At 44.0% G+C, this 288,358-nt stretch overlaps 3 protein-coding genes across 6 annotated transcripts; 2 read left to right on the forward strand and 1 right to left on the reverse strand.

Annotated features, from left to right (window-relative positions):
• Positions 1 to 20,747: 20,747 nt before the first annotated feature.
• RASSF6 (Ras association domain family member 6) lies at positions 20,748 to 115,677 on the reverse strand. Of its 3 annotated transcripts, none has more exons than XM_029598852.1 (12): positions 115,498 to 115,677; positions 104,050 to 104,152; positions 101,727 to 101,806; positions 71,096 to 71,174; positions 68,827 to 68,978; positions 55,556 to 55,653; positions 51,352 to 51,536; positions 47,216 to 47,317; positions 34,715 to 34,766; positions 23,762 to 23,880; positions 23,573 to 23,670; positions 20,748 to 22,018 (listed from the first exon to the last, which is right to left on the reverse strand). In XM_029598852.1, the coding sequence occupies exons 3-12, from the start codon at positions 101,729 to 101,731 to the stop codon at positions 21,943 to 21,945; spliced, it is 966 nt and encodes a 321-aa protein (XP_029454712.1). In that variant the 5' UTR covers positions 101,732 to 101,806; positions 104,050 to 104,152; positions 115,498 to 115,677; the 3' UTR covers positions 20,748 to 21,942. The 3 variants fall into 3 exon arrangements, with proteins under 3 accessions (XP_029454712.1, XP_029454719.1, XP_029454702.1); XM_029598859.1 differs by lacking the exon at positions 101,727 to 101,806 and adding an exon at positions 91,994 to 92,148 and having other exon boundaries at positions 115,498 to 115,676; XM_029598842.1 differs by lacking the exon at positions 101,727 to 101,806 and having other exon boundaries at positions 115,498 to 115,676.
• A 90,667-nt stretch (positions 115,678 to 206,344) lies between these two features.
• LOC115090139 (interleukin-8-like) lies at positions 206,345 to 210,611 on the forward strand. Of its 2 annotated transcripts, XM_029598873.1 has the most exons (5): positions 206,345 to 206,680; positions 207,003 to 207,138; positions 208,376 to 208,459; positions 209,214 to 209,260; positions 209,423 to 210,611. In XM_029598873.1, the coding sequence occupies exons 1-5, from the start codon at positions 206,617 to 206,619 to the stop codon at positions 209,608 to 209,610; spliced, it is 519 nt and encodes a 172-aa protein (XP_029454733.1). In that variant the 5' UTR covers positions 206,345 to 206,616; the 3' UTR covers positions 209,611 to 210,611. The 2 variants fall into 2 exon arrangements, with proteins under 2 accessions (XP_029454733.1, XP_029454743.1); XM_029598883.1 differs by lacking the exon at positions 209,214 to 209,260 and having other exon boundaries at positions 209,423 to 209,600.
• A 49,563-nt stretch (positions 210,612 to 260,174) lies between these two features.
• On the forward strand, positions 260,175 to 264,567 carry LOC115090143 (interleukin-8-like). The gene is made up of 4 exons (XM_029598895.1): positions 260,175 to 260,426; positions 261,411 to 261,546; positions 262,151 to 262,234; positions 263,017 to 264,567. Exons 1-4 carry the CDS (start codon positions 260,357 to 260,359, stop codon positions 263,045 to 263,047), a joined length of 321 nt encoding a protein of 106 aa, XP_029454755.1. The 5' UTR covers positions 260,175 to 260,356; the 3' UTR covers positions 263,048 to 264,567.
• The last annotated feature ends 23,791 nt before the right edge of the window (positions 264,568 to 288,358 follow it).

Below are 288,358 nucleotides of genomic sequence, written 5' to 3' on the forward strand. Positions count from 1 at the left end.
GTACCTGTACCCAGGGAAAGCTCTGAGAGATAGATGGAAACTCACAATGTTGTAAGCAGCGATGATTTCTTAGCAGAAGTGGTATTCAGGAGCAAGTCCGGGACGTGCGCTCTCGAGGAGTGAGTACCGGTTCCGGACTGCGACCTGAAATGAAAAAGAGAGAGCGAGGCCCCCGAGGAGCGGGTACCTCTAGTGAAGTCCGAGGAGGCAGAGTAGCTAGGGTTGCGGAGAGCGAATCCCATCCACAGCGACCAGGAGGAAGCTAGGTAACCAAACCCTTGCTAACTCGTCTTGTTAGCGAAAACTGAGACTTTAAATATCTGGATCTGGTGACGTCATCTCAGGGGGGACGCCCCTGAGGTTTGCGCCAAGGCAGGTACATTAGTCGGACCGCGCGCGCATGCCCTTAGGCATCTGGTCAACATGGCGGCTTGCAGCGTCAAGCCAGTCCGGGAACACCGGAGGAGGATGGCCTGGAGACGCCGCAGCAGCTAGCCTTCCATCAACCCCGAAGGGAGTCGCCAACGAGGTAAAGTGGGTGGAGCAGAGATGTCGGACAGCGATGGACACAACATATAGATGCTTCACAAAACACATTGGTAGCAATGATCCCATGCAAGACTCTCCATTGGAGATCACCAGAGCATTTTGGATTGGGGATTGATGCAATGTTCTCCAGGCAGATTTTATAGACATATCTGTTCTTAGTTCATCTCTCCAAATGGTATCTGTGGTATTCTTGAGCTATTGATAGTGTCTGACTTTTGCAGCTTCTTTTTTCCTACTCTTATCAAAAGAAAATGTATACATATCTTTCAAATCTAATAAATGAGTAGGTTTATCAGTAGACTGCTTTATTCTAGGTAATACTATTAGAGAGAATAAAACAGAGTCTATCAGGAAAATGTTTCTCTGAAAAACATGTTTCTAACTCCTCTAAACAATCTTTAGGAAGAGCAGACTTTATTTCCAACAAAAGATTTTTGACATAACGAATAGATTTAATATGTAATACATTAGATAATAAATCCTCTAAATATTCACCTGAAATTATCATAATCTACCGGATGATGAATTTGTTGTTATTCCTGCAGCAATGCATAATGATACCAAGCATTAAGGCCCTAACGTGAAATGATAAATGACCCTGTAAGTTTGTACTTGAGGCAATAGAGGGTAAAGTGATGTGCCCAAGGTCTCAAGGAGTGGCAGTGGAGCTTAAACCTCCATTTACTTTAATTAAATTATATATATATGTTTGTGTATAACAATCTGATACAGGAGACAAAGTTGGGTCCAAAATCAAAAGCATTTAGAATTTTCAGAAGATAAGTATGATCAACATGATCAAAAGTTTTTTTATGATGAAAGAAATAAGACAAAAATTCAAATTTAAAAGTTTGGATACAGTTATAATATTTCACATTAAAAATAAGTTATCAAAAATGGATCTTATGTATGCAATAGGTTTGATTAGGGTGCACCATGAACTGATAATTTTCTTTAGTCTGTTTGCCAAGGCTTTGGAAATGATTTTATAATCAGAGCAGAGGAGAGAAACCGGTTTCCAGTTCTTAATGTTGCTAAGTTTTCCTTTCTTAGAAGATAATGTGATAATAGCTGTACTGTAACCTAGAGGCAGATAGATGCTTTCTTCAAACATACAAAAAGGTCTTGTCCCAGCACTGACCAAAGGTGCTTATAAAACTCTGCTGGCAGTCCATCAATGCCTGGGGCTTTATTGTCAGTTCTTGAACAGCAGCTGATAGCTCAGTGAGAGTGAGAAAAACTTCTAGTCCCTCTGCCTCTTCATATGAAATCTTCAGGAGATCCCGAAAGAACTGCTATGTCTCAGATTCTCATATAGCCTAACATTATACTTACTTTCAAGATATTTTTTAATTACATCTATTTCTTCCTGTAACTTCTTCATACTTTGATTTAGGCTCATTGTCACTTGCTCTTCAAGTAAGACTTATCTGGCTATCTAATGGGCCACTGAATATACAGTTAATATTCAGCAGCCACTAGATAGCCAGATAAGTCACTTATCTAGCTATCTTTTAACCCAATGAAAAGTGGGCAGGAAGTGGGCGGGTGAGGATGGCGTTACTTATCCGGTTAACTTAACTAGATAAGTAGCGATATTCACTCTTATTTGGTTAAGTTAATCAGCTAAGTTAGACCAGCCATAAATGTAGTCTAACTTAGCCGGATATAACTTGTCCTTCTAAGTAGCGATTTGTGCATGGATATTCAGTGGCAGAGCAGTGCCACCGAATATCCCTTGTAACTTAGCTGGATAAATTATATCCACCTAAGTTACGTAGCTGGATATGGCTGAATATCGGGCCCCTGATTTGAACTTTGACAACATCCTACAATTGCCTTAAAGATAAGAATGATTCTTTTGTCTTTGACCACTTATTCCAAAAGAATGTAAAGCATTCTATAAAATGTAAATCTTGTAACAAAAGCATATTAAAATGCCAGTGGCATCTTTGATAGCATATGGAGGGTAAATTAACATGAAAGATAACCATGCTATGGTCAGAAAACCCAGTAGGAACAATTTTACAGCCAGACAAATTTAAATGATTTCTTAAAATGTAAAATCTGTCAGTCTTGCTAAAGATAGGTGGCTAGTGCAGGTACTCTACCATGTGTATTGTTTATTCTTTGGATTACAATTCCGTTGTGAATGCTGCCACAGGTCAAGCCCATGAAAGCTTCACTCACCTCCTGACCCCCGGATGCGGCCTCTCCTTTTGGGATGCTGTTGAGCCATGCTGCCGCTCCCAAGTGGCGTTGAGTCACCTCTGCCGGCTCTGCTCCTGGGTGGCCCATCTTCCATACTGCCACTGTCGCCACAAACCCACGCTGCAGCTCCAGAGCCGCCCCCCCCCGGCCCTAACAGGGAGATGCCGGTGCAGCAAGGCCTGCCTCTGCCCACCACCCACCCATTGATGACTGGCACCCGCCCACTGATTACTAGTGCCTGCCCATCAACAACTCCAGCAGAGGGGCAGGAATGTTGGGGTTTTTAAAAAATCTTATGAGAATTGGTTTTCAAACAATAAACTGTACAAACAAAGGAATAAACCAACAATACTTCGTAAATTACCTCTGATCCCATAGTGCTGTGTGACAGAGAATAAGTATGGCCATGACACACGATCAAAGGCTTTTTCTGAATCGAAGCCTATCGCCAATGCTGGAGACTTGTAATGGAGAGATGATGCCATGGCCGTTAGGAGTTTAAGAATGGAGAGCATGCAGTTCTATTCTTTACAAAGCCAACTTGGTGTTCAGATATAAGATGGGGAAGGACAACGCGAAGTCTATCCACCAGGATTTTAGCTAAGAGCTTGAGATCACAGTTTAGGAGAGAAATAGGTCTGTATGAGGCTGGATATAAAGGGTCCTTTCCGGCTTTGGGTAGCACTGTGATGTGAGCTGTATTAAAATGAGCAGGCATCTGTCGGGTTTGGGCCACCGCCTCAAAAAGGTAGTGAGAGGATTGGCAAGATGATTTTTTAAGATCTTATAGAAATCGAAGGAAAAAGCATCTAGCCCCGGGGCCTTGCCCAGTTTACTCATGGATATAGCGTTAGAGACCTCTAAGGGAGTGACGGGGCGAATCAGGAAAGCAAGCTGGGTGTCTGAAAGTATGGGTATATGTAGATTAGAAAAAAACCCTCTTCCTCTTTAGCTCCCCCGGGACATCGTCAGTATAAAGGCCTTCATAAAAAACGTGAAAGACCTCACATATGTCCCTACTAGAGCTCACCGTATGTGCCAGTGTGCTTTCATGGAGGAAATAAAAGTCTTTCCCTGATGTGCTCTGATAAGGTTGGCCAAATGTTTACCCGCCTTGTTGCCAAAGCGGAAAAAATTATTCTTGGAGGCCTGAAAGGCCTGTTGAGCCCTCTGATGTAGAAGACAATTGAACTCGCGTAGGGTACTGAAGTACTTTATCTGTTGCGGCTGATTATGGTGGGTGACCAGGGACCGTTTAAATGTGTCCAATTGTGACTCTAGGGTTAGGATCCTATGATTAAGCCTACATTTACGGGAGGCCACAAATGAGATAATTTCTCCCTGCATCACTACCTTTGCAGCCTCCCAATATAACTGGGGGTTCAAAAATCATAGTCTTCCCAGCTTTTATGAAGAAAACCAATAAAATCAGGGTCAGCCCATAAGTGGCTGGGGAAACGCCAGATCCTTTCGCAGGGTTCTTTCGGCTGAAATTGTAGCTCCACCTAGATGATCGCATTGTCCAAGATAACTTGGGGACCTATTACTGATTCAGTTAAGGCATAGAAACCATCCCTGGGAACTAAAATGTAATCTATCCTAGACATTGAAGCATGTGCTCATGACACGTGGGTGTAGCCTTTCTCGGTAGGGTGAAGCGTGCGCCAAGTGTCAATCAGGGAAAACTCCGTACATAGAAATGGCACACCTCTCCCCTCCCAACTAGGGCCGGGGGGGGACACTTATCAGTCCGCGGGTCATAAGTACAGTTAAAGTCCCCAGCAGCAATCACATATCCCTTTGCATGCAGAACCAACTGGTTAAGTACATTAGTATAAAAAGCATGCGGATATGTATTTGGCACATATAAACAGCAAACTGTGACTACCCTACCATTCAAATTACCTATGACCAGCAGTAGCCTGCCCTCTGTATCTTGTATGATGTTGGAAATACTGAAAGAAGCTGTTTTATGGATCAGTATTGCTACCCTTCCTTTTTTCTCTTTGGCCGGGGTGTATTGGCAAGCCCCCACCCAGTTTCTTTTTAATTTAAGACTCTCGCTGGCAGAAAGATGAGGCTCCTGTAGGCAGGCCACCATCAGGTTATATTTTTTAAGGTGCTGTAGAATTTTATATCACTTGATAGGGGACCCCCAAGCCATTCACATTCCAGGATATAATTCTAGTGTTGTCACTCATTATGAGATTTTAAGTTATAAGCATTAATATAAGGGCATCCAAAAAACAGTGAGCCCCAGCAAATTTGGACAGAGTGATCCCCATCATCATTTCATAGAAACATAGAAACATAGAAATGATGGCAGAAGAAGACCAAATGGCCCATCCAGTCTGCCCAGCAAGCTTCCCTCATTTCTTCTCTCATACTTATCTGTTTCTCTTAGCTCTTGGTTCTAATTCCCTTCCACCCCCACCATTAATGTAGAGAGCGGTGATGGAGCTGCATCCAAGTGAAATATCTAGCTTGAGTAGTTAGAGGTAGTAGGGGTAGTAACCGCCGCAATAAGCAAGCTACACCCATGCTTATTTGTTTTTACCCAGATTATGTTATACAGCCCTTATTGGTTGTTTATCTTCTCCCCTGCCGTTGAAGCAGGGAGCTATGCTGGATATGCGTGAGGTATCAGTTTTTTTCTTCTCCCCTGCCGTTGAAGCAGAGAGCTATGCTGGATATGCATTGAAAGTGAAGTATCAGGCACATTTGGTTTGGGGTAGTAACCGCCGTAACAAGCCAGCTACTCCCCGCTTTGTGAGTGTGAATCCTTTTTTCTTCTCCCCTGCCGTTTAAGCAGAGAGCTCTGCTGGATGTGTGAAGTAACAGTTTTTCTTTTCCCCTGCTGTTGAAGCAGAGAACTATGCTGGATATGCATTGAAGTGAAGTATAAGAATGGAGTGATCAAGCTAGTTGAAAGGCATCAGGAATAGAGGAAGGTGGAGGTAGTAATTTGGATATTTGGTTTGGGGTAGTAACCGCCGTAACAAGCCAGCTACTCCCGTCTTTGTGAGTGCAAATCCTTTTTTCCACATTTCCTCTTGCTGTTGAAGCTTAGAGTGATGTTGGAGTCACAGTAACCATGTGTATGTTTATTGAATAAGGGTATTGTCTCCAGGCAGTAGCCATCATTCTGGCGAGTCACCCACTCTTCATTGGCGGCCTCTTGACTTTATGGATCCACAGTGTTTATCCCACGCCCCTTTGAAGTCCTTCACAGTTCTGGTCTTCACCACTTCCTCCGGAAGGGCATTCCAGGCATCCACCACATGACCACATGACCTATGGCCACAATAGGCCTCGCAGCGTGTTCCAACAACTACAGAGAGCTGAGACCGTGAACTAGGACCTGTGTGGCCCTAGACTCCTCCCATAACATATTCCATTCTGCATGTTTTGCAAACCCTGTTGCTTTATCTGACACACATACCCTCCCCCTCCCAAAACGTCCCTTCTGGCCCTCCCCTCCTCCCTCCTTTCCCCCCCCCCCCCATCTCCTCCCCCCCTTCTCCGCACCCTTCCCTCCCTCTTCCCTCGTGTTTCACCAAAAAACCAGCTGTTCCCACTCCCCTGAATTGGGGTCAGAGATCACGTTTCGATGTGGGCGGGTGCCACGCTCCGAATGCCCTCTTGCTTGTAGTGTCCGATTGCTTGCAGTGTCCGATTGCTTGCAGTGTCCGATTTCCAAAGTGCCTGTTCCTGACTTTTAAGACGTAGAGTAGACATTGTAAAACAGCACTACTCCCCCTGAAAATAGTTATTATGTCCTGAAAGAAAAGTGTCCTCCGAAGCTCGATGTTGGTATAACATATTGCCGTCTGTGCTGTGACCTGTGGTTGCCAATCAGGCCCTATGGTTAATATTTCTACGATATCTCATTGTCCTCTTGTTTGCAGCTCACTTAAAACTCTTAAGGAGTCCTTCACTACACGGGTTATTTTGGGGTGATCAACTTGAAATACAACAGATGGCTATATGGGCTGTAGGTCCACTGGAGGACTCGGGAAACATCACAAAATACTCGTGAAGGTAAACTGACGGCTGTTCACAGCCGCTTGCAGCAACAAACAAAACGGGAAGCCACCCTGTTTATAAGGGTTGCATGGTGTAAAAAGGCTGCCGTCTCATTCTCCCTTCAGCGCAATGCCATGGCAATGAATTTTTGGGCGTCTTTAGGTGGGTCAAAAAAACGGGTCTGGTCACTGTGCCACACTTTGAGGTGGGCCGGGAATTGCAGGGAAAATCGCACCTGCTTGTCATATAACGCCGAGCAAACTGGTGAGAACCCCCTCCTCAACAATGAAACCTTCACAGAGTAATCTTGGAAAATGTGAATTCGCTGGGAATCGAAGGTTAGGTCTGGGGTTTTACGGAAGGCCTGCGATATTGCCTGTTTGTGAGTGAAGTTTAGCACTTTTGCTATGACCAAGCGTGGTCTCGTGTCTCCATCCTTTTTTTGGTCCAGTCTGTGAGCTTGCTCAATGCGGAACACTGAAGCAAGCTCCGGCAGGTGCAGTGCATCCGGTAGCCAGATCTCAAGAAAAGACCCCAGATTGCTTTCGGATAATGACTCAGGTAACCCTAGCAGATGGATATTCAATCTGCGGGCCCTGTTTCCAAATCCTCAAGTTTGGAAGATTGCTCTTCTACCCGCTTCTCCAGCACTTCCAGTAGCTAGGCCCAAATTGTCATCCTTGAGTAGCCCAACCCTTCCTTCTAGCATCTCAAACTGCAGGTTAAGATCAGTGAGGGCCGTGCGTACCTCAGTCAGCTGGATGGAAATAGTCGCCAACTTGGTATCCAGCGCCTCTATTAAAATTGTTTTGAGTTGCTCTGACATGGCCGGGAACAGAGCAGTGTACCTGCTCGGGTCTGAGGTTGCCGCCATTTTAGACTGTACCGCTTTTGTTTTCTCCTGCTCTCTTTTTCCAGACCTAACTGGCATGCCGGAGGGTGAGCGCTGCATGTAATTGGTAATGGACATGTACCTTCTGTTCTTTGTGCTCGGTTGAAGAAATGAAGCAAATTTAATGTTCAAAATTGTAAAAAGAACAGAGCGCGGCACCCGGAGCCCTCCAGAACACGTCTTTTCCTGCTCACCGCATCACGTGGTCTTGGCAGGTGTGTTTAAGAGCGGCAGCGACGTCAAAGGCCTCTTCCACTGGCTAAGCAGAAGACGGGTGGCCTCCTCCATCTGCCGGGCAGAGGGAGAATGGTGGCAGCACAGACAGCAGGTGAGTCCCCTCAGCCCTAACAGGGAGATGCTGGCACCACAAGGACTGCCTCCGCCCATTGCCTACCCACTGCCCGCCCACCAATGACTAGTGCCCACCCAGCAATGACTCCAGCAGAGGGTCAGGAACATTTAAGAATGGCAGCGATGCCAAAGGCGCTTGAGCTGTTGTTACGCCCGTCAGTCGCAGACAGCTGTGACCACTGTTGCTCACCTCTTGCTTGACTACTCTGACTCTGTTGGGCTGACTCGCGGCCTCAGCCAGCTATTGCCGGGCCTGCACGCTCTGGTTCCAGGGCTTCCTGGGACGGCATGGACATTGCCGACCGCCATCTTGACCTCGGAGTTCCTTAGGCGTGTGTGCTACCAGCCCAGTCTTTATGCACATCATGGCGGGAACCTCGGGGACGTCCCCCTCGGATGATGTCAATTCTCAAGGTCTCAAGCCGTCTGGCCCTGCCTACCTATGACTTGGCAACGAGTTCCCTCACTGCTGAATCCGCTTCGCTATGACTCTTGTTCCAGTTCCTGCTTCCTGGTGTGAGACGCTCTGGGTACCCACTCCTCGGGGGCCCTTCTCGTCTTTGGCTATCTGCTCCACGGAGGGCTTTCTTCCTAGGATCGCTGCCTGCTCCGTTTCCCAGGACTTTATCTAGAACTATCGCTCTACTCCTGTGAGTACTCTGTTCTGCGGACCATTGCCATACTATTGCTATAAGAAGAATCCGCTTTGGCATTCCCTGCTCTGCGGACCATTGCCATACTACTGCTACAAGAGGAACCCTCTTTGGTGTACCCCGCTTTGTGGACCACTACTGTGCTATTGCTACAGAGGAATCCTCTTCGGTGTACCCTGCTTGCGGACCATTGCTGTGCCATCGTTACCAAGGACCCTCACCGGTGTACCCCGCTCCACAGACCAATGCAGACTCTTCACTACAAGACGACTCCTTTGTGGGAATACCCCATCTCACAGACTTGATATACCTCAGCATCTGTGTGTGTCTCTGCCACGCTCCCCAGGCCGTGGCACTCTACTTCTTTTTAATAAAGATTAAAGATTTTCTAGCCTGACCTGACATCAGTGCCTGAGCTGACGTTCCGTGGCTCCACCACCAGGGGTCACTATCTCTGGCTACCTCAGCCCTTCATCTCTACTCTCTCCACCACCTGTTGTCCTGTACATACCACAGCTGAGACCTTGCCTCCCTATGGTGAGACTCACGGGGCTCCTCCCCGTGGGCAGTGCCATCTCACCTTGGCCCAGGGCCCATATACAAATCCTGTGATGTGCACTCCCTTGATGCGTGCACAAAGGAGCATAACAAAAGAGTTTGCTCCATTGCGCACCCCTTCATGCAGACCTGAAATGCAGACCTGGAGTACTTATTCCATTATTCCCATTGCTACAACTATGGATGTGCTTCATTGGGCCTATGCTAGGACAGGGTCGGTATGGAGAGCTAAGGAGCATCTCAAGAAAGAAGCAAAGATGGAGTGCAAATTTTGTCCTCTCTACGATAAGTAACAATTCTTCCACTGTCTCTCTGCTTAATGTTTACTCTGCTCCTATTAAATATTCAGTCTCTGTCAAAAAAAATCCCCCTGGTTAATGAACTGATAGAGGATTTAAATCGCAATATATTTTGCTTCTCTGAAACCTGTCTGAACGACAAAGATAATATACTCTTAAAACAAATTTTCTTCTACTCCAAATATTTATTTATTTATTTATTTTTCTATACCGGTATTAGATTCAGAATATCACATCGGTTTACAAATAACAGTAATGTCTCAAGACAAGCGTTTTAAAGACAAACTACAGTACAACAGTTTAAACAAAATTAATTATAAGAAACTATATGATCAATAACAAACTTAATTTATTTTAACAGTAAAAATTTAGTAATTTGATTTGCTATGTTTCAACTGGAGGAAGGAGATTGTAGTGTGATTATAGTAAAGGGGGGAAGAGAAAAAAAAAGGGGAGGAAGGGAATGATAGAGGTAATTAATTTTCTGAGGGGAATGCTTTCAAAAAAAAGCCAACTTTTAAGGTTCTTTCTGAAGGATGAAATAGAAGGGTCAGTTCTAAGTGGAGTTGGGAGAGAATTCCAGATATGGGGACCTATTATTGAAGCAGCTCGAACTCTTGTGGAGACTCTGTGAACTTCTTTAATGGAAGGAGATGTAAGCAAACCAGTGTCTGATGAACGGAGGTTTCTTGTAGAGATACATGGGTACAGAGGTTTTTGCAATCATGTGGTACTGTCATTATATATTGCTTTGTGGATCAGTATGATGATCTTATATTGAGATCTGAAAGATATGGGAAGCCAATGTAGTTGTTCGAGAACAGGCGTAATGTGATCTTATTTTCTGCAGTTTGATAAAGATCTTGCGGCTGCATTTTGAAGGAGCTGGAGGGGTTTGATGGTAGCAGCAGGCAGGCTTATTAGGAGGGAATTGCAGTAATCAATTTTAGAGAAGAGGAAGGATTGTAAAACTGTCCGGTAGTCTGGAGGATGTAGCAGAGGTTTGAGTTTCCTGAGGATTTGCAGTTTATAAAAGCCTTCTTTTATTAGTGAGTTAATGTTAGAGATGTGAATCAGAACTGGAATCGGTTCGGTTCCGGTTCCAATTCAAATCGTGCATTTTTTTTCGTCCGGCCCGATCGGTTTTTTTTTATTGGCTGTGCCCAATCTGACAAACAAAAAACCCACCCGACCCTTTAAAACCTCTCCCTTAGCCTCCACCACCCTCCCGACCCCCCCAAAAATGTTTTAAAATTACCTGGTGGTCCAGCAGGGGTCCTGGGAGCGGTTCTCTCGCGCTCGCTCTGTCGGCCGATAAACAAAAAACCCACCCCGACCCTTTAAAACTGCTCCCTTAGCCTCCACCACCCCCCCGACCCCCCCAAAAACGTTTTAAAATTACCTGGCGGTCCAGTGGACCCCGGGAGCGATCTCCTGCTCTCGGACCGTCGGCTGCCACTAATAAAAATGGCGCCGATGGCCCTTTGCCCTTACCATGTGACAGGGTAACCTTGCCATTGGCCGGCCCCTGTCACATGGTAGGAGCACTGGACGGCCGGCGCCGTTTTTAAAGATGGTGCCGGCCATCCACTGGATGGCCCGCGCCATTTTTAAAGATGGCGCCGGCCGTCCACTGGATGGCCCGCGCCATTTTTAAAGATGGCGCCGGCTGTCCACTGGATGGCCCGCGCCATTTTTAAAGATGGCACCGGCCGTCCAGTGCTCCTAACATGTGACAGGGGCCAGCCAATGGCAAGGTTACCCTGTCACATGGTAAGGGCAAAGGGCCATCGGCGCCATTTTTATTAGTGGCAGCCGACGGTCCGAGAGCAGGAGATCGCTCCCGGGGTCCACTGGACCACCAGGTAATTTTAAAACGTTTTTTGGGGGGTCGGGGGGGGCGTGGTGGAGGCTAAGGGAGCGGTTTTAAAGGGTCGGGTGGGTTTTTTGTTTATTGGCCGACAGCCCGAGTGCAAGAGAACCGCTCCCAGGACCCCTGCTGGACCACCAGGTAATTTTAAAACATTTGGGGGGGGGGGGGTTGGGAGGGTGGTGGAGGCTAAGGGAGCAGTTTTAAAGAGTCGGGGTGGGTTTTTAGGTTGTGTCCTAACTCCCGTTACTGTGCACTAACCCGATTAACGATTTTTTCACGATAAATTGGTGGAATTTCTATTGTATCGCACCCTTTAACGATTAATGACGATTTAAAAAATATTGGACGATATTTTAAATCATCAAACAATGATTCACATCCTTAGCTAATGTGAATTTTAAAGTTCAGTTCCTTATCAAGGGTGATTCCAAGGTCTCTGATTGATGTGGATATTTTGTATTTAAGCGGAATTGTAGGATCAGTGGAAATCGTTGATACTTTGCTGGAAAGAAGAAGAATTTCTGTTTTGTTCTGATTGAGTGTAAGTGCCATTTGTGATAGGATGTCAATCAAGAAAAATAAACTTAAAAAGCCACCTTACTTACACTCTCCAGCAACTCTCCTATTCCTTTCCCTTGCAAGCCAATAGTATTCACCAGAAACAGCAGTGGCTGCTGAAGCTCTGTCCTCATCCTTAGGGCCCACAACCAGTCACAGTCTTTTTCTCACACACACCAGTCACCTCCTTGACCAGTCTCTTTCTCTCTCTCCCAGAAACACATCACCTTCCTGAGCAGTCACTCTCTCTCACACAGAAACATTTCTCCTCCCTGAGCAGTCTCTCTCTCTCTCACAGAAACACATCACCTCCCTGAACAGTCTCTCTCTCTCTCTCTCACAGAAACACATCACCTCCAACCTGTCTCTCTCTCTCAATCACACACATGCTCACTCACTTACATATAAGCTTTCAATCACACACACAAGCTCTCACTCACTCACCTAGACACCCATTCTACCACACACACACACACAAGTTCTTACTCATGCACCCAGGTACCCATTCTACCACATGCACACAAAGCTGCCACTCACCCACCCAGGCACCCATTCTACCACACACACACAGTCGCCACTCACACACTTACACAAGCAAGGTTTCTCTCTCACGTGGTGCCTCTTCTCATTGCTCGGTCCAATAAGCCTGGCCTCGACTCTTCAGCCACCACTGGCCTGGCCTCCGGAGTTGGCACACAGCGTCACTCTGCTCTTCAGCCACTGCTGGCTTGGCTTCTGGCAGCAGCATGCAGTGTCCATCTGCAACCAACTGCATCAGCCCATCGGAGGATGACCGATCCCCCGAAAGGCAAATCCACCCCTGGGGAGAAGGGAAATACAACCGGGAAAGTGGGACACCAGGAGCTGCAACACACCTAAGAACATAAGAAATTGCAATGATGCGTCAGACCTCAGGTCTGTATTGGGACCTCAGGGATCTGTATTGGGACCCTTAATGTTCAATATATTTATAAATGATCTGGAAAGAAATACGACGAGTGAGATAATCAAATTTGCAGATGACACAAAATTGTGCAGAGTAGTTAAATCACAAGCAGATTGTGATAAATTGCAGGAAGACCTTGTGAGACTGGAAAATTGGGCATCCAAATGGCAGATGAAATTTAATGTGGATAAGTGCAAGGTGATGCATATAGGGAAAAATAACCCATGCTATAATTACACGATGTTGGGTTCCATATTAGGTGCTACAACCCAAGAAAGAGATCTAGGTGTCATAGTGGATAACACATTGAAATTGTCGGTTCAGTGTGCTGCGGCAGTCAAAAAAGCAAACAGAATGTTGGGAATTATTAGAAAAGGAATGATGAATAAAACAGAAAATGTCATAATGCCTCTGTATCGCTCCATGGTGAGACCGCACCTTGAATACTGTGTACAATTCTGGTCGCCGCATCTCAAAAAAGATATAATTGCGATGGAGAAGGTACAGAGAAGGGCTACCAAAATGATAAGGGGAATGGAACAACTCCCCTATGAGGAAAGACTAAAGAGGTTAGGACTTTTCAGCTTGGAGAAGAGACGACTGAGGGGGGATATGATAGAGGTGTTTAAAATCATGAGAGGTCTAGAACGGGTAGATGTGAATCGGTTATTTACTCTTTCGGATAGTAGAAGGACTAGGGGACACTCCATGAAGTTAGCATGGGGCACATTTAAAACTAATCGGAGAAAGTTCTTTTTTACTCAACGCACAATTAAACTCTGGAATTTGTTGCCAGAGAATGTGGTTCGTGCAGTTAGTATAGCTGTGTTTAAAAAAGGATTGGATAAGTTCTTGGAGGAGAAGTCCATTACCTGCTATTAAGTTCACTTAGAGAATAGCCACTGCCATTAGCAATGGTTACATGGAATAGACTTAGTTTTTGGGTACTTGCCAGGTTCTTATGGCTTGGATTGGCCACTGTTGGAAACAGGATGCTGGGCTTGATGGACCCTTGGTCTGACCCAGTATGGCATTTTCTTATGTTCTTATGTTCTTATGTAAGGGTCCATCAAGCCCAGCATCCTCTTTCCAACAGAGGCCAAACGAGGCCACAAGAACCTGGCAATTACCCAAACACTAAGAATATCCCATGCTGCTGATGCAATTAATTCTCCAACATTCACCAATACAAGGGAATCCTTGTGCTGTGGTATTTCTTCTGTACGGTGGCTCTGTTCAAGGACAACCAATTTGTGGCTGTCCTTTTCATTCGCCCCGTGTATTACTCTTTATTGTCAATATTTTCTAATTTTTCAAAATTTTTAAAATTTCACTGTGTATTTTGTGCTTCATAAAATCCCACCTTCCTGTTTGCTAATCCGACCCGCTGTGTGTTCTTATAATTAAATACTTATTAAGGCTGCCGTCTCTATTCCTTCTCAAGGGGTCGGATCCGCCCGCCCGACAGTCACATGGGCCATGTTTCGGCACTAGGTGCCTGCTTCAGGGGCTACGGGAGAGAAATCTACTGTGTCCAAACCGGGTACACAGTATCGATGTGTCTTCAGCTATGTAAAATCAAAAAGAGTTTACTTCTACCTAATTCCGATTTAAAGATCCTGTTGATAATTTACCACCTTCAAGTTAATAACACTTACTTTTGCTGTTCTGTGTCTGCGCGTGGACGACGCCTTGCCTCCATGTCTGGGGCGTCTGTGCCTATTCTGTCTGTTTTTATACTTACCGCGGGTAAGTATGAAAACTTACCCGTAGGGGTGGGAACCCGCGGTAAGTATGAAAACTTACCCGTAGGGGTGGGAACCCGCGGTAAGTATGAAAACTTACCCGTAGGGGTGGGAACCCGCGGTAAGTATAAAAACAGACAGAATAGGCGCAGACGCCCCAGACATGGAGGCAAGGCGTTGTCCACGCGCAGACACAGAACAGCAAAAGTAAGTGTTATTAACTTGAAGGTGGTAAATTATCAACAGGATCTTTAAATCGGAATTAGGTAGAAGTAAACTCTTTTTGATTTTACATAGCTGAAGACACATCGATACTGTGTGCCCGGTTTGGACACAGTAGATTTCTCTCCCGTAGCCCCTGAAGCAGGCACCTAGTGCCGAAACATGGCCCATGTGACTGTCGGGCGGGCGGATCCGACCCCTTGAGAAGGAATAGAGACGGCAGCCTTGATAAGTATTTAATTATAAGAACACACAGCGGGTCGGATTAGCAAACAGGAAGGTGGGATTTTATGAAGCACAAAATACACAGTGAAATTTTAAAAATTTTGAAAAATTAGAAAATATTGACAATAAAGAGTAATACACGGGGCGAATGAAAAGGACAGCCACAAATTGGTTGTCCTTGAACAGAGCCACCGTACAGAAAAAATACCACAGCACAAGGATTCCCTTGTATTGGTGAATGTTGGAGAATTACTATTGGAAGGGAAGAGGTTGGTTGTTGCATAGTGAACAACAGCTGATGCAATTAATAGCAGTGGCTATTCCCTAAGTAAAGTTGATTAATAGCCCTTAATGGACTTCTCCTCCAAGAACTTATCCAAACCTTTTTTGAACCCAGCTATACTAACTGCACTAATCACATCCTCTGGCAACAAATTCCAGAGCTTTATTGTGCTTTGAGTGAAAAAGAATTTTCTCCGATTAGTCTTAAATGTGCTACTTGGTAACTTCATGGAATGCCCCCTAGTCCTTCTATTATTCAAAAGTATAAATAACCAATTCACATCTACTCATTCAAGTCCTCTCATGATCTTAAAGACCTCCATCATATCCCCCCCTCAGCCATCTTTTCTCCAAGCTGAACAGCCCTAACCTCTTCAACCTTTCCTCATAGGGGAGCTGTTCCATCCCCTTTATCATTTTGGTTGCCCTTCTCTGTACCTTCTCCATCGGAACAATATCTTTTTTGAGATGCGGCAACCAGAATTGTACACAGTATTTAAGGTGCAGTCTCACCATAGAGCGATATAGAGGCATTATGATATTTTCCATTTTATTAACCATTCCCTTCCTAATAATTCCTAACATTTTGTTTGCCTTTTTGACTGCTACAGCATACTGAGCCGACGATTTTAAAGTATTATCCACTATGATGCCTAGATCTTTTTCCTGGGTGATAGCTCTTAATATGGAACCTAAGATCGTGTAACTACAGCAAGGGTTAGTTTTCCCTATATGCAACATCTTGCACTTGTCCACATTAAATTTCATCTGCCATTTGGATGCCCAATCTTCCAGTCTTGCAAGATCTTCCTGTAATGTATCACAATCCACTTGTGATTTAACTACTCTGAATAATTTTGTATCGTCTGCAAATTTGATGACCTCACTCGTCGTATTCCTTTCCAGATCATTTATATATATATTGAAAAGCACCGGTGCAAGTACAGATCCCTGAGGCACTCCGGCACTGTTTACCCTTTTCCACTGAGAAAACTGACCATTTAATACTACTCTATGTTTCCTGTCTTTTAACCAGTTTGTAATTCACGAAAGGACATCGCCTCCTATCCCATGACTTTTTAGTTTTCTTAGAAGCCTCTCACACCAATGCTTGGCGATACACCAGTTGAGAATCGCTGTCCTAGAAGCTTGTCCTCCTCCTTGCCGGAGGACACTGGCATCCCAGTTGCTAACATTGGTATTGAATGGAGAGAAGAGTTAGAGGTCCAAGACAGTGAAATTGGCTGTGGGGACTGTATGGCCCCCTTTATTCTGGCACTAAACTGAAGAGGGGATTACACAGGGTTAGAGATTTCACCTGAACTAAATGTACTGTCTATGGAATTATTTTGAGGAATTTTCTTTAGATAACCCTCTTTACATTGAGTGTCGTGATTGAATGCTGGCTACTTTGTAGGAAAGTTCATTCATTTGAAAAAAAAAAAGGGAAATTGTTGAAATTTCTCAATTTGTTTAAATTCACATTTAATATTAAACTAAAGAAAAAAAGGTAACATTGCATTCATTTTTCTTTAAAAAAAATTTTTCATAGCCACTGCTGCTGGCCCCCTCCAATTCCTCCTGCTCTCAAACTCTCTTACTAAATTTTTCTCTCTTTACACGGCAGCAGTGATCTCCAGTTGTTCTTGCCTCCCTGGTTATATGTTTAGAAATGGTGCTTGCAGATTAAGGCTGACACCATTGTTAATTTATATTATAAAATATGATACCAGCCAGTATTACACATATGCTTGTACCATTTTATACAGAAGAAATTAGGGATGTGCAGTTGTTTTGAACAAATGACAAAAAGGCAATGAATGAGGTTACTTTCAATTTGTATGAATGGTACAAACTGAAAATCTGCCTTGGACAACAATAACAGAAAATTTGTTTTTTTTTTCATATTTGTGCAAAAAAGAAGTGGGTACAACCTAGTCCTGTCCCCAGGACTCGGCCCAAGCTGGGTCTAGTCATCAAGGCCTAAGCCTGGGTCCGGTCAAGGCCAGGTCCCATTGCTGATACCCGGGCCTTAGCCCAAGCCTAGGCTCGATGGTGGGGCCCACCCTAAGCTAGATCCTAGTCACTGAAGGTTGGGCATAAGCCCAAGTCTGATGCTGGGGCCTAGCTGAAGCCAGATCCCAGTTGCCGAGGCCTAGGCCTGGACCTATACCCAAGCCAGATGCCAGGGCCAAGCTGAGCCTGGAGACCCCTCCTCTAGGAGAGGATCCTTCAATGGATCTCCCTCTTGAGGGGAAAGGTTCAAGGCTTAAGAGGTGCTTTCGTTAATGAGGAAACCATTACATGATGCTGCCTGGTTCTGAAGTTAGGTGAAGAAGCTGGAAAAGAATTTGTCCCTACAGTCAGTAGAGGACCAAAGGAAGGAGAGGTACTTGTGAAAGGAATGTACTGAGCATGCCAGAGAAGTGCTTGAACACTGCCTGGGATACAGAGTTACTGAACCTAACGAGAGGTGAGGAGTATTGTAGGTAGAACAATTTGAGGATATTGGAATAATTCTCTTGGAGTTTTGTACAACTTGATAAGTGTTTATTGGATATCCCTAAAGCTGTATCTTGGCTGTGAAAGCCTGTGAACTCAGATTAACTCAGTAAACTTGTCTAACCTTCACCATGTTATAAATATATTTTATGCTCGTTACCCCAGACAACAAAATTTAAATTGTTTTGGAATATAACTTGGTGTGAATCTTATTTGGGGAATAGACTACCTACCTATGAGCATCCAACATAAGGAGAACGAAGACCAGGGTTTACATAGAGAAGACTTAAGGAGATGTTTGTTCCTGCTCCAGAGCAAGAAAAAGAGGAATACCTTGTTTACCTTTAGGTTTGGGTCTGCTACATCATCTGCTGGACCCACACTGCTGAACCCTCACACCCGAGAGACAGACATTTAGCCCAGACAGGTGCCCGAGATTCCCAATATTGTATGCGACCACCTGGCTACAATCCAAATACACTACTTATATTAATTTGAAACAAATATATAAAAGAATACGTACAATAAATGCTTTCTTTTTAACCTCGAGTGTTAGCTCAAGCTATCTTCATGCATGTTCAAAAAATTGACTTGCGTATGTCAAAGCTGTCCAGTCGCTGGGTTTTATTTCATGCTTTAAAAAAATTCTTATGAATTTATTATTCATGAACGGTGCCCAATGGGCAGCAATGTAAAGCAAAGTCATCCAGTTACAGTTATAGAAGAATAGTGTGGGTATTGCCAGTGTAAGCAAACCCCTACTACCCTCACCCTGCCAATGTGTTTTAGATGTTCTGGAGGAAGTAACACTGACAGTGAAAAGGATATTTTATTCTTCATGCCTACTGAATCCTTAACCTTTCTAGTGAGATTGCCATGAAGCATGGCAATTCATGTCAATTATCAGGATAATCTTTCAGCGACCCAGTGGGATCTAGATTGAGAACATCAACTCAGCTCATATAGGCCACCAAAGGGATTTCAGCAGATAATTCTGACCTGAACAGGAGTGGAATCTGTAAGCTAGAAAGTCTGCATCCTGCTGCCAGTCCACTAGGTTTTGTATGGATTTCAGGCACCATTTCATAGTAACTGGAAAAGCAGGGCTTTTGTCAGCAGGTACCAGCACATTTTCCCCTCCACCTGCTTGATTTACACTGTAGTCTCTAAAAAAAAAAAAAACAAAATACAAAAAAATACAAAAATACATTCTGCACATAAGTACCAGCACCTTTTTTCCAGAAAGACAGCTAAGGTTACCAACTGGCTCCGGATTTTCAGAACAAGTTGATCTAGTTCTGCTTTTACTCACCTGTATGAAGGTACTTATAGTCCTTGCTTTTCTTAGGGAATGAAATAGGGAAATCAGAATTAATCCCAGCATGAAATGGGGTAAAACTAGGACTGGATCAACCTGCCTGAAAATCCAGAGCCAGTTAGCAACCCTGAAGACAGCACTGTGGAAAACTACATCCTTGGCTAAGATCAAATGTAAGAGCTGAACCATGAGCTGAGGACTGTTCCTTCTTGGCCTTCTGGCTGAAATTGCAAACTTAAATATAGGAGGGGTTAACGCACTGCCAACTGACCCCAGTGGGGAGAATAAAAAGATGTTAGCTGAAACCGAAGGATTAAACTTCATGTAAAAAGAAAACCCACTCCCTCAGAAATACCTCAGCCATCCTCTAGATGGCAGAGTTGAAATGGAAAAATATTCAAGTTAACTCAGAAAATCCTGAAGAAAATATACATTTGTGGGGGTCCATGCAATAAAGTAGGCTCAGCCTAGCACACAACTTAACGAGCGACTGGACACGATGGACTAACACCCAACGCAATAAGGGGTGGATTTTCAGAGCCCTGCTCGCCTAAATCCGCCCAAAACCGGGCGGATTTAGGCGAGCAGGGCCCTGCGCGCCGTTAAGCCTATTTTACATAGGCCTACCGGCGCGCGCAGAGCCCCGGGACTCGCGTAAGTCCCGGGGTTTTCGGAGGGGGCGTGTCGGGGGCGTGTCAGGGGGCGGGCCTGAACCGCGCTGCGTTTTCGGGGCGTGTCGGGAGCGTTCCGGGGGCGGGCCCGGGGGCGTGGCTACGGCCCGGGGCGGCCCGGGGGCATGGCCGCGCCCTCCGGACCCGCCCCCAGGTCGCGTCCCGGCGCGCAGGAGGCCCGCTGACGCGCGGGGATTTACGCCTCCCGGAGGGAGGCGTAAATCCCCCGACAAAGGTAAGGTGGGGGCTTAGACAGGGCCGGGTGGGTGGGTTAGGTAGGGGAAGGGAGGGGAAGGTGAGGGGAGGGCAAAAGGAAGTTCCCTCCAAGGCCGCTCCGATTTCGGAGCGGCCTCGGAGGGAACGGGGGTAGGCTGCGTGGCTCGGCGCGCGCCAGCTATACAAAATCGATAGCCTTGCGCGCGCCGATCCAGGTTTTTAGCAGATACGCGCGGCTCCGCACGTATCTACTAAAATCCAGCGTACTTTTGTTTGCGCCTGGAGCGCAAACAAAAGTAGGCCTATTCGCGGAGTATGAAAATCCGCCCCTAAGAGGATTAGTGCATCCGAAATGCACGTTCAAATATGTAGCTAATAGCACTCATCACATGTAAATGCCATATAGATGAGACTATTAGCTATTACCTCCCAATGCATAAAATTGCCATGTGTCTGTTGTGCACTTTTTAACACAGAAAATTTAACATCCACCCTGGAGCAGACGCTAAGTCTTGGCACGCATCAAGGGCTCAAATAAAAAGCAAAACATGCTGCTTTTTGTCGTTCTTCCTACTTAATATCATCACATTACAAAGCTGGAGGAAGATCTACTCCTTGTGGTGATTAAGAATTATGCATAGACTGCAGAGTGAAAATAAAAAAACTATTCATGTTTATTTAAAAAAATGTTTCCTGATCTCCTCATTACTTGTTCCAAAACACAGTACCGAAGGTCCAAAAACAAATGCCCTGCTGTTAGACAATGTTCAATCATATGAATTTGTAATTTAATTGTATTCAAGAATTTGCACTGTTCAATAAGTCTGGGTCTTCACTGGACTCGATGGGATAAAATGGACACTCGCATCGAGTGTCCATTTTCGTAACTCGCTAGCAGCACTGTCTCTCGGGTACCCAATGAAGCGCTAGGGACGCACAGTTTCCCCTAACTTGTCCATTTTAGTGCCGCAGCTCGTTAGATTATTGCATCAGGCACCCATGAGAGGTGGCTGTGTGCGCATTAGGAAAATGGATACTCAGATCGTGCATTTACCGTGCGGTTTTAATGCATCAACCCCCATGGTCTTTTGGTGGGGATAAGTGAGCTACTCTTATATTTATAACTTCTAACTCATGCATTCAGGAACTAAAAATGGAAATTCACACTATAAATTCCATCATTCCCCTGTTTTTGTATGCCTTTATGCATTTCAAATTGAATGTCCATTTTTTTTTTTAATTCAAACACTTATGTAATACGGTTATTGACTGATGGTGGAATTAGTGATTGGCCCAGGCCCTTCATATACAAGCCTTATAACATTCTGTTAAAAACGCATTACAAGTTCCAGCGAATGAAATAGTCTTACAGAAAACATTTTAAAGTGTTGACTGACAGGCCAGAGCATTACAGTGATTGCCAGCCTCTGTCATCCCCAATCTGATAGTCGCTGATAATTTTCTACATAGGAAGATCACAAAACCAATTCCCTTTTCACAGTTCCATGAAACTGTTGTGGTCCTGAACGATTGACGCGACTAGTAACACACATCCTCATTTCCCCATGCTCACAGCAGTCCAGTCCTACACCCAGCAGGCACAGCATTATGAAAGCCATATGGCTAGCCAGTTTGCCTTAACTTACTCCAGCAAACCTTATTTTCTTCAGCGTGAATGGTCTAGTGACCTATACTAAGTGCAATGTTGATAGAAATATTCGGGTAAAAAAAAAAAAAAGTTAGATGGTTAAAAAACTACAAATGTTTTCAAATCTGATAATCTGTAGAAATCCTATACATTCTTTAGTCCAAAGATGAAAGCTCCAGTCAGAAGTGAACTGGGCACTACACTGTTGTTTCTGTTCTTCTCGGCCTTCTTCCGTGAAGGTGTTGGAGTAGATTAGTCTTCTCCTTGTGATATCTGGAAACACAAACAAATCCATGTAAAGAACTAAACTGACTTGATGCTCTACTCTAAACTAACTGAAGACAGCCTTAAATTGACCTGACTCATTGGGTGTAGAAAGCTAATAAGGACTATACTGTAGTTTAAGAGTTGCTGAACATCAACTGCAATTCGATGTGAAACGTGCATGACTTTTGTATCCTGTTTTAAATTCATCCTCCCCTGAAAGGCTTTGCTCCTTCTTCTTTCCAATTTAGCTTTCAACAGAATGCATCATAGCCGCCAGCATATCTCCTCTTATGAGTGGGTTGATTGGCATGACCTCCCTGACAGAGCAAGCAGAAGGTTGATCTATCAGTGTTTCTCTTGATGCAGCTTCAGTAGCTCTCCCAGCCTGAGGAATGGATGCTGGACTAGAAATCAAACCTATTTTCTTGATAGTACATTGCTAAAATATAGTTGTATAACCCCCTCAGACAAAGTAGAGGTGCATATTCAATGCCATTTGTCTGGGTAAGTTTGGACTTAGCTATAAAAATGGTGCCATTTGAATATCTGGCCACACTCAGCGGCCGGCAATCATGCAGCTATCTTTTTATCCAACTAAAAGGGGCAGGCTGAGGGTGTTCTGGGATGGAGTCAGCTATCCAGGCAGCTTAGCCGCATAAAAACCGATAAACTTATCCAGGCAACTTCACAACCGCCATGCTGACTATCCAAGCAAATCTGACCAGATAACTTAAGAACATAAGAACATGCCATACTGGGTTAGTCCAAGGGTTCATCAAGCCCAGCATCCTGTTTCCAACAGTGGCCAAACCAGGCCATAAGAACCTGGCAAGCACCCAAAACTAAATCTATTCCATGTTACCGTTGCTAGTAATTGCAGTGGCTATTTTCTAAATCAACTTAATTAATAGCAGGTAATGGACTTCTTCTCCAAGAACTTATCCAATCCTTTTTTAAACACAGCTACACTAACTGCACTAACCACATCCTCTGGCAAAAAATTCCAGAGTTTAATTGTGCGTTGAGTAAAAAAGAACTTTCTCCGATTAGTTTCAAATGTGCCACATGCTAACTTCATGGAGTGCCCCCTAGTCTTTCTATTATCCGAAAGAGTAAATAACCGATTCACATCTACCCGTTCTAGACCTCTCATGATTTTAAACACCCATGTCCAACTTTATCTGGCTACTTTGCAATCCAGCCAGCAGCTGAATATAGACCATGTAATTTTTAAATAAAGTGTAACTTTATTTATAATTTGGGACTTGGAGCTCATTAATACATTTCTTTCCTTTCTGCTTTGCTCCCAAACTAACTTCCTGTTACGTTAAGCAGGGATTAAGATAGCTTGATTCAAATTACCCAGAAGAAATTTCTGAAACCGAGGAGAGCCTAGCTTTCTTTATAGTAATTATTTTTTCTGTTTATGAATATATGGCATTGTTATTTATACCCTTGTAAATAGCATATAACCCTTGATGACTGTCTGCTAGGTTGATGTTCCTCCATTTAAAGTGAATGCTTCACTATAAAATTGTCACTGACAGATCTTCCACTTACTTGGCAATAGTCTTCTGGATCTCCCGCATTTCTTCTTCATTTAGTTTCTGAAGAATTGATTCCAGTATAGGAAGGTTGAATTTTATATACTGAGCTACCTGGTGTGGGAAACACAGAAGAAGGCACTCAATGACAGAGAGTGTGGAAAGTTACTGGACCTGGGCAAGAAACGAAAACATACATACGCACATCACTGCTGACTTCTTCTGCATCTCTGTCCATCAGGAAAAACCTAGCTATCTTCCCCGAGGGGCCTTGCAATATTCTTTCCCACAAAGGATAGTCTGTGCTTTTTAGTCGTTTCTTCTCTGAAAAGCAAAACCAAATCATCGTAAAAACACAGCCATCTGAACTAGCCAAAACCATAGTATTTTGTTTCGGTCCAATTCAGCTGTTTCCTCAACATTTGATTACTTATTATTATTATTATTATTATATCCTACGCAGGCCTAATCAGGAACAGTAAGTACAGTCTCCAAATGATACATTACATGCGGGCCGATTCAGTAAAGTCAGTGGGAGAGCGGGCGAACGTCCGCTCTCCCGGCGCGCACAGGCCACTCACCTGTGCGCGCGATTCAGTATTCAAATGAGGCCCGGCGGTAGAAACGGGCAAAAGGAGTGCCAGCTGTCAGCGGGTTTGACAGCCAATGCTCAATTTTGCCGGTGTCGGTTCTCGAGCCTGCTGACAGCCTCGGGCTCGGAAACCGGATACCAACAAAATTGAGCCTCCGGTTTTCGACCCGACAGCTGCCGGCTGAATTCAAATTTTTTTTTTTTTACCCTTCAGGACCTCCGACTTAATATCGCCATGATATTAAATCAGAGGGTGCACAGAAAAGTAGTTTTTACTGCTTTTCTGTGCACTTTCCCAGTGCCCATAGAAATTAGCGCCTACCTTTGGGTAGGCGCTAATTTCTGAAAGTAAAATGTGTGGCTTGGCTGCACATTTTACTTACTGAATTGCGCGGGAATACCTAATAGGGCCATCAACATGCATTTGCATGTTGAGGGCACTATTAGGTTCGGCGGGTTGGACGCGCGTTTTCCACCCCTTACTGAATAAGGGGTAAAGGAAAACGCACGTCCAATAGCAGGTTAACAGTGCGCTCCGTCGGAGCGCACTGTACTGTATCGGCCTGATAGGTAGGGCAAATTGTTACTTAAATTAACACAAACCACAAGGAGGTCTAAATTCAAAAGCATTTAGACTGAAAAATCAGAAGTTATCTGGCTAAATTAATATTTGGGTACTTAGCTGGCTATATTTCAGTCAGCAATCTTATAATCTGGCTATAATTTAGCTGGATAAATTAGGGGAATTTTGGGTAGGAATTATATTTAGCTGGCTAAGTTATCTGGCTAACTCAGATATTCAGAGCTAGCTGGTAATTTATTCTGCTTACAGGGTCATTTTTCAATTCGTGTTAGGGGTAGAGCACAAAGGAGGCCACACAAAAGTGCGCACTAAGGGGCAGGCACTTTGGTTGCGCTCCTTTGGCACACAATGCCCGGCACGTGGCGTCACAAATGAGTGCCCTGATTTAAAGGGCTTTCCGAGCATCTCCGGCGGATGATGTCAGCGCTGCTCCTGGCCTCCGATTGGCCAGGGGGCACTTGAGGGGCACGGTCTAAGTCGGGCCATGCAGTCTCCGGGTCGGGCGGCAGCGCAGGTTGGTCGGTCGCTCTCTGAGTCATTCGGCAGCATGGCAGCGTGAGCTCTGTGGCGAGACGAAGGAGGGGCTCTTACCCCAACGTTCAGTGCCGACTGCGCGAGCTCCGAAGAAGAAAAAGTATGGGAGGAGCTAGGGAAACAAAGAGGACAAGGCCATGGGAATGGATGAATAGCCCTCAGGATATTGAGGGATATTCTCTGAGTTCCCTCAGGATATTGAGGGAGCTCAGAGATGTTCTGGGAGGGTCCACTGAAGGATCTGTTCAATAGATCCCTGGAAACGGGAGTGGTGCTGTGGGATTGGAGAAGTGTGGTGTGTGGTGGTCCAACTTCACAAGAATGGTAGCAGAGAGGAAGCTGGAAATTACTGGCCAGATGACCTCACCTTGGGGGGGGGGGGGGAAATTAATGGAGATTCTGCTGAAGGAAAGGATAGTGAACCATCTACAATCCGGTGGGTTGCTGGACCGGTGGCAGCATGGATTCATCAAGGGAAGGTCCTATCAGACAAATCTAATTGATTTTTCTGATTGGTTGACTAGAGAATTGGATCGAGGAAGAGCGCTTGGTGTGATCTACTTGGCTTTCAGCAAAGGTTTTGATATGGTCCTTCATAGGAGGCTTATGAATAAAATGAGTGCCAAGGTGGTGGTATGGATTACAAACTGATTGATAGAAGGCAGCGTGTAATGGTAAATGGAAAATACTCTAAACAGAAATTGGTGTTAAGTGAAGTGACATAGGGACCTGTGCTGGGACCAGTTCTGTTCAATATCTTTCTGAGTGACATTGTGGAAGGGATAGAAGGTAAAGATTGTCTGTTTGTGGATGATACTAAAATTTACAACAGAGTGGACACACTTGAAGGAGTAGAGAGCAAGAAAAGTGATTTTAAGAAAGCTTGGTCTAAGATTTGGCAGCTGGAATTCAATGCCAAGAAGTGCAGAGTCATGCATCTGGGTGCAGTAATCCAAAAGAACAGTATGTGATGGGGGGTGAAAGACTGATGTGCATGGACCAAGAGAGGGATCTTTGGTAATAGTGTCTGGTGATAGCTAAAGCCAGAAGAATGCTGGGCTGCATAGAGAGAGGAATAACCAGTAAGAAAAAGGAAGGAATAATGCCTTTGTACAGGTGCTTGGAGATAAAGGCTCTAGAACTGTGTTCAGTTCTGGAGCCCACATCTCAAAAAGGATAGAGACAGAATGGAGGCGGTCCAGAGAAGGGTAATCAAAATGGTGTGGAGTCTGTATTGGAAGACCTATGAGGAGAGGCTGAAAGATCTGAATATATATAACCTGAAAGAGAGTAGATGAGGGGAGCTATAATGCAGACCTTCAGATACTTGAAAGGTTTTAATGATGCATGCACTTTGAACCTTTTCTGTTGGAAAGAAAACAATAGAACTAGGGGTCACAAAATGAAACTCAAGGAGGATGATTCAGAACCAACGTCAGGAAATATTTCTTCATGGAAAGGGTGGTAGATGCCTGGAATGCTCTTCTGGAGGATGTGGTGAAGACAAAAGCAGTCAAATAATTCAAAGGGGCATGTGATAAACACTGTGGATCGCTAAAGGTTAGAGGAAACAATGAGAAAATCGTGCAGGGGTAACTTGCTTGTGTTGCGGTTACTATCCTTAACCAATAAGCCTGCAATTGCAATATTGCTCCCTGCTTAGAAGGCTAGAGGATGGAAATGAAGAATAGCATGCAGGGGAGTAACTTGCTGATGCAGCAGTTACCATCCTTAACAGATGCTCCCCGCTTTTATGGCAGGGGGAAAAGAGGAATTGGATTCAGACAACAACTGAGGACCCAGTCATCTACACTCTGGGATACTGATACACAGACATACGAGGAAAAGCACAGAACTGCTTCTACGGTCAAGTCCTAAATGAAATGAGAGCATACATGGGGTTAACTTGTTGGTGAGGCAGTTACTATCTTTAGCAGAAGCATGGTGATTACTACCTTCAACCAATAAGCCTTGGTGCTTTAAATGCAACTGAAAATTGCTCCCCACTTCAACAGCAGGGGGAAAAGGGGAACTGGATTCAGAGAACAGCCAAGAGGGCCCCAACTTCTACAATCTGAGGAACTGATACACAGACATAAGTGAAAAAGTACAGGATTGCTCTACAACCAATTCCATATGCAAAGCAAGTCAAGCAACACTGTATGAATTTTCAAGAAAGCTCATTACCAAGTAAAAAATGCTACTAGCTGAAATGTTTAAGGATATTATAAGGTTTTGGGGATAACTGCACAGAGCAACAGCTACTGCCCTTAAGAGAAATATCGGAGAAACCTGCACAGAGTGGCAGTTACTACCTTAAGCTTGCTGGGCCGATCGGATAGACCAGGGGTCCCCAACCACCGGTCCGCGGACCGGGATCGGGCCGTGGGAGTTTTTTGCCGGTCTGCGGCGCCACCAAGCACCGGCAGGTGTGTCGCGCGCTCCCGGTCTCTCCCGCAGGTGTGTCGCGCGCTCCCGGTCTCTCTCGCTGCCGCCGGGCTGTCAGCACGTTCAAGCCCAGTGGGAACGGCAGCGGTGCTAGAAAAAGCAGTGGCACCCGCGGCTGGGCCTTTTCTTCTTCCCGCGCCTGCCCCCCCCCCCCCTCGTGACCCGGAACAGGAAGTGATACGCAGTGCGCGGGAAGGAGAAAGAGCCGTACCGCATGATAAAGTAGCAGCGGCGGCTGCAGCATCGGTCCCCGAGCAATTGAAGCAGCCGGTAATCGAGAAAGGAGTCAGCAGCATGAGCCTCCCGCGGCCGATGGGATTCTTCTTTCTTGGCCTGCGGGGGCTGCTGCAGCTCCCATTTGTGCTCCGGGGGAGGGGAGAGGAAGTGAGTGAGAGAAAGAGAGAGAAGCAGCCAGCCAGCCTGTGTGTGATTGACTGGTCAGAGAGCTGATGTGTGTGTGTATGTGAGAGAATGAAAGTGATTGCTCAGGGAGATGACTGATGTGTATGTGAGAGTGTGAGACATTAGTTAGGGAGGTGACTGATGTGTGTGTGAGAGAGAAAAAGCATGGAAGTGAGAAGTCTGGGTATGTGGGAAAGCATGGGCGTAAGAAGCCTGGTGTTGTGGGGGTGAAAGAAAGCATGGGAGTGAGAAACCTGGGTGAGTGTGCATGCATGAGAGAGAGAGACTGCTTGGTAAGGTGACGGTGTGTGTGAGAGAAAAAGACTGGTGTGTGTGAATGTGAGAGAATGTGATTCAGGGAATGAGAAGCCTGTGCACGTGGAGAGTGAGCATGGAAATGAGAGAGACTGGTGTGTGTGTAACAGAGAGAAAGTGATTATGGGAATGAAAAGCCTGTGCACGTGAAGAGTGAGCATGGGAGTGAGAAACCTGGGTGTGTGTGAGACACATCATGGGAGGGAGAAGCCTGTATATCTGAAAGAGAACATGGGAGTGAGAGACTGGTGAGTGTGTGTATGTGTGAGAGAGAGAGAGAAAGTGATTATGGGAATGAGAAGCCTGTGCATGTGGAGAGAACAAGCATGGGAGTGAGAGACTAGTGTGTGTGTGTGTGTGGGGGGGGGGTGTGTGTGAGAGAGAGAGAGAGAGAGAGAGACAGAGACAGAGAAAGTGATTATGAGAGTGAGAAGCCCATATATGTAAGTAGAACATGGGAGTGGGAAGCCTGTGTGTGTGTGTATGGCATGAGAGAAACTGTTTAGGAAGGTGAGTGGTGTGTGTGTGCCAAAGACTGTTTGGGAGATGATTGGTGTGTGAGAGACAGAAACTGGTCATGGGGGCATGACTGGTATTGTGTGTGTGTGAGAGACATGGGCACTAAGGAAGAGGACCATAAGTATAGAGCTTAGCTTCTACTGCTGCTTCTGGTGTGTGCCACGGCCTGCAGGGAAGGGGAGTAGGAGAGCTGCTGGAGGGGGTAAGTAAAGGTAGCTTTTTAAGTTTATTTTTCTTGATTGACTGCCATTTTAATTGTGTGATGTCTGCTTTTTTGAAATATTTTATTGGTGCTTGGAGAATGTTTAATAGTTTTTATGAGTTTTTAATTTTTGGATGTTATTCTGTTCATAGTTATTGTGAAACATTTATTCTGCTTATTAGTATAGTTTTACAATTATTTCTGTGTGGGGATCTAAAGCTGCTTGGCTAGTTCTGTTTTCCTAATAAGAGGTGTATTGGTTTTTAGGACCTGATTTAATATTTGTAGTGTTGCCTTTTCATAGATAGGGTTGCTCCTGTTTTGATTGTATTCCATAATACAGGTGTAACTGTGTGCGGATTAGTTTATGTGCATTATTACAGATCCTGGGAGTATGTTAGGTCGGTTCTGTGTCTGTTACCGAGATGAGATATTTTGCTAGCATGTAAGCGTTTGTATCGGTCTTATTTGTTGTGTTTTCTCAAGAGGACATGCATTGGTGGTAAACTGCTGTCTTTTCATAAGTAGGGCTATTGAGCCTGGAAGTAGAAGGAGTTTGAGTTGCTGTTACTGAGATGTCACCAGAACCAGAATATCTTTTTTGTAGGGTGCGTTGTATGGGGAATGTCATAATTCTGCTTTACATCCATTATTGTGGGTCAGGGGGGTTCCCGTGGATACAAACTGTACTTTTACATCTAGCCCCGTGACGATCATGGGTCAGTGTGCCATGCATGTGAGAACCTATGGTGAGTTGAGTCACATTCACATTATAAATGTCATAATTAAATGATAAGTGTGCACTAAAATCCAACCCCCTCCATAACCCCGCCCCCATATGACCAAAGCCCCGCCGGGCCATGGAAAAATGGTCTTGCTTGAAGCCGGTCCCTGGTGCAAAAAAGGTTGGGGACCACTGGGATAGACCATTTGGTCCTTTTCTGCCATCATTGCTATGTTACTATGTCTTCAGCCAGGAATTCCAGCTGAGAGTTAAAATTGAAGCTGTGAGTAATGTGCTGTGCTAGAAGCAATGTGTTAAAGAAAAAATTATAATTAAACACGAGAGAGTGGAAAGGACTTAGTTGGTGTGAATTCCTCATTATTTTAGCCTCACAGGACTCCAAGTATCTGCATTCTTCAATTTTCAACGACAATTTGGGCCCAATGAGTTTTTTTCTGAGTTGTACAGAAGTACAAAGGAAAAAAAAACCCCATATCCATAAAGACTACACAGTTTTTTGGGTTTGTTTTTTTTTACTTTTCCTAGATGCCCAGTAGCTAAACACAAGTTTAATAGTTTATAACCAATGTACTTTTTTTCCTTGTGCAACTTTATTCTGTGCCTGACTACGTGCATATTATATTGCTCACTGTTATATTGGTATTGTTTCAGTAGTGTTTCACTGTTTATTTCTGTTAACTTGTGCTCTACATATTCCCTTTTCCCCTGTTTTCTTTTGATACTGAAAGTGTTACATGCCAATATTAAACAGCACAGAAATAATTTACATCAATGTATTTATTTATTTATTTAAATTAATTTATATACCGGAGGTTCCTGTATAATATACATATCACCCCGGTTCACAAAGAACAGTAACTATCGCTACAAATAGCGGTTTACATAGAACAGAATAAAAGAAGTTTTACATTGAACAAAAACAAAGTAATAAGTTTTACATTGAAGTCAGCATGTGTAAATTTCTGATTAACAAAGGAAGAAAAAAATAGATCTGAATAACTCGTTGTGGGCTTGAAAAGACTTTTCTTCGTGTTCTTGGCTCTAGGGGAAAGCTTGTTTGAAAAGCCAAGTCTTAAGTTTCCCTTTAAATGTAGAGTGGCATGGTTCTAAACGAAGGTCTGGAGGGAGCGAGTTCCAAAGTGAAGGGCCCGCTGTGGATAATGCACGTTTCCTCAGAACGGATTTCACAGGTTGTGTGATTAGTCTGTTCTGATAGGCGCTTCTGGTTGGTTTCACAGATGTGTGTAATTGAATTTGGAATGTTAGGTTGAGAGGTGCGATGTTGTGTAAGGCCTTATGTATCATCATTAAAGACTTGAACTGGATCCTGTATTTAATTGGAAGCCAGTGGAGATGGTGGAGAATTGGGGTGATATGATCTCTCTTTTTGGCATTTGATAGAATTCTTGCAGAGGCGTTCAGGACCATCTGAAGTGGTTTGATGGTGCATGCTGGAAGGCCTAGGAGGAGAGAGTTACAATAATCCAGCTTTGGGAGTATGATGGCTTGTAAAACCATGCGGAAGTCTCTGTATAGGAGGAGAGGTTTGAGTTTCTTTAATGTTTGAAGTTTAAAGAAACATTCTTTTGTTGTGTTGTTGACGAATTTGTTGAGACTGAGTCTGTTGTCTATGATGACTCCCAGATCTCTAACTTGTTGTGTGGTGGAGAGCCCTGTGGTGACCGGATGTTGATTAGTGTTAGAATGTGAGGAAGGGGTATAGTTTTCCGGAGTTATAATGAGGATTTCAGTTTTGTTTTTATTTAGAACCAAGTTGAGGCTGGTGAGTAGATTGTTGATAGCTGACAGACATTTATTCCAGAATGATATGGCTTTGTATATGGAATCTTCTATAGGGATGAGGATTTGAATATCATCCGCGTATAGGTAATGTCTTAGCTTAAGGTTAGTGAGAAGTTGACAAAGTGGGAGTAGATAAATATTGAAAAGAGTCGGGGAGAGGGATGATCCTTGTGGTACCCCCCTTTTGGATTCGATGGTGTGGGACTCTTTGTTATTTATCTTGACCTTGTATGTTCTGTTCTCCAAAAATGATTTGAACCAGTTAAAAACTACTCCTGTAATGCCAATGTCTATTAGGCGTTGCAGGAGGCATGAGTGGTTAACGGTATCAAACGCTGATGAAAGATCAAGGAGAGCGAGGAGGCAAGGTTGGCCCTTTTCTAGGTTGAAAATGATAGTGTCTGATAATGATGTTAATAATGATTCGGTATTCATAGACTTACGAAAGCCAAATTGGTTTGAGGTGAGGATGTTGTTTTCGTCAAGATATTCTGTAAGTTGTTTGTTTACAACTTTCTCCATAACTCTGGCAATCAACGGGAGGTTTGCTATGGGTCTAAAGTTTGCTGGGTCTGAGGTGGGTAAGTTAGGTTTTTTGAGGAGCGGCTTGAGCATGGCTAACTTGAGTTGGTTCGGGACATGTCCTTGAGAGAAGGAGCAGTTAATAATGTCTGCTAAAGGTTTGGCTATGGTGTTGGAGATCAGACACAGTTTGTTGTATGGAATATGGTCTGATGGATGAGAGGATGGTTTTATCTTCTTGAGAATATTCTCTATTTCTAGAGTGGATGTGAGCTCAAAAGTGTTGAGTAGTGTTAGTGAAGTGTTAGGTTGTTTGACATTTGGGTGCGATGGTTGTTGATCTGTTGGGAGTGGTGGTTGAGCGGTTGAATGAGGTGTTTGTTGAGCGGGTGATTGCGAAGATTGGGGGGTGAGGTTGATTACGTGTTTTGGATGTGTAGATGGTCCCTTGAGGGGAGCTAGAAGTGAAGTGATTTTGTTGTCGAAAAAGTCTGCTAGTTCGTTCGCTTTAGTGAGTGCTTGATCGTCTGGAATGGTCGGTGCCGGGGGTTTTGTGAGGGTTGATACATAGGAGAAAAGAGCTCTTGAATCAAAGATGAGGTGGTGGATTTTTTTGGAGAAGAATATTCTCTTTGTTGTGTTGATGTTGTTTCTGTATGAGTTAAGGCATGATTTGTAGATGAGGAGGGTGGTTGTAGATGGGTTTTTTCGCCAATTTTGTTCCTTGTATCTCAACTCGTGTTTATGATTTTTTAGCTCTGGTGTGAACCAGGGTCTCCTGTTGTCTTTGTTTGGATTGATAGATTTAGTTGTCATGGGGCAAATTTGATCTGCAACCTTTTTAGTGATGTTGGTCCATGATGAAGTTGCTGAGTTTACGTCGGATAGGTCTAGGTGCTCAAGTTCCTTGGCTAGGTGTTCACCGAGTTGGTCTCCTGAGCACTGTTTCCTAAGCGATATAGTTATAGGTTGTGTGGATTGTGGTGGAAGTTCTTTTATTTTTAAAACCGATGATATAATTCGATGGTCTGACCAAGGTATTGGAGTGCAAGTTGGAGTGGTGTGGGTTGTGATACCTTCATTTATAAAGATAAGGTCCAGCGTATGGCCTGCTTTGTGGGTTGGTTCAGTCACTATTTGTCTGAAACCCATATTGTTGAGAGAGGAGAGAAAAGTTTTACAGTTGGTAGAATGAGGTTGGATATCTACATGTAGATTAAAATCTCCCATGAGGATGGTAGGTTTCGTGGAATTTAGGTGTTTTGCTGTAAGTTCTATGATGGAAGATGGGTCAGCTTCCAGTATTCCGGGGGGAGCATAGATTAGGCCGATAGTCAGATGTTTTGAGTTGAATAGGGCAAATTCAATCTTTGATATGTTATTGGAAGTCTGCAAAGTCAGACCCAGCGTTTTTTTGGCTGCGAGGAGAAGTTCACCTCCTCTTTTTTTAGGTCTGGGAATAGAGAGAACATCATAATCCTGTATGGGTAACTGATTTATTAGTGCAGTGTCGGTGGGTTTTAACCAGGTTTCTGTGATAGCACAGATGTCAGGTTTTGTATTGGATAGGTAGTCGTTGAATATATGACTTTTCTTAGCGATCGATTGCGCATTAATCAATGTGAGTGAGAAGAGAGTTAGTCCAAGGAATTGAGTGAGTGGTGTCAGTAAGATGGGCCTGAGCCTCTGTTGACGATTGTGATGGGGGAGGGAAGGGGGCTTTGGTGTTCTCCATTTGGGATTGTGGATGATGGGAATTGTGAGGGGGTGCATGTTGGGATGTAAGTGGCTGAAGTGGAAGACTGTGGGAATTGTTACGGTTAACAGGAGTGCTAGGCGAATGCTGTCTGAAGAGAGCTGGACGAATGTGGTTTGAAGAGTGCTGGGTGGATAATGTTAGAAGAGTGCTGTATGTATGATGGGGTATGTTGGGTGAGTGCAGTCCGGAGAAAGATGTAGCGAGTTTTCCTGTTGTACCCCATTCCAGGAATGGGGCTGGTGAAAAAGGGACCCTGGAAGAGATACCAAATGAAGAAAGGGGAACAAGGGAGCACCCGGTTTATCTACCCTAAGTAGTAATGTACCTACAACCCCTACTCTGTCCATTTCTACCCACGGGTGCAGGTGGGGTTCATTCTTCTGGGGCAGTCACCCGTCCCTTGGCGGCAGTGTATCTATGTAACCTGAGGGGGATGCTACAACAATACAACAAGCATGTTGACTTAGAGGCATTGCTTATAGAGCAACCAAGTCAAACATCTCATTTAATAATGTAAGACACCTCAAACTATCAAATTACATATGAGATTAAAAGAGTGATCATCCACAGTCAATTTAAGAATACAGATTGCATGAATGTAATGATCCCTGCAGGGTAGTCAGTGATAGAATAATAATTCATATCTTTTTTTTTTTCAAGAGAAAAGACCTCAGTTTATCATATATGCAGATCTATAGTAGGAAATAAGCACATTATTCAATGCAGTTGTTTACCTCCAGATGCATGAATAATATAAAGTGCAAATTCATGAGGACTGTTTTCAATCTGAAACAAAGAAAACAATTGATCAAAAATATGCATAGTACTGGAGATTGTAACTTTTGGCTCTTAGAGTTATATTTATTTATTTGTATGTTCTTATATTCCACAACTTCAAAATTATTGTCCAGTATGGATCACAAATAACAAGTCATAATCACACACAACAATACAAGCACAAACAAATCTAATAAATAAAACAATTGAACAATTTCTTATGCATTAGCCTAGTATTCAATTTTTGAACAGCAATGTGAGATGAGCCTGTGACATGGTCCAAAGCAGAGTGGACTGAGTAAACCAGCCCTGTGGGCAGACAACCTTCCTGCACATGGTGACAGAGTAATAGACTAAAGGAAATAACTATCTAACCTGATGATTTCTCAAATCAACATCTTATATTATTCAAAATTTATTGTGGTATGACCTTCATATATGGCATCATCGTAAATGTGCTACATATAAAACACAATTTTTAACTCTGCATTCTTTCAGCTAAGTGTTTCGTTAAAGCATTTTAACAAGCATTGAAACATTGAAGCAAAGTGAAGTGAAACTATAAGAAAAAAATAATACAAGAAGAGACGTTTTGAAAGTTAAATTTATTAGTGGTGTAATTTCACATTTTTTACAAAATCATGTTTGAATTATTTTTTCAATCACATGAAAATTATAATGACCAATGATTATAAACAACGGCAGAGTTAAAAATTGTGTTATATATGTAGCACAGTTACGATGATGCCATATATGAAGGTCATGCTACAATACATTTTGAATAATATAAGATATTGATTTGAGAAATCATCAGGTTAGATAGGTATTTCCTTTAAAACCCACGGTGACATATGGGTTGACAGAGTAATATATACATTTCTTTGTCCAGCGCTTAATAATATAACGAAAAAGAAGAAAATATTAAGGAGATGCAGCTGGTGTGCTGGCATCAAAGGCATGGAATAAATAAAGTCTATGGTCCACTCAGACTTCTGGTGAAAATGTTTTCTCCATCATGGTGTGTAAAGCACCTACTTTAATGCAATGCATCCAATGAATACATGTTAGTCTAGTCAATTTTCAGGTTGTCTCAGTTGAAGTATTTATTTATCTGTTTGTTTGTTTAGCAAACTTATTAACATGGGCACTTGGGACATCCTTGGCTTCCCTCTCATGCTCCCATCCCCACAAAAACACATAATACACCACTGAATGGACTGAATGTCATAAACTGCAAGGCCGCAATTTATTGCGGCCTGGCATATTGTTATCTATATTTAAACCCCTGCTTCTTTTCTCTGATCCAAGTTATATTACTCCCTTGTTTTATTGTAACTGCATTCCTTAGCCTTCTCTTGTTTAATGTTTTTTACTACCATTACTGTTATTTTATTATTATTACTTAGATCAATGTTATTTATTGCCTTTTTGTTCCCTATCTACTTGTTAATTGTAAACCGACATGATGCGATATTTATCGCGAATGCCGGTATAGAAAAACTTAAAATAAATAAATAAAATAAATAAATAAATAAATAAATTGCCTGGTGAAACAGACATATAACCCAAGCCCAGAATACTATTTTAACAAGCATCCACCAAGTTGTCGAATACCAACCCCCTCTTCCCCCCCCCTCCCCGCCCCCAACCTCATACTGACTAATTTGTTAGCTTTCCAAATTTCTGTTAACATTTGTCTGACTTTTCATCCTGGCCATGTGGATGGCAGTATCCATTCACACTATACTCTTCCCCAAAACACATGGAATTTCTATCTATAGAGATTCTACAGTACATTTTGTCTCCTGCAGAACTTTTATCCTGTTTGACTATGTCATCCTTAACATATAGTGCCACCCCTCCATCAACTGGACCTCACCTATCATTTCAATATAATTTGAGCATAGTGGCCCATTGGTTATCCTCTTTCTACCAGCTCTCTAAGGGGGTCATTTTCAATAGCTTTCGCACATGAAAAGTCCTTTTTTGCGTGCGATAGGGTGATCGGGGCGGAGTCGGCCCTGGAAGAGGAGTCGGGGCGGCACCAGGGCCGACAGTGCGGAGACATCGCTTGCGGCGAAAGGTAAGGACCCCTATCACTGCCAGTTTCACAGTGGTGCGATGGCTGCCGGCTTTTGCAGGCCCGCCCCCAGCTTCGCCCCCCAGTACCACGCGATTCACTATTCACTTAGACAGGAGCCCAGCCTCCCAACCTTCAGGAAGAGACTTAAGACCTGGCTGTTTAAAAAAGCTTTCCCGGACACCGATTAATTCTATTCAGCCAGATTCTACCACTTCCACATGTAAAAATGTTATTACTAATGTAAATACCTATACCTAATGTTATTCTCTCCCTTTTCTTCTCTCCTCCCAGTTCTATTACCTTGTTATTTGTAACTGCTTCCTTCTACACAAATAGGTTATTGAATTGTTCACAGTACACCCCTGTTATATGTAAACCGGCATGATGTGTTTGCAACATGAATGCCGGTATATAAAAATTTTAAATAAATAAATAAATAAATATTCTCTGTGAGGCCTAAGATGGCTGCTATATTCTACATCTTCATTCAGTGCCAGACATTCCAAGTCTCCAATCTTATTTTTTAGACTTCACATACAGGCAATACAAACTATGCTTTTTAATTGTATTCATAACTTGCCTAGTAGATGAAAAGGGATAATTTATCTCTGTATGCTTTTTATTTAAACACACTTGGGCTACCTCTGCCTCTATCACAACCTCTCTATTGGGATATTCTATCTTTCCTGTATATCCGGTATCCTTTGAAGTTATGTTGTGTCCCACGGCCGTGGCAGGCCATGACCGCGATCCCCTACCTCGTCTGTGGTGGCGACCCACCGCGGCAGCCTCAGGGGAAACCCCTGACCGAGTACTTGGTGCCCCGGCGCAGGTCCCCGGCCTGACCATCAGAGGGAGAGCTGTCCCTGCTCTGCCCCCGTGCTGTCTCTGCAGTTGTTCCTCCACGGAGGAAATCAAAGATGGCCACCGCCATCTTTAGGCGCAAGGCCTTGCCCCCTTCACTACTTTAAAGGGACCTGATCTCTTTAACAACCTCACCTGTCCTGGATCAGCCTGAGCAGAGAAAGTATATAAGGGAGCTTCCTCTGCTCATTCTCTGACTTGGCAACGTCCACCAGCGTTGTCTGGTCTGTTTACCTCGGTGAGTTCTTGAGCTTGGATCCATGTTCCTGTTTCGGCTTGGTCTTCCCGGTTCCTGACTTTGGATTGGCTTCGGTACTTCTCTGGTGTGTGACTCGGATTGGCAAGCAGTAATTCTCTGGTGTGACCTCGGCCTGGTAAGCGACGACTCTCTGGCACCTGATCTTGGACCCCTCCTGGACTCCGTCTCCAAGGGCCCGCCTAAGTCCTAGAGGTCTGGGTCCCTACGGGCTCCTCCTGGAGGGACCGCAGACTTCCAGGGTGAAGCTCCAGTCAGCCCTTGCACCGATACCGTGACTCCTCGGGGTCCACCTAAGTCCCAGCGGTCTGGGTCCCTACGCGCTCCTCCTGGGGGGACCACAGACTTCCAGGGGTGAAGATTCAGCTCCTCTTCTAGTCTCTTCATCTGTCTGCAGTCGTCTCCGCCTCCAGAGCCGAGGGTCAACTGCACTCCTCTTCTGTTCTGCCTCGCCACCCGACGAGAGAACCTACGGAACCTCCACAAGGTATTCCATCCTCTCATCGGCCCAAGGGTCCACAAGCCTGAACTTAACAGATTGCCAAGTCTATGGACCCAGCGGAGGTATCTGCCCGCCAGGCCATTCCTGGAATGGCCCAATGCCTAAAGGATCAACAACAGACCCTCGACGCCCTGGTCTCTGCGGTACAAGGACTGACCCAACGCCTCGAGACATTAGGGCCCTGAAACCCTACATTGCCGTCCCCACCTGGGGCTCAAGGAGGTCGCCCTACCCAGCCACACACCGTCCAGGGCTCCTGGGATGACAGGGGTCAGTAACGCCCACTCAACTCCCGGCACCCTCTCGATACGCCAGAGATGCGAAGTTGTGTCAAGGATTCCTCAGCCACTGCCAGGTCCGTTTCTCCTTGTTGCCTGCTCAGTTCCCCAGTGACCTGGTCAAAACCAGCTACATTATGTCCTTACTCGACGGAAAGCCCCTGATATGGGCCTCTCATCTGTGGGAGAGTAGGGATCCCGTTTTCAAAGATTTAAGTCAGTTTCTGTCCACATTTTGACAGACTTTTGACGAACCTGTCCGCAAGCCCACTGCAGTTTTGGAATTACTTCAACTACGACAGGGTACTCGGACTCAGCCGAGAACGCGATGGAGTTCCGCACCCTGGCTGCGGAGCTGCATTGGAGAGAGGATTGTTTGCACGGAATCTTCTTGGAAGGGCTATCCTCGCGCCTGCAGAATGAGCTAGTAGGGATGTGAATCGTTTTCCATATCGTCTTAACGATAGAAATCGTGTGGCAGGGCAAGAAAATCGTCTTAGGCACGATTTTTTTAGTTAAAAAATCGTTAAAAATCGTTTTTTCCGATTAGTGCGCACTAACTCGAGTTAGTGCGCACTAACTGAAAATGATACAATTTGACACTTTTCAGGTTAGTTAAGGTCAGTTTAGGAATGAATATGTATTCCTATTGGCTGCCCTCTTATTTATTCATGTTACCAAGTTTCCTACTGACAGTATATGGGGGATGGGAAATGGAAACAGTTGGTAGCTTGACAAAACAAGTAATGTGATCAGTCAATGTGACTAGAACTTGTGCCCTAACCCTGATACCAGGGGTATTGTGATCTTCCTGCACACAGTGCCCTATCCCTATTAATACCAGGAGTGTTGTGATCTTCCTGCACACAGTGCCCTATCCCTAATACCAGGAGTGTTGTGATCTTCCTGCACACAGTGCCCTATTCCTGATACCGGGGGTGTTGTGATCTTCTTGCACACATCCCGGTATCAGGGATAGGGCACTGCATGCAGGAAGATCACAACACTCCTGGTATTAATAGGGATAGGGCACTGCATGCAGGAAGATCACAACACTCCTGGTATTAATAGGGATAGGGCACTGCATGCAGGAAGATCACAACACCCCTGGTATCAGGGATAGGGCACTGTGTGCAGGAAGATCACAATACCCCGGAGGAGTGAGGGTCAGGCAGCTCCCCCCTGTCTGTGAAGCCAGCCTCTCACTAGTAATGCAGGGAGGGAGTTGTCTCAGACTTCACCATCCTCCCCCCCCCCCCTCACCCACACACCATTCACTAGCTGGGACATGGGGGAAGTCAGGAGTGAGGGTCAGGCAGCTCCCCCCTGTCTGTGAAGCCAGCCTCTCACTAGTAATGCAGGGAGGGAGCTGTCTCAGACTTCACCATCCTCCCCCCCCCCCTCACCCACACACCATTCACTAGCTGGGACATGGGGGAAGTCAGGAGTGAGGGTCAGGCAGCTCCCCCCTGTCTGTGAAGCCAGCCTCTCACTAGTAATGCAGGGAGGGAGCTGTCTCAGACTTCACCATCCTCCCCCCCCCCTCACCCACACACCATTCACTAGCTGGGACATGGGGGAAGTCAGGAGTGAGGGTCAGGCAGCTCCCCCCTGTCTGTGAAGCCAGCCTCTCACTAGTAATGCAGGGAGGGAGCTGTCTCAGACTTCACCATCCTCCCCCCCCCCCTCACCCACACACCATTCACTAGCTGGGACATGGGGGAAGTCAGGAGTGAGGGTCAGGCAGCTCCCCCCTGTCTGTGAAGCCAGCCTCTCACTAGTAATGCAGGGAGGGAGCTGTCTCAGACTTCACCATCCTCCCCCCCCCCCTCACCCACACACCATTCACTAGCTGGGACATGGGGGAAGTCAGGAGTGAGGGTCAGGCAGCTCCCCCCTGTCTGTGAAGCCAGCCTCTCACTAGTAATGCAGGGAGGGAGCTGTCTCAGACTTCACCATCCTCCCCCCCCCCTCACCCACACACCATTCACTAGCTGGGACATGGGGGAAGTCAGGAGTGAGGGTCAGGCAGCTCCCCCCTGTCTGTGAAGCCAGCCTCTCACTAGTAATGCAGGGAGGGAGCTGTCTCAGACTTCACCATCCTCCCCCCCCCCCTCACCCACACACCATTCACTAGCTGGGACATGGGGGAAGTCAGGAGTGAGGGTCAGGCAGCTCCCCCCTGTCTGTGAAGCCAGCCTCTCACTAGTAATGCAGGGAGAGAGCTGTCTCAGACTTCACCATCCTCCCCCCCCCCCTCACCCACACACCATTCACTAGCTGGGACATGGGGGAAGTCAGGAGTGAGGGTCAGGCAGCTCCCCCCTGTCTGTGAAGCCAGCCTCTCACTAGTAATGCAGGGAGGGAGCTGTCTCAGACTTCACCATCCTCCCCCCCCCCCTCACCCACACACCATTCACTAGCTGGGACATGGGGGAAGTCAGGAGTGAGGGTCAGGCAGCTCCCCCCTGTCTGTGAAGCCAGCCTCTCACTAGTAATGCAGGGAGGGAGCTGTCTCAGACTGGTCTCAGGGTTAGGGCACTGTGTGCAGGAAGATCACAACACTCCTGGTATTAATAGGGATAGGGCACTGTAAGAGATGACTGTAGTAGATTGAATAAAGATCTGATGTTTCTGCTCTCCTCACACCAAACAAAAACAACACACAAGCAGAGAAGCCCTTCTTACAAAGCTGAGCTAGTGAGTTAAGTAGGAGGAAAAGTAAACATACTTGTGCCAGTGTGGCTACTTAAAAAATACACTTACCAACAATCAATTACATATATTTGAACTGTGTACAGTTCCAGCCAGGACCACCTTTCTAAAATGCACAGTGATTGGCAAATTCAACATGCACTAGCATTTCAGGTGCCTGCTAACAAAAATAATAAACAAACAAGTTCTAGTCACGTGAGTGCTGATCATTACATTACTTTTTTTGTCAAGCTTCCAACTGTTTCCATTTCACATCCCCCCAACCATTACCTCAGTATTAGCCTTGGTAACATCAATAGATAAGAGCACAGCCAGCCAATAGGAATACATACATACATATTCATTCCTAAGTGACCTTTACTGACCTGGGAAGTGTGAACACTTTGTTTCATTTTCTGTTGGTGTTCGTTAGTTTCCAGTTCCATTTCCCATCCCCCCAACCATCACCTCAGTGGTAACCTTGGTAACATCAATAGATAAGAGGGCAGCCAGCCAATAGGAACACATATTCATTCCTAACTGACCTTCAGTGACCTGGAAAGTGTTTATTTGTATCATTTTCAGTTAGTGCGCACTAAATCGAGTTAGTGCGCACTAACGGGGAGTTAGTGCGCACTAACGGGGAGTTAGTGCGCACTAACACGATTTAACGATTTTTAACGATAAATCGTTAGAATTTCTATTGTATCGTGTTCTATAACGATTTAAGACGATATAAACATTATCGGACGATAATTTTAATCGTTGAAAAACGATTCACATCCCTATGAGCTAGCAGCGAAAGAACTCCCAGACGACCTCAATGGCATGATAGAGTTGGCCAATCAAGTGGATCGGCGGATGCGGTTTCGCCTTCCGGTAGTCAGGCCAGTGAGAAGGCCCTCATCTTCCTCAAAAAGTGCATCTGAAGCCCTTCGGGCACCCGCCGAGGAGCCCATGGAGTTGGGTCGTGGGAGAGTGTCTCCTCAAGAGCGCTGGCAGCGTGCGAGAGAAGGACTTTGCTTTTATTGCGGCACGGCAGGCCATCGGATAGCCGCCTGTCCAGTACAACCGGAAAACTCTCGGGCCTAGGACCAGAAGGAAGTCTCGTCCTGGGCCGTACCACACCCGCACCTCCGTTAATGTTGCCAGTGGCATTAACCTCGACTGATGGGGAGTTCCACACGCTAGCCCTTGTGGACTCCGGCTCTGGTGGAAATTTTATTATGAAAGGCCTAGTGGATCATCTAAAGATTCCACAAGTTTGTTTTCCGGCCCCGATGGTCATTTCCTCGATTCAAGGGAAACCTCTTCCTGAACGGGTCACACACACCACTATTCCTGTCCAGCTGCAGGCTGGGGTACTGCATCAAGAACAGATGTCATTCTATGTCTTCCAAACCTGCCAGCCCCTTATGCCGCATACGCGGACGTTTTCTCGAAGAAAAAGGCAGAGATTCTTCCTCCCCATCGGAAGTTCGATTGCGCCATCCAGCTCCTTCCTGGCACCGAACTGCCTCGGGGTCGCACCTACGCCCTCTCACCCGCGGAGACGCAGGCTATGAGCGAGTATATCAAGGAGAATGTGGAGAAGGGCTTCATCTGGAAATCCAAATCCCCGGCTGGGTCTGGCTTCTTCTTTGTCGCAAAGAAGGACGGGAGTCTTTATCCCTGTATCGACTACCAGGACTTAAATGCCATTATGGTCAAGGATCGTTACCCATTACCCCTTATCTCGGAGCTCTTTGACCGGCTACAAGGGGCAAGGATCTTTTCCAAATTAGATCTTCGAGGGGCCTACAACCTCATCTGAATTAAAGAAGGTGATGAGTGGAAGACGGCCTTCAATACCCGAGACGGCTACTATGAGTATTTATTGATGCCATTTGGGCTCTGTAATGCTCCTGCGGTGTTCTAGAACACCATGAACGAGATATTCCGTGATCTCCTGTACAAGTGCGTAGTAGTATACTTGGACGACATTTTAGTATTTTCGGATTCCCTGACGATGCACCGTCAACACGTCATCCAGGTGTTGCAACGTCTCCAAGAACACCAGCTATACGCAAAATTGGAAAAGTGCCTCTTTGAGAAGGAGTCCCTTCCTTTCTTGGGATACATCATCTCCAACGAAGGCTTCCATATGGACCCTCAGAAGCTGCAAGCCATTCGGAATGGCTCCAGCTGTCCGGACTGAAGGCGCTCCAACGATTCTTGGGGTTCGCAAATTATTATCGCTCATTCATCCCCCACTATGCGACCTTAGTGGCCCTGATGACGGCCCGACCTGGAAGGGCGCAAATCCCAAGGAGTGGCCTTCGAGAGCGGAGACCGCCTTTCATCGCCTCAAGGAGGCGTTCCTGCAGCAGCCATGCCTTCGACATCCAGATCCGCAACGGCCGTTCATCATTGAGGTAGATGCCTCATCGGAAGGCATAGGGGCCGTTCTGAGTCAGACGTCTGATACTCACAAACTTCATCCGTGTGCCTTCCTCTCGCGCCAGTTCTTCCCAGCAGAGAGAAATTACGCCATAGGCGATAAGGAGTTGTTGGCGATCAAGGTCGCCCTTGAGGAATGGCATTCCTGGCTAGAGGGGGCACAACATCAATTCACTGTCTACATGGACCACAAGAATCTCGAATACTTGCACTGGGCACAACAACTCAACCCCCGGCAAGCACGCTGGGCTCTGTTTTTTACCCAGTTTAATTTTGTGCTCCACTACAGACCGGCAGAGAAGAATGCCAAGGCCGACGCCCTATCACGGGTATTTGAATCAGCGGAAGGTTCTGAGGAACTGTGATTCATCATCGACCCATCTCGCATCCTCTTGTCGGCTACCACTACTGTCCCTCCTGGAAAGACTCTGGTTCCGCCAGGCCTGCGGAAACAAGTATTGGCATGGGCTCACGACTCCCATTGTTCCGGTCACCCAGGACAATCTCGGACCCTACAAAACCTGCGCCACTCTTACTGGTGGCCAAAGGTCAACAAGGACGTCCGGGCGTATGTGGAGTCCTGTCAGGCCTGTGCCCGCCATAGGAGAATCTTCGGTTCAACCCCGGACCTACTTCAGTCGCTACCTGCGCCTTCTGAACCATGGACCCATGTGGCTACCAACTTCGTTGTAGACCTGCCACCGTCCAGCGGCAACACAGCAATTTGGGTGGTCATCGATCGTTTTAGTAAAATGACGCACTTCGTACCATTGCCAGGGTTGCTATCTGCTCCGCAACTGGCTCAGCTGTTTGTCCAACACGTCTTCAGGCTTCATGGCCTCCCTAAAAGCATCCTCTCGGATCGTGGCCCACAATTCACTGCCAAGTTTGGGAGGGCCCTTTGTTTGAAGTTCGATGTTACATTAGACTATACGTCCGGTTACCATCCTCAGACCAATGGTATCGCTGAAAGAACTAACCAGACGTTGAAACAATTCCTCCAACTATACGTCAATGAGAAACAAGATGACTGGGCTAGTCTGCTACCCTGGGCCGAATTTGCGCTAAATTCCCATATCTCCGCGGCAACGGGATCCTCCCCGTTTCAGATAGTTTAGGGGAAACAGCCACGACCGCACTGCCTGTCCCCACCATAGTGACGTCTCCAGTAGCCCAGCTCTTGGCTGAAGAGCTGCATCGCCTCTGGTTATCCACGAAGCGCGCCCTGATCAAGGCCGGTCAGGCAGCTAAGAAGTATGCGGACCAGCGCAGGAGGCCATACCCTCCTCTCTGACCGGGCCAAAAGGTTTGGTTAAGTACGCAATTTATCCGTCTGAAGCTGCCATCGTCACGACTGGCTCCGCGATTCATCGGGCCGCTCCCCATCATTCGGCAAGTGGGTGCAGTCTCATATCAACTTCACCTCCCTCCGTCTCTTAAGATACACAATACCTTTCACGTCTCTCTCCTGAAACCTCTGGTATTGTCATGGCCCTCCAGAACGCCTCCAACTCCCCAACCTGTGGTCTCCGAAGATGACCTCACCTACCAGGTTCGGGAGGTCCTGGATGTGAGAAAACATCGCAAAAGGTGGGAGTATCTGTTGGCATGGGAGGGTTTTGGCCCCGAAGAAAACTCCTGGGAGCCATTGGCTAACATCCTGGATCGGAGCCTATTGGACCAGTTCCACAGAGACCACCCGGCTAAGCCCAGGCCTCCGGGGAGGCGCCCTAAAGAGGGGGGTACTGTTGTGTCCCGCGGCCGTGGCAGGCCATGACCTCGATCCCCTACCTAGTCTGCGGCGGCAACCCGCCGCGGCAGCCTCAGGGGAAACCCCTGACCGGGTGCTCGGTGCCCCGGCACGGGTCCCCGGCCGGACCGTCAGGGGGAGAGCCGTCCCTGCTCTGCCCCCGCACAGTCTCTGCAGTCGTTCCTCCACGGAGGAAATCAAAGATGGCCATCGCCATCTTTAGGCGTGAGGCCTCGCCCCCTTCACTACTTTAAAGGGACCTGATCCCTTTAACAACCTCACCTGTCCTGGATCAGCCTGAGCAGAGGAAGTATATAAGGGAGCTTCCTCTGCTCATTCTCTGACTTGGCAACGTCCTCCAGCATTGTCTTGTCTGCTTACCTCGGTGAGTTCTTGAGCTTGGATCCATGTTCCTGTTTTGGCTTGGTCTTCCCGGTTCCTGACTTTGGATTGGCTTCGGTACTTCTCTGGTGTGTGACTCGGATTGGCAAGCAGTAATTCTCTGGTGTGACCTCGGCCTGGTAAGCGATGACTCTCTGGCACTTGATCTTGGACCCCTCCTGGACTCCGTCTCCAAGGGCCCGCCTAAGTCCCAGCGGTCTGGGTCCCTACGGGCTCCTCCTGGGGGGACCGCAGACTTCCAGGGTGAAGCTTCAGTCAGCCCTTGCACCGATACCATGACTCCTCGGGGTCCACCTAAGTCCCAGCGGTCTGGGTCCCTACGGGCTCCTCTTGGGGGGACCACAGACTTCCAGGGGTGAAGATTCAGCTCCTCTTCTAGTTTCTTCATCTGTCTGCAGTCGTCTCCGCCTCCAGAGCCGAGGGTCAACTGCGCTCCTCTTCTGCCTCGCCACCCGACGAGAGAACCTACGGAACCTCCGCAAGGTATTCCATCCTCTCATCGGGCCAAGGGTCCACAAGCCTGAGCTTAACAAGTTACCTTTGAAGTCACTCAAGTGTCTGATCTATGCGCACCTGAGTGACTGTCAGTTTTCCACTATGATCTAGTTTTAAAGATGCTCTTTCTCTTTTTGAAACATTAGCACCAGCAGCCAGGTTCCACACTAGTTAGGTAAGGGATAGAAAAAAAAGGTCTAAGAAGATTCAAAGGTAGATCTATGGTGGAATTGAGCCAAGTGATATGAATTAGTTCTCTAAGGCCCAAGAAAGAGCTTAGACAGAGCGAATATTCAGAAATAACAGCTCTATCCAAAGAAAAAAAACATAATTTCCTCAGTGTTTGCTACAGGTTGTACAAGTCAAAGTTCTGTGTCAGGTGCTTCAAGAGTCTCATTTTGCCCATCAGAAGTTGTGATGACTAAATCATTCTAGTTCAGTTCTTTCTCAACTCTCTCTAATTAAGAGAGAGAATAAGAAAAAGAAATGGACAACTAGAAATAGAATCTGGGCCTAAACAGATGATATTTTGTGCATTTAAAGTATATTTGGTAAGAACACCTATCTAAAGAATCCAGCAGTACAGGGTCAATGCTTTCCTCATATAGCATGCTTCTCAGTGCAGACAAGTAAAAAATGTACAAACAATGCATTTCAGTGATAATAGTTTGATTATCTTCTGATGTTTCAATTACCTTAAATTTGTGGAGAAGCTGCTCTATTACTTCTTCTGTTTTCATATTACTATTTGTGCTTACTTTTGTTTGTGATCCAAAGGCTGGAGTGAAAATTGATGTCTAGAAGTCAATAACAAATGCAATATTATTAATGGAACAAAAGTTCCAGTTAGGGTATCACATAGTAATATGGGGAATGGACAGCAGAAAAAAAGATGAATTGGTGTATCCAGTCTGCCCAATTGTCTTCCTTCCTGGTTTTCTACCACTTTGGGTAGATCAGAATACAGATTATCAATACTTAGACCAACACTTCCCACCCCCAGTTCTTTTATCAAACTTTCCAGCCTATTAGTACTTATTTTTAAAGCACTACTAGACATACGCAGCATGGAACATAAATATACAAAGACACTCCCTACTCTATGGAGCTTACAAACTAATCTAGGCAATTCAAACATGACAAACAAGAGCCTGTGGGAAGTGTATGTATTGTAGATAAGTGTTTAGGATTTAAAAGCAGTCTCAAAAAGGTGAATTTTTAGACTGGACTTGAAGATGGCCAGAGAGGGCATTGACTCAGGAAGTCTATTCCAGGCATATGGTGTAGCAAAGTGGAAAGCACAGAATTCAGAGCTGGCATTGATGAGGAAAAGATCAGATAAGAGCAACTTTCCAGATGAATGGATAAGAGAGAAGATAGGTAATGAAGAGCTACAGAATGAATGCATTTATAGACATGTAAGAGAAGCAAGAAATGTATGCAGAAAAGGACAGGGAGCCAATGTAGTGGCTTGAGAAGAGACGTTACATGGTCATAGCAACAGTGAAGGAAAATAACTCATGCAGCAAAATTTTGAATAGATTGCAGAGGAGAAAGATGGTTCAATGGAAGTTTCAGTAGTCTAAGATGGAGGCAATAAGTGAGTGGCTTAAGCATTTTGGTAGCATGCTTAGAAAAGAAGGAACAGATTTTAGCAATGTTATACAGGAAGAACAGACATGATTTAGCAGTGTTTGGATGTTCATAGAAAAAGAAGGAGAAGAATCAAAACTGACCCGAAGGTTATGGTCAAGGGAACCAGGAGGGCGAGTGCATCATCCACAGAGACAAAAAAAGAGAGAAGAGAAGAAGGTTTTGGGGAAGACAAGAACTTCTATCTTGGCCATATTAAGTGGGATGAGGGCTTTGCATGTCACTAATATTTTCCCCCAAAAAAATATTTTTCTAAGCTAAGGGGCGGATTTTCATACTCCGCGAATAGGCCTACTTTTGTTTGCGCTCCAGGTGCAACCAAAGTACGCTGGATTTTAGTAGATACGCGCGGAGCCGCGCGTATCTGCTAAAAACCTGGATCGGCGCGCGCAAGGCTATCGATTTTGTATAGCCAGTGCGCGCCGAGCCGCGCAGCCTACCCCCGTTCCCTCCGAGGCCGCTCCGAAATCGGAGCGGCCTCAGAGGGAACTTCCTTTTGCCCTCCCCTCACCTTCCCCTCCCTTCTCCTACCTAACCCACCCACCCGGCCCTGTCTAAGCCCCCACCTTACCTTTGTCGGGGGATTTACGCCTCCCAGAGGGAGGCGTAAATCCCCGCGCGTCAGCGGGCCTCCTGCGCGCCGGGACGCGACCTGGGGGCGGGTCCGGAGGGCGCAGCCACACCCCCGGGCCGCCCTGGGCCGTAGCCACACCCCCGGGCTCGCCCCCGGAACGCTCCCGACACGCCCCGAAAACGCCGCGCGGTTCGGGCCCGCCCCCGACACGCCCCCTCCGAAAACCCCGGGACTTACGCGAGTCCCGGGGCTCTGCGCGCGCCGGTTGGCCTATGTAAAATAGGCTTACCGGCGCGCAGGGCCCTGCTCGCCTAAATCCGCCCGGTTTTGGGCGGATTTAGGCGAGCAGGGCTCTGAAAATCCGCCCCTAAGGGCAGTAGGAAGAGTGTTGGGGTTTGGAATTCATCCCATTGTTTTAACCCTACCTTTTTAGAGAAGAAGCAACTTGGGGTTTATAAACCCTGGAAGCATGCCCCATGGGTTAGAGGGTAGGAGCTGAGGAGAGAATCAGGAGAACAGTCAGAGATCACCCCTTGATCTCAGGCCAAATTTGGAGATGGAGGAGAAGGAGAGGAGAGTGGGGACTCAACTCAAGTCTCAACTGAGGAGAGCTGTGTGCTGGAGATTCACCCAGAGTCTCTACCAGAAGAGAAGTGTTTGACTTTTGGAGATTTATTCATTGGACCTTGGTCTGAAGGGAAGGGTTGCACACCTGTCTCCCTGAAGATTGGGGTTGGAGTTTTGTTTGCCCAAGCATCTGCAGAAGCAAGGGTGAAGATTTTTTAAGGAAAGAGTGGCAGTAGAAACAATTGTTGAAGGTTTGGATTTCTAAAGGTTTTGTGGATTTTTTTGATCCCTGTTGGATAGTTTTTTTCAGGATTTGGGGACTATTTCTTCCACTACATTTTGGTGGATGTTAAGAGTTACACTCCAGCTATCCCACCCTCACTGGTGAGGATATTTTCTTCTTAGGATAAAGATGCAAGAGCAGAAAGGGAAGTGATTAGAAGAAGAATGGACAGAGAAAACTTCCACCTTTTGGTGATTATTGTATGTATGCTGATTCTTATTTGTATAATCTTGGCTTGGATACTCTTCTTTAAGTTACAGTAAAGACAATCTTTTATTTGAATGCCACCTACAGACTCCAGTGTGGACTTACTAGGGGATGGATGGACCCTGTTGTGACTCCTGGTTTCTCCTTGGGGTTTTGATTTTTTGACTTCCCTGCTCTTATTCTTTATCATCTGGCACCTCCTGGAGACTTTTTAACTAGAGTGTGAAGTTATCACTGAAATTGTGATCAACAGCACCAGAGGCCCCAGAAGAGAGATTTTCCACCCGGACCCATAGCACTCTTAGTCAAGGATAAAGCACAAAACAAGTTTAAATGTGGTAGTGAGACAACCGGACAGTGATGTCAATCAAGCAGGCTGAGATTTGTCCCTGGATTCTTGGTTAAAATTTCTCAATTTGAGATGTGAACATAAAGGAAAACTATATTTAGATTAGGAAAAAGGAGATAGTATCCATTAGGGTATGCCAAAAGTTGTTTTAAAAAAATGTGAGAGCTATAATAACAGGTGTAAAAAGCATCACTGGCCCTTTACCAGCAGCTTTTGCCTTAGATAGTTTAGCACTTATTTAAAAGAGAGGAAGGTTACTAAACATTTTTGGCATTTTGTGACGGAGTGAAAGAAATGGGTTTGTTGCATCTATGTTTCCTATTTTTCCATGTTTAAAAGGTAAAACATGTCAAACTTTCTTCCACAGAGAGTTGAATGACTGAAGGCTGCAGTGTCCTGGTCTGGACTTAAGCCAGTCTCAAAAAGGAATATTCACGTCTTTGGACTGCTGCAGGTGAATACAAGGTCTGTATGTGTTTTGGGTAATTGAGAATTTGTAGGCAGGTGTGTGGGCAGATTGGGAGTTGTTATAGAGCAGCTGTTTTGAGTCCTGTGCGCTCTGAATATCTTTATTCAAGATGTAACAAATATTTTTGGGGAGCTGAATAGCTGGTAAATATCTATTGTTTTTTTACAGCCGTTGCTATTCGACAACTGTGCTTTTCCCAAAAAATTCACTCAATTTGTTGTCCTCCAGAGTCTGAAATGATTTTTGATGAATTGAAGCATAATATTGATATAAGGAACTGACAAAAATTCAGTCCATTTTAGCATACCATATAAAGGAAAGAATGCCAATGAGATTGTGTATTTTTTTTTGGTTGTCTAGTCACACCACATTTTTATTATATGTCAGGGGGTACAAGAGGATTCTGATACAAACTATTTTTATGTGATCCATGTATATGTGTGGATGCCCATGTAAATGCTTCCAGAAAGAAGACACCATTAGTTTTATATTTAACGAGTTTTATATACCGTCATATGGAATCATCAAAATAACGCCATCATAACGGTATATATGGAACTTCCTGTTATTGTGAAGGGGGGGGTTATTGTTGTCGTATATGAAATGTTAGGCTACTCCACATAAAGTTTCATTCTTGAATTATTTTGCAGTTGAATTCTAATACTGTTGACAATGTGAGAGAGTTTTTCCTATCTCTTAGACACCACCATAGTATTTCAGCCTTTGCACCTTGTAGTTGTAGAAATGTCCATTGATGGAGAACCTGTGATGCTGCGTTTCTCTCCGCTCAGCTGTGTTGGGCTTTATCCTTTTCTTCACCAGCGCTGCATCACTCATAGTTCGATACAGTGAGGGCGAATCTGGGTCTACATTTCCTTTGGGCCTCAGAGTGCTGTTGTCATAAGATGGATATACTAGACAGAAAAGAATACGACAAGTAGTAACATGTTTAAAAAGCAAGAAACCCAACACTGCCTGCAGTTCTTCTACATCTGATGGAGTTAAAAAGCACAAGTTTGTATTCTTCAGCTGTAAACCATCAGTATTCACCTCAGTTTTGGAAATCTTTGCAAATGCATCAATCAATATTGATATTTTAACTCCCTTCAGATTGTGACTTTTTTTTTGTTTGTAATACTTTTTATTGAATTTCAACTGGTTTTAAAACAATACAACAATACAATGTCAACCAGGTGTAATGTCATAGAGATCTAGTATAACAATGTGCAGCCAGGTAAGCTTAAATCCTCATAGCGACCGGACATAACCTCCCACCCATCCCGTCCCCCCACCCCTCCCACCCAGACCCAGCACCTTAAGCGTACTTAGGAAGTCCAACTATGTAGTTAGTGATGTGCGTTGATCTTCAGAGTTGATTGTGACTTTTAATCATTTTCCAGGTTTCAAAGAAAGAGACTACCGTGATAGTCAAAGCGAAAAGTTTTTATACTAATTTGACTTTAGTTATCCACTGAGCAGTGATGAAATGAGTTTTTTCACGAGTGTACCCCTTGAGTCAGACTGATAGTCCAGCGGTAATGCTCTGCATTGCCATGTGTGTAATCTGGGGTTGATTACTCTACCTGGCATCTGTTCATCAGGCCAGGCCGATGCTGTGGAGACAATGTTTACGGCCGTTGGTGGGGCTGGGGATTGGGAATACCAGTCATCAAGCAACAGTAACATTTATGGGTGGGAACAGAGCCCATGCATACCAGGTTACAAAGGGAGCCCTGGTCTGCAGCCCTTTACTGACAACTGGCACTGATACAGCTGAGTTATAAAAGGGGAAGGGAAAGAAGGAATACAAAAAATGATGAAAACCCCCCAAATAATTGCAAATAAAGGTTAATAGCTCCACAGTCTCATTAGATGCAGGTTCTGACTGAGATGGAAGCCCAAAGAAGCAGAAGGAAACAGCTAGTCCAAAAAATAAAACAGAGTGCTCTTTTGGCATTATTAGGAATTTAGAACTTGAAAACAAATCTAGAGAGAATGCAAGAGTGATTCTTAGTGGCACAGTAGATGGCAGCAGATAAGAACCATTTTGTTCATGCAGTCTGCTCAGTAGTCATCCTCTCTGGTTCTCTACTTCCTTGGGTAATGAGCATATTCATTCTTTCAGCTTCATTTATTCTTAGTGTTAAAGTATGTCACATTTTTGTCCACATATAGTATATCTTGAGTTTGTTGACCCTCAGATTTGCAGATATAATAACGCTTTCATAAATAGTGTGTCGGTGAATGTATGTACTTATTAAAATCATTCTATATAATACCGGGGAAATCATGCTATAAAACTGGAAGCTATGGGTGATGTCTTTCTGCATTCCTTTTTTTAAAATTGCATCTCCCCTGTTCAGTTTTAAAATTTCCAATTTACACCCAGTCAGAGCTGCTTACTTTCAAGTCCTTTTGATTATTCATGTATAGTCAATTCAAAATTGATGATTCTGGTTAAGCAGGGAGGAGGTTGGTTTGTATGCAGTGTTATTAGTTTAAAATGTGTAGGTGGTGAGGTTCCTGCAAAGATAACCATTACTCCTCCCTTCCCATCCTAATCCACCTCAAACCTCACCACCTACACATTTTAAACTAATAACACTGCACACAAACCAACCTCCCCCCGCTTAACCAGAATCATCAATTTTGAATTGACTATACATGAATAATCAAAAGGGACTTGCCCCTCCTATGTATAGGAGGGACTGAAGAGTGGTCTGGCTGTATTTTCCTTGGACTGAGGTAGGATGTAAGGTTTTATTAATGTTTAGATATGAAAGACTAAAATGCAGTTTGTTGTAAATTGCTTTGGGGTCTTGTGAAGTAGGCAATCAAATTTAAATAATAAATAAATATGAGCCTGATGTACTAAAGGGTAATTCCCATTTTGTGTCTATGGGAAAAATACTTAGTAAATAGACCCACATAAAAGTATTAAAAATGGAGGGGGGGGGGGGGGGGGTGCACAGCTAAGCTTTCCAAGGGTTTGCAACCCAGACTTGGAGTGAAAGACATAAGCTGATCACAGTGAATGTTCAAGGTAATTAAAACATGCATTAAGGTTCTATTAAAATGCAGATTTATTGACATTATTCTAGACAGTGTCAGCTAATGTGGCTGATAATTTCTATGACCAGCAATTTTGAAACATAGAAACATAATAGCAGAGAAAGACCGTATGGCCCATCCAGTAGAGATGTGAATCGTGTCCTCGATCGTCTTAACGATCGATTTCGGCTGGGAGGGGGAGGGAATCGTATTGTTGCCGTTTGGGTTTTAAAAATATCGTGAAAAATCGTTAAAATCGTGAGCCAACCCCCTAAAACCCACCCCCGACCCTTTAAATTAAATCCCCCACCCTCCCGAACCCCCCCCAAATGCTTTAAATTACCTGGGGATCCAACGGTGGTCCAGAACGGCGGCGGTCCGGAACGGCCCCCTCAATTGAATCCTTTTGTCTTCAACCGGCGCCATTTTGCAAAATGGCCACCGCAAAATGGCGGCGGCCATAGACAAAAACGATTCGACGCAGGAGGTCGTTCCGGACCCCCGCTGGACTTTTGGCAAGTCTTGTGGGGGTCAGGAGGCCCCCCCCAAGCTGGCCAAAAGTTTCTGGGAGTCCAGCGGGGTTCAGAAAGTGATTTCTTGCCGCGAATCGTTTTCCGTACGGAAAATGGCGCCGGCAGGAGATCGACTGCAGGTCGTTCAGCGGCGGTCCGGAACCCCCGCTGAACGACCTCCTGCAGTCGATCTCCTGCCGGCGCCATTTTTCCGTACGGAAAACGATTCGCGGCAAGAAATCGCTTCCTGAACCCCGCTGGACTCCCAGAAACTTTTGGCCAGCTTGGGGGGGCCTCCTGACCCCCACAAGACTTGCCAAAAGTCCAGCGGGGGTCCGGAACGACCTCCTGCATTGAATCGTTTTTGTCTATGGCCGCCACCATTTTGCGGCGGCCATTTTGCAAAATGGCGCCGGCTGAAGACAAAAGGATTCAATTGAGGGGGCCGTTCCGGACCGCCGCCGTTCTGGACCACCGCTGGATCCCCAGGTAATTTAAAGCATTTGGGGGGGGGGTTCGGGAGAGTGGGGGATTTAATTTAAAGGGTCGGGGGTGGGTTTTAGGGGGTTTTAGTGTGCCGGTTTTCCTGCCCTCCCCCTTCCCCCGATTTACGATTTTTTAACGATAAAATCGGGGGAATTGGTATTGTATCGTGGCCCTAACGATTTTTGACGATTTAAAATATATCGGACGATATTTTAAATCGTCAAAAAACGATTCACATCCCTACCATCCAGTCTGCCCATCCATCCAATTAAGTTAGCATTATAATTCTCATCACTTATAGAAACATTTTCACCTCCTATAAATTACCATATTCAAAATCATTGGCTTGGGAAACTAATTAGAAGGCATGGCCTAGCACTGCAAATCTATTTTTTAAATTGCATTTATTTATTTTATCCTCAGTCTCTTCCTGTCTCTTTGGGTTTCCAGCTCGACAGAGCTACAGCATCTTGAGTCTTCATTTGCAGCTTCCTGGGGATTTATTCCCCCTTTTTAACACCCCCCCCCCCCCCCATTTTCCATTTGGCTCAGCTATTGGAGTGACAGCCCCTCGGCCAGCGGACAAAGTCTGTGCCTCCTTCCCAACCATTTGGTGTCGATGCTGCAATGGCTGTGTCTCCCTCCTCTCACAGGCCGTGAATGGTCTATCTGCAGCAGCCTCCTGACCAGAAGCACCGCAGCTCCAAAGTGTGATCTGCTAAATGCTGTCCACTCCACAGTCTGTGTAGCTCTGACGGGAAGCCCCATTGAAATCAATGAGTGAAATGCCACACGAGCATGAGACACCTCTGAGATGCGACCTTGCCAACCATTTTTCAGTGGTCACCATTTTATTTCATATTCTGACTCACTGATGCTGTTACCTTCTTGGCCATTTGTTTCTTCATTTTCAGTCTTCACCATCTCATCCATATCACTAATGTGATAAAGATCTTCAAACTCTCCCCAACGTATCATTACACTGCAACAAATAATCAAGACATTTTTTTATGATGATGATGATTCCCTTTAGGAAGCATTAAGACAAGGTGAGCCTGTCCTTTAGCACAGAGTTCCAGGGAATCACTGAACCAATTCCACAAAAAAAAAACATCCAATGGTATCAGACATTGAACTGTTATGAAATGACATGAAAAAACAAGCAAGGAAAGCATGCAGTCTTGCTTTCCAAAACAGATTTGTAGAAGGAATGTGTGAGGTGTGGGTTTGGCCCGGCATTCCTTAAGCAGCTGGCCAAGTAGTAACCAACCTTGGGCCTTGACTGCTACCATCTTGTGCTCCTTGAACAGCTGGCCAGGTATTGGAGGGGTCTCAATACATTTGCATACTTCTCCCAATAGCCTTAGTGGATGACTTCAGAATTCACCACAACCCAACTAAAGGCCTGAACTGTTAGCAATCCATATTCCTCAAGTAGTTAGCCAGGTACTAGGGAGGTTGCAGTACATCTGCATACTTTTCTTGGTTACCTTGGTAAAATTCAGAGCATGCCCCATCCACTTTTGGGCTTCCACCAACTGGTCAGGCAGCACATGCCATTTCATTACCTCAGGTCAGTAGATTTTTCCTTGTCTTTATTTCCTATGGTTCCTTTACATCTACTCTTCCTGATGTTAAACCTCCCCAATTTTATTCCTTGTTGAAACTATTAGTAACATCAAGTCTACAGGCCCCATTCCCAGAAGCAGGCCTTCAGACATCTTCTTTTCTTGATCTGGCTATGACATCCTCCTCCACGGTGAACACTGCCATTTTGTTGTATATGGTGCTGTCCGACGTAAAGAAAGGCACTGTAGTAACTTCACTGCAGTGTGTTGTATGGGCGGAAGATGTCAGTTTTAGTGACTAGATCAAGAAAACAAGATACAAAAAGGCCTGTTCCTGGGCTTCTGGGTTTAAACCGTGGGACTGGATCCCAGCCTTGGGCCTGGGCCAGGCCTAGGCCAGGCTCCAGTGTCAAGTCAGCACCTAAGCCTCAAGCTTAGACATGGGCCTCAGGCCAGACCCTGGCATCAGGCCTAATCCTAGGCATAGATCTGGGCCTTGGTGACTGGGACCTAGCATCAGATAGGTCCTAGCATCAGGCCTAGGCCTAACCCCAGGTCTGGAACTCAGCAATGGGAGCCAGTCTGAGCCTCGGCAATGGGACCTGGCCTCTGGGCAGGGCCCCTCCCATTTTGCTTTTACAGTAAAGTCAGTGGGGCCTTCTTCCATTGACATAAATGTAAATTGAAAAGCAAATGAAACCAATGAACGAATATGCTTTTGTTCCAGAATTAATGAAACTAATTGAGGTACTCACAAAATGAACCAACAAAATGAAACAAAATTTTCGAGGTTGCACATTCCTACCACAGAGACACCCCCCCCCCCCCCCGTGTTGTTTCTCAGCAAAAATAAACAAAAGCAGAGAATAGAAGACACATGCTTTACCTGGAAGGATCAACTCAGGCATCCACACATTGTAATGGTGGATAGGGTTTTTATGTGCTGGGAGCCTACCATCTTTACCTCTCACATGGGGGAGCTATCCATCTTATATTTACTACACTCTGTTCCCCTCTCTGTAATGGGTGAAACCATTACTCTGGTAGAGAACCTTTAGGCCTCTCTATATAATGCATTTGCTTGAATATCATATAAAATTGAAAATTCCACACATACCTCTTGGCCCTAGCCCCAACATTGTCCCAAATTTTCCCTTTTTTGTGCAGGTCAATGTGTGCATGAAACCAAAAATACACAAATAATTTTATAAAGATAGGTATGTATATGAGTACAAGCTACTTACACACGTATATGCAAATTTTACGCACATAACTCCTTTGAAAATAAACTCAAGTGAGTTTATCTGGTTCAAGCTGTGGCTAACAAGGAGGATAAGATCCGCTCAGTCCATGGGACACCTATACTGCTTGGGAATCCCCAATTTGAGAGGCAAATAATGAAATGAAGTCTGGTCTCTGGTTACAATTTTTCTTCCTTGGGGAGCCTGAACAGCAGCAGGGCCTCACTAGGAGAATGTGAAGGAAAAATGAGAAGTGGATTGAGCTGAAGAGATTTGAAAACAACTGTGAGTAACATAAGAATTTAGAAGATATGACAGAAAAATTGTGAATTTGTAGAACTGTGATTTGCATTAATGAACTCTTCCTGTTTTTCTGAACTTTTGCTTTGGACTATCACTTATTTTTGAGAATAAACTCAAATCCTTCTTTGGGTGTGGACAGGAGGTTTATTGAACTTTGAGACTCATAGCTGAAACTATCCCCCACTGCTCTATAACCTCCCTGATCTTCGACTGTGGCCAACTTTTTCCCAATTCTACACTCTGAGCGAAGAGGGGGAGGTTTATGCAGCCATAGCAGCTGAAAGCAGCATGTGTTTAGACAGGAGGAAGAGAAGGGTCATCTGCATATCCTACCCAGCAGCCCCCGCGAGAGGACTCCAGAGGTCACAGCAAGCAATCCAGGCTTCAAACGACACAGCCTCAGCTTCCAGAGGCCCCTGCATCTTTTTCAGCAGAAGAGGACCTCTCAATCCAATGGGAGCATTGAGAGGAGATCATCTTGGTGGTGGCTAAAGAGGATTGGTAAGTATCGCTTTGGGAAATCTTAAAAAGTTTGGTAAGAGGTGAAATAGTGGGGTATATTCTTTAGAGTTTGTGTGTGTTTGAGATAATAAGCAAGCCAGAGGGAGTTCATTCTAGTGACTGTCTTTCTTTCTCTCCCATCCACCTCTAACTTATCCTTTGCTTTACAGGCAAGCAATACTTTCTTATTAAAAATCAATCAGGCTCTTATCTAAATTACACTATTATTGAGAGTTTAATCATCTGCTTGTAGGTCACTACCAGATTAATACTGAATGCACCAATACATTTAAAGAACTCTAACTGAATGCAATACTCCCAAGGCAACCTAAACTTAACTAGGAATTCAACAAAATTAAGATGAAGGCAGCAATCAAAGCAGCAAGAGGGTGGTCATCCAGTCTTTTGCATCGAGTGTCACATGTATGATTTTTTTACCTGGTAACCGTATCAGGTATACACAATGGGTGAAAAAGAACCACTTTCTCTCTATATATATATATATAACACCACACAAATTGTAAGAGAAAAGCATACAACTTTATTATCACAAGTTTCAAAGACAATTTAGGACATATGTCCTAAAATATAAACCCACACACTCACTCATTCACACTTTAAAAATATCCATCAAATACAAAATGGTAGTCAGCCATGTGACCCCAAAGGTCTATACAGTGATGTATATCATGTTTTAGTGCAATATTTTACACATTAACTTCCCTGTGGATATACCCACTTACAGTCTCTATACCCGGCTTTCGCCCATATCTACTTTATACTTCACAGACACATGAAACATGATTGTACAATACTGTGCGTCACTATTGCCTGTCCTCAAATGCTCTTTGTTTGGCTGATTTCCTTGTATGAATCTCTTTTCTTTGAAATGACCGTTCTTCACTTTGCTGTTGATAGTTATTCACTGTGGTCTGACCCCAACAAGCGGCCCCTGTTTCACATGCGTTTGCTTCCTCAGGGGGACTGCAACCACTCAAGTCGTCTGTTATTCAGCATTTTCCCAGGCTGTCCACCAATTTCCAAACTATCTTCAACTTTCTCCCTTTTATTCCAAAGACCAAATTCTTCAAAACGCAGCAGATATCACAATCGATGTAAACCATTTCTCTAATTGTCCAAAAAGTATGTCTTACAAGAGATGAACGTTTCCAAACCCCTTCATCTCCAACTAATTCAAAAGACATCCAACTGCGCCATAAACTCACCGTGGTGATTTTTGAAGAATTTGGTCTTTGGAAGAAAAGGGAGAAAGTTGAAGATAGTTTGGAAATTGGTGGACAGCCTGGGAAAATGCTGAATAACAGACGACTTGAGTGGTTGCAGTCCCTCTGAGGAAGCAAACGCATATGAAACAGGGGCCGCTTGTTGGGGTCAGACCACAGTGAATAACTATCAACGGCAAAGTGAAGAACGGTCATTTCAAAGAAAAGAGATTCATACAAGGAAGACAGCCAAACAAAGAGCAATTGAGGACAGACAATAGTGACACACAGTATTGTACAATCATGTTTCATTTTTCTGTGAAGTATAAAGTAGATATGGGCGAAAGCCGGGTATAGACTGTAAGTGGGTATATCCACAGGGAAGTTAATGTGTAAAATATTGCACTAAAACATGATATACATCACTGTATAGACCTTTGGGGTCACATGGATGACTTTAAACATGGATGTTTTTAAAGTGTGAATGAGTGAGTGTGTGGGTTTATATTTTAGGACACATTTCCTAAATTGTCTTTGAAACTTGTGATAATAAAGTTCTATGCTTTTCTCTTACAATTTGTGTGATTTTTTTACCTGCCAGTCAGATGTTGTAATGGTGCTCCTAGTTAAAGTGCTCCTGGCTCTCAGAGAATGAATCCAATCTCTGGAAGCTAGAGAGTGGCAGACCAGACATAGCTGAAGCAGCCAGACAGGTATATAGATGAGACCTTCAGGGGTATAGTAGCCAAGTCCCAACTCCAGTCTGGCAGCCGTGAAGCTGCCTTGGAGGAGAAAAGTCTCCTAGTCGGAGAGCATCATCCTTGTGCAGCAGGAAGTGATCCATCCTGTAGCAAGGACCTGCTCTGGGGGTGATGCATTGTCCTTTCACATTGAGGACTAAACTCCTAGGACTACTGCCCAGGAGGGAAGGGTTAGGTTGGCCCTCGTAGTTGGTGATTCAATTATTAGAAATGTTGATAGCTGGTGGATGTGAGGACTGCCTGGTAACTTGCCTGCTATTTCCCAAATTAACTTTTTAAATAGCCCTTTATGGACTTCTCCTCCAGGAATTTCTCCAAACCTTTTTTAAACCCAGCTACAATAACCGCCCTAACCACATTCCCTGGCAATGAATTCCAGACCTTAACTGTGCATTGAGTAAAAAAAAGAATGCTCACTGATTTGTTTTAAATGTACAACTTCCTAACTTCATAGCATGCCCCCTAGTCCTTCTATTATCTGAAAAAGTAAATAACTGATTGATATTTACCAGTTCTAGTCCTCTCATGAATTTATAGACCTCTATTATATCTCCCCTCAGCCATCTCTTCTCTAAGCTGATCAGCTCTAAACTCTTTAGCCTTTCCTCATAGGTGAGCCGTTCCATTCCCTTTATCATTTTGATCACCCTTCTCTGTACCTTCTCCAGTGCAACTATACCTTTTTTTTTTTTTGAGATGCATCAACCAGAATTCCACACAGCACTCAAGCTGCAGTCTCACCATGGAGTGATATACAGGCATGATGATATTCTCCATTTTATTCACCATTCCCTTCCTAATAATTCCTAATATTGTTTGCTTTTTTGACTGCCACAGCACACTGAGCTGACAATTTCATTGTATTATCCACTATGAAGCCTAGATCTTATTCCTGGGTGGTAACACCTAATATGAAACCTAACCTTATATAACTATAGCATGGGTTATTTTTCCCTATATGCATCACCTTGCACTTGTCCACATTAAATTTCATCTCCCATTTGGATGCCCAATCTTCCAGTTTTGACAGGTCCTACTGCAATTTATCACAATCCACATGTGATTTAATTATTAGAACATAAGAACATGCCATACTGGGTCAGACCAAGGGTCCATCAAGCCCAGCATCCTGTTTCCAACAGTGGCCAATCCAGGCCATAAGAACCTGGCAACTACCCAAAAACTAAATCTATTCCATGTTACCGTTGCTAGTAATAGCAGTGGCTATTTTCTAAGTCAACTTAATTAATAGCAGGTAATGGACTTCTCCTACAAGAACTTATCCAATCCTTTTTTAAACACAGCTATACTAACTGCACTAACCACATCCTCTGGCAACAAATTCCAGAGTTTAATTGTGTGTTGAGTAAAAAAGAACTTTCTACGATTAGTTTTAAATGTGCTACATGCTAACTTCATGGAGTGCCCCCTAGTCTTTCTATTATCCGAAAGAGTAAATAACCGATTCACATCTACCCGTTCTAGACCTCTCATGATTTTAAACACCTCTATCATATCCCTGCTCAGCTGTCTCTTCTCCAAGCTGAAAAGTCCTAACCTCTTTAGTCTCTCCTCATAGGGGAGCTGTTCCATTCCCGTTATCATTTTGGTAGCCCTTCTCTGTACCTTCTCCATCGCAATTATATCTTTTTTGAGATGCGGTGACCAGAATTGTACACAGTATTCAAGGTGAGGTCTCACCATGGAGCGATACAGAAGGCATTATGACATTTTCTGTTTTATTCACCACTCCCTTTCCAATAATTCCCAATATTCTGTTTGCTTTTTTGACTGCAGCAGCACACTGAAGCAAAGATTTAAATGTGTTATCCACTATAACGCCACCTAACCCATGACTTTTTACTTTTCCTAGAAGCCTCTCATGAGGAACTTTGTCAAATGCCTTCTGAAAATCCAAGTATACTACATCTACCGGTTCACCTTTATCCACATGTTTATTAACTCCTTCAAAAAGGTGAAGCAGATTTGTGAGGCAAGACTTGCCTTGGGAAAAGCCATGCTGACTTTGTTCCATTAAACCATGTCTTTCTATATGTTCTGTGATTTTGATGTTTAGAACACTTTCCACTATTTTTCCTGGCACTGAAGTCAGGCTAACCGGTCTGTACTTTCCCGAATCTCTCCTGAGCCCTTTTTAAATATTGGTGTTACATTAGCTATCCTCCAGTCTTCAGGTAAAATGGATGATTTTAATGATAGGTTACAAATTTTTACTAATAGTTCTGAAATTTCATTTTTTAGTTCCTTCAGAACTCTGGGGTGTATACCATCCGGTCCAGGTGATTTACTACTCTTCAGTTTGTCAATCAGGCCTACCACATCTTCTAGGTTCACTGTGATTTGATTCAATCCATCCGAATCATTACCCATGAAACCTTCTCCAGTACAGGTACCTCCCCAACATCCTCTTCAGTAAACACCGAAGCAAAGAAATCATTTAATCTTTCCGTGATGGCCTTATCTTCTCTAAGTGCTCCTTTAACCCCTCGATCATCTAACGGTCCAACTGACTCCCTCACAGGCTTTCTGCTTTGGATATATTTTAAAAAGTTTTTACTGTGAGATTTTGCCTCTACGGCCAACTTCTTTTCAAATTCTCTCTTAGCCTGTCTTATCAATGTCTTACATTTAACTTGCCAACATTTATGTATTATCCTATTTTCTTTTGTTGGATCCTTCTTCCAATTTTTGAATGAAGATCTTTTGGCTAAAATAGCTTCTTTCACGTCCCCTTTTAACCATGCCGGTAATTGTTTTGCTTTCTTTCCACCTTTCTTAATGTGTGGAATACATTTGGACTGTGCTTCTAGAATGGTATTTTTTTTAACAATGACCACGCCTCTTGCACACTTTTTACTTTTGTAGCTGCTCCTTTCAGTTTTTTTCTAATAATTTTTCTCATTTTCTCAAAGTTTCCCTTTTTAAAGTTTAGCATGAGAACTGTGGATTTGTATACTGTTCCTCTTCCAGTCATTAATCCAAATTTGATCATATTATGATCACTACTGCCAAGCGGCCCCATCACCTTTACCTCTCTCACCAAATTCTGTACTCCACTGAGAATTAGATCTAAAATTGCTCGCTCTCTCGTCGGTTCCGAACCAATTGCTCCATAAAGCTATCATTTATTCCATCCAGGAACATTATCTCTCTAGAGTGTCCCGATGATACATTTACCCAGTCAATATTGCGGTAATTGAAGTCTGCGAGTAAACACGTTGTACAAAAATCTTAAATTTTTCAATGTGTTATGTTTTTTAAATAATTTTTTAATGTTTTTTTAAAATATATTTAGGACCATCATAATACCCGTGGTCTGCATGCATATTATGCCTCTCCCCACTCAACTTAACTTTCCAGCTTCAACTACACTCTTCTAACAAACCAACCAGAAGGGCATACCAGAACAGAATGATCACCCAAGCAGCAAAATCTACCCTGAGGAAACGCGCTCTATCCACAGCGGGCCCGTCTCTCTGGAACTCACTACCACCGGACCTCCACCTTGAACCGTGCCATACTACTTTCAAAGTGAAACTCAAGACTTGGCTTTTCCATCAAGCTTTCCCAGAGAGCTAAAAGCAAGAAGAACAAACATCCAGCCTTGTCTTACAGCAATATTGTAATGTTCATATTGCTTCAGTTATATGTTTCAAGTTGTTTTCTAAGTTGATCTTAGTGGTTTCATAATAGATTGTACTTTGATTATTATCCGTTCATTATATTCGATATGTTCTATGTAAACCGCCTCCCCGGCGATAGTTATCTTTGTTAAATGTGAACCGGAGTGATATGTATTGTATACAGGAACTTCCGGTATATAAAAACCAAAAATAAATAAATAAATAAATAAATATTCTCAGCCATTACGGGTCATTTTTAATCATCGGTCCAACACTATGAATATCTTTATCACTTTTTTTTCTATATTTTTTCAAGAATGCTTCTTGAAAAATTGAATTCTCCCATTATTGAAGTCTCCCATTATTACTGCACTACCAATTTGGTTAGCTTTCCTAATTTCTCTTAGCATTTCACTGTCCGTCTCACCATCTTGACTAGGTGGACGGTAGTATACTCCTATCACTATAGTGTTCCCCAACACACAAGGGATTTTTACCCATAAAGATTCAATTTTGCATTTAGTCTCATGCAGGATGTTTATCCTGTTGGACTCTATGCCATCCCAGACAAAGCGCCTCACCAGCTCCTGGGTGCTCCTCTCTATCATTACGATATAATTTGTACCCTGGTATAGCACTGTCCCATTGGTTGTCCTCCTTCCTCCATGTCTCTGAGATGTCAATTAAGGCTATGTCATCATTCACTGCTATATATTCTAATTCTCCCATCTTACTTCTTAGACTTCTGGCATTAGCATACAAACATTTCAAAGTTTGTTTTTTGTTTGTATTTTCATTCTGCTTTTTAATTGATAGGGATAAGTTGGAATTTTTTAGCTCAGGTGAGTTTTTAGTTAAGGACACTTGGACTACTTTTCTTATTATTGGAACTTCACTGTCAGGATGCCCTAATTCTTATGCATCATTAGTATCCTTTGAAGATACCTCTCTCCGAACCATGCGCTGCTGAGCGACTGCCGGCTTTCTACTTTGTTCTAGTTTAAAAGCTGCTCTATCTCCTTTTAAAGGTTAGCGCCAGCAGTCTGGTTCCACCCTGGTTAAGGTGGAGCCCATCCCTTCAGAAGAGACTCCCCCTTCCCCAAAAGTTTCCCCAGTTCCTTACAAAGCTGAAGCCCTCTTCCCTGCACCATCGTCTCATCCACGCATTGAGACTCCGGAGGACTGCCTGCCTCTGGTGACCTGCGCGTGGAACAGGGAGCATTTCAGAGAATGCTACCCTGTTGGTTCTGGATTTAAGCTTTCTACCTAAGAGCCTAAATTTGGCTTCTGAATAATTTTGTGTTATCTGCAAATTTTATCACTTCACTCGTCATATGCTTTTCCAGATCATTTATAAATATATTGAAAAGCACAGGTCCAAGTACAGATCCCTGAGGCACTCCACTGTTCACTTTTTTCCCCTGTGAAAACTGACCATTTAATCCTACTCTCTGTTTCCTGTCTTTTAACCAGTTTGCAATCCATAAAAGGACATCGCCTCCTAGCCCATGACTTATTAGTTTTCTTAGAAGCAGCTAATGGGGGACTTTGTCAAATGCCTTCTGAAAATACATATACACTACATCTACCAGTTCACCTTTATCCACGTTTATTAACCCCCTTCAAAAAAAATTAAGCTGATTTGTGGGACAAGACTTCCCTTGGGTAAATCCATGCTGACTGTGTTTCATTAAACCATGTCTTTCTATATGTTCTGTGATTTTGTTCTTTAGAATAGTTTCCAATATTTTTCCCTTCACTGAGTCAGGATCACACCTGGATCCCTTTTTAAATATAGGGGTTACACATTGGCCATCCTCCAGCCTTCAGGTACAATGGATGATGTTAATGGTAGGTTACACATTTACACTAATAGATCAGAAATTTCATTTCTTTCAGAGACTTGGGGTGTATGCCATCCAGTCCAGGTGACTTGCTACTCTTTAATTTGTCAATCTGGCCTATTATATCTTCCAGGTTCACCATGATCTGGTTCAGTTCATTCTAATCATCACCCTTTAAAATCATTTCCAGAACCGGTATCTCCCCAATATCCTCATTAGTAAACATAGAATTAATTTAGTTTTTATACGATTGCTGTATCTTCCCTAACCCCCTCGATCATCTAACAGTCCAACTACTCCCTCACGGGATTCCTGCTTTGGATATATTTTTAAAAGTTTTTATAATGAGTTTTTGCCTCTATAGCCAACTTCATTTCAAATTTTCTCTTAGCCTGACTTATCAATATCTTACATTTAACTTAACAATGCTTATGCTTTTTTCTATTTTCTTCAGATGGATCCTTCTTCCAATTTTTGAAGGATTTTTTAATAGCTAAAATAGCCTGTTTCACCTCATCTTTTAACCATGCCAGTAATCATTTGGCCTTCTTTCCATCTTTCTTAATGCATGGAATATATCTGGACTACGCTTCTAAGATGGTAGTTTTAAACAATGTCCACGCCTGTTGTACACTCTTCACCTTTGCAGCTGAACCTTTCAGTTTTTTTCTAATTACCTTCCTCATTTTATCAGTCTACCATTTGAAAGTATAGTTTTAGACTGTAGACTTACATACGGGCCGATAAAGTAAAATGCATGGGAGAGCCAGCGCTCCGAGGTGAGCACCCGCTCTCTCGACGTGTGCCCAGGCTACTCTTCTGGGCACGCAATTTTGTATTCAAATGAGGGCCCGCAGTAATAAGGAGGTACTAAGGACACTAGCGCATCCCTAGCACCTCCTTATTGACAGAAGTGGCGGCTGTCAGCGGGTTTGATAGCCGACGCTTAATTTTACCAGCGCTGGTTGTCAAACTCACTGACAGCCATGGGTTCGGAAAACAGACACCGGCAAAATTGAGCGTCTGTCTTCCAACCCGCAAGCCGCGGACTGATTTTTTATTTTTTTTTATTTTTGGGGCCTCCGACTTAATATCGCTATATTAAGTCGGAGGGTGTACATAAAAGCAGTTTTTTCTGCTTTTCTGTACACTTTCCCGATGCCAGCCGAAATTAACTTCTGCCTTTGGGCAGGCGTTTTCTGAGAGTAAAATGTGTGGCTTGGCTGCACATTTTACTTTCTATATGGCGTGGGAATAGCTAATAGGCTCATCAACATGCATTTGCATGTTGCGGGCACTATTAGTTTTTGGGGGGTTGGACAAGCGTTTTCCTCGTGCTATTACCCCTTACTGAATAAGGGGTACTAATAGCGTGTCGAAAACGCGTGTCCAGATGGGGGCTAATGGTGCACTTGGCCTGAGTGCACCGTACTTTATTGACCTGATATTGTTCCCCTTCTAGTCATGTTATGATCACAATTGCCAAGTGGCCCCACCACAGTTACCTCTCTCACCAAATCCTACGTTCCAATATGATTCAGATCTAAAATAGCTCCCTCTCTCATCAGTTCCTAAACCAACTCCTCCACGAAACAGTCATCTCTCTAGCATTTCCAGATATTATATTTACCCAATCAATATTGGGGTAATTGAAATCTGGAATAAGTCAAATAGGACAACAGAAGCAGAACCTTGCACTAAGCAAGTATCAAGACACAACGTGCAAGGAAAAGATTTAAAGTTCCACCAAACTATCAAGTGTATAAATTCTAGATTTTATTCTTTTCAAGATTGTACTGTTCTGTTCATGTGTCTCACTCTGCATGTCAACGTGGCCCCTAACCCCTACACTACTACCTAAACCTCACCTCGAGGTGAGGTTCTCTGATGATCTGTCTTGATGGGAATATGGAGATATGCCTCTGTCAGGTCGAGAGAGGCCAGGAACTCCCCCTTGTGCACTACCACAATCACTGTGGGCTTCCTATAGCAGCATAAATAGCTGCTTACTATGGTGCCACCCCCAGATGCGCTCTCTCTCACACACACACACACACACACACACACATTTCAGGCCCTTCCCCAATCTTCCCCAGCCTAAAAATGCCCAGAACACAATTTACGAAAAAAAAATCGCAATTTACGTTATGGGCATATCGCACAGCTTAACGCCAATGAAAAAGGTGTAGTTATTTTCAGCGTTAAAACTGTGCGATGTTGTGTGTTATGGCTTCGTGAAGCCAGCCCACTTTTTCAAAAATCCCGCTCCTCCCGTTTTAAAAATTAGCATAGCACCATGCGTTATGGTGCGATGCTATATCTCGGAGAGATTGATTTACTGTTTAATTTGTTTTTTATGGAGTTGTCCTGTTCAATTGTTTTATGTAAAACCTAGGGCCTCTACTTAGGCCTTGGGCATTTTTCTGTTTCTCTGCTCCGTGTAAAGCGGATTGATTTGCATCTCTTACAAGAACTTCGGTATATAAAAGCTCAAAATAAATAAAAATGAATGGTGCTTTTCGCATGCGTTAAGGCGTTTTTCGCATGCGAGTTGGAAAATAACCCCCTAAATACCTCTGAATATTGACCTCTTTCAGAATAAGTTAAATGTTCTTCTTCCTTGGAATTTTCAAAGATGACTAAATTAAAGTTAAGTTTTTAAAATAAATCTATGCTGTGATATAAAACTATGCAATTATAAAGTATACAGAAGCTGATCATTCTTCCCCGTCCCCCTCATTTATGCTATAATTAGTGATGCTCTAATGCAAAGCTTCCCAAGCTTGTCCTGGGATCCCACAATCAGCTGCATTTTCAGAAGTTCACAATATGCATGAGATAAATCTGCATGCATTGACAACACAGTATATGCAAATGTATCTCATGCATATTGACTGTGGATATCCTGAAAAGCCTACTGGCTATGGGGTTCCCAGAACAGGCATGGAAAGTCCTGCTCTAAAGTGAGTGGAATACTGAAAGGGGTGCCGTTTACCTCGATACTACATCACCTTGGTGGCTGAAGGAAGCAATGCACACTATCAGGATACACTGCAATACACTACAGTACCTTTTGCTGATAGAAGAACCCACAGGTTCAGGCAACTCTATCAGAGCAGAGGAAGGTGTTTGCTTCTCATCCTGAATCATGAATCTGATGGGTCGCTGAACACCCCAAAGAATTTCCAGTAGTCCTGCGATAACAACCGGCTGACCTTGTTCCTAGAGAACAATAAACAGGCCAACAATAATCCACTTGAAATAAGTGTACTTCATTCACAAAATCTTCCCTTTTGCATATTCACACTCTCATCTGCTTAACTCTTCAGCTTTGCTTATTCCTCTTCCTGGACCTTTCTTTTGATTTGTTTTTTGACATCACAAAACATTCTTTGCTTTCCTTCACTTTCCCTTCTAGTTTTCAGTGTCCAGCCTCTTTCTAACTCTGTTCCAGCCCTATCGCACGGGACATTCTGGCTCCACTTTTCTTTTCTCACTAGGGGCTCATTGGGGGATTTGTGTTCGCTCCACATTTTTACCTCTTCACGCCTGTTCTCTGGATCTTATTTCATCATCTGGCATTTCAAACCATCACATGCCAGCAATACTCAAGTCTCATTCCTTTTTGCCTCTTGAATAATTCTGATATTCAGCAAATAATTCTAGCATTCAGCTGAATGTTTGATTCAAAGATTTAAATGGAAAAATAGTCAGGATATCCTCCTCATCCCTGCTCTTGGGTCTCCCAGTCTCTTGACCCTTCCTCCCTCTTTCACATTTCTGCTTGCCTGTGTCTCTAGCCTAGTTCCTCCCACACTTTCCCTCCTCCCCTCTCTGTGCCCTCCTCAAAGGCCATCAGAAAAGCAATGCTACTTGCAGGACCTGTCTATATTTCTGTTTGAACCATGTAGTATAGATGTGCATTCATCTTTTGTTTCATCATGTTACTTTACAAATACATTTCTGTGCGTTAAATGGCATTTATGTGTAAGATTTTTGTGTCTGTGCATAAAAATTCATTTTATGCACATAATGAAACAAAAAAAAACAACAAAACAAAAACAGAAAATTAAAAACATAACAAAAAAAAACCCTATGAAAAGCAAAATGAAAGAAATACATTTTTCCCATGCACACCCTTATCATGCACTGCTGGCAGACCTCACACTATTCTTGCAAGATCTATCTACACTGTACAGTCAAGGAAAGTAGTCAGCACCTGTAAGAGAAGCACCCACATCCTGCCATCTTCAGAGCTGCCAAAAGGGAATAATTTGCCAGAGGGAGATTTTTACTGATCTATGAGCAAAGAAAATTACTTGAAAACTGCCTTATATTAGTGTCCCCTCCCCCCCTCTACTCCTAACCTCCGAACATCCCTCTCTCCTTTTCTTCACAGAATGCAAAAAGGAGCAGACTTCCCTACCCCCCCAAACTTCCTTCACTTTCCCCTCTCCATCCCGACCCCTAACCCCTACCTACACCAAATTTTTTTTATTACACTACTTACTGCTCCTCCAGAGTAGTCTTTTCCACACGCCAGTGCGCACTTCCTCGGGACAGCAGTTAGCCGGCCTCCCTTGCGCCCCGCCCTGTTCCTCCCCATCCAGACCATCTCCCCTGGCTCGCCCCTTTTTTCAGGGCCCAGCACTTGTGCTCGCGTCGGGACTTGCACGTGTGGCTGGGCCCTTTTGAAACATGTGCGGCGTGCGCAGGGCCCGGCCACGTGCATAAGTCCCAATTTTTACACCCACAGTACTTTAAAAATTCGCCCTTAAGTCAACTTGATTAATTACGGCTTATGGACTTCTCCTCCAGGAACTTATCCAAAAAGGTTTTTTTAAACCCAGCTATGCTCACTAACCCTAATGATATCCTCCGGCAACGAATTCCAGAGCTTAACTGTACTTTGAGTGAAAAAAAAGTTCTATGATTTGTTTTAAATGTGCTACTTGCTCACCAGGCCTTTGAATATGAATCTGAGTTTCTAAGCCACTGAAAAAACCCATCTGTTCTGCAGTTTGCTCATATAAGCCTGAAGACCACTGATAAAAAATATACCTCCCATGGATCCATTAAAATATAATATTAGAAATATAATATGAATATATATAGGAAACTTTCTTCTAATCAAATAAGGCTTATTTTAGTGATACATTCAGAGGAACCTGTGGAGAATTGCAAACCTGGGATAGACCACTGGTTTTTAATGCTGCAAACTAATGGAGGGTCAGTTTCAGTTCAAGTTATAATGCTACTGCTTTTGGAGTGCTAAGCGATATCACCACACACCAAAGATAATTTAAAGCACACCAAAGACTATTTTAAGCAGGCTTTACCTGATGAAATGAAAGCTGCATATTCTTCTGATCCTCATAGTAACAGTTGTAAGTCTTCAGTAAAGATGTCAGTTGATTCCTAGAAAGAGTGATGTTAGGAGATTAGTACTTCCTTCTCCAGCAAACCGATAAAAAAGTTGCATTCATCCACTATGCTAGTACAAGGATTGGAGGACTGACTCCAGACTCCTTTTAAACTGCTTCTGTGGTACATTGTGTTTGAAAATCTCCTTGTCCTGTGCAAGCTTTCAAATTCATATAAACCTTCTAGTAAATAGTAAAAAAATATATCTTATAGTAAATAGTAAAAAAAAAAAGACAATGACACTGAAGAACTGCCAATTGGATGCTGTCTCTTTAAGGGCTGCAAACTCACACTGCAGTCAGTTTGGGGCATTGGCAAACAGATCATTGCTTCCTGAGCAAGACTGAGGAGGTTCTCTACTAGGGGTGTGCATTCGTTTTGAACGCATATGTAAAACGCAACGAAATTTTTTTTTTTAACTTTAAAAAGTGATGAGGCGAAAACGATCGGATTTCCAACTTATTCAACATAGCTATGTTGAATACGTTGGAAATCGCGATTGTTGATCCTAAATAAAAATTTAAACCCCCTCACCCTTCTTAATCCCCCCCCCCAAGACTTACCAAAACTCCCTGGTGGTCCAGCGGGGAGTCAGGACGCCATTTCTGTATTCCTTGGGGGGGCCAAAAGTTCCGGTTGGGTCCAACGAGGGTCCCGGAGCGAACGCGCGGGGAATCACGTGACGTCCGCGTCACTCCGACGTGACGCCGACGTCACGTGCTCCTTGCAAAGAAATACAGGAATGGCGTCCTGACTCTCCGCTGGACCACCAGGGAGTTTTGGTAAGTCTTGGGGGGGGATTAAGGAATGTGAGGGGTTTAAATTTTTATTTAGGGAATCGGTGCACGTATGGACATAGACTCAACTTATGGAATTCTACATATGTCCATATTGACCGAAATTGACCCCCCCTTTCGACTTATGAACATAAACTTTTTGTCTGCACATCCCTATTCTCTACTCTGCCCTGAAACTAAAAAAAGTTGTCTGTTTTAATTAAGGGATCCATGCTGTGAAGGATTAGTAATTTGAATTGCCAGAGACTGAGAGCTCCTTTTTGCAAGGAGGGTTCAGCCCTTAGGACCAAAAGAAACGCTGAAGTCATCTCCCACCCTTCAGCATTCAAAGAGCTTCACAGTAAGACACAACCTGGGACTTTGAAATAAATGCAAAGACTGTGTGAAGACTGGAGATAGCTGCTGAATTGTCACCAGTTGAAATCTTTGAGCAGTATTTCATGTCTAAGCTACTACAGTTTGCATGTGTTTGCTGAGTGAGCAGAATGATTAAGTCTGCTAATTATTCAGTAAAGTTTAATGCTGTTATATGCTAATGCAATGTGTAACTTCATTATTGGTGCTGGGCTATCAGTTGGACTGCAGGTCTCTACAGCCTTAACCTTGTATAGTCTGGTTAACCCTGAATTAATAAACTACAAGAAACCAGTGTCAAACATATACATATGTTGGTGCCATCCGGAAAACTTACACCGTCCAGAACAATTGTTGGTTAACCACTAGAATGAATAGTTTGATTATTAACTCACTAAGGAAAAATTTTCAAAGTGGTTTCAAGCCATAAAATAGTATATATGTATGTAAGTAGCATGTGAAACTAGCGGATACGGTATTATATAAAACATAGAGAGTATGCACATATTTTCCATTTTGCATGTACATTTTACAGTGGTAAAAAGGGGTGGGCTAGGGGTGGATCTGATGTACTTGCAGTAGTTTTTATTTTGTAAGAGACATACGTGTATATATCACCAAACTTATTCATTCAATTTTTACCCCTACTAATTGACTTGTGCAAGTGAAATCAGACATGACTGTCATCTACAATGTTTGGATGGGAAGTCTAGCTGAACTGGGATTGTGTTCGGGGTAAAGTGCTAGAATCTAAGTGAACTGGAGAGGAGCTGGATATACGGGTGGAATTCCAAATATGCACGCAAGTAATTATTTTTAAACTGGAGCGGCCTGGGAGGGAACGGGTGAAGGCTGCGGGTGTCGGCGCACGCAAGATGCCCTAGCGTGCACCCCCTTGGACGCGCTGCCCCCCGATTTTATAACATGCGCGCACCTGCGCGTGCATGTTATAAAATCGGGCGTCCATGTGTGCGCGCCGGGTAGTGCATGCACATGGATGCCTGCGCGCAAGTTCTTAAAATCTACCCCATAAATTGTAGCAATTTTCATAAGCCATTTACTCAACTAAATTGCATTTACCTGAGTAAATCCTATAGACAATTAAATGGCATATATTGTAACAATTTTCAAAAACCTACTTAGTCAAGTAAAACCCAGTTTTAGTCAAGTAAATGCTTTATAAAATCAGGCCCATAGGTTATATTTTTTAAGTACCTAAAATATAGGCACATATGTTTATAAAACAAGTAGAAAAAGTATGCATGTTCTTGCATTGGAAATATTTGCGCATACTGAAACATACAAACGGATTTTTGGAGCAGAAATAACTTGGTTTATAAAATACTAATATTAATCTCCACACATCCATTTATAAGGTCAAAGTTTAAAAGCCCTGTGTGTGCAGAATCTGGGAGATAAGCGCATGGCTGGGCCATGCGCACACCGCGTGGATTTTCGGATGCCCACAATCAAGTGCTTGTCTCCCGGTACGCACATTGGAAGGGCTAAACTAAAAACGGGGCGGGCTGGGACAGCACCATTAGGAGCTGCCCCGCTGAAGCGCGTGCCGGGATCTGACTGGCCCACGTATCCGGCTGCTGCCTTGTAGAGCAAGTAAGTTTTAAAACAAAAACAAATGTAGGGTAGCGAGCGGAATTTTAGGGGTTGGAGGTAGTTGGATAAAAGGGAGGCAAGTTAAGCAGGGGGTTTAGGAAGTTCCCTCATCCGCTCCTTTATTGGAGGAAACTAGGAGGGAATAGGGCGCATTGTATAACTTGTATACAAATTGATATATAACATTGTATATATTCGTTCCTTATGTTATACTTTGTTATGATAATCGTATGCTTTTGCTCTCAACTCTCACACTCTGTAAATCCCTGTTCATTGTAACTTTATCTTCCTAGTTAATTGGTTACCCCTTGTTTCACTGTAAACCGGTACGATAAGACACTAGTCTTGAGTATCGGTATATCAAAAGAATTTAAATAAATAAATACATAAATAAATTGTGTCGCCGTGTGCAGGTTGTAAAATCCCCCCCCCACACACACACACACACACACCTATGCGGGTGATTCAGCACTTGCGCACACACGCGAGCGCCGATATAAAATCATGCACAGATGTGCATGTGGGTAGCAGATTTTATTACATGCGCATCGTCACGCACATGTTATACAATCGCCAGGTCCGTGATGTGTGCGTGCCAGCAACCGCACGTACATGGACACCAGCGCGTGGGTCTCAAAAATTACCGACATAGGGGGTAAATTTTCCACTGTGCGCATGCTTACCGGCGCGCGCACATGGATGTGCCGATTTTCCACCATGCTCCTGAGCTGAAGTAAGTTGCACGTGCCTGCCAGCTACCTGCGCGTGAGTCTTCATGACAGCGAACAATGACGCTGTCCCGGCCCGCCCCTGCCCCTCCCAGAACATCCCCCCCCCCTCAGCCCTCCCCTTCAGAGAGGCCCGGCACTTACTCGCATACCGGCGTTTATGCGCATGGCTGGACCTCTTCGAAAATTCGCCCGGCGCACTTAAACGCCGGATTTTATGCGCGTAGGGCTTTGAAAATTCACCCTATAGTGCATAAATGTTGTACTGCAGATAGTTTTGAAAGTCAGGCTCCCTGGGTGTCAGCTGGGAGTCTGATGAATAAAACTGGTTCTGTAAAGGGAAGAGTAGGCTACAAGTACTTTGGGGAACGCTGTAAGGGGAAGGGGGAAGGGAAAACGTCAATACTGTGTTAAGTGTTCTTGTTTGTTTTGCTCTTTTTGAATTCTTTCTTAATAAAAATAATTTTGCTATAAGTTCTTTTGACTTTCTATTTCATATAATTGTAGCAGAGGCTGAAATACGAAGTTTTTCTTTTCTCTGTTACTTGTGGAGCCCTTCTTCCTCTGTCCTTTCTAGGAAGTGGGACTTGGAGAGGTTTGTTTCTGGTCAGGGGTGGGAGGTGGGACATAAACTTCAGGATCTTTCCCATTCTGGGGGAAGATAAACATCAGGGTTCTTGGCACATAACCAGGAATTCAAGTTAGTTGGTATACAATCCCCACACTCCATGCAAAGCAGGTGCTCCAAGAAAGAGTCTTTAATTAAATTTCAATAGAAATAATTTCACAGTCAGTACATATAATAAGATTTGTATCTGAACATGCCATGTGCCAAAAAATACTAGCTTTTCTCTAACCAGTTCCACAACTACTCAAGAAGAAGCCTGGCAACTTGCAAAACCACTGGCACTACTGCTGACCAAGAAATAAACATTGAAGAAGTATGATAAGGGGCCTTTGCACCTCCCATTATCCCTAGCCAGTTGACTGTCAAGCTGACTCCTCCACCAAGAACCTCCTCTGCCATTACCCCTTTGAAGAAAACCCTATTAACTGAAGGTCCTTGCTTCTGAAATTCTCCCATGCTGCAGACTGCAGGTGATTCTTTTCCTTATCTTCTTGTTATTCTGGATGGATACTCCAAGAGTATGACTCAGATTTAGCCATATACTTATTCTGCTTCCCCCCTTTAGTAGCTGCTGCTTGGGGCTTCCAAACAATGTAGGCCTTTTTGTGAACAACTAACCCCAGGATGGTTCTTATCTTGTTCTTTCTCTGTAAACAGGAATTTCTCTCTACAGGAAGGAGTGGTCCTGCTCCACCTCCTCTCTGACGTCTCTTTTTGAAGGCTCTCCCTACAAAGGTCTCTATTACTCTTCTTAGACTAGGACATTCAGATGACAATTTTCAAAAGGGTCCAATATTCAAAAAATCCTAGAACAGGTAACTTATGTAGCTAAAGTTTGCCAGATAGGTTATTCTGGATATTCAGTAGCATAAATGTCCCGCTGCTTATCCCCGAATAAAGTTATCTGGCTACCTTTAACTGAATAACTATAAACCTAACCAGCCATCTTTTGAATAACTTTAGACTTAACCAACTATATTGAAATGATAGCTAGTTAAGGGCGATAGTGTAAAACCCAAAAGTGATGGATATCCCTAACGGCCCAATTCATTTACCAACACCTCAATAATGGGCATCAGTAACCATAAACACCATCTGATTCTATGTTGAAACAGTTTTATTAGGTTTTCAACAGACAAGACAATACTCACAATAGGCTCGGAGGGGTAAACACCATCTGATTCTAAACTGTAGCGTTAATTGCATGCAGTGTCATCTATATACATTTCATATACATACAAGCAAAGAATCTATTTTGCATACATTTTATTTTTTAATTATTCTATTGCACTTTTTCCTATCTGCATAATGCATTTATTTAATACACAACTTTATCAAAAAGATACAAAGCATCTACAATCAAACACAAAGTGAATATGTCAATATAATCAATTCATTATATGACTCACATATATATTATCATACGGACATATCCTAACCCTTAACCTTAATAATATCACATATTCATTCACACATCATTCATACTCATAAAACCTATACCCCATAAAGTACAGGATTATATATCATTGCTCGCTGTCTATTTAAGCATTAAATGTAATGACTTCTTCCCTTCTAGTCAGATGTTTCCATTCCTTTCCATTCCTTTACTCCAACGATGTTCACCCCTTTTCTCCAGCAATGTTCACCTCTTTTCTCCAGCGATGTTCACCCCTTTTCTCCAGCGATGTTCACCCCAAGGTGCCTTGTTTCACCCTACTAGGGCTTCTTCAGGGGAAATCCTTAACCAACTGTTTCATAAGAAAGGGATGTTCCCATTCACAGCCAAATACCTAAAACATACATAAATATCACACCCTTCAATAAATCTATTACTTAAACAACCCCACACAAAATATAACCTTTAACATAAGGATACTTACTACATTCAAAAATATCCCAAATATGTCCGAAAACTCTCATTAGATCAGTCTCCCATCATCCACTAAAAACACATACAAAACATACCATATCACCACCAAAATGCCCTTGTAAGTTATTATATATAGGGCATACTAAATGGAGAATACAGAAGAGGATTATCGAACACAAGAGTAACACACATATTGGTAAAGAAGGAGCACCCTTGGTTGGGCATTGGGGAGAAGCCCAACATCAGGTGGATGACGTGAAAATTTTCGTCATCACCAAATTGAGGGACTGCTTTGAGGGGAATGTAACTCAGACATTATGGAGACTAGAACAGAAATTTAATTTTTGGTGGCGATCCTACCAGCCATGGGGATTGAATACCGGTATTGAATGGGAAGCTTTTTATTGAGTGGCTAAGGTTCCTCTTGATACCAGGACATGTGAAGGGATCTGGTTGGATGTGTGTGCATGCTGGTAGAATATGTGTTGATAGTGTTAAATGAGTGGGTTATGGAGTAATGTTAGTAGAGAGAGATGGTTTAGATGGTAATGGGAATGTTCTATTGTGGGGTTATGACTCTTCAAGTTGTTAGGATATGTGAAGGGTATCGGTTATTTGTATGCACAGTGAATAGAATTAGTTTGATAGTGTTGAGTGGCATGTTGAATGTTGTAGGGTGATAATTTGTGTGTGGCGTGATTTGAGGTAGTGGGTGTTTTGCCATGTATGAATGGATTATGTAGCGGGTGTGTTATATTGTGTATTGAAGGTTGGAGATTTGTGGACATGATGATATGGGTATTACTTTGTTGGTTGATGTACGCGTCGGTGAGCGCGTGCTCGCACATGGAGAAGGTGGATGTTGTCTTTTGGGAGGCGTATGGCTCGCTCACGAAGAAGGTGGGTGTTGTCCTTTGGGAGGTGAATGTGGTTTGTGATTGGTTATGTGAAGGTTTAACATCAGGTGTGATGAATGAATGTGGATTCGGGTGGAGTGTGGTTAGCGTGTGATTGGTTTTGAGATCCTTTAAAAGGTTGGCGGTAGAGGGTTGAGAGCCATCTGATGGATTAACCTTTGATGTGAGTAGTGCTGGAAAAGCTTCTTTGGCAAATGAAGTCCTATGTATGAAGTAAGATGGTGGAAATTCTGAGGTTTGACATCTGTTGGGTGTAATATCCATTTCCTGGCATTGAGGCTGTGAGTATAGAATATTTTGAATCGTTGGTTAATTGTGCTTCAGCCACTATATTAACGTACTATTTGTTGTACTTGGGAGAGCAGTGGACCCTTGGGCCGGCCTGGAAGAAGAGAGTCTTTACTAGGAAGGCCGGGAGGCGGAGCTGGAGCTGGAGAGGCGAGGTCTTCACCCTCGTGGACCCAGGGTCCCCCCAGGAGGAGCCCGTAGGGACTGGGCCACAGGGACTACTACCAGAGGCCGGGGCGCCAGTGGTTACTGGAGATGGGGCAGACTGTGTTCAACAGTCTTAGGAACAACCTGGAATCAGGAACCAGGTATCAGCAGCAGGACCGGAGGGCTGAGGCAAGAGAAGTCAAGAGCAGGTCCGAGGTCGTGGCAGGCAGCGATCAAGAGTATCAGGAACTAACCAGAGTCAGGAACCAGGTGTCAGCAGCAGGACCGGAGGGCTGAGGCAAGGGAAGTCAAGAGCAGGTCCGAGGTCGTGGCAGGCAGCGATCAAGAGTATCAGGAACTAACCGGAGTCAGGAACCAGGTATCAGCAGCAGCAGAGCAGGAACGCAACTAATTCGCAGAAGGAACCTCGTTGCAAGGCAAATCAAAGGAGCCAGACGCCAGGTAATATACTCTGCCGGCGTCTGACGTCACTCCGAGGGCGGTCCGGGACTTCCGGGTGCGGGACCTTAACTGCCTTGCTTACGCACGCACGCACGCGCGCGGCAGATGCGGTGGACGGCGTTTAGCAGGACCTTTGACGGCGTCCCCACGAGGAGACGCCAAGACCATGCGGCCTACCGAGCCAGGGCAGCTGCGTTCCTTACCGCGGTCTGGAGGAAGGTAAGCGGCCCCAAGCCCGATCGAGGGGGAGGTGGTCGGGAGCGCAACACTATTGGTTTGCATTTCAGGAAAAGAATTGTTTAAAATATTTTGAGTCGGGGTTGGAGTGGAGCTTGTTGAAGCGGCTTCATTAGGTCTGTAGTGTGTTAACTGGTTATATATCTGTGATTGATGAGGATATGAGATAATAGAGAATGTTATATTTTCTTAAATTTAGTGGAGGTGTCAATATGTTAAGTTTTGTATGTGTTTTTAGTGGATGATGGGAGACTGATCTAATTGGGGTTTTTGGACATATTTGGGATATTTTTTAATGTATTAAGTATCCTTATGTTAAAGGTTATATTTTGTGCGGGGTTGTTTAAGTAATAGATTTATTGAAGGGTGTGGCATTTATATATATGTATGTTTTAGGTATTCGGCTGTGAATGGGAACATCCCTTTCTTATGAAACAGTTGGTTAAGGATTTCCCCTGAAGAAGCCCTAGTAGGGTGAAACAAGGTACCTTATTGGGGTGAACATCGGGATGAACAATGCTGGAGAAAAGGAGTGAACATCGTTGGCGTAAAGGAATGGAAATGAATGGAACCATCTAACTAGATGGGAAGAAGTCATTACATTTAATGCCTAAATAGACAGCGAGCAATGAGATATAATCCTGTATTTTATGGGGGTATAGGTTTTATGAGTATGAATGATGTGTGAATGAATATGTGATATTATTAGGGTTAAGAGTTAGGATATGTCCGTATGATAATATATATGTGAGTCATATAATGAATTGATTATGTTGACATATCCACTTTGTGTTTGACTGTAGATGCTTTGCATCTTTTTGATAAAGTTGTGTATTATATAAATGCATTATGCAGATAGGAAAAAGTGCAATAGAATAATTAAAAAATAAAATGTATGTAAAATAGATTCTTTGCTTGTATGTATATGAAATTTATATAGATGACACTGCATACAATTAACGCTACAGTTTAGAATCAGATGGTGTTCATGGTCACTGATTCCCATTATTGAGGTGTTAGTATAATAATTGGAGAATATGAGATATTCTCTCGTAGTGTTTTGCCAATTCACATACCCCCACCTTCAGATGTCTGTTTCGGGCACCCACTCTTTTAACATGTGCACAACACGGTTTCTTAGATGCACGATACAGTATTCAAAAAAGACACAAATTACAACACCACCAAAAAATCTATTAATCTATTCTATAAAAAAGAGCGCCCATAATGCTACTGATTTTATTGTATCGCTTGAGAATGCGTCAAACTTCTGTCAAAAGGGCATATATGTCAAATATAATAACAAATAAAAGTTTCCAATTTATCCATTTACATTTTCATTTATCATAGCTAACTCTCATCGCTCCCCCACCGTGATGTCAAGTGGCATGTCATAATCCTGCCTGGGAGGTATATAAATTGCTGCTCGGAGTAAGACCATCCTTTTCTATTCAGTTCAAACTGGGTCAGTATTATATACAGACTGGTCTGAACTGGTGCCTTTCATATTAGAGCAATAGGAACATCAACATTTGGCATCCCTTAAATTTCAACAGGTAAGAGACACAGTCATGGACACTCCTTTCCCCTGGCCACTATATGGCTCGGGCACTTCGGCACAGGCCCATAATGGACATCCAGAGTCATGGATGTCCAGGAAAGAAGCGGGAACCTCCATGCTTGGTAGCCACGCTACTTTTCCGGGCTTTCACGGCTTGGGCGGTCAGGCACAGACCCTTAACGGACACTCGGAGTCATGGACAGCCATTTTTGTTCTCCTTTCATTAATTACATTTTTTCTCATATGTTCATGCTGTCCATTTGCCCTGCTTCTTTGTTATGATCAGCTTTTTCCCTTTTTCCATAATCTATTAGTAGAAAGTTGTATTGTCATCTGTCACTTCACAGTTGATATTTCAACATATCTTCAATTGTGTATTAATAACTGACATATGCACTGTTTTGATTTTTCATTCAGACACCGATTGTCATGGCGGCAAAACGTACCATTTCTCAGGTGGAAAGAGAGGCCAGAAATCTGCAAGAGCAGACAGGTACTAGCGGTAGAAGCAAACACGTGATGCTCGCTTTACGAATGGTGAAAAGGAGCTACTATGCCACGCAGTCTGCAGGATCTTCAAAGTTCTCTTCAAATCTAAGACTTGCTCTACAAAGAAACGGATTTGGGAGAGGATCGAGCTGGATGTCAGCTCCCTGTCTGTTATGCCCAGGGAAGTCAAACAGATCCAGCACCGGTGGCACAACACTAGAAGGAAGGTAAAAGAAAAGGCCGCCAAAATTAAGGCGACAGCAAAGAGGACCAGTGGAGGGCCACCATATAATATTGTTTTGAACCCCCTCAAAGAGCGTGTTCTGAGTACTGTGTGCCCAGAGGTCATGGCTAGTGTGGCTGTACTGTACAGGGCCGATACAGGAGTAAGTGAAGATACGCATTTGGTGCCATCTTGTTTGCATTGCATGTTTTCTTTAGGGCTCTTGGGAAGACAACAATTGAGAACTAGAACTTCAACTTGTCTTTCTCCATCTTTCTCCACAGATGGAGTCAATGAGGCAAATGTCGCAGAGGAAGAGAATGAATCCATTCCCATGCCGGAATTTGTTTTCCCAATGTCCACCGAGGAGTCCCCCAGTGAATAAGTACAGAATGGTGACACCCAGGATCTTATCACACTAAACCTGGTCCAAGTCATATCTCGAACCCAGGGACATGAGGCACCTGTGGCTCCATCCCTGGTACAGGCATCTGCAGCATCAGATCAGGATCAGACAAAGGTGGCACATGACCTGGAAAAGGCACTATTTGGTACTGATGGGCTAAGCAAACACTTCATCTGAAATAACTTCATGACAGGAGTAACACAATGAGGTAATGCTCCAAAAACTCAAGCAAATACACACAGAGATCACACGGCAGTGGGTACTCATTCCAGGTTGATGAACGAACAGATCAGCACCGTCTGAGATATAGCCACAGCTTTGCAGTCTCAGAACCACCCATAACTATTAGCCAAATAAAAGTATTTGAACAGTGAACGCAATGAAATCTGTTTCTTATTTATGGACTCTTGTTTTGATAAAGGTGGGGACCCTGGCCCTGAATTAATCCAGGCAATTAGTCACCGACATTAAACATGATTTTTAAGCCATTCAAATATTAAACATATTTGATCATATGGCATCATTGCTATCTCCCTCCCCTCTTCTCCAACCATATGTCATGCCTCTCCCCTGGAATCATCCTTTGCCCCCCTCCCATACCCACCACTACCTCCTCCAGCATCTGTAACATCACCTTCCCTCATACAATTAAATCCCACCTCCCTCGAATGCTGTGTACGCAGGACAACCACAAACAGTTTGTATCCAAATTATTTTTCTTATAAAAAATTATATTTACATGAAAAATATAATATTTTTTGGAAAAAATATTAATAGAGACATGGATGAAAAGGAAGAGAAGAGGCCATGGGGGCCAAGGAGGTAGGAGCATCGTCAGTGATGACAGGGAGACGGTGGATCTCCTGCAGTTGCACTGGGTCCTTAGGAAACGTGATATACTTCTTCATGCGCCTCATCATCACCTTCAAGACCTGTGTGAAATGCTGTGAGAATGAGGCCTGGGTCATCCCCACAACAATACCAACTGGATTCTGAAAACTTCTGGTGGTGAAAAAATGTAAAGCACCCAGAAGTTTTGTCAACCCAAGCACAGCATGGGTTGCGATTGGCCACGGCGTCAAGGTCACTGTGATCTTCATATAGGTCCAAAATTGACTGTGACCTGAGCTGGTACCTTTGCACTACATCTTGCTCAGGCAACGCAAAGACAGTTGTCCGTGGGCGAAATATACTTTGCCGATATGGTCCACAGTGGTTCTGGCCTTATTCAGAAACAAAAAAATATAAGAACATAAGACATAGTATACAGCGTTCATCAAGTATCAGCCTGTTGTATGTAGGAATAGTCTGCATATTTTTTGGGCGTCCATATATAGCCCTCTCTCACATGGACACCCTTGGCGGCCATTTTCGACTGGTTGAGACGTCCTGAATTGGCATCTCCAATCCAGATCGCATAGACGTCTACATTTCTCAACAGCTAAGACAAGGTGAAGGAAGATGTCGTGAATGGGTAAATGGCTGTATGGACGAGAAATTCACGCCTTCCTTACGGACATCCATTTTTCTTACCTCCTCAGGTCTTGGTACCAGGTTTTCTTGTTGTTGGTTGTTCTCAGGAATCACTCCCCTTCGCCTAGCATTCCTTTTTTCTCACTTTCAAACGTAAGAAAAAGGCTAGCAAAGCCAAAATGCACAAATAATCCATCCCCTGATTGATTTTTGAAAATGTCATTTGAAAATTATAAACCGGGTTTTATGCACATACCAAGCCCTTTATATACAGATAAGTTCTTTAAATTAAATGTCTTGTGATATTATTCTACTAATATTTCATTAAATATACATACATGAAATACCTTTAAATAGTTCTCAGTATGGCACGCACATGTTATAAAACCCAGGGACACGCTGGATTTTATAATCCGCGCGCACATGTGCATGCAGCGCGTGCTGGGTGTAGGGGGAACTTCTTATGCTATTTTCATGTGATGAAAGATCACTTTAAACATAAAACTGGAAGGTTTCCCCACTGAACAATCAAACCCCTTCCTCCGCCCTGATTCAGTAAAATGTGCAAGCAACTCCCTCTTCTCATCCTCCCACCAATCCTCTCACTCCAGCCCTAACCCTCCTACCCAGCCGGTACTTTTCCAGATCCCTTTCTTGTGCAAAAATTGTGGTATTGCTTGTACCACGATCCAGACTACTTTCAGCATTGCTGTCAAAATAGCAATAGAAACCGCAACCCTAATCTTTTCCTCCAAACACTATTTCCCACCAGATACCTTATAAAAAGCCTGGCCCTTCCATCTGGAGGGTTTTGCTGAGTGAATGTTTATATGAAGTCTACAGAATTGTACTTTGCTTGAACAAGGCATTATTAACCTACAGTAAATGCTAGAGAAAGCCGTTTCCTGGAGATGAAGATGTGTGCTTAAATAAAAGAAATTCTGTAAGTCTCTGGTAAGACAGAACAGAACAAAACCATACTGAGCAGACAGAATTGGGGCAGGGTAGATTTTACAAAGTATGTGCAAAAATTACCCTACACAAGTTGGGGCGGATTTTCAGAGCCCTGCTCGCGTAAATCCGCCCAAAACCGGGCGGATTTACGCGAGCAGGGCCCTGCGCGCCGGTGAGCCTATTTTACATAGGCTCACCGGCGCGCGCAGAACCCCGGGACTCGCGTAAGTCCCGGGGTTTTCGGAGTGGGCGTGTCGGGAGGTGTGTCGGGGGGCGGGGGGCCGGAGCGCGCGGCGTTGCGGGGGCATGTCGGCAGCGTTTTGGGGGCGGGTACGGGGCGTGGCTACGGCCCGGGGGCGTGGCCGCGCCCTCCGTACCCGCCCCCAGGTCGCGGCCCGGCGCGCAGGAGTCCCGCTCGCGCACGGGGATTTACGCCTCCCTCCGGGAGGCGTAAATCCCCCGACAAAGGTAGGATGGGGGTTTAGACAGGGCCGGGCGGGTGGGTTAGGTAGGGGAAGGGAGGGGAAGGTGAGGGGAGGGCAAAGGAAAGTTCCCTTCTAGGCCGCTCCGATTTCGGAGCGGCCTAGGAGGGAACGGGGGTAGGCTGCGCGGCTCGGCGCGCGCAGGCTATACGAAATCGATAGCCTTGCACGCGCCGATCCAGGATTTTAGCCGATACGCGCGACTACGCGCGTATCTACTAAAATCCAGCGTACTTTTGTTTGCGCCTGGAGCGCAAACAAAAGTAGGCTGTTCGCGCTCGTCTGAAAATCTACCCCGTTATGCTCAGCTTGGAGTGTGTATAATTTTCTGCAAGGTAATTTGTGCATGTACATGGCCATTGGCCAATTACCCAAGGATTTTCAGAGCAAACTTATTTGTGTGCATTCACTTTCAAAATAAATTGTAGATGGAGACTTTATCACGATGGAGGCTGATATAAAATTACCCTTAAAGAATGCTACCAACAAAATTTAAGAACATAAGAACTGCCACATTGAGTCACACCAAAGATCCATCAAGCCCAGTATCCTATTTCCCCACAGTGGCCAATCCAGGTCACAAGTGCCTGGCAGAATCCAAATAATAAATACATTTCATGCTGCTTATGCCTGGGGATAAACAGTGGCTTTCCCCAAGTCTACCTGGTAAATAGCAGTTTATGGAGTTTTCCTCCAGGAACTTACCCAAAACATTTTTAAACCCAGTTATACTAACTTCATTCACCATATCCTCTGGCAATGAATTCCAGAGTTTAATTTAATGCTGATGAGCAAGCATTCGTTATTTATTTATTTACTCTTCAACATCCTGGAAACCAATTCTGGCAGTTTTCTGAGCCAAAATTTCACTTTCCTTCCCTCCTACCCCACTCTCCATTTCGACAGCAGGGTGGTGGGGGGAGGGGGGGGAAGGGGGAATTGGTTTCAGATGACAACCAAAGCGAGACTTGACTTTTACAATCTGCTGTACTTATATGCAAACATTAAAGCACAGGACTGCTTCTAAGGCAAAGTCCAAAAGCAAAGCACATCAAAAGCAGCATTGTCTGAATTTTCAAGTAGGCTGCTCACCCCGTAAAAATGTTGCTAGCAATAATTTTTTATGGGTTTGACAATTGCTTGGTTTTGATTGTAAATATTACTACTCTTATCATAAGGCTTGGGGAGAACTACATGGAATGGCAGTTACTACCCTTCAGAGAAACATGGAGGTAACCTGCACAGCACGGCAGATATTACCATAAGAAGTTTTTTTTTTCCCCAAATACTTTTTATTTCGGAGATAGGCAACATGAACAGTATCAAAATATTTTCTCAGTATTCAAGTAATACATAGCGGTACAGACCACATAAAACTCTCTACACAAGATTGCTTGTTGCAACCCTCCTTTTCTGTTATCTGCTATGAACCCCTCCCATCTCCCCCATACTAAACAGAGACAATTGATCTATGCCATCACACTTGCTACATCCAATAAGCGCAATTCCTGACAAATAAAATGTACGCCCCTCTGCTGAACCCTGGGCTCCACCATCTTTGGGGGGGTTGACAATCTTCCTGTTTATTCACACCAGTGTTGAAATCCCCTCCCTCCACTAATGTGTATTCGGACAGGTGAATTAATTTACCTACCAAACTGGTGAAAAAAACATGCTGATAACCATTAGGAGCATATATATTGCAGAATGCAAACTTTTGCTGATGCAACTGCCCTTGGGCAATAAAATAACATCCCTCTGCATCCTGCCCGAGCTTTTCCAACAGAAATGGCAACTGTTTATGAATTAATATCGCCACTCCCCCTCCTCCGTGACATATAAGAGGAAAAAACACTGGCCCACCAATTCCCGTTTTAATTTTGCGTGTTCCACAGCGGCAAGTGTGTTTCTTGAAGAAATCACACCAATACATAAGAGAAAAGTACACAGTTTTATTATCTCAAATGTTTAAACAATTTTGGAAATGTGTCCTAAAATACATACACTCATTAACACTCTAAAAACATCACACCATATACAAGGGAATAGTAAGCCACATGACCCAAAGGCCTATACATTGATGTTTTTCATTAATTACAGAGTCATATGCATGAACACCCTGTGGTTATAACCACTTACAACTATATACCCAGCTTTCGCCTGTTTTTTTCATGCTAAAACATGACTATGTCATAGTATATACCACTCTTATATATCTTCAACTGGCAGACTTCCCTGTATTGGTCTCTTCATTACCAGGTAACCCTTCTTCTTGATAGTGACTGCATATTATCACTGTGGTATGACCCCAACAAGCGGCCCTTGTTTCACAATCATCTGCTTCCTCAGGGGGATGGTAACCACAAACAGTGTCTGTAATTCCATTAAATCCCACCAAATGTATAATTCTCCCAAAGCCAACTGGTATCTGGACACTAAAGGCTGTATCTTCACTGTGATTTTTCAAGAGCCACCAAATGTATAATTCTCCCAAAGCCAACTGGTATCTGGACACTAAAGGCTGTACCTTCACTGTGATTTTTCAAGAGCCACCGAATGTATAATTCTCCCAAAGCCAACTGGTATCTGGACACTAAAGGCTGTACCTTCACTGTGATTTTTCAAGAGCCACCGAATGTATAATTCTCCCAAAGCCGACAAGTATCTGGACAATAGAGGCTGTGTCTTCACTGTGGTTTTTCAAGCACCTGAAAGGCAGTATTCAAAGATTCATTTCTCATAGATAGTATCCACTTCTTGATGTCTCCAACTCGGCTTGTCGGCTTTGGGAGAATTATACATTTGGTGGCTCTTGAAAAATCACAGTGAAGATACAGCCTTTAGTGTCCAGATACCAGTTGGCTTTGGGAGAATTATACATTTGGTGGCTCTTGAAAAATCACAGTGAAGATACAGCCTTTAGTGTCCAGATACCAGTTGGCTTTGGGAGAATTATACATTTGGTGGGAATTAATGGAATTACAGACACTGTTTGTAGTTACCATCCCCCTGAGGAAGCAGATGATTGTGAAACAAGGGCCACTTGTTGGGGTCATACCACAGTGATAATATGCAGTCACTATCAAGAAGAAGGGTTACCTGGTAATGAAGAGACCAATACAGGGAAGTCTGCCAGATGAAGATATATAAGAGTGGTATATACTATGACATAGTCATGTTTTAGCATGAAAAAAACAGGCGAAAGCTGGATGTATAGTTGTAAGTGGTTATAATCACAGGGTGTTCATGCATATGACTCTGTAATTAATGAAAAACATCGATGTATAGGCCTTTGGGTCATGTGGCTTACTATTCCCTTGTATATGGTGTGATGTTTTTAGAGTGTTAATGAGTGTATGTATTTTAGGACACATTTCCAAAATTGTTTAAACATTTGAGATAATAAAACTGTGTACTTTTCTCTTATACATTGGTGTGATTATCATATATGTAAGGAAAGTGGTTGAATATCACCCTCTGTGTGTACCTTAAACGGTTTCTTGAAGAAATACCACCTGTGAATGTAGCCGCTGAAAGAGTGTAAATAGTGTTTTTCTTTTAATTGGGGATGAGATACCATTAGTATTGAGTGAGGTAATTTTTACAGTAGTCATGTCAGCCGGTCAAACACAACTTTAATAATATTGTCCCAAATGTCCACCGTCTCATGGCCCCCCCAGCCTGAGCCATGAGATACACTCGACAGATCCCTTGATAAATGTAGTAGCACTGATAAGCATATATTGTGCCTCCAGATCTCGGTGATCCCCCTCCATTCCCCCTTTTTTTCCCCACCCCCTGACAAACATCCACACCCCATTCTCACCCATTCATACCATATACATACTGCCAACCCCTGAAAACAGAAACACATTCGCTCCAAGAGGCACAGAGGAACTGCACCCCTACCCTAGGTAGGTTTCAGTGCGGGTACTCCCCCCTTCTATTAAGATAAGTAAAGTAGAAAACAGTTGTGTCTCTCTTCCTTAAATTGCAAATAAACAACAGGCACATTATCAAGAAATAACCATGAATTGACCTTAGTAACCTTTGAAACAGTGCAAAGGCAAAATTACAGATGGTGACCTAACTCACACGCCAAAGCGCTTTAAAACATAAAGCCAGAGGTTATCATGTAGAACCAATTCTCTGTGTACAAACATAAGACATGCAACTTCTTAACATTTCTGAATGGCCCCATTCAAAGCGGACCAGTGGTTGAAATACTTCATAGAACTGCAGCTACCGAAGGCTAAGGGCTGGAAGCTCAGGTAAACAGATAAGCCCCTCATGCATTTTTTTTGCAGGCTCCAAATTAGACAGAAAGCCAGATGCTTCTTCCTGAGTGGAAAAGAAGAATGTTTTATTATTGTGATGGACTCTCAGTTTAGCTGGAAATAGTGCAAATGAGATGCCACGTTTGTGAAGCTCGGTGCAGGCTGGTGACATGGCCGTGCGCTGGGCTGCAAGCGCAGCAGAAAAATCATTAAACAGCAAGATCTTCTGTCCCTGGTATTCCAAACCCTGCTGCTGCCTGTACGCCCTCATAATCTGCATTTTATGAGATCAATTCTGGATCCTGGCCATAACTGGTCTGGGTCGGCTATTAGCCTCGCACTGAGGGCCCACACGGTGAGCACGTTCACAACATATCTGTTTTGCCAACAGGTTTAACCCCAAATTGCCAGGCAGCCAGCTCTCCACAAAATCACACAGCTCCTTTTCAGTCACAGATTCCACAAGCCCACCATTTTAATATTATTCCTCCGCTTTCGATTTTCCTGATCTTCTAGCCTGTCTACCAATAAGACTTGTTGGTCTCTTAATTCTTGCACTTGCCTGCTGGTAGTGGCTAGCTGGTCCTCTTGATCAGACTCATGGAGCTCCACGTGGTCTAGCATCTTCACTTGTCCCTCCATGGATGTTTTTATATCGTCCACTGCTGTCTGAAGTTCAAGGAGCCTGTCATCGTGGGCCGTGGAAACACTTTTTGAAATTTGCTGTAGCACGTCCGCCAACACCGACGCGACCTGGCCCGCGTTCTCCGACCTGGCCGCCATCTTGGGTGCCCGGTTGCAGCGTGATTTAACAGGCCGGGCGCTTCTCTGGTGCATATCACCGCTCCTGAGCCCAGAAAATGACCCAAACTGCAGCGTTCCGGTCGCCTACACCCCAGGCTGTCAGGGGCTACAAAAGTGCCCTGATATTGCCCAGATAGAAGGAAAAAAACAAAAAAGTTAAAAACAAAAAAAAAAAACAACCTAGGACCCTGTAGCTAATAATAGTTTATTTATTTTTATATTTAGAAAGCAGGATTAGTTAGTAGACTTTGAAATTGTCGGCTCAGTGTGCTGCAGCAGTCAAAAAAGCAAACAGAATGTTAGGAATTATTAGGAAGGGAATGGTTAATAAAACAGAAAATGTCATAATGCCTCTATATCACTACATGGTGAGATCGCATCTTGAATACTGTATACAATTCTGGTCACCGCATCACAAAAAAGATATAATTGCGATGGAGAAGGTACAGAGAAGGGCAACCAAAATGATAAAGGGGATGGAACAACTCCCCTATGAGGAAAGGCTGAAGAGGTTAGGACTGTTCAGCTTGGAGAAGAGACGGCTGAGTGGGGATATGATAGAGGTCTTTAAGATCATGAGAGGTCTAGAACGGGTTAATGTGAATCAGTTATTTACTCTTTCATATAATAGACTAGGTGGCACTCCATGAAGTTAGCATGTGGCACATTTAAAACAAATCGGACAAAGTTCTTTTTCACTCAACGCACAATTATGCTCTGGAATTTGTTGCCAGAGGATGTGGTTAGTGCAGTTAGTGTAGCTGGGTTCAAAAAAGGTTTGGATAAGTTCTTGGAGGAGAAGACCATTAACTGCTATTAATCAAGTTTACTTAGGGGCGGATTTTCAGAGCCCTGCTCGCCTAAATCCGCCCAAATCCGGGCGGATTTAGGCGAGCAGGGCCCTGCGCGCCGGTGAGCCTATTTTACATAGGCCTACCGGCGCGCGCAGAGCCCCGGGACTCGCGTAAGTCCCGGGGTTCTCCGAGGGGGGGGTGTCGGGGGCGTGTCGGGGGGGCGGGCCTGGTCATTGCGGCGTTTAGGGGGCGTGTCGGCAGCGTTTTGGGGGCGGGTACGGGGGCGTGGCTACGGCCCGGGGCGGTCCGGGGGCATGGCCGCGCCCTCCGTACCCGCCCCCAGGTCGCGTCCCGGTGCGCAAGAGGCCCGCTGGCGCGCGGGGATTTACGCCTCCCTCTGGGAGGCGTAAATCCCCCGACAAAGGTAAGGGGGGGGCTTAGACAGGGCCGGGTGGGTGGGTTAGGTAGGGGAAGGGAGGGGAAGGTGAGGGGAGGGCAAAAGGAAGTTCCCTCCGAGGCCACTCCGATTTCGGAGCGGCCTCGGAGAGAACGGGGGTAGGCTGCGCGGCTCGGCGCGCGCCGGCTATACAAAATCAATAGCCTTGCGAGCGCCGATCCAGGTTTTTAGCAGATACGCGCGGCTCCGCGCGTATCTACTAAAATCCAGCTTACTTTTGTTTGCGCCTGATGCGCCAGCAAAAGTAGGCCAATTCGCGCTATTTGAAAATCTACCCCTTAGGGAATAGCCTCTTCTATTAATTGCATCAGTAGTATGGGATCTTCTTGGTGTTTGGGTAATTGCCAGGTTCATGTGGCCTGGTTTGGCCTCTGTTGGAAACAGGATGCTGGGCTTGATGGACTCTTGGTCTGACCCAGCATGGCAATTTCTTATGTTCTTATGTAGACTTGCATATAGGGTCGAGGCATAATATTGAGGGTGAATTCAGAAAATTTGTCATGAAACATGGGCATGGATGAAGTGTTCGGCAGCAACTACAAGCATCAAGAGAGAAGAGCAGTCACATGAAATTCAGAGCAGCACCATCAGATGCAGCATGGAGATTCCTGTCATCAGGACAGGAGCTTCAATCAAGACATCATTATCATAGTCAATTAATGTGAGCTCACTGTAAGGGACACGACATAATTCTGGGCAAAATCTGCACGAGAAGGATTCACTTTGCTAATAGTACAACTTTCTTCTAATTCTTCATAGTGTAGAGAGAGTAACTATGAGTAAACAGGAAATTCATATAAGTGGGTTAAGTCATTGCATAAAAATTCAGGGAAATTATTAAGTGTATTTACCTAAGGAGTCAGAGTATCTGTAAAAGAAAAAAAGCAGTTGTTATTACTTTAGAAATTATTAACTATATAACTTGATTTATAAACTAAAGTTAAACTATACTTATCTGTGATTATCAAGATCATAAACACTCTTCAAGCTGGAAACCTGAAGCATCCTGGAAAATAAAAAGAATATATATATATAGTGGTGTGTTTACTGACTCTGTAAAATGCCTAAGTAGTGTTAATATTAAAATTTAAATTAAATGAAGGTGCAACCTACCTGGATTTATATATTCTATTCACTGTCGTCTCAGTATCTCTTCTGTATCTCTGGGACCACACTGGCTGCGTGGGATGTCCCATTGTAAATGACATTGCCGGGGGGAGGGGGGGGGGAAGAGTTTATGAAGAAGTAGACCCCCATTTAATGTGAACCTCTAGAGAGAGCAGAGAGCCCTTGTACGCCAACATCAGAAATACTGTCATCTACTACACTCCGAAAGGCCACTGTGAGCGAGTGTAATAGCTCCTGTGCATTTAGATGGTTTATTTAATCTTCAAAAAAACAAAACAAAACCCTAAGTACACCTGGAAGAAAAATGTGACTTGGTTTGCAGCATTTTATAAGAGAAGAGTTCAGTGCCCTCGGAGCCTCATATTCAGTGGCAGGTGTGGCTCATGATCACTCAGCCCCTTTTCCTTAGAACTCTTTTACAGCTTTGAAAACAAAAAAAACCTCACCGCCCTGTAAGGAAACCTGCAATTTATTTCTATATTTGGGCAACAATTATCTGACACTCATTTTGCTGTGGCCCTATGATGGGAACACATATCTCAAAAGCTTCATCACAAACCAACTGAGCTTGTTCAAGAAAAAGGTGTCGGTTACAGCTTGTCTGCTGACCTTAATTTCTACATGGTTGCCCAAAAAAATGTGGCTCAGGATCAGGAGAATTCAGTCCTTCAATCCTGATCTGCCTTTATTGGGAAGTTAAATTATTGACATTGAGACGGGACAGTGTTTTTTTCACAGATTCAGTGTTATGAGTGCTATTCTTCTAACCATGGAGTTGGCCTATAACGTTAGAGCAAGTTTCTTTATTTGATTGCGGCACAGGCACTATGAGTATATTTTAGTTCCTCTATGATGATGCCTCACTACTGCACATTAATACGGTTCACCTGAAGATAGAAAATTAGCACACCTTAAAAGGTGTAATTAATTTTCAGCATTAGGTGGGCTGCTTTAACATCCAGTGTTAATACCAAATGAGGGTCATGCTTTATATCTACAAAGAATGGTGCCAGAATTCAGGTGTGACATGGGAACAGGGGCAATATTTTTAAGATTTTTGCAAGACAGAAAATGCTTTAAAATTACAGTAAAACTGGCACAGTAAGAGGTCTGCCTCCCTGATCACTGCTGATGCTAAGTATGAGCTTGAGCAGGGGAGCCCAGAGGAAAAGGACAGACATGGAGGCACAAAACCAGGCTTATTACTATGGCCAAATGCAGCACAGAGACCAAAACTACCACACACACCCTCCAAATGCTAACGTTACCTGGCCCATGTCAACATCTCTCTCTCAATCTAAAACCCCCACCGTCCCCAATAGGTTCTGTCAAACCACTTCTTTCTCACAACTCTTCCACCCCCATTCCCACCGGTCTCTCTCTCATCCCCCAACCCTGCCCCAGCCAGCATACTCCCTCTCTCTTACAGATGTCTCTCTCCAGGCAGCAGTAACATTCCGGGGATGGTTTTGTTAATGTCTTTGCAAGCGATATTGCTGAGGAGTTAGGAGGAAAAGTTTGTCTTTTTGTGGATGACATTAAGATCTGCAACACAGTGGATACCCTTGAAGGACAGAGAATGAGAAGTGATCTAAAAAAGTTGAAGGAGTGGTTGAAAGTTTGGCAGATAGGATTCAATGCCAAGTACTGAGACATGCATTTGAGGTATAATATCCAAAGGAACTGTATAAAATGTGGGGTGAGAGACTGATATGGCATGGACCAGGAGAGAGACTTTGAGGTGATAGTACTCAATGATCTGAAGGTGGTGAAGCAGTGCGACAAGGCAGTGACTCAGGCCAGAGGGATGCTGGGCTACATAAAGAAATAATTTTTAAATAAAGAAAATGACCATCATATTGCGCAATAAGAAACACATGATTTAGGGCTCAAAATGCTGCCCTTTTTAAGTGCATCAGTTTAATCATCAGTCATTCTAGAAATAAAGTGCATTGATTAAGATTCACCAATGTACAGTTCAATATTCCCTCTTTTTTTATATAAAGAAAAATTTGCAGTGTATAAATAACTCAGAAAACACTTCGGCTAACAGAAGGTTGGTTTTTTAAACAGTAAAATTATTCCTGGCTAAATGCCTTTGAACATTATCCTCACACTATTCTGAGCAACCGGTCCGGCAGTAGATCCTACAAGATGGTGGTCTTATTTGGGGTAGGAGGAACATTCTGTGGGGTAACTCGTGGAGAATCCATTTCAGCGTTAGGCTCATCGTGGCAGAGCATAGGCAGGCACAGAGCAAATATTACTTAGAATGAAAACCTGTCTCCAAGCTGAGTGCACAAAGGAGAGCAGAGCTGCTTGTATGAGTGACTGCACTGTAAACACTGGAAATATTAAAGGAACAGCACCAGCAACATTGTTTTAACAAACACCTGAATTTCGGTATGTAAAATAAACAAAACAAAAAATGCCACCACCACCATCCCCTCCCTCCCATTTTTTAGGCCCTGATTTCATCCCCATTTCTTGAAAGTGCCTCCTGCTTAGCCCCTCCCCCTGCTATCAATCTAAGCAAGAGAAAGGGAAACAAATGAAGAGACCACTGTTGTGAACTAAAGAAGTTGGAGAAAAAGGAAAAAAATAATAAAACAAGCATTCTTGCAATACAAGCAAACACAGGAGGAGGAGGACAGGTAAAATTTCCAGGATAAACAAAGGGAGGAAGGAAGGGCAAAAGCTCGAATGGAGGTATATAGGGGCTGATAGTCAAAGTGGCATTTAGCCACTCAATATGTGGGCACTCTGGGTTGGGGGTGGGATTTCATTTGTTTGGGGGTGGGATTTAGCTGGCTAGGGCTAATTTTCAGTGATAGCCAGAGACATTAAGGTCCTTGGTTTGAGTACAGTTCTAGATGGCTTAAATATAGGCAGCTAAGTTTAGCTCCAAGATCATGTTGCTCTCTGATTCGTGGGTGCCAGTCCATCAGATAACACACATTTTCAGAAATGCTCTAGTGGGCTAAGTTGTGGCTGTATAGAAAACTGGCTAAATATAGTCTACTGCGGCCGATCAACGGCACTTTCAATATCTGCCATATACTGCTCAATCAGTAAAGGCTAGCAAACATCAGAACAATGCTAGATGCCAACTGAATGGGGGAGAGGAAAAGAGGAAATTATCCTGCCCACGCATCATGAAGTGGACTATGAAGAGTCCTGGAGAGCAAAGGGTGGAATTGGGAAGGAGGAGGGGTTATTTCTGAGTTCAGGGAGAGAGGAAGTCAGCAATTGGCAGGTTGGGTGGGGGGGGGGGGGGGGGGGGGGAAGGAGGATAGTATTGGCACCACTGGTCTTTTAATCAGAGTGGGGTGAGAAGGGGTTGGCAATCAGCTGGGAGGGGTCAACTCATCCTCTTTTTTGACAGTGGGGAAGGTACAGAATGAGAGAGAGAGAGAGATGGATTGTGGGAATTAAGAGTCTGAGCCTCTTACTACTGATTTTCAGTGCTAATCAACTAAGAGCCAGATTTACCAAGGCTTTTTTCCCCCATTATGTGTCTGTGTTAATAGAAAAAAATCAGGCCTTTACTGGTCATTTATCAAAATGTGTGAGAGAGAGAGAGAAGAATAGCTGTAATGATCTCACACTAGATATGTATTTCTATTTATATCCCTATGGGAGGCCCACCTATTAACTCGAGGTGAGGTTTAGCTATTAGTGTAGGGGTTAGGGCCACTTTGACATTCAAAGTGAGCTGTACGAACAGAACTGTGCTTTTTAGTGAAGATCTGATGACCCTTGGAGTGAAGAAACTCACCCAAAGTTGAGATTTGTGCAATGTTCTCTCAACCTAGCTTGATGTTACCCAGGTAGAGAGTCCATCTCTCTCTCTCTAGTCCCCCCAGTGGTTGTATGATAAGTGCATAAAATTGGTGCATTTTGATAAATCCAGGCCTAATTGCAGCTCCTCTGCCTGGGCCAGCTCTGAGGATGAGGATCATAATGTGATCACACAAAGAGGCACTCAAGATTATTATGTGATTTACTGCCTGGTATTTAATAGCAGTCTACTAGCAGTCATAATATCTGTGACCTTTCTGGATTCTAGTGCTTGCCGTTGAGATTGTATGCTAGGTTCCATCTCTTTTCTCAGACATACACTGTCCTTTTTTCAACATAGTAGAGATTACACAGTATATAAGGAACATATTCTAACTGGGATGTGCTGGGGTCAAGGACTTAAGAACATAAGAAATTGCCATACTGGGTCAGACCAAGGGTCCATCAAGCCCAGCATCCTGTTTCCAACAGTGGTCAATCCAGGCTACAAGTACCTGCAAGTACCCAAACACTAAGTAGATCCCATGCTATAGATGCTAGTAATAGCAGTGGCTATTCCCTTGGCTTGATTAATCGCAGTTAATGGACTTCTCCTCCAGGATTTTATCCAAACCTTTTTTAAACTTAGATGTAGTAGAGGAAGAATAAGCCATCTATGTATAAAGTGTGACATTCCTGGCAATAGAAAATGACTGAATGGAACAACTGACCTTTCTGGAAGGTGCAGAAAGCCGCAAAAGTGCTCTAAAGCTTGTTAAACAGTATATATTGCATGATATACACACTGTATATCATGTGACAGAGCACTACCACAGTGATAATGCATGATATACACAATATTTTCCATGAACCCCCATTACAATTACTTTTTTGCATACAATTTGCATACATGAATAATGCAAATGCATGCAAAGAAGATCATTAATAAAATATTAACTTCAAATTGTCTAATTACAACCAACCAAGAAAGTAGTCAACCATGATAAAACGATAAATGTGAGACAGAAGCACAAGGACCCTAACCCAGGTCCTGAGGCTAGCACCTCACATTTAAAGTGCTAGCCCAAAAAAATAAAAAAATGCCACTGCTTGAGAAAAGGTTGAGTGGGGTCAGGATGACACCTCCCCCCCCCCCGGTGATAGTGGGACACCCCCCCCCCATGAAAAAACATCATGGCTTGATTAATCCAGGCATCTGTGTGTTATCTGATGGACTGGCACCCACGAATCAGAGAGCAACATGAAAAAGACTTTCCTACTGGGATTTGCCAGACACTTCCAGGAGAACCAGAGTGGCAACTTTTAGCAAGATGCTGGGTTTGATGGACCTTGGTCTGACCCAGCATGGAATTGCTTACGTTCTGCTTCTGCAGTTGCTAACATCGGGCCAATACAGTAAGGACGCGTAAGAAAAAGTGCGGCAGTGCCAGGCGAACACTCGTTTGACGCGCGCACATTTTGGTTCACAAGCCACTCAATTCAGTATTCAAATTAGATGCAAATCCAAGCAGCGGTAAATGAGCGTCCAAAGCGCATCAATGAAGCGGTAGGCGTTCACAGTCCATTTTACTGTATAAAGCGGTACAGAGCGCCTATACAGTATCCAGAGTGCACTGGTACCTATCATTTGAAATGTCATTTAAAATGTCATTCCATCAGGTAGATGGATGGATGCCCATAATCGGAAGCCCCGACTTTGAACGTCCATGAACGGAAACCCGACTTTGGACGTCCATGAACGGAGAACATAAGAACATGCCATACTGGGTCAGACCAAGGGTCCATCAAGCCCAGCATCCTGTTTCCAACAGTGGCTAATCCAGGCCATAAGAACCTGGCAAGTACCCAAAAACTAAGTCTATTCCATGTTACCATTGCTAGTAATATCAGTGGCTATTTTCTAAGTCAACTTAATAGCAGGTAATGGACTTCTCCTCCAAGAACTTATCTAATCCTTTTTTAAACACAGCTATACTTACTGCACTAACCACATCCTCTGGCAACAAATTCCAGAGTTTAATTGTGCGTTGAGTAAAAAATAACTTTCTCCAATTAGTTTTAAATGTGCCACATGCTAACTTCATGGAGTGCCCCCTAGTCTTTCTATTATCCGAAAGAGTAAATAACCGATTCACATCTACCCATTCTAGACCTCTCATGATTTTAAACACCTCTATCATATCCCCCCTCAGTCGTCTCTTCTCCAAGCTGAAAAATCCTAACCTCTTTAGTCTTTCCTCATAGGGGAACTGTTCCATTCCCCTTATCATTTTGGTAGCCCTTCTCTGTACCTTCTTCATCGCAATTATATCTTTTTTGAGATGCAGTGACCAGAATTGTACACAGTATTCAAGGTGCGGTCTCACCATGGAGCGATACATAGGCATTATGACATTTTCCGTTTTATTCACCATTCTCTTTCAAATAATTCCCAACATTCTGTTTGCTTTTTTGACTGCCGCAGCACACAGAACCGACGATTTCAATATGTTATCCACTATGACGCCTAGATCTCTTTCTTGGGTTGTAGCACCTAATACGGAACCTAACATTGTGTAACTATAGCATGGGTTATTTTTCCCTATATGCATCACCTTGCACTTAACCACATTAAATTTCATCTGCCACTTTGATGCCCAATTTTCCAGTCTCACAAGGTTTTCCTGCAATTTATCACAATCTGCTTGGGATTTAACTACTCTGAACAATTTTGTATCACCTGCAAATTTGATTATCTCACTCGTCGTATTTCTTTCCAGATCATTTATAAATATATTGAAAAGTAAGGGTCTCAATACAGATCCCTGAGGCGCTTCACTGCCCACTCCCTTCCTTTGAGAAAATTGTCCATTTAATCCTACTCAGTTTCCTGTCTTTTAGCCAGTTTGCAATCCATGAAAGGACATCGCCACCTATCCCATGACTTTTTACTTTTCCTAGGAGCCTCTCATGAGGAACTTTGTCAAACGCCTTCTGAAAATCCAAGTACACTACATCTACTGGTTCACCTTTATCCACATGTTTATTAACTCCTTCAAAAAAGTGAAGCAGATTTGTGAGGCAAGACTTGTCTTGGGTAAAGCCATGCGGACTTTGTTCCATTAAACCATGTCTTTCTATATGTTCTGTGATTTTGATGTTTAGAACACTTTCCACTATTTTTCCAGGCACTGAAGTCAGGCTAACCAGTCTGTAGTTTCCCCAGATCGCCCCTGGAGCCCTTTTTAAATATTGGGGTTACATTAGCTATCCTCCAGTCTTCAGGTACAAAGAATGATTTTAATGATAGGTTACACATTTTTACTAATAGGTCTGAAATTTCATTTTTTAGTTCCTTCAGAACTCTGGGGTGTATACCATCCGGTCCAGGTGATTTACTTCTCTTCAATTTGTCAATCAGGTTTACCACATCTTCTAGGTTCACTGTGATTTGATTCAGTCCATCTGAATCATTACCCATGAAAACCTTCTCCAGTACGGGTACCTCCCCAACATCCTCTTCAGTAAACACCGAAGCAAAGAAATAATTTAATCTTTCCGCGATGGCCTTTTCTTCTCTATGTACCTTGTCATATTCCACATTGTTCAGGCCATGATTAGATTCACAACAGAGACAGTGTATGAATAACTTTAAGATGGACATTACTATGATATAAAATTAGAGCTGGGCTAGAAAATTTAGACTGCATACTATCCCTGGCATGCATGTTTTCCCCTGGGCAATGTTTGTTGCATCATGAATCAAGAAAAGATTAAAGTAATTCTGTATAATCAGGGTATTTAATAATTAAATAAGTAACTGATATCATTCATGCACTGCTTTCCCACAGTAATTATTCTAGCAATACAATGTGTCTTCTTTATATTGATGATGATTTCATCAATGACATCACAAGTTCTACAGTCCAATCATATCGACTTGAGTAGTATCTCTCGAATATTTTGAATCCAGAGGTTTATAAGATCCAAGATGCACCAGAGGGAGATGATATCAGACAAATTAGATTCATTTCTTTAACTAATGATTAGGAAACTAGATTAGGAGTGATGCACAGATATTAATACGATCTTTAATTCTTTTCCACCAGGAAATTTATGGGCAAACTAAACAGCCTGGTTGTGTGTCCTAAGGTGGTAAACTGGGTTAGAAACCAACTGAGTGGGAAATGGAGGGAAGTGGTAAATGGTGTTCCCTCAGAGGAGATGAGGATTGCCAGCAGGATGCCACAGGAATCAGTCTAATATCTTCATAAGTGACTGCAGAGGGGTTAGACGGAAAGGTATAATCTGCAACATTTGAGAGGTAGTGGGAAAATTAGGAAAGTTTTAATAAAAACTGAAGGGTAGATTTTTTAAAAAATGCGTGCGTGCCTCCATGTGCATGCGCTAGCCGGCATGCACGATTTTATAACATGCGCGTGCCGGCGCACACCTGTTATAAAAAATTGGCGGGCCACGCACAAGGGGTGTACATTTTAGCTAATTTTGCGCGGCGACGCATCACTGCTTTCCCCAGTTCCTAGTCCGCGCTAATTAAGGAGCGAACTGGGAGGGAACTTCCCTAGTCCCTACCCTATCCTCCCTTCCCCTTTCCTCACCAACCCCTAAATTTAAAATTTCTTTTTTTTTTTTTTAATTTTTAAACTGCATGCCGACAGCAGAGGCTCCAGAGACAGCGAACAATGGTGCTGTTCCAGCCCACCCCACCTCGACCCAAACACGCCCTTCAGCCCACCCCTTCCAAGAGGCCCAGCACTTGAGCTCGTACTGGCCTATATGCGCATAGCAGGGCCTCTTGGAAGATTCGCCCGGCGCACATAAAGCCCAGCCACATGCGTAAAGGCCAGAATTTATGCACGCCGGGCATTTTAAATCTGCCCTTGAGGGTGGTAAATATTGTAGCAGTTGCGATTTAATACAAGAAGGTATAGTGGAATGAATTGTGGGTACAGAAAACAAAGAGAAATACATGGCCAATCAAAACTCTTAATCCTGCTCCACATCCCTTTAGACATTATTCCCATATTAACCTTAAAACAAATGGCTCATATCACCTCTGAAATCTTAACCTCAATTATCAGTCTCAGTCTTAAGGAAGAAATTGTCCCCGACTTAATAAAATGTGCAATAATAAGACCTATATTAAAAAAAATATAACCTTGATCCATCTGACCTGAGCAACTATAGACTGATTTCAAATCTTCCTTTGATTGCTAAAATCCTAGAAAAGGTTGCACAAAAGCAAATAACTGAGCACCTAGAGAACAATAATATCCTTTATCCCGCTCAATATGGCTTCAGGAAGCATTTAAGCATGGAAATCCTACTGCTAACACACCATGATACAATACTGAGAGGTTTCGATTGTGGTCAAAAATTTATGTTAGTACTACTGACCTTTCTGAAGCATTCGACATGGTAGATCACAACATCTTAATCAATCGACTCATAGAAATCGAATTAGCAGACACAACTTTAAAACGGTTCCTATCCTACCTTAACAATAGATCTTTTGAAGTCAAAATTCAAAATTGCACATCAAAGAAAATAAACCTAGAAACCGGAGTGCCCCAAGGGTCCTCACTGTTTGCCATGTTATGTAACATCTATATGATACCAGTTTGTCATCTACTGGCAGGGATAGGTTTAACCTACCTCATATACGCTGACAATATCCAGTTCCTGGTACCGATTCAGAATCCATTGAAAAGGTGCTTAAAACAACCTCAATGTATCTAATGGTAATCAAAAACGTAGTAAATCATATGAAACTTATACTTAATGTCAAAAAAACAGTAATACTTTTTCTGGATAGAAAAATGGTTACTGATAAACTTCCACCACTCAAAGTCGATAACACCCAGACCGAAATTGAATTAACAACCTTCACCAGAGACTTTGGAATCTTTTTGGACACTGAACTTAAATTAAAAAACATATCGCCTTAAAAGTAAAAGATGGTTATCATAAATGACTAACCCTTAGACACCTAAAACGACTACTGTCTCTAAATGACTTTAGAACAGTAATACAACTATTAATCTTTGCCAACAGACTATTGCAATTCTATCCTACTAGGACTCCCAACGTCTACACTATGTCTTTTACAGGTTCTTCAGAATTCAGCAGCAAGACTACTGAAAGGGAAGAAGAAAATAGATCACATTACACCTGTATTGATATCTTTACATTGACTCCCAGTAAAACAGCGCATTGAATTTAAAATCCTTTGTCTAATACATAAGATCATTAATAATGAACAAACAGACTGGCTTAATGCAGCAATCAAGCTTCATGTCCCTAGTAGAAATCTTTGTTCCACTGATCAGGGTTTGTTAACGGAAGGGCGCAAGGCAGAATGTTCACCTAGGGCGCCTAAACACCCTTGCACAGGCCCTGGTGGACGGCAAAATGTAGTGTGAGAAATCAAAAAGGCACAGCTTAGGAATAGAGGATCCTTTGTGTTGGGAAGCTGAAAGTAAAATAAAAAATTAAGTAGTGACTTTGCTATTGTGATAGGAAGGAAAAAATGAGAAAATTAGATAGGCCTGATGGGGTTTATCTATTATTACAAGAAAAAAAGGATATGAACCTCTATGTGCACTTAAAAATATATGACAGATGAACACCAAACAAATATATGACAGATGACACCAAACTATTTTTGATAGTTTATCATTATGTGCTAGCACTATTGACCACATACTTAAGGCAACATCCAGCTTCATTGAAACTAGTCTCTGTTGGGCCATGAACCTTCATTCACAATGAACTGGGGCTACTTTGTGTCCCTTTCCATCTCACTTAGCCCAGTCATTACCACAGAAGTCTTTGTCTGAGGGTCACACACTCTGGGGCCAATGCTATAATAAATGCGGAAAGCGGGTGCTAATCTTTCAGCTCCCACTTTCTTAACGCGTGCATGGCACCAGCAAAGGGGGGGCGCCATGCTATAAACAAATTAGGGGTTATGAACACCAGATGCCGAGTTTATCGACCGAGTGTATCGGCGTCGGTTTTCATAACGCAGCCGGCCGGTTATGAAAACCGACGCTGAGCATATTGGCGTTGGTCTTCGATGCGGCCAACTGAGGTTTTTTTTTTCTAACTTTTAAAGAAGTACAGAAAAGCAATTTTTTCTGCTTTTCTGTACTTTTTTTCAAATGTGCTCAGTCTGAGACGCACATTTATTTTTTTGCATTGGAGTGAATGAATAATAGCCTCATTCACATGCATTTGCATGTGATGAGTGCTATCTCATTCACTCCACATCAGACGCGCATTAAATAGGAGCTATTCCCCCTATTGCATTAGGGGTTGATTAGCGCCTATTTAACCAGCATCCGACTGCGGGTTATACAATGCACTCGGCTGAGCGCACTGCATTGCATTGGCCCCTCTGCTTCCAGAGTTCCACAGTCATGGGCCCTTAATTCAGCCACTGAATTTTGCTATTATGCGAGGACTGTGACCTACTCTCGTCCGGGGATTGTGAGTGCTGCCTTGGAAGTATCCCACCCCTGGCCAAACCTGAAAAGTTGGGGGTCTGGCTTGGGAGCCACCAAGCTGGCCCAGCCTCATTTTTTTTTCATGTAGTATTAGTTGTTTTGAATGCTTTGTGACACTATTCAAACCAACTATATTAAAGTCCACAGTATTCTTTAGCTACTGTCTGCTGCTGACATGGTTACATGTCTCAGGTTTCAACTTCAGAAAGTTCTGGTTATGTTACATCTTGAGTCAATGCATCTTAAAATGTAAGTAATGTGATCAAGGTTTTCATCTGTTGTCAGTTTCTCTGTTTCTCTTACCAGAGTCAGGGAACTGTGGGGATTTGCTTAAGGAATTTGATGTACAACAACATGAAGGAGATATTTTATATTTCACCATTATGCACCAGGTGAGCATTTGACATGCAGAATGAAATAATTGTCCAAGAATCAAACATTACACATCCAGAAATAAAGATAAATGTCACCTGGTGATGTCCCATTTTTCAGCGATGAAGACTGGGGAAGACTGTTGATGAGAATTCATGTTTAGCTTTGGTTTTTTTTCATGCATTCAAGTTAGATGAAAGACTGCAAGAAACAAGCACAGGTGTCGGTTTATTTGGGGGGATGGAGGGTGTGGCTACTGTAAAGAACCTTTTCACAACCTCCCAGTCAGACCTGTCAATTAACTTTGGCCCATTAGAGCAGTCCTAGTTTTTCAGCTGCAATTTATTCTGGGATTTCAGTCTTGATAATATATATATATATATAAATAAAAGAGAATACAAATCCCAGAATGCCAGAGTATAAAAACCAGGGCTGACTCTAAAGGGTCAATATTTTAAAGAGCAATAATGGCAATTTCACAGGACAAGTTGACTTTTTTCCTACTAGGAGGAATGGGAGTGGAGAGGGAGCCTGAGCTAAGAGATCCTATGGCATCTACTAGGAGGGAGGAAGAGGAAGCTAAGAGCCTTATAAAGGAAGCCCTCTCAGGTTTCAACTCTTCCTCCTTAAAAAGGAAGAAGGCCCCTTGTCCACGACCTCCTATGGTGGCTCTTCCTGGGTGTGAGTTGGTGGCAGGGAAGTCTGTATTGTCCAAATGCATCTTTGGTAAATACTTCTTTTATTATATTTTATATACTCCTTGTGCGTTTTGCCTTCTTCTATATTATGGAGTAGATTTTCAAAGCATGGCTACATTGGCTAGGCACCTCCCTTAGCTGAACAGAATCAGACTGGCAAAGTTAAACTGATTTTCAGGTGCAACCTAGGCAGCTAAGCTGCAGAACAAAATAGAAACATAAACATAGAAACATAGAAATGACGGCAGAAGAAGACCAAACGGCCCATCCAGTCTGCCCAGCAAGCTTCACACATTTTTTCTCTCATACTTATCTGTTTCTTTTAGCTCTTGGTTCTATTTCCCTTCCTCCCCCACCATTAATGTAGAGAGCAGTGATGGAGCTGCATCCAAGTGAAATATCTAGCTTGATTAGTTAGGGGGTAGTAGGGGTAGTAACCGCCGCAATAAGCAAGCTACACCCATGCTTATTTGTTTTAACCCAGACTATGTTATACAGCCCTTATTGGTTGTTTTTCTTCTCCCCTGCCGTTGAAGCAGAGAGCTATGCTGGATATGCATCTAAAGTTAAGTATCAGGCACATTTGATTTGGGGTAGTAACTGCCGTAACAAGCCAGCTACTCCCCGCTTTGTGAGTGTGAATCCTTTTTTCTTCTCCCCTGCCGTTGAAGCTATGCTGGGTATGCGTGAAGTATCAGTTTTTCTTCTCCCCTGCCGTTGGAGCAGAGAGCTATGCTGGATGTGCATCGAAAGTGAAGTATCAGGCACATTTGGTTTGGGGTAGTAACCGCCATAACAAGCCAGCTACTCCCGGCTTTGTGAGTGCAAATCCTTTTTTCCACATTTCCTCTTGCTGTTGAAGCTTAGAGTGATGTTGGAGTCACAGTAACCATGTGTATGTTTATTGAATAAGGGTATTGTGTCCAGGCAGTAGCCATCATTCTGGCGAGTCACCCACTCTTCATTGGCGGCCTCTTGACTTTATGGATCCACAGTGTTTATCCCATGCCCCTTTGAAGTCCTTCACAGTTCTGGTCTTCACCACTTCCTCCAGAAGGGCATTCCAGGCATCCACCACCCTCTCCGTGAAGAAATACTTCCTGACATTGGTTCTGAATCTTCCTCCCTGGAGCTTCAAATCGTGACCCCTGGTTCTGCTGATTTTTTTCTTATGGTAAAGGTTTGTCGTTGCCTTTGGATCATTAAAACCTTTCAAGTATCTGAAAGTCTGTATCATATCTCCTCTGCTCCTCCTTTCCTCCAGGGTGTACATATTTAGATTCTTCAATCTCTCCTCGTACGTCATCCGATGAAGATCCTCCACCTTCCTGGTCGCCCTTCTCTGTACCGCTTCCATCTTGTCTTTGTCTTTTTGTAGATACGGTCTCCAGAACTGAACACAGTACTCCAGGTGAGGCCTCACCAAGGACCTGTACAAGGGAATAATCACTTCCCTTTTCTTACTTGATATTCCTCTCTCTATGCAGCCCAGCATTCTTCTGGCTTTTGCTATCGCCTTGTCGCATTGTTTCGCAGACTTCATATCATTAGACACTATCACCCCAAGGTCCCTCTCCTGCTCCGTGCACATCAGCCTTTCCCCCCCCATCGAATACAGTTCATTAGGTTTAGATCTAGCCTGCCAAAATATGCTTGACTAAAATGCAAACTTGCAACTGTTTTACCTAAATTAGGGTATCCATGTTAGTGAGCTAGCACTCAAAATCAGTGCTGTTTGACTAATTTCCTCCCCCAAGTAAGCATGCTCCCAGGCCCACCTATTTTTTTAGGTAACCGAAAGTTAATTGCTCAGCAGGGATGGGGATTGTCAAAAACAGAGGTCTAGCAGGCTAACTCTTCAACTTAGCCCTTTGAAATATTCCCCCCTATGTTTTCAGAAGTGTGTATGGGAGAAGAGATTTTAATGGCAATTCGATGTGTCTTGTGAAGGAGGGGTATGGCTGACATGGGTACAGCAACCTGGAAGAGACGGAACTGATTGTATGCACTAGTGCTTTGGGAGCTGTGAACTATTTGATAGGAAATTTGAATCGGGAACATTTCAGCCTGATTCAGATCTGTCAAAAAAGGTTTCCCTGAGATTTGATGGGAAAATCCATTACATTCTGCCCCAGCAGTGCTCAGAGAAATTCAACGCAGGTCTATCAGTATTATTAAGGACCCTCTGATTTGCAAAACCCTCAGCAAATTTCCACCCATCGACCCTGGGTGTGACCTTCAGTGCTCATTTGCTGATAAAGATGTTTATTGAAGCCAAAGCAATGAACTTTTAGAATGTTTCTGGATTTGCTAAATTGTTTCCAAAACCTCTTTTAAATGAATGTTCCCACCTTGCTATAAGACGGAGTTTTTCAAGCTGGTCCTAGAGTTTAATGAAGAATTTTCACACATCTACTCAGGAAAAAGTAAAAAAATAAAATAAAATAAAAAGGCTTATGCAGGTAAGAATGACTGCCTCAGTGATTTTCAGCCCTTCTAACTCAAAGTGCATGAGTTTGGACTAAGGAAAGTAGGAGAGCTGAATGCTAGCGAGTCCTCCCACTAAAAATGTACCCTTGCTGAAGAATAATGTGTACTATGTACAACCGAGTTAAACATTACGGATGGTTTTCTTTTTCTGTCATTGTTTCACGGGGGGGGGGGGGGGAAATAGCAATTTTCAAGCTGTTTACACTGTTCACTGGCATCAGCTTGAAACCAAGTTTCAGAGCAAAAGTCTGCCCCTACTTTGACTCTGAAACTTAGCCCAGGGGCAAAGTATCCGTGGGTGGGGCACCTGTTTTTTTTTTTCCATGCACAATGCAGTGCACATCTTCAGTTGAGCTGAAAATGCAATCCATAATATTCTTCTCCTCTCCCAACCTAAATGAGTCCTGGGAGGCTGAGAATGCAAATGCTGTGGGGAAAAAAAGTGGGCTGTTTATGCATTGAGGGAAGGAATGGTTTTCAGACAGTTCAGTTTATTGGGGGAAAAAAATCGCTTTTGCCCACAGAAATGGCACTGGAAAATGCCCTGTAATGATGTGTCAGGAACACTGCATGAGAGGATTTAGGAAGATATGGCAAGGAGTGTACATGCCAATTGCCTTTTAATTTTTTTTTTCACAAAGATTCCTTAAAATTTTATGCATAATTTATATATAAAAAAAATACAGTCTCTGGAGCTAAAACTCTGGGACTTGTGTGATGAGGAAGGCTTAAGGAGGAATATGACAAGAGTCAAGGACACCATTTGAAATAGTGGGAAATATTGGTACAAATTTCCTCCCCATGCCCCAGATCACTGCTTCCCATCATGCTTTCCCCTCTCACGCAGCTTCTTGGTCTCACTACCTTCACCCTACCACTCTGTAACGCTCAGTCCATCTCCAAAAAAAACACCCATTCTCAATGATATTCTCCTAGACTGTAGCCCAGACATACTCGCCTTAACAGAAACCTGGCTCAAGGACACGGACACTGTCCTTCTAAATCAATTGCCCTTACACAACTACAACATCTTCTCAATCCCACGACCAAAATGAAGAGGAGGTCTCCTGCTAGCCGCTAAGAAAGAACTCAGATTCTCCTCCCACCACACCAACACCTTACCCAAGCTAGAAATTGGCCTTTTCAAATCAACTAACCTTCAAATCTGCCTAGTATACACCCCCCCCCCCCCCGTCCTTCTTGAGAACAACCTCTAAACTCCGCTCATTGAATTCATATCAGAAAATATAGACCTCCACGTTGACTCACTTCCCCTTACACCCACATGCAACTCCTTCCCTACCTCGCTTAAAGCTATGGGATTCCATCAAATTATAACCGAACCCACCCACAAAGCAGGCCACACACTCGACTTAATATTTATCAACTCCCACATCATCTCCACTGACACCCCCTCCTGCACCCTGGTCCCATGGTCTGATCACACTTATAGCTATCCACCTATCAATAAAAAACAAACCCTTCCCCCAACACATTAACAAAAAACCATACAATTCAGAAAACCATGCAGCAGAGACGAACTTATCACCTCCCTCTCCAACACCCTGGTAAACCTTGATCTCACTGATACAGAGGCGGCAGTCTCGTCTTGGAATGAGATTACCACTGAAATAGCCAATACCATCTGCCCGCAAACAACAAAAATACTAAATTCCTCCATCAACCCAAAAAAACAATGGTACACACCTCAACTTAAAAATCTTAAACAATCCCTGAGAAGCCTAGAAAAGAAATGGTGCCAAGACCCATCCCCTCCCAAACTGGCTAACTACAAAACCACCCTACACCTTTATCGCACAACCATCAATAAAACAAAAAAAAAGACTTCTACGCCAGTAGAATCCATGACCTGCAATACAACTCTAAAGCACTTTTCACATATATAACTGAGCTCACCAAAATCTCCATTCCCACCTTGCCAGATGAAGATATCCAATCTAAATGCGATAACCTCTTCAGTGTCAAAATCTCTAAACTAATACAACGCTTTCCTTCCACACCCCAACCCAATACTATGCCGACAACAATCTCACTTACATCCCTTAACACCTTTGAACCAACCTCGTCCACTGAAACTGAAGCCATTCTAAAGAAAATGAACCCAGCATGGCACCCCTCGGACACCATCCCCACAAAAACACTATTATCCATTCCCAGCACAATAGCCAAACCCATCGCGGATATCATTAACAGCTCACTTACCCATGGAATAGTTCCGGTGCCTCTAAAAAAGCTTCCGTCAAACCCCTACTCAAAAAATACAATATTGACCCAAACGATCCCTCCAGTTTCAGACCCATCTCAAATCTGCCCTTCCTGGCTAAAATACTTGAAAAAGTAGTTAACACCCAGCTGTCAGACTACATCGAAAACCACAATATCCTTTTCCCTTCACAATTCGGCTTCCGCAGATTTTTCAACACCGAGACTCTCCTAATCACCCTCATTGACACCATTCTAAAAGGTTTTAACAAAGGTCAATCCTACCTACTTGCTCTACTTGACATATCCTTTGCATTTGACACGGTAAACCACAATATCCTTTTAACCCGTCTCAAAGAAATTGGGATATCTGTAACTCCCCTCAACTGGTTTGAATCATACCTAACCAATAGACACTACAACGTTAGATTTGACGACATCGAGTCCAAACCCATACTCCTATCCAGGGGTATTCCACAAGGCTCTTCCCTCTCTTCCACCCTCTTCAATAATTACCTCCTTCCCCTTTGCCAACTACTTTCTGATTTAAATCTCCCTCATTTTCTCTACGCTGATGACGTGCAAATACTCATCCCCATCACAGACTCCTTAGACAACACACTTAAAACCCAGGAAAATGCACTATCCATGATCAATAGCCTCCTTAACAATCTTAATCTGGCCCTCAACACGTCCAAAACAAAACTCATGCTCATCGCCCCATCCAATAACCCCAGAATAGCTTCACCCCAAACTATTACACTCTCGCAGATAGTATGAGACCTTGGAGTCACCTTAGATAATCAACTCAACCTAAAAAAATTTATAGGATCAACCATGAAAGAATGCCACTTTAAACTCAACACCCTTAAGAAACTCAGACCACTCCTCCACCAAAACGACTTCCGCACAGTTCTGCAAGCCACCATAATCACCAAAATAGACTATTGTAACTCCCTACTCCTCGGTATCCCCAAAGCCTCTATCAAACCCTTACAAATGCTACAGAATTCTGCTGCCAGAATTCTCACAAATACTCGCAAAAAAGACCATATTACACCCATCCTCAGAGATCTCCACTGGCTCCCCATCTCCTCCCGTATTATTTACAAAACACTCAGCATCTTACTTAAAACCAGAACATGCAGTGGTATAATGACTCAATACAATTCCACACAGTCAACAGACCAACCAGATCTTCCTACAAAGGCACCCATGGCATTCCCTCGCCCAAGCTAACCCATCTCAACACCACTAAAGACCGCGCTCTATCAATTGCAGGTCCATCAACATGGAATACCATGCCTCCTGACCTCAGACAAGAGCAATGTATTCAAAAATTAAAAAAAAACTTAAAACATGGCTCTTCAAAAAGGCTTACCGCTAACTCCATCCATTTCACTTAAATGTTTTCTCTTCAGTACAACCCTCTACACCCATTCAGCCAATCTTTTATATAATCCTACTGCATAGCTCTTTCCACTTGAATTTATATTACGGTTTCTCTTCTATTGAACTTTTTAAGTTCCTAACTCCTTTATTAACCCTGAACCAGGTCCATGTAATTCCTTGTTTCTAGTTATTCATGTTATTTGTAAACCGGCATAATGTACAAATGAATTCTATAAGTTCCTAACACCTTTGTTAATTTCTTAAGTTCCTATCCCCTTTGTTAACCCTGAACCAGTTCCATGTATTTCTGCTTTTCTAGTTATCAATGTTATATGTAAATCGGCATGATGTACAGACGAATGACAGTATATAAAAGACTTAAATAACATTAACAAAAGATCTTCCCGAATTTATCACATAAATGACCCGTCTTTAATGTACTTAAACATATATTTACTAATCACAAAGATGTCACATATCATTTGCTTAAACAACTTTCTCCTAGTGTTCTTAAACGTGAGCGAATTTCTCCGTATCATAGCGGATATTTGTGAAGAGAAAATTGCTCAAGTTAGCAATCAATGGGATATCCATGCGACATGGAGAAATTTGCCCAAGTTTAAGAACACGAGGAGAAAATTGTTAAACATGGGTATTTGTACTAATATTGTGAGCTATTGTTTTATAAGAAGAGGAATGATGTTAAAAACGCATATATGTGCATAGTTATCTAACACATTCTTTGTGACACTTGTTATATGTAGTTAAGCAATTGTGTCATTTTGTGATCTTTTAAACTTAAGACGTGCTTTAACATGTGAAGGTGATGTGAATGGAATAGTTTGTATTTATGTATGTTTTAAGCTGTTGTGGAAATACAATTTTAACATTGTTTAGTGAAAGTACATTTTGTATTTTGTATGAATATTTCCCATTGTTTCAAATGGTATCAAAGCAAATTGGGAATATTGTGTAATTTTCACCCAGTAAGATATTGGTTTACCTTGGAAGAGTCAAGGACAACCAGGGATACTCGCCTAGGAATATGGTTCGAGCTCTAGGAACACCAGCATCCACAAATGTAAAGAGACATGCGAGCTCTGCAAACAAGACTCACTTCTGAGCAGAATTATTTAACTTTTTCTTCATTATGTCGGCATATGCATTTAACTTATTGAGCGTATATATTTTTTTATGGCCAGTATTTAAGTGATTCATTTCTCTCTAAAAATGTTTGCTGAATCTGCAGAGGGTTAGGAACCAAGAAAAACAGTTCAGGGGGTAATTAATAATTTTAGAGACAGTTAAAGCATATATGAATCACCAGAATGTGTTGCACTGATGGACCTTCCTGAACCACTCCTGGAAAATAAATGTTATTGTTGCACCAAAAGCCATATGAGATGAGACTTGTGAACTTAGATATGGATATCCTAGAGGAAAGAAGAGACAGAGGATAGGCTAAAGTCATTTAAATACCTGGAAGTTATTAAGAATGCACAAGAAGCAAAACTTTTCCAATTGAAAGCTGTAGAGCTAAGGGTCATGACATGATCAAAGCTCCAGTGATGTAGATTAGATTCAGGAACTTAAAGGGTGGTGAATGCCTGTAATTGTGAAGATAAAATTGGTAATGGAATTCAAAAAGGCATGGAATAAACACAGAGGATCCCTAGATGCAAGATGGAAATTGTTGTGCTGGGATGAATGGAGTGTGCCCTTGGACCTCGGTGAACCGGGAGAGGAGCTCTGAGGAAGCGCCGAGGGAGGTGAGATGGAGCCTCGTCTGGGCAGAGACTGGAAGCCCAGGCCCCTGCCAACCTGCACCGCCTCCGGGAGGCCAACCACGCAAGGTTGGTCTCTGAGTAGTACTCCGACCACTCCAAGCCCTTTCGGACCTGCCACTGGGTAACAGCTGAGGCGGCAGGCCGGACAGGAGGCAGAGGTGGATGAAGGCCATGGGCACTGGACAGACTAAGGTGCTGACAAAGACAAAGACACTGGGATGAAAGGCAAGTAAATCAGACAAGTAAAAGTCCTGAACTTCACGGAAAGCGCAGGACCACCTGCCGCTTGCGGACACTCAACAAAGAGCAGCACAGAAGCGCAGGATGGACAACGGCCCCTCAGGAAGTCCAGGAATGGGAAGACAGACATCTGGACATCAGAGATGGTGGACGTCAGAACAGACGGATAGAGGTAACTGGCCAAAACTCAACCAGCAACGTCCTGGACTGAGCCTCGGGAACCCGGTGTGATCGATGCACCTGACAGGTCATTTGAAGGAAGGGAAACTTTTGACCCAGCATGGAAGACGCATCAAAAGGTCATCCCGAAGTTCGACTGAGGATGGGCCCCAGGGTGGTGAATCCGGAACCAGGAACATAATCGATCTGACGAGGGACGTGGAGAATCCTCGGCCACGATGGATGGAATTGTCCCACAGAGTGCCCTACATACCCCAGCCAGGATGGTCACGGACCACTCGGGCCACTGTGTGCCCTACACAACCCAGCTGCGCTGGTCATGGACCACGCAGGGATGGAACAAGCGGAGCCTCGGAGACATCTGGACACATGGCGGACGACAAGGACATCTGGACACATCAGGAACAGCAGAGACATCAACAGAAACTAGGAAGATGGGCACAGGAACATCTGCACAAATCAGGACGGAGCAGACGTCAGCAGAGACCAGAAACATAGATAACAAGGGATCCCACGAAGACAGGAAATGCCAGGAAGGAGTAGGAGGTTCGGAGTCCTAAAGAAGACTAGCCCCTTGCCAAGGCAAGGAAGGAATGAAGGCAGGACATTTTTATAGGCAGAAGAGGTGAATCCCACGGTGATGTCATCAGGATCACCACTCCCTTGCTGGCCCATTAAGAAAGGGAGATGCGGCCTCGCCCCTTAGGAAGAAGGGGCAGGACCTTGGAGAGTGGCGTCCCTGCCGCTGAAGAATGCAGGAGCAGGAGCTGGGCCGTGAACAGGCCCTGACGTGGGAGGTAGCTTCCTGCTGCGGAAGAAGGACCGGGGGCGGCCTCAGCCATAGGATTCACCAGCATAAGCGGCCTCCAGGCCACAGAGGGGTGGAGTCAGCCAAGGAGATGGCATCGGGAGGCAGGCAGGCTGGCGGCGAAGACAACAGCCTCTGGGCTGTGAGGTAAGCACCTCTCGTGGCTAGCCCGCGAGCAGGAGCACAACAGAAATGAAGCACTGGGGTAACCTGTCCAGAGCAGCAATTACAACCCTAAACAACTTCTTAGGCAGACTGGATGGGCCATTGTGTCTTGGTCTGCCAACACTTTACTGCTTACTTCATATCTGCAGGAGAAGATAGGCTTTTCCTTCTAACTAATTTCTTCTGAATGACACAAACAGCATAAGAGTGAAGTTGTGGGGAATGTAGTCTTGGTACCCCCTCCCCATTTCTAATGTAGGATATTTCTATTCTAATTAGCATACCTGGAAACTTTGAGTTGTGGTTACCCTAAGATTGCTGTTGAATCGCACGTGGAGGGGAGGGGGGGAGGGAGATAGGAGGAAGTAATAATGTATATCATACAGTGTGACTGCCTATCTAATCTGCCCATCCACACCAACTGCTCAGCTTTACAATCCCTACCATTTCCTCAAAGATCCTCTGTGCTTATCTCATGCTTTCATAAATTCAGATATTGTCCTTGTCTCCACCACCTCCACGGGGAGGCTGCTCCGTTCATCCACCACCTACTCTTTCTGTAAAGACATATTTCCTTAGATTACTCCTGAATCACTCTGTTCCCATCAACTTTCTCTGCTCTACCCCCTCCCTGCTAGTCCATACTATCTGTCTGCCACCATCACCATGTTTTCCCCTCCTCCAGGGCTGACCCCAGCACTCTCCTTGCTCCCATCCCCTTACAAGTCACAGCTCAAAAACTTGAGTCCCAAATCCTGGAATCACAGCTGCAGTTTCTCACCCCATGCTGCCTGTAGTGAGAGTATGCTCCAGACTTACCCGTGCCCTACCTGCAGATTTACTGAAGGGGAGTGGCTGAAGCAGTATAAACAGTGAAGCCCGGAAGTTTTTGGGTGTTTCCCTTGACTTGGGGAGGGGAATCTGGAGAGCTCCCAGATTTGCTAACTAGGATATACATTGACATTTAAGTAATTGGTCGGTGGAAAACCCATTTAAAGAAAAATACTTTACCAGAGCAGTCATGCTTTTCAAAACTGTCTTCTTGTAAAAGAAGAACCATTGACCATGGGCTCATGCACCCACATTTGGGACTAAAGAAAAATGTGTGGTCAAACGTTATTTTGGGTTTAGTAAATAAAAATGATTGTATCCTATAATAAACAAAAAAGAAAGAATGTAGTTCAGAGGCTCCGAGCATTGCGGTAATCCCACTTTTTAGCACTTTCTTAGACTGGCTAGGCTACAGCTTGGAAGAAAGCAATACTGTTATCCTTTTTCCTCAGATACAGACTCCTGGATGATCATTTAGCAAAGACCTTCTGATTACATCCGGCTTCAGATGGAACCTTGCCCTAATGTCTTTTGCCTATAGGTCATTCAGATTGTGAGTGACAGCCTATTCCTCCCTTTCAGTGCAATATACGATTAGTGATTACTGAGCAGTCTAAAGTGGGGGCTCCAGCATGATTTGCCTGGCACTTATTTCAGTCCTTGGTCAGTCAGAATGACACAGCCCAGAAAAACAGAAACAAGGAGAGGTTCCGTGACTCAAATTTCACTTACCTTTGTGCCCTGGTCCAGAAGGAAATGCGGGAGGAGTTCACATGTTCCTTTGCCCAGCTGCTGGAGAAACATGACAGTCTTCACACCACCTGACAGCTCCCCACAGTCCTTTACCAAAGACAAAGGAGAAGTTAATTATTACTCTTGCCCTACAGGCAAAGAAGTGTTGGAAGGCGGAGGCACTCCTTTGTGGCTCGGTGCATTGTGGGAGTGTTTACTATACCTGCCTTCCAGAAGCAGCTGATAGGGCGGGCCACGCCCTCCCCCGCAGACAGCTCACCTAGGAGAGCAGCAGGCCTGCTTCTTGATTATTCATTCCTTTAAGAACTGACTCTTTATTTTATACCGCACCAGAGGCCATCAGAGCCGACTGTTCTATGAAGCAGCCAGCATTAGGTTATAGCTCCAATCATTACATAATAGGTATTGTGTTAAGAAAAGCATTTATTTCCCTACTGGTCTTCTCATACATCTCTGACTTTTAATGTTTTTAACAAATGAAAATTATTAACTGGCTGTCAATTAATTGATTTTTAAAAGTCTAAAGACTAGTTAGGCTGAACATTTTTTTCCCCATAATGGGAAGACTGAAAGGGGCATGGAATGAACTCACCCCCACGGATATTGCTGCAGGCTGCCGTGGCAAAGCCCTAATAATGTTGCTACAGTTAATTAAGTCGATTGCAGATGACTGGCCAGGTTTACAGCTACAACAGTCACAGATATGAAAGATGTTGTGTGAATTGCTACGTGTTGCAAAGAAAACTTTTCAGGAAAAAACTGCTTGCTCCAGAATACTTAAGAGGTCAATAATTGCGTAAGCAAGTGAATGGTATAGTTACCCGGATATCTTTACTCAGAAATTCAACAGAACATACCCGGATGAGGGTCCTGCTGAATATACCCAGCTACAGTTATCCGGGTAACTTCAGATCGAGGGTGGGGATAAGGCTGAAAATCAGTGCTACCTGAGCAAAGTGAAACCACACCCTGGGAAAGCTCCCAGTGCCATGTCTTATTATCCAGCTAAATTTTGTTTGGGTACCACCCCAGACAAAACGAGGTGGGGGAACGGAGGAAAATATTACAGTTTCTGGTTTTGTCCAGATAATTCCAAAAGTTGCCCGGACAAAGTCTTTGAACCTCTTAGGGGGCCAGTTTTCAAACTGCCTGCATTGGGACAAACTCCCTGGGTACTTTTCATCTGTGGACTTTGCACTAAATATCAAAGAGAAAGTGCACCCAAACCTTTACATTGAAACTTGCCACAGGTACAGAATGCCCACAGACACTGGTATCTGCTTTTTGTGCGAATATTTGTCATGGTAAATAATGGACATAGATATGAAAATACAATCTATGCACTATGGAGGTAATTTTAAAAGGGGTTACATGTTGCGCGCTCCGGCCGCGTTGGCACCGCGGCTGGACCTGCTCACCTTATGCGGTCCTCCACGAGCACTGGCCTTGCCGACGCTGCTAGCTCCCAGCATCTGCGGCGTCCTGCGGCTTCTCCCGGGCCTTCAAGGCCCTCTACCTCTCCCGGCTCCTCACGCCGAGGCTCGGTGTTCACGCTGGCATCGGATCCGCCCCTAAGTGCGCGCACGCGGATCTCCTGGACATTTAAAGGGCCAAGCGTGGGAACCTCCTCCACGGCGTGCCATGATGACATCACCTGAGCCCTGTATAAAAGACAGGGCTCAGTTCCCTGCCTTGGAATCGAGTCGTTCCATTCCTGCCTGACTAATGCTCGCCCCGGAACTAGCCCCCGACCGTCTGTTTCCGGAGTACCGTTCCGCCTGTTGGCTCCTTTCTGCAGAGGCTGGAGACTTGGTCCGGCAGGTTGCCCACCGAGCATTGCATCGGGTCGACACTTTTGGTATACTAGTTTGCCTCCTTGTGTTCCAATGCTCTCTTGTTCCAGCGACTCTTCATTCCCAGTGTCTCCGATGTTCCTGTATCCTTCTCAGGTAGTATCTCTTCAGACTGACCTCTGGTAATGACCTCTGACCCAGTTTTTCCTGGAAAGTTTTCTGACCATTCTCCTGTCTGCCGCCTGGAACTGACCACTGCCTGCCTGACCATTTGCTTGTCTGCCGCCTGGAACCAACCCTTGCTTGCCTTGACTACGCTCGGATTGACTCTGGTATTGACCCCTGCTTTGGCTGATTACTCCTGGACTGATACTCTGGTTCTGACCCTTGTGCTTCACTCGGACACTCTCTTCTGGCCTACTGTGACTACCAGACCAACCTGCTTGGAAACTAACCGCGGCTTCCACCTGACTAGATCTGCAGGCGCTGCCTGCCTCACCCAGAGAATCTTCCAGAACTGTTGCCTCCCTGAAGTCTCTGGAGCTTCCAGTTCGGGTCTGGTCCATCCTCTCTGCATCAGTCACGCACCCTTGCTCGTGGTGGGCACATCCTTCGCTACCTCTCTGGGAGACCACCAGAGGCCCACCTAAGTCCAGGCGGTCCGGGTACCCAAGGGCTCAACCTGCGGAAACCCCGGGCTGTTATTGGTGAAGCTTCAGATAGCCTCTGTCTCCTCGTGTGCTCCGCCTCCTGGTGGCAGGCGCTCTCTGGGTCCGACAAGAGAGCCGTACCAATCCTGCACCAGGCCAAGGTCCACCTCCAGCGCAACATTACACACATAAATGTAACATAGTATCACAGCAGTTTTCAAAAGCCATTTATGCGTGTAAAGTGCATTTACGCAGATAAATCCTATGGACAATTCAAGGGCATACATTATAGCAATTTTCAAAAGCCCACTTACATGGGTAAAGTGCATTTACATGTGGAAAACCCTATTTTAATTGTGCAAATGCTTCTGAAAATCAGGCCCATTATTTTCCTTCCTTGACCTAAAAATGCCTGTGGGAATGCGTCCTCTGAATGAGGCTAAAGTACACACATTGTAAACAATGCAGGCACTTTTAATCAAAATGATGGAGAGTACTTTTCAGAACATTAATTAACATGCATACGTCATTATTTACTGTGCAATTTGTTGCCAGAGGATGTGGTCAAGGGATCTATCATAGCTGAGCTTGAAAGTGGTTTGGACATGTTCCTGGAAGAAAAATCCACAGTAAGGCAGACTTGGGGAAAGCCACTGCTTATCCCTGGGACTGAGCAACAAGAAATAGATGTACTCTTTGGGATCTGCCGGGTACTTGTGACCTGGATGGACCTCTGTCCGAGACAAGATGCTGGGCTCAAGGGACCTTCAGTCTGACCCAGCATGGCACTTCTTATGTTCTTAAGTTGAAATTGTTCAAACAGCAGATTCCGAGGTATTACAGAAAGACTTTGTGAGACTAGGAGACTGGGCAACTGAATGGCAGACAAAATTTAATGTGGCAAAGTGCACAGTGATGCACATAGGGAAAAAACAATCCCTGCAGGAGATTTACAATGCTGGGTGCTGTATTGGGAGTCACCATGTTATGAATCCTGCCCGTGGGCTTCCCCCGCGAGCAGGCTCCTCACCTTTCTTGCCTTTCCGATGAGGCCGGACGCTGGCGACGTCAGGCCTTCTGCGCGGCCGGAGCCGCGGACTCTGTTTGCCTCTTGCAGTCCAGAGGAAGCCCATCACGTTCCTTTTCTCAGCGGCAGGAGCCACGGACTTCGGGCTTCCTCCCCAGCACGGCAGGCCTGCTGCCGTGATTATTCGCAGCTGGAGCCACCGCCGACATCGTATTCATCATCATGTCGGGGCCTGCTCCTCGGCCCAGCCCTGCCTCTGCTACGTCGACATCGGTGCAGGGCCGCTGTCCACTGTCCTGCATAGCTTCCTCTTCCTCTCCCTAGGCGCGCAGCCGCGCCTCCCTGCCAGATTTAAAGGGCCCATGGCCGGATGTGCCCTGGGCCCCACCTAAGGACTGTTTCTTGTATCAGCCCTATAAAAGGGCTGCTCCTGCATTCCACCTTTGCCTTGCATTGGAGTTACTTCTCTCCTGGAAGTCCCTTTATTCCAGTGCTCCGTCAGGTCCTTCTCGTTCATCGTTGGAGCTCCATGTCTTGTCTGCTTCTTGTGCCATGTCTTCATCTCCTGAGGTCCTCGTCCAGGTCTCCTAATGTCTCGTCTCCCGATGACTTGCTTCCTGATGTCCCAGGTTTCCTGATTTTCTTCTCCAGTTCCTTCCAAGTTCTCCTGTGCTCTTGAGCCTTCTTGTCCTGCCAGCTCCATGGTTCTCCGAGTGACTCGTCTCCGTCAGTGGAGTTGCCTGCAGCTGGATTCATGTCTTGTGCTCCTGAGCCTTCTTGACCTGCCAGCTCTTGAGGTTCTCCGGATGACACCAGCTCCATCATCCGAGTCTCGCCTCGGCTGGTTTCCTTCCTGCGCTCGTCTCGCGCTCCTCGTGGTCCATGACCAGCCTCCTCAGGCTGTGTAGGGCGTGCAGTGGGACAGGGTGGTCCACGACCAGCCCATTGGATCCGCCCATGTATGTGGGCTGTTTAGGGTGCCCTGAGAGACAGTACCAATGTCTGACTCCCCAGCTTCTCGTCTCGTCTAGAGTCTTCCAAGTTCCTCACCTCATCTGTGATGTCTTCACATCAGCCCTCATCTGTGATGTCTTCACTTTAGTCCTAGTCCAAAGTCTTTGTGTCACAAGGCCTCTGTCCGCCCTCATCCTCAGTCCGGCCTGCTGCTCCATGCCGATCCTATGCGGCAGGTCTGAAAGGGCTGGGAACGGTCGGAAGACTGTTCATCTACCAACATCAACTTGTTGGCTCCGGGAGCATGCAGGTCCGGCAGAGGGTAAGACCTTGTCTCCGCCATGCTGGGACACACCGCCAACCTTCGGTTCGGTCCTGGATTCATCTGGGGTTGAGCCGAGGCCCAAGGGCACACGAAAAACCCCTCTGTAACAGAATGCAAGGCCTTCCAAGGCGGTCCAACACATAACAGAATGCAAGGCCATGTGTCCGGTGAACGTGTTCCGGTGATGGACCCGCCTTGTTCCTGGAGTTTGTCTTCAGAGTCTTCGTCTGTGTTCCTGGACTTGTATTAGGACCTAAAAAATTGTTTTGGTTCAGGATTCTTGCTTCGACCTGCTGGAGGCGCCAGCGGTCTGGATTTTACAATCTGCAGGAGGTACCTGCATCCAGACTTTTTCCAACTTTTACCTGTTTGGGGTTTTACGACCTGCTGGAGGCACCAGCTGTCTGGATTTTACGACCCGCAGGATGCGACTGCATCCAGAATTTTTTTTTTCCAACGTTTACCAGCTTGGGGTTTTCCGACCTGCAGGAGGTGCCTGCACCCCGACTGGTTTGCTGGTTCCAGTTTTCCACCCTGGGTTCCCTACCCCAGGTCTTCCTGACGTTCTTGTGTTTCTTGTCTTGTTTGTGCTGTTTTCTTGTCTTCTTTCGTGCTGGTTTTTAGTTTGTCTGCGCTGTTTTCCATTTGTCTGTGTGTTTTGTTTTCCGTTTGTGTTCCTTGGTACTGTTTGTCTGTTTTATTTGTGTTTTGTTCGTTTGATTGTGTTTGTTGTTTGGCTCGTTTATGCTGTTTTCCTTTTGTTGTTCATCAGTGCTGTGTGTTTTGGCACGTGTGAGTTGTGCGTGTGGTTGCTGCTGTGTTTTTGGCGTGTGTTGTTGCTATGTGTTTTGGCACGTGTGGGTTGCGCGTGTGGTTGCTGTGTGTTGTTTTGGCGTGTGTGGCTGCTGTGGGTTGTTGCGCGTGTGGCTGCTGTTTGTTTGGTCATTGCTGCTGTGTGTTGTTGCATGTGTGGCTGCTGTATTTTGTGTTCGTCGTTTGTTTGTATTGTGCCTTGTCTTGTTTTGTTTTGTTGTTTGTGTTGTGCCTTGTCTTGTTTTGTTTTGTTGTTTGTTTGTGTTGTGCATTGTCTTGCTCTTCTTGTATGGTTTCCTGTGGTTTGACTTTTCCTGTGTTTCTGTAGTTTCTTGCTTGTTTCATTTCAGTCCCTGGATTTTCCAGCTTCCGTTTTTTGGACCCTTGAATACCCTCTGTTCGGTATGGACTGATACCTTCTTTCTCAAGCTGTTGATAAGAGGCTTGAGGAGGGGGCCTTTGAGGAGGGGGTACTGTTATGAATCCTGCCCGCGGGCCTCCCCTGCGAGCAGGCTCCTCACCTTTCTTGCCTTTCCGATGCGGACGGACGCCGCCGACGTCAGGCCTTCTGCGTGGCCGGAGCCGTGGACTCGTTTGCCTCTTGCGGCCCGGAGGCCATCCATCATGTTCCTCTTCTCAGCGGCGAGAGCCGTGGACTTCGGGCTTCCTCCCCGGCATGGCAGGCCTGCCGCCGTGATTCTTCGCAGCTGGAGCCGCCACCGACATCGTAGTCATCTTTGCGGCCGGAGGCCACAGTCCTCAAGCTTGCCTGGTGGCTGGAGCCACCCTCGGGTCCTCCTGCAGCGGCAGGAGCCGCTGCCGACGTCGGGGCCTGCTCCTCGGCCCAGCCCTGCCTCTGCTACATCGACGTCGGTGCAGGGCCGCTGTCCATGGTCCTGCACAGCTTCCTCTCCCTAGGCACGCGAGCGGGCCTCCCTGCAAGATTTAAAGGGCCCACGGCCGGATATGCCCTGGGCCCCACCTAAGGACTGTTTCCTGTATTAGCCCTATAAAAGGGCTGCTCCTGCATTCCACCTTTGCCTTGCATCTGAGTTATTTCTCTTCTGGAAGTCCCTTTCTTCCAGCGCTCCGTCAGTTCCTTCTCGTTCATCATTGGAGCTCCATGTCTCGTCTGTTTCTTGTGCCATGTCTTCATCTCCTGAGGTCCTCGTCCAGGTCTCCTGATGTCTCGTCTCCCGATGTCTCGCTTCCTGATGTCCCAGGTTTCCTGATGTTCTTCTCCAGTGCCTTCCACGTTCTCCTGCGCTCTTGAGCCTTCTTGTCCTGCCAGCTCCATGGTTCTCCGGGTGACACGTCTCCATCAGTGGAGTTGCCTGCAGCTGGGTTCATGTCTTGTGCTCCTGAGCCTTCTTGACCTGCCAGCTTTTGTGGTTCTCCGGATGACACCGGCTCCATCATCGGAGTCTCGCCTCGACCGGATTCTTTCCTGCACTCGTCCCGCTCTCCTCGTGGTCCGTGACCAGCCTCCTCAGGCTGTGTGGGCGCACAGTTGGACAGTGTGGTCCGCGACCAGTCCATTGGGTCCACCCGTGTAGGTGGGCTGTGTAGGGCACCCTGAGAGACAGTGCCAATGTCTGACCTCCCCAGCTTCTCGTCTCGTCTAGAGTCTTCCAAGTTCCTCGCCTTATCTGTGATGTCTTCGCATCAGCCCTCGTCTGTGATGTCTTCGCCTTAGTCCTAGTCCAAAGTCTTTGTGTCACAAGGCCTCCGTCCGCCCTCATCCTCAGTCCGGCCTGCTGCTCCATGCCGATCCTATGCGGCAGGTCCGAAAGGGCTGGGAATGGTCGGAGGACTGTTCATCTACCAACATCAACTTGTTGGCTCCAGGAGCATGCAGGTCTGGCAGAGGGTAAGACCTTGGTCTCCGCCATGCTGGGACCCACCGCCAACCCTCGGTTCGGTCCTGGATTTGTCTGGGGTCGGGTCGAGGCCAAAGGGCACATGAAAAACTCCTCTGTAACAGAATGCAAAGCCTTCCAAGACCGTCCGATACATAACAGAATGCAAGGCCTTCCAAGGCCGTCCGACACATAACACACCGCCCAGGAAAAAGACCTTGGAGTCCTTGTGGACAATACGTTGAAATCCTCAGTTCAGTGCATGTGGCGGCAGTCAAACAAAGAAAATAAAATGTTAAGAATGATCTGAAAAGGAATGGAGAATAAATCGAAAATATCATATTGCCTCTGTTATTAGCCATGCTGAGACTGTGTGCAGGTCTGGTCATCCTCATTTCAAAAAAACCAGAGCAGACCTTGAAAAGGTGCAAAGGAGGGTGACCAAAATGATAAAGGGGATGGAACATCTCTTCTATGTTGAGAGCCTATACAGGCTAGGGCTCCTCACCTTGGAAAAGAGACGGCTGAGAGGGAACATGATAGAAATTTATAAAATCATGACTGGAATGTAACGGGTAAATAAAAGATGGTTATTTACCCTTTCCAAAAATATTAAAACAAGGAGATGTTCCATGAAACTAAAAACCAGCAGACTGAAAACAGATTGTACAAAGTACTTTTTCACTCTGCATACAATTTAGTTGTGGAATCTGTTACTAGAGGATGTGATCAAGGTGAGGTTTAAAAGAGGTTTGGACAAGTTCCTAAGGGAAAAGCCTACAACATATTATTGGCCAGATAGACTAAAAAAAGCTATTGCAATCCCTAGGAGTGAGTAACCGGAATTAGATCTACTTTATGGGATCTGCTGGGTACTTGTGACCCAGACTGTCAACTGTTGGAGACAAGATGCTGGACCCAATGGACCTTGGTCTGACCCAGCATGGCCATTCTTACGTAAAATTGTCCTCCCCAAGTATACTTAGTGCATTCTGCAAAAGCACTGTGCAATGCTAGATCATGTAATTTATGTAGGTTCTGCTACTGCACAGAAATCACTGGACAACATAACTTCCATAAAGAAGAGAATGATGAACCCACCTCTATCCTGAAACAGAACAGCATGCAGTATACAGCAGGGTGTTTTAAGGTGCTGAATGGATCCCTTTCCCTCCCATCTCAGTGGTGAGCCTCTGCCTAATTCCCTCAGGCTGATGATAAAGAATTGATTAACCGTGTATCAAAAAATGTTAATGAGGTTCATGCAAACTGAAATCAGGCATAATCCATTATATTGCCCCAAGTAAGGCCTAACCTAAAAAAACCTTTCATTAGATACACAGGGATTCCAAGTTACATTTTTGCTACACAGCATACAATTATTTTTTTTTCTTTCAAATCAGTGAGCAACTTTTGGCTGTAAATGTTCCCAAGTCCCCTTTGAAATAAGCCCTCTACAAAAGAATGCATTTCTTCCCTCATGTAAAAAAAAATAAAATTTTTTATCGAATAAGGTCTTAAGGGTTAAATGCACTAAAGGATTTATCACAGTTTGTGCCTATGGGAAAAATGCTTAGTATCGATCTTTTTTTAATTCTGGTGTTTTCATTGTATATATGGCATCATACAGATCTGAAGAAGGGACCTATATACTACATAGACTCACATTTTCCGCACGAAAATCGATTCGCGACAGCAGATCGCTCCCGGACCCCCAGGGACTTTTGGCCAGCTTGGGGAGGGCCTCCTGACCCCCACAAGACTTGCCAAAAGTCCAGCGGAGGTCCGGAACGACCTCTTGCAGTCGATCTCCTGCCGGCACCATTTTCCGTACGGAAAAACGATTCGCGGCAGGAGATCGCTCCTGGACCCCCGCTGGACCCCCAGGGACTTTTGGCCAGCTTGGGGGGGCCTCCTGACCCCCACAAGACTTGCCAAAAGTCCAGCGGGGGTCCGGAACGACCTCCTGCAGTCGAATCGTGTTGTCTACAGCCGGCGCCATTTTGCGCCGCCATTTTGCAAAATGGCGGCGCAAAATGGCGCCGGCTGAAGACAACACGATTCGATTGCAGGAGGTCGTTCCGGACCCCCGCTGGACCCCCAGGTAATTTAAGGCATTTTGGGGGGGTTTGGGAGGGTGGGGGATTTATTTTAAAGGGTCGGGGTGGGTTTTAGGGTGTTTTAGTGTGCCGGTTTTCCCGCCCTCCCCCTTCCCCTCCCCCTTCCCCCGATTTACGATTTTTTGACGATAAATCGGGGGAATTGGTATTGTATCGTGGCTCTAACGATTTTTGACGATTTAAAATATATCGGACGATATTTTAAATCGTCAAAAAACGATTCACATCCCTAATATATATATATCTATATATATATATATATCTGTGAAGGAGAGAGGGACTGGCAGGGACCATCACATTGCAGCTCTCCCACTATCACCAGGACAACAAAGTGCTGCAGAACCCAGCAGCTGAATGCAGTAGTTGTAGTTTGTAGGTAAGTTAAGGTTACCTGCAAAAAAATAAAAAACTGGCTTGGGGGATTAAAGCAGGAATTTGAGGATTGGGTGAAGGTAAGTGTGAATATGGGAAAGGGATGAGCATCCCTGGTGTTGGAGATTTTTTGGCTCAAGTCTGACAGTAGATGCATATGTGTTCCAGGTCACATAATGTACCTCTCTAGGGTCAGCTTGATGTGCTTTTGAGAGTCATTGAATCACTTGGGTCTGTTTAAAAAAAATCCCCCGGGCTGATATTTTCCCACAATCCGCCCCTGCCACCAATCCCTCCTGCAGCAGAGACTCTCGAGCCCACCCCTAGGTGCAAGCGCGTGCACATGGGCACACACATTATAGGCTCTGTGGTGGGAAAAGCTAAGTGACACCTCCTGATGCCAACAGCTTAACTGTGTTATATAAGCAAGGACCCTGCAGCCATGTCTTGCCTCAGCAACAGGTCTCCTAGGTTATGTTGCTCTTGCATTCCTGAGTGTCCTGTGCTCCTGAGTCTTACCTTGCATCATCCTGCTTTGCCTTCTCCAGCCTTGCCTTGTCTAGTCTTCCTCTTCCAGCCTTGCCTCGTCCAGCTTCCTTGTCCAGACTTACGTTGTCCTATCCATCTTATCCAGTGTCTTCTGTGGGTCTTCATCTATCCTTGGCCTGTCTCTCCAGATTTTGACCTCTTGCCTGGACCTGACCATGACTGCCCATCGCCTGAACCTGACCATGTTTGTTCACAAGCCTGCCTTGACCTTGGCTTGTCTCTGACTTTCTCACTTTCTGTTCTAACCTTTGCGTGTCCCTGGACTTTTGCTCTCTTTACCGCCCTAGGGATCTGCCTAAGTCCTGCCGGCTGCCAGAAACCAAGGGCTCAACCTGCGGGGGAGGCGGCTGATTATAGATGAAGCTCCAGACTGTCTCACTATAGGGCATGTTCGCTAGCTGCTGGCGTAGGCCTCATAGGTTTGCTTACCAAGCTGCGTCAACTATGACATAACACAAAGGGCTCATTTTCACACTACTCTTTACAAAATTTTTATTCATGATCTCCAAATACTGTAGTGAAAGCATCTCAAACATCTGAAGTGATTGTGACCGACAAGGGAAACCAAACATAAGTAGATTTGTGCTGTCTATGTCAATTTTAAAGACAGTCTTTGGATGTGCCTAGAAAAATATTCAGCTGTTAGTCTCCTTCATTAGTAAATGTGGAATAAAAAAAGCCCAACAAAACATTGGCCTTTGGTTAACGGCTCTAAAACAGAAACGACACCATTTGAAAAAATAGGTGCCCACGAAAGTCAGAACTGTTACTCTGTGTCTTTGCTGTACATTCTAAAATCTTGCACAGCTTGAGGGAATTAAATATTATTTATTTATTTATTATTTATTTAAGGATTTTTATATACCGGGGTCCGTAAAAAACATCACCTCGGTTTACATTCAAACATTAATTCAGCATAGAGCTTTACAATATAACATAATAACTGTATGAATATAAGACCAAATATAACTTTGTAATCACATAAAGAAAATCAATATAAAAGTGTCTGTAGAAATATTCTGAAAGGTATATAATAGAACTCAGTTATTATTATGATAAATAAAAGGAACCGAACATGCACAAACCTACGTGCCATCTCTTCATTTTTAAAGCAACTTTGAAGTTAAACCGAGAGGCATCCTAGCGCTGGCATCTTCTGTTAGCAGCTGTGGGGCAGAGCAGTGCCATTTGTAAATGAAAAGCAAGGGGACCTGATCTGCCAATCAGTGACAGGCTTGTGAACTCTGCTTACTCTGAAAATTATAAACTAGAAGGCTTAAGATAAAAAAATATTTTTCATTACTTGATTTAAAATAAGGCACTGGCCTTCGATCAGCAGCTGCAGGATGGAACATCACTGTTTTTTGTGAAAGCATAAAACTGTCAATCTATGATATATTCGTTGGCTGCGTATGCTGTGAGTATCATGAACATAAAAGATGTCTTTAGTGTGTGGTTGAGTTATAATAAAAAGAATATGCACAAACCTATAGATTCTCTCTCTTGCTTTTTGAGACAGCTTTACAATTCAATAGAGAGAGCATCCCAGTGCTGGCATCTTCAGCTGGAGATTGCAGAACAGAACAGTGCCATTTTTATTTATTTATTTATTTATTTTTAGGTTTTTATATACCGGAAGTTCCTGTATACAATACATATCACTCCGGTTCACAATTAACAGAGAAAACTATCGCCGGGAAGGCAATAGTTTTTGAATGGAAATGTAGAGTTTTTGAATGGAAATGTAGCGGGAAAACTCACATAACCCCTCTTCTGAAGTCACTGCATGGGCTCCCTATCCGCTCCCGCATACAGTTTAAGCTCCTCTTTCTCACCTACAAATGCCTTCATTCTGCATCACCTCACTACCTCTTCTCTCTTATCTCTCTCTCTACACCCCTCCTCGTGCACTCTGCTCGTCGAATAAGTCACTCCTATCTGTGCCCTTTTCCTCTACCGCCAATTCCCAACTCCGTGCTTTCCACCTGGCTCCGCCGTGTGCTTGGAATAGTCTTCCTGAACTGTTGTGTCACGCTCCCTCTCTTGCTGTGGTTAAAGACCCACCTTTTTGTGGCTGCTTTTAAATCTTAGGCCTGATTGTCTGCTTTTAGCCTCATTAACTAGCTTTCTTTTCTTCTTTAACCATTGTCTTGCTTTATGAAATGCCTCAAGTCTCTTGTCCTGCATGTTTGTCTTATTAGATGGTAAGCTCTATTGAGAAGGGACTGTCTTTTTTGTGTGTTTGTACTGCGCTACATAAGTTGTGTAGCACTATAGAAATGTTAAGTAGTAGTAGGGAACCTGAACTGTCAATCAATGACAGGTTCACAAATTGCATTTACAATAAATGTTATGAATTGAGAGTGAAAACATGGAGTAAAGTTGTTTTTACTTGATTTAAATTATGTGCCACTCAGTTCTGTTATTGAGGCCATGTGGTGTTACAGTATTGCAATAAAAAATCCCAAACTGTTCTCTTTTATTGAAGAGCGTATCCACATCTATATCTCCTTCACATAAATAAATACAGATGTTGTTCTAACACTGTCCAAAGGAATTGGAAGAACTGGTATCCACATTCAAGGCTGTGTTGTACCATAGATATTTGAAGTTTATTTGTGGTATGACAACGGCGATGTTCAATGAGCCTTGTACGTACCATGCGACATCTGCAACCTATGTACACCAATGGACAGGGACATGAATTGCATAAATGACCATTGTAGTAGTAGTACAGTCTGTGTGTGATCTCTGGTTTTAATCTGTTCTCCTGTGGTAGGATGGTTCCAATGTGTTCCTGTTATATGTCATGGGCTGGCAGGCTGGAGTCCGAGTCAGAGAGCACCCCCATAGAGGCAGAACAGCGCTGTAGGATAGGTCTGGAGCTGGTCTTTTGCCTAACCAACCCACAGAAGGTGAAGGTCCAGAGAAGACTTTATTTTTGAGGAATTGTTTCCCTTTGCTGCAGATGGAGAGCTACAGTGGGTGAGGCCCATGGAATTAGTCCTTATTGTTTTTCCTGTTTTCACCGTTCCCGATGAAAAGTATGTAGCTGAGGAAGCACAGCCTGCATTCAAGGAAACAGACAGGCCTTCACAAGTGCTTGGGCATTACTGATCTGAATTGAGGGAACATAGAGGAATCATAGCCAGTTAAAGGAAACTGACAGACCAAAACAGATGCAGGGATGTCACAAATGGTGGCAGTGGTGGGATAAACTTTGTGGCATTGCCCAGCACCTTAAGGAATTGATATGGAGGTGGTTGGAAACAGAAGCAAAATCCATCATGGAAGTTATAAAGACGTGTGTTGGAGAGGTACATAAATGCACTTTCAGGATGATCCAAGGAATGGGTTATTAAACATACAGTAAGGTTAGGGGAAGCACTTGTTCTCACAGAATATTTCTTGGAGGCAGAGGAGTCCTGTCTGACAGTTTCTGTTAGACTGAGCAGGTAAAGTGACAAAGCCTAAGACAGGGAGAATCTCTGTAAAACCAAGAAATGAGGAGAGGAATATTAGAGAAGCACCCCTAGCAAATCAGACACATTTACATCTGAATGATCCTCACTGTACTCATATTCATAGTAACATAGTAATGATGACAGAAAAAGACCAAATGATCCATCCAGTCTGCCCAGCAAGTTTCTTATGGTAGTAACTGCCTCACTGTGCATGTTTCCCCATGTTTCTATTAAGAGTAACAACTGCTGCTCCATGCCAGTTACCCCCAAGCCTTATGTTAAGGATAGTAATATTTACGATCAAAACCAAGTAACTGTCAAACCCATAACAAAATTACTGTCGGGGCCCAGCATTCGAGGTCATTGAATCCAATTCCCCTTTCTCCCTCCATTCCCCTCACCACCACCACCACCACCACCATCAAAGCAGATAGCCATATTGCAGTGGTATCAAATAAATGTGTAATAAATAAATAAATCCCCATGACCTCTGCTAAGGGTAGTAAATGCCTTTCCATGCAAGATATCCCTATGCACCCTTTTTTTCATTTCCAACCACTACCTTTAGGGATCCAGTGTTTATCCCATGCCTTTTTGAATTGTTTACTGTTTTTGACCTCACCACCTCCTGTGGAAGGGCATCCCAGGCATCCACTACCCTTTCTGTAAAGAAATATTTCCTGATGTTGGTTCTAAGTCATTCCCCCAGAGTTTCATTTCTTGACCCCTACTTCTACCACTTCCTTTCCAACAGAAAAGGTATGAAGATTGTGCATATTAAAATCTGTCAGGTATCTTAAGGTCTAGATCATATCTCCCCTGCACCCCCTCTTTTCCAGGGTATACAGCCTCTCCTCATTAGTCTTCCCATACAGACCCCAAACAAATTTGGTCACCCTTCTCAGAAACACCTGCATCCTGTCTTTATCCTTTCTGAGATCCAGGCATCATCACCTTGTTTTTCTTACTGGTTATTCCTCTCTCTATGCAGCCCAGCATTCTTCTCACTTTAGCTACCTTCTTGTCACATTGCTTCACTGCCTTCAGATTGCCAGACGCTATTACTCCAAAGTCCCTCTCCCAATCCGTGCACATTAGTTTTTCACTCCTTCACATACAGCTCTTTTGGATTACTGAACTCCAGATGCATGACTCTGCACATCTTGTCACTGAATCCCAGCTTCCAAATATGCCCCCGCTCTTCAAGCTTTCTTAAATCACTTTTCATTCTCTCTACTCCTTCAGGCATGTCTATTCTGTTGCAGATCCGCAAGATATTGAACAGAACCGGTCCCAAAACCAATCCTTGTGGCACTTCACTTAACACCATTCTCTCTTCAGAGTAGGTTCCACTTACCATTACCTGCTGTCATCTGTCAGTCAACCAGTTTATAATTAACTCCACCACCTTAGCACCCACTCCCAAGTTTCTCATTTAATTCACAAGCCTCTTATGCAAGACTGTATCAAAAACGTTGCTGAAATCCAAGTAAATCACATCAAGTGTTCTTCCTTGAACCAGTTTTCGCAAAAAAAGATATTGAGCAAATTTATCTGATAGGAATTTCCCTTGGTGAAATCATGGGACCTCAGGTCCACCGAACTGGAGATAGTTCGCTATCTTTTCCTTCAACAAAGTCTTCAATTAGGCATGTCATTCGTTGCTCCATTCATTTAATTTGATTGGTAGTATGCATGTATGTGACGAATAGATAGTATGTGCATGCAGAAACGAATGGTGTGCATATATGTATGCTAGAGCTAATGGTAGTAGAAGACCTCCCATTCTGTCTAATCCTAGAAAGGGATTGGGCCAGTCTACCCAGCTTAGTTCGTGAGAGACAAGCCTACATGATTATCAGAGCCCAACAGGCCCAGGAAGCAAAAGTGCCCCTTACAGAAATTTCTTTTTTCAGGGATCAGAGGTGTTCCCTGGTATGCCTGGACAAGGCTAGAAGACTCCAGTCTGAAGAAAGACATTACTATCCAGGAAAAGGATGTTTGAATCATTGTGGACAATACTTTGAAATTCTCTGTCCAGAGCTTGGTGGCAGTTAAGAAAGCGCACAGAATGTTAAATATTATTAGGAAAGAAATGGAAAATAAACCAGAAAATGGTGGGCCATGCTAAAATCTGGGACCGCAGTTCAAAGCGATCTTGGGCTCTTCTGCTTTACTTTTTTTAATAACACTAGAAGCGTATGCTAGCAGCATAAATGTTCAGCTTATGTTCTCCAAATTAAGCCATTCCTTAGTGCCGTAGTATGAGAGAAGAGAGATTGTAAGATAACTACTTCCCATCTTCAGCAGAGGCTGGGGCTGGGGAACTTGGAAGGGGTTTGTACATTTCCCTCTTCCCCATTGCTTCCATGTCCTATGTTGTGATAGCAGGCTGTGAGATATGTTGCTCTTGAATGGAATGATCACCATATTCCAAGAGCACTAACTGCAACACAATCTTCTTTCCATCTCTGTCAGAAAACATTCCTGAAGACATACTATTTGCATGTTTTTCCTACTTGTTTAACTGAAATGTTATTGAATTATGACAATTATAGCACATTGAATATGTAAACATTGTCATAGCAATAATTCTTTCCTTTTTAAGCTTAATTTCATAAAAGGTGGCTCTCAAAGCCATTCACATAGGTGAGAATTACCCTCCTCAGATGCTTTATATTGGGCTCTCAGCCTTGGCTGAGAGCCCAATATAGAGCCTTGGCTTTATATTGGGCTCTCAGCTGACCATTGAAGTCCAAGTCCTATCAGTAGCCAAATTAGTCTTCTTCCATCATGGACTTTTTTATTTGCAGCTAAAAAAAAATGATATGGGTAAATGATTAAAAAGACTGGCAATGTTATGTGTGCATGCTGTGTCTGGCTTGCTGAGACCCTTTACCATGATTTATATGTTATGTTTATTTTGGAAAACAGTTTTCCTATCTCTTTGTGGTGATTGGTTGCACTATTTATTTATTAAACCATTAATACCCATGAATATTTGGGAGAGCACTAATTGAGAAAGCTGGGGACAGTACAGTATGAGAGTTTCTAGCTACTTCAACAAAAATGTTTCGCAATACAATTACGATTCTTTACCTAATTTTTTTTTCTTTTCTTTAAATGTTTCATCATCTTTCTTACATGTTTGAAGATTAGAAAGAACTTTTCAGATTTATAGATGGGATTCAGAGGGGGTGCCTTTTTGTTTAAACTGCCTTCTAACGGTATTATTCATCTTTTGAACTTTTCTGATAGCCCATTCGTGAGTTTTGGATCTCATCTTGACAGCGCTGTATCTTTGTATTCATACAGCTGTGTTCTGTTGTGATCTTCTTCGTCTTCTGCTGCAGCCTTTTTTTTTTGTTGTTTTTACATCGGTCATGCATAAGAGACCACGTGCGAATGTTGCTTACAAATTCCAGCTTCGGGAAGTGTGACAGCCCCTGACAGCCATCAGCTGCTCTATACCATCACATGCCCAGGATATTATAGGAATTGAAACTTGGAAATACTCAATAACGGAAGTCATCATTTTAGTACATAATGTGCTTTAATGAGCCAACATTCAGCACAGCTTCCTTCATTTAGACTGTTTCTGGCAGGGGGTAAGCAAATGAAGAGTGACCTAGCAGGGAAGTGTGACAATTTGACAGTTACTATAGCACAGATCTGGTCAGGTTTTCTCTGTCCTACCTCTCTGGACCAAACATTTCAAGAGCTACAGTTCAGCATCAAGTTCTCCACCTACCCCAAAAAGTCACAAGGAAGAGTGGTCTGAGTAAGAGATGTAGTTTAATAGAGCAGCACTGTACTATGAGGTCAATGTATTAAGCTGTGCTGAAACTCACAAAGGCGGGTTCACACCACTGAAATCACTGTTAGCACACGTTAAATGGGATAGTGCATGTTATTTGCCTTCATAGTGTAATTGTTTTGTACACAGTGACTTTAGCACACAAACCTTTTCTTTCTTTCTTTATATATTTATCTATTTTTCACATTTTTCTCCTGCTGTATGCAGATAGCTCTCTGGCAAATTACAAATCAACTTTAGATATAACAGTATATCCCATAAAAATACATACAAAAATATGCATGATTATAGTGATACAGGCGGCCGATAAATATTTAAATAAACAAATAAACAAACAAATGGGCAAATCTTAGGGATGTGCAGGCTCAATTATTTTGTTCATGTTAATTTTTTCATTTCGGTCTGTGGGTATTTATTTTTCAGTTTGCCTAATGTGGGTTTTTTTTTTCAGATTCTGATCATGTCCTAAACCGAAGAAAACATTAAAACCCCCAAATCCCCCATCAAAAAAATCAAGCCAAAACATACCTTAAATAGGATTTTCACCCCTCAAAAAAGACAGTACCTGGGATCCTCCAAGTAAGGAGGTGGAAAGAGAGACAGAGAGACTCTATTAAGAATGCAATCTGACATTCTATATATCTCCCACTGTAAAAGGGACACATTCAACTCAGGGTAGGTTTTGAGGGGGGTGGTGTTACATCGATCTGCCTAGGGCACAAGGGTCTATAGACCCTTGTAACTCCCTGCCCCCCAACCCACCCTGAGTTGGAAAGTGCCCATCTTACAGTGAGAGATACATAGAGTGCCAGATTGTGCCTCTCTCTCTCGCTCTCGTCACTTGGGCAAACATGTAACAAACACACAGCAAGCATATTTTAAAAGATACACACGTACTTGCATGCACAATATAAAATTAAACATATCTTTGCTCGCGTGCCCTATGGGCACAAGCTCGCTCCTTTTAAAATTTACTTTTAAGTGAGGGGCAGGACAGAGGCATTCTGGAGCGAAGACACTTGCCCGGCTATCTTAGCAGGATAAACACCAATATTCAGCACTATCCATCTTATTGGGTGATTCAGCAAGTTATGTTAGGGCTCTAACGCGCATTACATTGCATATATCGCGTGATATCACCATCATAGCGCAATATCTCATGATATGAAATATTTTGCATCTCTCCACCCAGATACCCTCCCCTATTACAATGACCTTATTTACATGGGATTTGCATGCATGAATAATACAAATGCATGCAAAGAATGTCATTACTAGTCAATGTTATGTAAATATTTCATCACAACAGACTGAAACATAGAAACATAGAAATGACGGCAGAAGAAGACCAAACGGCCCATCCAGTCTGCCCAGCAAGCTTTTGCACTTTTTTTTCTCATACTTATCTGTTACTCTTGGCTCTTAGTAACCTTTTGGTTCTATTTCCCTTCCACCCCCACCATTAATGTAGAGAGCAGTGTTGGAACTGCATCTAAGTGAAATAGCTTAATTAGTTAGGGGTATTAACTGTCGCAATAAGCAAGCTACTCCCATGCTTATTTATTTACCCAGACTATGTAATTCAGTCCTTGGTTGTTGTCTGTATAGATCCCCTTTTCTTCATTCCTCCCTGCCGTTGAAGCAGAGAGCTATGCTGGATATGCATTGAAAGTGAAGTATCAGTCTTTCTCCCCTGCCGTTGAAGCAGAGAGCTATGCTGGATATGCATTGAAAGTGAAGTATCAGTCTTGCTCCCCTGCCGTTGAAGCAGAGAGCTATGCTGGACAACCATGATACATCTTTAAAATACGTTAGATGAGCAGTAGGAAGCCCAGAATCCTAACTCGGGTCCCAAGGCTCCTGCAGCACATTTAAAGCAACAGAAACACCCCCCCCCCCCCAAAAAAAAAAGGTCACTGCAAACAGGGAAGTTGAGAGGGGGTCGCTGCTGACCCCTGTCTCAACCCAGGGCCTCTGGTTGAGGTGGCCCCAACTCCAACAAAATGTGAAAAAAAAATTTAAAAATATGCATGCAGCGACAGCCCCCCCCCACCCTCCGTTTGCATCAATTTTGTTTAGTGGGGGCCAGCAGCCCTTTAAGATGATGGCGGTCTTGTGAGATTGGAGCTGCCACTGCGTTAAAGGGCCACACGCTGCATTGTTTTGTGTTGCGGTGTTTGGCCATGACACAAAAGAACGCACCATACAGCCATGATGCTTTTAAAGGGGAGGGGCCTCACTATCACTGCATCACCCCTCCGCGATAGTGGAACCCCTCGTGCAAGAAAACATCATAGCTTAGTACATCTAGGGGTTAGTTAGCCAGAAGTCTAAGACTGCTAGTCACCTGTCCTAAAGTTAGCCTGATAAACTTATCTAGCCAACTATAAGATAGCTGTAAATAGTCAGGGGTACAGCCACAGAACTGACTATCTTGACCCATTTAGCCTGATAAGTTTATCTGGCTAACTTGTGCAGCCGGATTGCAGCTGAATATTTTCCCTAAATTTCTTCTCTCTTACTTCATTTCATCTCTCGAGTACTGTAGATAAACAGGGATTAGTAATGTGTTCATTTATAACCAAATACTGAAAGAAGAAAGAAATGTTCTTGTTTTTTTTTTAGCAGGATATATAGACAAAAGATTTGTTTGATCTGAATAACAGAGGGAGTGCTTGCTCTCAAACTTTAATCCAGAAATGTTTTATGTTTAGTCCAATAAAAATGTATTATCTTATTTAAATCTTTCTATTTTTTGACATTTCTTTCCAAACATTAAGTGGACTTAACATTCAAACAAAATACTTTGATCTGATGAGAAACGGAAAGACAGGTTAAATTTCCAGTACAGCCCCCTCATTCACCACTTGGTGGCAGCAACGTTCAATGCACTGGGCAGGAAATTCACATTTCAAAGTAATTTGGAGTCACAGGAACCCTTGAAGCTTTGCTTAAAAAAACACTTTCTATAGATTCATAGCTAGGATCCGTAAGATAGTCTGAGTGAATCAAGAAAAATATCACTGTTATCTTAGTTTTTCTCTTACCCCCAGCAGTAAATTCAAAAGGGATCTAGCCTGCTAAGCAGAGCCTTAGCCAGCTAGATTAAAGACCCTGAAAATTGGTCAGGCTAACTAGCAAAGGCCTAGATTTACTAAGCTAAGATTTACTAGATTTGGCTACAACATGTGTTAAACAGCATTTAGCCATTTTGTAGAGATATCGCATGATATTCACAATGGGGTAGATTTTCAAAAATATGCATGGGCGTACACCTGAGCGCGCTACCCGGCACGCACATGTTCTAAAATCGTGGGTCGGCGCACGCAAGGGGGTTCACACTAGTGCACCTTGCGCGCGCCGACGCCCGTGGACGTTCCCCATTCCCTCCCCCTAAACTAACCTTCCCACCCCTTCCCCTAACCTTTCCCCCCCCTAGTCCTACTCTAACCTCCCCCCCCCCCCCCAAATTCTTATTATACCTTTTGCACCTGCCTGGAGACAAATGGCTGCTGTGCTAGAGGCCTCTGGCCCCATCCCCGCCCCGCCCCTGGATCACCCCTTTTGTAAAGCCCCGGGACTCAGACACATCCCGGGGCTTTACGCGCATCGCCAAGTCTTTATAAAATAGGCCCGGTGCGCGTAATCCCCCCTATGCATGAGGGATTTTAAAATCAGCACCAATATCTCTCTATGCTAGGGCCGGAAATCTGCCCCTATTGCAATGAGTTGCTTTGCATGGCATTTCCATGCCTGAATTCTGCAAATCCATGCAAAGCACCTCATGCATGTTTAATCCCATGACAGAAAAAGGTCAGCTCTATTATTTTATAGTGTTTGAGGGAGGTATGGTTATTTTCCCATGGGAGCATCTGGTTACTAGTGTGGGTCCCTGATGGCCCTGTAGGAAAAGTTAAAAGGCCAGGCAGCCTGAAACACACACCAAGTCCTCCAAATAAAGCCATGGGTCTTTGGATTCCCCTACCCACGCCCCCCTGCAGCCTTCTGAGGCGGCTCTGGCCTTCCAAATGAAAAAAAAACCAAAACATTTCTTGTCAAACCATGCAGCGATGGCCCACCCATTCGCAAACCCCTCCCATTTTTCCGAAAAAGTACCCCATGCTTTACCAAACCCCTCCCTTCCAAACACCACCCCCTCCAGCAGCTGCCATCTCTTCCCCCCTTCCCCTGGTCCAATAAAGAAAATATCCCTGGCCCCCCAAAGCCCCACCCACAAGATTTAGCTATAAAACAACACCCAGATAGCCTGGTGGGCACACCCACCCCTTGTATCCCCCCTACCCCTTACCTCAAAATGTAAGCATTAGTAGAGAGTGAGGGCGAGGAGTGCCCCCTAGCTCCAGGCCTTGTCAATGCCATTTGCAAAATGGCACTGACCTGACCTTGCCCCATCACATGATCCCAAAAGGTTGATCACCTCGCTCCATGGATCCCAGAAGGCTGATAGAATCCATAAACAGTGGATTTCTTCAAGTCCACCTTAATAATGGTTTATGGACTTTTCTTTCAGGAACGTGTCTAAACCTTTTTTTAATCCCAGCCACACTAACAGCTTTCATCACATTCTCCATCAAAAAATTCCAGAGTTTAATATTGCATTGAGTATGAAAATATTTTCTCCTATTTGCCTTAAATGTACTATCTAATAACTTCATTGATTGCCCCTTAGTCCTTCTACTTTTTGAAAGAGTAAATAACTGATTTATGTTTACCTGTTCCACTCCACTCATTATTTTATAGACCTCTACCAAAGTAAGGTATTCTGCTAGTGTGCAGTTTTTGTGAGGGAATCTAAAGCAGCTTGGCTTGTTATGTTTTCCTAACAGGGAGTGAATTTTAGGGCCCAGTATAATATTTGCAGGTTGTTGCTGTTTGATTTCTGGCAGCAGGTGCTATTTTGATAAGGAAAATTTATTGAATTATAACTCTGTTTTCTTGTGGCTTTCTGAGGGTCAAGCCCATGCTCAAAATGTATTATAGTAGACCTAATACCATATGGATTTCATGTGTCTTTTGCTTTTTTACAGGGTTTTCTAGTTGGCACTACAGCTGCAGCAGTGCATTTAGATATTATATATATTATAAGTGATATTTTTACCTCAGAAGACTGTACTTTGACTATCATTTTCCATGTAAAATCTGTTATTATAAATGTATCATTTTTAATTGTGTGTGGGGAGGGCCTGACAGGTGTGGGGGGTGCAAGGCTGTAAGGTTTGTCTAGGATGCCTAATACTCTTGTACAGCCTTGGGCATTGCTGTACAAGCATTTAACAGAGTTTCCCAACTAGTGGTGTCATGCATTGTATAATGGATGAGGGCACAGTTTTTCACCTACCCATAGGTACCATATTGCCTGGCTATGGCTCTGACTGCATTCCAGGAAGTGCACTCTTATGTTTCTCAGGGAGATCTGAACTACCTCCTATCTACCTCCTATATATATATATATATATATATATATATAGACTCCACACATTTACAAGACTCGTGAGGTGTGTGTGTGTGTATATATATATATATATATATATATATATATATATATATATATATATATATAGCTCAATATCTACCTCCTACCCATTTGCCAGTTGCTAACAAACCTAAAATTTAAACTTTATCTCTACGCTGACAACATACAGATTCTGATCCCCATAACAGAATCCCTCACGAAAACACTCATGGGAAAACTGCCTCCAATCCATCAACCTCCTCCTCACCAGTCTAAACCTGGTCCTGAACTCAGCCAAGACGGAACTCCTCCTCATCTTCTCTGATCACACTGACCCGTCTCCACAGACCCCTCCCAATACCATAATCACGCAAGTAAGAGACCTCGGAGTAATTCTCGACAACCGTCTGAACCTAAAGAAATTCATCAACAACACAACCAAGGACTGCTTCTACAAACTACACGTTCTAAAAAGACTCAAACCACTCCTACATTTCCATGAATTCAGGACAGTCCTCCAAACCATGCTTTTTGCCAAGTTAGACTACTGTAACGCCCTCCTCCTGGGTCTTCCCGCCTCCACCACCAAACCTGTTTAGATGCTCCAGAACGCGGCTGCCAGAATCTTGACAAACACCAACCGTGGAGATCACATCACACCCAACCTCAGGAACCTATATTGGCTCCCAATAAATTACAGAATCTTACACAAGTCCCTCACCATCATCCACAAAACCATTCACAAACAGCTCCAACTCAACCTTCAGATCCCATTCAGATTCCACACCTCTACAAGACCCATCAGAGAAGCTTACAAAGGAACCCTGCACGTCCCCACAACCAAAGCCACCCTTCGTACAGCCACTAGAGAACGGGCATTCTCGACAGCGGGACCTGCCATCTGGAACACCATTCCTCCAGATCTTAGACAGGAACCCTGCCTGTTAACATTTCAGAAAAAACTCAAGACCTGGTTGTTCTGACAAGCCTTCCCTTAATCATTCCGATCCATGGATAAGTGCCACTTAGACAGACCTCTCTATATATGTATCTAGGCATTTCCTATTTACCGTTTGTTAAGTTTACTTTGTCTAACCTTAGCCTCTAGCTACTTCAGCTCCCAAGTTCACTCGACCTTGTTTATTGTAACTTTGCTTCTCTTCAATAGTAATGTTAATGTTATAACCCCTTGTTCCTTGTAAACCGATATGATAAGATCGATATCATGAATGTCGGTATAGAAAATAGTTAAATAAATAAACTACATCTCCATACATGCAAAGGGGCAAAACCAAGACTGGATCAGTCTGTTTGGGTCGACCCTTGTGAGGTAGCAACCCCTAGATTCCCTTTTTATGTTGGACTACTATTCTTGACCTAAAAGGTGTGGACTTTCTAATGATAACCATATCTCCAGTTTTAAAAATCCTTATCCTTTCACTGGTTGATTTACTGAGATTCACACTGATGTGAGTGACTACCTATGAGACACTTTGAGAAACCTGAAAGATTAATACATCCTCAGGAATAATCAAACAAGGATGGGCAGGGTTTTATTTGTCTCTTTACTTTTGTTATCTGAATTTCCTAAGCAAGCTGTTCTAGTAATCCTGTTTCAGACAGAGTGCATTTTATCTTTCAAGACCTCTGCCTCTAAGTACTAATGAGCTGGGAATATTTCATGGGTTGGTGACCTCATTCAGTTTGGCTGCACATGATGTTAAACTGATGTCTGAGCGAAATGTTTGCTTTGAAAATGTATGCACAAGAAAACAAAGCAAAATATGGGAAGATTCTGAACTAGCGGCTTTTGCAGTCATTATTCGTCACCGGATAAGGTTATGTCCCTCAGTTCCCCTAATTTTCTATTATTATTAGGGATGTGCATTTGTTTTAGATGAATTAGGCAATTTCAATGAAACTGCCTACTTTGTCCTGTTTTGGGGAACCCGAAAAATGAACAGGATTTTTCCGAAATTTCAGAAAAATGTGTTTTTCAGGTTAGTGCGCACTAACAGGAGTTAGTGCATGCTAACGTTTAAATGTTAGCGTGCACTAATGGGGAGTTAGCGCGCACTAACCCAAAATTTTGGGTCCCCTGAAAAAAAAAAAGCCTGAACCGTGGGAAAAACGAAATTTCCCGCGGCGGGCCGAAAACGAAGCCCGAATCGAATGGTTCGGGCAATGCACATCTCTAATTATTATTATTATCATAATGTCAGCCCTGCTATTCTGAATATTGTAGGACCCAGTCAGGGGCAGATTGGCCTGTCGGGGGATCGGGCATCCCCCGGTGGGCCGGTCGCGCTAGTCACGTAGTCTGCCAAGCGTGGCCGTGACAGAACCGTGCTCGGCAGACCATGTGGTATCTCCTGGGCCGGCCAGGGCGGCGAATCCCCGGGCCGGTCTTCATCGGGAATCCGCCGCTGACCCCAGTAATGACTAAGGGGGAGATTTTAAAAGGTTGCGCGTGGGCATACATGTGTGCTTGCTATCCGGCGCACACACATGTAAGCCTGATTTTATAACATGCACACACATATTATAAAATCTGGTGTCGGCACGTGCAAGAGGGTGCACAATTGTGCACCTTGCACGCGCCGAGCCCGATACGAGCCGCGCTGCCTTCCCACATTCCCTACCCACCCACCCCACCTTCCCTTCCCCGCCCTTTTCCCCCTACCTTTTTCTTTTTTTCTTTCTTGTTTTGAAACTTACTTCAGCCCTGGGACTGAAGTAAGTTGCGTGCACTGGCCAACTGCCGGGGCGCGATCCAAGCACAGTGGCAAATGGTCGCTGTGCCTGGAGCCTCTGGCTCCGCCCCTGGACTGCTCATGCCCCGCCCCCTCCCCGCAAGCCCTGGGACTTACACGCGTAACCTTTTTAAAAGGCGAATCAGTTTCCTGTGCTAGATTTTGAGAAAGAAGACTAAGAAACTCATATTATCAAAAAAAAACCAACCCGTCAAATCATTCTTTTTTTAAGTGACTCAGGCCTTGTTTCACAAATTAGGAGTCCTGCCTTTCTAGAGGCTGTGGCCACTCACGGAAGGTAGTACTCACTATCTCCTACAGTATGAAATTGATTTACCTAAAATAAGGATTGTTCACCGCATATCAAAAATATCGCTGGCTTATGACGCTAAAAGAGGGTTACTGCTGGGTACCATAAGGAGTTTATTCTGGGTCAAAAAGCGGACAGTATGTCTTGCAAGCAGCCCAATTTACATGAACATGTAACAACAGAACAGAAATTCAAAATTAAGGAAGCAACAAATATCAATATCTACAAAAACTGATCCAGAGTCATCAAGGAAACACAGATTGCTTCAAAAGTTACAGCACCCACCTATAAAGACACAACCCCCCCCTTAATAACAGCCTTAATAACATGAGAGACACATGGGGAAAGAAACTATGAAATATGCTTCCAACTTGGATTCCTGGCCCTTAGCCATCTTCCATTTTCCATTCAAAACCATTGAGCTGTACTTTTGCAATCATCTCTGAGCCTTCAGGTAATGGGTGAGTATAGCAAAGCATTTTGACCTTCAAGTCTAATGGAGCTTCTGGTTTGTTTGGTAGTACAGCTTGAGAAGTCTTTCCAGAGTTCTCCTTCTTTCTCATGTCTATCTTTGACAAAAGGAAATCACTAGGGATGTGAATCGTTTTTTGACGATTTAAAATATCGTCCGATATATTTTAAATCGTCAAAAATCGTTAGGGCCACGATACAATACCAATTCCCCCAATTTATCGTCAAAAAATCGTAAATCGGGGGAAGGGGGAGGGCAGGAAAACTGGCACACTAAAACCCCCTAAAACCCACCCCGACCCTTTAAATTAAATCCCCCACCCTCCCGAACCCCCCCCCCAAATGCCTTAAATTACCAGGGGGTCCAGCGGCGGTCCAGAACGGCCTCCTGCAATTGAATCGTGTTGTCTTCAGCCGGCGCCATTCTGCGCCGCCATTTTGCAAAATGGCAGCGCAAAATGGCGGCAGCCATAGACCAACACGATTCGACTGCAGGAGGTCATTCCGGACCCCCGCTGGACTTTTGGCAAGTCTTGTGGGGGTCAGGAGGCCCCCCCAAGCTGGCCAAAAGTCCCTGGGGGTCCAGCGGGGGTCCGGGAGCGATTTCCTGCCGCGAATCGTTTTCCGTACGGGTCCGGAACCCCCGCTGAACGACCTCCTGCAGTCGATCTCCTGCCGGCGCCATTTTCCGTACGGAAAACGATTTGCGGCAGGAAATCGCTCCCGGGGGGGTTCGGGAGGGTGGGGGATTTAATTTAAAGGGTCGGGGGTGGGTTTTAGGGTGTTTTAGTGTGCCGGTTTTCCTGCCCTCCCCCTTCCCCCGATTTAGCTACGGACCGCCGCTGGACCCCCAGGTAATTTAAGGCATTTGGGGGGGGGGTTCGGGAGGCTGGGGGATTTAATTTAAAGGGTCGGGGGTGGGTTTTAGGGGGTTTTAGTGTGCCGGTTCACGATTTTAACGATTTTCACGATACTCTAAACACCCAAACGGCAACGATACGATTCCCTCCCCCTCTCAGCCGAAATATTAAGGGATTTTTAAAATCTCAGTTAACCTGACAAGGGCAATAAAGATACTACCCGTCTGACTTGTAGTCGTGTGTGTGCTTTCTATCTGTAGGACTGCAAGCTTATTTTCATAAGGAAACTCTTTATGGAGGAGCAGAGTATAGGCTGTAACATATGCACAAAGATTTGATTATGCAAAACGCACACACACTTTTACCTGAACTGAAGGAGTGAGGCAACAATGAAAACACAGTATTACATGGTAAAGACGTGTTTACCTGTGTATAAATGTTACGCATGCCGGCTGCAGCAGACCCACAGCTCGGCTCCCTCACCTCTCTCAGATGAATCCAGTGACTGGTTCCTCTTCCTTGGCAGTGGTAGGTCACCGGCTCTGTCCTTGGTGCCCCTGGCTCAGCTGCTGATGCCTGTGCTCCGCGTCAGGCCTCTCTGCGAGGCCCGCAGAGAGACGCTGCCATCCAGTGCCGCGCCCCTCCCTAGGCGTGAGCGCGCATATCAGTGACACTTATGAAGGGCTCGCGGCAGGAACTTGGCCGTCGCCCCGGATGATGATGTCAGCAAAGCACTGGTACTAAAGGCTGGACTCCGCTTCCAAGGATTGTCTTTGCAACAGGTCTCCATGCTGGTCATGTACTCATTGCCTCCTGGTGATTCTCCTACGTTCAAGGTTCCTGATCCTCGCTGACTCCTGTTCCTGTTCTCCTTGTTCCTACGTTCCTGATTCCTAAACTACTATTAGACTGCCTTCTCGGACATGACCTCTGCTTTGCTTGACTACACCGTTGACCCTCTCCAATCCTGGACCTCTGCTTTTCTTGACTACGCCATTGACCCTCTCTAAGCCCGGACCTCTGCTTGCCTGACTACGCCATTGACTCTCTCCAAGCCCAGACCTCTGCATCGCCTGACTACGCTATTGATTTTCTCCAAGCCCAGACCTCTGCATTGCCTGACTAGTGTTATGACGGTCAGCCAAGGAGGCCGACCAAGCTTACCCCTTCCGGCCTCGGTCCAATATGCCCCAGACCCCCGGGGACTACCGCAACGTCGAAAGATCTACCCCTGCACTTGGGACGCCGTCGCAGCGGAAGCCCCACCCCCAACATCTTCTAGACGCACGCGGCAAAGCCAGCCCTTCTTTTAAGAAGATCAGCACAGGAAGGCTGGCCTCCCACCCCTGGTCTCCGCCCCTTCCTGGGGGTATTTAGCCTGCCCATGTATGCTAGCTCCTCGAGTTAACAAGGATCGTGTTGGATGGAAAGCCTCTGGTCCGTGCTACTCTACCGCTTCCTTGCTGCCGCTGGAAGCTCTTTCTGCCCTTTGGGGTATTTCTCTAACTTGGATACCCGCTCCTTGGGGGCCCTCTGCTTTCTTCTAGGTGCCCTACTAGAATCAGGTACTCGCTCCTCAAGGGCCTGCTCTCCCTACCTCAGTGCCTGTAACCAACTACTTCTGCCTGCTGGAATCACTACCACACAGCTTCCATCTAGTGAGTAATCTAACTCTGTCAGTCTGTCTCATTTACAGCTCTGCTGCTCTGGGAACTTGCAACCAGACTTCCCTATACCATCTCAGTGAGACGGGTCTCCTCTGCCGAGGATCCCTGGACTGCTATCTCTGGATTGCCTCACTACTGCCACCTCTGGTGGAACTCATCAGCTGTTTAATAAAGACAAATCTCTGTGTTTGTGCTTCTTGAGTCTAGCCTGGTACTGTGGCTCCTCACAGAGCTCCTCCCTGTGGGCGTGGTCATCTCCACAGTACCCCGAAAATCCATTCAGACACCTCAAACCATAACAACTACGTTATCGACTCTCTCCTCGTCCAGACCTCAGCCTTGCTTTGCCACCGCTTCTTGATTGCCACCATCCCTGACTCCAGCTTGCTCTACAATGCCTCTTCAGTCTACATCCTGGACTTGGCCTATTCAGGCTTTGGCCTGTTCTTGCTCGGGTGCCCCCCATCTGACTTTGGTTCTTTTGGCGCCTGGGTCTCCGAGACCCTGCCTTGTCCAGTACAGACTTCTCCTTTCTACTGTTGCTGCCTCTGGGCTGACCTCTCTGCCTTTTCTTTACTGTAGAGCTTCACTATTGGTTCCAGTTGCCTTCTCTAGAGAGCACACTCTTAGCTAACTCTTGGGTACATTGGCCAGTATGGGAGATAGGAACTAACTAGCTAGTGTTCACCTCCATACACAGTCTTGTAAAATAGGTGTAGAAATGCTTGGCAAGAGGTGCAATAGCTATGTCTTCACTATATTAGGGGACCAATAGGTTGTATGGCTATGCGAAGGTGATAGTGCAGCTTTAACAAACCATTGGCCTCTTCCATTGTGAAAATATATCACTTCTGACCAAACAATGGGCCTTCTCTTTGACTCTAGCAACAAATGCTGTCATGACATAAGTCTTTAGTCAGAGGGCTACTGGAAAAATAGGAGGACTAAGGGAGCTGTGTAGGTTAGAGAATCCCGAGCAGAGCAAATATGCGGAGTAAACAGCACACACATATAAATAAATGTCAGAAGAAAAGGATGTGTGGCACACAAAGTCATTCATTGTTCAATACATTAAACCCTATACGAGTTGTTTCCTGCTCCTAATGTTTTGCTGCAAGCAGGCGCCAGATGTAAGCCTTTGAATCAATATCTGTATGCGGTCCCTCTCCATTTGCCGAGTCTTTGTTCTCTGATACTCTTGCCATTAATAAAGTAAGTCTGTACTTTGTTTATAATACTCGGGCTCGGTATTTCACCATTTTTATTGTTTTCTAGTCTGTTACCCTCCTTTGCTTACCGCTGATACATTGCAGTCTGGTCTCCTTGCCAACCTGTCCGACCCACTCTGACAGGGCTGTGAGGTCACTGATGACTCACAGGAAAGGGCTGGATATTGGCTATGGATACACCCAAATGGCGTTCTCCGATTGAAATGGCTGTCAAGAAAAGCACGCGGCACCAAACGTGTGGAACGGATGATATGTTATATTCGTCGGGAATCACGATACATTTCGCAACCCCACGAATACAATGAATAGGGACATATACATTGCGGATTGCCAATATATTGCAAACGAATGCACACCCCTAAGAGACGGTGGCAGAAGCAGGAGGTGAGTGAGAGACTGAGATAACATGTAGTTTTAAGCCCAAGTCCCACAAGAAAACCAACAGGGGGCATGGTCAATGAGTGCATGCTCAGTGCCTCCCTCACCACATGCTTTAGCCTCTGCAGAGCACATGATGGATTTCCTAATAGCGGATATGTTATCCTAGCTCTCTGGGCAACAGTCTGACCGATAAGATCTGGACCTGGAAGTTTCAGTTTATGTCCAGGAAATGAAATCCCAAAGATGAGTAGTGAAACCTGTTATTAGACTGGATCTATAGTTTGGAGATGGGTAGCTGGAGTGGAATGACAGTCTGTTCAATGTCCATAGGGTTGTTCAGAAATGCTCATTTGTATTCTGGTATGTGAAAGTGTTCACAAGAGAAAAGGGGGAAATGTGATGTGGAGTATAATGTTCAGTAGCTCAGCAGGTGCAATGTTCAGCCAGAGGCCGTACTAATAAGTTTGCAAATAAAGGTCAGAGGGCACCAGACGTTATCCAGGAAATTAATAAGAAGCTCAGGTTTCTGTTCAGATTGTGTGGCTAAAGACACAAAAACAATGGCGTGTCATTTTGTTTCAATTCTCTCTCAAAACACTTTAAATGGTTTTAGTGCACTTTCTAAAACCACTTGGCATATGCCAAAACATTTAGCAAGTGCTAAAACAACCAAAACGAAACTAAAATGAAACAACCCCTCCCCCACATTGAAATAAATAGAAAATGCAGTGAAAAACGAAAGCTTTTCCATGCATACTGCTAAAAGAGGATAGAGTTACATAGGATATAGGAGCCACGGCTGACCCCTGAGTACCTAGGCATCATTTACAGAATGTTTATGTGCATGTCGCTCACTATCTGCACATTCAGGGAATGAAAGTGCAGGCAGTTGCAGAAAGCTGTTTCCCTGTTACTAGGTGGGATAAGCACTACCTGCACGCAATCCACTGTATCCTTCTCATTTGGTAGCCTGGTAATGACATAGCATTTGGTTTTGAAGTCCTGCCATTGTGGCGTCTGGGTAGGGAATTTGATATAATTTATAACTTGTCTTTTCATGGCTTATAGTACTTGACTGAAGCATTTGGAGAAGGTGGTGTGCTAGATCCACCAACAGCAGCCTCTGTGATTTGAATGGAACTTGAAGTCAGAAAATGTCACGGCCTCACTAATTTGAGAAGGCCAGTGAGATCTGCCTGTCAGCTTATCAGTGGCATTTTTACAATCTTCATATAAAGCCATAAAGGTAATTTCTTACCATTTTCGCCTCCAGAAGGCCCAACAGTGTGGTACATGTATGGAAAATGCATTGAGACCACTGCCAGAATGCCCTCCTGCTGCCCCCAGGTTACAAGACTTTTTCTTCCTCCTTCTTCTGCTTCTCCTTCTCCAAGGCTCAATGGATCCTGCCTCCTCTCCCCTGCTTCTGCTCCCGTGTGACTATAATCGTCCTGCATCAGAGTAATCAGTACAGCTCTAGAGCAAACGTTCTAACTACAACTGTGTGATGTACCTGTGTGGACTTCTATAGGTTGCCACCTGTTGGCCACAGGTGTGCTTACCTGTTGGTTATTAACAAGTGCATTAGGGCAAAAATGTTAACTACACTTCTGGAGCTGTAGTTTTTGATGTGCCTGAGGGTGGGTTTTCGCATCCTGCATTAAAGTGTAATGAGTTGCTTAGCATGTATTTGAATATCATCACCTCATTAGAATTATTGTAAAGCAAGTACACTAATAATGATACAAAGTTCATTAGGCCTCTGCGAACTTGCATGTTGCCTAATGTGGTCATTAAGACACATTAAATACTTTAGCTCTAACACATTTTGATATATGGACCGCTTAATGAGATTGTATAACTCTATTTCTTTTCTTTGGGTCTGTCAGGTTCCTCCTGCTCCTTTGGACTTCTAGCTTGGTTGGAACTAGCGTCTAAGTCAGTGGCAGCAAATATTTTTTCTATTCACTAGCTAACATGTATATTGCATTTTGCTGTTCCCATGCAAGAAACAAAGGTACATCTTAATCTTAACACATGGTCCAATCTATTATTTAATTGTAAACATCCCATCCTCCTCCTGCCACCCCCCCCCCCCCCCCCCCCCCCCAAAAAAAAGATAGGGCACATAAAATGATGAGAGGCACTATACCTGTATGATGCAGGACAGACTCTCAAATTTATTTAGTGGGTTCAAAATGTTGAGACAAGCAGATGCTGAAGTAGAGCCGGATAGAAACAGTGGGGTAGTTCACTTTCCCTTGATTGGTCTGGGAGCACATTTGTCCCTCTCTCCTCCATGTACCTGATCCCCAATCTTTTCCTTGTGTGCTGGCACAAGAAAATTCTCAAGACAGAGTCACACCAAAAAGCTCAAACTCTTTATTTCTGGTTCTCACAGCCAGTCACTAGGTATAATTTAGTATAGGGTAGTATTTAGTTACCAAATACTCAGAGCTCCTGGGATGCAGAATCAAAGTAAAACATTCACTACTAAAACATACTGGGTACAGCTAGGGTTAGGATACCAATCTTTCAGTTTTCACTTGAACATAATTTACACCTTTCCAATATTCCCTAAATTGAAACTGTTTCTTCTTTCCACACTCCCAGTTCTTCCCCTCTCCCTCAACATGGAGCTCAATTGCCCCATGAAGCCATTTTCTCTGACCTCATGAGCTACTCATAAGCTCTCACCCTCAGGCACCTTCTCTCCCATCTCTTCGCCTTTTTCCTCTTCAATATTCTGAGACATGGAGCTGACATCCTCAAAACCCCTCTGATCACTCACACCTGACCCTAAGGGCTACTTACAACCTCAGGACCACAGAAACACCTCTTTCTCCATCCTTGGTCTCTTTGTCAAACACTGTGCAGGATTTCCCTCGTCTCTTCCACACTGTGATTTTTTTTTTTTTTGGCTTCCCCCTTGTAAAGAAGCAAGGCTGAGTACTCCTCTGGCCTGCAGATGGTGCTGAGAGCTTCTTGAACTGTCTGACGAGTCCTCCTAATTCTGTGTTCCTTACTTCCCTTCAGTGGTCATCTTGTTTCCTGTATAGGCTTGTACTTATACTGAGGCACTCTCAGCAGTCACTTACCAGAACTTGGTGCTACCTTCCGGTCCTCATAGTCTAGCTCTGTTCCTGTATACAGAAGACTGTTCTCCTACCTGGGTTCCTGGATTTCTGGTTCATTCCTGCTTCTTACTCTGTTCTAGACTCACGTTGCCTGTTCGTGCCAGGGTCTCATCCTGCTTTTCATGCCTCATTGGCCACCAGCATCGGAGGGCTCAACCTGAAGGGAAGGTGGCTGATCTAGCTTGGATTTGACTCCCCTGGCACTCGGTCGCTCATTTCTGGGTTAGCTCATGGATGATAACCATCGCACCCATCAACTTAGGACACCTCCTCCTCATGGCACTCTCTTCCTTGGGAGGAGAATTTGCTTCTCCTTCTACTCCTGTTTCACAGCCAGTCCCTCAAAGGCAAGAATCACCACTGCTCCATTCCATTGATTCGGGCCTTTTCCTTGAGGGTAAAATTCCTTGCAGGGCCCACTCCATACTGGAGGGGTCGCAGGACCCACCAGCCCACAGTCTGGCACTTCAGGACCATACATCCTAGAAGTCCCTCTCTTCCCAAGCTCCCACTTACAAAGTGCCACTCCTACCAAATTGACACAGAATTTATATCTCCCCTGGATACCTCCCAGCCAATCATGTCTTCCAATACATTTAAAGGGGAACACCACATCACCCAGAACACCAACAGATGCATTACAATATCCCAGCAACCACGGTCCATTAATCCAACATCACATCGAGATCCAACCAGTGGTCACTCTGCAACATTGCAGTTTCCAAAATTAAACATTTTTCATAACATTTCAGACAATGGAAATTCCTGGGTCTCCCCCACTCAAAATATCTTGAACTACTAGAATTGAAAGGGACACCCTGGCACAAATATAATATAATATAATATAATATAATATAATATAATATAATATAATATAATATAATATAATATAATATAATAAAAGCTGAGTTATCAGATAACATTTCAGCATTGGTCCTAGAATTCTTTTTCCAGGTCCCTGACTTTCCTTTTCATAACCTTGTTATCTTTTGTTGTTGTTGTTGTTGTTGTTGCTTTTCTTGGTCTTCATTTTCAGTAAACTCTTTCACATTATTATTTGTTTCAATGTAAGCCGGTGTGATATTTTGAATTGAATGTCAGTATAAAAAAGCAAAGAAATAAATAAATAAATAAATTATACAGACATGAGTGGTGAGGAGATGGAATCAGCAGCCACGGGAATTCCAAAGTTACTGCTGAAGTCTGGCACTCAGCTTTGTTGCTGTGTTAGTCATATTTTATGGTTGTTGTTATCAAGCAGCTAAATAAGGGGGGGGAAACATTCCGGTAATTGCTCAGCATGGAGAAATAAGATGGGACACCAAGCAACTGCAGGTTATCACAATAAGCAGAAGCAGTTTGCAAAGTGTCCCAGGGTTAGCTTATCTGCTTACATCCTGTTTATATATACAAAATGGTCAATTAAGCACAATGACTGCCTCCTGAATCTCCTCCTTCCTCTTTTAACCTCTTCCAGCACTACAGAGCTGAGGGTGACTGCTTTTCCCGATAAGCAGGACACACAGAAACATGATGGCAGAAAAAGTCCACGTGGCCTATCTAGTCTGCCAATCCATACCAACTGCTCAGGTCTCCACGAGCAGGAGCCACCTATGTACCTACTCCACGAGCAGGAGCCACCTATGTACCTAAGCAGCTGGGGGGAATGGTGACGAGGGAAAAGCAGAGCAGAAACAGGTTGCTGATTAAATTGTGACCACTGTCATTACTGACCTTTGGCCCTGATAACTGCTGAGTGTTAGCAAAGCCCTTCTCTCCCCACTGACTGAAGGTCAACAGACTGCCCACATATTGCTTCAAAATGTACAAATTCTTCCATCAATGTCTCCCTCAATGCACTGGACATGACTTTCAAATGTGTGGTCTATTTTCCTCTGAATATCAGGGGCAATGTTTTTATTACTATTATTATGTTGACTTCCAACTCTAACAGCATGCTTCCAGATTTCTGGATGTGAAACTCTGGGGCTTAAAGAAAAAGCAACTGAGCCCTCTGTTTATGTTTTGATCATTTGTGCCTTTCATGCTGTGTTCCTGCACATTATAACTACTCAGGCAACTTTTAATGTTCTTCCTGTAAGGCTCTAGGAGCAACTATGGGAATCTCCTCTTGCATGCAGGTTTTCAGCAGATACATTTGGGTCTATAGTATGTACTAAAGTGCACTAACATTGGCTGTTAAAGCAGATTTGTTTATTTATTTATTTAGTTAGTTAGTTAGTTATAGCATTTATATACTGGATGATAAGTATAAAAACAATAAAAGAAGTTTACAATATAACGCTCACAAGCTTAAAACAAAAAAAAAAAACACAACACCCGCCTCCAACAAATCTGTCAGTTTTCTCACTCAGGCTACCCTATAAGTCAGGTATACCTACAAAATAAACCTGTCCAACCTTATCGATATACACCAGCAAATTAACTGTACTGTCACTAAAATATGCAACCCCCATTTGCCATCACTCAAACCACCTTAGGGAACAAATATGTCTTTACTTGTTTTTGAAATTTCAGGTAGTTTAATTCTGTTCTAACTGCAATTGGGAGATGATTTCATAATTTTGGAGCTGTGATTAAGAAAGCCCAATTAGCACTGCATCTCAAATGAAACCTCCACCTTTGAACTGATACGAGTTGGCATCCTTGCAAAAATCTAAGAGGCCCACCAGGCTTATAGCCTCCTAATTTAATAAAAATATATTTTGGTACATTACCTCTCCTAGAGCAAAAGGTAATTGCTAGTAGTTTAAATTTTGCTCTCTCATCTATAGCAACCAGTGTGAAGTACAAAGCAAAGGGGACGCTCTCTAAATTTACCAAAAAATCAGTCTCACCACAATAGTTTGTTAACAGTTGAGGCTTAAGGGTGTGTCTAACTAGTAAACCTACCAGCAGCATGTTACTATAATCTAGGTTGACATTACAGAAGCAGAGAGCATAGATTTCAAAGCCTATGAAGACAAAAAAGGATGCAACTGATGTACTATTTTAAGCTGCAAATATGTTTATTGGGCCTTTTCCCCACATAAGCCACCATAGAAAAAATGGTATTCAAAGTAACTTTCATATCCTTACCCTTGGTAGAAAAAGCAATCCTACAATATCAGCTGAAACATTAAAGATGTCAATTTGTCCCAAGCCTTGCCAATGCAAAGAATCTCAGAATGTAAGCATAGTATTTATCATGTATACTAATGGCTGATATTAATGACATGAAAATGAGGCAGATAGCAAAGAACTCAGTACTCTTCCCTATCCTCTTTTGAGCAAAGAGGTTCAGTGTAAGGGGGTGGGAGCTGTTATATCTCACCCAACCCTTGGGGGGTCCTCTGACAGGGGGTAGCTGTAGCTTCAGGGCTCAAGGCACACCAGATTGTTCAACTTGAGGAGGTATTGGTGGAAGCTTTCATTAGGCAGCTGATGAGCTGGCTGAACACTACAACTAAAGAGGCCAGATCCAGGACAGACTGGTGATTGGTATTCAGGACAAAGGTATTGTTATGAACCCTCCTGTAGCTGGGCTACGGGAGGCTTCTTACCTCTTCCTGGAGGCCGCTCCAAGCCAGGGCCTCGCCTGCGAACTGTCCAGGATTTGTTCCAGGGCCTGGGAGGCCTCGATGTCCGTGGGGCCTGCCTGAGGCTGCTTGTGCTTGCATGGACTTCCTGGTTTGAGCCACTTGTGCGCAGCAGCACGCACATGTTATAAAACCGGGCGTAGATTTGTTCGCACCGGGTTGAGCGAACAAATCTACGCCCGGGCGTAGATTTTAAGATCTGGCCCTTCATTTGATAGAGTTTCTTCTACAGCTATGTATCAGCATATGCCTGCAAAAACAAATGGACCTTTAGGTGTTTCTAAATCTTAGTATCGATATCTCTTCTTTTATGAAAAGGCAACACTGCAAAGATTACACCAGGCCCTAAATCGTCAATATACTTCCTATTAGGAAAACAGAACAAACCAAGCTGCTATAGATCCCTAGACAGAAACTACATGCTAGAATACTTCACTTGGATCACACATGCAGAACACAGACAGATCCTTGCCAAATACAGAATAAAGAGACCATAAAGAGACCAACCAGCCGGACTCTAGTCTGTATGCAGTGCAACAATAGAAAAATATCACCATGCCTCATAAAACATCAAATAAAATATTAATAAATATAAAACACTAATGCCAGCACATCTCAGTGGCTAGTAATCTCTGGATTTTGGCTAGTGGCCACAAATCAGAGACCTATAATTCAGTCCGGGTTTTTACAGTTTGGAGGATAATTAAGTGCAGTGTGTTTGGGACTGCTTACACAGATTCAATTACAGTATACAGTATCCCATCCATATAATCTATCAGCATTATCTAAAAATAATAATAATGAATACAAAAACAAAGTTCTCTATAGGCCCCACTCAGAGATCCTTCACAAACCCTGGTTCACTCCCTCCCCCGCCCTCCGCAAACCTCTCTCATTTGGCGGGCTAAGTCTGAATTTCGATGACCAAATGGCACCAAATATTGGGCCCATATTTATTTGTTCAATGAAAGCATTATCAGCCAATAGAGAGAAGAAACATCTAATCTGTTAAATTTGATTAATATTTAACAATATGCATGCTGGAAATAAAGATGGCCGCCGATGAGGAACACTGAGAAAAGCTTCTCTACCGCGATTTTCCTCATTACCTTTCTGAATTTCTAATGTCGCATACAAAGCGCAAGGCTAAGCTGTGGGGTATAAGTATAAGCTCCCAGTCACTGGAAAATCTACAGCCACGGATTGAGGGGTTCTTTTCTCTCACCCCGAAAATGGCTCCAGAAGTGATCGCTGCAGGGAACGACACTGGCAAATGCCATCCCTACTGATCGAGGAAACATCATTGACCCCCGGGGTACCTATTATGCCTTCTCCTCCTAAACATGAGCTTTTTGAACAACTGTCCATGGAGGAGCTGTGCCAAGCTGATCTAGAATCAGGGCAAGCAGTGGCTATCTCTGATCAGGATTTGAACACTACGGAGCCCAAATCTATTCTTGGTGCTGCAGGAGGACTGAACCCTGAAGAAAAAGCTTTGAAAGGGGCTAACTCTCCAACTGTAAGTAGAACATCTACCCTGTTGGATCAGCTTGATGGCGGAATAAGGAGAAGAGGTGGTGAGGATTTGATTGCCATATCTTCAAATTTGGGATTGGTTAAACCCCCACAAATAACGTTAGAAGTTTTATGGCAAGCTATTGTGTCTTTAGAATCTTCTTTTTCTAATCTTATGAAGATCTTTATGGACACTAACTCTAAGGTTTTGGCTAATGTTAATTCTATCTCTCAGTATGGAAGAAAACTGAAGTGGTGGATTCACAGTTTACTGCAGTGGAGCAAATTCAACAAAATTTGGTCCAATCCGATTTGATCACATCAAAGAGGTGGGAAAATATTGAGAACTCTCTGAGGAGTTGCAACTTGTGAGTTTTGAATTTCCCGGTTATAAACTCTTTGCCTACTACAGATTTATTTAAAAGTTACCTCTCTCAAGTATTGAAAATTCCTGAAACAACAATGCCTGTGATCACTAAGTCATATTTTCTTCCTAAGTCTGATGGAACAGTATCAACAGATTCTCCTGAAGAAGCCTCATTGAATTTAACTCAATTTCTGGAACAATCGCATGAAATGGTTTCTAGAAGAGGAACTCTTTTGGTCTTATTTGCTTTCCTCTCTGATCATAACACTATTCTCTGATATTTCTTTCATAATCGAGATTCCATGTTTTATAGACAGAAGATATCGATTTTTCCAGATGTTACAAGATCTACTTAACTCCAGAGAAAAATTTTTTATCAATGCATGATGAGGTTCTTTCAAGGGGGGCCTATTTCTGTTGCGTGTCCCACCCACGGCAGACCCGCAAGTCCAAGTCCAAGGCCAAGTCCTTGGACTTGGCCTTGTCAGGCTTCGGCCTTCTGCTGCTCGGGTGTCACCTATTCTTATTCCTGGCCCGTCCTTGCTCCCGGGCCTCTTGATCCCTGCCTCATCTGGACCTGCCTCATTCCCTCCGATACCTTTGCTGGTTCCTGGCTACCTGCTACAACATTCACCGGGAGTCGTCTGACGGATGCCTGCCTAAGACCAGCCAGCCCCAGCATCCAAGGGCTCAACCTGTGGGAAACGAGGGCTGGTATTGGCAAAGCTCCAGTTGACCTCCATCTCCTGGTCTGCCCTGCGGGTAGCGTCAACCCCACCTCGGGCCAAGGGTCCACCTCCAGCACAACAATTTCATATTGTGTATCCATGTAAATGCCGTATTAAATATGGGAATGTTAACTATTTTGAGCCTTCACAATTTTGTGTATTTTTAGATATGTACACCTAATAGGTCTCCGAGGTTTAGGCAATAGATGATTTTGGGGTGTTTTTCTCATCTATTTCCTTTTATATATAATATTACATTGTTATTTTCTCTTTATAACCCTCCCCCTCCCCAGTTTCCTAAGAGTCAGGCACAGATTGCAATTTATCCTTTTCCTGTGTTGGATAGTATTTCCTTTTGAATTATGACTATTTAATTGTAACTGTATCTGATTATTCCTCAACATCATGTATGATGTATTCCTTGGTTGTCTTTATTGTAAATGCAATAAAAAATACAATTAAAAAAAAAAAAAGCAATATGCATGCCACTCATCAGGCTGTGTACTTAGCTGGTGTGGTCCTGAAACCTGATGTATGCTGTTCTCTCTGGACAAATCTTTTGAAAAGTAGCACAGCTTGCAAGGAGCCCCCTTTTCCTCAAGGATCGTTAACACTTCCGAATCTCTGCATGATTAAATGTAGTAGAGCCTAATTAAGAATGGAGGTTCTTTTTTTTTTTAATTTTAGAATTATAAGGTTTGAAAACGCTTCATAAGAATACCTTGCATGGAAATACCGAATATTTGGACAGGAAACCAAATTCAAATACATTCAAAATCTAAAGAAAATTATAGAAGAGTCCAAACAATCCACATTAGTGCACTAAGAGGCAGGAAGAGAAGAGAAAATGACTGAGTATATAAGGAAATAAAATCAAGAAACAAGTACCAAGCATTTTGCATCAAGGATCTTTTACGCATCAGACTCCTGACTCAAAGCAAGAAACCGTTTCCTTTTTCTCCTGAACAGCTTTTGAAATGTCACATGCTCTCACGTTCATTTCCTTCAAACATGTCATCCTTGCATTCAGAAAAGCCTTGCTTTTTGTAGCCTTGCTAACTAAAGTGTCACACAGAATCATTTCGGTTCATTGAACTGTTAAATAAGTTCTGCTGTGTTAGGATTGTCATCTTTTTTTTTTACCCAGAAACTTCCTGGTCTCCTGCCTTACCCAATACCCACCAGTGTACATGACAGCACAGAGCAGGCTATAGGGGTAGATTTTCAAAAAGCGCGAATAGGCCTACTTTTGCTTGCGCATCAGACTCAAGCAAAAGTACGCCTGATTTTAGTAGATACGCGCGGAGCCGCGCGTATCCACTAAAATCCCTGGATCGGCGCGCGCAAGGCTATTGATTTTGTATAGCCGGCGCGCGCCGAGCCACGCAGCCTACCCCCGTTCCCTTCTAGGCCGCTCCGAAATCGGAGCGGCCTAGAAGGGAACTTTCCTTTACCCTCCCCTCACCTTCCCCTCCCTTCCCCTCCCTAACCCACCCGCCCGGCCCTGTCTAAATCCCCATCCTACCTTTGTCGGGGGATTTACGCCTCCCAGAGGGAGGCGTAAATCCCCGCGCGCGAGCGGGACTCCTGCGCGCCGGGCCGCGACCTGGGGGCGGGTACGGAGGGCGCGGCCACGCCCCCGGGCCGTAGCCACGCCCCGTACCCGCCCCCAAAACGCTGCCGACACGCCCCCGCAACGCCGCGCGCTCCGGCCCCGCTCCCCGACACGCCCCCCTCCGAGAACCCCGGGACGTACGCGAGTCCCGGGGCTCTGCGCGCGCCGGGAGGCCTATGTAAAATAGGCTTCCCGGCGCGCAGGGCCCTGCTCGCGTAAATCCGCCCGGTTTTGGGCGGATTTACGCGAGCAGGGCTCTGAAAATCCGCCCCTATGTGTGTTCCTTATTTTTCCTTAATATGGACTAATAGCAGAGGGTGTGCTGAGGAAGTGGGAAGCGGAACTTCTTGTTCATTGCTCGTTATGTGTGTGGTTCTGCTCCATGTTCTAATATAAGTTAGAGTGTCTGTAAATGTGCCGGGGTCCTGGCTCAATGCATGGCAAACCTTTAGACTTGCACTCCTCCTCCCCCCAATATTATCTTTCAGGCTCAGATAAAATCCAGTCCCCCCCCCATCCAAAGATTTGGTAAGTTTAACAATGGTGACCACCAAAACCACCAGCCCCCCCCCCATAGAAAAATCCTGTAAAAACACATAACTGGACATCCTGTCGTCAGAAACAGTGACATAAACTCCTTCCATAACCAGGCATTTTGTGAAGTTAACATGCCTTGCAAAAAAATCACTCAACATATTGACAGTGATGGATTTAGGATTTTGCCATCTCTAGGTACTGTTGCTGCTGTCAATCCTTACCTTCTGTAAGCAGTGCTCGCTGTAGGCTAACTGGCATCCTATACGAAAACAGAAATTGGTGATACAGTCACATCTTCTCCCAGGGAAAAATACTGGCTTTTCTTGCACTGCCACCTGCATTTCTTCAGGGATCTGTTCTCTCCTCCCATACAGCATGATCCCTACCCAATCTTACTCCCCAAGTGATGCATTTAGGCTTTTATCATCCCCAGGCACTGTTGGTGCCTTCATACCCCCAACCCTGCACCTAAAAGAACAGACTACAGTGAAGTCTGGGGTTTACACAGGCTGGGACAGAACCCCCCAAATAAATCCTGCACTTCAAGTTCTAGAAACATAAACTACATCTAGCTCCTACAATAATGGATGCAGCCAGAAGTAGGTTTCCTTCCTCTTATAACTCACCCTATGAAACCAAGTATATTCCTATGTCACCTTAATCAAAGCAAGTCCCTCCAGAACCAGGCACTTTATGAAGTAAAACAAAACCAAAGTCATTTATAAATCTATATAGCAAATCTTCCATACTTTAACAGCACTAATTCCCAGGAATCAGACAACTTATCTATGAAAAGGCAGCACTGCTAATAATACACCAAATCCTAGAACACCAATACACCTCCTACTAGCAAAAAAGAACAAGTCAGACTGCTACACATCCCTACATACTAGAAGAATTATTCACCTCGATCACACACAGAACCTGTTTCCACAAACTAGAAATAAAAACATACAAATCAAAACAAATGGAAATCCCAAGAAGTCAGACTCTGCATACAATGCAAAACTGAATTAAAAAAAATGAATTTCCTCTTATAATGTTCAAAATACTTACATATCAGAGATACGCATTCACAAAGCTAACATATGCCAATCACTGAACTAGAAATAAAAAGCCTTATTTTCTACTTTTGTTGTCTGGTCTTGGTCTTTTTTTTCCTGCTTTCTTCTTCTCAGCTTCTTCCTAAATCCTTTTCCAGGGTCTCATTTACACATACACAAGTTCTCTCATACACACACACAAACACGCACACACTCACTTTCACACACACAAACACACATATGCTCACTCTCTCTTTCACACACACACACACACACACACACACACACACACACACACAGGCTCTTACTTCCTCATATACACAGGAGCTCTCACTTTCATGCACACATAGGCTCTTACTCCCTCACATACAAACATATACACTCTATCAAGGCCTCTCTCTCTCTTCTAGGCCTCTTTTTGGGTAGCTGTGGGATGGGGTCTATGGCAGCTTTGCTGCACCACTGCCTCCTTTTCTTTTTTCCACCATGCCTCTAGGAGCATAAGGTGGACATGGCACTAGAGACAATAATAATAGCAAAGGAAAAGAGAAGGCTTTTCTCCAAAGAGACTAGTGTAAGTACAAATAGCACTACTGATGGAACCGACGTAATAAGATGAGGGTAAAAAATGCATACTGCAGGACAGAGGAGGAGAGTGAGGACTCAGGAATTCAGGGGGAAATGTTTATCTTTTTCTCCATTGTTGCACTACATGCAAAGTCTAAGTTTCTATGGTTTCTATTTCATTTTTTGTCAGCACATTTCTAATTTGTGGTCACTTATTCTGATTTTGCTGAGGTTCTGTTTCTGTGTTATGCATAGGTAACCAAGGTGAGGGATTCTACTATCATTCTGTGACTTCAGTGTAGGGACCTGTAGCAGTCCAGCTTGTTTTGTTTTCCTGTAGGAGGTATACTGACAAGCTGGCACGCATAATATTTTTCATATACTGTCTAGGGTTGTTGCTTTTTGAGTTCTGGGAATTAGTGATATAGCAAATTTGATACATAGCTTTGAATGTCTATTTTTTGCAGGGGTTTGCATCCCTTCACATATTCAGATTCAGACAATTTTAGTGGAATGACTATTTTACATGTGTTGCCAAAGTAATAAAATTAAATTAAAGGGAAAGAAAAAAAAATAGAAAAATTACAAAAGAAAAATAGTAATCAAATAAAGGGTACCGGTTATGCAAAGTACAGTCTCAGGGACATGGCTCAGGTTTTGGTGCTGGTCCGTATTGTCCATGTCAGGTTTCATTTCTTGCCTGGTGGCAGCATGCTACATATTTTACTGCTATAGCTGCTGTTTATCTTCTTTCCCCCATAATTATACAGATGTTTTCTTGCTCATTCTTTGGGGGAAGTCTTGGATTTTCTCTGTCAGCTTTGGGAAATGTGCAGCTCTGATCTCTTTGTGCTTAGCACAGCATAGGTGGAAATGCATTTTTGCACTTATTTCTCCAGTGTTGCATGGCATAAAGAGTCTGCCTTCTTGGGGTTTCCAATTTAGTTTCTGTCTGGGTCTTTCCGTTTCTAGTTTGTGATCACTTAGGGGTAGATTTTCAAAGGGTTACGCGCGTAATATATGTGCGTAACTCCCGAAAACCTACCCCTGCGCGTGCCGAGCCTATTTTGCATAGGCTTGGTGGCGCGCGCAAGCCCCGGGACACGCGTATGTCCCGGGGCTTCGAAAAAGGGGCGGTCCAGGGGCAGCGTTGTGGGCATGGGGGCGGTCTGGGGGCGGGCCCGAGTCCTCCGGCACAGCGGCTGTGCCGGGGGATGACGCGCCAGCACGCGCAAGTTACGCCTGACAGAGCGCGCGCATGTTATAAAATCGGGTGTACATTTGCGCGCGCCAGGTAGCGCGCGCAAATGTACCCCCCCCCCCGCGCGCTCCTTTGAAAATCTGGCCCTTATTCTGAATTTGGTAAGAATCTGTGCTTTTTGCATGTGTGACTGTTACAGCCTCTATCTCATCCTTGTTTACTTTTTTCTCTCCTTCCATTCTTTCTCTCCCTGTCTCCCTACATTGAAGTTTCCTCCTATCTTCTCCTCTGCTGCACCTAGCAGTGCTCTCTGTGGTCCATCTCTACTGCGTCCATGGGGCCGCTTCAGGCCGCATCTTTTGCTCTCCAGAGCCCTGCACTGGGCCTAAGTAGCACTCAGTGCTGAGCGCAGCCTGCATTGAATGCTACTTAGTAAATTTAGTGCATTTAGGGGGTAATTTTCAAAAGGAGTTACACATGTAAATGTAACTACTATTGTAGCAATTTTCAAAAGCCATTTACTCACGTAAAGTGCACTTATGCGAATAAATCCTATGGACGATTCAATGGCATATATTGTAGCAATTTTCAAAAGCCCACTTACTCAAGTAAAGTGCATTTACTCGAGTAAAACCCTGTTTTACTCGAGTAAATGCTTTTAAAATCAGGCCCTTAGTAAATTGCCAATTACATTTTTATAGTGAATATCCTTATGCATGTGCAGTTGTCTCTTCCATATAATGTATTGTTAAGCGACTATTCTCATTGACTGTTGAGAGGTACAAGGAGGAGGAGAAAGAGATGATGCTGGTAGGAGCGTGATGATGGGGAGGAGAGTGGGAAAATCTGCCTTCCCCCCATCCCCACTAATCTATGTCAATCTTAAGAAAAGGGGGGGAAGTCCGCCCTCCCCTCCCACCAGTCTGATTTCCTATCCTTTGCCCTCTCCCAAATTAAGAAGTCAAACGACGCCTATGATTTCACAGTATCCGTACTCTAAAGAAAGCCTAAAAAAGAAAAACAAAGTTACACACAGAATGAATGGAACTTGCTTACTGGAACAACGGCATGTGCATGCAGAAAAGCAGATATCTGGATCAAAAAATACCCCTTTCAGGATCCCCTTGGACCCCGTGATGTTCTGAAAATTTGGAGTGGGTAGGCGACAGACCATAAAAGTAGAGGGGAGCACAGACACACATATACCCTGTTTCCCCAAAAATAAGACCTAGTAGAGGTTTTGCTGAATTGCTAAATATAAGACCTCCCCCGAAAGTAAGACCTAGCAAAGTTTTTATTTGGGAGATGCCCGTCGCACAGAACACCAGAGCATGCAGCTGTGATTTTTTTACCCTGCAGGATTCACAGTTAGTTGTCATCACAAACCAGCGTAACCAGACAACTATTCAGAATATAATAAATATTCATTTTTTTTGTTCAACAATATATGTGAATTCTTCTTCATGGAAAAATAAGACATCCCCTGAAAATAAGGCCTAGTGCATCTTTGGTAGCAAAAATTAATATAAGACACTGTCTTATTTTCGGGGAAACAGGGTATATATATCACACTCACACGGGCATGGTGATCTCATAACCCTTCTTCCATCTGGAAAGTAAGCTAAAAGGGTTAAAGGAAAACTTCAAAGGCAACAATAACAAAAAAGGTTACAATAAAAGATTTTGGGCTGAATTTCCAAAGGCATTTAAGCATATAAAATATGGCTTTCTGCGCATAAATAGGCTTTTGAAAATTGCCTCAAGGGAGGAGTGGGTGTATGCATAAAAGTACATATACAAGCAAGTCCACGCGTACTGGGGGTAATTTTCATAAGGATTTACACGTGTAAATGTAACTGCTGTTGTAGCAATTTTCAAAAGCCATTTACTGGAGTAAAGGACACTTACGCGAGCAAATCCTATGGACAATTCATGGCATATATTGTAGCAATTTTCAAAAGCCCACTTATACGAGTAAAGTGCATTTACTCGAGTAAAATCCAGTTTTAATTGAGTAAATGCTTTTTAAAATCAGGCCCACTGTGTACAATTCTGGTCGCCGCATCTCAAAAAAGATATAATTGCGATGGAGAAGGTACAGAGAAGGGCTACCAAAATGATAATGGGGATGGAACAGCTCCCCTATGAGAAAAGACTAAAGAGGTTAGGACTTTTCAGCTTGGAGAAGAGACGGCTGAGGGGGGATATGATAGAGGTGTTTAAAATCATGAGAGGTCTAGAATGGGTAGATGTGAATCGGTTATTTACTCTTTCAGATAATAGAAAGACTAGGGGACACTCCATGAAGTTAGCATGGGGCACATTTAAAACTAATCGGAGCAAGTTCTTTTTTACTCAACGCTCAATTAAACTCTGGAATTTGTTGCCAGAGGATGTGGTTAGTGCAGTTAGTGTAGCTGTGCTTAAAAAAGGATTGCATAAGTTCTTGGAGGAGAAGTCCATTACCTGCTATTAAGTTGACTTAGAAAATAGCCACTGCTATTACTAGCATCAGTAGCATTGCATAGACTTAGTTTTTGGGTACTTGCTAGGTTCTTATGGCCTGGATTGACCACTGTTGGAAACAGGATGCTGGGTTTGGTGGACCCTTGGTCTGACCCAGTATGGTATGTTCTTATGTTCTTACTTTTCCATGCACAACAAAGAGGCGTTTCAAGGGGACGGAGTTGGTCAGGGATAGCATTTACACATGTAATTTTGATTTTCAAGAGTAAGCACATAAATCTGCTTGCACACATTTACCCCTACTGAGTAGGTATCAATGTGTGCACCTATGCTGCACTGCATTTCACTCTACACATTAATTTTCAAAGCAGACTTATGCATATAAATCTGCCTTGAAAATTCGAGCTGAAGTCTGCGTGCACTTTGCATACACTAGTTTTAAGCCTCCACAGACTGCTGAAAATTACCCTCTCTGTTGTGGCTCTATCAGTTCTTTAAAATGATGTGGCTTTGTGCTTCTCTGTTTATACACTGGAATGTGAATCAAGCTATTTCAAATGGATGCAATTTTACATGCTTATCAGAAGATGGCAGGACAGAGCTGCTTATAAACATATTTAGTTAGTAGGGGTGCACATTGAACATTTTAAATTTCATTTTGTTTTTCATTTCATTATTGTGTTGGTTATGTTTTTTCATTTTATTTCTTGCTTTATTTCATTTCATCTGTTTAAAACAAACAACAAACGCTGTTTTATATGCAGATGACATACACATTTTAGTAAGTTTAGGGCAGGATCCAGAAGCTGTTTTAGGGATTGTTTGGGGGAGGTTGGTAAGTCGCTGAATTAGTTGGCAAGTGGCTTGAAACTGAATTCTAGTAAGACTGAGATTTTGCTCATTGGAGGTGGTCCAGAAAAGCTTCGTTTGCAGATTGGAGGTGAAGTGGTATAAGCAAAGGATGAGACAAAGATTTTGGGGGTAATGTTAGACGATGGATGGATGGACTTTTGAAAATCAGATCTCTAAGATAGTGTGCATGGCATTCTTACGGCTAAGAATGGTCCATCAATTGAGGCCTTTCCTTAATATTCACACACTAAAATGGATGGTAAATGCTTTGGCATTAGCCATGGTTGACTACTGTAATATGATCTATTGTGGTCTTCTTGGGACATTCATAAGGAGTTTATATGGCTGCAATGGAAGTGTTGGGGGTGCATGAGGCGAGATCCAGTGGCACCACTTTTGAAAAAACTACACTGGCTCCCAATAAGATCTTGCTGTAAATTTAAAGTGTTATCATCTTTAGCCTTCAAGATTTTGAAGGGAAGGGGTCCGCCGCAGCTGAAAAATTGTCTGTCTTGGAAAAAAATCAGTTTGCAGAGACCACAACTTCAGTTTCAACTGCAGCTACCAGCAATCAAGGCATTTAATCGCATTAGGCTCCAGAATAGAGCATTTTCAGTAAAAGTTCCAAAAGTATGGAAGGATTTGCCCCTGATATTCAGGGAGGAACAAGATCTAATGAAATTCCGTAAGAAGTTAATGACATGGTTAATGATCAATGATATGATCTGAGGGATGGAAAGAATGCAAGTTGTAATTTGTCTGTAATACCAGTTTACTATGTTTTATGATTTTAATATGTTGTATATTAATGTATTTATGATTCTACACCGCTTTAAGAGATTTGTTTTAGATCAGGAAAGTGGTTTATAAATTTCATTAAATAAATAAATTAGTGAAACCATTCTAATTCTTTCAAAGGTGAAAGCACAGTACAAACCTGGAACTATTTTTACACTGGAGCAAAACAGAGACTTGTGCCCCTTAATGTCAACCCTATAAGTAATCATGAAAGCAACAAATAACAGTTCTGCTCCTTTAATGGGCCCATTTTCTATTGTGTGTTGCCATCTTGTGCATTGGAAGTTTACTTGTTTAACATTTATGCTTTGTTGCTATACATTTTCAAAAATAATGCAATTTCTGTAGCCTGCTTGAATCACTTTCTTTGCCCATGAACTCAACAACAGAATTTTGCCATGGAGAATCTTGCATCACATATGCTGTGTTGTATTATTTCTAAATCTCAGCATTACTATAGTCATGAACTCCTTTCCCTGGAATAGTTTGACATGTACAGCCCATCCCCCCCCCCCTACATACCTCCCATGTCCTCATTGTAAAGGGAGTTGTGTAGTACAGATCTGATCTCGAGCAAGGGGGAAGATATACTTCTAGGCCCTTGGGCTTTTGCCAGCTTAGACTGACAGACCAATCTTCACTCAGGATGGTGTTCCAACGATCAACTTTACTAAAATGAAACATCTGGAATGTTGACAATCAGAGATAGGGTACATTTACCTGGAGATGAATCTACTTCTTCCGTTTACATAATCATGAGCCACAGACACTCTCAGGATCACCTTGCTTTTCTATTACCGGATTTCTTAATGTCAGGTAGTGGGGTTTCCTGTACACTCTAAATCTAATGGCTGTACTGCTGCTCAGCAGGGCAACTTGCTCCCCACAGCTTGAGTACCAGGTGGGTGCAAGCTCCTCAGTTTCTCCTCTGCTGCACCTGGGTGGCGCTGACTGCTCTCCTCCCAGTTTGATTAGCACCTTTCTGTCACTGGGTCACACCAACTGGAAGACTCAGTACAAGAATTCCTTCTCCATAAAGAGCTCAGTTGAGCCCAGAAACAGGAATCTCTTCTTCCCTGAGGAAACTCCTATGAGTGAGCGCTGTCTTCCACTGCACCGGGAAACTCTCACTCCTTCTTCTGTCCACAACTTTAGGACCCTAGAAAAGAAAAACAGGAATGGAAAGCTTCGCACTTGCTTTTCTCGCCTTAACGCTAAAGAAATAGGAGAGAGAGCCCAACAAGCCCCTACCGTTGGGTCTGACACTATTCCCCCTGTATATACTCCTGCTCGATCAGTGTGCCTCTCAGGGGGGGGAAGAAAGCACCCTAGGCATCTCTAAACACCCTCACAAGCCTAATTCATGCCACCTCTCGCCACTGTACGAAAAACAGGCCCTGCTTGAAAGGGGCACATTAATTAGTGGAGAATCTAATGGGTCCCTATGCATGTGTACCTTTGGCACACATCCAGGGTGATTGCCTAATTGGAGTTATTAATCAGAAAACCTATTTCCCTAGAGCTCATACGCTTACACAAACAGGATGTGCTCCGCATCACTCATGTCCTCACCCTCTTGCCGAGATCCATCTCAATAGCACAGGCCACACTCTTGTAAGCGAACGGCTTCATGAACTGATGTTCCCTCTTACACTGAAACATGAGTGAGTTAATCTAGAAGAATGTGGGTAGTTCTAAAACTTCCTGTAAACTGGAACATTCTAGTAGCTGATCTTTACAAAAGTGAGCAGGCATCATGCTGGGAAATAGTATAGTATGATGGCATGCTTTTATTTTATTGCTTTTATTATTTTTATACCAGCTCATCAAACACAGGCAAAATAAGAATCAGAAAAGAAACAACAGGGTATAAAATGGTGATTATATGACATGGTCACAATAACAGTAGTATTTAAGGCAGGTACATATAACGAGTATAAATGGTTAAGCAAATCCATAGAAGTGGGTTAATAACACGGACACTATCTCAGTTGTATTCAAAGTGTGCACATATAAAGAGTACAAAGGGTTAAGGCGAATCGGGGGGGGGGGGAGAGTTAATGTAGTTACTAGAGATGTGAATCGTGTGCCCGATCGTCTTAACGATTGGGTTCGGCTGGAGGGAGAAAAAAATCTGATCGCTGGAGATGTGAATCGGAATCGGTTCCGATTCACATCGTTAATTTTTTTTTAGTGAGGCCCGACCCTTTAAAATTGGCCCCTTACCTTCCCCCACCCCCCACCCCCGAACCCCCCCAAAACATTTTACGAGTACCTAGTGGTCCAGTGGGGGCGCGGGGACCGATCGTGATGGTGGCGGCCATCTTTAAAGATGGCGCCGGCCAGCCAGTGCTCCTACCATGTGACAGGGGCCGGCCAATGGCACGGATACCCTGTCACATGGTAAGGGCAAAGGGCCATCGGCGCCATCTTTATGATTGGCAGCCGACGGCCCGAGAACGGGAGATCGCTCCCGGGACCACCACTAGAGCACCAAGTAATTTAAAAATGTTTTGGGGGGATCGGGAGGGTGGGAGAAGCTAAGGGGTCATCTTTAAAGGGTCGGGTGGGTTTTTTTTTAATCGGGCCATTGGCGCCATTTTTGAGTGGCAGCCAAAATGGCGCCGATGGCCCGAGAGCGGGAGATCAGTCCCCGTGGCCCCACTGGACCACCAGGTACTCGTAAAACGTTTTGGGGGGGTTCGGGGGGGTGGGGGAAGGTAAGGGATTAGTTTTATAGGGTCGGGGTGGGTTTAGGGGTTGTTTTGGTGTGCCGGTTTTCCCGCCCTCCCCCCAAATAACTCCCATTAGTGGACACTAACTAGAGTAATGATTTTTCACGATAAATCGTGAAAATTTCACTGTACGATTTAAAAAAAAAATCGGACGATTTTTATAAATCGTCAAAAAACGATTCACATCACTAGTAGTTACTAAGTAGGGTGAAATTGGGAAGAGGGGTATATTATTAGTCAGTTTTAATGTGTGATATGGTGTTCGATGAGGATTTTTCCAGTGCGGTTTTAGATCAGGGTCTTTGAACAGGTTAGGTTAATGAAAATGGCTTCTTGTTTTTAAGATAGTTTCTGGGAAGACAGACCTAAATAGTCATGCTTTGCACTCTATCACTCCTTGGCTTGGATTCAGAAGTTAATTTGACTAGTCTGACTTCAGCAAAAGTTCATATTTGTCGGCCAGGTATTTTGTAGCCCACGCTGTAGCTCAGACTGCCAATAAGCGTGCACAAAGCCCCAGACTACAATTAATTCATTCACTGAGCTTTTTACTGTCCCTTATAATATAGTGTCTGGGACTGGGCAGAGATCACGCAAACAGCAAGCTCCAACCACAAAAACATGTCACCACAAAATAAGGGGAAAAAGGTAAAACTGCTTGCCAATGCTTCAAACAACATGCTGTCTTATTTGTATGGCTTTAACTTCTTAACATGACACATTCATATGTATTAATGTGAAAAATTGATCATTTCTCTGGAAGGAGAATATAGGGAAAAAATCAAAGAGCAGCTGTCAAAAAGGAAGATATTCAGGAGCTTATGTAAAGATGGAATTCCAAATGACCCACCAAAAAAAGTATTGAGGATGTTTCATGCACACAATACCTCTGGCACTCAGTAACAATAAGGCTCAAATCACACAAAGAATAGCAACAAATCCATTTTACTGAAGCAATGTGATAAGTTTCAGCACAAATACTCAACAAACATGAACTAACAGCAGTTTCAACAGCAAACAAAATACATAGAACAGTCTAAGCATTTGATCCCAGTCCGGGGGCAGGAAAACTACAACCTGAAGGCCAGAATCGGCCCATCTACCTCTTTTTTCTGGCCTGCTTGCCTCGACACGATCTTCATTTTCTGTGGCCCAACATCGCACATGTGGCTGGGAGCCAGAACAAACGGTTTCTCAAGAGACCAGCTCCTGCTAAAAGAGCACAGTATTGAAGTGCCAGGGGTGGAGACCTGTACAGCTCACACAGTCCACTGCCTAGGCCAAGCAGAGCTGAAAGCTCTGAACAGAGCCCCGGCTCCCACTTTCATCCTAGTTCACCTCCTTCAGTTCCAGCTCCTCCAGCGTCGGCAGCTTCATGGCGTTCAGCGTGGCAGAGCACAGTGCCACTGTGACCCAAGGTCTGAGTGTTATTCCACCACCAGCACCTTCAAAATCACTTCTTCCGGGGAGTAAAAATTAAGGCCTGAGCAGGTAACTGCAGCAAGAGCAGGCCACAGAGATAAACTAAGGTGATGCCATGGTGCATGCATCAATCCCGCCCCCCTCCTCCAGCTTTTTAACCAGCTGCTGATGCCATACTGGAGGATATGATTGACAGACACGCATGCACTACTCCTCAGGGCACGAGTGGAATTGGATGCATGGTGGCCAATACTCAGAGGCTAACTGGTCAGTGCATCCTGAGTCAGGGAGGTGGATGGTTTCAGGGATGATGGGAGAAGCATTAGCAGTGTAGGAAATGCCAGCTGGGATCGTGATAGCAGTGTACTATGATCCTGGCTGAAGATTTCCATTCAGAAAGCTACCGGGAGGGTGGGAGGCTTAGCGATAACTTTCAAGCAACTGCGCACAGTTGCATACATACACGTCTATGGCCTTGCATAGATCTACGATAGCATTTTATAACCCGGATGTATCACATGCACATACATTATAAAATGTGCATATCTCTACCCCACAGCACATGTGTGCATGTATGCTTATGTGCAAATACATACAGTGCATTCAAAGTGAGCATTTCAATGCATTGAATGTGCATACTTTTCCTACTTATTTAAAAAAATCTATGTGTATATTTTATACGCGAAAATAAAGTAGGACTTATTCATGTAGAACTTGATTTACACGCGCAAGTCGAATATTTAAAAACATGCACACGTAATTGAAATTGCCAGGTCACCAGTTACTCCACCAGTTCGCCCAGTCCTTCTCCAGGTCATCGAGATCATCTTGCTCCTTCAGACTGAAATCCTCTCAGTTCCCCCCATGCTTCCCACCCAGCCAGGACTACACAGTAAACATATTTATTGTCACTCAGGTGTGAAATTGCGCGAGCGAGTTGCCAAATGTACAAGCGTAAATATCTTTTAAAATAGCAGCCCATGCGCGCGAGTGTCGACCCCGCCCCCAACCTTCCCTTTTTTACACGCGTGTGTGAGCGCATGAAACGTAATGTACGCAACATGCTTTCGAAGTTTATAAAATACAGATACCTAACGACATGCTACTTACAGTCATATGCGATCATTTTTACACACCTAAGGTTTTGAAAATTCACCCCTTAGTGTTTGGGTAGAGGGGTGGGGGGCAGGGAGGGGAAGCACACAAAGCCTCGTTGAGGCTTAATTTACGCTGAAGCAGGAAGTGTGTGGGGAGTAGAGAAAAGGAGGAGGCCGGCATCAACTCTTCAACTTTAATTTGTATATAATACTTCAAAGGGTGGGAGTGGGGGGCTTGGCCCAGCATTGCAGCCCACTTTGCTTTTCATGCAGTGCGGGGGAGAGAACAAAAAAACATAAGAACATGCCATACTGCGTCAGACCAAGGGTCCATCAAGCAATTAATAGCAGTGGCTATTCCCTAAGTAAACTTGATTAATAGCAGTTAATTGACTTCTCCTCCAAGAACTTATCCAAACCTTTTTTAAAACCAGCTACACCAACTGCACTAACCACATCTTCTGGCAACAAATTCCAGAGCTTAATTGTGCATTGAGTGAAAAAGAATTTTCTCTGATTTGTCTTAAATGTGCTACTTGCTAACTTCATGGCATGCCCCCTAGTCCTTCTATTATCTGAAAGTGTAAATAACCGATTTACATCTACCTGTTCTAGACCTTTCATGATTTTAAAGACCTCTATCATATCCCCCCTCAGCCGTCTCTTCTCCAAGCTGAACAGTGCTGACCTCTTTAGCCTTTCCTCACAGGGGAGCTGTTGCATCCCCTTTATCATTGTGGTCGCCCTTCTCTGTTGTAATAGAGCTGCCAGGCCTGTGAGCCACTATTTCTTTTTTACAGCTCACCACCACTAAACGAATATAGCTGGCTAAACCTAAAGTTATCCCAGGTGATATTCAAACGATAGCAGATTTAGCTTTAATGTTATCTGGCTAAAAGTGGACAGGTAACTTTAATTGGGGGTATTCAGTGGTAGGTTTATACCACTGAAAATTTGAGATAAGTTATCTGGCTAAATGTAGGCAAAAGATAGCCATTGGAGGCTTTTTAAAATATTGGCCTTCTCACATTTTAGAGGTCCCAAATGCTTTAGTAAATACATGAGCTTTCAGTTTCTTCCTAAATGTCAAGTACTCCATCTCTAACCTCAGGGCATGGATTGCAAAGAGTAGGGAAGTCTCATGTCCTGGTAACACTCAAATATGCTTAACTCGGTGATGGAACTTGCAATCTCATAGTATTCAATGACTGGAGGCTTCGAGTGCGAACATAAATTTGAATCAGAGCATGATGAATAGAAAATATTTTCAATTTTACTTGCCATATCATAGGCAAACAGTGCAGAGTTTTAAGTTTAGAAATTATGGCCACTGATGTGAACCTGTTAAAAAATAAAGCAACATTTTTGCAAATAAATTGGGATATTAACAGAAATACTGAATAAAAAAATATCACCAAGGAACAGAAAATATATCTTATTTTGTGGTTTGAGAGAATCACTTTATGAAAAATGCAAACTTGGTTCCTGCCGTTGTCATTAAGGAGGCAACTTTCAAACTGTGCAGGGAGGTGGGGTTGGTAAAGTCTGTGGGTGCTTATTAGCTGCAAACTTTATCTCAGTTTTCAAAAGGAACTTTTTCTCTTTGGAATCTTTTCTTGGAGAAAGTATCCGCACAGGTTCGCCCTTGCTATTTCGGAAGGTACTTTTTCCAGCGGCATTTCCACGCATGCTTTTTGAAAGTTTAAAGTGTGCAAGCCAGTTCCGACTCTGCCCCGACTCACTGCTTGCAATGCTTTTTCTGCGTGCATTGCCTGGCCCCTGCATAATAGATGCGTACACACACCCAGCTGGGGCAATCTTCATAGCTGCCAGCTCTGCGGGTAAGGCACCGCTTCACCCAGATAAACGCCTTTGAAAAATTGTCCTCCCCTCCTACCCCCTAGTTTATAAGGTAATTGCACCGATGTGGGAAAACTCCAGATAGCCCACTCTTGTAATCACCAACTTTTTTGTTTTGAAATGCATTGCTCCTATGGAAAATAGGATACACATAAGCAACTGAGATATCTTTCCTTGGAAATGTGGAAACCTTGCTTTAAATTTGCTGAGGTAGAGTTTGGGAATTCTATGTCGGGGATACATTAATAAAACTATTGATGCATTGCTGTGTTTGAGGCTATCGGAGGTATTGTGGGTATAAATGTGAAGATAATTATGATGTGCCGTAATTTTGGGGAAGTCTTTGTTTCGTTAGGCTGTTGTTAGGTATGGCGATGTCTCACTCTCTGCTAAGTTATGTTTACTTTGGTGTTATTTCTCATGCTAGAGAAGTCAAAATAATTATAGCTGTTAAAAATGGAGCGCACTGCAGCTTTACACTCCATGTTAGACGTGCATGCACTTCTCTGTTATCATTTGGTTCCTATTAACCCTGTAAGTAAGTAAGAAGAGGCTCAGTACAGAATGCGTGGTCACTAGCTTTTCTTTCCACAAATGTAATTCAGACCATTATTCTAAGGGTAAAGGGAAGGGAATGGCTCCGCACAGCTTTCAAATCTGTAGCACTTCCAAATAAATCCAGCCTATGGCACCAGAGAACCCGGAAACCCCTGGTGAAAACATTTCCCATCTTATCTGCTCCATTCCAAGGGCTTTTCCATTGCAAAATCACAGTGAAGTCACCTGGCAAATGGGAACCGTGATCAAGCAGAGTGGAAGCAGCTGACTTAGGGGGTATTCATAGGGAAAATCTCTTCTTACAGCAGCTCTGTAAGTATGCTGTCAACCCCCTTTTTTTGTCAGCTGCTGTAGCAGGGTCTGTGAAATCCTCACCCTGTTTACGCTGCTTGTTTGCATGGCTTTTCCATGCAAAAGAATACACATCCAGCTCTATCTGATCATTTTTCTTTATTCAATATTACAGAAAAAAGGGTTTTTTTAAATCTACAACCAAGAACAGGAGGGAGAGGGGAGAGGGATGTAGGGGAAAGGAGAGCATTAGTCATTCAGGCCCAGTGCCACCACGTGGGCAAACCATCCCACCGGTGGCGGAAGAAGTGGAAGCATGTGGTGCTGCTGGTGGAATCGGGTTCACCGAAGGCAGAAGAAGCAGGAGGCTCGTGGTGCTGCTGGTGCAACCGATCCCACTGATGGCAGAAAAGCAGGAGGCCCATGGTGTCGCCGATGGACCTGATCCCAGGAGGTGGCCATAGCAGAAGAGGAAGCCCATCCAGCAACTCCTCCTCATGTGCTGGCTCCCCAGTATTCAACACTCGTGGAGCTAGCACTTCTTGTATTCTCATCTTGCAATGCATGAGGTGAGAATACAGAAAGTGTTAGCACCGCATGTACTGAATTACCTCGGGGACAGTACATGAAGAGGAGCTGCAGAACGGCTGCTCTCCCCAATGAATAAGGTACAAGCTGGCAGCAGCAACGAAAGAGGAATGACCTGTGGACCATGACTACCTGGTCTGCATGTGTGTGTGAGTGAAGGGTAGCCTGCCTGTGATGGGTGTGTGTATGTGAATGGGAGCCTGCTGGGACAGGTGGGATATCCATGTGTGCACACATGTCTGCATGGGAGCCTTCCTGAGATGGGCAGGGAGTGTGTGTGTGAGAATGGGAGCTAGCCTGGGGTGTGTGGGTGTAAATGGGAGTTTGTCTGGGGTGGGGGAGTGAGAGAGAAAATGGGAGCCTGCCTGAGCTTTGTGTTATGACAGAGAAAGAGAATAGGTGCTGCCAGCAGCTGAAATGAAGACGAGGGCCTAATGCTGCTGGTAGATCCCAACCAAAGAAAAGCTGGATATGCCTGTGAGTTTGTCTGAGACGGCGTGTATGTGTGTATGAATGAGTTTGTGTGTGTGTGTGTATATAAGAAAGAGAGGAGAAAGTTTGTGCATCCCACTCCCATTAATCCATGAGAATCTCAGGGTGACTGGAAATCAAAGTTCCCAGGTATTGAGAGTGTGCATTTTTTAAATCCTTTTTAGTTTTATTTTTCAAATGTTATTTGATATGTCTGCTGTTTTGAAATATTTTATTAGTGTTTGGGACATTTAAAAAACTTGTATATGAGTTTTTAATTATTTTATCTTTCATTAATCAGTTTTTTTTTAATATTATTAGTATGTTTTAGTATTATGATTATGTATTTATTTTATTTCTTGATTTTATTGTTTGATGTTTGAGGAATACTGATGGTTTTGTTTTTTCATTGTTGCACTGCATAGAGAGTCTGGCTTCTTGCGGTTTCCAGTTCAGTTTTTGTCTGCGTGTTTGTATTTCTACTTTATGATTGCTCTATTCTGTATTTGGTGAGGGTCTGTTTATGTTCTGCATGTGTGACTGAGGTGAGGTATTCTTTTAATAGGAAGTGAATTAGTGTATTTGGGCTTTCAAAGGGTCAAGCCCACACCCAACACATATCACAATCACAATAGGCCTAATACCACATGAGTTCTAAGTGTCTTTTTTGCAGGGATTTCTGGTTGGCATCACAGCAGTCCCTGTAAATATAATGCAAGTGATATTTTTACCTCGGAATACTGTACTTTGATATTTTCAAGTAAAATATAAATGCATAACTCTTAATTGTGTGTGTGGAATGGGGTGAGGGGGGGGGGTGCACCTTATGCAAGGCTATACGGTTTGCCTGGGGCACCTAATACCCTTGCACCAGCCATGAGTTCAGGGACAGGTGGGGGGGGGGGGCAGTTTTTAAAGTTTGTATCACTGAGCGAGCTGGTTGGTTTTTTTTTGTGAGCCCGGGACAGAGAATGAATGAACAGGGTGGGGGGGGGGGGGGGGGGGGGGGGGTTGTGCTGTACAGTAATTGTTTTGCACAGAGCAGAAAAAAGCTAGCACCAGCCCTGTAGTCCTTGCACTGTTTCCTGAAGCTATTGCAGTTGCCTCTGCAGTCTGGTGACCAAAAGTTCTGTCAAAGCCTGTGGTGCTTTGCAACGTAGTTTTAGTCATTTTGGGCTGAAACATCAACTGAGTCAAACAGATTTGTCATAAGAGAATGAGATTTACAACAACCGATGTGCGTGACAGCTAGGTGGCGTGTGCTGAGCAGGTCAGCTGGCCAGGATTTCTTGATCTGGTGGAAACTTATTACAGAATTTCCTTATTCTTCTGAGGCAAGATTACGACACGTTCATCCGGCCACCATAACCAGTGAGTGATTATCACCCTTTTCTTTGCACTTCACACTTATTCAATTGATTTTGACCCGTTCCAGCAAGATGTAAAGTTTGTTGCCAAATTCAGTTTATTGAGATTTAACTGTTTTCGATTAAAGCAGTAGTACTTCTTACTAGTTCAGTTTTGATCTAGTTTGATGGAAACACACAGCGATATCTCTATCTACCTGTCTGATTAGTTAATGCAGTCAATTCCTTTACTCTCATCTTACTCATAATTCATAGTAAAAATAAGTGCTCGAAATACAACCACCCCACCCTCCCCCCACTCCCGGCCAGCTTTTTCTTCTCTATGACCTCACATTAGCATGCCCACATGGTCAGGGGGTTTTTTTCCCCCCATTTCAAACCCCAAAGAAGACAGCCATATATGCATTTTGTTTCTTGTCATTTAGGCTTAGGTGGATAAATTAGAGTGTCCCGGTAAATTTTGCTTTCCTTTTTAGAATCACAGCCACAAGCCCGCCATTCTCCTGGGAAGTCTATTTACATGGTTTGAATTTTAAAGCAAGAAAGGCACTCATAGCCAGCAAATGGGTTCCTGATGAGAAGCCCAACAGCACAGCTAAAGTAACACAGGGGGTCAATCCGCCACCAGAATTTGGGTCTACTCTCCACTGTCATAAAAGGGGATATTTGGCTGCAAATCATAATATTCTGCAAGAGGCATAAAGTTATCCAGATGATCTCAAAGAAAGATATTTGGAACATCCTTATATGTTACTAGACTGCGTTGCCTCTAGCCACACTCCCATAGGCTTATTCGCTATCTATTTGTATGGGTTTTATTTGCCTCCCTGAGGCCTCTATGCTAAATAGATTTCTCCTTCTAAGTCTAGATAGAGTCCCATGCAGCCACTGATCAAGCTTTGAATCACATACAGGTAGATTTTAAAAGCATTGCTCGCGCAAAAATGGTCCCGTAGACGTATATGTGAGCCGCGCATGAGCTATGCGAATTTGAGGAAGCCAGGAAGTAGTGTAGATTTTGAGCCAGTGGGGTCCTGAACACCAAGGGGGGGGGGGGGGGGGGAGGGAGAGAAAGAGAGAGAATATGACACACTATATATATCTCCCACTATAAGAGGGGCACTTTCAACTCAGGGTGGGTTTTGTGGAGGGGGGGCCCTCAAGGGTCTGTAGACCCTTGTAATACCGCCCGCCCCCCAAAAAAAACACACCCTGAGTTGAAAGATCCCCTCATAGGGTGGGAGATATATAGAGTGTCAGATTGTCTCTCATTTTCTCTCTTTCTCTCTCTCTCTCTCTCCATAAAGGCTGCACACATATGCACGGCAGGAATACTTTAAATGATATGCGTGTGATCCAAGATGGCGACGGGGTATTAACATCGTGAGCGTGGAGCTCTTACTTTTGGATTTCTTTTGGATAATTTTCGTTTGCAATGCCCCATTCGACCAGGAAAAGGCGAGCTCGGGAAAAAGCTCTCCCTGAAGCTACTCTCGGGACCACAAGAACTGGTCCGATGGATGCCCACGTTCTTCAAGGAGCTGCATCATCGGGAGTTGAGTCGCTAGTGCAGGGAACAGAAGGAGAGGAGTTGAGTTCCCTGCCGGACTCAGAAACAACTTTGTCCTCGATGCTAAGGCAAGCGCCAAGGAACCCAGCGACGCTGAGAGACCCGGATAGGAACCCGGAAGTGCCGCAAGCCGAAAGTGCAGGTGGCGTGAGTCAGTCAGGGAGTTTACCACTGGGAGAGAGTGGTGAGGAAGAGCAGCCCGGCGGGCTTGAAGCTGACCTTGGCAGCCCAGACAGAGGCGGATTGGAGCTGAATCAACCGGGGAGCACATCTACTCCCCTGCAGTTAAGTTTAAAAATCTCTCCTTATAACCCACAAAGTCCGGGATTAATAACTTTAGAATCACTGTGGGAAACTATGGTCGAGCTAGGGAATCTGATGATAAAACAGACTGAGCCATTCAGAATTAAGATTGATGAACATGAAATTCGAATAAAATCTCTAGAAAATACGATGAAAGTCATTAACAGTTCTGAAAATGAGAAGAAAGAGCTATTTGAATCTGTGAAAATTAAACAAGAACATATGATTAAGGATAATCTGGTTTTGTTAGATAAAATTGAGAATATGGAGAACTTGTTAAAAAATAAGAATCTCTGGATAATTAATTTTCCGAGAGCTTCTCATATAACACCAAGAGAAATGTTCAATAAATATATACAAGAAGCCTTAAAAGTACCCCCAGATCAAATTCCACCAATCTCACGAGCATTTTATGTTTCTGTGAGAGGAGTTTTAAAGAAGGCTACTAGTGAGCTACCAAGTCTTATGAAGAAACCAGAAGGAAAAGAAAAAGAAAATGGAGTTGCAGATCTCAATTTAACGGACTTTTTGGTAACATCTGATCAGACTCTAGCTGAGCCAGCTACACTAATAGTAAATTTTGCCTTGGAAATGGACAAGGAATGGATTTTGAAGCTATTTTTTAAATACCGTTTCGAAAAATTTATGGGTTTACAAGTTAGGATATTTCCCCGATGTGTCTAAATTTACGCAGAAAAGGAGGAAGCAGTTCTTATTGTTGAGGCCTCAGGTATTACAGATGGGAGCAACTTGTACATTGAGATTTCCCTGCAAATGTTTAATTAAGTTTAAAGATAGGTCATTCCTCTTTTTTGTACCATCTCAATTAACTCAGTTTTTGTGTGATAATTCAGGAAGTCGGAGTATGTGAGCACCCATGATTTAGCTCCTAATCTTGATAATGTCTGAGTTAGTCTTACCTTATTAATGTAGTAAGCTCCTGCCGATGTTAAATGTTTTAAAGCTACCTTATGAGTTTGTTATGAGAAGACCACTTGGATCTAATATTGTGGACTTGAAATGCTTACAAAATGAAGTAATTTCTTTATTTTTTTTCATGATAAGTTATGTTATGTAAGCATATGATTCATTGTCAAGAGGATTATCTTGATATGTTTGTTGGAAAACTAATAAAGATTAAATAGAAAAAAAAAGATATGCGTGTACTTGCACACACGATACAAAATTAAGCGTATCTTTGCTCACGGGTTTATGGGTGCACGTGTGCCCCTTTTAAAATTTATCTGATAGTTTTTTATTCACCATCCTGAATTTCACTATCAGGTCAATTTTAAAAGCATTACTCATGCTAAAATGCCCACATACGTGCATATCTCTGTTAGTTCTCTGTTATTTAATCTTATGTGCATTGTTCTCTGTTTCACTGTAAAGCTCTTTTAGCTGCATTGCGTTTATTGTGAACCGATGAGATGTTCCCAACGTTCATCGGTATATAAAAGTTTCTAAATAAATAATAATAATAACAATAATAAATATCGGGGCTGTGTGCGAGTACCGTGGATTTTAAAAAGCTATGAAGTATGCATGTATATACTGGTGTGCGCGTTAAAAAAATAAAAGGGCAGTAAGGAGGCGAGATATGGGCGGAGCATGGGCATTCTGAGGCAGGAACAACTCTGCATATAACTCTGTATTTTAAAACTGGAGACCGCAGCGCGTGTCGGTTTGTTATCCTCCAGATGAGGAGCAAGTCTGTAGACCTTGAGTTTTAGGACTTATAGGACAGGGTGAGTAATCTGGGGCAACTGGAGAATGTGCAGGATGAAGAACCAGAGGGGTCTTGAAGACCTCAATATTAACTGGAAAAACTGATAGGGGGTGTGCATTCGTTTGCAACGTATTGGCAATCCGCAACCTATATGCCATATTCGTTGTATTCGTGGGGGTCACAAAACGTATAGCGAACCCCCACAAATACAACGTATCACTAACGAATAAACCCCCACCCTCCTGACCCCCCCAAGACTTGCCAAACGTCCCTGGTGGTCCAGCGGGGGTCCTGGAGCGATCTCCTGCACTCGGGCTGTCGGCTGCTGGTATTCAAAATGGCGCCGATAGCCTTTGCCCTTACTATGTCACAGGGGCTACAGGTGCCATTGTTCGGCCCCTGTCACATGGTAGGAGCAATGGACAGCCGGCGCCATCTTGTGCTCCTACCATGTGACAGGGGCCGACCAATGGCACCGGTAGCTCCTGTGACATAGTAAGGGCAAAGGCTATCGGCGCCATTTTGAATACCGGCAGCCGACGGCCCGAGTGCAGGAGATCGCTCCAGGACCCCCACTAGACCAACAGGGACATTTGGCAAGTCTTGGGGGGGTTAGGAGGGTGGGGGTTGTAGTTAATTAAATTTAAATGGTTGGGATGGGGGGTTTTTTTGGGAAACGAATACATATGTAACTAATGAACGGATCGGGGTCCCCCGACAATGCATGCAACGGATTTGGGTCCCGACGAATACGAATACCGAATGGGACGAATCTGTCCCTGCTGCACATCCCTTCAAACTGGTGGCTAATTGGAAAAACTGGGTTGTCCCTCACACGAGCGTGTTTTAAAATCGGCTGCCGGTGCACGATTTCCAGTCCGGGGAACCGTTTCGGAGGCCTTGGTCATGCCCCCGAAATGCCCCTGGGCCGGAACCATGCCCGCGGCCCAGCTCCCAAATGACGCGCTGCCGCGACATGCCCCCGACACCCCCCCCCCCCCAGGAAAGCCCCGGGACTTACGCACATCCCGAGGCTTGTGCATGCCACCAAGCCTACTCAACATAGGCTCGGCGCACGCAGGTGTACTTCGGCCAGGTTTTCGGGGGGTACGCGCTTATCTTACATGCGTACCCCTTTGAAAATCTGGCCCATATTGTTTAATTGCTTCTTAAGTACAGAAAATCTGAACAATCCTATCTACTAGGTCAGAGGTGGGCAAACATTTTTTAACTAGGACTACATTACTGGCTATCCTTTGTAATAGGGGCAGGGGGTGGTCCCTCTTGGATCTCCTCTAGTGGGGGAATGAAGCTCCTCAAACAGAAGAGGGGTGAGACCTCCTTAAACCTTAAACCTCTCTCTCTCTTTCACACACTCGGTGTTGAGACCTGTTCTGTTCAACATCTTTATGAACAACATTGCAAAAGGGATAGAAGGTAAAGTCTGTCTATTTGCGGATGATACTAAGATCTGTAACAGAGTGGACATGCCGGAAGGAGTAGAGAGAATGAGATGGGATTTAAGGAAGTTGGAAGAGTAGTCGAAAATATGGCAGCTGAGATCCATTGCTAAAAAGTGCAGAGTCATGCATCTGGAGTATGGTAATCCGAAAGAACTATATGTGTTGGGGGGTGAAGAGCTGGTGTGCACGGAACAGGAGAGAAACCTTGAGGTGATAGTGTCTAATGACCTAAAGTCGGCGAAGCAATGTGACAGGGCGATAGCTAAAGCCAGAAGAATGCTGGGCTATATAGAGAGAGGAATATCTAGTAAGAAAAGGGAAGTGATAATTCCCTTGTACAGGTCCTTGGTGAGGCCTCACCTGGAGTACTGTGTTTAGTTCTGGAGACTGTATCTCAAAAGGGAGGCAGTCCAGAAAAGGGAGACCAAAATGTTGGGTGGTCTTTATCAAATGCCTTCTGAGGAGAGGTTGAAGAACCTGAATATGTATACCCTGGAGGAGAGGAGGAGCAGGGGAGATATGATACAGACCTTGAGATACTTGAAATGTTTTAATGATCCATGGTCAACAACAGATCTTTTCCATTGGAAACAATTTAGTAGAACTAGGGGTCATGATTTGAAACTCCAGGGAGGAAGACTTAGAACCATTGTCAGGAAGTATTTCTTCATGGAGAGGGTGGTGGATGCCTGGAATGACCTTTCGGAGGAAGTGGTGAAGACTAAAACCATGAAGGATTTCAAAGATGCATGGGATAAACACTATGGATCACTAAAGGCTAGAGGATGTGAATGAATGAAAAAAAAAGCATTGGGGTAGTGGGCCTGGGAGTAACTTGCATGAAGCGGCAGTTACTACCCTTACCAGAATCATGAGGGTAACCTGCATGGAGTGCATGCATACTCCCTCTCTCTCTCTCTCACACACTCACATATCTCTGGAAAAATAATATTTTTTTCAACTGAATTTCTCCTGTTTTTTATTCTTATAATAATAAACCCTGATAAATTCCCTGGAAAAATAAAGAACAATAACAAATGAAAATGAAGATCCTTAAGTTTTGTAGATAAAATTCTTCTAAGCATGAAAGAAGAGCAGGATCTGGGGGTGATCATATCAGATGACCTTAAGGTGGCAAAACAGGTGGAAAATGCGACATAAAAAGATACTTGGCTTCAAAGGGAGAGGAATGTTTAGCAGAAAAAGGTGGATGCTATTGCCCTGTATAGGTCCCTGGGGAGACCTCATTTGGAATACTGCAAACAATTCTGGAGACCACAGCTTCAAAAGGATATAAACTGGTTGGAGTCAGTCCAGAGGGTGGCTACTAAAATGATCAATGGTCTTCATTCCATATAGGGACAGACTTAAAGATCTAAACATATGTTCCCCAGAGGAAAGGCAAGATATTGGAGATATAATAGAGACATTCAAATACCTCCAAGAGGCCCGAGAGGCAGGCCTCTTTCAGTGGAAAAGAGGCTATAGGGTGAGGGGTCATGAGATGTGGGTGAAAGGGGGTACACTCACAAACAATGTAAGGAAATATTTCTGTGCAGAGTGGCTAGTAGATGCATGGAACATCCTCCTCATGAAAATGGTGGAAAAACGGACAGTATGTGAATTCAAGAAATCATAGGGACCTCTGAGTGAGTAGTAGGGATTGTATAGCTGAATTAGTTGGTGTGGATGGGAAGATTAGATAGGCTGTATGATCTTTTTCTGCCATCATGTTTCTATGCTTCTATTTCTAGAAGATCACCACTGTTAAACATTGTACATCATTTAACCTATATAGGGCCCAAGCTGCCCTAAAGTGAGTGCAACCCTTTATTCCTCTAGGGTCCATCTTCCCTGCCCTGGAGAGCTATTCTCCAGCTCTTCCAAGGTGAGGGAACACACACTTGGGACATAGGCTGGGGGCAGGATAACATACACGGCCAAATCAAGATGAGAACACACACACACAACCTAACAAAAAACTCACTGTCCATATGAAAGTTATGCTTTCAAAAGCATTTGAAAAAATAGCAAGAAAGACCAGAAAATTACAGTTCCAGTCCCACATATCACTCCAACTCCATCAACTCCAATATTTTTTTCAAAAGAACAAGAAAAAAACATTTCTTCCCCAATCACATTCTATTTCAGTACTCAGAATTCCAGGCAGACACTAGGGATGACTAATCCTGCTGTTGGCTGAAACCACCCAAGCTTTGCACCAAGTCCCAACCAGGCTCTGTTTCCCTCTTGGTCCTGTCAGTCCCAGCTGCAGCTATATTTCTCCACTTTTCCCATGCGCAGGTATCTATAACATCACTAGGAAGGCCCACTCCTTCGCTCTTGAGAAGTGAAATCATCCAAGCTCTATGGTAAGTTGCAGCTAGGCACAGTTTGCTAGACAGCCCCACCCTACCCCTGCCATCAGAAGGGGCCCTCTCTGGGCCATATTCAAACCATATCTAGCTGCTGCCTTGAAGGCTGCATGATGTAGCAAAGCCAGAACTATAAGAACCTCCCTCACAGGATACTTCCCACCTCAATGTGGAGTTTCCTCTCTGCCTTTGGACTCTTGTCTTTATACTTTTGCCTTTATAACCTTGCCATTATTCTTTATTCTTGTACTCTTGCCTTATATCTTTGCCTTTGTTCTGTGCCTATATCCTATTCTATTTAGACCTTTCTAGCCTGTCTGCACTGCCTTTGTCTTGTCTCTTGGCCTGTGCTCCTTGACTTGTCCTTGCTTTATTTGGGCCTATTTTGCGTGTATTCAGTGTCTTGTCCTGTCCTGTCCTGTCTAGGTCTTCCAGTGACCGCCATTATCTGTAGGTTTCTTAGCTGTCCTCTTGTTCCCTGTAGGCCCCAGTGGCCCTTCTGTTCCCTATGGGTCTCCCAGTGGCCTTTCTGTCTCCTGTGAGTCTCCCAGTGGCTCTTCTATCTACTGTGGGTCTCTTTGTGGCCCTCCTGTATCCTGTCTAGATACCCCAGTGAACTAGCTCCCCTGTGCATTCCTTGCCATGCACTCTGGTTCGTTCTTGCCTTCTCTTTTTTCATTCTTTGTTTTCCATGGCTTGCTAGTGCAGTCCTTGTTCTTGTGAGTATCATGTTCCTGACCCAGTGCACTGCCCTACAGAAGACCTGCCAGCTACCAGCACCGAAAGGCCCATCCCAAAGGGAAGGTGACTGGTCAGGTAAAAGATCTATGCCAGTCCTGCCTGCTCCTGACTTGTGCAGAAGGCCACACCCTTGACTGGCCTGCTCCTGATACCTGCTGCCCCCTGCTTGGGAGTATCCCCAAACCAGCCAGCATGGCCCTGACAGTTTGTCTCTTGGTCCCAACAGTTCCCACCACAATTCCTAATACTTATCTAAGAACATAAGAACATGCCATACTGGGTCAGACCAAGGGTCCATCAAACCCAGCATCCTTTTCCAACAGTGGTCAATCCAGGCCATAAGAACCTGGCAAGTACCCAAAAATTAAGTCTGTACCATGTTACTGATGCTAGTAATAGCAGTGGCTATTTTCTAAGTCAACTTAATTAATAGCAGGTAATGAACTTCTCCTCCAAGAATGAATCCAATCCTTTTTTAAACCCAGCTACACTAACTGCACTAACCGCATCCCCTGGCAACAAATTCCAGAGTTTAATTGTGCATTGAGTGAAAAAGAAGTTTCTCTGATTAGTTTTAAATGTGCCACATGCTAATTTCATGGAGTGCCCCCTAGACTATTATCCGAAAGAGTAAATAACCGATTCACATCTACCCATTCTAGACCTCTCATGATTTTAAACACCTCTATCAAATCGCCCCTCATCCATCTCTTCTCCAAGCTGAAAAGTCCTAATCTCTTTAGCCTTTCCTAATAGGGGAGCTGTTCCATCCCCTTTATCATTTTGGTCACCCTTCTCTGTACCTTCTCCATCGTAACTATATCTTTTTACTTTTTTGAGATGCGGCGACCAGAATTGTACACAGTATTCAAGATGGAGCGATACAGGCGCATTATGACATTTTCTGTTTTATTCACCATTCCCTTTCTAATAATTCCCATCATTCTGTTTGCTTTATTGACTGCCACAGCACACTGAACCGACAATTTCAATTTGTTATCCACTATGACGCCTAGATCTCTTTCTTGGGTGGTAGCTCCTAATATGGAACCTAACATTGTGTAACTTTAGCATGGGTTATTTTTCCCTGTATGCATCACCTTGCACTTAACAGTGAAGGACTGAAGAAACAGCAAGGAAGGCTGTCTAACAATTGCAATAAAGAAATCCTTTTTTTGGACATTGGCTGCTAATCCTGTTTTTTTGCCCTCACCTTGCACTTATCCACATTAAATTTCATCTGCCATTTGGATGCCCAATTTTCCAGTCTCACAAGGTCTTCCTGCAATTTATCACAATCCGCTTGTGATTTAACTACTCTGAATAATTTTGTATCATCTGCAAATTTGATTACCTCACTCGTCGTATTCCTTTCCAGATCATTTATAAATATATTGAAAAGTAAGGGTTCCAATACAGATCCTTGAGATACTCCAATGCCCATTCCCCTCCACTGAAAAAATTGTCCATTTAAACCTACTCTCTGTTTCCTGTCTTTTAGCCAGTTTGTACTCCACAAAAGGCATCACCACCTATCCCATGACTTTTTACTTTTCCTAGAAGCCTCTCATATGGAACTTTGTCAAATGCCTTCTGAAAGTCCAAATACACTACATCTATCAGTTCACCTTTATCTACATGTTTATTAATCCCTTCAAAAAAGTGAAGCAGATTTGTGAGGCAAGACTTGCCTTGGGTAAAGCCATGCTGACTTTGTTCCATTAAACCATGTCTTTCTATATGTTCTGTGATTTTGATATTTAGAACATTTTCCACTATTTTTCCTGGCACTGAAGTCAGGCTAACTGATTTGTAGTTTCCTGGATCACCCCTGGAGCCCTTTTTAAATATCTGGGTTACATTAGTCACCCTCCAGGAACAATGGATGATTTTAATGATATGTTACAAATTTTTACTAATAGATCTGAAATTTCATTTTTTAGTTCCTTCAGAACCCTGGGATGTATACCGTCCGAGCCAGGTGATTTACTACTCTTCAGTTTGTCAATCAGGCCTACCACATCTTCTAGGTTCACTGTGATTTGGTTCAGTCCATCTGAATCATTACCCACGAAAACCTTCTCTGGAACTGGTATCTCTCCAACATTCTCTTCAGTAAACACCGAAGCAAAGAAATCATTTAATTGTTCCACAATGGCCTTATCTTCTCTAAGTGCTCCTTTTACCCCTCGATCAGCCATCGGTCCAACTGATTCCCTCAAAGGTTTTCTGCTTCAATTATATTTTAAAAAAATTTTACTGTGAGTTTTTGCCTTTACAGCCAACTTCTTTTCAAATTCTCTCTTAGCCTGTCTTATCAATGTCTTACATTTAACTTGCTAACACTTATGCTTTATCCTATTTTCTTCTGTTGGATCCTTCTTCCAATTCTTGAATGAAGATCTTTTGGCTAAAATTGCTTCCTTCAACTCACCTTTTAACCATGCCGGTAATCGTTTTGGCTTCCTTCCACCTTTCTTAATGTGTGGAATACATCTGGGCTGTGCTTCTAGGATATTTTTTAACAATGTCCATGCCTCTTGCACACTTTTTACTTTTGTAACTGCTCCTTTCAGTTTTTTTCTAACAATTTTTCTCATTTTATCAAAGTTTCCCTTTTGAAAGTTTAGCACTAGAGTCGTGGATTTTGATCATATGATGATCACTACGGCCAAGCGGCCCCACCACCATTATTGCTCTCACCAAATCCTGTGCTCCACTGAGAATTAAATCTAAAATTTCTCCCTCTCTCATTGGTTCCTGAACCAATTGCTCCATAAAACTGTCATTTATTCCATCCAGGAACTTTATCTCTCTAGCATGTCCTGATGATACATTTACCCAGTCAATATTGGGGTAATTGAAATCTCCCATTATTACTGCACTACCAATTTGGTTAGCTTTCCTAATTTCTCTTAGCATTTCACTGTCTGTCTCACTATCTTGGCCAGGTGAACCGTAGTATATTCCTATCACTATACTTTTCCCCAACACACAAGGGATTTCTACTCATAAAGATTTTATTGGGCATTTAGTATCATACTGTTGAGAACAGGGGTGATTAGTGTGCCCTTGGGCCTCAGCCCGGGCCCAGACCTTCAGGGCCGAGCCGAGGGTTGACGGTGGCTCCGCATGGCTGAACACAGTCTTGCCCTTTCCCAGGCCTGCAAGCTCCCAAGGCCAACATCCAAGGATGTTGGAAATTGAATGGTCCGCCGACTATTCTGAGCCCTTTCGGACCTGCTGCGAACAGCATGGAGCAGCAGGCCTGGCCTGAGGTTGAGGGCAGATGGAGGCCTTGACATGAAGACAGGACTATGGTCGATGCGGCGGCATTGCAGACAAGACACTTGACAACAGCTGGGTTGATGTAACGGCATCACGGAAGAGGAACTTGACAACAGCAGGGTTGATGCATCGGCATCATGGACGAGGAACTTGACAACAGCAGGGTTGATGCATCGGCATCTCGGACGAGGAACTTGACATCCAAACAAGCACACATAAGGAATGGACATTGGCACTGTCTCTCAGGGTGCCCTACTCAGGCCACCCACGGAACTGAGTCGCAGACCACCCTGTCCCACTGCGCACCCTACACAGCCCTTGCAGGCTGGTCACGGACCACGAGGAGAGCGGAACAGCGCAGGGAAGATCCAGGCAAGAAGGAACTCCAATGACGGAGCCGGTGTCATCCAAAGCTTCCCCCAAGGCTGGCAGGAACAGAGGCTCAGGAGCACAGGGACACTTCCCACCTGCAAGCCACCTCATTCTCGGGCATACACCATCCGAGAGCACCGGCTTACAGGAACAGAAGGCTCGAGAGCACCTGACGAAGACGCAGGGAAGATCATCCTGGCAGGAGGACACATCAGGATAAGGAGGATCATGGCGGAACATCAGGACATGGTCAGGGACCTCAGGCAAAACATCAAGACACCAAGACATGGTATAAAAGCAGTTGAGACAAGGAGCTCCACGAAGAACAGACAACCTTTCAAGGCTCTGGCAGGCAGGAGCCTCCAGAGGGAAGTCACCATGATGGAAGGCCAAGACAGACTGAAGCTGAAGTCCTTTTATAGGGCTGCAGACCGGCGACTCTCTGGGAGGAGTTTGGCAGGCCCACACCTAGCTGGCCCTATAACTACGGAAAAGAGCTGCGGGCCGGCCCCTAGGGAAGGGCATGGCTCAAACCAGGAAGTCCATGCAAACACAAGCAGCCTCAGGCAGGCCCCACGGACACTGAGGCCTCCCAGGCCCTGGAGCAAATCCTGGACAGTTCGCAGGCGAGGCCCTGGCTTGGAGCGGCCTCCAGGAAGAGTTAAGGAACCTCCCATAGCCCAGCTACAGGAGGGTTCATAACACATGCAGGATGTTTATCCTGTTGGACTCTATGCCATCCCAGACATAAAGTACCACACCGCCTCCTGGATGCTCCTTTCTGTCATAGCAATATAATTTATACCCCGGTATAGTACTGTCCCATTGGTTATCCTCCTTCCGCCATGTCTCTGAGATGCCAATTAAGTCTATGTCATCATTCACTGCTATATATTATAATTCTCCCATCTTATTTCTTAGACTTCTGGGATTATCATACAAACATTTCAAAATGTGTTTTTTGTTTCTATTTTCATTCTGCCTTTTAATTGATAGTGATAAATTAGAATTTTTTAGCTCAGATAAGTTTTTAGTTACAGGCACTTGGTCTACTTCTCTTATTATTGGAACCTCACTGTTGGGATGCCCTAATTCTATTGCATCATTAGTATCCTTTGAAGATACCTCCTTCCAAACCATGTGCTGCTGAACAACTGTCAGCTTTCCCCTTTGTTCTAATTTAAAAGCTGCTCTATCTCCTTTTTAAAGGTTAGTGCCAGCAGTCTGGTTCTTCCCTTGTTAAGGTAGAGTCCATCCCTTCGGAAAAGACTCCTCCTTCCCCAAAAGGTTCCCCAGTTTCTTACAAAACTCAATCCCTCTTCCTTGCACCAACATCTCATCCACACATTGAGACTCTGGAGCTCTGCCTGCCTCTGGGGACATGCGTGTGGAACAGGGAGCATTTCAGAGAATGCTACCCTAGAAGTTCCTGATTTAAATTTTCTACCTAAGAGCCTAAATTTGGCTTCCAGAACCTCCTTCCCACATTTTCCTATGTTGTTGGTGCCGACATATACCATGACAGCCGGCTCCTCCCCAGCACTGTCTAAAATCCTATCTAGGTGACACATGAGGTCTGCCACCTTCGCACTAGGTAGGTATGTTATCAGGCGATCCTCATGACCACCAGCCCACCCGGCTGTCTACATTCCTAATAATCGAATCACCAATTATGACTGCCAACCTAACCCTTCCCTCCTGGGCAATAGCCCTTGGAGACGAGACACATCCTCGGTGTGAAAGGACAATCACCACCTGGAGAGCAGGTCCTTGCTACAGGATCCTTTCCTGCTGCACCAGGTTGATGCTCTCCAATAATGAGATCTTCTTCCTCCAAGGCAGCACCAGGGCTGCCAGTCTGAAGTTGGGACTTGGCTACTATGTCCCTGAAGGTCTGATCTATATACCTCTCTGTCTGCCTCAGCTCCTCCAGGTCTGCCACTCTAGCCTCCAGAGCGTGGACTCGTTCTCTGAGAGACAGGCGCTCTTTGCATCGGATGCAAACGTACAACTTCACACTGGCAGTTAAAAAACTCATACATGTGACACTCGATGCAAAAGACTGGAGACCCCCCTCTTGCTGCTGGACTGCTGCCTTCATCTCAAATTTGTTCAGTTCCTAGTTAAGTTTTAGGTTGCTATGGGAGTAGGAACATGTCTAATTAAAGAAAGAATTTTCTTTCAAGAACCATATATCAAACAAAATCAAAGAAGAATATCACAACTAACCCTAAGACATCTGAAACCATTTCTTAACCCTTATGACTTCAGAATTGTACTACAGCTGCTCATATTCTCAACCATCGACTACTGCAACTCCCTACTGATTGGAATACCATCTTCCAACCTCAAGCCTCTCCAAATTTTGCAAAACTCAGCAGCCAGAATTCTGACAGGAGTAAAGAAGAATGACCACATAATGCCTATACTGATTTCACTACACTGGCTTCCAATTAAAGCCCGAATCGAACACAAATGCCTGACCATCATACACAAATTACTAAACAATGAATATCAAGGTCAAATTGGTTTAAACATAACCCCCCAGAATCCCCAAAGAAACTTAGGTTCAAACAACACAGGCCGCTTAACAATCCCCCCATCAGAGATGCTCACTTGACAACAACCAGAGAAAGAGCATTTTCCATCACCTGCCCTAAAATATGGAACTCCCTCCCAAAAGATTTGAGAACCCAACCTAACCTCAAAACTTTCAAAAAAGATCTAAAAACGTGGCTGTTTTACAAAGTCTACATTGACAATCAATCACAACATCCAAACACCCAACAGAACTACCAACCGAATCCACGAAATAACTTGTCACCAACCAGTACCAAACAAACCCTTCTCACTCAAACATGATTTTTTTCTGGACTATAAAAAAGATTAACTTTTCGTTTATAATATGCATCCTGTTATACCTTATTTCACAATTGTTAAGAAAATACCTTTTGAATTTTATAAACCGTTGTGATGGCTTCACCGAATGACAGTATATAAAACTCAACAAACAAATAAATAAATTAGCGTCCTTTAAATGTATTAGTGAATTCACTATGGGGTAGATTTTCAAAGGGTTACGCGCGTAGGTTACGCACGTAACCCCCGAAAACCTACCCCAAAGCCCCCCTGCGCGTGCCGAGCCTATCTTGCATAGGCTGCCGGCGCGCGCAAAGCCCCGGGACGCGTGTAAGTCCCAGAGCTTTCCTGGGGGGGGCGTATTGGGGGCGTGTTGGGGGGCGTGTCGCGGCCACCGCACCATCAGGGGCGTGTCGGGGGCATGTCGTGGCCGGAACATCATCAGGGGCATTCCAGGGGCTTGGCCGCGGCCTCCGGACCCGCCCCCGGAGCGGACCATGGCGTGCCAGCGGCCGGCCCGGCACGCGCAAGTTATGCCTACCTCGGGCAGGTGTAACTTGTGCAACAAAGGTAGGGGGGTTTAGATAGGGCTGGGGGGGTGGGTTAGGTAGGGGAAGGGAGGGGAAGGTGCGGAGGGGTGGAAGAAAAGTTCCCTCCGAGGCCGCTCCGATTTCGGAGCGGCCTCGGAGGGAACAGAGGCAGGCTATGCAGCTCGGCGCTCGCTGGCTGCCGATTTTGGGCAGCCCTGCGCGCGCTGACCCAGGATTTTAACAGATACGCACGGCTACGCACGCATCTATTGAAATCTGGCGTACTTTTGTTTGCGCCTGCTGCAAGAACAAAAGTACGCGCGTGCATAGTTTTATAAAATCTGCCCCAATATATCTGGTAGTAGCCTCCAGGGGAATGATCAAACTCTCAATAAGGTGTGGGGAATTCATGAAGTGACCTTAAAAGGCTGATTTGTGTGTGTGTGAAAGTGGCACCTGCCTATAAAGTAAAGGATGAGCTGGGGGTGGGTGGAAGGGGTGGGAAAAAACAAACACACTAACTTCTGCTTATTAGCTGCCTTACTGACTGACTATTTAAAAATAAACACTCTAACTCTGATTGTTTTCCTCCTCAATTCGCCAAATTATTAAATCATGCTTAGGTCTTCTGGGATGCTTGGGGAAAATCCCACTTGATCTCCTGGCTCTCCTAGCTATAATCCCCTTGATGGGGGAAGGGAGGGGTAACAGCTATATCTTTTCCTTTCCTCAGTCTCTCTGGAGAATCCCCAAATCCACTGTAAATGTTTTTTATAACCTCCTCCTGAACCATGTCCACAGGGGCTGTACCAGGCTGTTAGGAATGCACTGAGCTATGTGCAGAAAGCAGGGAGAGGAGTTCTACACTTTGAAGAAGATGCTGAAATTTGCATAGAAACTGCATGTACATGGATGCATGACACATAATACAAGCTGAGCTTACTAAAGAAAATTATATTTACTAATTGAACTTGAGTGAAAGATTGCCAGTCAGTAGAGTTTACAATGGCTATGTTATAAAGAAGTGACACCCCTGAATTCTCCAGAGCTCTCAGGACAGAGAAAGAACGTGAATCGGCCATGTACCACACCCTGGTAATTGTACGCTTGCTGGGCTCAGTTGAACTATGCTAGTGGTTCAGATAATAACATTACAGTTCCTCTAGGGATGCTCTGTGATAGGTTTCATTGTGATTTTGGGTTTCATTGCAGTTGGGCTGACATAAACTTAAAGTTATAGTTAGAGACTACGGGGTGAAGGTATCAACCCGCAGCACATATTTTATGTGCATTAACATGCACTATTAATAAATAGCCTCTCTCGCAAGTAATGGTAGCCATGGTAAATAACACACAATAATGTGCACTGCAGGCTGATAGATAAACCTCAGGATGTACATTCTGACCTGCCTAAATTTCACTTTTAGAAATGAAAATACAAGCCTTAAAAGATTAAATCTTTTGTACCATTCTCTGGAATGTGCCCCTTGTTGAGATTACTGAACTAAGATTTGGATAAAATGACTATAAATATTGATTCTCTGTTTTTTGGCTTTGAACCAGGATAACTTTTTGAATGGTGAAAGTAGAAATTTGAATTTGGTTTAACTTTTGTAAACTGAAAAATATTTAGGAAGTTTGAAGTTCTTCAATTGACCTACATGAAGATCAGAGTGCAGCTGGGATAGACCATGTTGGCATTAATGTGCACCAGAAATAATGGATAAGAAGTACATTTTAGGAGGGGGTGGGCTTAGCCTTTTGGGTTTCCAACTCATTGAAAACCAACTTCTGCTGTGACTGCATTGCCATAAGTTTACATTAAGAAGTACCCAGGATTCCCTCCCCTGCCTCCTACTATTTTACCCACTTCCCCTGCGCCCCTCCCCCCAACCTCCCCATCTAAACCAGATGTTGTAGCTACAGACTCTGGCTTCCTCCAGAACCCTACATTCTGGCACCCTGAATCTGGACCTCTTGTGGTGCGATAGCGTGACGGGTAGGCTTTCCTCCCCCTCTGGATGCTGAGAACGCTTCCTCAACTACATCCCCAGCCTTGGCAGGATCAAGGACCAGAAACAAGACATAGGTATCAAACCCAAGTGTCTCGCATGACCATGCACAGCACTGAATCTGAGCCACCAGGCCTTTGGATTTTCAGAAGGCGTTTGACAAAGTTCCTCATGAGAGGCTTCTAGGAAAAGTAAAAAGTCATGGGATAGGTGGCAATGTCCTTTCGTGGATTGCAAACTGGCTAAAAGACAGGAAACAGAGAGTAGGATTAAATGGACAATTTTCTCAGTGGAAGGGAATGGACAGTGGAGTGCCTCAGGGATCTGTATTGGGACCCTTACTTTTCAATATATTTATAAATGATCTGGAAAGAAATACGACGAGTGAGATAATCAAATTTGCAGATGACACAAAATTGTTCAGAGTAGTTAAATCACAAGCAGATTGTGTTAAATTGCAGGAAGACCTTGTGAGACTGGAAAATTGGGCATCCAAATGGCAGATGAAATTTAATGTGGATAAGTGCAAGGTGATGCATAGAGGGAAAAATAACCCATGCTATAATTACACAATGTTGGGTTCCATATTAGGTGCTACAACCCAAGAAAGAGATCTAGGCGTCATAGTGGATAACACATTGAAATCGTCGGTTCAGTGTGCTGCGGCAGTCAAAAAAGCAAACAGAATGTTGGGAATTATTAGAAAGGGAATGGTGAATAAAACGGAAAATGTCATAATGCCTCTGTATCACTCCATGGTGAGACCGCACCTTGAATACTGTGTACAATTCTGGTCGCCGCATCTCAAAAAAGATATAATTGCGATGGAGAAGGTACAGAGAAGGGCTACCAAAATGATAAGGGGAATGGAACAGCTCCCCTATGAGGAAAGACTAAAGAGGTTAGGACTTTTCAGCTTGGAGAAGAGACGACTGAGGGGGGATATGATAGAGATGTTTAAAATCATGAGAGGCCTAGAATGGGTAGATGTGAATCGGTTATTTACTCTTTCTGATAGTAGAAAGACTAGGAGGCACTCCATGAAGTTAGCATGGGGCACATTTAAAACTAATCGGAGAAAGTTCTTTTTTACTCAACACACAATTAAACTCTGGAATTTGTTGCCAGAGGATGTGTTTAGTGCAGTTAGTATAGCTGTGCTTAAAAAAGGATTGGATAAGTTATTGGAGGAGAAGTCCATTCCCTGATATTAAGTTCACTTAGAGAATAACCACTGCCATTAGCAGTGATAACATGGAATAGACTTAGTTTTTGGGTACTTGCCAGGTTCTTATGGCCTGGATTGGCCACTGTTGGAAGCAGGATGCTGGGCTTGATGGACCCTTGGTTTGACCCAGTATGGCTTTTTCTTATGTTCTTATGTTCTTTAATTCTTTGAAAGTAAAAAGTCATGTGTTGTTTTTTTTACTAAAGAATCCAAAGCTTAATAACTTGCATGCACATAGCACAGCAGCTTAATACGGCCAGATGTGATTTATTTTATTTTTATTTATTTAGATTTATATTCCACCTTTCAGCTACTTCAAAGACAATTACATTCAAGTACAGTAGGTATTTCCCTGTCCCCAGAGGGCTCACACTCTAAATTCAGCTGTTGCTTCAAAGAATCCAGCATAACCTCTTGTATAAGGAAGCTCTAACTGAAAAATACGTTGTGCAGAGCATCTGTTAATGGAAAGGATATTTATGGATCACTGCCTGCCTCTTCATTTTATTAACATTGCAGCACTAGGTTTTTCCTCTGACCAAGTCTTTTCAGTTTCGCTCAACACTTACAGGATATTTATCCACAGATTATCTTGGGAGGAACACAGAGATGACTTATTATATCAGTCAATGAAAGGATATTTTAAGAATGGCAGAAGATGTTGATAGCTAAAGGGAATCTCCCTTATCTGCTTCTTAAAAATAAAAGTTTGTTTGTATTGGCACATAGTACTGTATATGGTGCAAATTATATGCAGGTACAATGAATCCCTGACCTGCAGAGCTGACATGTGAGTTCCTGAGGCAATAGGTGTTAGTGACTTGCTCCAAGTTAGCGGTTTCCGAGACCATCCAGTGCTCCAGAACCTACAAAGTTTGGATTTTCAGGATAACCCACATCATTTTCATGGCATGTGTTTGTGTACATTTAGTTCAAAAAAATTAATTTATCTTGTAAACCTGCTGGATTGAGGGTTCTGTAGGATTGGACATAGGAACCACTACTCAAGGTCACAGTAACATTCAAAGCAAGCCTTGAACTCATGTTTCTTGGTTTCCAGTTCATCATTTTAAACACTAGTTCACTCCCTCTCTATTCATGGACATATCCTTTAATTGTTCTCTCATTATTCTTCTGAAGTATCCGATTGGTATTCTCATGGTTTCATATACTGATAGCGTACTTCTTGAAAACAGGATTTGATTCATAGCCATCATCATAACTATTGCATTTTATAGATGTATAGAAATGAGGAACAATTTTAGTTTACTTTGGTTCTCCCCTTTTCTCCCTTATCCCTATCTTATAATCTCTTGGATGGTTATGCCAGGTGAAGTGAGGGAGCATGATCTAAGAAAGGCTAAACTTTTCTGACATCTCTTCTGCCAGCAGGAGTTGCCCCTGCGGCACACTGCCATCAAGCCTTTCCTTCCAGTGGCCTGAGCACTTCATCTCCACGATGTCACCCAAACCCTAGTGACGTGGAAGTACTAAAGATCTATCCCCACAGTGCAGTGCTGCCACCAAGTTACAGCGCAACTTGCATAATCACTTCACTGACACTGAATGGTATACTCTCTCTACTCCCCATATCATCTGGTGATAATATTATATACAGCCAACAAAGCAGTGGAAACGGGTAGGCAACGCCAGTCCTTGGGTGCTGTAAGCTGGTCAGGGTTTCAGATATTCATAATGAATATGCAAACAAATTGAAACAAAACAGCCTGGCAAGGCAAGAGCAACAAAAACAAATGCTTGGTTACAATTTCAAATCCCAAGGTCCTACTGCTGGTAAAAACATTGATGAACCAAAACCATAAAAAATGTGATAAATATATTGGTTCATGATATTTGAACCAGAACACAGTGAAATCTGTTCCCGATGGAAAAGACCAGTCTTACTAACTTCATGGAGTATACCCTTGTCTTTGCATTTTTTTTGAAAGAGTAAATAACTGGAAGAAAGTGAAGGGAGTGTGTGGAAGGAAAGGGGCGTGTGAGTGAAAAAGAAGGTGGGGGAGGGGTGTGAGTGAGAGGAAAGGGAAGGGAGTGTGAGTGAAGTGGAAGAGTGAGTGAGAGGCAAACAAGGGAAAAGGGTGGTAGGTAAGTAGAGAGGGAACAACACGGGATGAGGGGCGTGTGGGAGTATCCCTGGGAACTTTCCAGATTCCCCCTGGAAACTCAGGAAATTTGTATCAATTGCTGGGTCTTGGAGAAACACTAAAAAGCTCTGGGATTCTCTGTTTGTTGCTCCAGCCACTCACTCCCTTTCAGTAAACCTGCAAGTAGCGGAGAGTTAAGCATGGAGCACACTCACTGCAGGCAGCATAGGGGGATGAACTGTAGCAGTGATTCCAGGACTTGGGACTCAGCTGAGGGTAGCGTAAGGATGCACGGGTTTGTGAGCAGTGACGGGTAAGGGGATGGGAGCAAGGAGTGTGCTGAGGTCAGGCAGGGAGGAAGGGAAAGAATGCTGGGCCCAAACTTGGAGGGGACAAAAAGTGGTGGTGATGGTGGCGGAGAGAGATAGTGTGGAATAGCAGGGAACGGAATGAAAGGGGAGAGACTCAGGAGTTATCTGAGGACATATTTCTTTAGAGAAAGGGTGATGGATGCATGGAACAGCCTCCCAGAGGAGACAAGGACAGTATCTGAATTCAAGAAAGCATGGGATAAGCAATGAGGATCTCGGAGAGAATGGTAGGGAATTTAAAGCGGAGCAGCAGTTAGTGTGGATGTGCAGGCTAGATAGGCCGTCACATTGTATGATTATACATTATTCCTTACTCTTACCTCTCCCTGCCTTCCTGCTAATCAAGTGTAATCTCAGAGTGACTTCAAATGATAGCAACAACTTTATTGCCCTTCCTGCACTTTGCACTCTGCTGGCAGTTGACTGTTTTTGTCCCATCACATGAGCAGATTCGATTAACTGAATCACATTCATATAGAGTCTGGCTTTTTGCGATTTCCAGTTCAGTTTTTGTCCATTGCGGTATTGTGCTGGCTTGTTTTATTTCTGTGTAGGGATCTATAGCAGCCTGACTTGTTCTATATATTTTTAATAGGAGGTGTATTGGTGATTTAGGGCCTGGTTGCCTTTTCATAGGTAGGATTCTTACAGTTGGAGTGCTGGCAGGTAGTTCTGGTTTGATTATGGGAGATTTACTATATTGTAATTGTAGTTTAGTTTATGCTTGGCTTTCTGATAGCAAAGCCCAAACCCAATGCACTTTACAATAGGCCTAATACCGTATGGGTTCCATGTGTCTTTTTTTTTACGGGGTTTCATTAGCACCAAAGCAGTGCATGTAAATATAATATAAACGTTTTTGTAAGTGATATTTTATATGAGAAGATGGTACTTGAATGTCCTTATTCATGTAAAATCTGTTACTATAAATATATAATTTATAATTGTGTGTGGTAGGGTGGGGGGGCTCAAGGCTATATGGTTCGCCTAATACACTTGCCCCAGCCCTGAGAGAGTGTGCCGCTGACAGACCCTCACCGTTCTCTCATCTCCCACTTCACCAGGAGGCAAGTGCTGCAGAAAGGTGGGAGACAGGTGGTAGAGGTTCCCAGGAGTGTGACAGGGTTGCCAGCTTCCTAGAAATATTATCAGTGATGCTCTGTGTGCCACTCCTCTGGGGCACTCTGGCCCCTGCCTCCTCCCTTCCCCAGCATTTCAAATCACTGAAAGGGCCAGATGACAAGGGGGACACCCCCCCTCTTGGCCCTTTCAGTGGTTTGACCTGTACCTTGGGGAGGGGAACACCATCTCAGCTCTTTCCTCATGCAGCAGATTGCCTTGAGCTGCCCCTGATAATAAATACATTTGTATGCATTGCCACCATTGTATGTAAATTTATCACGTGGATATCCTGAAAACCAGACCTGTCTGTGGCTCTGGAGGACTGGAGTTGGCCACTTCTGACCTAATTGCTTTGTGGTATCCAGGAATGCGGGCCTACCAGGCAAGTCCAATCCATTAGAGAACTTTGATCCAGCCCTGATTTTTGTATTTCCATCTCAAAGCATTCTGCACTATGCAGTCCTGCTTTAAAAAATTGAACATTTCTGCAACTTAATGAGCTTTGAGATCCACTAGCCTTTACTGAGCAGTATTAACCATGTGTACTTAAATAAAGGTTTAAGTTTCTATTTGAAAAAAAAAATCAAGTCTTTGACAATGTATTTTCAGTTGTGTATACAACAGATGGCCTGGTAGTGGTCTCTACCATGAATATCATCATCCTCGACTTATGTTAGATGAGGGTCTCTAACATAAGACTTGAGCTATTATCCAATGGTTGAGTTTGCTGTTGCATAGTTTATCACTAATTATTTACTACAAAGTAAAGAGCTACAGAAGTCAAAAAGGTTTTTGAAAACCTAGACCTTTAGCCTAGTATGTAAATGCTAGCTCTATTTGCTAACTGGCTGCCAAGTGCATTTTAGCAGAGAGCTTGCTGTATCTGTCCTTTGCTACACATGCAATCCATAGCTCCTTATCATGCTTTCAGCCCCTTCTTATTCAATCACTATGGCTGATGACAGCACAGTTTCTCCTACCCTGCACGTGTGAGCAATAGGAGGAAGAAGAACGGGAACTACAAGCCCATGTATGCAATGGGAGCAAAGCCAGCACTGGCTCAAGCCACAGACCTGGATCTATATCATAACCTCAGGCATCAGCTACAGATGAAAACTGTATGCTCTCACTAGAGCAGTGATGGCGAACTCCAGTCCTGGAGTGCCACAAACAGGCCAGATTTTCAGGATATCCACAATGAATATGCATGAGACAGATTTGCAAACAATGGAGGAAGTGCATGAAAATCATTCTCACACATATTCATTGTAAATATCCTGAAAACCTGGCCTGTTTGTGGCAAGCCAGGACTGGAGTTCGCCATCACTGCACTAGTGTGTCTCCAGTATTCCCTTTAGAGCAGGGCTTCCCAAACCTGTCCTGGGGGACCCCACAGCCAGCCGGGTTTTCAGAGTATTCATTATACAAATATATCTCATGCATATTCATTGTGGGTATCCTGAAAACCCGACTGGCTGTGGGGTCCCCAGGACAGGTTTGGGAAGCCCTGCTTTAGAGAAAGCATATGATGAGATCCTGACTGTGCTGATAAGCATATTTTTCTCTCAAGCTGTCTGAGATTGTCCAGAGATTTCCATTTAACAAACAGATTGCAGGTGCCACCTTTCTTTGGACTAATTTAATACATCTGGGACTAGCTTTCCAGTGTTATCTTGTTTCATCAGGTCAGTGAAGAAATAGCAAAGTTGTACTAGGTTTAAACAGTACAGTCATCTAGGCTTTACGTTGCCTGCATAAGCCATTGGGGCTCAGTAAAGGAAAGAGGAAAGGTAGGGAACCAGGACCGACACAGGCAATAAGACAGTAAAACCGTGCTCCTTCTACAAGAGGAAATGACACCGCAGTGAAAATGGCACCGCTTATATTTCTCAACGTGGCTAGCTAGCAAAACCCTGCAACTTATGCAAAATATTAGACACTGAGCTGCAAGATTGTGTTCTCTGGGGGGGTTCATGGCAAAGCTCTGTGATACCTTCTCCTTACCAAGACTGACAAGTTCTAGCTTGAGAAAAGGCCCTGGCTGCAGAGGTTACATCAAAGGGCATAAATGAAATCCATCTGACCGATTGCAGCAACCATCAATCAAATCACCACCTACCAATCCCAAAAATGTGAGCTGCAACACCAAAAAAACCACCAATACATCATCTATTAGGTAAACAGAACAAGCCTGCAAAATAAATACCTTTACCTAAAAATATTGTACAAGAGCTTTTAAAACTACATAGGCCCCTTCTTCAGATGTCAGATCAGAGATATTCACTTATAAAGATGGGTCCTATATTGTCTCAATAGCTCACGTACAGGTCGCAGGTGCTCACTTATTCAGCCCCACACACGGCCTGCCAGGTCTCATCTTCAGCCACCGATGGGATGGGTTCCGCTGGCGGCCACCGGGTTGCGGGGTCTCCTTTCTCTGCCAGATAGGCTCCGTGACGGCCTGTCAGATCGCATGGACTACAGCAGACTCATTGGTGCAATGTGAACTCCTGCTGCCATGGGGCCGATCTCGCAATGAACTGCAAGCTTGGTCCCAAAGGCAGCAGGAGATGACATTCACTTATACATGACTCCTGCTACCAGCAGTGGGGGTAAGGAAGTGGAAGCTGAATGCAGCATCAGCTTGAGTAGGAATGTGGTTCATCCTTGCCATCTTCCTTACACTCAGTGGCTCTCTCCCTCACATGCACACAACCACCCACACACACACACACACATACACAAACAAGCACACACTCTCTCTCATGCTCAGTGGCTCTCTCTCCCACATACACACAGAAACTCTCTCACACTCAGTGTTTTTCTCTCTCTCACACACATACACACAGGCACTCTCTCTCTCATTCTGACTGGCTCTCTTTCTCCCACATACAAACAGGCATTCTTTCACAGTCAGTGGCTCTTTCTCCTACACACACACAAATACACACAGACATCCTTTCACGCTCAATGATTATCTCTCCCCTCATACACACAGGCACTCTTTCATACTCAGTGGCTTGATCTTTCTCTCACAAGCACACAGTCTCTCTTTCTCTCACACAACTCACAAGTTTTCTCTTTCTCTCACATACACACATACACATTCAAGGTCTCCCACTCTCTTATGCACCTTTTTTTTGCAACTGCCCTGTCAAGTTTCTTCGTTTGTCACTAGAGCAGCCTCACCGAAGTTGCACCGCTGGGGGTGGGAGCCGCCTCACTAAAGATGCACCGCGGGGGAGAGGGGGGCCACATCAGTAAAGATTCACCACCGGGCGGGGGAGTCTTGTCAGTAAAGATGCACCGCGGGGGAGGGGAGCTGCTTCAGTAAAGTTGACTGCTGGGGGGGGGAGCAACATCAGTAATGATGCGCCGCTGAGGAGGCCGCGTCACTAAAGATGTAACATGGGGAGGGCCGCGTCACTTAAGATGTGCCACGAGGAGGACCGCATCGCTAAAGAAGTGCCGCGGGAGTGGCGTCATGCCCGACTTGACAAAAAAAAAAAAAAGCACAAAGTAAAAAAAAATGAAATAAAGGAAATTCGTCAGATCTGGGGATTCACTAAAATCCCTTGAAGGCCCTGACCGCACGCCATTGCCAGTCTGTGAACCAACAGTGCCACACTGGAATACGGCCAGAGCTTGTGCCAGACGTGCAGAAACAAGAGTCAGATAGAGATGTGAATCGTGTCCTCGATCGTCTTAACGATCGATTTCGGCTGGGAGGGGGAGGGAATCGTATCGTCGCCGTTTGGGTGTTTAGAGTATCGTGAAAATCGTTAAAATCGTGAACCGGCACACTAAAACCCCCTAAAACCCACCCCCGACCCTTTAAATTAAATCCCCCACCCTCCCGAACCCCCCCCCCCCAAATGCCTTAAATTACCTGGGGGTCCAGCGGCGGTCCATAGCTCAATCGGGGGAAGGGGGAGGGCAGGAAAACCGGCACACTAAAACACCCTAAAACCCACCCCCGACCCTTTAAATTAAATCCCCCACCCTCCCAACCCCCCCCCCAAATGCCTTAAATTACCTGGGGGTCCAGCGGCGGTCCGGAACGGTCTCCTGCAATTGAATCGTGTTGTCTTCAGCCGGCGCCATTCTGCGCCACCATTTTGCAAAATGGCGGCGCAAAATGGCAGCGGCCATAGACCAACACGATTCGACTGCAGGAGGTCGTTCCGGACCCCCGCTGGACTTTTGGCAAGTCTTGTCGGGGTCAGGAGGCCCCCCCCAAGCTGGCCAAAAGTCCCTGGGGGTCCAGCGGGGGGTCCGGGAACGATTTCCTGCCGCGAATCGTTTTCCGTACGGAAAATGGCACCGGCAGGAGATCGACTGCAGGAGGTCGTTCAGCGGGGGTTCCGGACTGCCGCTGAACGACCTCCTGCAGTCGATCTCTTGCCGGCGCCATTTTCCGTACGGAAAACGATTCGCGGCAAGAAATCGCTTCCTGAACCCCGCTGGACTCCCAGAAACTTTTGGCCAGCTTGGGGGGGCCTCCTGACCCCCACAAGACTTGCCAAAAGTCCAGCGGGGGTCCGGAACGACCTCCTGCGTCGAATCGTTTTTGTCTATGGCCGCCGCCATTTTGCGGCGGCCATTTTGCAAAATGGCGCCGGCTGAAGACAACAGGATTCAATTGAGGGGGCCGTTCCGGACCGCCGCCGTTCTGGACCACCGCTGGATCCCCAGGTAATTTAAAGCCTTTTGGGGGGGTTCGGGAGGTTGGGGGATTTAATTTAAAGGGTTGGGGGTGGGTTTTAAGGGGTTTTAGTGTGTCGGCTCACGATTTTAACGATTTTCACGATAGTTTACACACTCAAACGGCAACAATACGATTCCCTCCCCCTCCCAGCCGAAATCGATCATTAAGACGATCGAGGACACGATTCACATCTCTAGTATTAATGCAGCTGAAGCAATTCACTTTAGCATTCCAATTAACTCATTTGCAAGATTTTGCATGACAATGAACTCATTTGCATTTCAGTGTGTAAAGCTGCATTACCTCTACATTACCAAGAAAATGAAATATGTTAAACTGCAATAGTGCTTTTAACATGCATTAATGCTATTTTATTGCATATTAAAGCCTGTGTTATCACAAACACAATTTAGTAAATAAGCCTCTTAATCACTTACTGATGTATTTCATTGTGGCCTGTCTTTCTTCTTGCACCTATGAGCTTTGTTTCAGTTAGAACTTGCTCACAGGCTATGGCATGGTGAGCTTTTCATTCACAGCTACTTTTAACCCTCTGCCACTCTAGCCTACCCACCATAGTAGGGGCGGATTGGCCTATCGGGGGATTGGGTTTCGCCCGGTGGGCCGATCTAGCTGGTCATGTGGTCTCAACCTCCATCAAGGTAGGTGGCGATTACAGCCTCGCAGGCCCATTGAAGTAATAGTATAGTACACCCCCTCCCCCTGGAAGCAGGGCAGACACAGGTGGTAGCTGTACCCAGCCAGCCCCCGCCGGAGACCAAGCCGGTGGGAGCCAAAGAAATTAAAATCGAGGCCGGCGGAGGCCAAAGAAAAGAAGATGGGCCGGTGCCTCCCAGACAGTCCCCGCAGGAGACCAAGCCGGCAGGAGCCGAAAAAATGAAGATGGGCCCCGTCCAGACAGCCCCCACCGGAGACCAAGCCGATGGGGGCCAAAGAAATAAAAATTGAGGCTGGCAGAGGCCGAAGAAAAGAAGATGGGCATCTCCCAGAAAGCCCCCACGTGAGACCAAGCCAGCGGGGGCCAAAAAATGAAGATGGGCACCGTCCAGCCAGCCCCCACCAGAGACCAAGCAGGCGGGGGCTGAAGAAATAAAAATCGAGGTCGACAGAGGCCGAAGAAAAGAAGATGGGCTGGCACCTCCCAGACAGCCCCCGTGAGAGACTAAGCCGGCGGGGGCCGATAAAATGAATATAGGCACTGCCCAGCCAGCCCCTGCCAGAGACCAAGCCAGCGGTGGCCGAAGAAATAAAAATCAAGGCCGGCGGAGGCCGAAGAAAAGCAGATGTGCCAGCAGGGGCTGAAGAAGTGAACACTGGTGCTGCTAACTGCTGCCGAGACCAGCTGTTCAGCTGGGGGCCTTAGATTGGAAGGGTGCTTCTGTGTGTGTATGTATGTGTGAAAGGAATGGTGCTTCTGGGTGTATGTGTGTGTGTGTGTGTGTGTGTATGTGTGAAAGGAATGGTGCTTCTGAGTGTGTGTGTGTGTGTGTTTGTGTGTATGTGAGAAAGGAATGGTGCTAAGTTCTGTGTGTGTTTGTGTGTATGTGAGAAAGGAATGGTGCTAAGTTCTGTGTGTGTTTGTGTGTATGTGCGAAAGGAATGGTGCTTCTGTGTGTGCGTGTGGTTATGTGAGAAAGGAATGGTGCTTGTGTGTGTATGTGTGTGTGTATGTGTATGTGAGAAAGGAATAGTGCTTGTGTGTGAGACAGGGAAGGTGCTTCTGTGTGTGAGGCAGGGAGGGTACTTCTGTATGTGTGTGGTATATATGTGAGTCAGGGAGGGTGCTTGTTTGAGTCAATGTGTGTGTGTGTGCGAGAGAGAGATGGAGCATGTTTTTGGCTGGTTTGTGGCTGTAAGAGGGTATGTGTGTGATTGAGCCTGTTTGTAAGTGAGATAGAACATGTGTGTGATTGAGAGCTTGTGTGTAAGTGAAATAGAGAGAGCATGTGTGTGACTGAAATACTGTATGTAAGTAAGAGGGAGCGAGAGCATTGTGTGATTGAGAGAGACTGGCCAGAGAGGTTACGTGTGTATGTGTGAGACTGATCAGGGAGATGACTGGTATGTGTGTACTTGTGTGTGTGTGTGTGTGTGTGTGAGAGAGAGAGAGAGACTGGTTGGGGAGATGATTGGTGTGTGAGAGACAGAAACTGGTCTTGAGGGTATGACTGGTGTGTGTGTGTGAGAGAGAGAGAGAGAGAGAAGAGACTGGTTGTGGTCCCTAAGGAAGAGGATTATGAGGACAGCTTCAGCAGCTACTGCTGCTTCTGGTGTGGCCTGCAAGGGAAAGGTCTAGGAGAACTGCTGGAGAGGGTAAGTAAAGGTGGCTTTTTAAGTTCATTTTTCTTGATTGACTACCATTTTAATTATTGGGTAGTATGTGATATGTCTGCTGTTTGAAATATTTTATTGGTGTTTGGTAAAGTTTTCAAAATTTGCTTGAGTCTTTAATTATTGGATATTCTATTCATCAGCTGTTTTGAAATTATTTTATTAGTATGATTTTATAATTATGATTCATGATTTATATATCTTGATTGTATTGATTGTTTCATGAGGAATGGTGACATTTTTGTTTTTCCATACTTGCACTGTATAGAGTCTGGCGTGATGCGTTTTACAGTTTAGTTTTTGTCTGCACATTTCTATTTATACTTTATAAATATGTGGCTTTATTCTGTATTTGGTGAGAGTTTGTGTTCTTCATGCAAAGACTGAGATGAAGCATTATTTTAGCAGGTGGTTTCTCTGTAGGGATCTGTAGTAGCTTGGCCTGTTCTGTTTTCCTGATAGGAGGTGTATTGATATTTTAGATTCTGGTGTAATATTTGTGGTATTCTTTTTCATAGGTGGGGTGGTTATTCTTTGAGTGTTGGAAAATAGTACTGTGTTGATACGGGAGGACCATGCCGAAATATAGGGATGTGTACATATATATGTAAATTATATATGTAAATTATATTGTATATGTAATTGGGTACCCATGGGCCAGTATGGAGAAAAATCCCCCGGGCCATTATTTTCCCACAATCCTCCATTGCACCATAGTGACAATCTTTGGCTAGGAACCACTAACTATGGCACCCTCCAGATTTTGAAATGTGTATGTACCCCATATCTAGTTCATAGCTCCCTGGAGGACTGTGAACACTGCCTATTCAGCATCAGCATCCTCAGCTAGCCCAAGAAGTAGAGGCCAGTCTTGAGAAGTGCACCTAAATCTCCCATGTGGCAGCACAAGGCACTATTACTGAGTCACTGGACCAGCTCATGATAACATTTTGTAAACAAGCAAAGCTTTAATGCATGCAAGCAGAATGCCATAAATGTGAATCCGTCTTGTTAAGGTCAAAATCTGATTGGTTAAGGGGGCTACTTTTCTGATGTCACACTTACATTGTAATGAACTTCCATCAAATAACTTTTTTTGTCAATTTTTAGAACACATTCCTTACTGAAAACAGGTATTAATGGAAGGAAAAGACCTCAGAATCTAGCATATATGGTTTTGAAATATACCTCAGATATTGTAATCACTGGTCTGAAAAACCTTCCAATACCATCCAATTTTATTACTCACGTCACAGAAAAGTTTTGATAGTTTTATATTTTTCTTTGATAGGTTTATATTTTTCTTAAAAAACCCGTCTCGTGATGGGAGTTGAACCGCCACACCACCGACGATGGCCACCTTTTCGCAAAAAGCTGCTTCAGGACAGTGTATTTGTGGCAAAATAAAGTTCAGTGAATTTCTTGAAAACCGGGGCTCCCTACTCTCTGTTAGAGATGGCTTTGTCATTATAGTCAGTAGATAAAATTGTTGATATGTCAGCGTTTTTCTGAATAATAATTACAAACTTTAGTCTTTTTCAGTGGAAGGTATACAGTAATATGGGAATGGCAGACAAAAGGTCTAGCATTTGTTGAGCTAGATCCACCTAATCTGGCATCAGCAAATTAATGTGCACATCCACAGCACTAAAAAGAAATACAAGCTCTCCTCTGAAGTTTCCCTGTCCTGTTTTAAGTTCAATAAAAAGCAGTCCTCATTCTATCATATCATTAGAGTACACTAGGTTATGCTTTACCTGAATAATACTATAATTTTTGAGTGCTTGAACTTTTCCCCTTGTGTTTGTCTCAGGCATGCTGCCATGATCTGGTGAAATATGACCTGACATACTATGCTTAAGTAGCCATAGAATAATTGCTCAGATAGAATTCTTCCTTCCCTGTGAACAACTGCAAGCTGCCTCTTTATAAAACGCTGGTAGGCGTGCCACAATAGGTACTGTAAATACCCTGGTAAATTCAGCATTTCAGTGGCAACACTAAGGAGATGCAAATGCAGCATTCTAAGTATTGATAAAGGAAGGTCACGTGACGCCCTACGTGACGCAATTTATGTGGCCATCAAGGTGTACAAAGGAGTCTGGAAATTCCTCTCAGGTAACGTAAACGCAAAGATGAAAGGGAAACTCCAGCTTTGGTATAAATATGACCACAACAACACCTCAACACACAGACATCCTCAGAGGCTGGTGCTGACAGCAGCCACAAGGAGAGCCAGGAGAAACAGGAAATAAACTCAAGCTTGGACATGCAGAGCACATTTCCCAGGGTCATGCTGGCTGTTTGCCTGCTTTCTGGAGCCATATCTGAAGGTAAGCAAAGCTTGGGGACTAGTAATTATTCGTGTTATGTTGTACAGCATGTGCTTGGGCAATATATTTCATCATTTAATTATACCACTATTTTTTATGCACTGTATGAATATAAAAACAGAGATTTTTCAGTGCTATACAGAGACCATGCATATGTTTTGTTCCTGTATCAATTACTTGTGACTCCCTCAATTGAATGTGTAAGAGTTTTTATGTCATTAATTAGTACTACATTAATGAGTGCTCTTGGATCTGTCTGGCATGGGGGGGGGGGGGTGTCTATATGGTCATCTTTACCAGTTTCCCTGTTGTCGTTTCTTAGCTATGGTTTTGTCCAGATTAGCCACGGAACTGCGTTGCCAGTGTATAAAAACAGAGTCCAACTTCATTTCGCCAGAGAAAATTCTCACCGTGGAGCTGTTTCCTAGTGGCGCATACTGTGCGAGCGTGGAAGTCATGTAAGTGCTGTCTGGAAATGTATTTAGTATCTTAGACTGTTACAGAGGCCAGAAATTGATGTGGGCTTTGCCTCCATGTTGTGTGGAGAATGGTTGATATGTTTTTTTGTAGGTAAGGCCACACAAAATAAGCAGGCAACCAGGGAGAACACAAGAGCATCAGCCTTTTTTTAAATACATTTTATTCAATACCTTATGAAGCAAAGCTTGAAAAGAAAGCAGTTTGACATAATGTCAAACTGTAGGAGCGATTTTCAAAAGCCATTTACCTGCCTAAAGTACACTTATGCAGGTAAATCCTATGGACAATTCAATGGCATATAGTGTAGCAATTTTCAAAAGCCCACTTACATGGGTTAAATGTATTTACAATTATAAAACCAGGTTTTATGCATATAAATGCTTTTGAAAATCAGGCCCTAAAAGTAAAAATTACATTTTAATTTAAAAAAAAAAAAAAAAAAAATCCTTTTTCTTTCACAATTTGGGGACTTTTTTTTTCTAGGTGAGATATACCCAGCTTACCTTTAACACTTTTCTGAATCAATCAGGCAGCAGCTATAGAAGCATAAGCCCCCGACTCTATACAGCCCTGCATATAAAGCTATACAAGCCATGATAATTATAATAATGAGGCTCCCTGGCACCATTGGGGAGAAGTAACAGTTGCCAACATTCACTAAAGCTTCAAAGTGCACCTATTTTTTCTCTAAAGCTGTACTGAGCTGACTAGTGCAATGTGCCGCTTTAAGTTGAAGCATGGAGTCTGAAGAGTATGAAAAGAGTCAACAGAAAAGAGCCAGCTACTCTTAGAAGTACATTTGAGCAAGAGCGAGCAATGACAGAGATTCTGCTTGGGCAGGCAAAATGAACTAGGTGGAGATTAAAAAAGAAAATAAACAAACATATAAAGCAATCTGAAAACTACCATCAAGCTGCAGAGTGCAGTTTGAGTTACAACTTAATTTGCTAGTGCAAGTGGGTCCCTGTCTTTGACTGCTCATGTTCATAAAGGGGGTTCATAGTTTGAGTTCCAGTGACATAGAAGTTATTCTGTACTACAGGTGAGAGAACAATGTAATGACTCATTCAAGGTACTAGAAAGCAGAGAAACATGCAGGAACTTCGAGAATATACTTTTAAATTAAACTTATAAATAGATAAGTTCTGAATAAACAGTCATGATCCAGTTTAACATGCAAAAGATTAATCATTGTCACAATGTTCCTTGTCACAGTGCTACTTTAAAAGAAGAGCTGAAAGTGTGTTTGGAACCATCTGCTCCTTGGGTGGAAAAAATAATCAAGAAGATCTTAGAAAAGTAAGACACATTTTCATCATCATATAATGATGAACACTAGTGTGCTAGTGCAGTCTTAGAGGAATATGTCATGTAGGAGGTCAATGGATTTTCTTTATTTAGTGTTTGACACTTTAGTATTATTACTAGAACAAGGCCTTTATGTTGAAAGTCATACTGGAGCAGAGTCCAGATTTATTGTACAGTTGGCTAGTTTATACTCCAGGAAGTGAATGGGCAATTGCATGCAGCTTGGGTGCTCCCAGCTGACAGTATTTTGATTAAAAAAAAAAAAAAAGCTAACCTCACAACACACACTATCTGTGATTGTCCAAAATGTATTCAGGTGCTAAAGTTCAATGTTTGAGGAATTTGAACTTGATAAAGGGCTACATGCGTATTTGTGTAGAAACTAAAGAAACTAGTTTTGCTATTTGTCAATGAGACAAAGAAAAACATTTGCGGAATACAGATGCAGAATCTGCATACCATTAATCCAGAAGTGTGTTCAGAGTATTAATGGCATATAGGTGAGGAGGTAACATTAAGGCTCACTGCACTAAACAGCTCAAACACATTCATCCTGCTAATCTACTTACCTTGGAGAATCATATAACAGGAGAAAAATCATTCAAGAGCTCCTCCTAGAGGCAGCCATTGCAATGCCATTCACTTCCTAGCTCATTATGGCAGCTTGCTTAGAGCAGAAGCTCTTGTTGGTTTCCATACTGAATCTATTTGGTGAAAAAATGTGGCCTTTCATTACTCTTTAAAGGTCTAATGTTCATGAACACAAGGAATCAGAGCATCATGATCATTCAGGTATTACAATTCTGTTATTTTAGTCTTACTCCCAATTATGATCTCCTATTAAATTGATGTTGTCATTGATACCATCATGTTGCTGATTTTTTATGTCATTTTAGTATTACTGACTTTTTTTTCTCAGAGTGGTTTTCAATCTTGTCGTCCCTTCTGTTACAGCTCCCCAGTTACCACCGCAGATGAGCAATAAAGACAACAAAAGGAGAGAAGATTTGCATGGTACTGAAGCTCCCCATAAAGACAACAAAAATCCTCATCTTAGTTCCCAAGCAAACAGTTTTTTGTTCAGTTACATATTAATGATTATAAGTTGCATATCTATATATTTATCTAACAGTTCAAGTTGAATACAGTTGACAAAGAAAACTATTTCCATAATTCACAGTATTGTATATACCAAGGCCAATGGTTATAAGAGAAGACATTATCACATATATGAACAAGCACTGTGATGTTTTACTGAAGATCAAACCTCATCCTGGATACTTGAATGTACTGTAATGCAGGAAAGTTAACAATAACCTCCTGCTGCATAAGATCTCCGTTCTGGTATATTCATGGAGCGCCACTGGCACTGGCCTCAGTGACCGATGCCGCTCTCCCATCCGTTTAGTACTATGATCCTCCTGCGTCAGGAAAGGATATGAAAGTGTGTGTGAAGGAAAACTGTAATGCCCAAAGGGAAAAAAAGCAACAACCCAGGAACTTTCACATTAGTTACAGGTAGTGGGGATGAAGTACCTGAATTTATTGATACGATGATATAAACTACACAGGTACCATGAATGGATTTCTACCCTGAACATCTTACAACTGAAGAGGTATCTGGGTAGATAGTAGTGAAAGAAACTGATCTTTAATCGAGTTCATCTGACTTCCAGCCTATTATTCAAACTGATAGGTCACATTCTCTCTTCCCTGAATGTCCCCATTAAGGATAGATAAGGTGCACAAGAAGAAAACATATGGATGTCAATATTAAAGCCATTTAGATGGATAACTCACAAGTTATCCATTAAACTCATAAGTTATCCATCTAACTCACAGGTTATCCATTAAACTCAGAAGTTATCCATCTAACTCCAAGTTAGCCATTTAAATGCTTAGTTTTGAATATTGACCTCCAGGGGCTCATTCTTAGGTGATGTTTAGAATTTAACAACATCTTACAAAATTTAACAACATTTAACATGCTTACAAAATATTTCAGCGTTTAATGTATGCTTCATAAGCATTTATATTTATTTATATATTTAATTCAAGTGATTCACTAATAAACGAAAAGAAAGCCTGCTTCTGAGAAACACTGTAGCTGTGTATTTATATTCTATAAAGGGATGGCACAGAATGAATTTGATTGGTGATGTTATTAGAATATGTATTTTTTATTAAAATGTATACATACAAACAAGTGCTGCTTCATGTTTGTTGTGGCACTCTTCTGGTAAGAATAATGACCCTTACTGAATTAATATGAAATCACTGGGAAATGGTAAACATTACTAAACATTTACTAGTACATGTTCAATGAGCACCTAAATGGTAGAGTTGCGCACAGATACTTTTCGTTTTCATTTCATTTCCTTGGTGGGGAGGTCATTTTTTTAAATTTTATTTATTGTTTCTTGAAATGAAAAAATATATATATATAATATTAAGAATGCCACCCAAAAATAATAAAATAAAAACACTCCTGGAGCCTCCCTTGTTCCTTCTCCTCTTCCTCCTCCCCCCCACACACACGCAACCTCTGGAAATCTTTTACTCTCTTGTCAAAACTTTCTGCATGGGGCAGGATCATGTCTCGCCACTGCTGCTATTGGAAATGGTGCAGGCTCGGCCAGGCACGGGCCTATGCTGATGCCAATCTGTCTTGCAAAAATGTACAGTGGTGCCAGAATCAGTCTGCAAACCCCATCTGCACTAACAGCAGCTGGGGGGCAGTAGTGACTGCAGATCATTTCTGCTCTGTAAAGAAATTTTCAACAAGAGGGTAAGAGAGTCAGTCCAGGGATGGATGGTGATGGTAGGAAGGTCCTGAGAGTGTTATTTTGTTTTATTTTGCAGCAGAGCACAAGCCTTATTTTATTTTATTTCTTTAATGTAAGACAGGAAAATAAATTAAATTGTGTTCATTTTTCTCTCATTTCATTTTAAAACCATATTGAAATGAAACTGGAAATTTCATTACAATTTTCTGCTTTGTTTCAAATGAATGACCATCCCTACTATATGGACATGCATATTTTTCACTTTATATAAACCCAGTCAATTTTCAAACACAAGGTACCGATATATATTGTTGTTGAAAGTCGATTTGCTATGCCCTAAAATTATGTGCATATACTTACATGGTATAAACAATGGTGTAAATACTCAAGCGTGCATAGTTTCCCATGAAGCCCACAAAACACCTCCCCAGGATACCTCTTGTTAATTTGGCTAAAATATGTTTGTTGTGAAGTACATACACACTTTCAGATAAGTGAAAATCTACTTGTGTGAATTCAATCTATTTATTTATTTATTTAAAATTGTTTGCATTCCACAGTTTCCTGAATACTCGTCCAGTGTGGAGAACAAGATTTACAATCATAAAATACAGCCCATACAACTTAAAATCAACATTAAAATATCTTCAAGCAAAACATAAATTATAAAACATTTGCATTATAAACATAAAAAGCACAACCAACATCACAGCTTTCTTATGACTGTCTCCTCAAATTTCTCCTTATTCGATGTGGATCCTTCCCATTTTGTGTCTATGGGAAAAATGTTTTGGTTTTTTTTTAAGCCTATTGTAAAGTGTGTTTATGTTTAACAATTTTTTATTGCATTAAGTACACGTCAACCAGAAACAAACTACATGCTGAACACAGGCACTCTTCAGTGTCCAACATGTAACAAAGGAAAGGCAGGATGCAATCCACTGGTATTTCAACAATAAAAGAAACCACTAATATCCCCTCCCCCCCTCCCCCCACCCTTTACCAACAAGTATGAGCCAAATATACTGTGAAACGGAGGCCAGTGTCTCCGCAACCTGGGGTCCATGTCCAACAGCATAAAATGTCAGTAGTTTAGTCGTTTAGGATCAAACTCCGCACTCTGTGTGGCAATGCCTGAATATAGGGATCCCATATCTGCAGGAATCTGCGACGATGTCATGGAGAAGTCCGGGCCGTCAGCCACTCCATTTGCATCATACGATGCCAATGATTCCTCCAGGCCCAGAAGGAAGGCGCCACCGTCTCTTTCCACTGTAAAAGGAGCAACTTCTTCCCAACAAAACATGCCTTCATAAATAACATGCAATTCCCAGCTGCACGAATGCGCAGTGGAGGAATACATTCAAAGAGTATCACTAAAGGAGAGGCGTGTATGGGGGTCCCCAGTAACCCAGCGAGGTAAGATACAATATGCCTCCAAAATCTTTGAACTGTAGGACAGCCCCAAAACAGATGGGATAGGGTGCCGCTCTCTTTATTACATTTCCCACATCTGTCAGCTGACAGCAAGTCAGAACGAAACGCCAATTGGGTGGACACATATGCCCGCCAGAGAAATTTAAATTGCATTTCTCGATAGTAAGAGTTAAAAGAGATTGTTGTGATACGTCTAAAACAAGTTCCCACTTGTGCAGCTGTGACGTTAAACACTCCCTCTTTATTCCAGCATTCAGCTATAACTGTATACGGGGGCAGAGAAACCAAGCCCCGCATCTTATTATAGTTATACGAAAGAGAGGGCATCTGTGTCTTTCCTAGCAAGAAGCAATCCGCAAGTGTCCGACACCCCCTGGGTTCCCTACTAGCGGGCGGCAGGGATTTTACATAATGTGAAATCTGCAGGTAGGCAAATACGGATAATTTTCTCCCCCCATACAAATCCGACACTTGTTGATAGGTTAGTAAGCGTCCCTCGTCATCCAAAACATTACCCAGTAATGTTATACCCAGGGTGGCCCATCTCTGGAAAACCGCAGAGGAAAAATGTTTAATGTATAGGCCCATAAGTCTTTGAAATCAAAAGTTTGTTGAAACATACAGTTCTTCAAATATTTTTGCAAATTATGTTCATTCCCCAAGCAAGCTTTTTAGGTACTTTTTAAAAAAATGTGGTTATCTGTCATGTTTCATATTTACCTAGCTCCCCAGACAAACACATTCCCCTACAACCTCCTTTCCCCATTGATATTTAAATATTAACCTCTCCCAACCAGTATCGCCAAGCATAAAGGGAGTAAATGAAAAATTTGTATTTAATGTTGATAGATATTTTGTAGTAAAAGAACTAGTAATCATGCAGTAGTATGTAACAACAAAAAACTAACAAAATCACACATGAATAATAAATATTTTTAAAGGTGGAGATACCCTCATAAAGCACTTAAAACAGCCGTTAATGAAAGCGTTTGCACGAATCACTTATATGGCAAGACAACACATCTTTGTGTTATCAAAGTGAAGGTAACACGTTTTAATCATAGGGTACTCCAACCTTATTTCTTTTCAAGCCACCACTTTGAAAACATTAAATTGTTTATAGGAATTTATTTTGAAAAAGACACTTAGACTTAGCGTGAACTGTTCCAGCACTGAGGTAGTGCCCATGAAATGCCGTTTCAATTTAATGTTCTCAAAGTGGTGGCTTGAAAAGAAATAAGGTTGGAGTACCCTATGATTAAAAAGTGTTACCTTCACTTTGATAACGCAAAGATGTGCTGTCTTGCCATATAAGTGATTCGTGCAAACGCTTTCATTAACGGCTGTTTTAAGTGCTTTATGAGGGTATCTCCGCCTTTATAAATATTTCTTATTCACGTGTGGTTTTGTTAGTTTTTTGATAGATATTTTGTAACATAACAGTTTATTTGATTACACACTTTTCCAACTCCATGTTCAAAGCGTGACACAACAAGTTATGAAATACAAGATCCTTCATTAACATTATGTTAAATATAACAAATAACATTGGTGAATGAATTATGATAGTATAACCCAGGGCTTCCTAAACCTACCCTGGTGAACCCATAGCCAGTCGAAATTTCAAGATACCTACAAAGAATATGCATGAGATCAATTTGTATATCCTAGGTTTCCAATGCATACAACTTGATCTCATGCATATTCATTGTGGATATCCTGATGTTGGGGAGATACCGATTCCAGAGATGGTTTTCAAAGGTGATGATTCTGATGATCTGAACCAATTAATGGTGAACCTGGATATAGTAGGCCAGATTAACAAATTGAAGAAAAACAAATCACCTGGGACCAGATGGTACACACCCTAGGGTTCTGAAAGAACAGAAAAATGAAATTTCAGATCTATTAGTAAAAATGTATAACCTATCATTAAAATCGTCCATTGTACCTGAAGAGTGGAGGGTGGCCAATGTAACCCCAATATTTTAAAAGGGCTCTAGGTTGATCCAAGAATTAGAGACAGGTGAGCCTGATTTCAGTGCTGGGAAAAATAGTAGAAACTATTCTAAAGAACAAAATCACAGAGCATATAGATAGACATAGTTTAATGGAACACCTCCAACATGAATTTATCCAAGGGAAGTCTTGCCTCAGAAATCTGCTACATTATTTTCAAGGGGTTAATAAATATGTCAATAAAGGTAAACCAGTAGATGTAGTGTATTTGGATTTTCAAAAGGCATTTGACAAAGTCCCTCATGAGATGCTTTTAAGAAGACTAAAAGGTCATGGGATAGGAGGCGATATCTTTTGTGGATTGCAAACTGGCTAAAAGATGGAAAACAGCGAGTAGGATTAAATGATCAGTTTTCTTAAAGGAAAATGGTAAATAGTGGAGTGCCTCAGGACCAGTGCTTTTTAATATATTTATATATGATCTCGAAAGGAATATGACTAGTGTGGTGGTCAAATTGACAGAACATCTCAAAGAGGAAAGGCTAAAGAGGTTAGGGCTGTTCAGCTTCGAGAAGAGACTTCTGAGGGGGGAATATTATAGAAGACAATAAAATCATAAGAGGATTAGAATGGGTAAATATGAATTGGTTATATACTTTTCAGATAATAGAAGGACTAGGGGGCACTCCATGAAGTTAGCAAGTAGCACATTTAAAACAAATCAGAAAAAAAAAAATTTCATTCAATGCACAATTAAGCTCTGAAATTCATTGTTGGAGGATGTGGTTAGGACAGGGTAGTGTAGTTTGGATTAAATAAGGTTTGGATAAGTTCCTGGAGAAGAAGTCCATAAACTGCTATTAATCAAGTTGACTTAGGGAATAGCCACTACTATTACTAGCATTAGTAGTATAGGATCTACTTAATGTTTGGGTACTTGAAGGTACTTGTAACCTGGATTGGCCACTGTTGGAAACAGGATGCTGGTCTTGATGGGCCCTCAGTCTGACCTATTATGGTAACTTCTTATGTTCTTATGTAAAATCAATCAATCAATAAATAAAAATGTTCAAGAAACCTTCATACAATAGAGCTTTAAGTCACATCACCACTGGAAAATAGCTCTAAACTTATAATCATTAGTCTCATTTATCAAATTTCAAACAAATACATATTTTTTGGGAAATTTCTTTTTGCATATAAAAGTATTCAAATTAAATACAACACATTTTTTATTCAGCTTGTGTTTCTCTGCTGCAGTATGGTACCAACTTTGGGCCATGTGTCGCTGGCTTCTTCAGAGGATTCTACCTTTGAGTTGGTTTGCTTGTTAAATTCAGGCTCAAACGTGTGCTCCTGCAGATATGGATTCCATGGTGCAAGCAAGCTTCTTTTAAACATACCATCTGGTCATAAACTGACCAAGCACTCAAAAGAGGGAAACATAAAAAACAATCAGGCATGATTAAAACAATATAGTAGTAGAACATCAGATTAAACTAAACCAACCAATGGTCTCATTCATGCCATTTGGTTAAATAGTTTCCAGATAAAAATCAACCGTTGTTCCTTTTGATTTGATGTAGATACCACATTGCCATCCCGTTTTGGCACTGCCACAGATTCTGTAATACACCACCGTAGATCACAATACTAATGGTTGTGACTTGCTCCTTATATGTTTTTAAACAACTTCTGTGTTTATGTAAATGCACCCTGATTGGATTTTTTTGTTCTGCCAATGTATAATTGAGGACAACCTCATTGAATGACATATACTAAATTAGCTGAATCACACAGTCCGTATACATTTTATGTTTAATGTCAAAATGGGCCACAGAGTATTGCCATGGTTGTCCAGCTATTGCTGTAGTACACATGTCACAATGAAGAAACAGAAAATGTCCAGTAAGAGGGTTCATCATGTCTATCCCTCAAATGACTAGGTAATGTATTTTGGGACCTAGGGTGTATTTAATCAATGGAGGTTAAGAAAAAATGGGAAGTAGTGATAATACATGCCGGTGCCGTCTAATGCTGTTTGCTATATCAATTGATTTGTCAGAATGTTGAAGTAAATACACATCTTGCTTATCATGATATTGTAATAGGCAGTCCAATTACTGCTGTGCAACATGCTGATTTGACCACCAAGAAAGCATCCCCACTTTCAAAGGACCGACAGGCATGTAGAAATGCCTGGTGTTTAAATTTCTGTGTTGATGAACAAATCCTCTGGATTCCACAAAATTGAATTGCAGGAAGTCCCAGTTTAAGAGATTTGGGATGAAAGCTTTGAAACTTCAGAAGATGATTCCTATCAGTCACCTTACAGAACACTGTGGTTTTATACTATCACTTTGCTTTAAAATCTTGATATCCAAAAAGAAAAGGGATTTTTGTTTACTGCCATGAACCATGGTGAATTTATCAAAAGATCCACACTGTTCATACATTCATAACTCTGCTAAAGATGAATCCCAAATAATAAAGAAACCATCAATGTAGCATATCCACAGTGCTACATTAGGAAAGTACAATGATGTATAAGATGTACCGATTTTCAAATTCTTCCATTATCAAATTTGCCACGGAAGGAGCTACTTGAAGACCCCAATTAGCAAACAACTTCTGTGGGCTGTAAATCTTCCAAAACTTTCAAGGCACCAACAAAATATTTTTATTCACACAACACATAACATTTTTAATGGATGAAAAAGCAAGTTCATACATTGCTGCACCAGTTTGAAGTTCACAGTTAGCTACAACTCTACCACAATGGCAGATCATTAGTTCTAGTTATTACTGGCATAAAAAACATCCATTTAGTGGAGCAATGTGCAATCTCTTAAACTCTTTCAAGCTGTGATGAATCAAAAAACAAAAAGATTTGTGACATATAGGGGTGAATTTTCAAATCCGTGCACAGGCGTACATGTGTGCGCGCTACCTGGCGCGCACACATGGATGCCCGATTTTATAACATGCGCGCGCAGGCTCGCGCATGTTATAAAATCGGGGTCAGTGCGCGCAAGGGGGTGCACACTAGTGCACCTTGCACGCGCCAACACCTGCGGGCTTCTCCCGTTCTCTCCCCCCTAGCTTGACCTTCCCATCTCTTCCCCTAATCTTCTCCCTAGCCCTACTCTAACCCCCCCTGACCTTTGTCTTACCTTTTGTGCCTGCCTCCAGGCAAGCGCAAGTTGAGCATGCTGGCAGCCTGCCGGCTCGCGATCCTCCAGCTCAGCGGCAAATGGCCGCTGTGTCGGAGGCCTCTAACCCCGCCCCCACCCCTTTAGTAAAGCCCCGGGACTTAGACGCGTCCCGGGGCTTTACGCGCGTCGCCGGGCCTTTCTAAAATAGGCCTGGCGCGCGTAAGCCCCCCTACGCGAGTAAATCCTCTGGATTTACCCGTGTAGGCCTTTGAAAATCCGGCCCATAATTCTCTTTATAGTTCAACATACAAAAAATGTATTAAAATGTCTATTCCAGTGTCACACTCAACAGCATAGCACTGCAAACGATGAATGTAGATTTAAATACAAATGTATATATCCACAGACTAGTAGTGCTAAATCATTCCATGTATGTGTGTGTGTGTGTGCACTTAAAGTATTGCAGAGCAACTATAAAGTGGGCAAATATTTATAAAAAAAAGACTGTAAAATAACTGATCAAAGTTAGAAACATTTATACAGATAAGGAAAACCTTAACATGCATTTTATAAATAAATACTGAGCTAAATTATAGAGGAGGAGGGGAGAGGGTCTTCGGCCAGTCCTCCCACACCTGGAGGAGGACGTTTTGATTGGGACTGGGCAGTGGGGGGGGTTGGCTATTCTGTGCTTATGTTGACTCCCAGGAGTTTGGCATTAACCTTTCTCTCTGTAAACCCCCTTTCTCCCTCTCTCCCTTGGCAACATCAGCATTACTCATTAGAACCCTAGAGAACTGTCCTTTGGGTCCCCTCACCAATGTCTTCTCCTAAAATCTCCACCAACGCCACCCAATGGCATCCAAAAGCCCCACTGCCCCACTGAGCCTTTTCAAGCATAGCCAGGAAATGGGGCAAACACTCATACCATGGCCTCTCTTACCCATGCAATCCGTTCACTGTATGGTCAATGCCCTGGCACAGTCTTCTTTTCTGCTCTCTCTGCCCACTGGCATCTTTCACTGTTCCAGAGTTCAAAGGCCTTCAGCATGGAATTTTCGACTTTAGAAATCTACTATGGTCTTCTCCTAAGCGTCTATTGAACTAATGAGAAAGATTTACATATTCATAAATCATTGTTAATCCAATGAGGATATTTTCAACTATGGGAAACTGTGAAAAGAACTGGAAAATGTATTTCTTTATCCATATATGGAATGTTCTTTGCCATGGTTTAATATTATCTGCAATTTGTTGGCTTTGTTGCCCGTAATTGGATGTGTGGATGAGTATTTGGATGTATGAGGTATGCATGTGGAGGATTTACTGAAATTGTGAGTTTCATGAATACTTGTTTAATGGTTATATGCTATGGTCTTAATCATATAGGGGGGGGAGGGGCGTGTCTGGGGCCATGTCTGGGGGCAGGGGGCGGTCCGGGGCAGGTCCGGGGGTGTGGCGATGGTTCGGGGGCGGACCGGGAGGGCGGCCCCGAGTCCCCCAGCACTGCGGCCTGTGCCGGGGGATGCCGGGGCGGCGCGCGCAAGTTACGCCTGCTTCAAGCGGGCGTAACTTGCCCAACAAAGGTAGGGGGGGATTTAGGTAGGGCTGGGGGATGGGGCGCATATCTTATAAAATCTGGTGTACTTTTGTTCGCGCCGGTGGCGTGAACAAAAGTATGCGCACGCGAATGTTTTGAAGATCTACCTCAGCATATATAAGAGGAGCTGATTGAGATTTTTGGCAGTCGTCATATTAACAAACATTCCAAATGAAGCTGCGGTGCTTTGGAGCAAGTTTCAGTTCATGTTTGTTAGATTGATTCAGAGCTCTATGCTTCAAACCTGAGCATGTGACCTGACCACCAATGCCCAGTGGTTTTCTGAGATGGTGAGATTGCCAAGGAATGTGTTGTGTGCTGATAGGCCCACGTGCTCTGCTCTGCTGCCCAGAGTCATGAGTCACAGAGGCAGCAAATGAGTTGACTCAGCAGCCAAGATTTCCAGTGTTATTTATAAAACTGCTCAGATTTTCCTTGGCAAAAGTGTGCAAAAACTTGAAATCATATTTATTTTTAATTAAATGTTATCAATTTAGATAACATATATTTTTATAATTCAAGCTTTTGACAAAATTCCCAGAATGTTTATTACGTGTGGGTGTATATATATATATATATATATATATATATATATATATATATATATATAAATTTAAGCCTTGGGCAACGGGTGTGTTACATTTCAAAATTATTCAAGATAGCTCACCTTTGAATTTTTTGCTATGTGGGGGAGGGTGCAATTTTTTAAAATTAGATTTCTTTTATAATTCAAATGGTATGTAAAATTTATTAAGTGGTATTTGGCAGTTTTTAAAACTCTTTATTTATCATAGGGGAAGAGGAATAGCCTAGTGGTTAAAGCAGTGGACTACAAACCAGGAGACCAGGGTTCAAGTCCTGCTGTCCCTCCTTGTGACCTTGGGCAAGTCACTTTACCCTACATTGCCTTAGGTGCAAAACTTAGATTGTAAGCCCCTCTGGGGATAGGGAAATACCTACAGTACCTGAATGTAAACCAGTGTGATATCTCAATTGAGATCAAATGTCAGTCTATAAAAATAATAAATAAAAACATTATTTAATAAATATAAGATTTCATTTATTCTTCCAGAAAATAGGTACAAGCACAATGTAATTTTTATATTGAAATAGTTTTAAGGAAAAACAGTCAAAAGGATTGTATCCTTAAAAGCCCAACATATATGAGGGGAGAGGTAGAAGAAATAGTGAGAAGCACAAATAACTCTTCTAAGAATATGTAAGTAAAGATGAAGTCTAGAGGCATCAACTAAAAAGCGACCTTATACATAGATCTAGATGGGTTCAGTGATAGTACTAGCAGCAATCTTGGCATCAAGAAATAATTTTAACCGGGAAGGGTAAAAAAAAAATCTAACAATCATCTTTACATTTTCCAAGACATTTGCATAGAAAATGAAGGAAACATTCACCACGAATATCCAGCAAATCCTGCCTCATCTGCAGGAACTGCTTGCGTCTCGCTTGAACGATACATCAGGAAAGCACCAAAGTTTATGTCCCATAAACAGAGATTCTTTATGTTTGAAGAAAAAACGCATGAAGGAATTTTTATCCCACTGAAAGACAAAAGATATCAACAAAGTGGTCCATGAGGTAACTTTGTTCTGCGAGGTCTCCAAAAAAGCAGACAGTTCTAAGTTATCCATATTCAGTTGAGGCTGCATAGAATCTCCTTGTGCTGTAAGGCGGTAATGTCTCTGAGGCAAACTTTAGAACCTCCAACAGACAGGGGTAGATTTTCAAAGGAGCACATATGCGTCCATGTATGCATGGTTCCCGGTGCACACATGTTATAAAATCAGATGGCCTCATGCACATAGTATCCCATCAGACAATTACCAGTAATTGCAAATTTAATTTTCTGCAGGACCTTCTAGAGGGAACACTTCCAATTCCCTGCATTTGTGGAATAACTAGCCTGCCGCTACCTGATAAGGTTGTTATATCTAATGAACCCCTAACAGAAGGAGATTTTTGGTTTACAGATGGGTCCTGTACAACATGCGCGCCAGATTTTAAAATCCACGCACACAAGTACGGGCAGCGCACGCATGGGGGACAAATTTTCATAAAATACGTGAGTCAGTGCAATCTGACCCACGTGTTTCCCAGTTTCCTCTCAGTCCGCTCCAATTAAGGAGCAGACTGGGAGGGAACATCCCTACCCCCATAACTACAGTTCTTCGCTTTTCCCCTCTCCTCCCCACCCCATAAACCTAACTTACCTTTCCCTAAATGTTTTATTAATTACTAGGAATGTGAATCGTTTTTGAACAATTAAAATTATTGTCAGATAATTTTAAAATCGTCCAAAATTGGTAGAGTGCACAATACAATACAAATGCCCCTGATTTATCGTCAGGGGCATTTGAATTGTATCGTTAAATAGGGGGCGGGAAAACCGGCACACCAAAACAACCCTAAAGCCCAACCCGACCCTTTAAAACAAATCCCCCACCCTCCCGAACACCTCCAAAATGTTTTAAATTACCTGGGGTCCAGTGGGGGGGTCCCGGAGCGATCTTCCGCTCTCTGGCCACGGCTGCGTTAAGAGAAATGGCGCCGGTGGCCCTTTCCCCTTATCATGTGACAGGGCAAAGGTAGTGCTGTCGCCATTTTGGTTCCTGGCTCCCTTGGAAGTTCCAGCAAGTGTTTACCATAATACATGACCTTTTCACGATGTCATTCGGGCGACGCCCGTATGACATAGTGAGGGCAAAGGTAGCGCCGGCGCCATTTTGAATATTGGCAATACGGCCCGCGTGCAGGAGGTCGCTCCCGGACCCCCGCTGGACTTTTGGCAAGTCTTGTGGGGGTCAGGAGGCCCCCCCAAGCTGGCCAAAAGTCCCTGGGGGTCCAGCGGGGGTCCGGGAGCGATCTCCTGCACGCGTGACGTCGGGAGCCAGGAACCAAAATGGCGCCGGCGCTACCTTTGCCCTGTCACATGATAAGGGCAAAGGGCCACCGGCGCCATTTCTCTTAACGCAGCTGTGGCCAGAGAGCGGGAGATCGCTCCAGGACCCCCCCACTGGACCCCAGGTAATTTAAAACATTTGGGGGGGGGTTCGGGAGGGTGGGGGATTTGTTTTAAAGGTTCGGGGTGGGTTTTAGGGTTGTTTTGGTGTGCCGGTTTTCCTTCCCTCCCCCGATTTACGATTTTTACCGATTTAAAAAAAAAAACAAAAAACACGACGATTAGATTTCCCTCCCCCCCCAGCCAAAATCGATCGTTAAGACGATCGATCACACGATTCACACCCCTATTAATTACAACTTCTCCAGAGCAGAAGCAAGTTACGTGCACCGGTCATCTGCCAGCGCCGCTTCCCTGGAACAGCAGCTAATGGCCACTGTCCCGGCCGGCCTCCATCCTGCCCCGCCCTGCCCCTCCCTGCCAGACCACATCGCCAGCCCTCCCCTTTTTCATGGCCTGGCATTTGTACGAGTATTGGGACTTACGCATGTGGCCTTTTGAAAATGTAGGGTAGGTAGGGCTAAAGGAAAGTTTCCTCCCAGTCCGCTCCTTAATTGGAGTGGATGGGGAAGGAACTGGACAAAGGCCTGATCGTGTCGCCGAGTGCACTTTCGAAAATTCCCCCCCGCGCGTGCGAGTTGCGCGCTGCTGGCACATGTGCTCACGGATGTTAAAATCTGGCACATATGTGCATGCGGACATCGTATTTTATAACATGCACGCGCGCCAGCGTGTGCATGTTATAAAATGATCGCATCCATGTGCGCGCGCCAGGAACCACGTGCACATGGACGCGCACGCAAATTCATTTTAAAAGCTATCTTTTTGTGTGTTTCCTTTAAACTAATCACATCCCTTGGAAGTTCCAGCAAGTGTTTACCATAATACATGACCTTTTTCATGAGACTGGAATCTCTACTCCATTATACATTAGACTGAGCTGGGACTGGAGAAAACTAATTATTTGGACACTGGCAACAAGTGCTCTAGCGAGGTCACGAAGCCCTTTTCTTCTGAGAAGTTCAGATTTTGGTCAGTAAAATCCCACACTCCCAGGAGTCAGTCTTTGCCAACTGCCTCTCAAGCTGATCCAAATACTTTTTGTGCAGTATGAGAAAGCAATGCTATAAGTAGCCATAGATATTTGTATGTGGCTCAGGAACTGCAGCAGGTTAGAGACCTGTAATGTTGTTGACTTTTTTTCCCCACTTATAGAGGGGGGAAAAAAACAGTAAAAGTTCTGTAGCAATCGTCTATAGAAAAACTTAAGTTAATTAGAATGTTTAAGCATTCAGAATATATTAGACATTCTATACCTTGCAGGATATTAAAGGTACCACAATGAGAATACATGGTAAGTCTTTTATCTCACAAGTGTATGTGACAAATAGAAAGTCTTCCCCTGCATCAACTGTAAAGCGTGCTGTGACATCATTCATTTGTTTTTAGTAATTTCAGCTGCTTGGTAGAAATTCTGCTGGGCATGTGAAGCCAGTCATGTCAGCAAGGAAGTTCCCAATTTCCTCCCTCTGTAACTGGCATGTCTGACAGTTGTATGCAATTAGTGTTATCGTACCATTTGCTGTGTTTTTTATTCATTTTAATTTTCTCGAATCCCCAGAGTTCCACAGATTCCTTATTGACACCATTGCAATCCTATCGATATATGGAAGAAAAGCGTACCTGTAACTTATCTGCTCTCGTAAAACTTCCATTACAGCAAGTCTCCATTCCATACATCGAATCCAGGTCCCAAAACAGAATTTCCATTAAGGTGAAAATCCGTTAAGTGAGTTGCCATGTAACGAGGGATTGCTATAGTCTCATTCTTCTCAATCGTTAATACAGTAATCACATCACGTAATTAAGAAAAAATAGGCATATAGGAAAGTAACAAAATAAGAAAACCCTCCAAACTGAAGTTATTTGAAATGCAGACATAATGAGATTGCTTTAAGGTTTTGGACTCTCTGTGTACCATTTATTCTCTCCGACTGCCTAAATGATGTATTCTTTCAGTTCATCCTATTGGCTGGGACTGAGAAATCTGACAGGATTTATACATAGGTCTTGACATTCAGCTATCTGGTCTTTACATATATATATATTTTATTTTTTTTTTGTTAAAAAAGGGCTGGGTGTAGCAACCAGCAAGGGGTCTAATTGTCTGCTGCCTCAAAGCTGGATTTCTCAACTTTCAAGTTTGCTTTTTCCTCGAGACACACCCAACAGAATTTTACAATGTCATTGAGTCATCATCTGCCTCCCCTCTCCACCCCAGCGTTTCTTCCCCTCTAGCCCCCTCCTCCTAGCAGGTCCATCAGCATTGCTCCCTTGAGAGTGGTGGGTCCTCTCTCCTCAGCATTTGCCCTGGAGGAAGGCCTCTTTTATCTGGCAGGGGCAGTGGCCGGGTACCTCTGCATGTGCATATGATGAACAGGTGCACCATCTGTGGCAGCCTTTGCCACTCCTGTGGGGGGGGGGGTGCAAGGGAGAGCCAGGGACAAGGCCGACCATCATAGCACAGTACCGATGCAGAAAGCTAATGATATGCTACTGCATTGTGAGTTAAAAAATGCAAACAAAGGCTTAGCACACAGAAAAACATGATTTATGCACACAAACAATACTTTCTGCACATAAAGCATTCTTTGTATACATAAATCATATTTCGTGCTGGGAAATCACGCTTATTGTGCAAAAGGCATGTTTTCTGAGAATAAATACCAAGTACAGGTCCCGGCACCAAAACTCCAACTTCCACCAGCAGATTAACATTAGCCCCTGGATACTTTACTCCACCTTGGAGATAAGTTTCCAGCACTAAGCAAACAAGTGTATTGCAAATTTCAAGGAGTAGGGATTGTCTATTATGTGGGTAAGCACAGCATAGACCTGATAGCACTGTACAAATAATAAGGTTGGTTTTTATATAAATATTAATATACTTTTATAGGCTATACTTTATTATTTTATTGTACATCATCCAGGGCTATTTTCAATTGGATGATTCATAAATGTATGTTATAACTGTCTTCTGAAGGTAAAACATTATTCTCTAGTCATTCCAGCCACAGTCCCTTGCAATTTTGGTATTTTTTTTTTAATTTTCTTTATATAACTGAGCATTTAAGTCGAAGGCATCTTGAACTTTACCCTCTGACCATTTTAAATGCTGATTTTCTGCTGTCACAGGGTTTATTTTCTACAGTCTTGTAGAACTTTCTGAGTCATCATTAGAGTTTGGACTGTTTCTTTCTCAACTGTCATCCTCATTATGGCAGTTTAAGGCTCATGGTTCAGTCATTTCAGTTTGTTGCCTATGAGGCTTCTTTTACCAGCAGTATATTAGCTAACGTCTTTCTCTGTAAAATTTTCTAGTGGTATCTGGCCTTTTATAGAAGGTAAGGCTAGTAAAAGCCTACTATATTTGGTTATTAGGAAGGCTATTGTCACTTGCCAGCAACAGAGTAGTTTAAAGCAGTAGTCCCCAACCCTGTCCTGGGGGCCCTCCAGCCAGTCGGGTTTTCAGGATATCCACGATGAATATGCATGAGAGAAAAGGTGCATGCACTGCCTCCATAACATGCACATTTTCTCTCATGCATATTCATTGTGGCTATCTTGTAAACCTGACTGGCTGGTGGGCCCCCAGGACAGGGTTGGGGACCACTTGCCTAAAGGCTTGAGTACTGGGCTGAGAGCCAGGGAAACCAAGATTCGAATCCTACTGCTGCTCCTTGTGACCATGCTCCATTCTATCAGGTACAGAGTGAGGAGGTATTTTTCAAAGGAATTATATTTGTGAAAATTAATATATGTTAGTGATGGGAATTTGGTTGCAACAAAATAGAAAATAAAGACAATGGGACAGATTTTTGAAAAATACGCGCACATCCATGTGTGCGCGCTACCCGCAGACTGGGAGGGAACTTCCCAACCCCCTACCCTAACCTCCCTTTCCCTATCCTGCCCTCCCCCTATCCCAATCCTAGCTACCCCATTTTTTTATATTTTACCTTTTGCTCCTGCAAAGGAGATGGATTAAGTTGCGCGCGCCGGCAGATCTCCTGGCACAGCGGCAAATGGCCACTTTACCAGGCACCTCTAGCCCCGCCCTGCCCCCGGGACTGCCCCCTTTTAAAGCCCTGACACTTACATGCGTCCTGGGATTTATATATAGACTCTTTTGGTCTATCGGGGGGGGGGGGGCCCAGGAGTGACCTCTCACTTCAGGGCTGATGGCTGCCATTAGTCAAAATGGCACCAGCCACCTTGTGGGGTCAAGAGGAAGGAACATAAGTTGCTATTTTATAAGAGATTTATGCAAATACCTTAGGCAATGTATTCGTGCAATTTTACACCTGTTAATTATCTATAGCGATTGATCTCAAACTCATCTATTATCTGCTATTGGTTGGACTGGAGGTCTGGATGAACTGGGGACAGTTCAGGGCGAAGAACTAGGAGGGTCTCAATGAACTGGAGAAGGACTGGTGGAGGTATCAGCAAACTAGTGATTTCAATAATGCATGTTAGAAAATATACCTACCTCCACATACAGTATAAATCAGGATTTTACGTGAGCAAGTTATATATTTTTATTCGTAAAATATATGTACATATGTTTATAAAATATGTGTGTATCCAAACATACATGTGTATGTTGGGGGATAGATGCATATTTTATAACCCGCAGACCAGATACACACACGGGTACATTTTAAAAAACAGCGCGCGAGCGTACTTTTGTTCGCATACCAGGCATGAACAAACGTACGCCAGATTTTATAAGACACGTGCATAGCCACGCATATCTTATAAAATCCAGGGTCGGCGCGTGGAAGGGGGTGCACATTTGTGCAACTTGTGCGCGCCAAGGCCTGTGCGCGCTGCCCGTTCCCTCCACCCCCCCCTCCCGCACCTTCCTCTCCCTTCTCATACCTAACCCACCCCCCCCCCCCCCCGGCCCTATCTAAACCCCCCTCCTACCTTTATCGCACAGAAGCAGGCGTAACTCGCGCGCACTGATGGCCCGCTGCCGCGCCATCACCCGACCCAGGGGCTGGTCCGGAGGCCTCGGTCACGCCCCCCGGAACGCCCCCGGGCTGGCACCACGCCCCCGGAATGCCCCTCGGAACGCCCCGAATGTCGCACCGCCCCCCGACACGCCCCCCCCTAGCAAAGCCCCGGGACTTACGTGCATCCCGGGGCTTGCGTGGACGAAGCCACTCTGGCTTCGTCCACGACTCCGTCTTCTGTCTCATCCCTGGCTTGGTTTCACCTCCGACTCCTGGCTTCCGACTCAGCTTCGTTCCTGGACCTCATCCTTGGGCTTTGTCGCTCCTTGGGTACCTGGTGCTCACTGGCCCCAAAGATTCGCCTAAGTCCCTGCGGCTGGGCCCCCACGGGCTCCTCCTGGAAGGGTTCTGGCTTCCAGGGTGAATCTCCAAAAGTCCCAGTGGCTGGACTCCTACGGGATCCTCCCGGGGGAGTACCGGTCAGGGTGAAGACTCGTCAGTCACCAGGGCCCAACCTCGTCCGTCCTCTCTGCCGCCGCCTAGTAATTGGTCGCATAGGACTCCACCTTGTCCCAGGCCTGAGGCCTTCCCTGAGTCCTCCGAGCCGCCTCCCCGTTGGGACGCTTGCTGTGGTCCTCCACAGCACACCATCCACTGTCCCAACCGGCCCAAGGGTCCACAACTGTAATAGTTTGAAAGGCCATGGACCCGGCGGACCTTGCGTGCCTGAAGGCCATTCCAGTTATAGCCCAGAGGCTACAACAACAGCAAACATGCCTCGATACCCTGACGGCAACTGTACAAGCCTTAGCCAAACGCGTCTGTGGAGCTACAGCTACCAGTTCCACGGCACCCGGAGCTGGGGCTTCTCCTGCAGCTTCAGTTCCTGTCCAGATGCCGGCACCTTCGCGGTTTTCAGGAGATACGAAGCTCTGCCGGGGATTCCTGAACCAGTGTTTCATTCGGTTCGATCTGCTCCCTCTTCAGTTTGCAACCGACCGGGTCAAGACCAGTTTTATTATTTCCCTACTGGAAGGGAAACCTTTGGCCTGGGCCTCCAACCTTTTGAAGCGCCAGGACCCTCGCTTCAACAACTTGGGTCACTTCATTTCCGCGTTTAGGCAGGTCTTTGACGAGGTCACTCGCAAACCCACCGCTGCCTCCGAGTTGCTCCAGCTGCGGCAGGGCAACTGGCCCCTAGAAGAACATGCCATGGACTTTCAGACCCTCGCTGCTGAGTTAAACTGGGGAAGTGACAGCTTACACGGTATCTTCCTGAAGAGTCTCTCCCCGAGGCTGCAAGATGAGTTGGCGGCCCGAGATCTCCCTGATGATCTGAACGACCTTATTGATTTGGCAGGCCGGGTGGACCGCCGCATCCAGCGTCGCTTCCGAGAGAAGAGGGCGATTCATAGACCTGCTACCTTCGGACCCACTCCTTCCCACCATGGGAGTTTCCCACCAGCCTGTTCTGGGACCCAAGATGTTGAACCCATGCAGGTGGGTCGAGGACCCCTCTCCCAAGAGGAAAGAAGGCGACGCCGCTCGCTGGGCCTTTGCCTGTACTGCGGTGGAAAAGGCCACTTCCTTGCCCGTTGTAGCGAGCGCCCGGGAAACTCCCAGACCTAGGGACAGTGGGGGAGCTAACCCTAGGTCACGCCACTGCCGACTCCCCAGGCTTCATTCAAGTAACTCTGCTTCTCCCAGACGGAGAGTTTGAAACACAAGCCCTGATCGACTCGGGGGCCGGGGAAAACTTCATCCTCCAGGAGCTTGTTCAGCATCTCCGAATTGGGGTGCAATCCCAAAGACCCCTGCTTCACATATCCTCCATCCAGGGGAGACTATTTTCCAGTACCATTGCCACGCGTACCCAGCCGCTCGTCCTGCGTACGGGCATTTTGCACCAAGAGGAGATTTCCTTTCTTATTCTAGAGAAATCCATGCACCCAATCATCCTGGGGCTGCCCTGGCTTCGGAAACATTCGCCTGTCATCGTCTGGGACTCTCTCCAGTTGGCATCCTGGGGTCCGGCCTGCTTCGGCACCTGCCTGAAAGGGATACCTCGTGCCTCGGTACCACTCCTGATGTCTCCTTTGGCATTAGCTCCCCAGTATCAGGAGTTCCATGATGTTTTCTCCAAGGAGAGAGCTGAAATTCTTCCGGAGCATCGCCCATTTGATTGTGCGATCAACCTCCTGCCTGGTACCACACCACCGCGAGGTCGAGTCTATCCACTGTCCCTTCCAGAGACCCAAGCTATGTCCGCGTATATCTGGGAGAACCTGGACCGAGGGTTCATTCGGCCATCCAAGTCCCCGGCAGGAGCAGGCTTCTTCTTTGTCGCTAAGAAGGATGGGTCATTTCGCCCCTGCATAGACTACTGTGGCTTGAACAACATTACTCGGTAAGATCGGTACCCCCTGCCACTGATACCGGAGCTCCTAGACAGGTTACAGGAGGCCAAGATTTTTACTAGATTGGATCTCCGAGGAGCATACAACCTGGTGCGGATTCGTCCCGGTGATGAATGGAAGACCGCTTTCAATACGAGGGATGGCCATTATGAATACTTGGTTATGCCCTTTGGTCTTTATAACGCCTCGGCGGTCTTTCAAAACCTCATGAATGAGATCCTCAGAGACATGCTACACTCTTCGGTCATAGTCTACCTTGATGATGTCCTTATATACTCCAAGGACCTAGAGACGCACCGCCAAGATGTCCAACAAGTATTGCTAAAGCTCCGAGAGAACAAACTTTATGCTAAGTTGGAAAAGTGCATTTTTGAACGGGATTCATTACCCTTCTTGGGGTATATTGTGTCCTCCACCGGCTTCTTTTTTTTTTTTTTGAATATATGTTTATTGGTTTTCAACAATAACAACTTCAAAATCATCCATACACCAAATGGAGCAAACAGATGTAGCGAGTAGAAAAACCGTGAACCAGGTTAAACAGTTTCAATATATGTTATAGGGATGTGAATCGTGTCCTCGATCGTCTTAACGATCGATTTCGGCTGGGAGGGGGAGGGAATCGTATTGTTGCCGTTTGGGGGGGTAAAATATCGTGAAAAATCGTTAAAAAATCGAAAAATCGAAAAACCGGCACATTAAAACCCCCTAAAACCCACCCCCGACCCTTTAAATTAAATCCCCCACCCCCAAATAACTTAAATAACCTGCGGGTCCAGCGGCGGTCCGGAACGGCAGCGGTCCGGAACGGGCTCCTGCTCCTGCATCTTGTCGTCTTCGGCCGGCGCCATTTTCCAAAATGGCGCCGAAAAATGGCAGCGGCCATAGACGAAAAAGATTGGACGGCAGGAGGTCCTTCCGGACCCCCGCTGGACTTTTGGCAAGTCTCGTGGGGGTCAGGAGGCCCCCCACAAGCTGGCCAAAAGTTCCTGGAGGTCCAGCGGGGGTCAGGGAGCGATTTCCCGCCGCGAATCGTTTTCGTACGGAAAATGGCGCCGGCAGGAGATCGACTGCAGGAGGTCGTTCAGCGAGGCGCCGGAACCCTCGCTGAACGACCTCCTGCAGTCGATCTCCTGCCGGCGCCATTTTCCGTACGGAAAATGGCGCCGGCCATACGCGTATGGCCGGCGCCATTTTCCGTACGAAAACGATTCGCGGCGGGAAATCGCTCCCTGACCCCCGCTGGACCTCCAGGAACTTTTGGCCAGCTTGTGGGGGGCCTCCTGACCCCCACGAGACTTGCCAAAAGTCCAGCGGGGGTCCGGAAGGACCTCCTGCCGTCCAATCTTTTTCGTCTATGGCCGCCGCCATTTTTCGGCGCCATTTTGGAAAATGGCGCCGGCCGAAGACGACAAGATGCAGGAGCAGGAGCCCGTTCCGGACCGCTGCCGTTCCGGACCGCCGCTGGACCCGCAGGTTATTTAAGTTATTTGGGGGGGGTTCGGGAGGGTGGGGGATTTAATTTAAAGGGTCGGGGGTGGGTTTTAGGGGGTTTTAGTGTGCCGGCTCACGATTCTAACGATTTATAACGATAAATCGTTAGAATCTGTATTGTATTGTGTTCCATAACGGTTTAAGACGATATTAAAATTATCGGACGATAATTTTAATCGTCCTAAAACGATTCACATCCCTAATATGTTATCAAACCTGTATGTTAAACAATATTAAACAATATTAAACAATATTAAACCTATTTTTACAGTCTTTCTTTACTGTTCCCCATATTAACTTAGCTTAAGTCTCCCCTTCCCCCCTTATTCTCTCCCCCCCCCCCCCCCCCACCCCAGTCTACCGATATGGAAGCAAAAGGCATACATCAAAGAAATTACTCTTAAAGATAGTTGAACTTAGGTGATACAGCCAATGATCTTATAAAAGCCTCAAATAGTAAATAGTAAAGGATCTGGATATGACAGGTAGCCAATCGTTGGACACATAAGGGGGTAAATTCTGAAATATTGGTGCGAACAATTGTACAGCTAATGCACAGCTAAGGCATATGCACCAAGTCCCAAGTGGAAAGCTCAGTTAGCCATCAGGTAGCCTTAGCTCTGTGAAAGTCTAGAGGTGGGTTTCAAATAGTTAAAAAAGGGTTCCCAAATATCTTGGATTGCTAGGAATTTCTTCCTAGAAGTGTTCTGGGCACTCACATATTCAAGCGCACTTAAATTAATCATTCTGGTGAACCATGTTTCTACGTTCGGTGCTTTGTCTGTGAGCCAATGTAATAGGATCATTTTTTTCCCCACTAAGCCTGCTCTATGCAAGTATCGTATCATTCCAGGGGTGGGGTTCCAAGTTAAAGGAGATGAGAAACTAAATAACCACAGATCTGGGCCAGCTGGTAGTGTGTGACCTAGAACTGTGGAGCACAGGCAAGCTATCCCTTCCCAAAAGTTTAGTATGAGGGGACATTCCTAGAAGCAATGGACATAGGTACCCTCTTGGATGTGACACTTCAGACAGTGGGCTGAGGGGGCCAAGTTGTATTGATGCGCTTTGGATGGGGAGATGAAGAACCTCCAAAGGAGGTTTCTTGTAGGAGCACATTATCAGTGACGTCTTGAATCTGTGCAAAGAGTTCTTTGAAGTCCTCATATGTGAGTTTGAACAGGGGCCATCCCACCCATTTATTATAAAGTCGTTGGATATGGTCTTGTGAGCCCCACCTTGAAAGAACTGTATAGTACCATGTGATGTTCAATTTCTGTTTGGGAAATTTGGGGAACACCTCTCTAAGCTTAGTAAAGGATGGAGATGGAGACAAGCTTTGTTTTTGACCAAATATGTAATGTTGAATTTGTAAGAACGCCAAAAAATCAGTGTGCGGTAGCCCATATTGTTCTTGTAGGGAGGAGAAAACGTGTGGTAATTGTGTGGTTGTATCATAAAGTTGATACACATATCGCAGACCCTGTCCATGCCATCTATGAAAAGTAGAGCTTTGGATTCCCGGTAGGAAATCCAAATTATGTGCTATCGTGAGAAAGGAGGACTTACGGTCCGGCATATTCAGGCTTTTGAGCAGTTGCCCCCATGTTTTTCGGCACGTTTGTAGCAAGATATGTGATTTAAGGTGATTTGGAATTTGACTATATCCTAGTTGGAGAAGGGGATTTAACCCAGGGACCTTATACCAGGCTAATAAAGAACTATAGGGAACATAAATAGATGTGGCAAACAGCCAGTCACGGACCAGCCTGAGATTACATGCCACATTGTACCACAATAAATTAGGACAACCCAGTCCACCATCTACTACTGGTCGATATAATACGTCCATTGATAATCGTGGTTTCTTTTTCTTCCATAGAAAGATACGAAATAGTTTGGTAAAAGTTTGCAAGTCATATTTGGTTATCCAGAGAGGTACCATATGCAGTATATACAACTATTTGGGCAATAGTATCATTTTAAACAGCTGTATGCGGCCTTGGATGGATAACGGTAATGTTTGCCAGTGTTCAAGGGTGTTAGAGGTCTGAGTTAGTAAAGGTTTTATATTGGCCATGTATAAATCATCAATGCAGATGGGGATTCTAATCCCTAAGTATTTCAATTCTGCGGAGACCAATCGCAGGGGAAATTGCCCTACCCACGTAGCTTGAACTGTGCCGGTGATATCTATAGCTTCAGACTTGTCTTGATTAATTTTTAATCCGGAAAAGGTACCGAAAATTTCTTGTAGTCTCAAGACTTCCGGAAGAGAGACATTCGGTTTCGTAACAAAAATTAAGACATCATCAGCAAAAGCTGCGACTGTAAATGGCTGTTCGGGCCCACCAAAACCAGTGATTTTTGGGCTCGTAGCTAGTTTCCTTAACAGGGGATCTATGGCCAGAATATATAGAAGGGGAGACAGGGGGCACCCCTGACGTACTCCACGACAAATGGGTATATTTCCTGATACTGAACTATTAGCTATGATTCTGGATATGGGATTCTGATATAAAAGAGAAATATAATCTAAGAAAGTCCCTTCAATCCCCACCTTCCTCAGAGCAAAAAACATGTAGTTCCATGAGACATGGTCGAATGCTTTTTCAGAATCAAATCCGACAGCTAAAGCAGGAATGTTATTGGCTCAACACATCTTCATAGCTGTGAGCAGTTGGAGTATATTAGCATTTGCTTTGCGACCTTTCACAAATCCCACCTGATGGGAAGAAATTAGTTGGGGAAGGAGCATATTAAGACATTCTGCCAGAATTTTGGCTAGGAGCTTAAGATCGCAGTTTAGTAACGAGATCGGGCGGTATGACCCTGGGAGTAGAGGATCTTTGCTCGGTTTAGGTAACACTGTGATGTGGGCAAGATTAAACTCTTTTGGAAAAGAATTTCTGTGTAGGCCATCACAGTAAAAGGCCTTAATATGATCTACCAATTGAGATTTTAGAATTTTGTAAAAGTCATAGGAAAAACCATCAGGCCCTGGAGATTTCCCTGATTGTACTGCTGCTATGGTATTGAGAACTTAAATGGGCTGGATGGGGCGGTTGAAGAAATCAGACTGTGTCTGTGAGAGTCGTGGGATTGAAAGGTCTTGAATAAACTCTGTCTCGGGCTTGATGATTTTCATTCTGCTCAGCAGCATAAAGTTTTTCATAAAATTCCCTGAATACCTCACAAATGTCATTTTTTTGGGAAACCAAATGACCACTAGAATTTTTCATATGGGGTATGAAGGTTTTTGGATGTGCAGCTCTCACTAGGTTGGCTAACAATCGTCCCGCTTTGTTCCCAAACTGAAATAATTTTTGTTCCCCCTTGTATAATTGTTGTTGTGCCCTGGTGTGTAAGAGTGTATTTAATCTGTTAAGAGTGCTGTAATATTCTGTCTTCGGATGACCTGGAGTGGAAATCAAAACCTTCTTAAGGGAGTGCAATTGTCGCTCTAGTTGTATGATATCAAAATTGAGATTTTTGCACTGGGCTTGAGTATATGAAATTATTTCTCCTCTAAGGACCGCTTTGGATGTTTCCCAGAATAGCTGGGGGTTTTCTGTGTGTTGTTGATTGTGTCTGTGGTATTCATCCCACTTAGTTCGTAGGAATTTCTGAAACTTTATATCTTGTTTAAGATGGGTAGAGAACCGCCACAATCTTGGGCCATCCCGCCTACGTGTCATGTTGATCCGGAGAGCTACTGGTGAGTGATCTGATATAACCTGGGTTTCTATGGAAGCTGAAACCACATCAGAGAAACTACTTTGGGAGACCAGGATATAGTCAATGCGAGATAAAGATGAATGGGCCCTAGAAATGTGGGTATAATCTCGTTCTGTGGGGTGTAGTACTCTCCAAATATCCAAAAGCCCTAATTGAGAGCACAAATAAGCTATCCCCTTCAGTCGTCTACTCTGATCCCACCCTGCAAGAGGGCTGCGATCCATACTTGCATCGTGAACACAATTGAATTCCCCCATGAGAAGTAGTGTCTCTTGCATATTGGTTAACAGAAGATTGCTTAAATGTTCAAAGAAACTATGCCTATACTCATTGGGTGCATATACATTACAAATGGTAACCTGAACATCCTGCCAGACACCCCTTATCACAATATAACGTCCTTCATCATCTATAATTTGGTTGGTAATAGTGAAATTAAGATTTTTATGGATTAGCACCGCAACTCCACCTTTTTTTCCTTGTGCTGCCGAAAAGATACAAGTCCCCAACCACTCTCGACGCAGTTTTGCGCTTTCAGTAGATGAGAGATGCGTTTCCTGTAAGCAGGCTGTATCAGCCTGCAAGTGTTTAAGATGATTAAGTATTTTTTTCCTCTTTATGGGAGATCCCAAACCATTTACATTCCAAGATATCACCTTATCCATTATCATAGATTGCGTGAAATGCTTTGGACCTCAAGCCCAATTGTGATAGCTTATATAGGTGCAGGAGGGCCCCAAGCTTAGCCCCCCCACTCCTCATCTCCAATGTAAGCCTAGTAATTTGAATGCTAACTGACAAGCAGTCTGACTATCGGTAGTCTCCCTCCCCTACCCTCCCCACTTCCTCAAACCCCCCCCCCCCCCTCGCATCCCCAAACCCTATGCAATAAATTGAGCCACTGCTGCAGTGGCTTACAAATCATGTGTTGATATGTGTACGGGTGCCTCACTCCCTTCATAGTGATTTCTCCAATGTATAATATAGGGTTCAGTACTGTACATGCAATATCTATTCTGGAACATATTGAAACATATTGGACCACATAATGAAGGTTTGTATGAAGTAGTGAGATCGGTCCACCACCGAGAGAGAGAAAAGTAACAAAAAAGAAAAAGAAAGAGAAAAACGCAGGTAAACCAGTGATCCTGTCATTCCTTAGAAAGGGGTCCTCCGTGTTCCACCAGAAAAGAAGTCTCCATGCCGTTGGTGTAGATCTAATCTTTCACAGATCTATGTTGTACAATCTTTCATCGGCGAGGTATCATCTCTGTCCTCAAAAGCAACGGAGCAGTCATGCAGGTGGGTTTCTGATAAGGATGTGAATCGTTTTTTGACGATTTAAAATATCGTCGATATATTTTAAATCGTCAAAAATCGTTAGAGCCGCGATACAATAACAATTCCCCCAATCTATCGTCAAAAAATCGTAAATCGGGGGAAGGGGGAGGGGAAGGGGGAGGGCGGGAAAACCGGCACACTAAAACAACCCTAAAACCCACCCCGACCCTTTAAAATAAATCCCCCACCCTCCCGAACCCCCACAAAATGCCTTAAATTACCTGGGGTCCAGAGGAAGGGTCCCGGTGTGATCTTTTACTCTCGGACCTCCGGTGGTTGTAGAAATGGCGCCGGTGCTACCTTTGCCTTGTCATATGACAGGTCAAAGGTAGCGCCGGCGCCATTTTGTTTTTTGTCCCCCGACGTCAGGAGCGTAGGAGATCGCTCCCGGACCCCCACTGGACCCCCAGGGACTTTTGGCCAGCTTGGGGGGGCCTCCTGACCCCCACAAGACTTGCCAAAAGTCCAGCGGGGGTCCGGGAATGACTTCCTGCACGCAAATCGTTTTTCCGTACGGAAAAACGATTCGCGGTAGGAGATCGCTTCCGGACCCCCGCTGGACCCCCAGGGACTTTTGGCCAGCTTGGGGGGCCTCCTGACCCCCACAAGACTTGCCAAAAGTCCAGCGGGGGTCCGGAACGACCTCCTGCAGTCGAATCGAGTTGCCGTACGGCCGGCGCCATTTTGCAAAATGGCGGCGCAAAATGGCGCCGGCCGAAGACAACACGATTCGACTGCAGGAGGTCGTTCCGGACCCCTGCTGGATCCCCAGGTAATTTAAGGCATTTTGGGGGGGTTCGGGAGGGTGGGGGATTTATTTTAAAGGGTCGGGGTGGGTTTTAGGGTGTTTTAGTGTGCCGGTTCACGATTTTAACGATTTTCATGATATTTTAAAAACCCAAACGGCGACAATACGATTCCTTCCCCCTCCCAGCCGAAATCGATCGTTAAGACGATCGATGACACGATTCACATCTCTAGCAATGAGTGCTGGTTGTGACAGGGCCAACCCGCCAACCAGGTCTCCCAGCTTCGGAGGGTCCCCACCTGAAAAGCTTAAAAGTCTCCCTAAGCAAAGTTCCATAAAGGTGACCATATCAGGTAACCATGAGAGAGTCAACGTGGTTGCTGGAGGAATTTCTGAGCTGCTTCTGGTGTGTCAAAAATATAGGTTCTGTCATTACTCCACACCTTCAGTTTTGCTGGAAAAATTAGAGAAAAGTGTACTTGACGGTTGAAGAGCTCTGAGCAAACTGGGGAAAATGATTTCTGTAGCTCAGATACTCTCAGCGAGTAGTCCTGGAAGACCCGGATTTTCGACCCGTTATAGGTTGCCTCCTTTTTTGTGTGGTAAGCTTGCTTATGACGAAAATTTAAGATTTTTGCAATGACGATACGTGGCCGGGCTGATGTATCTTTTCTCATCCCAAGTCGATGGGCTCTCTCCACCATGAGATTCCCTTGCAGCTCTGGCAGGCCGAGCTCCTCTGGCAGCCATTTTTCCAGGAGGGTGCAGAGCTCTTGGTCGGCTTCGTTTTCAGGAAAACCCAAAAATCGCAGATTCGCCCTCCGGTTGCGATTTTCTAAATCGTCGATTTTCATTTCGAGGGCATTGATTGTAGCGTTGTGCGCCTTTAGCGTGGAAGAAGTAGCTGAGGAGTCATCTTCTAAGGTCGAGATATGGCCTTCAGCTTGTTCAATGCGTGGTGTAAGCTCCGTGAGAGCCGAGCAGACTTCCGTAAGTCTTTCCTCAATGCCCGCTATTTTGTCTCCGAATTTTTCATCCAGTGCTGCTCTAACAGTTTCTTTAATATCAGCAAGCGTGATGTTAGCGTTCACATTCTCCCCCGCTGAATCTTACCCAGCCACCATTTTGATCTCCGCGCCCCGCGGCTTTTCTTTGTCTTTTTTCGCACTCTTTGCAACCATTCCAAGCGGCGATTTTTGCATATATCTAACGATGGACATATGCACTCACCCACAAGGGAGAGCAGTGGTCCGTATGCCGCGTTTATCCGTCAGATGCTAAGCAATTGTGGGAGCGGGCACCCGGAGCCTGGATAGAAACCTCTGTCCAGCTCACCACATCATGTGATCTCTCCACCGGCTTCTTGATGGACCCCGAAAAGGTTGCTGCAATCAGAGACTGGCCACAACCTCGGGGAGTGAAGGCACTCCAATGATTCCTGGGGTTCACCAATTTTTATTAGCAATTCATTCCCCACTATTCTCAGATTGTGGCTCCTCTGACGGCTCTCACGAGGAAGGGGGCCGATGCTAAGAATTGGCCAATGACGGCCATACAGGCCTTCCGCAACTTGAAAGAGGCATTCCTCCAGGATACCTGCCTGCGCCACCCAGACCCCCAACGTCAGTTCATCGTAAAGGTGGATGCCTCGGATATAGCCGTGGGGGCAGTTCTAAGCCAGTCATCTGCCGGAGGCAAGCTCCTGCCATGTTCCTTCTACTCTCGTAAGTTCACACCGGCGGAGAGGAACTATGGCATTGGCGATAAGGAGCTATTGGCTATTAAGCTAGCTTTCGACGAATGGCGCCAATGGCTGGAGGGGGCTCTGCACCTGATTATCGTCTACACTGATCACAAGAACCTCGAGTACTTGTGCCGGGGTCAGCGCCTTAATCCCTGGCAGGCACGCTGAGCACTCTTAGCCGATTCCACTTTTTCCTCCAATATCGACCAGCGGAGAAGAACATATGAGCGGACACGCTCTCCCGTACTTCGGAGCCTGAAGATGCACCTAACATACCTCAATACATCCTGGATCCAGCCAAGGTCTTGCTAGCAGCTTCTGAAGTGGCTCCGGTGGGTAAGACGGTAGTACCTACTCGTTCCCGCAAGAAGGTTTTAGCCTGGGCCCAAGATTCTCTGACCGCCGGACATCCAGGGATCACCAGGACTCTGGAACTCCTGACTGAGTTCTATTGGTGGTCGCGAGTCAAGGATGACGTACGCCATTATGTCCAGTCCTGCCCTACCTATGCTCGACAGAAACCTTTCCATGGACGCCCCTGGGGGCTTCTACAGCCACTGCCCACTCCCGCAGAGCCCTGGACTCACCTGTCCACCGACTTTATTGTGGATCTACCAGTTTCCGATGGGAAGACTGTGATCTGGGTCACGGACGACCGCTTTTCAAAGATGGCCCACTTTGTGCCTCTCGCCAAGCTACCCTCAGCGCCAGAACTGGCTAACCTCTTCATACTGCTCCATTCTGGAGCCACTGTCCAATTTTCTGGATTTTTTTCTAAAGCCTGCCGTATTAGGATCTACATCTTTTTTACAGGATATGTCCCACATGCTCCGGCTACTTCAGGATCTTCCTCCATTGCCCGAGGGTTGTTGGTTGGTTGACTCTAGATATCACCTACTTATATACCAACATCCCTCAAAATGAAGCATTTGTTTTGGTACAGAACATCTTGCAAGGCCGCTCGCGCCCGCATCGGGTACCCACCAGTTTCCTATTGGAATTGCTTAGGTTGGTACTATTCAAGAACTATTTCAGCTTTGATGGTACCTTCTATTTACAAGTGCAAGGAGTGGCGATGGCTACTGTTGCTCCTGACATTGCAAATTTGTATGTTGCTCAATTCGAGGACAAATTTCTGTATGCCTTGGACTGGTTTGATGATATATTGTTATGGTGGCGCTACATCGATGACGTGTTTTTTATTTGGACAGCATCGTGGGATGCAAGACAGCAGTTTCTACTATGGTTAAATCTGCAAGATCCACATTTACAGTTTACAGCGCATTTTGATCAACATTTGGTTGCATTTTTAGACATCCTTATCATTAAAGAGGGTTGTTCTGTTAAAACTTCATTATACAGAAAAGAAACAGACCGCAATCATTATTTGCGTTACTCTAGCTATCATCCTCAAAGGCTAAAAAATGGGCTCCCCGTTTCGCAATTTTTGCGGCTGCGTAGAATATGTTCTTCCTTGGAAGACTTTAAGATTCAGGCTCGTTCCCTCTCTACAAGATTTGCTCAAAAGGGATATCCTCATGGTGTGATTAGGAAGGCATATAAGCGGGCCCTCTTCGCAAACAGAAAGTTGCTACTGCAATATCAACGTCCATATAATCAGGACCTTACATGCACACTAAAATTTTCTCGGCATGTCAATGAGGTTGTGAACATCATACGTACCCATTGGAAGGTTTTGTCTTTACATACAGTATTTCAATCAGGCCCGAGATTTGCCTATTTTAGAGGCCAAAATATCAGAGACCGGATTGTACATTCGAATTTTCTGTCCACTAAGAGAGAAATTGTCTCAGGTGGGCATCAGGTCTGTGGGTCATGTGACATGTGCGCTTTAGCCTTGACAGGGGAACAATGGCAGGCTCCCCACTCTGGGGTGGTGATACACCGAGAAAAATTAACCACGTGCAATTCCACGGGAGTAATTTATGTGATACAATGTCCCTGTAATCTGGTATACATGGGTCATACTAAGAGAAAGATTCGCACAAGACTCATAGAGCACAGGAGTTGTATCAAGACCTTGAAGATTACGGCCCCCCCTTGTACAACACTGTAGCAAAGAACATCACCAGTTTACAGATTTACGCTGGTCCATTTTGGAGCAGGTATTACATAATTCAAGAGGGGGTGATATACAATCAGTACTGAATCGCCGAGAGCACTTTTAGATTTTTTTGCTTAACACTGTCGATCCCCATGGGCTGAACGAGAGGATCAATTGGTACTCTTTGATTTGATCACTGAGAATCATTTATATAAAGGACTTTTTGGAGTGTTTGGATTGGTCAGACTGAATTGAGAACCTGTTGGAGAACTTATTGGCTGTATGTACCGCCGCTGTTATAGCTAGAAGAGGACTTGATGGTGGACTTGGCACTCCGAAGATTGACAACCTAACTTCCGTAGAGGATCAAGTGGTACTCTTTGATTTTTTCACTGAGAATTATTTATGTAAAGGACTTGGTTTGGGATTGGTCAGATTGAATTGAGGACCTGTTGGAGAATTTATTGGCTGTATGCACTGCCGCTGTTATAGTTTGAAGAGGACGTGATGGTGGACTTGGCACTCCGAAGATTGACAGCTTCACTTCCGTAAGGGACTTTTGGAGCATCCTGATTGGTTGTACAACAAACATACACACACAAAAAAAAAGGGGGACCTGATGGAGAACTCATCTGCCGTTGTTTAGACGTATTTTGCTGCTGCCTTAGTTGTAAGAGGACGTGATGGAGGACTTGTTACCGGCTTTGTGAATGAGTTGTGGACCAGAGCGCGTTTCCGGAAGAGGAGTGGACTGGAGTGGGTTTCCGGAAGAGGAACATAAAAGGTTCCGGTTTTGTCGCCATTTGTTATAGTTTGCGGGTTGAAATACAGTTCGCATTTAGAAAAGGATATGCATGGATTAAACCGCTTTCTTTGATGGAACTTCTTGAGCAAAAGATGGACTTTTTCCATTGAATTGGATTCCATATTCCAGCTATTCCCCTGAAGCAGGACTTCGGTCCGAAACATGGCCATGTCGGGACGTTTGGGACCTATTCATCGTGGATAAGTATTTGCACAAATATCCATTGGATTTACTGGTTGGGAATTTTCCCCATGAATTTTGGTCAGGACTGTTTTTAAAGATAATTTGAAAATTTAAACAAAATATATATGTGATTAAAATTAAAGTAATAAGACCTCTTATGAGAAAGGAGACTGATTGATTTATGCCTACTCGTGAATAGAGGGTCTAGCAAAGGTTTGCCGGTAATAGGGTGCTTTATAGCATACACCAGTACACTGGTTGGGATTATTGTTGTTGTAACCTCTTCATACAACATGTCTTCCGTTTACATGGCCTGCCTTCGCACATTACCTCTGACCGTGGGCCGCAGTTTACGGCAAAGTATTGGAGGGCCCTCTGCAAGAAGTTCGGGGTGTGCCTGGATCTCACTACTGCCTTTCACCCTCAAGCCAACAGCCAGGCCAAGCGGACTAACCGAACACTGAAGGCCTTCCTCCGAGCTTTCGTTGGGGATCTACAGGATGACTGGGTCACCCTCTTACCATGGGCTGAGTTTTCTTATAACCGCTACAAGCACTCCACTACTGACCAGTCCCCGTTTCAGCTCGTCTACGGAAAGAGCCCCAGGCCTCCATTACCTTTGCCTCTGACTGTCTCCTCAACAGCGGTTCAACTTACTGCCCAGCAGTTTATTTTATTTATTTATTTATTTTAACATTTTTCTATACCGTCGTTTGGTGGGAACCGTCACAACGGTTTACATTAAGGCTCATAAAAAGAAGCTAACGTATCTTAATTTACATAGGTGCCATTTGAGGGTCAGTAACATAGTTTGTAAATAATATTCATTGGTAAGTGTAATGATTCATTTCCAATTCACATTGTAACAGTTTAGGTTACTAGAATACCTTTAACATTGTACTTTTACTCTTTTGCTGAGCTTTAAAAGAAAGAAACTTAATCTGCTTAAAAGTTACACACATATTGATTTTGGTTATGTGTTTGTTGTTCAATTGTTTGTAGTTCAATTGTTTGTACCTGCTTTCCCTTGAGTATTATTCTCCTTTCTCTTTTTGGTAAGCTAGTTTAAAAAGCCAGGTTTTTAGATTTTTTCTAAAGGTTTTGTTGTTGCTTTGTAGTCTCAACTCTGTGGGCATGGTGTTCCAAAGTATGGGTCCTGCCAAGGATGGAGCTCTTTCTCTTACTTGTGTGAGTATGGCTGCTTTGACTGATGGAATAGTGAGGAGTGCTTTGTTGGCTGATCTCAGATTCCTATTTGGGACGTGTACACGAAGGGTTGTGCTCTGTGGATGTCTACTCAGGAAAAGCTCCGAACTGCCTCTGCTAAGGCTAAGAAGTACGCCGATCGTTTACGCCGATCGTTTACGCCGATCGTTTTCGGCGACAAGCCCCGGTCCTCCTTCCAGGGAGTAAAGTCTGGTTAAGCACCAGAAATATTCATCTTCGGGTCCCGTCTATGCGCCTGGCTCCCAGGTATATTGGTCCGTTCCCTGCAGAGGAACGAGTTAGGGCGGTGTCCTACCGCCTGCGATTACCCTCCACTCTACGGATTCACGACGTGTTCCACGTGTCTTTGCTTAAGCCTGTGGTGCTCTCCTCCTTTCATGATAAACTTCCGGAACCCACCGCTGCCGAAGCTGAGACTGACGACACCTATACGGTGAAGGAAGCTCTGGACGTACGATTCCACCATCGTCGGTGGGAGTACCTCCTCTCGTGGGAGGGCTACGTTCCGGAGGAAAACTCCTGGGAGCCTTCTTCCCATATCTTGGATAAAGACCTCCTCCGCCAGTTCCATAAGAACATAAGAACATAAGAAAATGCCATACTGGGTCAGACCAAGGGTCCATCAAGCCCAGCATCCTGTTTCCAACAGTGGCCAATCCAGGCCATAAGAACCTGGCAAGTACCCAAAAACTAAGTCTATTCCATGTAACCATTGCTAATGGCAGTGGCTATTCTCTAAGTGAACTTAATAGCAGGTAATGGACTTCTCCTCCAAGAACTTATCCAATCCTTTTTTAAACACAGCTATACTTACTGCACGAACCACATTCTCTGGCAACAAATTCCAGAGTTTAATTGTGCGTTGAGTAAAAAAGAACTTTCTCCGATTAGTTTTAAATGTGCCCCATGCTAACTTCATGGAGTTTCCCCTAGTCTTTCTACTATCCGAAAGAGTAAATAACCGATTCACATCTACCCGTTCTAGACCTCTCATGATTTTAAACACCTCTATCATATCCCCCCTCAGTCGTCTCTTCTCCAAGCTGAAAAGTCCTAACCTCTTTAGTCTTTCCTCATAGGGGAGTTGTTCCATTCCCCTTATCATTTTGGTAGCCCTTCTCTGTACCTTCTCCATCGCAATTATATCTTTTTTGAGATGCGGCGACCAGAATTGTACACAGTATTCAAGGTGCGGTCTCACCATGGAGCGATACAGAGGCATTATGACATTTTCCGTTTTATTCATCATTCCTTTTCTAATAATTCCCAACATTCTGTTTGCTTTTTTGACTGCCGCAGCACACTGAACCGACGATTTCAATGTGTTATCCACTATGACACCTAGATCTCTTTCTTGGGTTGTAGCACCTAATATGGAACCCAACATCGTGTAATTATAGCATGGGTTATTTTTCCCTATATGCATCACCTTGCACTTATCCACTTTAAATTTCATCTGCCATTTGGATGCCCAATTTTCCAGTCTCACAAGGTCTTCCTGCAATTTATCACAATCTGCTTGTGATTTAACTACTCTGAACAATTTCGTGTCATCTGCAAATTTGATTATCTCACTCGTCGTATTTCTTTCCAGATCATTTATAAATATATTGAACAGTAAGGGTCCCAATACAGATCCCTGAGGCACTCCACTGTCCACTCCCTTCCACTGAGAAAATTGCCCATTTAATCCTACTCTCTGTTTCCTGTCTTTTAGCCAGTTGCAATCCATGAAAGGACATCGCCACCTATCCCATGACTTTTTACTTTTCCTAGAAGCCTCTCATGAGGAACTTTGTCAAACGCCTTCTGAAAATCCAAGTATACTATATCTACTGGTTCACCTTTATCCACATGTTTATTAACTCCTTCAAAAAAGTGAAGCAGATTTGTGAGGCAAGACTTGCCCTGGGTAAAGCCATGCTGACTTTGTTCCATTAAACCATGTCTTTCTATATGTTCTGTGATTTTGATGTTTAGAACACTTTCCACTATTTTTCCTGGCACTGAAGTCAGGCTAACCGGTCTGTAGTTTCCCGGATCGCCCCTGGAGCCCTTTTTAAATATTGGGGTTACATTTGCTATCCTCCAGTCTTCAGGTACAATGGATGATTTTAATGATAAGTTACAAATTTTTACTAATAGGTCTGAAATTTCATTTTTTAGTTCCTTCAGAACTCTGGGGTGTATACCATCCGGTCCAGGTGATTTACTACTCTTCAGTTTGTCAATCAGGCCTAGCACATCTTCTAGGTTCACCGTGATTTGATTCAGTCCATCTGAATCATTACCCATGAAAACCTTCTCCATTACGGGTACCTCCCCAACATCCTCTTCAGTAAACACCGAACTTCTCTAAGTGCCCCTTTAACCCCTCGATCATCCAACGGTCCAACTGACTCCCTTACAGGCTTTCTGCTTCGGATATATTTAAAAAAGTTTTTACTGTGAGTTTTTGCCTCTACAGCCAACTTCTTTTCAAATTCTCTCTTAGCCTGTCTTATCAATGTCTTACATTTAACTTGCCAATGTTTATGCTTTATCCTATTTTCTTCTGTTGGATCCTTCTTCCAATTTTTGAATGAAGATCTTTTGGCTAAAATAGCTTCTTTCACCTCCCCTTTTAACCATGCCGGTAATCGTTTTGCCTTCTTTCCACCTTTCTTAATGTGTGGAATACATCTGGACTGTGCTTCTAGAATGGTATTTTTTAGCAATGACCACGCCTCTTGGACATTGTTTACTTTTGTAGCTGCTCCTTTCAGTTTTTTTCTAACAATTTTTCTCATTTTATCAAAGTTTCCCTTTTGAAAGTTTAGCACGAGAGCCTTGGATTTGCACACTGTTCCTTTTCCAGTCATTAAATCAAATTTGATCATATTATGATCACTATTGCCAAGCGGCCCCACCACCGTTACCTCTCTCACCAAGTCCTGTGCTCCACTGAGAATTAGATCTAAAATTGCTCCCTCTCTCGTCGGTTCCTGAACCAATTGCTCCATAAAGCTATCATTTATTCCATCCAGGAACGTTATCTCTCTAGCGTGACCCGATGATACATTTACCCAGTCTATATTGGGGTAATTGAAGTCTCCCATTATTACTGCACTACCAATTTGGTTAGCTTCCCTAATTTCTCTTAGCATTTCACTGTCCATCTCACCATCTTGACCAGGTGGACGGTAGTATACCCCTATCACTGTAGTCTTCCCTGATACACAAGGGATTTCTACCCATAAAGATTCAATTTTGTATTTAGTCTCATGCAGAATGTTTATCCTGTTGGACTCTATGCCATCCCGGACATAAAGCGCCACACCTCCTCCCGACTGCTCCTCTCTGTCATTGCGATATAATTTGTACCCCGGTATAGCACTGTCCCATTGGTTATCCTCTTTCCACCATGTCTCTGAGATGCCAATTAAGTCTATGTCATCATTTACTGCTATACATTCTAATTCTCCCATCTTACTTCTTAGACTTCTGGCATTAGCATACAAACATTTCAAAGTTTGTTTTTTGTTTGTATTTTTATTCTGCTTTTTAATTGATAGGGATAAGTTAGAATTTTTTAGCTCAGGTGAGTTTTTAGTTACAGGCACTTGGACTACTTTTCTAATTATTGGAACCTCACTGTCGGGATGCCCTAATTCTAATGCATCATTAGTATCCTTTAAAGATACATCTCTCCGAACCATGCGCTGCTGAGCGACTGTCGGCTTTCCCCTTTGTTCTAGTTTAAAAGCTGCTCTATCTCCTTTTTAAAGGTTAGCGCCAGCAGTCTGGTTCCACCCTGGTTAAGGTGGAGCCCATCCCTTCGGAAGAGACTCCCCCTTCCCCAAAAGGTTCCCCAGTTCCTAACAAAACTGAATCCCTCTTCCTTGCACCATCGTCTCATCCACGCATTGAGACTCCGGAGCTCTGCCTGCCTCTGGTGACCTGCGCGTGGAACAGGGAGCATTTCAGAGAATGCTACCCTGGAGGTTCTGGATTTAATCTTTCTACCTAAGAGCCTAAATTTGGCTTCCAGAACCTCCCGCCCACATTTTCCTATGTCGTTGGTGCCCACGTGTACCACGACAGCCGGCTCCTCCCCAGCACTGTCTAAAATTCTATCTAGGTGACGCGTGAGGTCCGCCACCTTCGCACCAGGTAGGCATGTTACCAGGCGATCCTCACGCCCACCCGCCACCCAGCTATCTACATTCCTAATAATCGAATCACCAACTATGACGGCCGACCTAACCCTTCCCTCCTGGGCAGTAGGCCTTGGGGAGATATCCTCAGTGCGAAAGGACAATGCATCACCTAGAGAGCAGGTCCTTGCTACAGGATCCTTTCCTGCTACACCTGGTTGGTGCTCTCCCATTATGAGACCTTCTTCCTCCAAGGCAGCACCAGGGCTGCCAGTCTGAAGTTGGGACTGGACTACTATGTCCCTGAAGGTCTCATCTATATACCTCTCTGTCTCCCTCAGCTCTTTATACCTCTCTGTCTCCCTCAGCTCTATATACCTCTCTGTCTCCCTCAGCTCCAGGTCTGCCACTCTAGCCTCCAAGGAGGGGGCGTAGGAGAGGGGGTACTGTTACGGTCCCGGGCCGTGCCCCGGTCCCTCTGCCTACCTCGGGTGTGGCCCGGGCCGTTTAGGGGGCTCCTCGGGCCTGCAGGCCCTCCAGCGCGTCTCTCCCTCCTCGGGAGAGATGCTGACGGTCCGGCGCGGGGAGGAGCTCCATTTAAAGGGGCCAGCGTGGGGAAACCTCAGTAGGTGACATCAGACGCCCTCAGGGTATAAGTACCCTGCACCTAGGTCACTCCAGTGCCTTGCAACGAGGTTCCTCTGCCCCCAGAGTGTCTAGTTGCTGCTTGTCCTGAGTATTCGACTCCATCTTCTGTTTCCTGGCTTCCGACCCTGGCTTCGTCCACGACTCCGATTCAGCTTGATCCATTGGCTTCTGACTCCATCTTCTGATTCCTGGCTTCTGACCCTGGCTTCGTCCATGACTCCGTCTTCTGTCTCATCCCTGGCTTGGTTTCACCTCCGACTCCCGGCTTCCGACTCGGCTTCGATCCTGGACCTCATCCTTGGGCTTTGTCGCTGCTTGGGTACCTGGTGCTCACTGGCCCCGAAGATTTGCCTAAGTCCCAGCGGCCGGGCCCCCACGGGCTCCTCCTGGAGGGGTTCCGGCTTCCAGGGTGAATCTCCAAAAGTCCCAGTGGCTGGACTCCTACGGGCTCCTCCCGGGGGAGTACCGGTCTCCAGGGTGAAGACTCGTCAGTCACCAGGGCCCAACCTCGTCCGTCCACTCTGCCGCCGCCTAGTCCTTGGTCGCATAGGACTCCACCTTGTCCCAGGCCCGAGGCCTTCCCTGAGTCCTCCGAGCCGCCTCCTGGTTGGGACGCTTGCTGTGGACCTCCACAGCACACCATCCACTGTCCCAACCGGCCCAAGGGTCCACAACCGTAAAACCTACTTCTGGTCAGCCATGGGGATTGCTTCAACCGCTGCCAGTTCCGGAACAGCCATGGGCTCACATCGCTACTGACTTTGTAGTTGATCTATCTCTTTCTGGAGGAATGAATAATATTTGGGTCACAGTTGACCGTTTCAGCAAGATGGCTCATTTCATGGCGCTGCCCAGCTTACCCTCAGCCTTGGAGCTTGTGAAGCTCTTCATCGCACACATCTTTCGCCTTCACGGCCTATCAAAGCACATAGTCTTAGATAGAGGATCTCAATTCACGGCAAGATTCTCGAAGGCTTTGCGCAAGCTATTTGACATCTCTTTGGATTATACATCTGCCTATCATCCACAATCAAATGGCCAAACTGAAAGGATGAATAGGACCCTGAAATAGTTCATTTGGGCCTATATGAGTTGCTGTCAGAATAACTGGGCCCGAGCTGTTATCATGGGCTGAATTCGCCATTAATTCACATCCAGCATCATCCACTGGATCAACATCTTTTGAAGTGGTATATGGACATTTACCTTCACCACCACTTCCACTGAAGCTCTCAGTGTCGTCCCCAGCAGCTCAATCCACTGCTGATGATATCCATAAACTATGGACTCAGACTAAAGAAATGCTAATTAAAGCGGGTGATCGAGCTAAGAAGTCCTACAAAGCTCACCATTCTAAAGTGCCTGTATTTCAACCTGGTGACAAAGTCTGGCTATCAACTAAGCAACTGAGACTAAAGTTACCCTCCACTCAATTTGCTCCTCTCTACATCGGACCATTTCCAATCCTCCGACATCTTGGTAACATTACAACCAGTCTGAAGCTACCGCCTGGATTGAAAATCCACAACACATTTCACGTTTCACTTCTGAAACCACTCATTCTCAGTGAGTTCTCATCCAAGACTCTTAAACCATCTTTTATCAATGCAGAAGAAGACCTAGGTCGAAGCCATTCTAGATGTAAGAAGACATGGCAAGACTTGGGAATACCTTCTGTCTTGGGAAGGTTACGGCCCCGAAGAAAATTCTTTGGAGCCGATGGCTAATATCTTAGACAAAGAGATGCTTTATCAGTTTCACCAGATGCATCCTCAGAAACCAAGACCTTGTACAAGAGTTGGAGACTGCCCTTTGAAGGGGGGTACTGTTGCGACCGTCGGTCTATGATGGCTTCACCCCACCTACCTGACTTTCTTGTGGCTCCTCCCGCTAACCTTGGACTATTGGCTACCGCAGCATCTGTCTGACGACCTCTCCGGCATCCCGGACCGGCTTCGGTGTTGCTTCCCGCCATGCTCCTCCAAGGTACCACAGGGCGCACATGCGCATGCTGCCCTCATCTTTATTTCCTCATTGGCGCAAACCTCGGGGTGTCCCCCTGAGATGACATCACGCTGCCCAGATATTTAAGCCTACAACTTTCGCTATCTAATCGAGTTAGCAACTCTCCGGATTTTAACGGATGTGATTCGCTCTCCGTACCAAAGCTACTCTGCCACTCCAGCGTTATCTGGAACTCTTACTGCTAATGGGGTACCCGCTCCTCGGGGGCCTCTTCTGCTTTTTTCAGGTGCTATCAGGAAACTGGTACTCGCTCCTCGAGGGCCCATGTCCCCTGAGTCGCTGCCTGCATCTACCTTTTCTACTTGGAAGACTTCACTAACAGTTTTCATCTGTGAGTACAACTACCATCTATTCCACAGTACTGCTTCCCTGGAACCAGGTACTCGCTCCTCGAGGCCCTGCCCTCTGTTCCAGTGCCAGACCTCTCGTCTAGTGGAATCGCTGTGTGAGTACATTACCACTGAGTCTCTCTACTCTAAGGGATCAGGTACTCGCTCCTCAAGGGCCTGCTCTCCCTGTTTCGGAGCTTCTCCTATTCTACTTGGGACTCTGTATGTTTCTCACTGTGTACTCATAACTCTCAGTCTCTTTCCACTACAGCACAGCCAAGCAGACGATTCGCTGTTCCAGCATCCTGTGGGATACTCGCCCAGCCGGGCTCAACATCTACTACTCACTACTGCCACCTCTGGTGGTTTCCAAAACTGTTTAAATAAAGACTCAGTCTGTGTTTGTGTGTCCAGAGTCTAGCCTGACACTGTGGTCCCTCACGGGATTGCCCCCATGGGCGTGGTCAGCTGCCACAGTGTCTAAGGATCCACCCAAACATCAATAACCATAACACGCGCCAATAGCACCACCTTTCACGGTGGTGCTATTGGGTGCGAAAGCCAGCAGCGATAACACCGCGATGGTGCGATCGCTGCCGGCTTTCACAGGCCCACCCCCCGCTTCGTCCCCCCACCCCCCGGTACCACCGAATTCACAGAGCCACGATAGTTTAGAAAATCTGGCCCTAAGTCATGAAAGAATGCAAAAAGAATGGAAAACTACCTAAAATACTGGCTAATAAAAAGCCTGCATACTGTTTTACGAGAAGCCCTAAAAGTTTTTAGGCATTCCATCAGTCGCATCTCAGCTGGTAAAGAATTCCATAACTCTGGAGTTCCTACTGAAAAAGATCTTTCTTTTGTTTCCAGAAACCTCTCTTGTCTCATTGAGAGGACATCCAAAAGGCCTCTTTGCTGTGAACATAATGCTCAGGCAGGGATATATATTCTCAAGAGTGCATTGGCCCATGGAAATGTGTCTAAACTCAAAAGAGAATATCCTAATGATAACATTTTATAGTCAATTCGGAACTGGACAACTTATGCAATTAAGTCCTAGTTTACTTTCACACATAAAATATCGGCATATACATTTTTAAAATAGGTAGGAATAGTGCGTATGTTCAATGCACTGCTATACGTGGTTTCAATGCATTGCATGTACTTGTGTATAAGCATACATGCACATATGTTAAGGGGTAAAAATACATGTATTTTATAATATGCATGTATGTGACATGTGTGATTCATAAAATACTATGGTAAAACTGTGTGTGGCCATACATGTGCATATATGCCGTCATGCATAGTTGTTTGAAAGTTATCCTCTCTGTCTAATTTAAGAAAATTTTACTTGTGGTAAGATTCTTCATGAGGAAATGTGTTGGATCCCAAGTAGCCAGGAAGAGACATGAAAGAGCCTCTCTACAGCAGGGATGTGAATCGTTTTAGGACGATTAAAATTATCGTCCGATAATTTTAATATCGTCTTAAACCGTTATGGAACACAATACAATACAGATTCTAACGATTTATCGTTATAAATCGTTAGAATCGTGAGCCGGCACATTAAAACCCCCTAAAACCCACCCCCGACCCTTTAAATTAAATCCCCCACCCTCCCGAACCCCCCCCCCAAATAACTTAAATAACCTGCGGGTCCAGCGGCGGTCCGGAACGGCAGCGGTCCGGAACGGGCTCCTGCTCCTGCATCTTGTCGTCTTCAGCCGGCGCCATTTTCCAAAATGGCGCCGAAAATGGCGGCGGCCATAGACGAAAAAGATTGGACGGCAGGAGGTCCTTCCGGACCCCCGCTGGACTTTTGGCAAGTCTCGTGGGGGTCAGGAGGCCCCCCACAAGCTGGCCAAAAGTTCCTGGAGGTCCAGCGGGGGTCAGGGAGCGATTTCCCGCCGCGAATCGTTTTCGTACGGAAAATGGCGCCGGCAGGAGATCGACTGCAGGAGGTCGTTCAGCGAGGCGCCGGAACCCTCGCTGAACGACCTCCTGCAGTCGATCTCCTGCCGGCGCCATTTTCCGTACGAAAACGATTCGCGGCGGGAAATCGCTCCCTGACCCCCGCTGGACCTCCAGGAACTTTTGGCCAGCTTGTGGGGGGCCTCCTGACCCCCACGAGACTTGCCAAAAGTCCAGCGGGGGTCCGGAAGGACCTCCTGCCGTCCAATCTTTTTCGTCTATGGCCGCCGCCATTTTCGGCGCCATTTTGGAAAATGGCGCCGGCTGAAGACGACAAGATGCCGGAGCAGGAGCCCGTTCCGGACCGCTGCCGTTCCGGACCGCCGCTGGACCCGCAGGTTATTTAAGTTATTTGGGGGGGGGTTCGGGAGGGTGGGGGATTTAATTTAAAGGGTCGGGGGTGGGTTTTAGGGGGTTTTAGTGTGCCGGTTTTTCGATTTTTCGATTTTTAACGATTTTTAACGATTTTTCACGATATTTTACCCCCCCAAACGGCAACAATACGATTCCCTCCCCCTCCCAGCCGAAATCGATCGTTAAGACGATCGAGGACACGATTCACATCCCTACTCTACAGTAACTATGAGTTATGCTTTCCACAACTATAAATTATTTGATTTTTTGGAATGAGTGGGGTTTTTCCTTCTACAAAGAATTTTTACCCACAGAACCCCTGAGCTAGAGTAAAGTACTGAAAAGTGGTGTCATAGTTCAGTTTTGTCCCAGTTTGAGAGTTTATGGATAAGAAAACTTTAAGCAAGAAACATGCTCATTGTGTAGTTTCAGAAAATATATTCACCTGGAAATGAAAAGGTAGGTTGTAGACTGAGTCATGGTCATCTGTGATCCACTGCCTACTTTTCCAATAACAATATTTATATAATAAGACATATTGACACAAAATATGTTGTCTGAAACAAATTCGACTAAAAGATTTCAGATATGAGTGAAAGTCATTTTCCCTCTCATGATTTTACCCATAATCCCCATAAACTGTAGCATTACTCCGTGACAAGCAGTGTACTTATGAATATTTGCTCTAGATGAAAATAAGTATATGAAAGAATTCTGGAATGAGAAATCTTAACTCCTGCTCCTATTATTCAGGCCTAAATTTAATGGAAAAGGAATGTTTCTCAAACAATCAGCAGTAGTTTTCAGACTTTGCTGAAATTAATTGAACTTAATTGAATTGAATTTACAATATTTATAATCTAACTTTTCAGGGCTACCCAGGCAAAGCAGATAACAGGATAAAACAAAACAAAGAACATTATAATAATCAATTCAACAAATAAGAGTAATAATCATAATAAATAAAATAAATAAATAAAACCTGGTTATTCCGAAAAGCCTACCAGCACATAGACTAATTCTTCCCCCTCCCCATTAACATACCCTCCAAACCCCACCCCCATGCCCCTTCCAGCTCCCTCTAACTTTTCCCCGATCAAACAAAGATTCCTACGCACTCTGTTACTATGTCTCACAGTTTCTATTTTTCTGTGTTTTCAATGTTAATATGTACCAATAATAAGACCCCTTTGTCTCAAGTTAAAATGGTTATAAGTTATAATGTATTAACTACAAGGTACCCTAGCCTTAATTTTTTTTTATGCCCTCAATGTTATAAATGTTACCCTAGCCTTAAGTTCTTTTTATGCCCTCAGTGTTATAAAGTTATAATGTTATAATGTATAAATAATAAGATAGTGTAGACTTACTATTTCCTTAGTTATAATGTAAACCGATGTGATATAGTCCATTGAATGTCAGTGAATAAAAACAAATAAATAAATAAGCTATAAAATAATAAATAATCATAAAACGAATATCAGTAAACTATTACAAAAAATTATAAAACACATTGAAATATTTGAAATTCCTTCCCCATCAGAATATTGTAATAATGATCCAAGAAATAAGAGAAATAATAAAGAAGTTAAAAAGTAACCATTAATAACCTACTACAAATACAAAATAAAACACATTATCACATTTTAAATCCCATTTGCATCAGGATAAATAAAACAGAGAAAATTCAGCTTGGTATGAAATACTTAAACCCCTTGCATAAAAAGCCAAGTTTTTAGCTGCCATCACAACAAAGTGTAATCGGAGAGCAAAGAATTCCACCAAGATGGAGTGACTCCTGAAAAAGTACCTTTCCCTAGTTTGAACTTTGGACTTAACCGATCTTTTTGCTGTAAAATCAGCATCTGCACAACAAAGAACCCACGACAAGCTGTATTTTCAGAAACTGGACAAAATGAAGACTTCATATGGTGTCATATACATTATACAATTTGTTGACCTTGATTTGGGGCACCATTGCTGAAAAGTGCAGGAGATCCTCACTCTTATTCCAGTTTAAGAGGGGTTCTGAGAGTGGCAACATTTCTGTGAAGGAATATATTTCAACTATTTTTTGAAATTTGTATTTTTGATAGTTTCAGAAAGTATGAGTTTCTTAGATGCTTTCTTGTCCACAGAGAAAAAAGGAAGGTGGGCAATTGGTTACATTAAGGCTATTTATTACCCAGGGACAAGTCAGTGCCTGAACAATAAGGCCTACAGCCAGAAATGATATTATCTAAATCTAGGGATGAGAAATCTTTTTCTCTCATGTAATGTTATACTGCCCATACTTTTATTGATACTCTCACATTTTCTTCAGTTATAAAGGAATAGAAAATGTGACAAGTCAGCCACACATTTTTTTTTTATCAAATAAAAATCCTTCTAGTCTTGGAAAAGATGTACAGTATATGGCTTGTCTAGGTACACATGAAGGAATAAATGTGTTATTGTGATGTACCTGCATCGCCGCGAAGGGAGGCCTGCGCGATCGGCGCCCAGACCCGCCGGGGTAAGGCCCTTGATATCCCTTACCCACGGCGAGCCCAGACGCTGACCACGAGGCAAGTCACTGCCGCTGCTCGCACCAACATGCCGCCCCTCCGATCGGCCCTCCGGCCCTCCCCCGGCAACAGACCCAGCCAATTAAAGCTCGGAGAGGGAGCTTTAAATCTGCTGCTCCACAGGCGCCGCCGTCTCTTACCTGCATCGCCGCAAAGGGAGGCCTGCGCGATCGGCGCCCAGACCCGCCGGGGTAAGGCCCTTGATATCCCTTACCCACGGCGAGCCCAGACGCTGACCACGAGGCAAGTCACTGCCGCTGCTCGCACCAACGCGCCGCCCCTCCGATCGGCCCTCCGGCCCTCCCCCGGCAACAGACCCAGCCAATTAAAGCTCGGAGAGGGAGCTTTAAATCTGTTGCTCCACAGGCGCCGCCGTCTCTTACCTGCATCGCCGCGAAGGGAGGCCTGCGCGATCGGCGCCCAGACCCGCCGGGGTAAGGCCCTTGATATCCCTTACCCACGGCGAGCCCAGACGCTGACCACGAGGCAAGTCACTGCCGCTGCTCGCACCAATGCACCGCCCCTCCGATTGGCCCTCCGGCCCTCCCCCGGCAACAGACCCAGCCAATTAAAGCTCGGAGAGGGAGCTTTAAATCTGCTGCTACACAGGCGCCGCGAGCCTGCGTCGCGCACCGAAGGAGCGCAACAAAGGGGCCGGCCCCTTTGTGCGCCCCTTCGTGCAGCCACTGAGTGCCTATCCACACCAGCATACATCCAGACACTCACTCAGCCACGTCTGCACTCATCCAGCCACACCAGCGTGACTCCAAGCTCTCCAGCATTAATCCAGCCACACCAGCGTGACTCCAAGCTCTCCAGCATTCATCCAGCCACACCAGCGTGACTCCAAGCTCTCCAGCATTCATCCAGCCACACCAGCGTGACTCCAAGCTCTCCAGCATTCATCCAGCCACACCAGCGTGACTCCAAGCTCTCCAGCATTCATCCAGCCACACCAGCGTGACTCCAAGCTCTCCAGCATTCATCCAGCCACACCAGTGTGACTCCAAGCTCTCCAGCATTCATCCAGCCACACCAGCGTGACTCCAAGCTCTCCAGCATTCATCCAGCCACACCAGAGCAGTAACACGATTTTAACAAGTCCCATTATGCCAACACCATCGTCTCGTCGGAACCCTAATTCCCCATCACCGCAAATCCTACTCCTACAACAAACCCTGCCACCTCATCTACGGGAAGAAAGACTAATTAACCAAATACCAATCAGACATCTCCGTCGCCAAACCAGCATCTATCCTACCCCAGAACTACCATCAAGAAGTCGCAGCTCCCTCATACCAATCATGATCACCCCTCTTACCCAGTTCTTAGGACTCACACTACTCTCGGTAACTCTATTTAATGCACAATCACTGACTAAAAAGATGCACATCCTCAAATATTATCTACTGGACTCAGAACCCGATATCTGTGCCATCACAGAAACATGGCTAAAAAACTCCGACATCGCGCTCATCAACCAATTACCTATACACAAGTATGAAATACTATCAACCCACAGACACAAAAAACGAGGGGGAGGCTTACTACTAGCAACCAAAAAAGAACTCAAACTTATTCCACATACAATCAAGTCCGAGTCCAAACTGGAACTGGGCTTAGTCAAATCACAACATCTGCAACTACTACTAGTCTATGCTCCACCGGGATTACTTGAAGCGGACGCCTCTCTCCTCATCGAATCCATAGTAAAGCACATCAACTTTGATCTCCCTACCATGATCATGGGAGACTTTAACTTACATACCGACGCCTCACCCCTCTCCCCCAACTGCGAAACCCTCCTCAATTCCCTCAGTGCAATGGGATTCACGCAAATCGTCAACAACCCCACTCACAAAGGAGGACACACGTTGGATCTCATCTTCATCAACTCAAAATTCAGTTGCTCATCGACACCCACCTGCACTCCAGTACCCTGGTCAGATCACTTTCTGATAACCACCAAGATCACCGCTAAACAACAAACTTACAGCCCGCAACCTCAGTCCACCATTCACTACAGGAAAACATGTGCATCCGAGACTCTCAGCGACCATCTTACGAAAGAACTCTCAAACCTGGACTTTTCCAACACTGAATCGGCAGTTCTTTCATGGCACAACATCACAGAAGCAGTGGCTAACAAGATATGCCCTGCAGTCTCCAAAACAATAAACCTTGACAAGAAAGGAAAACAACCATGGTTCTCCACGGAGCTAATACGGATGAAACAAATCCTTCGCCACAAAGAAAATAGATGGCGCAAAGCCCCCAACTCTGTTACACTCTCATCTTACAAAGGAACCCTTCACCATTATAGGACCTCAATCCTAAAGTCAAAAAGAGAATACTATGCAAGTAAAATCCACAACCTCCAATATGACGCCAAGGCACTTTTCTCTTATGTGTCACAAATCACAAAGTCATCCCCACCAACGATACCTGATGATCTAGCACAATCCAAGGCCAATGAACTTGCTTCTTTCTTTCAACAGAAGATCACAAATACCCTGGCTCTCCTACCAACCAACACCACCACATGCTCTACATTCTCCACCACTCACTCCCATACTGGAATCAAGCTCGACAACTTCGATCTGACATCTCCCGGGGAGATTGAATCTCTCCTTAAGAAACAGAAACCATCTAGCCATCCAGCAGACAATATACCATCCAAACTCCTGCTACTGATTCCAAACATGATTGCAGGACCTCTAGCTAATATTATAAACTGCTCATTAGCACAAGGGAGATACCCAGATAGCTTAAAATCTGCTTCCCTTAAACCCCTCCTCAAGAAGCATAACTTAGACCCCAAAGAACCTGCTAACTTCCGCCCCATCTCAAATCTACCGTTCTTAGCCAAACTTACAGAGAAACTGGTTAACACTCAGCTGTCAGAATATCTAGAGGATCACAACATTCTATTCCCTTCCCAATACGGATTCCGCAAATCTCGCAATACAGAATCACTCCTCATTTCCTTAACAGACCATATCATTCTGGGATTAGACAAGGGCCATTCCTTCCTTCTAGTTCTATTGGACATCTCGGCAGCCTTCGACACCGTCAACCACACCATCCTTCTGACTCTCCTAGCAGAAATAGGTATATCAGGTTCAGCCCTCAGTTGGTTCACGTCTTTCCTTAGTAATAGAAGTTACAAAGTTAAAATAAATAATAAAGAATCTCCTTCAACAAGGTCCTCACTCGGAGTACCCCAAGGATCATCGTTATCACCCACTCTCTTTAATATATACCTCCTCCCACTCTGTCAGCTTCTAACAGACCTTAACCTTATTCATTTTCTGTATGCAGATGACGTGCAGATTTTGATTCCGATAACAGAATCCATCGCAAAATCACTCTCGCTCTGGAACAACTGCCTAAATCGGATCACCAGCCTGCTTAACAGCCTCAACTTGGTCCTTAACGCATCCAAGACCGAACTCCTTCTCATCTCCTCTAACCAAGACAACCCACTCCCACAGACCATCCTTAACACCCAGCTCATGCATACCCATGTACGAGATCTCGGGGTGTTACTAGACAACCGCTTAAACCTCAAGAAAATGATCAACACCACAACCAAAGATTGTTTCTACAGGCTTCAAGTCCTAAAAAGACTCAAACCCCTACTTTTTTTCCATGACTTCAGAACAGTCCTGCAAGCCTTGATATTTGCTAAAATCGACTACTGCAGTGCACTCCTCTTGGGACTCCCCAGCTCTACCACCAAGCCGCTACAGTTGATACAGAACGCTGCCGCAAGAATCTTGACTAACACCAACCGGGGAGAACACATATCTCCCATCCTACGTAACCTACACTGGCTCCCAGTGAAGTACAGAATCCTCCACAAATCACTCACCTTAATCCACAAAGTCATCTACAATCACTTGCATCTGGACCTCGAATTCCCCCTCAATCTCCACCTCACCAACAGACCGACTAGAGAAATATATAAAAGAACCCTACAGACCCCACCTACAAAAGCCACACGCCTCATCTCAACTAAAGACCGATCCTTTTCAACAGCAGGCCCAACTATCTGGAACAACATCCCAGCTGACCTCAGAATGGAACCCTGCCTACCAACATTCAAGAAAAAACTTAAGACCTGGCTTTTCCGCCAAGCCTTCTCAGATACCCATGACACACAATAGTCGACAGAACTTCCTTTAGGAGCAATGGATTTCCATATTACCCCTAAGCCCAGAATAAGAGCCTCCTGACTGCTCTGTTTATACTAATAATTTCTCCGCTATCTCTAGCCTTTCCTTCCTTCCAGCAGTCTATGCCTCCAAGTTTAATTTCCCTGTTAAATGTAACTTTGCTTTTTCACGTTCAACCTTTTGTTTTGGTTATTGTTCTTGGTTCAGTTCCCCTATTCGATGTGAACCGACCTGATATGGTCTCTACCATGAAGGTCGGTATAGAAAAGTGTTAAATAAATAAATAAATAAATAAATAAATAAATAAATGTAAACATTCTATTACAATAAAATACAAAGTTCCTGAGCTTATAATCATCTTGGTAATGAAAGTGTTAATGTAGCAAGTCAGGAGAGGAAGCAGAGATAGCAACAGGAATAGTGACAAAGTCATATTTACTGTATTTTTTTTTTTTACCTTACAATTTATCTCTGTCTTTTAACAAAATGTATTCAAGCTCATGAAAAAAAAGTCCCTGTTGGGCGTTTCCCAAATGTTTGAGCAAAAGAACTAAAGGATTATAGAAGTGATCGAAGCAGAACTATAAAGTAGGGAATCAAAATATTTATTTAGTCAATACAGCAGCAGCCCCTAATGAATTACAAAGGTGGATTTACATTTTCTGTTCTTTCCAATATGCATTGTAGAATTCTGACAGCGTAATTATCCTGAAGGCATGAAATGCTTTTGCCTAACCAATGTGAATCAGTTTGTATGACAGGGGTGGGGGAGGGGGTAGTAGGGATGGGAAGGCGGGATCTTGCACATTTTGGAAATTCCTCTTACATAATCCAGCCATGAGTTTGGGGGACAGATTCCGGCTTCAGTGCATAAATACGGTCACTTATGCTCTTCAGACCACAGAAATCCTCCAGAGACAACTGAGCTCACTCCAGCTAGAATCAGAGCCAGAGAAACCAGGAAGGAAGTGGGTGTCATCATGGAAATCAAGAACAGAATGATTACTGCTGCCACCATCATATGTCTGCTTTCTACGGCTGTGACTGAAGGTGAGAATAAACCTTTAATCAGGCTAATGCATCTTTCTGCTTTCTTAAGCATGTGTGTTTTAAAAAATTTGGAATGCCCAAGTATTTACTTTAAAAGTGACTTCTTGCATTGAAACTTTCTACTATGAAATGTTCTCCCATTTTTGTTTTATTAATTTTTTATTTAGCTCATGCCTTTTCATCGTCAGCTCAAGGCAAGTTACAGTCAGGTACAGTAGGTATTTCCCAGTCCCCAGAGGGCACACAGTTTAAGGGTCTTATTTACTAAGTTTTTTTTCCTAAAGAGACACTGAATGGGGAAAGAAGCCTTAGTAAATGAGGACCAAAGTTTGTCCCTGGGGCAATAGAGGGCAAAGTGACTTACCCAAGATCCCAGGGAGCAAGAGTAAGATTCAAACCCTGGCACCACTGGTACACAGGCTACTCCTCCACTTTTGTGGGTAATATTTCACATTCTGAACTTTGAACTGCTGTTTTCTGCATGGGATAGCAGAAAATAATTCTTTTACCAGATCACAACACAAATAGTTGTGAGAATTGAATACTTAGAATGTATAACTCTGTACCACAATAAACTCCTTGCGCTGTCAGCTAAGGAAGAAGTTGCTTATCAATACAGGGGAAAGTTTCATGCATCCAAATATGGAAAAACTGCTATGGTTTCTGAAGTCAAAATAATAAAAGTAATAATAATATGTTCTGCGTACAATAATGAACTTTACAATACTCAGGGTATTCTCTTTACCAAATGAATCTGAAAAACTCTTTAAAACTGCATAAGGAGCTATCTTCACACATACAGATGAATTAAGATAATGGTGGATTTCAAATACACCATGACAAAAGTTAAATTTTCGTCCACCTTTGCATTTCTGGCAGTCTTATAAAGTAAAAATCAAACAAGCCTCCTGATTCCCCGGGGTTCTACCTTGCAGGGGGAATTGCGTTCCCTCCATACTCATGAATTTATCGCTTTTTTCACAGCAATTTCACTGGCACGAATGGGAACAGAACTGCGTTGCCACTGTGTAAAAATGGAGTCCAGGTTCATCCTCCCTAAGAACCTTCTGAATGTGCAGCTCATCCCAAGTGGCCCCCACTGCAGTAACACTGAAGTCATGTGAGTATTTCAACTTTCAGTTTATTCTTAGTTGAAAGAATACCGTATGGTTCTGATGTCTAAGATTTCATTTCTGCATTCTCTCAATGTCAAATATATTAGTGCAAAGACAGGGCAGGATTCATCATTCCTCACGGAATGATGAATCCTGTGAAAAAGGGTGCGAGGGTGCAAAGGGGGGGGTGGGCCTGCGAAAGGCCGCAGCCATTCGCAGCATGGCAGTGTGATTTTGCCATATACTGTCGGCGATAATGTGAGGAACATTATCGCCGGCAGCAGTGCTGCGGCCGACTCCTCCCCCTCCCCGCCCCGACTCCTGCCCTCCAGGTAATTTAAATCCTATCGCATGTGAATAGGCCCTTTTCATGTGCGATAGGGGATTATTGCGTGCGTTAGGGCTTTATCGCGTGCGATAAGGCCCTAACGCACGCGATAAACCTTTAGTAAATAACCCCCATAGTCAGTTAGACCAAGTAACACAATGGAACTCTGGCAACCCCACTGAATGTGACAAAATAGATTTTATGGTCAATGTGAGTGAAGACCTACTAGACATAAACCCTTGGAAAGATTTATAATTATTGCTGTCTTGCGCTTCTTATAGTGCAACTCTAAAATCTGGACTACTGGTGTGTTTAGAACCCAAGGCTCCATGGGTGAAGAAGATCATCAAGAAGATTCTGGAAAGGTAAGGAAAACATTAATGTCAGGATGTTTCAAGAAAAACTGTATATTTACACAATAAACATGAATAAGAGAAGAGAAAAAAATTGGCCAAGTGGGTTAGGTTTACCTGAACAGTGTTTCATAGTGCTTATCTGTGGAAACTTGATCCTGGAATGCAAGATTTAAAAAAGGCTGTGATATTATCGCTGACAGGTTTAAAATTTGTGCCCATTCAGCCATGTTGCTGACTACTACCTTGTGCTATATATATAGAGAGAGAGAGAGAGAGAGAAAGAGAGAGAGAGAGAGTACCTTTCCATAAAGCAATTAACAAATACATTATAATATTGACCTGATGAAGAGAGGATAACTCTTGAAAGCTAGTCACAGATGTACTGTTATTCCAATAAAAAGGTGTCACCTACAACTTGTTGACCCTTAATTCTACTTATTCAAATGGACTAACATGGCAACCAGAATCCTTTATTTAATACTTATCACGAATGTTTATATTTAACCCTTTGAAAATGAAAATGTTAATTGTTTTAGAAGACATATAATTATTTGGATATACAGTTTTCTAAACATACCATGAAAATACAATAATGCACAGAAATTTGTGCCAGTGCTTCTTTTCTGATATTCAAAAGAGTTTTGCCAAGGGCACAAATGAAAAGACATGCTTTTAAAAACAAGACCCTCAGAATGAAAGCTACTTTTTTTTTTTTTGTATTTTTAGCAGTTTACTTGATGTTCCATTTGGCTTTAGTTTGCTTCTAACATTCCTTATTCCTCTCCTTAAAGCTCTAAGCCCACACCTGAGACTCGGATATAGAGAAAGTGAAGAGAGACGGAAGAGACCAAACAGCACTGCTGCTTCTCAGGGAGCCCTCTCAGTGGGCAGAAGCCATGTTGACATGAAGGAGCCAGCTATTTGCATAAAGTATTTATGCAGTGGAGACTATGATATATGTATGAGTGTTTATTTATATACTTATTTATTATTTAATAACATAATTTAATTATTCTGATATCCTGTTTACACGCATCTGCGTAACGTTATGCCAGTTACTGAAACTACTACAAAATGGAAATATTCAGTGTACTTTATTGCAAATCTTAAATCAGATTTGAAAATCTATTTAATGGCTAGTGCCCCCTGGTGATTGACCTAAGGATAAGGAATGGTGTTGGTGCTGGCTTCAGAGGAGCTTACTATGCAGCCTTCTGAGAAAGCGGTAGGCCCTTCAAAGAAAGAATACCAGTCCAAAACCAAGTGCAACCAGAGTATCGTACCGAATCAAATCAAAACAAAAATGTCTCTTGGCATAAATCAAAGAGTAGCTACTGGAAAGCCAGATCACTAGCATAAGTGAAGGCAGAAGCTGAAGGAGATCACCTTAAATCTACAATAAGGCAACTAACAACAAAAGCAATCACATATTTTTCAGCCTGCACCAAGCAACCTGATATTCAAACACAAATGACCCACATGGTTTATGTTCGAGGATCGGGTTGCTATGTGAATAGAAAGTGCATGTGTACTTTTAAGTCATCGTAAACGAGGGCATAATGTACATGCATTGTGGACATATGTACGTTTCTGAAGCGTAAATGTATGCAGGTATTTGTCAGCTATGCCTCAGAAATGACCCTCTGTACAGTTCTATTTGCTGTGGCTAAAAGTACACAAATACTTTTAGGGAGCTGACGATCCACTTAGTGAGATCCAGCCATTCTACCTGCTTAACCTCTGAGTCTTCCTGCCTAGATCCTGACAGAGCCCTTGAAGCAGTATCTTTAGTGACCTCTTTTAGTCTCTGCCTTCAGCTTGAACATGTGCTCTGGCTTTCCAGGACACATAGCAAGCAGCCCTTGTAAAGTTACTCATTTCAGGACATTGTTTACTTTGTGACGGTATGAGGGTATGTTACATGATACTAGAAGTATCAGAACTATACATTCCTCATTTTATTCTACAATGTCCTTGAGACTAATTTCCAGCTGAGTTAAAATACACTCAACAATGTAGTCATTTTGCGGTTTCACATCAGTTTGAATCTAGTTTCCCAATTCATCTTTTTAACAGTTTAAATGAAGGCTGTATCATATTTATTTATCATTATTATTTCAATCCACTTCTTGCACTTAAGGTTGTTGTGTCTAATGGGGAAGTTGTGCTTGTGGTATGTGTTTATTTTCTACTCTACTGAAACTCTCCTACCATTTTGTGTAAGAATGTGCTTTTTTAAAATTGATATTTATTGTGCAATAACTGGAAGATGTTGAACTTAATTTATTTGTGAACTACTGGCTAGTTCTCTGTCTTATAAAAGTTTGCTCCAATAAAATAAACCCTTGAAAATTACATTGGATCATGTTTTTAATGGTTACGCATTCCTTTTAATGCCACATAATAATAGATAAGCATTATATATATGATTGAGAGATAGGAATACACAATTTATTATGAGTATTTGACAAGCTCCTCTGTCTGGGTGGGCTGAATAGAGGCTTTCACATGGATGCAATTTTTAAGTGTGCAGACTTGAACTTTACTTGGAAATAGCACAATACAAAATGAAGGGTTTCAGATAAAGCCCCTCATTTCCTTTAGTTGTAGGCATTGATACGGTGTAGAAAATCAGTCATGCAGTTCTTAAATATGACTGGTGTCGGTTCTTAGCTGGGAGTAGTTTCAGGTTCCAGATTCTCCAGTTGTCCATATTTGAGCAGAAAACAGACAGACACAGGTCTGTTTAGTTCCAGCTCCCAGCCAGCATTCCTTCAGGTACTCAGTTATATCCTCACAGAGCCACAACCAAGCCACCAACAGGTTGCCTTTTAAATGCCTTGAATTGCACATGTCCTGTACCTGCCTGTAGGCAGATGGGGCTCCAAACCCATCTGGTTTCTCAAAACCCCATCCAGGGGTTGTTGTAAATCCAGTAGTGGATCCTTGGGCCGACCGTTGATGGAAGACGGTCAGGAGGCAGTTCAGGTCAGCAGGCAGACAGGTAGACTGACAGGCAGGCAGGTAGACTGGCAGGCAGGCAGGTAGACTGACAGGCAAGCAGGTAGACTGGCAGGCAGGCAGGTAAACTGGCAGGCAGACAGGTAGACTGGTAGGCAGGCAGGCGAACTGGCAGGCAAGCAGGTAGACTGGCAGGCAGGCAGGTAAACTGACAGGCAAGCAGGTAAACTGGCAGGCAGGCAGGTAGACTGGTAGGCAGGCAGGCAAACTGGCAGGCAAGCAGGTAGAGTGATAGGCTGGCAGGCAGGCTAACAGGCAAGCAGCTATCTTGGTAACTGTGTTGCAAAGGCAAGGAAACCTAGGAGACGCCGGGTTTACATTCCCCCAGCATCTGATGTCACAGAAGGAGGTGACGTCATAGAATGAGGCGTGTCACAACAGTACCCCCCCCCCCCCTTTTACGCCCCCTCCTCAAGGGTCCGGGTTTATTGGGATTGTCATGATGGAACTGGGTTAATAGGGACTTGTCCAGTATATTTCGGGTGGGTTCCCAAGAGTCCTCCTCAATATTGTGTTTCAGAATTTCATTTTCTTTCAGTAAAAGCTGTAGCTTGTCATTTTTGTGTGCAATATCTTTCTCCCTCTCTTCTAATTTCACCTCTATTGATTTCATTTCCTCTCCTTGCCCTTTCAAACGATTCTGAAGCTCTTCCATGACAACAACTGTTGATACCTGGTCAGTCTTTTCAAACTGGATAGTTCGTACTTCATCTTTCAAAGTCTCAATTTCCTGGAGCAATTCATCTTTTCCTTGAATACTTCTTTGCATTTGTTCCATCAGGTCTTTATTAGCCTGCTCAAATAACTGAGCCTGCAATTTCTGTATTTCTGCTTGTAAAGCTGTGTTTTGATTCTGTAGAGCCTTGAAGTCTTCCATTCTGTTTGAAAGATGGAGGTGTTCGTTTTGTAGCTGCTCTTCCAATTTTCTTATTTTATCATCTTTGTCACCAACACTTTGCTGAATCTGTTCCAGTACATGTGCAGCTGCAGCCTGTTCTCTTTTCAGAGCCTGTAATTTCTGTAGTTCTGCTTTGAAAGATAAATTCTCTCTCTGCAATGCCTTGATTTCTTCTTCACTGTTTGTTAAATGAACATGTTCCAGAGCAAAGGAATCCTCCGTCTGTTTTATCTGTTTGTCTTTTTCTGCAATTGCTTTTTGGAGTTCATCCACAAGAACTGATGCAGAGGCCTGGGCTGCCAATTGTGTGTGACACTTTTGTATCTGAACTTTCATTGCATCATTCTGTTCCACCAGTTCCTGCATCTGAATTTTGAGTGAATCTTCTGCCTTTTCAAGCTCAGTTTCCAAATGTTCTCTCTCTCTTTTACAATTTTCAGCTTCCTTATTCACTCGCTTCAATTTCTCAGTCTCCTGCTCCAGAGAATGGACTGAAGAGTGCATCTCTTGCAGCTCCTTCTGAGAATCTTCAAGTTTTTTCTGCAATTCAGTCAACAGATCTTTGAGCTCTCTGACTTCTGAGACGTACGTGGCACGCTCAAGTTCTGCCTTTTCCTTAGAAAATACGTCCGTGTAGTCCGCATAATGACTGGGAAGGGTGACGCCGGTGTGAGCCAAAGGAATGTGCTGGACTGGTAGAGACGTGATACAAGATTTGACGCAGTGAGGACTCCATTGGGTAATTTGCAAATCGCTCCATTGGATCACTGGAGAGTGCTGCTGGAGCCAGGGTAGGCCAAGGACCACCGGATGAACTGAGTTTTCCAGAACCAAAAACGAGATCTCCTCAAAATGTAGGATCCCGGTCTGCATGATCAGTGGTGCTGTCTCGGTAGAAATGTGGCCAGGCAGGCAGGTACCTTGTATGGAAGTAATCCGTAAAGGAGGCTCCCGGGATTGTGTGGCCAGGCGGAGCTGATGTACAAGATTGGCAGCGATGAAGTTCCCTCCTGCCCCAGAGTCAATGAATGCCTGAGTCTTGAAAGACCCTCCGGGATATCTGAGGGTTATAGAAACGGTACATAGGGGAGCAGCATTCAAACAACCTAGGAGGCACTCCTCCCTAACTCCTAGGCGCGGGAGTCCCGCTCGCTCTTTGCACTGAGCGAGGAAGTGACCTTTGCCCCCGCAGTACAGGCACAAACCCATACTACGGCGGCGCCGCCTTTCTTCAGGTGTCAGGGACGCTCTTCCCAGCTGCATGGGCTCCTCGGATGTGGCTTCCGTGGACGTGCTAGCCCCCCGTGGGCCCGATGGGAATGGGCGAGGAGAGGTTGGAGCCAGCGGGACTAAACGAGGGAGAGAACGCCCCTCTTTGGCCCTCAGCTGAAGGCGGCGATCAATGCGGCCAGCCAGTTCGATGAGAGCATTGAGGTCCTCCGGAAGGTCTCGAGCCGCCAATTCGTCTTTTATCCTTGCAGCAAGTCCCTCTAAGAAGATTCCATGGAGGGCGTCGTCCCACCAACCAACCTCCAGTGCGAGGGTACGAAACTCCAAAGCATAATCGGCCAGGGGCCGAATTCCCTGCCTGAGTTGGAGCAATTCGGAGGTTGCGGAGGTCTGGCGAGCTGGTTCATCAAAGGCTGACTTGAAATCAGCTACGAAGACATTCAAGTCGTTCAGAGCCGGGTCGTTCCTCTCCCACATAGAAGATGCCCAGTTCAGAGCCCGACCGTCCAGCAGTGAGAAGATGTAGGCCACCTTGACCGCATCCGAGGGGAACTGGTTGGGCAGGAGAGCGAACCTTACGAAGCATTGGTTCAGAAAGCCTCTGCAAGCCTTGGAGTCTCCCGCGTACCGTGCTGGCGCAGGGAGTTGCGTAAGAGTGTGAAGGGTCATCACCGGAGCCAGAACCGGGTCTGGTGCTGGTGCTGGTGGACCAGCATCCATTCGAGCGGCCAGTTGCTCCACAGTGACAGCCAGGTTGTCCAAGACCTGTTGCTGCTGTACTAGCCGTTGAGCCAGTCCGGGAATGGCTTGAAGGCTAGCGAGGTCTGCCGGATCCATGGCCTTTGCAAACTGTTGTAAATCCAGTAGTGGATCCTTGGGCCGACCGTTGATGGAAGACGGTCAGGAGGCAGTTCAGGTCAGCAGGCAGACAGGTAGACTGACAGGCAGGCAGGTAGACTGGCAGGCAGGCAGGTAGACTGACAGGCAAGCAGGTAGACTGGCAGGCAGGCAGGTAAACTGGCAAGCAGGCAGGTAGACTGACTGGCAAGCCGGTAGACTGGCAGGCAGGCAGGTAAACTGGCAGGCAGACAGGTAGACTGGTAGGCAGGCAGGCGAACTGGCAGGCAAGCAGGTAGACTGGCAGGCAGGCAGGTAAACTGACAGGCAAGCAGGTAGACTGGCAGGCAGGCAGGTAAACTGGCAGGCAGACATGTAGACTGGTAGGCAGGCAGGCGAACTGGCAGGCAAGCAGGTAGACTGGCAGGCAGGCAGGTAAACTGGCAGGCAGGCAGGTAGACTGACAGGCAAGCAGGTAGACTGGCAGGCAGGCAGACAGGTAGACTGGTAGGCAGGCAGGCGAACTGGCAAGCAAGCAGGTAGACTGGCAGGCAGGCAGGTAAACTGACAGGCAAGCAGGTAGACTGGCAGGCAGGCAGGTAAACTGGCAGGCAGATATGTAGACTGGTAGGCAGGCAGGCGAACTGGCAGGCAAGCAGGTAGACTGGCAGGCAGGCAGGTAAACTGGCAGGCAGGCAGGTAGACTGGTAGGCAGGCAGGCAAACTGGCAGGCAAGCAGGTAGAGTGGTAGGCTGGCAGGCAGGCTAACAGGCAAGCAGCTATCTTGGTAACTGTGTTGCAAAGGCAAGGAAACCTAGGAGATGCCGGGTTTACATTTCCCCAGCATCTGATGTCACAGAAGGAGGTGACGTCATAGAATGAGGCGTGTCACAACAGGGGTTACAACAGACATGAATTGATACCTGCCAACACATTGTTTTGATCTGTCAGTTTCCTGCCCCTCTTTTTTAGGGACCTGGTGCTATGAGTCTACAGTATATTTAATGTAATGCGCTTTGAAATATTTGAAAGATGGAATATAAATAAATTGGATTAGATTGGATTGGAGCCATTATTCAAAACCAGCCAGGGACCCCTCACCAATTTCATATCCCTTTCCCACTCCACCCTAGTCCAGTTTTTGCAGTGACATCTGTCAGTTTGGGAACTATGCACCAGGTTTCCTTCTGGAACCCTGCAAGCATGGGTAAATGCAGTCATCAGATGTCTTCATTGTGTGATGTCAGTCCATCCTCCCTACCCTGCCAGAGGCTGTGAACACTGCGTCTGTAGCATTCCCAGCCCTGGTTGACCTGAGCCAGGAACTGAGCCCAGACTCCACGAGATTGGACCCTCTCAACCTATTTTAACATTAGCATACCTCATTAGGATTGCTTTTGCCAAGTCTACTGTGTAGGGTTTATACACTGTTATATTGATAAGAGCATAATAATTATAAAATATGAGTTATTCTTTTTTTTTTTATTATAACTACCATCTTGTACTGCCCCTCTGCACTCAGTCTCTAGCTTGAATCCTAGATGGTCAGTTAAACCATATAACCAGCTTCAGAGATCAGAGAAACTTCTTTATTGAATGCCAAACAACATTTATTAGAATGATGAACAATTCAATGCTCACTGTGAATTGCAGAGTTCCAAGAACAGCTGTACAAACAGCAGAGCCTGATTCAGTTGTTATAAGTCTCTGGAAGTCCAGCAGTCAGAGGAAGGACAATTGCAACTGTAGTAGAAGTTGTGGATGCTAATGGTAAAAAGGTGGTGCATTTACAAGCTTGAAGGAGAACTCAAAAGAGAGGTTACAGGAGCCTTCCCTAAAGGAAAAACCCTCCAGGAAGTAAACACTCAGGCTGCTTTGGGTCAGGGGACCAATAGGAAGGGGAGAGAAACACGGAAAGAGAGAGAGAGCAAAACAGGAATAGATCCAAGAGTAAGTTCAGAAGCATTCAAACATTATCTAAGCAGAATAAAGAAAGAACTTACACCGTGCAGAAAATCTGTCCCAAGATGACACAGAGTGGCAGTATAATAAAGAAACATATACACACACTGTGGAGACAAACTGCATACGAAACCAACAGTAAAAGCATAAAAGGTTACAGTCTTACCAAACTCGCCGATCCAGATGTTCTAAGTATGCACGACTCAGTTGGCCAGTTTAAGCCATATCCATCCTAGACAGGTGCTTGTTGTTAAATGGGTAAATCCAGTGTACTTCTTTATCATCATCATCATTTATTTATATCACACTTTGAACTCTCTGGTTGGAAAAGCACGTTACAGGATACTTTAGAATGTTTGCATTAAGGTTGGGCTATAGTGTGTACATAGTATAATAGATTCATATTGCAAAGGTAATGCAGATATTAGGACGGGAAGTAAGTCACAGTGGGTTGAATTTGGTCTGTCACAAGAGAATATTCATTATAGGCAGGGCCGGTGCAAACTTCTTCTTTGGTGCCCTATGCAAACAATTACCGTGCTGCATCCCCCATCCTCTGTCCTGAGCCCACCAATAAAAGGGCCAGCTCTCTCCAGTAATCTAAATGTTAAAATCTGACACCCCCTCCCCCCCAAAGCTTCATCCCCTACCCTGGAACCCATGGCTAATGTAAGGGCATTAGGTGACCTAAGTGGATCTTCTAGCCTTGCCCCGCCATCCAACCCTCTCCACATACACAATTAAGAATTATGTATTTATAATGACAGATTTTACATGAAAAAGAACATTCAAAGAATAGTCTTCTGAAGTACAAAAATATCACTTACATCAGGCATATCAGTGTTTCCCACCCATTTTGAGCGCAAGGCACACCTACATTAACAATAATGCTGTGTGGTACAGCAGCCTCCATGGAACCGGCAGTGCAGACATAGAAAGAACTCACATGGCCAAGAGAAGAGCTATGGCTGTGCTATTGCTATACTTGCCTGATTGGTAGACTTGTCCTGTTATTGTCTTATACTCTGAAAATGTGGCAAGTTTTAAGAGGATGACTGGGGATTCCCTCGGAAAGATATTCTCCTCTTTCGATTGCTAATGTGGATTTATGCAAATCAACTTACTGTGTAGATATGAAGACATGGAGGAGACTGGGCCTCAATTTTCTAGGGCAAATTTGGGAGGGTGACAACTTTAAGACTTTTATGAATTTGCAGGTGGAATTCAGGGTTTCTCCACATACACATTACATATATTTGCAAATAAGATGTGACATTTTTAGGGATCCCAATATTGGCCCCATATTTCATCCTAAAAATAGCCTAGAGAAGATGCTCACAGAGCCACAAATAATGCCTAAATTGATTTCCAGGTTCCATAACCTTCTTAATTTTGGAAATCTTCATCTGGCTACTTGTGAAAAATTGATAGATCAATGGAATAGGGATTTAGGAAAGGATTTAGAGACTCTGACTGGAAAGATACAGTATTTAGTCCACAATATTTAAGTTACCTATTTGCAATACACCACAAACTAATGTACAGATTGCTGCATTGCACTTATAGATACCCATTCTACTAGATTCAATAACTGTAACCCTCTGTGTTGGCGATAATGTGTGTGTGGGGTGGGGGGGGGAGGAGGGGACAAGGACATATATACATCTGTGGTGGGAATGTAGAAAGATGCAGTAGTTCTGGATTGAGGTGCATAAAGTAGTAGAAGAGATGATTGAATGCACTGTGATGTTGTCACCTCAATTATGTTTGTTAAATAGATGGAATGATTAAGATCCCTCCCGCCCTCTTAAGAGGTTAGTATTCCATCTGTTACATGCTGCACGACTGCCCATTGCTTATTACTGGAAGATTTCTCACTAGCTGGCTCTCTGGTACACTACGGTGTCTGAACTCGCAGTCATGGAGCGGATTATTTTAGCTCTAAAGAACAAAAGTCAAGATTATGAACTGATATGGGGCCCGCTATTGATCCTGGCATGAGATCACTTCTTGATTACCTTCTTCGATGGTTTGCCTAGGAGTCCTTGCATCCACATTGTTTTGTACCGATGTTTTCTCACTCTTCTCCCCAGTGCAGTTGTAGCACTTATTGTAATTTAAGGCACTATGTTTCTTTGCATACATGGTTATGTGATACATTGTAATTTGGCACTTCTTCTCTTGTGTACCTTGATTCAAAATTAAGCAATTCTAAAAAAATAAATAACTAAAAGAGCTAGGAAAGCACTGAAAGCACCACCAGCTTCGCTTCCAAATTTTAAAACAAAGGAAGAGAGAGTGGGCGAAGACACCCATGAACCCGTCGTGATGAACCAGCTCCTGCAGGAGAAAGAAGAAGTCGGTGTGGTGTGGGCAGTCCGCTCAGTCAGTTACCATGGCCGCTGGAAGTGATGGCCAGAGCTCCTTCATTGCTATTGCTGCTCATAACACTCAAAGTTTGTCAGTTCCAGTGCTCAGTGCACCTTCTCCCTGTCTCACTCAGTCTGGGGATAAGACAAAGTCTTGAAAAACTCAAAGATAGAGAACAGGAAGAGGTGCTGGTTGCACTGTGTACGCTACACCAAGCAGGTCCCAACTATTTGTGTTTTGCACGCTGCTCATAAAAGCCTGGATTTTAAAAGGGCTACGCGTGTAAATTTCATGGTTTACGCACATGGCTGGGCTTTGCGTGTGCCGTGCTCATTGTACAAAAGGCCCAGCCATGCACGAAAAACCCAGTACTCGCAGAAGTGCCAACCGAGGAAAAAGGGGCAGCCTGGGGGGAGAGGCGGGGTGTGGAAGGGCAGGGCGGGGGTGGGCCAAGAAAGTGTCATTAGCCGTTGTCCTGGGGTAGCGTGCACTGGCAGCCGGCCGGCGTGCACAGATTACTTCTGCTCCAGAGGGGATAGTTAGGGTAGGTTTAGGGGGCAGGGAGGAGAAGGGAAGAGGGAGGAAGGATAGAGTTAGGAGTAGGAAAGTTCCCAATTAAGGAGCAGACTGGGAGGAAACTGGGGGAGGCCAAATTGTGTTGCTATGCATATTTTGCTAAAACTCCTCTCCCTGTGCGTGGAGTTGGCCATCTGCCTGCACATGAGTGCCTGGACTTGAAAATCTGGGGCACATGTGCCCACAGGATCTGTAGTTTATAACATGCGTGTGCCAGCACACACATGTTATAAAATCGGCGTGTCCATGTGTGCACGCCAGGAACCCCTCACACATGGACACGTGTGCATGCGGGTCTTAAAATCGACCCCTAATTGATTTTACTTCATTGTTTTAACATTTATGTTGATTTTAATGTATTTGTTTAACTGTGTGATAATGTATGTTTTGCAGTTCTCTGTGGAATATAAGATGTTTAAGATAAATAAATAAATAAATAAATAAATAAATAAATAAAAATAAACAAATAATTGCCACAGTCCTGGATTCATGATGCAGCTAGGAAGAAGAGGCATGCATGATTGCACAATTTTTCAGAAAGACGTTTCTAAAAACTTAAAATCCACTGCTGGTATCTCTTATTGCTGAAAGATACTAAGAGCGGAGCCCAGATGCTGGTCTGGATCTCAGCATTAGTCAGTGATTAGAACTGAAAGCATATAGTGTATCATGGCATACTGATTGGGAAACATTGGTGCATATTATATATATAGTACATGTACTGCCATGGTGCCAACCAGAAAACCTTTCAAAAAGACATTTGGAACCCATATGGTATTAGACTAAAGCATGTTGCATGTGAGTTGACCCTCAGAAAGCAATGAGTAAACTGAATTACAATTATAATATAGTAAATCTCCCACACCAAAACAACAGTAACTGCCAGCAAACACTATCAACCCTACCTATGAAAAATCAACACTGCAAATATTATATCAGGCCCTAAAACACCAATACACCTCTTATCAGGAAAACAGAAGATACCTGGCTGCTATAGATCCGAATACAATAGCTATACTCTAACAGAGTACCTCATTTCAGTCACACACACAAAACACTAAATACAGAATAAAGTGACCATAAATTATAAACAGAAATATGCAAACTGAACTGGAAACTGCAAGAAGCCAGACTCTGTAAGTAGTGCAACAGTGGCAAAACAGAAATATCACAATTCCTCATAATACATTGAATAAAATCAAGAAATATAAAACAATTATAATAGTAAAATCATACTCATAAAAAGAATAAATATTTCAAAAGAACTGATGAACAGAATAGCCAAAATTAACCAAACACCAATAAAATATTTCAAAACAGCAGACACAACGAGCTCCATGGCAATAATTAAAACAAATAAGAATTTTAAAAAATTCCTTTCTCCATACTTGGGAACTTTTGATTTCCAGGTGCCCTGAGATTGTCATGGGTTAGAAGGAGGAGATAGGGAGGGGATGGCATACAAACATTCTCCTCTCTCACATACCTTCTCCTCCACATATACACCTATCTATACTACTTTCTCCCATACCTCCACCCACTCTCTCCCACACTCCCACCTATTCTTTCTCTCTCTCCCACCCTACCTCTCTCTCTCCCCACACACCCCACACTTCTACTCATCCACCCTGCCCTCTCTTTCTCCCATCCACTCCCATCTTCTCTCTCTCCCATACACCTCCACCCACCCCACCCTCTCTCTCTCTCCCACATCCTCATTCACCTACTCACACCCTCTCTCTCTTTTCCCCAAATCCCCTCTCACCCACTCCCCTACACTCTCTCTCCCATACCCTTACCCACCCACTCACTTTCTCTCTCTCATATATACAAGCTCTCTCACACATATCCTCATTCACTCTCAGAGCCTCTTCAGGGCCTTTTCTTCGGCTCCCAGCAGGCTCTTTCATTTCTTCAGCTGCTAGAGGGATGGGTCTCACTGGCATCCTGCGGGCCTGTTTTTTTTCTTCATCTGCCAGTGAGATAGACTCCTCTGGTAGTCTGCCAGTACTCTTGACTGGAGGGGCAATGCACCCCTCCAAAATCTGCCCATGGTCATGGCATGAGCAGGTGGCAGCAGGAGTCATGTTTAAGCAACATCATCTCCTGCTGCCACGGGGCCGATCTCCCAGTAAGAGCTGCAAGATTGGCCCCACAGAAGCAGGAGATGATGTTTGCCAAAACGCGACTCCTGCTACCGGCTGTCAGCTGCTGGGGGAAAGAGGGGATTATTTCAAAGACTGGGTGGCTGATGGTGCTCCCTCACTGGCACTACCCCACAGGTGTGCTGCCCCATGCAATTGCACAGTATGCACACCCACTAGCGCCATGCCTAATTATATTTATTTATTTATTTATTTAGGCATTTTTATATACCAAAACATATTGTATACACTTCATGTCAGTTTACACTATATCAATGGGCAGTCTTTAACGACATGCCCTAAAATCATTCAAATAAATAACCCTATAAATAATAAAAACATCTAAAATTAAGCTATAATAATTTTACAAAAATAGTAAAATACATTAAATTCAATCAAAATCAAACTAGCAAAAATAGGGTTTAAAATAAGCATTCTTTATATTCTTTATATTCTTTATAGACAGAACATCTTTGAACAATGCTAATATATGCAAATGGATATGCAGGTGGGGGTATGGCAGATGAAATTTAATGTGGACAAGTGCAAGGTGTTGCATATAGGGAAAAATAACCCTTGCTGTAATTGCACGATGTTAGGTTCCATATTAGGAGCTACTACCCAGGAAAAAGATCTAGGCATCATAGTGGATAATACTTTAAAATCGTCGGCTCAGTGTGCTGCAGCAGTCAAAAAAGCAAATAGAATGTTAGGAATTTTTAGGAAGGGAATGGTTAATAGAACGGAAAATGTCATAATGCCTCTGTATCGCTCCATGGTGAGACCGCACCTTGAATATTGTATACAATTCTGGTCGCCGCATTTCAAAAAAGATATAGTTGTGATGGAGAAGGTACAGAGAAGGGCAAACAAAATGATAAAGGGGATGGAACAGCTCCCCTATGAGGAAAGGCTGAAGAGGTTAGCTTGGAGAAGAGACGGCTGAGGGGGGATATGATAGAGGTCTTTAAGATCATGAGAGGTCTTGAACGAGTAGATGTGACTCGGTTATTTACACTTTCGAATAATAGAAGGACTAGGGGGCATTCCATGAAGTTAGCAAGTAACACATTTAAGACTAATCGGAGAAAGTTCTTTTTCACTCAATGCACAATAAAGCTCTGGAATTTGTTGCCAGAGGAGGTGGTTAGTGCAGTTAGTGTAGCTGGGTTCAAAAAAGGTTTGGATAAGTTCTTGGAGGAGAAGTCCATTAATGGCTCTTAATCGATTATACTTAGGGAATAGCCACTGCTATTAATTGCATCAGTAGCATGGGTTCTTCTTAGTGTTTGGGTAATTGCCAGGTTCTTGTGGCCTGGTTTTGGCCTCTGTTGGAAACAGGATGCTGGGCTTGATGGACCCTTGGTCTGACCCAGCATGGCAATTTCTTATGTTCTTATGTTCATATAAGGCTGTATATAGAGGGGAGGATAATTTATATTAGATTTTGTACAACAGTTCAGTCCTCAGGCCAAAAGGCTACTTCAAAGAACTATATTTTTAGTAGCGTTTTGAAGGCTAGGAGATCAGGATCTAGTTTGATTATAGAGAGTTCCAGAGGGTCAGGACTGATCCTGAGAAAGCTCTATTGCTGATGCTAGTGAAGCACATTTCCTTGAGGTTAGGCTCAACAAGGAAGGATTGTGCCAGTTTTCATAGAGGGTGAAACACCTGCTTAGGTAAGATGGTTCTCAGCCTTTTAGAGACTTCTATGCCAGGATCAGGATTTTGAACATGGCACAGTGGACGGTTGGGAGCCAGTGTAAGGAAAGGTGAAGATCTGCTTTTTCCCAGTCTAAAGACCTTTCCTCCAGAGAGGCCCAACTGAACATTTGGGAGAAGAGATATGGAATATGAGAGTCAAGACATCTGGAGACCCCTACAGGACACTGACTGCTTCTTGAAGAGTGGGAGTTCAACTGGGACCTCAGGTACTGTTTGGAGAATGGATCCCTCCATACATAGAATACCCCAGCGCACCCAGGACACTTATCTTTCCTCTCCCTTAAAGGGATTTCCTGCTATATTAGGTTTAAGGTGGATTGGGCCAGTTCTCTGGAGTCAGTCTTTTAAGGTATTCTGGGGGTTTCTCCTGTATACCCTTTCACATAACATCCCTCTCATCTCAAACCTGTCAGGTTGAGCATTTGCCTTTATTAGGAATATACTCCTAATAAAATATATGTTCCTATTTTTCTTCCCCCTCCTATGCTGGGACAGTCTAATTTTCCTGGGTTTACTTTTCCCTAACCATCCTGGGGAGTCAGTTAAGGATTCACAGGTTGTCGGCTGATTCTCCTTTGACTCGGTAAATTCCTCTATTTTATCTCCTTTAGCATTGGTTCACCCAGCAATAAGCAGGTCCAAAGAGTCTTAAAGTGGGGATATCATGCCCCAGAACCACTGGGTATGGTAGTTTGGGAAACATTCCCACCTCTACCCTGGCTAGCTCTGCCATAGTTGTCAGCACCACCTGGCAGGTGGGGTATTGTTATTGATCCCCATGTATACAAGTGAGTGTTGCTTTCTTCTCATAGTTGACATGAAATCTTTGAGGATTTTAATGAGTATCTTGCTGCACCCTGAATCAATCAAGGCTCATGTAGCACACTCGTCTAGTTCTACAGGGATCACAAAAGACAGCCCCCCCCCCCCATGTGGACCATCTACCAAATTACAGCTTTGCAACTTTGCAAAAAATCATGTTCATTCATGCCCCCACTCTTCAGCATCACATTGGGGACAATCCTTGATAATGTGTTCTTTCACCCTACAATAGAAGCATGCCTGCTGGATTTGCTCTGCTTTGACTTCAACAGTTCCTACAAAACATTTTTCATTCTCCTCCTTCAATTGATGGCACTCTCTCTGATTGCTCCTCTAACTTGCACTCACATTCTAGGTCTTCAAGCCATAGGAAGTCCTTGTCAACATGGTCTTCTTTCTTACAGTAGAAGAATGCTCACAGGCACTGTTCTCCTTTTACTTCTACGCTATCTACAAAGGGTTCCTCGTTTTCTTCCTTACCATATGGGAAACATTCCTCTTTATGCTGCCCAGCACAAAGCAAAGAGAAGGGGAAAACATCCATAATCTTGTTACCTGTTTGGGCAGACAGCTTACAAATTGGTGCTTACCTTCCCTTGTAAGTGTTTTGCTTTTTTAGTGGGTACTTTAAGCTTTGGTGCTGGTTGGGTCACCAGGCTGTCCTCATCAGTTTGCTCCTTTCATAGCAACAGTCCATGGTCAAGTGGCCTCACTTTCCATAATTGAAACAAACAGAGAAGCATGATGGCTGTGCCCTTAGCATAGAGGCAGAGGTGTCCTGCTATGCAAATTGTTGTTGGGTTTGTACTCTCACTGCCACAATATGAGGCTTGTGTAGATTGTCTTTTCAGCCTGCTCACAACTTCTGGCTTCACCTGAGCTGGATGGAAAACATTTGCCATTTTCAATGCTTTCTGCAGGTGGAGCCCTGGGTGTTGACTCACCTAGTTTTTCATAGTTCAAACCAGCCCGTCCAGGAACTGCTAAAGAAGGACCTGATTGGCTACTTTGAGGCCTGTTTTTGCTTCTGGGTCTAGCTAATTCCATCTGGCATCTTTTAACCAATGAAAGAGGCTACATGGGGTTTCCTTGGACTACAGAGTACTCCTTCAGAACTGCTACCAGTAGGTCTCTCTCTAGGATGGTGGTTTTGACAGTGTAATAGTTAGCTCTCCCATTGGGATTGGCTGCTAGGGATGTGCAGAGGGATGCCATACGTTGCATTCAGAATTCGTATTCGTCGGAGGGCAGATATGTTGCATTCGGCAAGGGGGGCCCCCGATACGTTAATGCGTTCATTCTTATTCGTTTTCCGGCTAAAATTGAATTAACTACAACCCCCCCCACCCTCCTGACCCCCCCCCCCCCCCCCCCCAAGACTTACCAAAGCTCCCTGGTGGTCCAGAAGGGGGTCCAGGAGCCATCTCCTGCACTCACGCCCTCGGCTGCTGGTATTCAAATGTTGCTGCGACCGACGGGTGGAACAAAATTAAACTTTTGACTGCTGCTTCAGTGAGGCCCAATTAAGGAGAAAATACAGAAAGGAGAGAAAAAAGTCACTTTTTTTTCTTCTTTTGGCGTGGTTTCTTTGTGTGTAGAAGGCTTAGCGCAGAAATCCCACTTCTAACACAATAAGTGGCAACGTGAGCAGAATTTGGGGTAGCTAGAGAACAGACTCAGGCTGGATTCTGGGAAATCTTTCTCAAACCTCTGTACTTAATGACAAGAAACAAATAAAAGCAGCTCTGCTCTTTTTCAAGGTTCACTAAACAAAGCAGAAGTACAGTTCAGCAATATTCTCTTTCTATATGCTTTCTTCTCTCTCCTGTTCGTCTTGTTCCATTTTGGGCATGGTTAGTTTTACACCTTTCCCAGGAATCTCTGCCCAAAACCAGGATTCCCATGCTGTATTAGGTTTAAGGTGGACTGGGCTAGTTCTCTGGAGCTGGCATTCTAAGGTGTTCTAGGGGTTTCTCCTGTATACCCCTTTACAGGCCTCCTCATTATTCAAATTAGCTGAGAAGCTCATTTGCAAAAGGAAAAAAAACTTTCAGAGCTTTCTTGTTTATGAGTCCAAGTCTGTGTCATGAACTTCCAAAGGGGTTCAGACTGTAAACTATTTATTCATGCTGCTGTAAGGCAGTAGAAGTTTGATTATTTTCTGTGTGACTTCTACATATCAGGGCCTTAGATTCAGCAAGTTGCTAGATTAGGGGATATTAAGAGTAATTGTATACCAGCCTGCATAAATTAGATGGCAAATACATGCATAAGTTACACAAATCTTTTAAGTGAACCTCTGCATGCAAGTTTGCTTTGAAAATTATCCCAACTAAATCTACCTGCACACAATTACATCTGTTAATTTGTGTGCAGAATTTTTCCAAGAAAATTTACTCACATATTTCTGAAAATACAAACTCTTCCCCACCTCCACTATGGGAATGCCTGTATTCTGTCTGAGTATAAATTTACATGCATACATGACATACATAGTAAGTTTGCCCCATATATGGTGGGTAATTTTATAACAAGCCATTTTCACAGGTAGATCACTGTTTTATCAGCGGAAATCCCTTTGAAAATTACCCTCATTATGATTTGGAAAGGAAAGAAGCAGCATAAACTTAGGTACTGGGGTGTAGAAGTAGATGAAGAGAATAGTCTTGTGTGGTTTTATTTGGTTTGTATTATAATGTATGAATCTGTATATTTAAATGACAATGTTTATTTATTTATAAATCACTTTCCAGATTTTAAAATAAAATCTTCCAAAGCAATGTACAATAGAGCTTAAAACAAAACATAAAATAAAAACAAAATAACAATGCATAGAATGCCATTACAGAAAAACACTCCAGAGACAAAGCATACATTCCTATTGCTGGTTCCAGATTAGAACAATGATAACTTATAACTTGGAAATCATCAGCCAGGTCTTCAATTTAAGGTGAAACCACATTACATTATTCTCTTCCCTGATGGACAAAGGAAACTCATTCTTTAGTTTGGGCACAGTCCTAGAAAATAATCAATTTTGCAACTTAACATGCCAAAAAGCTCTTACTGGTGGAAGTTGATGCTGATGGCAATATTGTGGATGCACATCTTTGATTGATGATTTCCAACATAGCCCTTGAGACATATTTGGAGGACAGGTGCCATGCAAGATCTTAAAACATGAGCACTAATAGTTTGAACATACATCGTAACCTCATAGGTAGCTAATGCAATTTTACTAAAAGAGGAGCAGCAGATTACCGTCTAGACCGGCCCACAACAATTCTCGCTGCCATATACTGAACTTTCTTATGAAAGCACCCGGAAGGCCCCAGTATTTGGCATTGCAATAATCCAGTTCTACAATTACTAGAGCATACACCAATGATTTTAACACTGCAAAGGTCAGAAATGGTTTTAATTGCACTTATTTGATTTTCCAGAGTCCAACTAGCATTTAGCCTAACTCCTATTGACCTCACTTCTTCAGTAGTCATAACCATAACTCCATCAATAAAGATCTGAATTTTCTCAAGTTTGGCTCCTATTTGTAAGATCTCTGCTGTTTTCTGGAATTCAAAACCAGAAAATTTTCTCTTAACCAAGTACTGACTGCAATCATACAATTTTCAAGGTGAGTGTAGCATCAGTGTCCTGACCTAACGAGTCAACAATTTGAATATTGTCTACATATATAAAAGGGTAAAACCAAAAGATGGAATAATACCCCGTTACGGAGCCGAATAAACATTGAGCAAAATGTTATTAAATGCTCTTGAATAACAAATCCCAGGTCTTAGTTTCTCAGTTTACTAGGTAGGGTACTTTTCTTCCTTCAATTACTACTCAGTAAAAAGGAATTATTCTGCCCAGTGTTTTTCTTGCTTGTAGTATCAACCAGCAAGTAGTGCAGTGGGAAGAATGGGAACAGTGAGGAGCAAGGGCCTACAGAAGGAGCATGTATGTCCTGGCCATTGGAGTCTGACTGCTAATCCTGTTAACACTATCCACTATGTAAATGAATAACTACAAATGATTAAAACTAAGACAAAGATCAGGGTCATCTCAAAAGTGGGTCATTTTCAGCATTGGCATGGACTATTATACCTGCCAGCACTGAGGTCAATTCTTCCATCACATGTGCACTGAAAACAAGTTTTAGGAGTTATGTGCAATCAACCACACATATATGTCATGAACTTGGTGAATAAAAATTCACACAGTGCGATCGTTGTAAAATCACACCTGTCCACGGAGACATCAATAATGACATAAGTAACACGGAGATCCTAAATGAAAAATAAAATTCAGAGAAACCTTAATTGCCTTAGATTACAAACCATCCAATAAGAAATGTGAATTTTTAGAACCAACAAGACACCTAAATAAAACGTAAATTGTCACGGGCAACTTCAAACAGCTACAGTAATAAATTAAGGATAAAGGTGTATTTATGATATGTAATTTGTAATCCACTACTAGCTGATGGTAGAAGGAGCTATAAACATAAATAAATGAATAGAAATGATTCACATAAGGGACAAGTGTACTTTTCCTGGTGAAGTATCAATGCTGAACTTTAAAAGGCAGGACAACTGTCATTCAGTGACGGAGAATAAAGATTGCAGATATAAGTAAAGTGCATTTTAATGCTTTGACACCTGATCTTCCATTCCAGATACTTCGCTTTGTACTTTGACAAGTGTTTGTTGATAGCTTTTTGGACTCCACTAGGCATTTTTCTATACTTTTGATTATATCTTTTTCCTTATTATTTCCTATGAGGTCAAGCTGCATAATTATTTCAGATCATAAGTAAATTAGCTAGAGTTGGGATTAACCTGCTGGCAACTATGTTTAGATTCTTTCCCTTGGATAGCCCTGACAATGCTGATATCACTCTTTGATCATCCTCCATGCACTTCTATCCAATTCTGGATGCAACTGGCAACTCTGCATGTCAGAAAATGGATAATGGGCATCATTCGGATTGCATTAATTTATTTTTGCATATTACTTAACTAATTAAATAAATAAATAAAATAAATAAAAGGCTTATCTGCTCAGACCCAGACACAGCCCTAGCATCCTGGCATAGCCTCACAGAAGACATTGCCAACAAGTTATGCCCTATCACCGAACGTATCATAAACACCGCAGCAAAACCCTCTAAGCCATGGTACACCCAGGAACTAAAAACCCTAAAAGCCAATCTCAGACAAAAAGAAAGAAAATGGCGTAAGGACCCAACCCCGCAACATTCCTCCATCTACAAAACAGCCTTACACACATATAGGCAGTCTACTCTCAAACACAAGCGAGACTTTTATGGTAAAAAAATTCATGACTATAATTTCAACCCCAAAGTTCTTTTCTCCTACGTCGCCAGCCTCACCACCCCTGTCCTCCCCACTATCCCAGATTCCGAGGCCGTGGCCAAATGTGAAGAACTGGCCAATTATTTCAAAAACAAAATCTCCAACCTTCTCTCCAGATTTTCCCCCACCAACCCATCCCCCCCTACTAACCCACCCTTGATCCCCTCCCTGTCCCAACCTTCAATGGCCACAATGGATCTTACCTCCTCTAAAGAAATTACAGGCCTCCTCCGAAAACTTAAACCTGCCTCTCATCCCAACGACACCATTCCCACCAAAGCGCTAATAGCCATTCCCAACAGCATATCCAGCACCATAGCTGAGATTATCAACTGCTCCATCACCCACGGATAGTCCCAGATTCCCTCAAACACGCTGTTGTCAAACCCCTCCTCAAGAAACCCTCTCTAGACCCCAAAGACCCTTCCAACTTCCGCCCCATTTCCAATCTCCCTTTTATCTCCAAACTTATGGAAAAGGTGGTAAATTCACAACTCATGGACTACCTAGAAAACCATGATATTCTCCATGTCTCCCAATTTGGATTCAGGAAGCACTTCAACACCGAATCCTTACTGCTCTCCCTCACCGACTATCTCCTCAGAGGTCTGGGACAAGGCCACAGTTACCTCCTCGCCCTTCTTGACATCTCAGCGGCCTTTGACACCATCAGCCACCACCACCTCCTGACACGGCTAGAAAGCATCGGCATCTCAGGAATAGCTCTTGCTTGGTTCAAATCCTATCTCTCTAACAGAAAGTTCTCTGTGAAAATTGGAAACAACCTATCTGCCTCATACCCCCTACAACAAGGAGTCCCGCAAGGCTCATCACTCTCATCTACCCTATTCAACATTTACCTCACTCCCCTCTGCCACCTCCTCACTGACCTTAAACTCAAATTCTACCTTTATGCTGATGATGTACAGATCATCATTCCCATTCACAACTCCATATCTGACGCCCTCGAGCACTGGGAAAAGTGCCTTGCAGCCATCAACGCCCTCCTCACCAACCTTCAGCTTGCTCTTAACACCAACAAAACGGAACTCCTTCACATCTCCTCGCACCCCCCTGACCTCCTACCTAACGACCCTAAACTTAACCTCCTCACAGCTCAACCCTCCGTTAGAGACCTCGGAGTCCTTCTTGATCCCAACCTAAGTATGAAACCTCACATCAACTCCATCCTCAAAACTGGCTTCTTCAAGCTAAATGTACTAAAGAAACTCAGACCCCTGCTCTACGCCCATGACCTCCGCACAGTGATCCAAGCTACCCTCACCTCCAAACTAGATTACTGTAATGCCCTCCTCTTAGGGCTCCCATTGTCTTCTATCAAACCCCTTCAACTTCTGCAAAATGCTACTGCAAGACTCATTACAAACACACGCAAACATGACCATATTACCCCCATCCTCAAGGATTTACATTGGCTCCCCATAATGTCCCGTATACACTACAAAACTCTGACCATAATTCACAAGTCCATTTACACCCACAACTCCAACTGGCTCGACCTCCCTTTCACTGCCCCCCCTGTCCATCCGAGCCACCAGATCTACCAACAAAGGCACCCTACACGTTCAATCCTTGAAACAGGCACATCTCTCCTCCACCCGAGACCGTGCCATCTCCATTGCCGGGCCCGTTCTCTGGAATACACTACCTGTCCACATGCGACTTGAACCCTGTGCATTTAAATTCAAAAAGAAATTAAAAACTCTCCTGTTCAACCATGCTTACACAGAATAACTCCCTCCACTCCCCCTCGCAGTCCCCTTTCAGGTAACCTCCTTATTAAGGAGACTTTCATTGTAAATTGTTTTGGTTATTACCTTCTTGTTCTCCTATCCTTCCTACTGCCTTTCTGTTCTTCCCCCCGCCCAGTTACATTCCCCTGTTGCAATGTATTTTCCAATCTTTCAGTTACTATGTGAACCGGTATGATGTCCCCACAAATACCGGTATATAAAAGTTTCTAAATAAAATAAATAAATAAATAAATAAATAAATAAATAAATAAATAATTTTCCAAATTTAAAAAAATGTTTAAAATGGATAACAATCCTGAACATAAAAACAATCCAGGTGCAAACAATACAAAAACAAAGTCAAATAAAACTTTAAAAATAACACTTAAATTAAAAAAACCCCCACTATAATCTACCAAATAGCACTAATATATAGAGGTCAATGCTCAAAACCTCGGTGTGGATAGCTTTTGGAGTTACTTGCACAAAAAGCCAAGTTTTCTAATTTCCCCTTCCCTCCCTAGCCCCATAAATTTTGTATGCACAACGTTTTGTAGGCACAAAATCTATCTGGACAAAAAGGGGCATCAATGGAGGCATTCTGGGGATGGAGCCAAGATTTAGCCAGTGAACATACATATCGAGCACTTTCCAGCCAAAGTTAAGTGTGGAAGACTGGTTGGAAAAATTCCAGCCAAAGTTAAGTGTGGAAGACTGGTCTGGGCAAAATTATAGGAGTATCTTTATCCATGACAATTCAGTGGGCGATGCATGTGCTGAATATCCAGGAAAAATTATGCACATACCTTTCTTCGGATAAATTTTCTGCTCGCCAGCCTGCTAAATATTGACCTCAAACTATATCCAGACATAAACTATAAAAAAGATAAAATCCAGGATATAAAAAAGGCACAACAATAACAAACTAAATCCCAAAACAGAGCAGCATTTAAATTCAAAGTATAAAAATAAGATGAATAAGAATTGATATATTAAAGGCCATTCTAAAGAGCCATGTTCTCACAAGCTGCCTGAACCCAACCAAATTCTCTTCAGTTCTAATTGCTAAAGGCGATATATTGAAGGCCCATGAAGCTTTCTAGAGCTTACTAAACACATAGTCGTGGAGTGGCATGTGAAGTTAGCCGGATATAGCTATCCGGCTCCAGTGAATATCCCCAGCTATCTTAAAGTTAGCCTGATAAGAATATCTGTCCAACTTTAGGACAGCCCTACAGTGCAAACAAAGTTAACCGTATAACTTATGTGGCTAACTCTGCTCTGCCCAGAAATCCCTCCTGCCCACCCTTGGAATGCCCCCAACTTATGTGGCTAAATTCTAGTTGCATAAGTCATTATGTGGCTATTTAGTTCCATATGTTCTTTAAATATAGCCAGGTAATTTTTCAGTTATCTGTTGATATTCAAAGCGAGTTCAGTGCTATTTAGCTGGAAAAGTGTAACTTATGCGGCTAAGTAGAGGCCGCTGAATATGTGCCTACGTTCAGCAGCTGCTACTTAGCCACATAAGTCACTTATATGTCTAAAAGGTTAGCCACATAATTTGTGGGCGTGTAGTAGGCGGATCAGGGCACAACGACTTAGCCGTATAAGTTATGTGGTTAACTAATAATACTCTGTCTTAGCCGCAAAAGTTAACCAGGTAAGCTAGATGTGCCATTCAGCAGGTCTAAACTTAGCTGGTTATAACTTTTATGGCTAAGTGCGAATATATGCACATATATTCAGTGACATAGTCGTGCCACTGAATGTACCTTGTAACTTCACAGGAGGAGTTATATTCAGCCAAATTACTTAAATGACCAGCTTTGAATATTAACCTCATAACTGATTCACATGAATATTATCAATTCACATATAACTCATGGTACAGGGAATCAGAGGCAAGTCTCACTAACCAACCAAAGATCTCTGGATTGGATATAGCTATTAGCACACCATTGTACTTAATCTGGGCCTAAACCAACAAGGGTTTACCGGTAAATAATAGGAGCAAAATCTTAACCATGACTTGAATTTTAATTAGGAACAAATGTAACTAAAGCAACCATGTTCTGAATAAGTCGAAGTTTTTAAATCATACTTTAAAAAAGTCCTACATACAAAGAATTACAAAAATCAACCTGAGACAATATCAGCACATGGATAGCAGTTTTTAAGCTGTCTTCCAGTAGATACGACTTAATCTATCTAATGTAAAACATATTGAGGTAGATCTTCAAAAGTACGCTGGATTTTATAGGATATGCGCGTAGCTGTGCGTATCTTATAAAATCCGGGGTCAGCGCACGCAAGGGGGTGCACATTTGTGCAACCTGCGTGCGCCGAGCCCAGCGCGCGCTGCCTGTTCCCTTCGAGGCCACTCCAATTTCGGAGCGGCCTCGGAGGGAACTTTCCTTCGCCCTCACCCCACCTTCCCCTCCCTTCCCCTACCTAACCCACCCCCCCGGCCCTATCTAAAACCCCCCCTTACCTTTGTCGGCAAAGTTACGCCTGCTTTCAGCAGGCGTAACTTTGCGCGCATCGGCCAGCTGCCCCGCTCCGTGGTCCGGTCCTGGGGGCTGTTCCGGAGGCCGCGACCACGCCCCTGGAACGCCCCCAGGCCGAAACCACGCCCACGTCGCCGCCCCCGAAACGCACTGCCCCGCCCCCTAAATGCCGCGCCATCCCGCCACGCCCCCGCCATGCCCCCGACAGGAAGCCCTGGGACTTACGCGCGTCCCGGGGCTCTGCGCGCGCCAGCAGCCTATGCAAAATGGGGTAGATTTTAAAAAATTGCGCGATTGCGTACTTTTGTTTGCGCAAATACTGCCTCCATTACCTCAGAAGCCGGAAGGATTTACGCGTGCAGGGGTTTTAAAATCCGCCCCATTGAGTCTTAAATAAAAAAGACCTCAGAAAAATTATAATGACAAGAAAAAATAGTTCTTTGGTCCAAAAATTATTTAATTTTTACTTCTATGCTAACATTAAATAAAATGTATCCAAAAGTGAAAAAAATGTATTTTCATATAAGGCTTCATGTTAGGTGTTGGGGAGGTTGGATGGTCTTTCTCTGGGCCAGTTAACATAGGAGAAGATGTACTACATGCTATAATGTGCAAAGTGTATGCGTTCAAAGCTGCTTCTATTTGCAGCTGCTGGTGCATTTATTCTGAAACCTATCATCTTCAGGATTACAAAGATTTTCCAAATAAATGCACCAGCAGATGCAGGCAGAAGCAGTTACAAATAGAAGACCTGTGGCATACATTTGTAAGCACTGGAATGATTTAAGGAGGAGGACCAAACAGAAGGAAACTTCTAACAAGATAATACAGGAGGTTGTCCCAATCAAACAGTGTGTGGTGCTCTGCCGCTCATGAGCCTGACCACGAGCAGCCTCACTCACCTTC

Source organism: Rhinatrema bivittatum, chromosome 1 (assembly GCF_901001135.1).
Source record: "Rhinatrema bivittatum chromosome 1, aRhiBiv1.1, whole genome shotgun sequence".
NCBI lineage: Eukaryota > Metazoa > Chordata > Amphibia > Gymnophiona > Rhinatrematidae > Rhinatrema > Rhinatrema bivittatum.

What these genes read in the sequence shown, in the direction of transcription:
- RASSF6 (XM_029598842.1), bottom strand. Translation starts at nt 104,135, where the DNA reads ATGCATGAAAAAAAACCAAAGCTAAACATGAATTCTCATCAACAGTCT. An exon ending in AGAAACAAATGGCCAAGAAG is followed by an intron (nt 51,537 to 55,555) that starts GTAACAGCATCA and finishes TTTTCTGTCTAG; the next exon opens with TATATCCATCTTATGACAAC. An exon ending in GACATTTCTACAACTACAAG is followed by an intron (nt 47,318 to 51,351) that starts GTGCAAAGGCTG and finishes ATTGACTTCTAG; the next exon opens with ACATCAATTTTCACTCCAGC.
- LOC115090139 (XM_029598873.1), top strand. Translation starts at nt 206,617, where the DNA reads ATGCAGAGCACATTTCCCAGGGTCATGCTGGCTGTTTGCCTGCTTTCT. An exon ending in ATCAAGAAGATCTTAGAAAA is followed by an intron (nt 208,460 to 209,213) that starts GTAAGACACATT and finishes TACTCTTTAAAG; the next exon opens with GTCTAATGTTCATGAACACA. An exon ending in AGAGCATCATGATCATTCAG is followed by an intron (nt 209,261 to 209,422) that starts GTATTACAATTC and finishes CTTCTGTTACAG; the next exon opens with CTCCCCAGTTACCACCGCAG.
- LOC115090143 (XM_029598895.1), top strand. Translation starts at nt 260,357, where the DNA reads ATGGAAATCAAGAACAGAATGATTACTGCTGCCACCATCATATGTCTG. An exon ending in TGCAGTAACACTGAAGTCAT is followed by an intron (nt 261,547 to 262,150) that starts GTGAGTATTTCA and finishes CGCTTCTTATAG; the next exon opens with TGCAACTCTAAAATCTGGAC. An exon ending in ATCAAGAAGATTCTGGAAAG is followed by an intron (nt 262,235 to 263,016) that starts GTAAGGAAAACA and finishes CTCTCCTTAAAG; the next exon opens with CTCTAAGCCCACACCTGAGA.